This window comes from Cyprinus carpio, chromosome B10 (assembly GCF_018340385.1).
Source record: "Cyprinus carpio isolate SPL01 chromosome B10, ASM1834038v1, whole genome shotgun sequence".
Classification (NCBI taxonomy): Eukaryota; Metazoa; Chordata; class Actinopteri; order Cypriniformes; family Cyprinidae; genus Cyprinus; species Cyprinus carpio.
This window is the reverse complement of record NC_056606.1, coordinates 12,099,668-12,388,025: the sequence shown is the minus strand read 5'-3', so window position 1 is coordinate 12,388,025 and position 288,358 is coordinate 12,099,668. Positions and strand designations below refer to the sequence as shown.

At 36.3% G+C, this 288,358-nt stretch overlaps 12 protein-coding genes and 3 long non-coding RNA genes across 33 annotated transcripts in view; 7 read left to right on the top strand and 8 right to left on the bottom strand.

The window, feature by feature from the left end:
* LOC109098066 (rho guanine nucleotide exchange factor TIAM1-like) overlaps positions 1-38,013 on the top strand; it is a 61,335-nt gene extending 23,322 nt beyond the window's left edge. For 2 of the 8 annotated variants that reach the window (XM_042732527.1, XM_042732526.1), the window contains exons 2-27: positions 8,931-9,023; positions 10,140-11,082; positions 11,908-12,388; positions 12,965-13,137; positions 13,673-13,897; positions 14,600-14,785; positions 16,526-16,672; positions 16,830-16,904; positions 18,561-18,731; positions 20,419-20,523; positions 21,249-21,330; positions 21,416-21,502; positions 24,054-24,266; positions 24,561-24,688; positions 30,747-30,971; positions 31,130-31,198; positions 31,347-31,472; positions 31,647-31,755; positions 32,384-32,563; positions 33,023-33,141; positions 33,296-33,404; positions 33,797-33,855; positions 34,227-34,323; positions 34,701-34,788; positions 35,871-36,043; positions 36,349-38,013. In XM_042732527.1, the coding sequence (XP_042588461.1) occupies positions 10,150-11,082; positions 11,908-12,388; positions 12,965-13,137; positions 13,673-13,897; positions 14,600-14,785; positions 16,526-16,672; positions 16,830-16,904; positions 18,561-18,731; positions 20,419-20,523; positions 21,249-21,330; positions 21,416-21,502; positions 24,054-24,266; positions 24,561-24,688; positions 30,747-30,971; positions 31,130-31,198; positions 31,347-31,472; positions 31,647-31,755; positions 32,384-32,563; positions 33,023-33,141; positions 33,296-33,404; positions 33,797-33,855; positions 34,227-34,323; positions 34,701-34,788; positions 35,871-36,043; positions 36,349-36,866 (4,878 nt within the window). In that variant the 5' untranslated portion in view covers positions 8,931-9,023; positions 10,140-10,149 and the 3' untranslated portion in view covers positions 36,867-38,013. The other 6 variants (XM_042732528.1, XM_042732529.1, XM_042732531.1 and 3 more) reach the window with 6 other exon arrangements.
* Positions 38,014-39,401: 1,388 nt separating this feature from the next.
* LOC122138702 lies at positions 39,402-41,311 on the bottom strand. Its single transcript, XR_006155743.1, has 2 exons — positions 41,182-41,311; positions 39,402-40,134 (listed from the first exon to the last, which is right to left on the bottom strand). It is a non-coding gene; the product is annotated as an uncharacterized LOC122138702 (long non-coding RNA).
* On the top strand, positions 41,159-93,324 carry LOC109098063 (glutamate receptor ionotropic, kainate 1-like). 7 transcript variants are annotated; one of them, XM_042732536.1, is made up of 18 exons: positions 41,159-41,300; positions 41,391-41,479; positions 56,294-56,461; positions 56,946-57,203; positions 61,260-61,441; positions 61,731-61,784; positions 63,119-63,292; positions 64,021-64,164; positions 72,415-72,522; positions 72,763-72,807; positions 74,028-74,135; positions 74,805-75,008; positions 76,274-76,497; positions 78,719-78,837; positions 85,168-85,385; positions 87,342-87,567; positions 89,337-89,587; positions 92,855-93,324. In XM_042732536.1, exons 2-18 carry the CDS (start codon positions 41,395-41,397, stop codon positions 93,005-93,007), a joined length of 2,721 nt encoding a protein of 906 aa, XP_042588470.1. In that variant the 5' UTR covers positions 41,159-41,300; positions 41,391-41,394; the 3' UTR covers positions 93,008-93,324. The 7 variants fall into 7 exon arrangements, 6 of the variants coding, with proteins under 6 accessions (XP_042588470.1, XP_042588473.1, XP_042588472.1 ...); XM_042732539.1 differs by lacking the exon at positions 41,159-41,300 and adding an exon at positions 90,791-90,943 and having other exon boundaries at positions 41,319-41,479; positions 92,869-92,995; XM_042732538.1 differs by lacking the exon at positions 41,159-41,300 and adding an exon at positions 90,791-90,943 and having other exon boundaries at positions 41,319-41,479; positions 92,855-92,988.
* On the bottom strand, positions 56,893-64,001 carry LOC122138701. The gene is made up of 2 exons (XR_006155741.1): positions 63,646-64,001; positions 56,893-57,074 (listed from the first exon to the last, which is right to left on the bottom strand). It is a non-coding gene; the product is annotated as an uncharacterized LOC122138701 (long non-coding RNA).
* A 6,957-nt stretch (positions 93,325-100,281) lies between the features above and the next one.
* Positions 100,282-109,539, bottom strand: LOC109098062 (transcription regulator protein BACH1-like). 3 transcript variants are annotated; one of them, XM_019111690.2, is made up of 5 exons: positions 109,394-109,539; positions 107,121-107,371; positions 103,815-104,900; positions 102,335-102,541; positions 100,282-101,378 (listed from the first exon to the last, which is right to left on the bottom strand). In XM_019111690.2, exons 2-5 carry the CDS (start codon positions 107,358-107,360, stop codon positions 100,932-100,934), a joined length of 1,980 nt encoding a protein of 659 aa, XP_018967235.1. In that variant the 5' UTR covers positions 107,361-107,371; positions 109,394-109,539; the 3' UTR covers positions 100,282-100,931. The 3 variants fall into 3 exon arrangements, with proteins under 3 accessions (XP_018967235.1, XP_042588478.1, XP_042588477.1); XM_042732544.1 differs by lacking the exon at positions 109,394-109,539 and adding an exon at positions 108,781-109,323; XM_042732543.1 differs by lacking the exon at positions 109,394-109,539 and adding an exon at positions 108,634-108,655.
* A 292-nt stretch (positions 109,540-109,831) lies between these two features.
* On the bottom strand, positions 109,832-118,940 carry LOC122138700 (MAP3K7 C-terminal-like protein). Its single transcript, XM_042732559.1, has 5 exons — positions 118,656-118,940; positions 118,122-118,203; positions 115,929-115,987; positions 113,443-113,558; positions 109,832-110,842 (listed from the first exon to the last, which is right to left on the bottom strand). The coding sequence occupies exons 2-5, from the start codon at positions 118,195-118,197 to the stop codon at positions 110,662-110,664; spliced, it is 432 nt and encodes a 143-aa protein (XP_042588493.1). The 5' UTR covers positions 118,198-118,203; positions 118,656-118,940; the 3' UTR covers positions 109,832-110,661.
* Positions 118,941-120,540: 1,600 nt separating this feature from the next.
* On the top strand, positions 120,541-128,042 carry LOC109098059 (T-complex protein 1 subunit theta). 2 transcript variants are annotated; one of them, XM_042732545.1, is made up of 16 exons: positions 120,541-120,699; positions 121,633-121,723; positions 121,796-121,874; positions 122,031-122,181; positions 122,497-122,677; positions 122,792-122,853; positions 122,941-123,078; positions 123,236-123,414; positions 123,554-123,620; positions 123,760-123,847; positions 126,084-126,199; positions 126,296-126,367; positions 126,446-126,610; positions 126,735-126,854; positions 126,973-127,105; positions 127,801-128,042. In XM_042732545.1, the coding sequence occupies exons 1-15, from the start codon at positions 120,640-120,642 to the stop codon at positions 127,078-127,080; spliced, it is 1,677 nt and encodes a 558-aa protein (XP_042588479.1). In that variant the 5' UTR covers positions 120,541-120,639; the 3' UTR covers positions 127,081-127,105; positions 127,801-128,042. The 2 variants fall into 2 exon arrangements, with proteins under 2 accessions (XP_042588479.1, XP_042588480.1); XM_042732546.1 differs by lacking the exon at positions 126,973-127,105.
* Positions 128,043-129,542: 1,500 nt separating this feature from the next.
* On the top strand, positions 129,543-137,390 carry LOC109098047 (transmembrane protein 135-like). The gene is made up of 15 exons (XM_042732551.1): positions 129,543-129,683; positions 131,034-131,161; positions 131,547-131,639; positions 131,891-131,924; positions 132,140-132,205; positions 132,785-132,831; positions 133,048-133,089; positions 133,600-133,767; positions 134,744-134,813; positions 135,030-135,197; positions 135,355-135,418; positions 135,501-135,577; positions 135,814-135,912; positions 136,251-136,318; positions 136,400-137,390. Exons 1-15 carry the CDS (start codon positions 129,543-129,545, stop codon positions 136,530-136,532), a joined length of 1,398 nt encoding a protein of 465 aa, XP_042588485.1. The 3' UTR covers positions 136,533-137,390.
* LOC109098061 lies at positions 129,645-138,436 on the bottom strand. Its single transcript, XR_006155744.1, has 3 exons — positions 138,274-138,436; positions 138,112-138,191; positions 129,645-129,780 (listed from the first exon to the last, which is right to left on the bottom strand). It is a non-coding gene; the product is annotated as an uncharacterized LOC109098061 (long non-coding RNA).
* Positions 138,437-152,250: 13,814 nt separating this feature from the next.
* Positions 152,251-157,266, bottom strand: LOC109095042 (ras-related protein Rab-38-like). Its single transcript, XM_019108694.2, has 3 exons — positions 156,892-157,266; positions 153,941-154,221; positions 152,251-152,965 (listed from the first exon to the last, which is right to left on the bottom strand). The coding sequence occupies exons 1-3, from the start codon at positions 157,100-157,102 to the stop codon at positions 152,813-152,815; spliced, it is 645 nt and encodes a 214-aa protein (XP_018964239.2). The 5' UTR covers positions 157,103-157,266; the 3' UTR covers positions 152,251-152,812.
* A 2,562-nt stretch (positions 157,267-159,828) lies between these two features.
* Positions 159,829-184,037, bottom strand: LOC109061114 (metabotropic glutamate receptor 5-like). Of its 2 annotated transcripts, none has more exons than XM_042732535.1 (9): positions 183,934-184,037; positions 181,830-182,568; positions 176,333-176,582; positions 170,940-171,175; positions 169,438-169,684; positions 169,061-169,229; positions 167,945-168,071; positions 163,261-164,200; positions 159,829-161,701 (listed from the first exon to the last, which is right to left on the bottom strand). In XM_042732535.1, the coding sequence occupies exons 2-9, from the start codon at positions 182,512-182,514 to the stop codon at positions 160,813-160,815; spliced, it is 3,543 nt and encodes a 1,180-aa protein (XP_042588469.1). In that variant the 5' UTR covers positions 182,515-182,568; positions 183,934-184,037; the 3' UTR covers positions 159,829-160,812. The 2 variants fall into 2 exon arrangements, with proteins under 2 accessions (XP_042588469.1, XP_042588468.1); XM_042732534.1 differs by having other exon boundaries at positions 181,830-182,808; positions 183,934-184,017.
* Positions 184,038-185,675: 1,638 nt separating this feature from the next.
* Positions 185,676-188,766, top strand: LOC109061139 (importin subunit alpha-5-like). 2 transcript variants are annotated; one of them, XM_042732548.1, is made up of 10 exons: positions 185,676-185,899; positions 185,994-186,134; positions 186,210-186,295; positions 186,384-186,652; positions 186,812-186,894; positions 186,974-187,234; positions 187,315-187,548; positions 188,053-188,235; positions 188,344-188,490; positions 188,617-188,766. In XM_042732548.1, the coding sequence occupies exons 1-10, from the start codon at positions 185,834-185,836 to the stop codon at positions 188,704-188,706; spliced, it is 1,560 nt and encodes a 519-aa protein (XP_042588482.1). In that variant the 5' UTR covers positions 185,676-185,833; the 3' UTR covers positions 188,707-188,766. The 2 variants fall into 2 exon arrangements, with proteins under 2 accessions (XP_042588482.1, XP_042588481.1); XM_042732547.1 differs by having other exon boundaries at positions 186,974-187,237.
* On the bottom strand, positions 188,343-192,823 carry LOC109061140 (cysteine and histidine-rich domain-containing protein 1-like). The gene is made up of 11 exons (XM_019078273.2): positions 192,636-192,823; positions 192,212-192,261; positions 192,046-192,102; positions 191,796-191,953; positions 191,491-191,594; positions 191,346-191,404; positions 191,176-191,246; positions 190,950-191,055; positions 190,637-190,756; positions 190,393-190,455; positions 188,343-190,049 (listed from the first exon to the last, which is right to left on the bottom strand). The coding sequence occupies exons 1-11, from the start codon at positions 192,697-192,699 to the stop codon at positions 189,882-189,884; spliced, it is 1,020 nt and encodes a 339-aa protein (XP_018933818.2). The 5' UTR covers positions 192,700-192,823; the 3' UTR covers positions 188,343-189,881.
* A 409-nt stretch (positions 192,824-193,232) lies between these two features.
* LOC109061913 (protocadherin Fat 3-like) lies at positions 193,233-245,668 on the top strand. The gene is given in 32 exon segments (XM_042732524.1): positions 193,233-193,408; positions 194,003-197,302; positions 204,492-204,809; positions 207,724-207,785; positions 211,985-212,299; positions 212,403-212,613; positions 213,166-213,237; positions 213,848-213,984; positions 214,426-214,701; positions 215,274-215,484; positions 215,705-219,799; positions 220,315-220,511; positions 220,679-220,832; positions 222,232-222,465; positions 222,702-222,930; positions 222,932-223,092; positions 223,729-223,943; positions 224,224-224,362; positions 224,645-224,787; positions 225,862-226,059; positions 226,960-227,237; positions 227,916-228,457; positions 229,578-229,709; positions 230,580-230,737; positions 231,356-231,830; positions 231,944-232,097; positions 235,475-236,259; positions 237,549-237,650; positions 239,054-239,113; positions 241,742-241,780; positions 242,037-242,102; positions 243,101-245,668. Coding segments are annotated over 31 exon segments (13,983 nt in total). The 5' UTR covers positions 193,233-193,408; positions 194,003-194,019; the 3' UTR covers positions 243,643-245,668.
* A 9,046-nt stretch (positions 245,669-254,714) lies between these two features.
* LOC109092542 (melatonin receptor type 1B-B) lies at positions 254,715-281,558 on the top strand. Its single transcript, XM_042732554.1, has 3 exons — positions 254,715-255,109; positions 255,226-255,474; positions 278,229-281,558. Exons 2-3 carry the CDS (start codon positions 255,279-255,281, stop codon positions 279,074-279,076), a joined length of 1,044 nt encoding a protein of 347 aa, XP_042588488.1. The 5' UTR covers positions 254,715-255,109; positions 255,226-255,278; the 3' UTR covers positions 279,077-281,558.
* The last annotated feature ends 6,800 nt before the right edge of the window (positions 281,559-288,358 follow it).

Below are 288,358 nucleotides of genomic sequence, written 5' to 3'. Positions count from 1 at the left end.
CCACTTTATTCAACAATTTGTCTCCTCCGCATCCCCCTATATCGCCATTTTGGAGAGTATCCACTGAACGTAAACCACATATGCTGTTCTGTGTCAGCTGCGCCACATGTTTCTACGTTGTTTATGCTTTGATTTGAATTAAACAAAAATAAATGCCCAAAATAAAAATACATTTAAAATAAAATAAAATAAAATAAAACAATGTATGAATATCTCAGCACTTTTGCTTGAAGGCTTTGCACATGACTTTTCACTAATGCACTGTCAACAAAAGCACAGATCAGAGAGATGAATGTGACTTCAGACATTGAGAGAAAGTGTTTTTGGGTCCCCCAGAGTCTATATGTGCTCCCCGCAGTCGGTCTCGGTTAGCTTATTTTACCGGCGTAATTCTGGAACAGCAGACTCTGTCTCCCCCTCAGAGAGGTTTAAATGGGTTGAATGAGAGCAGCAGACGAGATATGCTAAGCTCTGTGTTGGAGATGAGAAAGCCTTTGAGGAGCATACAGTATGGCCGCTGCACTTAGAAAGGGGTTTTTATGAGACACGATAGGCTCTCGATAGGGCTAGTCCTGATCCCACTTCATCCCCAGGTCAGCAGCCTTCTGAAAGAGAAAGATTTAAAAGGTCCCCCCTAAGGATTTTGAAAGAAACTCAGCCACAGATATACTATTATTTGATGTCAACCTGAGGTTTACATTTGTAGATTACAGTACACATGTGAACCAATCCCTGAACTTCTCTTTTTATTACAATACAGACTTTGTTTTTTATACACCTGATCCACTTCAACGTGATTTGAAATCTACATTCTTTTTAATTTAAAATTTTCATTTATTGAAAATTAATTTTTCTTTTCTTTTCTTTTCTTAACTACCTTTTTTTTTGTCAACCTGATGTCAAACGGATCAGCATGGGATGTCACTCTGGTGTATTATCAGTCTTTCCTCTTTGTTCTTTCATCATCACTCTATCATTAACACGTCTGAAAGGCAGAGATAACATGGTGTTCCAGGTCATGGTGCGTTATTGAACAAAAGAGAGGAAACCAGTCTGGTGGTCCCAGAGGAAGTCACAATCCTCCTCCACTCTGACTGGTGGCAGACAGATTATCTATGAAGTCACATTATAGATTAAAAGCTATGAACCAATTTACTTTTTTTATATCATTTTTAGCACTGACTCAAAACTCAGTGGAGGATGTTAAGTGTGACAAAATGAGTCACATTTTTATTTTTGGCCATATTTGTTCTTGTGCTCCTATAAAAGAAGCAATCGAATAATAACATTAATAATGATAACACCACATTAGAAACCAAGACGAACTGTCTGAGGTAGATGGGGGGTCAGACGCACTGGTGCATCAGCCTCTCATTACAGGTTCATTGAGCTCTGCGGAGCACAGACACGGTCAAGAGCCCAGGGACATGATGGAGGAGTCCTGTCACTTCATTTGGATTAATGGACAGTTCGTATCTCCTGTCCTTTGAAGGTGTTCAGAGCTAGTCCTATGGAAATGGTTACTGATGCTGTCATGCTGAAGGGTATACGATAGGACTTGCTTTTTTCTGTCATTGGAGAAACATTTAACTTTTTTTTTAGTTTTTGTAGTTTGACATCAATGATTGAGCTTTTGTAGGTTTTGAACTTTATAAGGATGTTGAATATTAGATGGGTGTTAAAATTGATATAAAAAGTTACATTTTGGGGACCTTTGTGACACTGTTATGGATAGGACAGAGGTGACAGGAAAGAATGAGGAGCAGAGGGGGGATGTGATGAGGAAATGACCCCGGGTCAGGAATACGGAAGTGCCACAATTCAATAGCACTGCATTCAAAATTGAATTTTTTTTTTTTTTTGCACAATCAGTGTACATATTCACTACTCTTCAGTTTTGTTTAGATTTATTTATTTATGTAATATAAGATAATATACTAAATATTATATTATATATTTAAATGGAAATATAATTTTCATTAAAACACCAAAAAAAAAAAAAAAATAAATGTAAGTATATTATCAATATATATATATATATATATTTTTAAATAAACATTTACATTTATTTTAAATTTAATATAATATAATGTAATATAATAGGTATGCAATATTGTATTGTATTATATTATTTTATATATTAATAAATGGGAATAACATTTGTAATTAAATATAGAAATATGTAGATAAATATAAATATATTATCAAGACGTGAACTTTAAAATTTTGCTATGATTTTTAAAATTATATTATATTATATTATATTATATTATATTATATTATATTATATTATATTATATTATATTATATTATATTAATGTTTCATTGTAATATATTTTTTAAATGAAAGTTTATATAAACTTGATCAAGACATGTTATTCAACACTATTTTCATGTTGCACTGATGTGAATATTTCTAGGTGCTCTTTTTTTCTCCCTCTTTCCTTGAAAAAGATGTTAATCTTTCCATCCTGGTGTGCATAAGGTTTCCATGCATTGATACAAGTATCAAAACTATGTGAACTATACTTCAGTACCTGATAAGCTTCTTATGAAGTCTCCTCTTTAAACTCTTCTTAACCCCTCTCACTGTCAGACTCTCTCTTGTTCTCTGTCACTCCTTTTTCTTTTCCATTATTCCTAAGGGTGTTTCATCATGGCTTTCAAGTCCCTCTCATCTCAAGCTAAGTTGCTCATTCCCTGTCAGGAATCCATGGAAAAATGTGTGAAATAGGGATAGTCGCCCGTGGGCAGGGTGGGTTTCTGGGTGCTCAGAATTTTGTGTATTGTTTAAAGAGACATGTGCCAATTAGCAGTGAATGTGGATGGACTATTAGAGGAATCTTAAATTGGTTTCCCAGGCACAAAGAAAAAGGTTTACACTATTACAGTGGGAATGGATTTATGGAGCTCCCGTGAAACACCCGAAGCACTGTTTGGAAAATGACCTGCTGGGTTTTCATCTCAAGTTCAGTTCAGCATGTTTTTTGTAAAATAGTTCTTAGATGAGTTGACTAAGCAGAATTACATTTGTTATGAACAGAAAACAAAGCAGAGGAGTGGAGAGGAAGAGAGAGAATGTGTTTCCCTTGTTCAAACAAAGGTGGTTAAGGGATAAAAGAGAAAGAATAAAATAAGTGCACCTATAGATCACACCACACAAAGGAAAAAGAAAAAAGATGTCAGGGCAGAGATAGAGGACTTAAGGGAAAGAGACATTATTATCTGATACCTGAGAACTTTGTGTGTGTGTGTGTGTGTGTGTGTGTGTGTGTGTGTGTGTGTGTGTGTGTGTGTGTGTGTGTGTGTGTGTGTGTGTGTGTGTGTGTGTGTGTGTGTGTTGTTGGGTGTTAGAGGGAAGTGTGTCTGGGTGGGGACTGTGTTAAAAGTGTCAAATATTTTGTGGCAGTTGTGGAAGGAACAAACAAGTTATTTCCTCTTCTATTGCTAGTCAGTCAGAAGAGACATGGTGATTGTAAATATAAACAAAACAAAGTGATTCATTTTTGTGATAGTGACATTCTATACTATTTATGTATTGATTCTACTCACGATTCCATAACAAAATTAAATAGAAAATGTGACCACAATATTCAGCAGAAACCTCTTTGGATTTCTGTAGAATTCAAGTATCAAATAACTGGTCATGATTTTCTCATAATCACATGCTGTTAGTGTTGCTGTCAGTTTAGTGTAGCTAGAGTTTGGTGAATATCTATACATAAGATAGGGTTAGTAAAATTCTAAAATGTTTTTGAAAGAAGTTTTCTCAACAAGGCTGAAATTATTTGATCAAAAATATCATAAATGTAATTATTTTAATTTTTTTATGTGATTACTCCAGTCTTCAGTGTCACATGATCCTTCAGAAATCATTCTAAAATGCTGACTTAATGATCAAGAAACATTTCTTATTATTATCAATGTTGAAAACAGTTGTGCTGCTTAATTTTTTTTTGTGGAAACAATTTTATATATATATTAGGGCTGTCAAATGATTAATCATGATTAATCACATCCAAAATAAAAGTTTTGTTTACATAATATATGTGTGTATACTGTGTATATTTATTATGTATATATAAATACACACACATGCATGTATATATTTAAGAAGAATATGTTAGTTTATATATTAAATATATTTATATATAATATAAAATATAAGAATATAAATATATAAATGTATATACATGTAAATATTTTCTAAATATATAATTTATGTGTGTGTATTTATATATACATAATAAATATACCCGGTGTACACATACACATAATGATGTAAACAAAACTTTTATTTTGGATGTGATTAATCGTGATTAATCATTTGACAGCCCTAATATATATATATATATATATATATAATATATAATATATATATATTATATATATATATTATATATATATATATTATATATATATATATATATATATATTATATATATATATATAATTGAACATAAACTTTTTTTTTTTTCAAAACTCTTTGATGAACATAAACTTGAAAAATAAATCTCTTGTCTATATATATATATATATATATATATATATATATATATATATATATATATATATATATATATACTTTAATGACACTTTTGATTAGAAAGAGCTGATTTGCAGAAATGAATCAAACTTTCACAAAAATATTGGATTATTTGCTTCTTTGGTTGCTACTGAGATGGTCTTTAGAAAACAAATGACTTAATAACATCTAGCATATTATCATAGCATAGCAAATAGCATATACAATATTCACAAAATCTGTTAATTTTATATCATCAAATCAAAATCAAATAGAATATATTGTACACATATGATACTATACGGGCCAACACTAGTATCTATGGGGTAATCAGTCAGCAGAGACAGACAAAGACAGTGTGGGCAGTGATTATTCTTGTGTCTTTGTCTGCGCTCTCTCAATTATACTAACAAGAGTAGATTGCGCACATGCAAAATTACAGATTCCATCTGAGGGAACAATGGAGCATTTCTAATCCAGTCTCTCCTGTGCTCACTCGCTCTCCCTGTCTGTCTGGGTGTGCAGTTAAAAGCCCCGCAGTCTTCCTCAACTCAGTGCAGCAGTGCTGGGCTTTGGGGAGATTTTAAACCTTGCTCTTTTGCCCCAGGCCTTAAAGACAAGCAGCAGAAACAAAAAGACTAAGTACTGGACTAATGGGAGCAGGTTTAGGGAACGAGAATAATGCATTTGTGTTTGCTTCCCCCTCACTTACAGCAGGCATCACTCATTGCTTTTCTTTGTCTAGTGAGCATCTTCTCTTCCAACATAAATGTCTAATAAGAAGCTCCCAGTATTTTTTTTATATTTATATTAGAATATCTGACTGAATTAAGTTGGCTGAGTTTATTTGAGGCTGCAATTTTGCCGTAGTTGTTCTCAAGCTGGCCTGTCTGCGCTTTAATAATTTATAATGCGATAAATGGAGACATTTCAGATGATTATACTTCAGTAATCATATATTTTGTGACTCGTCGCTCCACTTTTGAATTTTGTTTCAAAGAGTTTATTTGTTTCACACCCACTTATACTTTCCTACCATCTGTCCACTTAGTTTTGAGAGCTAGAGGAAGCTTACTGTGCGCTACTATAAACTGTTTTATTAGCTGCCATATTCCTCATAAAGGTTGGGAGTGTTTTGTGTCACCTGTAGGACTGTATTAGTGTGAAGTAGCTGGAGAAAGCTAAAGACTACCTAAAGAAAGTAAAGCTGTGATAACATGCTTTTTTAACAGTCGACTCGTGCTGGTGATCTATTCTATAGCTTCTCTTTCTTCTCAAACAAAAGAGTATCTGAGGGAAGAAAACAGGACGTTCGGAAGAGTCAGTCCGTTTCATTATTCCATTACAATGCACACCCTCCTCATGGTGTGTGTGTGTTTGTGTGTGTGTGTGTGCTTTAATAACGCAGCTCAGGCTAGCACATCCTTCACAGTGAGGGACGTGAAGTGGAGGAGGTGTCCTCCTAAGTGCCTGTGATTAAAGTTTCACAGTGAGACACTGCAAAGCCCAGCAGGCCATTCCACCACCACACACCCTTCCTCCATCCTCTCCACCTGCCTTCGCCCTGCAGGAGACGTCCTGCTCCGAGACAACAAAACATCTAGCGGATTCACACACAACAACAATACATATGAGCATCTTATCTCACGTTTTTGAGTTTTATGTAGTAATCATCACATTGTGTTTGTGCTAGTATAGAATCTATTGTCGTCATGCTGAGATTTATCACACATTATTACCGCTGAATCCCAGCATCTCATAGGTGAGGAGTAGGAGGGAGGGAGAGAGAGTGGGCAGCAGGTCATCCGGTTCATTCGCTGACTCACGTTTGCCGCTCTGCTCATCGGGATCACGGTTTCTCTCATCGATTTTCACTAACCTTTTGGTTATGACTGCACTGACATTTTAACTCTAGATCCCTGCTGAGATATTCCATCTGGAGTATGTTTTCAAAGCTGAAGATTTGATATTTAATGGAATCAGATCATATGGTAATAGATCTGTGTTTGATTAGCGCACATATGCTTGTATACCATCACAGCCCACATTAAAAGGACAAACAGACAGTGGAAAGGCAAGTCGGCGGCCATCATGAGCAGCTATTTCCATTTAAATACAGCTTTGATTTTCCAGAATGACTGAAATCAACAAAAAAATGCATGAAAGGTTGTATTTACAAGTTGAATGCACAAGAACGCCACCACAATGTCATAATTACATATTTTCTTTGAGCCTGAGTTTCCAAATTGGGGGCATTTCAGTGAGAAAATATAGCAGACACAATAGATGCAGCGTCTAAAGTTAGCTAAGTTGGATGTACAAATAATGACAGAATACATAACAGTTCTTTTTACAGCACCTTCATAAATTGAATAAAAACTAGTGCTGCAAAAAACGATTAATCGCGATTAATCGCATTCAAAATTAAAGTTTATGTTTAGGTACTATGTGTGTGTGTGTGTACTGTGTGTATTTATTATGTATTTATAAATACACACACGTACATGTGTATATTAATGAAAAATATTTTAATTTATATATAAAATATTTTTATTTATATATAATATAAATTATATACAAGTATAAATGTATACATACAAATATTTGTAAAAAAATATATTTATATGTGTGTGTATTTATATATATATACATAATAAATATACACAGTACTCACACATATAGTATTACATAAACAAAAACAAATACAAACAATTTCAATAACAACAACAAAAAAACATTTTACCAAAATAAATACATAAAAAAGCAAAAACATGCCTATTTCACACAATTTATTTATCATTCTATTTAAGTAGAGTTAAAAAAAAACTTGTTGTACATCGCCATCTTGCTCTGACCAAAGTGATTTATACACTCCTGACCTCATAATCACAGCTTCTCAACTCATAAATGCAAACTTCCCATGAGAATTTAATTGCACCCATATGCTTGCATTTCATCAAATGTGACCAAAAAAGGTGTCAAATTGTTCTTCTTTAGCTCAAATGTGGTTAAAAGTCTCCGTATACTGTCATGCTAGGAAAAGGGGAACAGTTTATGAGTAACAAAGCAGATATTGTGCAAGAAAGCATTTTTTGTAATATATATATTTTAAATAAGGCTGACAGGATGGCAGATTTACGTAATACATGCAACTCTAAGAATAGCACGAAATGGGAACTTATTGCAGCTTACTAAAGCTATTGCAAAACCCATTAACTTTCCTTCACTACTGAAGATGTTTTTTTCCACCACAGAGTTTCACATCACACTTAAATCGCTGATATAAAAGCTTAAATATCATGTGGAGGACAAATCTAATGGTAGTAGCATGAAGGATGGGGTATGGATCAGGAGGAAGAGCAGGGAGGCCAGAGCTGCGAAAACAAGTGAACTACAGCGAAAAAATGGGGTCAACTCTAGTTTATGTAACTCTACAGCAAGGTTAAGTAGACTGCAGTGCAGTACTGAGTTTTTCTACCGCTACACTCATGTACACAAACAAACATAAACACAACAGCCAGCTGTCGTCCTGAGGATAGAGATCGTCAGATGGGTCTCTATCTCTCACTTTATTGGCCTTAAGGTCTTGTTGACCCTTACTGCTGAAGCTGGATGTGATCCAGAGACATACACGCTGACCCCAACAAACACATGCACACATGCTTCTGTTACAAACACGGTTTGAATCACAAACCCTCTGGCAGTGAGTAAAAACTAGGTTTGTGTGGTTTTTATGCATGTAAACGTTGCTAGATTGTCGCCAAGGTGGTATGAGGTGGTCTTAGTCAAAAGAGCCCATCTCACGTTTCTAGATATGGCTTGAAAATGTCCTTCTATACAAGTTTAAATGGATCCAATGTGTTGTAATGACTGGAAATTCTTTCTCATCTTTTTCATTATTCTTTTCGTCTATTTCTCTCTCCTGCTTAGTGAAACTGTGACCGTGTCATTCTGAGGCTAATGTCTGAACCATCTTCTCATATTTATACCTGCTGCAGTATGGAGATGAGGCTTTCTCTCTGCTCTTCTCTCTGGATTAGAAGAAATTAGGTCAGCTTGGCATTGAAGAACGTATAACTGGGTTCAGCTTTAAGAATTCTGCTGGGTAGCCATAATTACTGTATTGTTGGCTTCTAAAGGAACCGAGACGAATCTCAGAAAATTCCTCCTCTTGTTCAGCAGGGAGGGTGTGAGAAGTATTGTTCTATAAATGTTGTGCATGTTTTTGTGACCACACCTTGGAACAGGTGAGCTGTCATGTTCTCATATGTGTCTTGTAATCCACCCTTTGCATACTTAGAAACTCAAAACCTTATTACAGTTCAACAGTTCAAACTATCCTTGTGTCTAGATTTAATCTTTCACTGTTCCTTTGTTTAAAATGTGTGTTATGTTTCTTTTCCAGGGAAAACTGCCTTAGGGCTGATCAGGACCATGAGGTCAATAAATAGGAACATAGCTATCTGGAAATGCATCTGATCCACTGGTTCCGCCTCAGGTACTACTGCCGATCTTATATACATGATGACATGTACTAACACAATGGAATCATGGTTTTGAGGCAGCTCAAAACCTAGTGAGCTACCTCACTGCCAACTGCAGCAATTGAGTTCATTACCATGTTGCTAAGTTAACGATATAATATTCTAAAAAGCACTCATAATTATTGGGCAAAATGGTGCAATTTAATTACTACTTTCAGTAACATAATTTGGATAAAACATAATTGAATCAAGTATTTAAGGTTATTTATAATCAGTCTTTCTCTCACCTAGCGTAGCATCTGGAATTTTATTTTTTCCCAAACTCATCACAATGGGAATTAGAGCGAGAACATTATGGGATTGGCTGTTATTGCTTGTGCAAACTAGGTATCATGAGCAATTATGAGGCTGGATGATTAACTCACCTTCTGGGACAGCCTTCATGTCGGGAGTGTGCAAATATCTCTCATGACTATTTTTTTTACATGCCAAAGTGATTTCATAAAAATAATTCGATAAACTGTACACAATGGATTTCTATAATGATTTCCTGTTTCTTTCTTAGGACTAATTTGTCTGAATTTTGCCCTAATTGAACCGTTCGAACAATTTCAAGAGGTTATAGCTGAGATATACGAATGGTGAACTATCTAATGGGGGTCATTGTAAAAATCCCCCTGTGTGAGTTCCCACCACAGGGGGTTGAGAGGTTTCACATCTCGCTCCTTCGCTCACTCTCTCGCTTTGTGTCTTTGTGTGCGTCAGAGATATTTCTGGCATTAGGCTCTGGTCACATGCTATTCAGCTCTCACTTTTAGAGATGGTGAGACTGATCATCTTTTATTGTTTCTTTGTCTTCCTGCACTGTAAAAACATTTACCCCCTTATATGGACTTACCAGGTATGTTGCTTTGCAGCTGCAATAAGTCTTTTATGGTCTCTAAAATAAAAAGCATCTCTGGAAGAATGTGTTGTTTGCTGGTCTATCCGGTTTGAGAGCCCCCAAACTTGCAAATCTATCTCTTAAATGCCACACAGGCATGTACAGACATCTTGCTAGTGATTGGTAGGTCTTCATCTGTATAGGCAGTGACATGTCCTATATCTAACCCATGTTGTGTCTTCCACAGACGTTAAACAATGGGAAACATAGAGAGCCAAAATGGAGACCAAGCCTACTATGGTGAGGGGCAGGGCCATCTATCACGAAAGCACATGACCCGATCACTTCGCATCTCTAACAAGCAGTCTCGACGATCGCGTCATGCCTCATCCAGCAAGGCTGAACACCGCAACTCTGAGACCAGCACAAAATCCAGCAGCACCCCTTCCATCCCACAATCCCTGAGTGAAAATGGCCTGGAACCCTTCAATGAGAAGAATGCTTTGGAGGGCTATGGAGGCACCATTTGGGGGGACCGGATGGCTACGAATTTGCGGCCGATGTCCTTCCACGACAACATGGGGGATCCCACCACCACGCCAGGCTCTGAAGACGGAGTGGAGGTGGACACAGTGGTGGCAGACAATTGTGATTATGAAGGACTTTTCACAGGTGAGGACACGTATCTTCAAAGGACCAGAGATGGTCCTCGGGAAGGTGGCAGCTTTAAGAAGAAGCGCTCCAAATCTGCTGACATTTGGAGAGAGGATTCCATGGAGTTTTCCTTGTCGGATCTAAGCCAAGAGCATCTGACAAGCACAGAGGAGATTTTAGGGACAAATGAGGATGAGGACAAAGGCTTCACCGCCTGTGGAGGACGCCGTCGCACCTCCAGCCCGCGGACACTCGAGACTCACTCAGGAGAGAGAGCCAACTCTTTAGATGAACTTTGCACACAGAGGCTACCTCCTCTTCGTGGCTCCCACCATCTTTACAATGGTCACAATCCCGAGAGGACGCAGGGTGGTGTAATGAACGGTGAGATCTTGTCTCCTGCGGAGGAGGAAGGGAACGGATATGGAGCATACACTCTTCCTTGTCGTCGTTCTCACTGCCTGTCGGAAGGACTGTCCAATCACCAGACTACCATCTGCTCACGTATGCAGGGACGGCGGGCACAAACAACACATGTGAGTTATGCCTCTGACTCATTTTCCAAATCATCTGAAAATAAAGACAGGCAATGATTTATCTGCAGTATTTCCAGATTATTATGAATCATGTTTTTGACCACTTTGCCTACTTCTGAGCTTCTCAACTTCTCTACTGTCGTCCATTTATTGTAGAACCTAGTTGGTAGTTTAAAGCAGTTGACCCAAGAAATGGATAAAGAGCAATAACCTTATGGGATTCTCTAAGGAAACTCTTTTAATTTCAAATCTCCTCTACTTTTAGCTCTAATAAAATGTGAAAGATAAAACCCTCTAGGGTCTTTAAAATCAAATTCAGCTTTTAACTTTCGTGATTTGTGCATTCTTGATGTGATCTGAACTGTCTGCAGTTACCAAAGAGCTTCCGACTTTGAATGGTTTCACGGGACAATTCAAATGTTCCCTGAGTCATGTTCATGCCTTTGACAGCTACCTTGAACACCTGCTCAGTGTTTTTGAAACATGATATTTTGCATGAACTACCTGCGAGGAACTTCAGTGTTTCTGTGTTGGCAAAGGGAAGCTGGCATTTCTTGTCTTCCTCTTTCTGTTCCTCTTTTATGCACAGGTAAACAAGTTGAGAACAAGTACATATTAGTCTCTTTCTTTGTATCTGTCAAAAGCGGAAAGAAAAAGAGCCATTTAGCAGCTCAATGGAAATTAGTTTCCATTACAATTTTTATGAAATGTCACACTATTGTTTAGGGTGAAATTCTGAGAGGGAATTCTTGTTTGGAGGATGTAGCTGTAACTGTAGAGGGAGTGATATCTTTTATCTCCAGTAACCTATTCTGTTTGCATGAAGATATCACGGCCAGTGAGGGCAGCGAGTATGGAGACAGCGGTATTGATGGCGGCGCAACTGAAGTCGAACAATTCTCACGCCGTTGCAAGGCTATGTCTGCGTCCTTCTCCGTCTACTCTACTGCTAGCGGAAGCATCTTCGCAGGAAGCGACAGCGGCAGTAGCAGCGGAGGTGGAGGAGACCGTGAACGTCAACCGGGTGGAGATCAAGGCATATACGAGAACTTCCGTCAGGAGCTGGACATGAACTCCCGACAGACGTGGGATTGCCTCGAAGAGGCAGTTTCGGCTGCTAGCGATGAGAGGAGCAGTGGAACGCTAAGCTCCATTTACCCCTCAGACATGCTAATTAGCACGGTGCAGGGCACTGTGCGGAAGGCCGGCCTGCTGGCTGTGAAGAACTTCCTGGGCCACAAAAAGAATAAGAGGGTGGAGCCAGCAACAAAAAGGAAATGGAAACAGTACTGGGTATCACTCAAAGGTGAGACTGAAGCTATGTTTGGAATAGCATATTGCTACTCTTACTATTTCAGCTCTATCCATAAAGTCTTGCCTGTTACTCAGAAAAAAGGTGGAAATAATGAGTTCATTGTGCATTGTTTACCTGGATGGCCTCTTACATTTGATCAATTGGGCAGTAAACAGCAATGCAAACTTCACTGGGTATTCCGTCCCACAATGCAATGCATTTTACATTTTGCAACTCCTTGACCCCGCACTAGTTACAAAATATCATGCACCTGCTATTTCACATCAGGGTAATCACACCAAACCCTAATAAATTCATTTTCAAATCCTGAGCTTTTAATTCAGACAGTTTGATGTTTGTAATCTTGCCATGACTATTCAATCACAATCTTATTTCATACTCTGGGCCATTTCTTGCAACAATTGTTAATGTAAAAAGAACACAAAATAGCATCTGAGACATTACAGGTTATCAAAAATTTGTCATTAAACTTTCATATTTTTATTGGTGTAGATTAATCAAATCCTGAAACTTGTTTTACATTTACAGTTCCATATTTTCTGATCTTTCTTTTCACTTTATCCTCAGGATGCACTATGTTTTTTTACGAAACGGATGGACGTTCGGGGATCGACCACAACAGCATCCACAAACATGCAGTCTGGGTGGAGAACAGCATTGTTCAGGCTGTCCCAGAACATCCCAAGAAAGACTTTGTGTTTTGTCTGAGCAATGCACTGGGAGATGCCTTCCTCTTCCAGGTAGGACAGTCTGAATCTCAAAAGATTAATATTAAAGTGATTCCAGTTACTCCTATGAACTTTAATTCTTCAGGGCAGCATTGGAAGCTATTGGTAATGTTTTTGTCCATATATTTATGACAACCTAAAAACAGTTGATATAGAAATGTCCCACACCAATGCTCCTGGTCCACTGTATCATTCAAAACTGCTGAAGAGTGTTTCTGAATTTCTGTGTGTCTCAGTGACATTTTATTCTGTGACAGCTGACAACATCGTACTTACCAGGTGACATTCTTAAAGGTTAACGCGTCAGGCCCGAGAGTCAAATCTACGTGATTGTCATTTGGTTAATAGTATATTATTTTTTTTCAGTGCTGAAAGAATCTCTGTGCTGCTATGTCGATTAAATTATATATATATATATATATATATATATAATATATGGAGTGCCAATTTTTAGATATTGTGCCTTCAGGTTTTGCTCATTGTGGACAAACTGCCATTGGGCATTCTATAGTGATAAGAAGTAATGTTCTGTTTCACTTCTTTTTAGACATCAGGTCAAACAGAGCTGGAAAACTGGATAACCGCCATCCATTCAGCCTGCGCCGCAGCCGTCGCCCGTCAGCACCACCGCGAGGACACCGTACGATTGCTGCGCTCTGAGATCAAGAAGCTTGAACAAAAGATCGACATGGATGAGAAAATGAAGAAGATGGGCGAAATGCAGCTCTCTACCGTCACTGATGGGAAGAAGAGGAAGACTATCCTAGAGCAGGTATGAACATGCTGCATATCCATTTCTGATTTTCTGATGATTTTAAATTGTGCTCATTACTGGAGAGTCAGTGGCGTCTAGAATTATGTTTAGATATTGGCGAGACTTGTTTGCCGCTTGGTTGGACAAACAAATATTTCCATGCCATTGGTTAAACCAATTAATAAAAAATAAATAAATAAAGCAAGCTTCGCCTTAGGACTTTTAACTTGTTAAACTTCACCTATAAACACACCCTGATGAAATTGTCATTCAATAATTGTTAAATTTGTTTACTAGGACACGTCTCACAGATTTGGTGTTTTTGACATGTCTGATGCTACTGTATATTTTTGCTGTGTCTGTTTAATCTCTTAACTGACATGTGATTTGATTGATATTACATAAAAGTTGAGTGTAAGTATGTGTCTGTTCACTTATTGTGTATGTGATGTACTCATCTGTTTGTGCGGAGGTGGGCTTACTCCTCCATAGTCTCTGAATAGACTCAGGTCATGCTGGCTTGGAGGAGGCCTGCTGACTAATGATTTATCCCAGCATCCTCCTCCAGTAAACAAGACTGTATTAAAACACTGCCCACACTCTAATAGTCAGCAACTTAGGGGCCCTCATCAGTGTGCGAACACAGAAAACGATAAGTGCAGAGCATGTTAAAATACTGACAAAGCAGAAGATTTTAAATCTTTCTTTCTTTTTGTTCAGATATTTCTCTGGGAGCAGAATTTGGAGCAGTTTCATATGGACTTGTTCCGGTATCGCTGTTACCTATCCAGCCTGCAAGGCGGCGAGCTTCCAAATCCAAAACGCCTACTCGCCGTTGCTTCCCGCCCCACCAAACTGTCCATGGGTCGTCTTGGCATTTTTTCAGTATCATCCTTCCATGCCCTGGTATGAAATACACACATACAGACAAACCTCCACGCTCTCAAAACACTCAATAGCATTGCATTATTCCCTATTTCTCTCTGTTTCACACAGTTACTCCTTTCATTCACACTCTCAAGCATGTTAAGTTAATATCCACTTCATTTTAACCAACTCCACGAGAACCGGGTGAGCTCTGAGCTGCCTGCCAGCCTGTTCTTGGCCTGAGTCCTAACAGAAACTACATAACAAAACATGCTGTCACCATCGTGTTTTTGTCATTCCTGTGGTTCAGCAGAGAATGTACAGAATGGCGTAATATGCAGCCAGAGGACTGCAACTGTCACCTCAGAAGAGTCACAGTGAGGCGTGGAAATAAAACTCCCATTTAATTGCGTAACTCATTGAGTTCCAAAAACCAAACCAAGATTGACGGAAAATCAATGACGTTTTAAGTAATGAAAAAGGGAGTGTTTCGTCAATGGCACTCAAGCAGTAGATCAATAACTGTCTTTGTGAAACTTCCTTTTAGCTATTTTGCCACTTAATTTGGGTTTTTCAAAGCATTGCCACTAACCACTAGCTTAAACCTTAAATGTCTTTATAAATGTTCTTTTCTCATTTATTTATGTCTTCTTAAATATAATACAAGCCACAGAGTTTTGTCTTGAATTGCTGATGTCCCCTAAACTGCTAAGGTTTTATGTCTATGCAAACTCCTACATGTGGTCTGATTACTGAGGATATCCTTTATGAATTCTGTGGCACTAACGTTTATTATCCCAGAAATGTGACTGTGGTTTCATATTGGGGTGTGTGAACAGAACATCTTCACACCATGGCAGTTGATGTGTACTGCTTCTGAAATGAGTCATGGTGTCTGAATTTTTCCCATCACTGATCTTTATTTGGAACCTAAAGGCAAAGGGATGTTTTTTCCCCCCTCTCTTTCCTGATCTTTTCTCACAGTGTCACTGAGGCCATTTGTAATCAATGAAGGCTAAAACCTCTAGGCAGAATAAAGGTCTGTTCACAACAAGAACAATAACTATAATTGTATTAGCGTCTACACCACTGCGAGCTGCAGTTATGAAAAAAAATTGATGAAAAAAAAAACATTCTGAGAGTGATTCCTACAATGTTGTTCTTCCGTGTTGTTATCATTATAGTTGTGGATATATTCTCATAGAATTAGAACAATTATTAAAACTTTATAGTAGTGCTGTCAAACGATTAATCGCATCCAAAATAAAAGTTTTTGTTTACATAGTATATGTGTAAAGTGTATATTTATTATGTATATATAAATACACACCCTTGCATGCATATATTTAAGAAAAATGTTACGTTTATATATTAAATACACTGAATATAAATATATATATGTAAATACATGTGTGAATGGCCCTTAGGAGTTATTTATTTAAATAAATCTATGTTTTGTGTGTCACTTAAATGTTTAATATTAATGTTTATTGTACAATCATGGGATTGGTGAAATATTTAAAGGGACTGTTCATCCAAAAATCACAATTATTGTCATTTGCTCACTCTCATGTTGCTCCAAAGCCAGCCAAATCCAAAAGGAGATGTTTTGAACAATGTTCATGCTGCACTTTTCCCATTTTCATTTTTGGGTGAGCTATTCCTTTAAAGAGTTCCTCCATAGTGACAAATGCTAAATGGTTTAAAATTATCATCACATGTGCTTGAAACTCTCTTAGATGTTTATTGACTTTCCGTATGCGTGTTTGTGTTGGACAGGTGGCAGCGAGGACGGATGGGGGAATTCAGAGACGTACCCAGGCCCTGTCTCGTTCCTCCAGTAAACGAAAGAGCCGGTTCTCCTCTCTATGGGGTCTGGACACTACCTCAAAAAAGAAAACCAAAGGCAGACCCAGCATCAACCAGGTTCACATCTGCTAGACATTACACACATGTGTTCAATAGAACAAATCAGTGTTTATTTTTCATACAATTTGCAATAGTTATTTTTTATGTGCTATAAGTGCATTAAAATACCTTAATTTATGGTGGGTTCCAACTGAAGGTTTTGTCTTAACCTCAGGTGTTCGTAGACGGTGAAGAGTCGGTTAAGAGGAATCTCGAGCACATGTTTGAGGACACTGGAAAGGAGATGCTGGTGAGGAGGACACTAACACTACCCAGCATTCTTTGCATAATTTAATGCTTTCAGAGGCAGATCGCATAAGAAATTAGATGTAAGGGCTGTATGGAGCTCCCAAAGGGAGCTGGAAAGAGCTAGAGAGAGTTAAGACACCCAAGCTGGGCTGTAGGGCCTCTGGGAGAAGCGGCGGGAGGCCCGGGCTCCTCTCCCATTAACAGCCAGGAGAGGAGGCAGATGGCGGGTGTTTTGGGAGGGGAGCGTATGCGCGTGTGAGTGACAGAATGTTGGAGTGTTTAATGTATTGTCTGCATGTGTTTGCCAGTATGTGAGTGTGTTTAAGTCCCTCTGACCCATTTCCCGCTCTCCTCCACCATGTGTGGGCTTGCTGTCTCTCCATGATGGGAGACCACCATCGCAGCTACTCTGCGGGCAGATTGTTGAGGGGAAGGGGAGGGTACTAGGCTGTCACCCGATAGTGTGGGATAAGCTATCTGAGCCAGGCAGCATGCCGTCACTGACAGCAGGCCAGACCCGCCGACAGACCCAAGAGCCCTCGAAAGACCCACAATGAACATCCCAGCCGGTACACGTCAGCTCATCGATCACCCGCCAGACGTCTAACAGCACCGTTGTCAGACAGAGGCGCTGAGTATTGTGTGGGGCTTGCACATTGCTGTGCTTGGATGCCAAGTTAATTAGTCTCAGATTAGATATCATCACACTGTCTGCTGCATCGATCCAGACAGCTCTGCTTAAGTGTGATAAGGCCGATTTGTGCAAATATAACCGGAAAACTGACACCTTTGTAAATCTGCATTCAGTGTTTTGTGTGAAATCTTCTTGTGGTATTAACTTTTCTTACACATTTTAAGTTTAGGCAACCCTAAACCTTAACCCTATTTACTTTCTTGATGTACATTCCTGGTTTGATTGTGCATGCTTCTTTAGTAGAGATAATTGAAAGCTATTTGGCTACTTGTTAATGTTAACCAGTCAATCTAAGCAATTTCTGATGGATGAAATCAAGTTCCTTTCTATATTTTTAAGATTGCACAATATATCAGCAGTCATGTCATTATCTCATATCAGAGTAAAATAGGCCATAAAATTGTGAAAAAATAGTATAAAAAATGTAAATAACATTCCAGATGGTTGAAATCAAGTTTAGTCCTACAGCCTGTTAAGTAAAATACAATTGTAAAATATAAATATAAATATAAAATATTATTCTAGCTGATTGAATTCAACGTCCATCCAACATTTTTTAAGGTTACATGATATATCAGCAGTCATTTTAGTGTCAGTTTAATAGGTAAAACAGGCCATAAAGCAGTAAAATATAAATATTAAAATGTAAAATATAAGTTCAAATAAATGAAATCATCTATCCTACATTTTTATGTGTGTGCGATATATCAGCAGTCATATCGGTCGGATGCGTAAAAAAGGCCATTAAATATTATATATAGTAATATTATATAAGATACATACTGATATCTAATACTGGTTTTATATTTATTTAAAACTAAAGATTTGCATATCAGTACATCAAAAAAAATAATCCTCAGAAATACATCATATTATGTACAGTAAGTTAAATGCATTGCGATGCATGTTATGCTGACATTAAGCACCTTCCTAAGTAGTTTGTTTCTTTACTTCGTTTAACAGAAGGACCAAGAGGGCTTGGTGAAAAGTCTCGACCAACACAAGACGGACAGTGACGTTTGGGTACCTGACTATCTCACGCCGTCCTGGGTCTCTTTACCTAATGATCGTCCTGTGTTGGCTATAATACAGCCAGGGGAGACGACAATGGAGGCCCTGGAGTCACTGTGCAGGGTAAATATCATGTGTACAAAACTATTCTAATCAAATACATTTCATTGTGACTATTTAAATCCAGTCAGACTGAAGTTCAGGTAACTAGAATACATATAAATTCATAATAATCATATTATACATTAATTGTCAATAAAAACACCAATCCCTCCAAAAAGTTTTGTCACAGAAATATATATCAATTCAGAATAAGTAGTTCACACATTATTTGTTTTTGAACCCTGCTATAATAGTAATCTGACACCTACTGACTGGTGGTTGTTTGTCGCCTTGCATGTCATCTTTTGTTCTGAGGTGGTAGCTCACATTAGCCACAGATACGTCACCTGTGCCCTGTGTTTCTTTAGCAAACAAGATCCCAGTTTCACTATGCCATCAGCTTGCAGCCCACTAGCAACAATGAACAGGAAATTTAACACCTTAAACACACTTCGATATCATAAAAGAATAATCTTATGATTTGTATACGGCTAACATCTCATGTAACTCATTTCCTGAAAACACGAAACTGGCCCTCCCGTCCTTTAAGGTTGGAGTTGTTTAGAAAGTGCTAGAACTTACTATTTCCCAAGGCAAACTGCTAAAGTGTCAGTGGATTATTTCTTCTTGTGGTTATCTTCCTGTTATCATTCTGCTATAGTAGCTCTCGGCCTCTTTCCTTGTCCGTTCACAGCTGCTATCACTGCAGGGTGTTCTAGAATGCTCTTATCCACAGTTCTCGTAAATTTGTCCTAAAGCATTTGTGAAGAGAACACAGACATCACGTCCCATTCACACTCTAATGCCACTGGAGCAATCACACTGCAGTTACTCTGTCCAGTGTTTAAATTTATGAGTCATCTGTATGCATCTTTTTAGATAGTCTGTAACAGCATTGAATGAAACATAAAGAATTATAAATAAATTATCCTGTAAAGTGGCCACACTAAATCCCAGAAATGGTTTTCTGTCAAGTCTTGAAATAAAATATGAACCAGTTCAAAATTGCAAACATAAAGTTTAACGTCCTTTGTCATGGGTTTTCTTAGCATTTAAAGATAGTCGTAAGTAACTTCAACAGATTAAATGCTGAATTTCTTTTATTTATGAGGTTTATTGCTGAATGTAAGTAGTTTTTCGATATTTATTTATACATCCTTATTTGTTAATCTTCTTTTTATACAGCTCTCTGGAATACTTTATTCTGGTTGCTCAGCTGCAGCATTCTGTAGTCAAATATATATGTATAATAAATACTAAACCATACTGTATACAATATATGACAATTTCTTACATAAGTGCACTAGCTTTATGTCTTGTATCAACTCACGGTCTATTTCTTCTCACAGAACATAATTTCACTTCAAATCAATATTTTATGATGTTTTTTTTATTACTTATTTAGTAAGTAACCCTCTTGTAAGTTGGATAATGTACAGTCAGCCATTCAAAAATACATACAGAGTATATATTTGTTTGGTGCTAAATATAATATAATATAATTTCTGTATTTTTCTGTTTATACTATATTTTATATATCTTTTAGCAGAGAAAGCATCTATAAACACAATGCATCATTTTGTTAATACTATATTTTATTTGTTAACGTTTATTTTATTTTAAGTATCTAAAATATTTTTAATGTTTAATTTTAGTTAACTATAATAATGCTGAGCAATTTTATACATTTTCCTTTTTTTTTAAATAGGCTTACAAACTGGAACTTTCCAAGCACTATATACGGCTGAAGTTCCTCATTGAGAATCAAGTGCAATTGTATGTCCCCAAGCCTGAGGAGGACCTCTGTGACCTGGTAAGTCCAACAAAAAAGGCCTGTCAGTGGCCACACGTGTCCTGGACAGCTAAGAGCATTTAGCGGTCACAGACGCAGCGTGGGGTGAATTTATTAGACTGTGACGGGCTCTGCAATGCGCCGCAGATAGTATAAAAGTTTCGAGTTCTGACTGCGATGTAGGTTAAAGCCAGTCTAAACTCTCAGACCGTGTTGAGGAGAGGCTGCTGCATATGTTATGAATTATGTAGAAGATGCATGTACTGTATAATGCACTCTGAATAGTTCTTCTATCCCCTTAGCTGTGTGTGTGTGTGTGTGTGTGTGTGTGTGTGTGTGTGTGTGTGTGTGTGTGTATTTGTGGAGTCTGGGGAAAACCACCTCTGCAACCACTGCAACCTCAAAAGCTAATTTACTTTGCTGGTTTTTTTCATGGTCGTTCTTCTAAGATGACAGAGAGTCTTTGTGTTTTCCATGTCTCCTCTCATCTTTTCTCTTTTTCTCTGTAGAGACTTGACTTTCTCTAACTTTTACTCTCCCTGAAATGATCAAAGCCCCAGTTTTGTCTCAAGCTCTCTTGAGAATGAGCTGATTTTTATTTAGCGTATATATCAACGCCATAAATTTCAGCCGACTAAGACATTTTCCATGATGTATGTGAGCTCTTTCTGAAGTCATACTGTAAATGAACTGTACATCCATAGAGTGCAATCAATATGAGGCCCTCTTTCTCTTCCTTTGTTCAGCTCTACAAAGAAATTGAAATTTGTGCCAAGACAACCAAAGTCATCCAGTTTGACAGAGATGAGTCCTGTGCCATAGGCTATGGTAACAATGCTGTTCAGTTTATATCTGATTTATTCCTCTTCTTTTTTTCTTTTTAGTTATTTATGTCTCTTTCTCTCTTCTCCAGGTTTTTCAGTGGTGGTAGTAGAGGAGGATGGAGCCCAACAGCTTCATATCACTGATGTCAAAGCTGGAGGTCTGGCATTTGCCAAAGGTGTGTGACGGAACTCAGCAGATAGCAGTTATTCATTACAGTTCAGTTATATACAGTGTTGGCGAAGATACTTTGAAACTGTAGCTTTTCATAATTTAAAGCCACACAATTTCAAGTCAAGTTACTTTAGAAAAAATCCTATATACACACACGTGCGGTGTGCGCACACCCACAAATATACACATACACAGTAATGCACAACACAGCAACATCTCCACAACACAACAGAAATAAGCTGCAACACAGTGAAAACAAACTCGCAACACAACAGAAAGAAGTCGCAGCAGAATGAAATTAGCACAAAACTATGGAAACAAGCCGCAACACAATGAAATTAGCACAACACAATGGAAAAAAGATGCAATACAACAGAAACAAGCCGCAACACAATGAAATTAGCACAACACATCGGAAACAAGGAGGCTGGCTCCAAAAGGGAGTCAATCCCATAGACTCCCCATGTTAAATTGCCCAACTTTACAGAAGAAAAAAATATGTTTACAGCCTGGTACAAAAAATGATTTTGGTCTATATAGCTAATTTTTCCCTTCATGACAACACAGCGAAATTAGCACAACCTAACACATTATTAGCACAACACAACAGAAACAAGCCATAACACAACAAAATTAACACTACACACAAGAAACAAGCCACACCACAATGGAAACAAGTCACAACATGCAATGACCAAAACATGTCAAATCACAGTTTCACATGGGTCTGTGAAAACGCTGTATACATGGTTGTCAAGTTTTCACAGACTTTTCTGTAGTTTTGTAGATTACACAGAGACGATTACGATAAACAGTTTGCATTTTCAGGCCTCCAAATGCTGTTGTCATGTAAATAAACAGCCAAAACGCATAAAATCTTTTCCATTTTTAGTTGAAAACAACATTGTGTAAATGCCTCACAAAAAAGTTCCTAGATTCCTTTACTGCCTCTATTTGGCAGCTCTTCCAGGTCCAAATCAAAACCTTATGCCTCACCTGTAGTAGTCTATAAAACCGCTGAGAAATTATCATTATAATATACAATATCAAGAACTGTGAATACTTGCTAAAATCTCCACCGGACTGGAGGAAAATCATTTCAAAAAGCCCTCACATGAGCACAGGCTTACCAAGAGGAGCAAATTAAAACCATTCCGCACTGCCAGTGATATCTGTGCCAAGTGAGTGCATTCATTAAGAGCAGCCTTCAGAACGGTTTCAGATACTCTCTGTTTCAGTAAGTCCAGTTATTGAGAGTCAGAGTATTTTAATTAGCGGTGCTCACTAAAATAAGCATTGCTATTATTATTATTATTGCTCATATTAAGGGTTGGGAATTTGTGCTAAACCCCAAAGTATTAAACTTGAATGTGACTGAATGTACAGTACACAATCTGTTTGGACTTTCCTTGCTGCAAAAACCCATTTAAATGAGACTAATATAGGTCTTAGCTGGTTTAAGATGGTCTTCCAGCCTGACCAAACTGACTAGGGCTGCGTTTCCCAAAAGCATCGTAAGCCTAAGTTGATCGTAGCTCTGTTGGTGGCAATGGGTCTACTATGTACTTAGCTTATGATGCTTTTGGGAAGCGCAGCCTAGGCTGGTTTAAGACATTTTTAGCAGGGTTTTGTTTTAGTTTCAATAGTAATTCTACCCAGAAGGCCTTGCAAAAGTGGAAGTGTACAAGAAAAAGCTTGTCTGGAAGAATAGTAAGGCAGATGGATACAAACCCAAGTGGATAGTTCCAGAAGCATTTTTTTGGGGGGCGGAGAAGAATGTGCCCCAACAAAGCATTGGCTCATTAAGACCATGTGCTTTCCAAACTGAATGAAGAGAGTGTGTGTGAAATACACACGGACAAAATTTGCTGGAGGTAATACTCAAATTCAGGACAATTTGGACGCACAGCACTGGGGGCGCTTGTTGATGACATCACCCCAACATTCATCATCACGCTATTGCCAGGGGCAGAGCCGAGCCATCCGATAAAAAAGCTTCATTACAGCTGACATTTTGCTTCATGTAAAACTGGGTCACACTTCAGGCAGTGTGTGCATACATGCATGTGTAAAAGCATTCATAAAAGCTCAGGAACAGAGGAAAACTTCAGTTCCTGCAGGAACACGGGCATCAATAATCAATTAAACTGGCAGTCCGCCTAATGAGCGTTAACTGAGCTATTGGAGTTTAATGAGCAGCTGATGTGTTGGAAATTGATAATTAAGAGAGAGGGAGTCAGGTGGTTGGGGGAGGAGCAGATGAGCTTCTTTCTTTGTTCTCATCCTGTATGTACAACGTGTAAAACAAATATACTTTAAAACTTTGAATAGTAAGGAAATAATCATTTCTTAATGTGGTTGTATAAATAATTAACTTTATGCATTAATAATTAACCTCTGACAGCATAGTGTTGTACTTCGGCAAGAAAACAAGGTTTTTAAATGTTTTAAGAGAAGTTTATGAACTTTTATCTGTTGACTGTGTGTGTTGAGTGATGTAATTACGTTTTGGGGTTACAAACTTGATTTGAGCTTTTGTTTAACATTGTGTTCAGGTCTGCGAGCAGGTGATGAGATTCTGAAACTGAACAGTAAGCCGGCGAGTGTGTTGGAGCTGGCTGACATGCAGGCTGCATTTTCTTTGCCCTCTCTCACCCTGACTGTCAGCACGCTGCCCGCTGCCGATCCGCACCAGCTGTGCCAGATGCCTCCCCGCCGATCGGACGGGGCACAGGACCTCTGCACTGACATCTTCTCCCAAAGTCAGGGTAAACTTCATCACTGCAGTTTTTTTTTTTCTGTATATTTGCGTATTGTATTGTCATTATCTGTTTTATTTGCCATTGCTACTAGAAGAGAGATTGCTCCACCTTTTAAAGCATTTTGTTTTGACATTTGAGATTCAGAAATCATAAAAATCAGTACTAGAGGTAAACTTTAAAAAAGTTCAGGAGTGTCAGGGGACTATGAAATATCAGTACTTCCTGTACCCTGTGACAGCTTGTGTCTTGTACAGTCCTGTAGCTCATCCCGTCCCTGTCTGTCTCCATTGCTCCCTCTAGAGGACATCCTGGATGAAGGTCTTGGCTTGGTGCTGCACAGCCCTGATGTCACAGGCGACAACAGGGTAAACCTAATGGCTGAGAGCCCTGCTGACAGCCTGGAGGATGAAACGGACTCGGCACACAAGGTTAGAGACCACCTGCTAAGAAGATTTATCAAAAATCTCTGCTTGAACAGTTTGTCTGGCTGAATTGTAGTAGAATGAGCTTGGCATCCTAGTTTATTTTGTAGCTGGGCCTTTTTAGAGGTGTTTTGTGGCCTCTGCTTTTGTTTGGGGTGGGTAAATATAGACTCTTTATTGTCTGATATTGTCGTGGGGTCAGAGGCTGACTGAAATCAGATGGCTGGTTAAGAGCTTTGTGTCATGTGATCTAAGTGACCTTTGATTTTTAAGGCTGTGTTCAGAGACGGCAGCAGATGGGAAGACAGGTTGTCTTGCCTTGCAGTTCTTCACACGTACACACACTCATACTATCACACAGAGTGGAAGTGATGACATAGTCAGCTTAATGAAGGTCAAGATCAGCGATGACAGAGATGAAACCTGTCAACACACACTCGTGCATGTACTTAAGGATCCAAATGTTTGAGACCACTAGTGAATGTGCTCCTAACCACCTTATTTTACAACATGGAAGTGAGCTATTTTCTGTGCATGCTCGAGAATTGATTCATTGCTGCTATTGATAAATGATCGCAATCATTTATCAATACATCGCAAATCGCAATACAATCGCAAAGTGCAGTAAAAATATTTGAGCTACACATCAGTGTGTTTGATTACAATGATTTTTTTATTTTTTTATTTATATGATGCCAAATACTAGTTCATCAATATTAAGCAGCATAACTAACTGCTTTTGTACACTTAAAATGCCTTGCACATTCAAGTTACGAATGGCTGTACCCACTTTTACATTAAAAATAACATTTTTGTAATTTAATATTTAATCAGCAGAACAAATTGAGTGAAAAGAACTGAAATATTTGATTTAATGTCAGCAGAACTCCAGAAGGTTTAAAACTTGATTGTGATTCAGTATGCTTTGAAAATCACCCAAAGAGCATCTTGTACATTAGTAGACAAGTATATAACCGTTTGTAAAAAGTCATTTGATCAATTTCACAAGTTATCTAGAAATCATTCATAATCTTGAATATTTCCTAATTATTTTTGCACATTTCTTGCACATCACATTTCTTTGCATTTTTTCCAAAATCTTCAAACTGTTTCCAGGTTTAAATTGTATTTTGAATTCCAGGTTTTCAGTGTGGTCTCAAATGTTTGGACTTGAGCAAAAAAAACATTGATTATGCAACTCCACACTGTAGTTAATTGTTATTAAGTCATTCTCAGGATTGATTTATCTCTCTCATGACTTCTTTTCCCTTCTATAGCCCGTGTTCGCTCTCTGTAGAACTGTTTACTGACCTGATGTCTGGCCTCCTTTTTTGCCCTCTTTTGTATGTTTTCTCTCTCTTTCTCTCCATGCCCTTGTCTGTCACACCGACACTGTCAGCCGGCCACAGTCTCTCTGACCTGTTCTTCAGCACACCATCTGTTGCAGAAACACATTTAGACCTAATAATGCACCCACTAAACACCACATTCTGTCAGAGCGTGCATGTTTGTCTTGTCCCATTCCCCTCTGTCCCGTCCATGTGCCATGTTGCTGAATCAGTTGGTATGACATTAATATTGTGCACATAACCCACCAAATACATATGCTCTTTTTGGACACTGTCAAACCATTTAGACACAGAGCAACGCACTTGCTTTAGTCTATTCGGTATTTGAGTTCTTTAAAGCATACCTAAAAGCTTTCTCTTGTACTGTACTGTCTATTGTTCTGTCAGAAATGTGTATTTGTATGTGTTTTTGACACAGGGAAAGAGGAGCTGATTCAGCTGGGCATAATTTATGAGATTCATTTTCTCTCATTCTCTCTTCCCGTATTAATCACACGGCTGGTTATCGTTATTATCTCACATCACTTATGTTTACTTTTCTTGCTTTGAGATGAGGGAGAAAGAGAGAGGGGGACGACATCTTTAATTAGCTCTGCATTCTAATTGCTTGATTATGCACATTGATTTGAATCGCTTAATGCTGATAAATTATGAAGAAACCCGCCGGAGGAAATGGACTATCTAGAAGACAAAGGACAGGAGGACTTCATTATTTTTCCAAGCTTGATAATGACTGCATGTATCTCGCAGAAGGTGGTGCGACATCCTGCTAAACCCAAAAACTTCTTCCCCTGCCAGTCTCCAGATTTATTTACAATGCGAGTTCAACCATCTGAGCAGTTCTTCCCTCGAGTTATCACTCTGAAGAAATACGAATGCATGCTCATGGATTTGTGCTGTTAACTGTCTAAATATTGACTTTTCACATCAGCCTGGCTTAGCTCACTGTGTGTGTGTGTGTGTGTGTGTGTGTGTGTGTGTGTGTGTGTGTGTGTGTGAAGAAAGGATAGGAGAGGGAGGTTTGTACTACAGAATTCTTTTAATCGTGATTGGTTTGAGGATGTGGAGCTTTATGCTTGTTACGACATGCATCCCATGAAATCTCCTGAGAAATTTATGGATTTGCATGTTTTTCCAGTCGTAAATGCTCAGAGGTACTGCAAAGCCGATAAGCTTGTGTCTAAGGTGAGTTTTGAGAGAAAAAGAGAGAAACTGTATAAGCGAAGGTGTTTCTCGACTTTTTTTTGTTGTGCAAACCAATGCTGTTCTGCCGTTTAAGCAGGTCTGTACTTTCATATTTGAGCCCATGAGCTTCAGTAGCATGCATGTTAAACATGTAAAATATTTATTTCTGAGTTTCAAGGTTAAAATGTAAATGCAAAGATGTTTAGATAACCATGGATGGAATTCAAGACCATTTTGAAAGTGAAAGCTCCTTTAAGAAATTGAGCCTTGTTTAATGTGTGCAGTTGTGAAGTCAGTTTGAGAGCCTGATAAGGGCATTTCATGGCTTTCCAGGGAAGGAAACATTCTTCTTCCTGTCTTCTGTGAGTCTATGCATTGATAAGATGAGTTAACATGCCATTTAAAGGCTCCTGTCAAGTGTGTGACAATGGGTCTGACAATGTTTTCTGTGTTTTTGCTTAAAGATAGATATTAACTACTCTAATAGAGCAAGCAGGTTGGGCACTCATGGCCAAAAATATTGGCTGAATGGGTTAAAGTATGATTGTAGTTTAGCTATTTTACTTATTTTTTTATTTAATGATTGATTATTTCTTTATATATTTATTTAAATATTTATCATGAAGACTTTTTTTTTTTTTTTTTGGTTCATTGTTTTGAAACTTTGAGCCATTTACATAAATATAAGCCATTTCATAGTGAGCAGTGTTGACTTAAATTATTAAAAATAGTTTGTTTATTCAAAATAAAGCAGAAATTAAATATCAAATTTAAAAAAATTAATATTTAAACCAAAATTAAAATAAGTAAACAAAAAAAAATGTTCCCTTTAGAAATTAGTTGAATCATTATTAAATTACTAAGAGAAAAGGGGAGTAATTTAGGACATGTTGCAAGCCAGCCTCAAACCTGTATTACCTGTTTGAGTACCTCAGCTCAGCATATCAGAAACCTGTGCACTAATGGCTGCACTGCAGCTCTGACAAGACCATCTTTGTCTAAGTTCATTATTTCCACACTTTCACCTTAACAAAGACAAACATTGTGCCACACCTGTCGTCTTTGTTCTCGGCATGTTGACGTTTTCACCTGAGAGCTGTGCTTTTCCCAGCTGTGGTATAATGTGATGCTTGTGGCTGTACCAGTGTCCCCCTCCCCTTCTGTCCTCCTCATCCTGCTGCCGATAAGATTATTATCATTATTTTCTCTCTCTCTTGTTCTCTCCCTCTGTCTGTGTGTTTACTGTACCACCACAGCTGTCAGAGCCCCATTCCATCCATCCGGCTAGAAACCAGCTCAGACAAGCAGAAACGTAGGGAGAAATTCTAGGAAAGGAGGGAGGAGGCTGTGTGTACTGGGAAGCTATCGTGGCATGTAGAGTTCGCAGTGAAGACACACTGCGTATCTGTTTCTGGTCGGAGTAGCTCAGTTCTCGCTCTCACGGTCGGGTCGTGACATTTTGTGCATAAAGATAAGCTGGAGGTAGAGGCGCTTCCTGTGGTTTTACTGCGGGTCACATTGGTGTGAAATCTGTGACCTTTGAGAGGCAGAATGTCTGTGCTATGGAGGCACAGGAGCTCCAAACGCTCCTCAGAGTCCATCTATGACATGCTGCAATTGGTGAGCTTGAGTGTGTTTTCTTTTGTGTGTGATATACTTAATCAGTATTACATAACAGTTCATGAGCTCTGTTTTATAACACACTATGTCTGTCAGATTTAGTGGATTAGTATGTTATGTGTAGATGTATAATATTGCACAGAATTGTTTTCAAGCATTTAAACTGATGTTCTGGGTTAAATACAACTTAAGTATAATGACCACAATTACCCCTTTAAATTATGATTTGTCTCTTTGTTGTTCAAAAAAAAAAAGCAGTAACACATATTAAAATGTTTTAATAGCGTAACTGTAGCACATACATTGCATGTGTTAGGATGGGACTGGTGTCCTTTACCAACCTTCTCTGCGCAAACTTAAATAGTATTTAGCCTTTTTAATCATGTTATGACTAATTAAAAAGTTACTTCTGCTTGGTTTTTGATGTAACTTTTGTTATGTAACCACGCATAAAGTAACACTGTTTATGCAGTGCAGATTCCACCCATTGGAATTATGCCAGTAGCAGTTGGTCAACGTATTCACCATGTTGACCAACATAACCAACATTGGTTTCAAAGCGACTTCTGTGAGTGGTGCTACACTGTTACTCATGAAATCTTACCAAAAATTTGCTAATGTGACTATCGGTACAACACATCCTGAAATTCATCCACTTAGAAAAGTAGTCCCTCCTCAAAAGTGATTTTTACACCTTGTCTACTTGTTCAGTGAATTGTTGTGGGCACGATCCAGTCATTTCATTGTGAATCCATGTGATCATTAGTGCCAAAAAAGTGCAGATTTTGCACTGGTTTCAAGTTGGTCACAAATTCACCACACGAACAGAAAGCTGCTTGGTTCAAACCTGCTGAAACCCTTTCCCCATAGACTTCCACTGCAAGCACATTACTATACGTGTGGTTTTTTGTTTGTTTACCGAACAAGAAGTCAAAATTTTTCTCCAAAGCATACCACAGATGTTGTTGATAAAACTTAAATGGTTTTTAACCCGGAAAAATGATAGAGCTCATTACATTTATCTCTACATCGCACCACCTCTCTCCAGGCTGTCCAGGCTGGTTAAGGCATGCTGGGGTGTGCAGGCTTTTTGTCAGTCCGTCACTGTGTTTATCAGTGAGGAATTCATGCTGCTGGAAGCCCCATCTGTCCTCTGTTGTTCCTGTCTGTGTGAATCTGTTCCACTTTTTCCTGAACACTATCCTGAGTCTGAGTTCTTGTTGTAGTGCTGTGACATACGAGATGTGACACTGAGGTTGAAGATCTTTGGATTGGAATCCATTGTTTTGGACGGGTGGATAATTGCTTTCTTTCAAGCATTTGGAAGCTAGGTGATGCATACGTGTTGTGTAATGTTTGTCAGTGATGTCAAAAAAATGCATCACATTCAGTAAGTAGTACAAGGGGATGCGGTTTTTAGATGTAATTTGTGTGTGTTTATAGAAATATGAGGGTGTTTTCAATAGTGGAGTAAACCGAAGTAATCTTGGCTAAGGGCATGGTGTACTCTTTGAAAACTTGTTGACAAGTTCCTAGATGGAAAATCCACCCAGTGCCAGATTTCCCAAGGAGACAAACTGTTCGGTACTAAATTACAAGAGTCCTTTCAAAGATCTAACATAAACCATCTTAAAGTTATTTATCGCACAGACACTTGTAATTACACTTCAGCCAAGGCATGATGTGCTTGGGAAAGTTCAGCCAGAATATCGCTGAATGCGTGTTTGGAACTGGAAATGCATCTTTCTGAATCTTGAATGCTCTGAATACCTGTGTGGGTGTGTGCCTGTTGCTGGTGAACATTTTAGATGCATGTGGGTTGTTTTTTTTTTTTTCAGATTTAAAAGTCATGTAGTGTATCTCAGCCTTTGCTCCTGGTGTTGAAATTGACATTTTGTTCATCCCCACAGAGTACAGAGCAGGTGACTGCTTTCTGCCGTAACCTTCATGATATGAATACCACCGAGGGTCCTGTTTCCTGTTCCTCATCTTCCTCCACATCTTCGTCTTCATCCTGTGTGCCCAGCCCCATCTCACCCCTACCAGTTCTCTTCACCCCACGCCAGCTCTCCGATGCTGATAAACTGCGTAAGGTCATCAGTGAGCTGGTGGACACTGAGAGGACCTATGTTAAGGTCGGTATTTTCTGTGCTTTTAAAGCATTGTTTCGATTTTTAACATTGACACTGATAAACCTGCTTGGATGAAAATCACTCCTGGTTTACAAATTCTAATATAAAAGCTGTGCTGAAGCCAAACATGAGCAAGTCTTTGAAACTCTCTCTATCTACAGGACCTGAACATTTTGATTGAGCGCTACCTGAACCCCCTGCAGAAGGAGAGATTCCTCTCACAGGATGAGGTGAGACATTGTTTTTATATTCATTATATTTATTTATTAAAAATAATTTATTAATAGTATATTTTAAAATATAGAATTAATAATGAACTTCTGAAAATATTATTGATACATAAGATTTACGAATCTCTTATTCCCTCTACACTCGTAGCTGGATGTGCTTTTTGGAAACTTGGCGGAGATGGTGGAATTCCAAGTGGAGTTTCTGAAAACTCTGGAAGATGGAACCAGATTAGTTCCAGATTTAGACAAACTGGAGAGAGTGGATCAATTCAAGGTGTTATATTAGTCCATTTTTTTTTTTTTTTTTTTTTTTTATTGCATGATTTTGGATCATCTGAGTAGATGCTAAATATGATTGGCACCATAAGAAGGTCACTATTGTCTCCTAATTGCATGTTTTATGATGAATCATTCAGTGTTTTCTAATTCATTGTCTTCTAACTTCCAGAAAGTTCTGTTTTCTCTTGGTGGATCCTTCCTGTACTATGCAGATCGTTTTAAGATCTACAGTGCTTTTTGTGCCAGCCACACAAAGGTCCCAAAAGTCCTTACCAAAGGTAATGCCACTGCACTTTCAGAGACTGGTTTACTAGCATTAGCACAATTAATCAATGTTTTAAAGTGCAGGGGAGTCCTTGGTTCCTTGAGTACCGTTCCTTGACATTTAATTGCCATATTCAATGATTATGCTTTACGTTGGCTAGTTTTATAAACTGTTCTTCTGAAGACCTACAAACTGCCAAAGGCCAGTTTTCATAGTTTATTCAAAGCTAGAGGGGTGTTTTTACTCTCTCACAAGCAAATGATGTACCCCAAAGCATTTTACTGAGAAATGATGACCCTTTGTAGGGGTCTACTGTGAAAAAATTGCCATTTCCCAAGGCACCAAAGCTATTTTGCTGATGTATGTGAATAAAGATGTTTCCTGTGGGAAGAGTGGATCAAGTTTTAACTTGATTGCCTGAAATTTTTATGGATAAATATGTTGAAGTATAAACTTTTTCTGAAATGTGAGGCTGGCAGAGCATTCTGGCAGTTGAGAAAGTTGAAAGTTGATTTACTCAAATGTAATTGTCTTTATATCAAGTTAAGACCCCTGTCCAAGTTAAAGTCTAGTTTACGGATGCAAACTGATTTGAAATTGCTGTGCCATCTCATAACTTCTCCTCCACACATTTGGTGCAGCTAAAACAGACCCGGAGTTCAAGGCATTCCTGGCTGAGAGGAACCCCAGGCAACAGCACTCTTCCACGCTGGAGTCCTACCTGATCAAACCCATTCAGAGAGTCTTAAAATACCCACTACTCCTGAGGGAGCTTCACTCCCTTACCAACCCTGACAGCGAGGAACATTACCATCTGGATGGTAAATATGGAGATTTAGATACTAATTGAACATAATCTTAGGCCATGGGTGGATCTGTTTGTAGTGTAATATGATGCAGCTCCTCTTCTGAGCTAGATAAGAGGGTTTTGAAGACTTTTAAAAAGATTTTATAAAAAGAGGTTTTCCTCCAAATTAAATAGCTTGGTTAAATGTTTGAAAATGCAGTACAACCAGTGGACAACCATAAATATTAGTATCGTAATTGTACAAATGTACTCTAAAATTATAATTATATATATATTTTTTTTAGAAAAATCAATCACATTTTCCCCCCTAAATCATGCAGCCCTAATCAGAATAGAGGTCATTTGCACACATTCTTAAAGCTACAGTAACACAATTCTAGTGGATTAAGATCTAAAGGCGGAATTCTCCAAATGAAAAAAAAAAAACTTAATTCTTTAGTAGCAGTTTATTAAGTCTCTTATCTTTTTGTAGTTGCAATGAAAGCCATGAACAAAGTGGCCAGTCACATAAATGAAATGCAGAAGATTCATGAGGAGTATGGAGCCGTGTTTGACCAACTCATCAGCGAGCAGAGCTCTGACAAGAAAGAGGTACTGTTCCACTAGTCTCTCTTAGGTCTTTGTAACTCTAAAATCCACATTTGTTGATACTACTTGCAACAAATATTGTAATGCCACCATCAAATGTCATGATGTGCACACTGATGTCTTCTAACATCTAAAACAATGTTTACTCTTATTCCAGGTTGCTGACCTGTCAATGGGTGACCTCTTGTTGCATGAAACTGTGATCTGGATCAACCCACCCTCTTCTCTCATGAAGGGGAAGAGGGACCCAGAGCTGGCTGCGTTTGGTGAGTGTTTGTAAAATGCTTCTTCCCGAAATAGAATCCTGTTCTCTTATTCATTAATCTGTTTCCTACAGTAATGGTTCCCTGCATCAGTAAAGGCCAGCTGTATCTTTGGGCACAATGGCATTAGAGGAGCCACCTTGTCCTTGGCTCTTAAGACATTAAAGTTACATTTATACACAAGCTTTTTTCCCCCTCAGCTAAGACATTTTTGAAGAAGAAACTCTTCAGATGCTTTAAAAATGGGTCAGTTTGCCATTGAAGATGGCAGTATTTCACTGGGTCACGTTTTTACTCCAACTCTTCTGAAAAGAGCCCCAAGCATCTCTATTGTGAATGTTTAGTGTTGTATGGTTTTGTGTGTCTTAATGTTTTATTTCATTTTTTTCCCTCAGTTTTCAGAACAGCAGTTGTTTTTGTGTATAAGGACTGCTCCAAGAATAAGAAAAAAATCGTAAGTGCTTTTTCCCTTTCTTCATTATTCATTAATAGAGGTCTGACATAGGCTCTAAGTGCTTGCAGACTAGCGCTTTTAAGAGGTGTAGTTTTTGGGTTTTATTGAAGGGCACATTGTCGAGTGTGAAGTGAGGATTCCCTTCTCTTCTCTTCTCTCTCACATGGCCATCAAAACTCTGTGACCATTGACTCTGAGACCTTTCACTTGTTTGTGATATTGTAAAACTGTGATGTAGAGAATACATTACTTCCCTAACTTCCTGTTTTCAGTGTGTCAGGTGGTGGATGCCAATAAAGATCCATTTTAAATGTTTTCTTGATCCTCACAAACCCCATCAAAAAATTTGTTTTGCTGTTATTTTGTCTCAGGGTGGATCTCACAGAGCATCAGTCCTTGATGAAAGAGACCCTTTTCGGTTTAGACACATGATCTCTACAGATGCTCTCCAAGTTCGCAACCTCCCTAGTAAGTATTGGTCTACTAGTCTCATTCTTTTCCCACAGACCTATTGAGACTAGTGTGGTATATTAACTTCATGCTTTAGATTAACTTTGATAATGTGAATAATGCATTTTACATCCCATGTGCCCTGATGACACTTGATGAGCATAGTAAAGTTTGCTTTGGCTGAACTGGTTCGGGCCAGAATGTTGATATTCCCTATCGATGGTTAGGGGTTAAAAGGTCAACCTAAAGGAACTTGGGGTCTGCACTTTGGTTCATTGTCCCATGGTCTGTGTCCTCCATGAGGTTCATTAACCCTGTGCTGATCTGGGAGGTTTTGTACTTTACAGGGTTTCCCACAGTCCTTTTACCAGCATACTGTTAACCTTTCATTTCAGACTCAGAGGGGTCTGCAATGTGTGAGATTGTTCACATGAGGTCAGAATCTGAAGGGAGACCCGAGAGGACCTTCCACATCTGCTGCAGGTAAGATGAGGTCCAGAACGTCACACATTTTTCTTTCATAATTCTCAAACTTCTTTGCATGAATGAGTTTCATTATAGTAAAGGTGTAGTAACCATGTTTTTTGGCATATTGATAACCATTTGTAGAACCACAGTTTTACTGCAAATACCATGATTAAACTATGGTTGGTGTAGCAACCATAACAAAAAAAATATGGTTAGTTTTTATTATTATTATTATTATTATTATTATTATTATTATTATTATTATTACACAGGTTTTTGAAACTATGGCTCCATTTCTCTAAACTCTATACACAAAACACACATGCAAAACCTCACACACATCTGGTGGAGCACAGGAGTTTGTCACAGCACTCGCACATACTGTACATGCATATGCACATACACTGTATATACAGTATATATGACTGATGAATTTTACAGTTATGCAACTGAACAAAAACTATAGGACATGTTAACATTGTTAAAGGCCCGGTTTCACAAACAGGGTTTAGCTTAAGACAGGACTAGACCTTAGTTAAATTAAGATATTTAAGCAATTATTTTCAAAAATGCTTTAGAAGAAAACATTGCAGGTGTGCATCTTGACACAGAAAAATGACACTGGCATATTTTAAGATATGTCAGAGCAAGATATTTTCAGTTGAGACAGCTCAAACATGCATTTTAGTCTGGGACTAGCTTAAGCATTGTCTGTGAAACCAGGGGAAAATGTGTTAGCAATATGCTAAAAGATGCAATTAATGTGTTGAAACAGGCTAAAACATGCTAACAGTACTGTAAAACGGTTTAAACATGTTAAAAGTATGTTAGCCGCATACTAAAACAATGTTAGCAACATGTTCAGTCATGTTATTGCTGGCTTTTTTACTTTAACCAAACTTTTTTTTTTTTTTTGGTCAAACCAACTTGTAATTTTGTCCTGATGAACTTCTCTAGTTGATATAATGCAGTTGCATTCATATATTTAAGCTTGGCTTAAGGGTACAAAATACTTTTTGGGGCCACTGCAAAACAGTATATTTCTACTGTTCCTCACTAAAATATTTGAATTTTATTTAATTTTTTTATATTTTTAGCTCTCCAGAGAGTAAAAAACACTTCCTGAAGACCGTTCATTCTATCCTGAGGGATAAACAACGCCGTCAGTTAATGAAGACTGAGAGTTTGCCTCCAAATCAGAAGTATATTCCCTTCGGAGGGAAGCGGCTTTGTGCGCTAAAGGGTTCACGACCCACAATGAACAGAGCGGGTATGTTGGGGACATCTGACGTAAATTGAACATTTAATTACTTTTTTTTTTTTTTCTGCAACACTCCCCTTCTCTCTGCTCCTCTCCCTATATTCCTGCTAACTCTCCCACTGTGTCTCTTTCATCTTACTCTTGTTAACATGATTAACGCTGCAGTTTTGTTTCAGGCTTTAGGGTGAGCTGATTATTATATAACAAATTTAAATCCTAGTGTCCATCAGACAATATTGCTTTCTTTCCAAAAGTAGAAAACTGTCTGCTGTTTAAAAAAGGATGTTTAGCATTCATGCTTTCTTCTCTTCCAGCTTCAGCCCCATCTCGAACCCTCGGCCGCCGGAAGCTGATCCGTAATCGTTTCACCATAGACACAAGTGTGGTTTTCGACGACGGCTCATCCCAGGAGCTCTCACCCATCTCCCCGACAGAGCCCCCGCTGTCTTCACTACAGAAACCCCAGCAGCCCATCCGAGACACAGACCGCTGGGTGGAGGATCAGTTCGACCTGCAGCACTACGAAAACCAGGATGACGTGAAGGAGACGGACATCCTCAGTGACGACGATGAGTACTGCCAATCCGTCCGGGGCACTCCTTCTGAGCAGAGTCTCGAGGAGTCTTTAGAGGCCCTTTCAGTAGAAGGAGATGAAGACAAAGGTCTCAACGGACTTTCGGATGACAAACCTCCAAAATCCCACGCCCCCCTGAAGCTGACCCTCCTGAGAAAGCAGTGTGCGGTGGAGGGTGTCGCTTCTGAGAGGGACTGCGAGGTTATTTGGGTTCGCAGGGATGATTTTAAAAACAGCTGCAACAGTGACATCTTCTGAGCGTTGAGGGAATGTGCGAGCTGTGATGATTTGTAGACTTGTACAAGAGTAAAAGAGAGTCCAAGTCTTCATGGACACGATGCACTGACAATCCTACTGAAAGCCAGAACTGAAGAACTTGCACCATAGAAAAACTTCTTGATGTTTCAAGGCACTCCACCCTAGTATCAATGCAGACTTCCTGCCATTTAAGTACAACTGTACAGCCAATGTATTATAGAGGCTTCGTACTGACAGACAGGCAGCTACATGTCCTTTCAGTTGATCTTTTTGTCTGAAACACAAGATCATGGTCGATCTGTTCAGTTGTGTCCTCTTTTTATTCAGGGATTAGTGACTTGATGCTTCGTATAACCTTCCTAGTTCTTTGTAATGGCTAGACACGTTTCCTTGAAAATGTCATGACAGTTAAGCTAGCTGTTTAATGCCATTCCTGTTACAAACCCAACAGGTCATTGCTTGCTGTCTTTGTTCCCTTTTGCTCATAGGTCACCAGCAACCCAGTATTAACAATCACTGTACACCGCGCGCACACTGAGAAATAATGTTCTACTTGAATATAGTAGAAAGAACTGCAATAATGTAATTGTTTATTTGTTAGGAAATCAAACTACCCGTAATCCTCGCTCAGTGGGCTTTGGTGTGCTGGTGAATTCAACAGCCAGACTTTTAGGTGCATAAATAAGGTATTTTTTATTCAAAGCACCCTTACTAAGTGATGAAATGTAGCAGATTTGTCCTGTTAATACTGAATTTGTCTCGGTGAGAATGAGATTTTTGAAGAGTTTGGGTCTATTTGTGGTATTTTGTACAATGGTTAAGATAAAGACGCATATGTTACACACTGCACATATATTTTAAAATAAGAGATGCCCTTCCATGTGAAAAACAATCACTGCATCTTCAGCCATGGATCCTTTTTAGTGGAATTGACTGTATTTAAGACTAACGTGTAAAAACTCCTTGCTTTTACCCTCTGCCTTTTTGAGACTGTGTATGTTCATACTGTGGAAATAATTATTAACCCAAAATAAATTTTCCTAATTTATATTTGCAGTTTCATCCTCATAACTTTGTACGTGCTCTGTCCTTTGTCATTGCCGCACCTGTTTGCTGAGTTTTAAATAAAGTTTGGTGTGATTTTTAATCACAGTGACTTGTCTTATTAAAAATAAATTCAGCAGATATGACTGAAAGAAGAAAGGTGTTGTACTGAAATCTTAATGTGAAAATTTGACTCTGTTTCTGATTAGTTTTTAGTGCGGATGCTGCTACCTGATTGGTCCCTATAACTAAAATCCAACCCCCACACCTAATCTTAACCCTCAAAGGGAGAAGCAGGGGTATTATAATCTCACTCAGATTTTGATACCACACTGGAATGTTTATGAAAATGTCCTTGTCATATCGGGTGCAAGCACGAGGTGGCAGTGAAGCGCTGCACCAAGCTGACGACAAACTGGCGCTTTTTCTTCATAAAAAATACTTTAACCACAAAACAGAACGCCGACAATATCTTTTCTGTATTTTCCACCCGCATAAGTGTACAAATGAGTCATATTCAATGGTCCCTGAGCCAGGACCTGCATTTCCTCCTCTAATCTCCTGCGGGTTTTATGTGGCAAAAGTGTGTTCAAAGTAGTTGCCATTTGTAGTTCCTGCTCTTGATACATTGTTATATCAAGAACAGTTTGAATCATCAGATGTTCTTTTTGTTGCATAAAATTCTTATGCTAGTTTCTAAAATGTCTACATTTCAGGGATCCAATATTAATTCTTACATATATCTACATATATTAATATTTAAATGAATAAATTTATACAAAGCATTTATACGTGTACATTAGACATATAAAACAGTTCTCAACATTATAGACGTACTATATATTTTCGAGTTCATATAGATCCATTAGGCAGCAGTTTAAAAATCAAGTGCACCAGAACAATATTCTGCTCTGCTGTTGAGAAACCAATTTTGACTTAGAAAATGAAACGCCATTTACAGTGTTTACAGTAAATACATCACTCATAACCAGTTCTCTGCAACTGAATGAAAAATAAATAGGATGTTCCGTTTGCTAAATAGCACATCGCATTTCTATTTCAGGTAGCTGCCAGACCATGAGAGCCTGAGGGAAGACGAATGTTACCAAAACAACAAACTAACGGACAGTTGTCCCACATCAATTTTGGAAATGTGTGCTTGATAAAAACATTCTAACACTGCCAGAGCCCTTATCAGTCCTGCTCTGATTCCATGCAGTGTCTTGGAGAAATGTAATCCACTGTCATGTAAGTACAGTGAGTTTTAAGCTGATCTATTGAATGCGCTGGAATTGCATTGCTTGGACTCTGTAGTTGTATTTCCTGATCACTGAACTGCTTTATTATGGGTTGCGAAATGATTTGTTGTGGTCGATCTGCTTTATGGACTGCAATCTTAAAACATTTTTATTCTTTCCGCACACTTCTGCCTGCTGACTAGTCAATTTTAATGAATAATAAATCATAAACATGTCAATAAATGCACTCAGGTGAAGATGTGACCATTATTTATTTGAGATGCTCCAGGATTGAAGATGAAATTCTTCTTTACTTTTCTCCTACCAGCCACAGTCGATTATCAATATTAGCTTTGCCACTTGCAGACACCATCAACAGAGGGTTGAAAAAGAGCTTTGAGAAGAAGAAATCACAGATGAGTTGCTGAATCAAACTAATGAAACATTCATCAGACTGAGGAGAGCAAGAATCCTAGTAGCTATGATTTTTCTTTTTCTTTTTGACTTTCTCTGTGATCACAGGGTTACCGAGATGGAAACTCACTCTGAATCATGGACAGAATATGAAGGACTTTGGACTAAATGTTCTTTTATCCATGATGCCAGTTCATTAACATGCAAAGCCTATTTAGATCCAGCCCTGTGGTCAGCTCGTTACTTTGTAGCTCTCTCTTTGGTTCTGGCTGTGGCTGCATGGATCGGTTCACTCATGAGCATTCAGTGCACCCGTCCCGACAGTGCCAGGTGCTGCCTGATAACAGCAGCCTGTTTGCACCTGCTCGCTTCACTCACTACTCTCATCCCTGTGTCCTGGACGGCACTCAGCATCTTCCATGCCGATCGTAGTCTGGCTCCATTCGGTTCCACATGGGGGAGGCTCTGGTTGTGGGCTGGCTGGCCTCGTGTTTGCTATGCACAGCCGGGTGGTTGCAGTGATGTTCTGGACCCCTCATCAGGGCAGGAGAAGAAACAAGCATCGCTGAGTGCTGCTGCCATAGTGACATCAGACACACTGTTCAGCTCAGTCAGCCTAGACTCTCTTGTAAAACGGTTAAGTTGGTAACAGTATTGTCTTTTTTAATTCACTTATAAATAAGGAAAATAAAAACTGAAGGGATATTTCAATATGTGCTACAACTGATGATTTTGCATCATATTAATGTGTTTAATTTAGTCAAATAAATATCATTTTATATTTATCTTATGAATATTTAGAAATATAAATATATTTGTTATGATCATTTATCTCCTGCTTCTTCCATTGCTGTTATAAGATTTGTCCTACAGGTGGTGTTGTGTGCCGCCATTTGGCAAAAAAGCAAGCTTTTTAATTCACTGTGGCGTTCGTTGGTCTGATTCAATTTACCGAATCGGTTCTTTCCCATAAACCAAACCAAAATCATCACTTAAAAGAGTTTTCAGAATTATTATGTTTTATTTTTGATAAATGCTGCTTTTCACGGTATTTTAACAATAATAAATACTAATAGGCTTTGAGTTAGGCTACATATTAACAATATATATTGCATCTTATTGCTAAACAAAGTTCATTTGCAGCCGAGTGATCTAACGCTTTGTGAACCATTTCGACCGAATCAATCAATCAAGAATCGGTTCAAAAGAACATTTCGTGCGAACAAGACATCATCGCTATTTCTGTGGACTGTCCCGTGCACGCATATATTTTGAGCATGAACTAATTATGAGCACTTACCTAACTTTCTATGACAGGCTTCAGCTCAGTTTGCCTAAAACGGAATGTCACTAAATATGTGGCTAGTTTGAAAAAGAAAAATAGAAATAGAACGCTAAACAGAATTTAAGACCCTGCAAACTTATCTTCAATCTCTGTGAACTTAAAAATGAAGATAACGTCTTAAAGAAAGACAAACGCTTAGCAGATTTAGCTTTAATCCTGCGTCTGGATCATGAGTCGGTCAGTGGCACGCGCTCTTTACTATTCTCGCGGTGCGCGTGCGGAGTGCTACAAGTATTTGAAGCGATGAACAAAGGATATCAGCACAAAATCCTACCTGAAATATCTTGAAGAGTGCGTTACATCGTGGATTTTCGGGGAAAGGATGATAACGTGTTGTTTTTGAGGCAATAACCGGCTTTTTCGAGGAGCTGTTTCCATTGCGCGCGATGGGAGGTGAATGGAAGTTGATGAGCGCGCGCTACGGTTCCTTAAATCCAGTTTCATGACATGAAGTTTATTATTTTTTACCTCTTTTGATTACAGAGCCATGGAGAAGCGCAGAAGACTGTTATTTTTCCTTTTTTACTTGATGTCAAAGTTTTACCTTAGTGACCAGCAGGTCATACGAATTGGTAAGTGATTGTTTATCATGACTCGTCATTGTCACCCACAATTATTGTTAATTTATCAACTTTCAGTGTTTGTTCAGAATCGCGTCTTTGTTGTCACGCCACCAGTCTTTAAGCGACCTGAAGTGTTATTGCTTGATTAAAAATAGACCAATTATCTGATGTTTTTATGACCTCTAAATGCATTCAGTTTATTTGTCGTATCTGCATATCCATGTAGAATATGGTCTGCATATTCAATGAAATTATCAGCATTGTCATTGATATAGCTACTATAATAATCTGTTTTGTTACAGAAGTCTAACTAATGGTTACAACTTTCTCAAAATGGGATGAAATCATTAACAAAGAATATCAGTCACTTGTACTGTTTGTAATGGGTTGACCTTTCTTTACATACGAAGTGTAGTTGGCAGGTCATCTTGAAAGTAAATAAACCATAAATGCATTCCTCATTTTATATTAAACCATCAGCATCATCATCACTGAAATGAGATTTGAGAGATTTGATCAGTGGCTCTCCTCTGTGTGTTATTGAGATAAAGCATCCTGTAGTCACATAGAGGACAGTAGAGTCTGATGATTGCTGGTGTCTGACTTTGCCATCACGGTAAATCCCCAAAGCGGTTTTAACAACCTACAGTAATCCTCTTTCCTAGCCAAGACTGATTTGATGTTCCTCTCCGAATGATGGGACTTCAGTTGAAACAGAAAGCTTGGCTTATTGCTTCTGTGGGATGGATTGTTGAAATACTAATAGTATAAATAATAGTTCATATGGACAGGCATCATCCATCCATAAATAAACTAGACATTGAAATGATCTACATTTAAGTTTACTGTATAGATCTACTCGTGCATTATTTTTCACTTGTGTATAGAGCAGAATGAAAGAGTATTTTAGCCCTATTGATATTGGTATTTTATCAATTCTCTCCCTGGGGGTACTTGTTTCGCCCACACCATGTTTGGACCTTCTTTATTGGAGACATTTGTCAAATTTGATCAGATATTGCTGGTTTACAGATGTTCTGTCATCTTGAACACACAGTGATCTGTCTTTAAGATGGATGTGTGTTGGAGCAATGAATCTTTTTATTAGATAAACTCACACCCTTACACATACACATGGATTTGATAGGACATTGTATATCAGGCTGGAGATACAGGAGACGCTATGTGCTCTTGAAGATATAGGTGCACCCAACTGTAATCTGTCCTCTGAACGTTATGATTGGCATCTAAAGCGTAAGTCGCTGGAGACATGGAGTGATGGTGGGCTTGGTTTTCATAATAGTGAGCCGTAATGGATACACTAACATTCCTCAGCTTTTCACAAATGTTCACGTCAACATTGCTCGACAGGGTACAGCTAGTGCTTCTTTTTCACAGATTATGGGCAAAGTTTGAACTAAAAATAGATGTTGAATTAAACAGATTGTATCATGGTATCAAGGTTTGCTTTTTAAAATTATTCATTTTAATTTTCAGTGACTCTAAATTAATTGTATAGACCATTTTGAGGGATGTAAACAATAGTCTAAAACAATGGTTTGGATGCATTTCTGGTTTTACACTTTCAATTTCAATAATTTCTGAGTATTCAAAAAGGTCCACATTTTGATAAAAACATATTATTGCAGCCGTGTTAACGTTACTTACGACTGAAGCACCTCCTGTTACTGTTTTAAAATAGTTTGAGCAGGTTTGTCCCAAGGTACCCACCACTTTGAGATCACATGACCAGCTGAATACTACTTGATTTAAGTGTGTTCGACTTCAGCTGGATGTAACCGATTTGTTAGATTTGCCATTTGCATTTGAAGGAGGAGTTGAAAACTGAGACATCAAGTTGGATACTTTCCGCTTCCGATAGTGATGTTTGTGTCATGTTTGCAAACTTTATCACAGATGAAGTGGGTTAGTGGAATATTACATGTTTATAAATATGATAACTTTATCTAATAACTTCATGATAATCCCATATGACAATATATCCATATCAGAGATGTAATAGGAGTTGTTTTAACTTACATGTAGTGTAGTCACCATTTTGAGATCTCCGGACCAGCTGAATACTATACACTATATATATTATATACTATATAATACTTTACACTTTTGATAACTGAATACATTTTCCATCATTTAAAAATTTGATCTATGAAATAAATATTGCATTTTTAAAAATATAGAACTTTATTTAAAAAGAAATCCTTATATCACACTCTAAAACACTCAAAATGGTGCTAAATAACACTAAAAGTGGTTCATTGGCTTGTAATCAAACACCTTTATAGGTGCTACACAGCACTTTTGTCAAATGGTGAGGAGCCCACTCTTATATGTTTGCGATGAAGGGGAATTTACTACAATAGAAAAAGCTGTTTACAGTTGGAAATTTACAAAATATCTTCATGGAACACAATATTTACTTAATATCCTAATGATTTTTGGCATAAAAGAAAAATTGATCATTTTTACACATACACTATATTGTTGGCTATTGCTAGAAATCTGCATTTGTTTACTCATCTACCCCCTGAAAATTTAATCATAAATGTGTCCTATATAGGATGTCTGCTGATGCCATTTATCATGTCACTGGTTACTAGCACAGATTTTGTGACCGTATGGCAGCAATTTTGTTAGTGTCGGGCTTTGGTCCAACTGTGTCGGGCAAGACCATTACCCGCATGCGTTCTTGTTTAAGATCTCTATAAATCTTTTAATTATTGTCCAGCTCTGCACAAATTACTGTTTTTAAAATCTTAGAGAATATTTTGTTGTGAAAATAGAGCTGCTTCAGCTCATTCCTGAGAGTGGTTTAAAATAATCTCTGGGCTCTGGAAGTATCACAGTGTTGACTGAGGAAATGTGCAGTGCTGGTGGAAGTATTTCACAGGCTATGAGGGGAAATTAATCCTTTTAGATTTGGATCCATGTGGTCTCAGATGTATGTTCAGCACTGTGAAATGCCACTGCTCTTTGACCGTCAGCAGAATTTCCCTAAAAGTCTGTACGGCTATGGTGAATTAGGAACCTGGTTTCCAAAGTCGCATCTTTTTGGACACTTCACGAAGTATTTGTTAAATAATTAACGACTAATGTAGGTTATAAACATTTGCATAAGAACATACTTTCATTGAGCCTTTTATAGATTGAGCTTGAAATAACAATAAACAAATTTGAGTGTTTAGAATGGGCCCCATGAGAAAATCAAAGGGTTCGATCACAGTGGCGGAGAGAATGGAGAATAGCTAATGTCTCTGGCTCTTTCTCTGCGAGAGCATTGGCATGCATGCTGACTCCTTATCCCTTTGTGTTTTCTTGTGTTTGTCAGAAGGGATGTGTTTGAACAAGATTTCATGAATTTGAATGAGAAAGAAGGTTTTTTCTTTGATGATGCATTTGGCCTGTGTGTTTGCAGAAATCATTGTGATGTCTTTATGAGGAGTGTGTGGAATACATCATAGACAGTGACAGAAATGTTGAAAAAGAAGAACAGAGAGAAAGAAAAAAAACTGTGTCCGAGATGACCTGAGTATTCAGCAGTCACTTGTGTGCAGGTTTGTGTATGTGTTTGTATGTGTGCATGCATGCATTTGTTGTTGTAGGCATTTGTGTGTTAGAAAGGTTGTAGACTCATGACCTTGATTAATCAAGAACTGTGTACATTGCATTTATTCATTTGTCAGATGCTTTTATCCAAAGCGACTTACAAGTGAGGAACATTTTAATCATTTCATCATAAGAGCCACAATATTTGTAGCAAAGTGTTGAACTTTGAAAGTAATTTGACAGAAAGAATTATATAAATGAAGTAATTTAAAGATGCACTAAATTTTTTTTTTAAGTTTTAACTAAAAGTTTTTGAGAAACATATGATTTACATTTTTTCTATTAAAGTTAATGTACAAATATGATTTTTAACATGAAATTAAATGGATATCCGTATTTTTCAAACTTGTAAATAAAACAGCTTATTGGAGTTTTTCAATAAAATATTATTTCAGTCTTTCAAAATGTAGTTTCATTCGATGCGTTAATTGCCATACTTTGTAATTATGTGAAATTTACAGTACTAGCAATTTCTGTTTTAAAAAATGTTTTAAAGTAAATCCTACAACATTCATATCATGATATGAGTAATTTTATTTCACCGTAATGATAAAAAACAAAACAAAACTCAAGCTCACTGAAGACACATAAACAGTCAGCGATTAAATAAGAATAAGAAACTAATTACAAGCAATAGGACAAAAAACTACAGTAGAACAAATAGATATAAACGCGAAAAACTACGTACTGGGTATGAAGTAATCAAATGTATAAAACCCTGCATATTTTTCACTGTGGAAGTTAAATATATATTTAGGGGTTTGAGCACGTAGTGGTTTGGAAAACCAAACCGTAAATCGTAGAGACTTGAAACTTGGAGGGATGGAAGAACTCTTACTGCCTACAATGTCACCAAGGCTCGTCCCAATTGGCCTGACAGGGGTGATACAATGATCAAAAGTACAAAATCACTCAGAACTCCTAAATTGTCAGATCGCATGCTCAAGTGTCTAATGTTGTTGGAATCCTTTTTGCACATAAGCGTGATATTCGTATTATATGATAGAACTCCTCATTCCGGACAACTTTAGCTCTGGAACCACTGCTGTCAATCAAATGGTTTGTTAAATAGTTGAGAAGATGTAAAGAAAAAAAAACTTTTGCAAACTAGTCCTAGGTTTTTCACTCAATCTGAGTGAAAAACCACTTCAGTACAATTCTCTGGACTCTGTAGGTCAATAATTATCAAAAACATGTTGAAATTTACCCTTTGGGTAGCTATAACAGGTTCGTTTAGAAAAGGAGCCTGTCCAGATTTACCCCAAATCCAATAAAGCCTAAAGGAAAACTCAAAACTTCACGAAACCTGGTGAGAACATGTGACAGGTGATTCTAAACAAGCATGCAAAATTTTAAGGAGATTGGACTGAAGGTGGCACTATAACATAAACGCCAAAAAACATATTTCTATGGTAAATTTCCTGGATTTGTGAAAAATGCTTTTTTAATCATTGACTAAGTTGGTAACAGGCTTGCTAAATAATATTTAATGTCTTTTTCCTTATGTGCCTAAATGCCTTAAATGCTTGAACTCCGGTAATCGCTGCTTGCAGCTATATTTCTTCATATTAAAGTTACAAAAGTGATTTAGTCAAAAACAGTAAGAGATTTTCTCTTTTTTGCTTAATTAACATGAATGACAGACAGCAGGAATATAAGACTGCTTTCACTTTAATAGCTGCCCGGATCCAATATAGCTTACTTGTGTTTTCTTTCTCAGCTGTTTGCTTTCACTTAAGACCTACTGTATTTATGAGGATACTTGTAAAGACGAGCATTTTGTCAAATGCAAGTGTGTGTATTTAACTGTTCAAGGCTTATAAAGTGGCAAAAATACCTCTATCCAATCAATAACTAATGGAACCAAGTCTTTGGCCTACATTTTTTTCTTTTTCGATAATCTGGATGTACGTCACAATATGAAAGAAAAGATCTGGTGTTAATTCTATTTTATTGTGAATATGTCATATCAATAGAAAACCAGTTTTATTTTATGTGGAGTGGGTCACTCCCTTATGAGCGCTGCCATATTAAGATCACAAACCGTGTCATGCAATTAACAAGTTACTAATCATACTTCATATAGTGCTTTCAGATGGTGCTCTAAACAAACAACTAAACAAAACAAGCAAACCAAGTGGAAAAATTTAATATCCAAATAGGCAGTCCCTACTGGAATGACGAAACAAACCATGACACACAAAATGTCTCTGTGTTTATCCAAAATCCAGTTGTGACAGCAAGACAGCTAGCAGTCACAGTGCAATGCAGCATGAAATAAATATAAACAGATGAAAAGGATCACAACAAGATAAACAAAATTTGACAGTACCTGACTGAAACCAGAGAGAAAAGTGTGAGACCCTTCATGGAATTACAAGGTCAAATGCACTTTAGAAGGCTCAGAAAAGTCACTGAATATTCGTTTTGTGTGCCAAAAGATTTGGGCTACATCTATGGCCATGTAAACTATTTCCATACACTATTTCCCTACTATATAACAGACAAGAAACAGCAAGTGAAAAAATAGTATGTCTGAATTTATAGTATTTAGGGACAAGTGCCCGAATGGCCTACTATTTCTTGAGATACCATACATCAATGGAATTCTTAATCACACAACTCCATGGGAGAGGAGTTGTGAATAGCAGCACAACTAATGTTGTGGGTCACAGGACTATAGCAACCTGATGAATATGTGACTCTGGACCACAAAACTAGTCTTAAGTTGCTGGGGTATATTTGTAGCAATAGCCAAAAATACATTGTAGGGTTCAAAATTATAGATTTTTCTTTTATGCCAAAAATCATTAGGATATTAAGTAAAGATCACGTTCCATGAATATATTTAGCAAATTTCTTACTGTAAATATATCAAAACTTAATTTTTGATTAGTAATATGCATTGCTAAGAACTTCATTTAGACTAATTTAAAAGTGATTTTCTCAATATTTAGATTTTGTTGCACCCTCAGATCCAAGATTTTCAAATATAAATCTCTATATCGATTATTTAACCATCATTACAAACCATACATCAATGGATTGCTTATTTATTCAGCTTTCATATTATGTATAAATCTCAATTTCGATAAATTGACCCTTATGACTAGTTTTGTGGTCCTCAGGCACATATAGTATGTCAGGATTACATTTATATGACACACATTCAAACTACATGGAACTTGTTTAATGGTGACAAAGTATGTACTTATTTTAAAAAGGTACTTACTCAGAGAGAATGTGTTTTAGACATGGTGTCACTTTCAGTGCCATTTTGTTTTTATTTCATGTCTTAGGGATTAATCGTCTTCAGTTCATTGAAGTTCATTGAACTCAGTAATTGAGGAAAAAATGAAGGCACTTAAAGACCAAGAGCATTTCAGGGCTGCATTCAGACATAATCTCCAAAAGGCCTTTGATATGTTAATTTTGGTAAAATTTTAAAGAAATGCATTTGATTATGAAGAAATGTTAAAGACGATCTTTTGACTATAATTGCACACATTAATTATAGGGTATATATTACAGCTATTTGCTAAAACTCCAGTATTTTATGACTGAAAAGACCCGCTGTTTCCTTCATCATCCACTTCCTAGAGAAAAAGAGAATGCATGAAATGTGCAAGAATGAGAAAGAAACACTTATGAGCTAAAAAAGAAAAAAGACAATGCATCCAGTAGCACAGTCTGGGAATGTTGATAATTACGCATAATTCAGCTAATTTATGTCAATTTAAATGTAAAAACTGCCTAACCTCTGTAGGATTGTTATTTATGTGTGCAGAATTTTAACCCTCTGGGGCCTGAGGGTGTTTTGGAGGCTTAGAGAAGTTTTGACATGCCCTGATATTTTTTGTTGCTTATAAACACATAAATGGCTAAAGTCTAATAACACTGTAATCAGCACAAACTGGGCTACAATAATATGTGAGCAGCATGTATGTACATGATTGTGTTTTGGGAAGTCGTGGCCTAACGGTCCAAGGGTTGCAAGTTCGAGTCTCGGGCCGGCAGGAATTGTAGGTGGGGTGAGTGAATGTACAGCGCTCTCTCCACCTTCAATACCATGACTGAGGTGCCCTTGAGCAAGGCACCGAACCCCCAACTGCTCCCCGGGCGCTGCAGCATAATGGCTGCCCACTGCTCCGGGTGTGTGTTCACGGTGTATGTGTTCACTGCTCTGTGTGTACTTTGGAGGGGTTAAAAGCAGGGCACGAATTCCAAGTATGGGTCACCATACTTGGCTGTATGTCACGTCACTTTCACTTTCACTTTTTTATTTTTTTTTGAGAAAGCGATGTTTATGCGTGGTTAGAAAAACTAAAATTTTGAAGTCACTGAAATAAGGCAATAAAACACCTAGAGAATATTTGTTCACAAGGCTTTTGAGAACAGATCAGGGTTTCCCACACATTGATTTATTTGAGAAGACAAACCCATATTGATTACTCGCTCACAGAAAACAATATATTGATTTAAATTTTTTAAGACACTTTTTGTGTATGAAAGGTATATGCGAGAAGGCATCAACTATCATGCATAGTGCTGTGATTCACACCTGAGAAGACAAAGGCCCGCATAATGAGCTGCATAATGAACCTTTCAGCCAGGTGTGTGACTGAGAGAGAAGAGTTACAAGAAAGACTCTGAGGATAAAATACATTTTTTAAACTACATTATTAACATTATTGTGATGGTTACTGATACTAGTAATTTATAGAAAAAAAGAACACAATTACCACATAGCACACATATTATCAGCGATATTTACAGATTACTTGATACATTTACACCTCAGAGGATCCCGGGTATAACACATTCAAAATACTTACACCAGAGTAGATATTTATGGACAGAAGCTTAGTTACATTCATAAACACAAGCATGCTTTGTATGTAGGCCTATACAATATATATAGTTATAAACATATCTGGCTATATTCATGAACAGAGAATAGCCTATCTCAGTAATGTTTTGTCTAACCATTGTTACTGACATTAGGCTAGCAACAATATTTTTTTGTATCATATTGCTGTTTATGTTATATAACATAAAAAAAAAAGAATAAAAAAACATCCTGGCATGGTGAGACATTTAGATGCTGTGAATGAAACTTTATAATGTTTCACTTGATTATACATTTAGTCAGGAATAGGGATGTCAACGATTAATCGATGATCGATTAATTGTCGATAAGAGATACAATCGATTAAGGCTGTCGATGGTCGGTTAACCGATTTAATGCTGGGCTGCGTGCGGCTCATGCGCAGAACACGTGCGAGCGCTGTGAGTGACGGTGACGGTATATAAAAGCATCATCATTCATTCACAATGTACAAATTAAGCTTTTAATGTGATTTTAAACTTTAAAGTAGCCTACATTAAAATAGAAACAACATAAAAGTTCTTCAACATAAAAAAGCAATAGAAATGTAGTAACTAAATCATTTCGTCAGATAACTGTTTCATATCGTGCGCTTTGCAGGGCTGCGGGACACAGGACAGAAAGGCTATCCTATTACTTGTTAATTCGTTCCTACGACTTATTAATTTGTGGCAATTGCCCATGTTTCATTAATTTTGTTTCCTAAATAACAGATGATTTAACTAAATAAGGGAACAAATTAATAAATCGAACGAATTCATGAAATCTTTAATTTCCCTTCCCATGTTTACCACACACAGTAAGAGATGCGAAAACAGTGATTAAAAGTGAAAGATAATAAAATAAACCTGCGAAATTAGAGGGTTAGACTGTGAAGATTTAGGAAAAGAAACAATGCCTTTATGTTATTGAATTTGTGGAAATAAAAGACTAACCGGCAAACCAGAACAAAGCAGCGTAAATGAAGGCTATAGGCTCGAACGTCATCCAGATGCATGCTAGCGATCTAACATTTCCTATTATTCCTCTAATAAACAAAGCTTTTATACCACACTTGTCATAATCAGAGCTTATAATTTGTAAATAAATAATTGCTGGATTCAAAACAGCGATTAATAGGCGCTGTGACCGACACAATACGTTTTCCCATGCGCATTCATCGTTCACTAGTTTCTGCATGGACCTAACTAGAGCACAGGTTCTCAAGCCCTGGGACAAAATGGGATGCTTTAAGGAAAATGTATTAGCCTATATAAGTAATAGGCCCAACATAAAAATAACTTCTTCTTTTTTTTTTTTTTTTTAATATGCGAAATATATCCGACTTAAATAATTAAGATAACGGATTTAAAACAGAAGTGTGGCTATGCGCCATAAGTTTACGAAAAAAAAGGATGACAACGCACTCTGTTTGTTTGCTTTATTTTACAAGAGCACAAATCTTCTGTTTTTATTGTGTGTGCGCACAAATGAAAGTAAACACTTTTGCGGAAAAGGTTTTTTTTATGTCTCAGCTGTTTCGATCGCGCCGGAGCCTGCTGCACACGTAGTGATTCAAACTTACATCGCAGTCTGTTCATTATCAAAATAAAATAGTCAACTAAACATTTAAAATGTTACACTGGTCAGTTTAAATAGACCGCAGTATAACGGTTCACTCTGCTGTTATGCCAATGACGTTTTTGCTCATATGAAAAGGATGATATTTTCCGTCTATATGCGAATGCGTACAAGCATTAACATTATAAATAATAGTTTAACATTCAAATACATTGCGAATATGGAAACATTTGGATTTGTGCCGAATGAGACATGAGCAATAACCTCCAAATAGAAATCTAAAATCTCCTATATCTAACCAAACCCGCGCTCGCTCGTCCTCGTATGCACGCACACATGCACTGTCACGATCTAATGCACTGTAGCCTATGCCTGATTTATAAAAACAAATAGGCCTACCGGATTGCTAAAATTAAAAATCTGACATTTTATAGGACAGAATCCAGCTGGATCAAATTAATGTGAGCAACAGTGTTTTGCTGCAGCAGCGCCGATGTAAGCAGTTCACTTAATGTGCAGCAGAGCCACACGCGCGCCACAGTTACGTTTGGGATAATTTTATTTTAAATACCATAATGTCAGTTGAAAACATTGCAATTGTGTTTTAAAATACAACAACGAGCACCACACAATCATTTAAAGAGGCGTGTGCAGCGATCTCCATGCGGGACATGAAACGGTCAACAAACTAAAATTAGGCTACCTCAAAAGTATGGCGCGTTCTCCTCATTTTATGAAATCATCATAATCACATCTAATCATTTTATAATCCTGCTACTAGCATTTTATTCAGACTAAAACACCTTTAATTCAAGTGAGAAAGCGTTTTGTGTGGGGGGGCTTTTGCACGTCCTGTCATGCCGGTGACTGCGTGCCTGCAATAGACGCATTTTGCAGCATTATGGTTAACGATTAATCGATTAATTGATCGTTAATTTAAACGACGATTGATCATGGAAATAATCGAAATTTGACATCCCTAGTCAGGAATTATAGTAATTATATAAGTACATCAAGTTAAATGAAATGAAAATGAGAAATGTTGCCTTGTTAAATACCTGTATTAAAATAAGTTATTTTATTTTAGTCAACTATAATAACCCTGTCATGCATTTATATTTTCTTTCTATTTGTTAGCTTTTGAGAACAACATGGTCCTTGATATTAAATAAAGTATTAACAGAATATTTTTTAAATCATAAAAATATGAAAAGCTGTGCCTCAACATAAAAGCATATGGTTCCAAAGCCCATAACTTTCTTGTTAACTTATTGTTTATCACAAGGGCGAAATGCATGTAATGACACAAACATCATGATAGAAAATGGATTCATTAAAGTTGCGGTCGCCAAGGTGAATGGCAGAGGCTTTGGACATCCCTAGGGAACCATTTTCCAATGAATAGAAATAAAGCATTAAAGCATGCTCAAGTAACCATCACAGCGCCTACGCACACATACAGAAGTGTCTATATGCCACTCTGTCGGCTTTTTCATTCCGCTCTAATGGCGCCTGATGTCTTAAAGACACTGTAAATCTATTCAGTTCCAATGACTGACTCTTAATGTGCCAATTAAAGAAAAAGTGAAGCTAGATGGATTTGGTGTTTCCAGGATAATAAAAGATCAATGAGGGATCAGACTTCTTAATCATATTGGAAAAAAGAGTAAATAAACATAGCAAAACCATAGACCCGATACATCCACAAAAATTAACTGAGACTTGTTTGCTGCCAGACTCGTTGTCAACTCTCCTTCACGTTACTGCATCTGCCTTGTCTAGAAAAGCTTCAGGCTTCATTCTCATCTCCAGCCTCCCAATCCAACCCAGTCTGACCATCTCCCTCTATATGAAAGCAATCAGTTTTTCACAGACAAAATCTCCTCTCCTTTCCCTGTGTGGAGCGCTCAGTCCACGCTCTCCCCGAGGGACTATCTGAACATCAGACGGTGTTATCCACAGCAGGACTTTCTGGCTTGGCTTTAAGTCCTGCTCATTCCAATTCAGCTTTCAAAAAGCCAAAACAAGCCACTGAGACCGGGTTTCACAGAAGCTTGTATCTACACTCTGATGAACTTCATCTCACACACATTAACATTTCCATTTAATTATTCTTATCTTCATCCACAGTCTTTTCATTAAAGAGCCAATCTGTCACTTTCACTGTTGGAGGTTGGCTGTTTATTGGCGAGTTAATGGCCCATTATTTCCTGCTGAGACCTGTTTGTTGGCCGTCTATGAATAGAGTCTGATCTCAGGTGGATGTCCTCCAGATGGATCTTGCCGTTTTGCATTGTATTCATATAATGTGTAGTTCTAGTATCTGCAGCGTTACATGTAATATGACATAACAATGTGTGCGGTACCAGATGCTCATGCATAATTCTGTAGAGATATTCCACTGAAAGTCATGGCCACTTACTCCAGACATTTACATCATGTTGACTTTACACCCAACTTAGTTAAATTGGTTCTTGAGTGGCATATTCAGTAACAAAGTCTGATGTTTTTGGCCATGATCATTTGCTGATTCAGGTGTGAACGGTCTGTTTTGATCTTCATGATTTGATCTTCATGTTTTGATCTTCATGATTTGATCTTCATGTTTTGATCTTCATTTGCATGTGATCATTGAGAAGAGATGATGTTGATTAACCTTGTGCAGTTTTGAGAATAAGCTTCACTGCCAGCAAGGAAAATGGCATGTTAAAGGTCAAATGCGGTGTTGGCCAATTAGTCTGAATTTTTTAAGCGGCTAAATCTGCATGATTTGCCATTTCAGATTTTCTAAATGTTATGGGATCACTAAATAACCTGCTGAAACCTGTAAGCGAATGACATATCACATATTGGTATTGGCATTTAGATGCATCATATCATACTAGGGCAAACAGCCATTGTAATCTGCTGTATGTTTTTTCTTACGAATTATAAAGATTCATTAAATGGTTTGTTTAATTTCTTACGAGCTTGTTATCAATAGACAAGCCACTGTTTTTTATGTTCTTAATAATAAATTGCAACATTAACAAAAACGCTCACTGCTTTTATAACTTTATAAATCCTCAGTTAGAAACAAACAATTTTGAGCAGTCTTTGTTCTTTTGCTTATAATTGATTTCTATGTTCTTCATTTTATTACTGACTGTACTGACAATGTTTTCTTAAGTGAAAAATACTCAAAGGCTACCCGACTGAATGGTGTCCATCACTCAAGGGCTGTTATTTAATAAAGAGCAGTAAGACCTCTGCCTCTGCCTGTTGTTGCAATACTAAATTGTCAACTTGTGTAAAGCGTCAGTGTGGTCTGGGTTGGGAGGAAAATTATTTAACAGAATATGAACTTTGTCAACTGTTTGACAAACGATATCATTCATGAACAGTGACCAGCAAAGAATAACCTTGAGAAAAGTAGTTTATTCTTTACATGTGGCTTAAGTTTTGTCTTAGATGAACAGAGAGGGCAACAATAGTATTTTTCCATCACCCTATTTTAATGCGCATTTTGAAGTATTGCATGAGAAACAAGTGATGGAAACGGCAAACTTCGAATAAAAATTTCACAAAAAAAAAACGTTTTTACGCTCACTTGTGTGTTTTTTGACTTGTGAGGATAAAGGTTGATGCAAATAATGGGAGATGGAAATGCATTTTGCGAATAAATTCCTCCAAGTGCATCAAAAAGTCACATGACTTTGCGCTATGGGATGGCAAAACCTGACTAACCAGGAGACATCTCATTCCACAGCATCTGAAATGTTGTTATGGTCATTCGGAAATGCACGAGCAAAGTCTGTCATCAAAGTATTTCTGTATAATTGCCTCCCAGAAATGTCTTACACGACTGCGTTCCCAAACAGCAGCATCCACCTCCGAAAGCAATGACCACATTCATTGTGTTTTGTCTGCTCGCTCTGAGGCGCGGGTAATTTATTATATATGAAAATTATTATATTCTCCTACTTTTCTTACTGATTTATAGTGCCAGTTTATCAGGAAGTGATGATTTTGTTCTCTTTGACTTGTTGGATGCAAATGTTTTATGCGATATTCCAGTTTTGTGCATAAGTTAAATTTGCAACTCTGGATGGAAACCCGGCTAATGTCATATGTCAAATAGATGTGTGCATTTACCTGTTTAGCCGACTTGTTCCTTTCTTTTTGGGATGTGCATGAATGGGCCATTTCTGGCAAAGGAATTTTGTTTTTATTTATTTATTTTGTGAACAGATGTCTTTAAATATATTTTTTAAAAGCTGGATTTTAGTTTTTCAGTATGCTTTAGCATTAACTTGGATTTTATTTATATTTAGCATCAGTCTGGCACTATGTTCGTAACTGCTTTTAAATTAGTGTGGAACTGAAACATAAATTTCCAGGGTACCAATTTTAATTTTATTTGTACATTTACCTAGACACCGTTTTTTTTATTTTTTTTCCTTGTGTTTTTAAGAAAAGTTGGGTTCTGCTTTTTAAAAAATGCATTAACTTGGAATTGATTTATATTCATCATTAGCTTGGCAATATTGTTTAACTGCTTTTGAATTAGTGTGAAGCTGGAATTTATTCATTATCTGGACACTAATTTTATGTTTTTTAATTTTTATATTTAGCTAAGCACTGTTAGCATTTGCTTGGATCGGATTCAGTTTGCATTTAGCTTGACTTTATAAGCACATCTTTAAAAGACTACTGTACTTGAAAGCACAGTTTTACTTAATGCTGTTTGTCTCTCTATTTTGATTGAGGGGGCATCTTTGAGACACGGGAGAATGAACCAGTCAGCATGGATGAACTCGCCTTTAAATTTGCAGTTACAAGTATCAACCGAAACAGAACCTTGATGCCAAACACCACACTGACCTACGATATCCAGAGAGTAAACCTCTTTGACAGCTTTGAAGCCTCCAGAAGGGGTATGACTCTATTTATATATTGTATTTATTTTACGATTTTATTCTATTAAAATTGCCTAAATTGTGACAAATATACTAAATATATCATTTTTTTGTTTTCTTGGTTAGTAGTTATTTATTAAACATAAATATTTAATATTATTAATTGATTACTAGTTAAATACAGTTGAAAAAGTCAATTCATCTGATGTTAGACAGTCCAAAATAAAAATTTTAAGGAGCAGATGTAAAATCTTGTAGGTCTCACAAAAAAAAAAAAAAAAAGAAGATTTTTGTACCTCTAATTAATTATACACCAACAATTTCCATGGAAAATGCCATTATGATCTAATGTAATGAAAACTTAGGCTAGACTGCTGCTTTTATTATGTGCACGCTTTGTTCTATGCTTTTCTCTTCTCTTTTTTCATACCACCACATATTTTTTCATGTCACATGTTTTTCTTCCCCTGTCTGTTCTTTCTCTCCATTTTTCTTCTCTCAGTATGTGACCAGCTGGCCCTGGGGGTCGCGGCGGTCTTCGGTCCCTCACACAGCTCCTCGGTCAGTGCCGTCCAATCCATTTGCAATGCCCTAGAGGTGCCGCACATCCAGACACGCTGGAAACACCCGTCTGTGGACAATAAGGACAATTTTTACATTAACCTCTACCCTGAGTACACTTCCATAAGCAGGGCTATCCTGGACATTGTCATTTTCTACAAATGGAAGTCTGTTACTGTGGTTTACGAGGACAGCACAGGTGAGTGACTGTTATGGTTTAGAAAAGGGATTTTTGAAGGGCAGCTCAATGTGCTTTTTTTGAGGTTTTGTTGAGAGGCTTTTTGAAGAGGGATCTTCATACCTTTGAGCTTTAAAATGAGACACTGCAGGCCACAACATTTATACTGAAATTCTCTTTTCTGCTGGAAAGAGTAACTGATGTCCATATATATTTACATTCTATTATATTTGAAACAAGTGGGAATTCAAACTGAATTCAACAGGAACTCCAGCATTGCTTATGGCATCATATGTTTTGGATGCTGGTTCTCAAACATGGGCTTGCTGGACATGCTGGTCATGTTTTGTTGGTAAACAGCATAGACCGATATTAAACCAGCATAAACCGGTTTGGATATTCATGGTGGTCTTAGCTTGTGTTTTCAGCAGGGATCCTCTCATGCATTTTATATATTTTTGCTGTCAACTTGCATTTTCTGTTCTGGCAATTTTTGATATAGGACAGTTCTGTAACTGGTTTGCTAGCAGCAAACAAATACACTACAAAAAACACACACTTAAATATGAATTATACTTAAACGAATTGAATCCAACATTTGCATTGAATTTGCATTCAATTTCTTTGCATTAAATCCCTGCTTTGCAATGTACAATGGTGAAACGTTTTGAATGCGGCATTTGCAAGTTTAATGTGATTCCAGGTGGCAAGTGTTCATTTGTTTTTCTAGGTCTGTTTGGTTTAACTCGCCCTTGACCTTATCAGTTTATTTCCTTTTGGCGGCATAATTTCAATACCATTTTCTATATATTCTGACTTTGTGAAAGCAGTGAAATATTGACTGAATATCAAACATCTTCTCTCACGTTGTTATTACAGCCATTTATTTCCCAGCTTTGGCTCATATTCAAGAAATGTTGTGATTGTGACAGTTATTATGATTATTAATTTTAAAAAAAATTCTCTCAACGAGATGATAAAATATGTCAATTTCTCACACTCTATCATAAGAAACAAACAATAAAAATATATAAATCACCTTAACATTAGGTAAGTGTGACTCTGTCTGCATTTTAATAAATTGTGTCTGGTCAGTATTGTGCATAATTCATAAGTGTGCAGTATTCTAAAGAAAAAAATAGTTGTTATCAAATCTGTCACAGTCAAATTGTAATAACTTTCTCTGCCTCTGAGATGACTTCTTTTTGATGTAATCAGGGGCACACAGAGGGGGTTAAATAATATTAACCAATAAAATATCACTGTATATGATCCACAAAATCAAGTCAGCTATTGCATTATGTCCAACTAGACAATCTGTGAAATATTGTGAATGCTGTCTTATGATTGAAAATCTGAGAAGATTTAGCTAGGGTCACATCCTGATCCAAATCCCCCTCTCCTGTCGATTAAAAAAAGCAGCAAAAAGACAACACAATGTATCAAAATAATCATATTATATGCAAATTCTGCATTATGCTGTAGTTCACTAACACGCTTCAAGAGATCCCCTGATGGCAGCAAACTAATTTGGAGAGCAAATCAAATGCAGACAAACAAATCCAGAGTTTAATAACACATAAAAACAAATAACCGTAAGGCAAAACAAATGGAAAAGTGCCCTGCAAATACTTCTATTTCTACAGCTTAAAATGAGCACGGTGACACTGTAGCCAGTGTCTTTGCAGAAATTGCTTGCAACAGATCAAATTTGTGTCAGATTGACCAGTTTCAAAATGATTAGTGTGTCTGATTCATAGCCAGTGACTTGGATCGAAATCATTAGGGGAGCTCAGGGAACAGATGCCAGTGCAAATTTACCCTAGTATTTACACATCACACCGTCTCTGCTGTAGTGTGATTTGTCTGGAAAGCCATCTGTTTGAAAACACAAATTACACACCACTTTCGGTGTGTTTATGTCTAGAAATCTCATACTTTGATAGCATGATTTATGATCTTATCATTGCATGGAAGTACATCATTATAGGGCCAAGACTAAATCAAGGCAAATAACTGTAGCCTGTGACTAAAAGGGGTTTCATACCTTTTTTTTCTGAGCATCAAAGCAGTTTTGTTGCTCAAATCTGTGTTTTGGTTGATATTGGGCATTATTATGACTGACATATTTCTTTATGCGTGTCATTTACATTGAACTCGTGTAGTAGCACTGCCTTTATAAGAAATTCATGTCTGTAATATTAGTCTGACACTACTTTTATTGAATTTCCCTTTGATCTTGCATAGGATATTTTCTTCAAACTATTAAAAGTAATCCAATTTTGATCCCTTTGAGTTTCGGTGGAGATTAATATTTAACGCTAATTTAAGAATGTACCAAACAGCCAGGGTGTTAATACAAAGCCATGATGATTAAATGACAGATTATGAAATTGATCAATTAAATCAGGTAGCTTAGATGGTCTGATCAGATCCTGCACCAGAAAACCATTTTAATTGATGTGCACATTCAATATAATCATACTGCATGACCTATAAGTGTGGCTTATAACACAATACAATTTTGAGAATATAAAGAGAACAATATAGAATAATAAAAACAAAGAAACAGGAGCAATGAAGAAGTTTTGATTTCTGCCTTGTGACTCCCAGGGGCCCCTGCATGTACTGGAGCCTAATATGTAATTGATGGCCCCATATCAGAGTCTCATTCTGTAAGCATAGGGACCCCAAATCGGAGCTTGTTTGATTATTAATGTCCTAAAGTAATTGATGAGTTCATAAGGAGGTAATTTGAGTCTGAATCAATATTCATTCACAAGGTTATCATGTTTTAATGCACAAGCCTTACACTTTATTGAATGATCTGCAAGATAGCCTGTTTAGTAGTGTTTTTGCAAATTGTTATTGTAAAATAAGATAAAACTAATAATTGAAGTAAAACTGAAATAAAATATGAATAATAGATGAAAAAATTAAACTTGAAGCAGTGGGATTTTAGAAATGTTGTTTTGGCACAAAAACTGAAATAAAATAAGTTAAGCGGTACACTATAAAAGTGATTTTTCAGTTGTAAATAAAACAAATTATTGGTGTACATTTTACAAGATAATTCTATTTCTACTTCAAAATTTCACATTTGATTTAATACGTTACTTGCATTTTTTAAATTAATTTACTAGCAATGTCTGAGTGAAAATAGTTTCTACTATTCTAATTACTAAAACTGAAACAAAAATGAAAAACTAATTAAAAATATTTAAAAATGAATACAAATAAAAAAGCATGTAACTATTACTTAAAATGATTCATTTTTAATATGCTTAATAAAACAATAAAAATATAAATAAAAACTATAATTATAAAAATAAACGCTATTTCAAAATATGAATACATACTATAATAGTATATAAATAATACAAAAATAACACTCATCTTAGACCTCTCAAAGTGTTGATATAAATCAAATCAAAGTTTAAACAGTCAAAAACTTGTACAAAAGAGACTGGGTGCATATAATATGGATCAATTGCAGTTTCTATCCTGTGCAGATGTCGTTAAATGTGGCTTATAGTTGAGATTGTGTGTTTCTGGAGGTCATTGCATCACGCTGCCTTGTGGACGTTTGTACTCCAGAGACCTGTGGACTAGGCGAAACCATTAGGCTTTCACCATGTTACATTTTAAAAGGATATTTCTGGATTTCTCTAGACTTTACTATTATTCTCAAATCTGTTGAAATAATAAGAAAGATTTAGAGCAGTATGCAATTATACTTTAGTGAAAGTATCATATTATCTAATAATATTGACTGACTTACAGTCATTTTTATCCCTTTCACATGTCTGTTCAGCCTTTAGATAACATTTTGACCTGCTACTATTTAATGCATTACTTTTTGCCACTATAGACTGAGTGTTTTGATTAATGAGAAGCCGAAAAAAAGCATCTGAATGTTATGTATCAACGGAATAGATGAGTCCCAATTTACAGTCCCTGTAAACATCTGCTATCACACTGGGGAAATCAAAAGTGTAATTACTGCAGCTCGTGATGAGTTTGTTTCTCTTCCATTGCCCCCCACCTTCGATCATTCTCTTGTGTTCTCTTGTTTAGGATTGATGCGTATGCAGGAACTGATCAAAGCTCCGTCCAAAAACAACCTGAAGATTCGTATCCGCCAACTGGCGTCGGGAGGAGGCGACAGTCGCCCCCTACTGAAGGAGATGAAGAAAGAAAAAGAGTTTTACATCATCTTCGACTGCTCCTACCAAGTAGCCGCCGAGCTTCTCAAACAGGTGCAGCACTATTTTTGTAGATTCTCACTCTAAACTTTCTTTGAACTCGCAAAGTACGTCACACAGATTGAAATGGATTGAAAATGAGAGTGAAGTGCTCTTGCATGCTGTGGCACAGCAGGATTTCAGAACTCTACTTTAAAGCAGAAAGATGTAATACAGTTTGTGCCATGCTGCCTTCATTCCTGAATAGTGCTGAAACTCTCTTATTTCACATTCAGCCAATCGTTACTTTCTTTTTCTTTTGAATCCTTCCCAAAAAATGTTTTGTTATGTTTCTCCCCTACAGCTGATGTCAATGGGTATGATGACGGAGTACTACCATTTCTTCTTCACTACTTTGGTGAGTCTGAAAAGCGGACTGCTTGCTATTAATAAGAGCGCTTTTCATAACATTAGATGATAAACAGGGTGAGTGATTTTCTGCTGTTTTTTATTTATAATTGTTGCTTGTCAGACTGTATGATTCGACCCTATTGACATTTTGTGACATGAAACCTTTGTGCACCCTGGGCTCTTTCATGTCAGACCGTAGAACTGTTCATCCTAATTTATGTTTGACAGTGTTCACAGGGCTTTAAATGTCGTATTCTGACATTCTCATTGACACATGAAATTGTGAAATTGTACCACACAGTCCAAAGCGTTTGTAGGAAAAGGTTTTAAAAAAAAAAACAATTAAAAATTGTCTTTTGGCTGAACAAAAGAGGGAATTTATGGCAGTGTTGTGCAAATTTCAGAACTGATTTCAAATTTTGAAATACGGTAACAAACAGAATGCAGTTTGAATTTAAATTCAGTGTGAAGTAGAATGAAATTAACTAAGATTCAGAGCAAATTTGCAATAAGTCTTATTTTTAACTATAGAAAAAGAAAGGTTCGTCAAAACAAACTTTGAATTATGCCATGACAACCTTCTCAGAAAATTACAAGAGGTTGAAAAAAAGTCTTGGAATTTGAACGATTTAAAAGCATAACAGGCAAGCAGATACACTACTGTTCAAAATTAATACTTTTATTCATCAACGACCCATTAAATTGTCCAGAAGTGACTTTTTTTACATTGTTATAAAATATTTGTATTTAAAATAAATGCTCTGTAAGTCCTGTTTGTGTACTGAAAAAAAATCACAGTTTCCACAAAATTATTAAGCAGCACAATTATTTACAGCATTGATAATACAAGAAATGATTGATGAGCGCCAGATCAGCATATTAGAACAATTTCTGAAAGATCATGTAACAGTGAAGACTGTAGGTATGTCACTACAGTGTTATAGATACAATATAGTTTTAACATATATTATAATCAAATACATTAAAGGCTTTGTTGACCCCAAACTTTACTACAGTAGTGTAGATTTATGTCACCTATAAAATTTTGTACTATGTAAACAGTATACAATTTTATAGACAATGGACACTTTATTTTTTAAAATGCATTACCTGATGAATTTGGTCATTCAGTAAATTCTACTTTCTGTAATTCAAAGTCCAGTTCAACTTCGAGTGTATTGTGGCCAGTTTGATTGAAAATTCCAACATATGAATTGAAATGGAGCCAATTGTTTTCATCTCTTATAGCAATTGAAAAGCATGCCATGAAGAGTCTATATCTTGTGCAAAGTTTGCAAAGCTCTTAAGGCTTAATCTGGACAAACTCTCGTTGCCTTGCAGGATATGTTTGCTTTGGATCTTGAGCCGTATCGCTATAGTGGAGTCAACATGACAGCCTTCCGCCTCCTGAATCTAGATGATCCATATGTGGCTTCGGTAATCCAGAAGTGGTCCATGGAACGCCAGCTGGCACCACCCAAACCTGAGAGTGGACTGATGAGCGGCATTATGACTGTGAGGATCAGTCTGCTCTCATATATTTCTGTTCACATCTAGTTTGTATTTTTAAACTGAAGTGACACCCTTTAATTTTCAATATGGATTCAAAGAGTCACAAAAATTTAAAATAGAAAAGAGTGTTAGAGACAGTATTTGATCCGCTTCTGTAAGATATTGCATGAAAAGGACAATTTGGAGTCACATCTGTTATGGTTGTAGATTGTAAACTGTGTGTGAACGCACAGTAAAATGAGCCTATCACACTGCTCAAAATCCTCATTTACATATAGTCCAGAACTATAACAGGAGCCTAACTTCTCCCTGTAAGCCCTTCCTTCACAGTTAGAAAAACTGGGATTAAGACTCACCGATGTTGACTAATCTACCCGTCCTCCAGAAGGCAGTGTAGATACTGCTAGCACACTCAGCCTCATTAGACATGCATGAAGGGCTTAAAGCAAGAAGCATTGGGAGATTTATTCAAATCTATTTTTACCATCCAGGTCACATTTTAGCATTGAATAACACCCAGAGAAACATAAGGTGCATGCGGCAGGGGGCGGGGGAGGGGCTATCTTACTGTGATCAGATGGAAAGGATATTAAACTTAAATACCGTTACGTAACAACCAGTATTGTGCAAATTGTAAACAAAAAACACCTTCTGCCAGTATATTAATGCATAATGAATTTTGATTATATTTAGAGCATGTTTGGTGTGTAAATTCCTCTCTCCTTCCACAGACCGAGGCTGCGCTCATGTATGATGCAGTGTTCATGGTTGCTGTTGCGTCTCAGCGGGCCACGCAGATGACAGTGAGCTCCCTGCAGTGCCACAGACACAAGCCCTGGAGGTACGGCCCACGCTTCATGAACTTGTTTAAAGAGGTGAGAATATTGTACTTTATGTAGCAAAACACATTCGACTGATTTGAATTGTAAACTTAAATTTGATTGTAAGTGAAAAATTGTAGACACTTTACTTGTAAAATATCTCCAACTTGACAAGTTTGGTGTTTTCAGTGAATTACAATTCGAGGGATACTCCACCCAAAAATTAAAAAATAATTAAATAAATAAAATTATGATGGAATTGTCTTTTTTTTTGTTGGACTGTCCTAATTGTAAACTTGAAACAGTAACACTTTAGCTTAGGGACCAATTCTCACTATTAACTAACATGCATATTGGCTGCTTAAAAGTACTTATAAAGCACATATTAATGCCTAATTCTGCATGACCATATTTAAGATCCCTTAATCCTACCTCATACATGCATTTAACAACTACCTTACTATTAATAAACAGTAAAATAGGAGCTTATTGATGAGAAATGTCATAGTTAATAGTGAGAATTGGACCTTAAAATAAAATGTGATGTGTATAATGCTGTTGAAAAGTTTGTGGTCAGGAAGATGTTTCTTGAGCAGCAAATCAGCATATTACAATGATTTCTGAAGGATCGTGTGACACTCAGGACTGGAGTTATGATGCTGAAAATTCAGCTTTGCAGTCACAGGAAAAAAAAGGAGCTATATTAAAATATAATAATCTTTCACAATATTACTATTTTAGTGTATTTTTATCAAATAATGTAGTCTTGGTGAGCATAAGAGACTTTTTTCAAAAAAATCTCACCCTCCCCAAACTTTTGTACTACAGTGTATGTATATAAATTGATGCATTATTCGTCATATCATTAACAAGATGTACACTAATCGATGAATGAATCAAATTTACTCAGAATGCCTAAAATTTTTGTTACATCATATTTCTTGTATCAACCATAAAAACAAACCATACGGAGCAGTGAAAATAGTGTCTTGCAGGAGACAATCACTTGAGCTCCAGTTTCTTCAATCCTGTTGGTAGTCTCTGCATTACATAAAATTAAACCTTTCGTCAAATCAATTGACACGTCCACATTGTATCTGCAACAGTTGTAGTCACTCAAGTCGAAAATGAGGTCATTTGATAGATCTCCTGTATCATGTGAATCATACTGTATGTGTGAATGATGCTTGACATGTTATGGAATATTTATCAGAAAGCCTTTTTGAACTCTTTTATACTTTACACAAGTTTTTCTGATTTGTGACCCGTAGGTTACATAAAAATGTATTTGAAGATGAAAAACATGTTTTTCAGGGCAAAGGTGCCTGAAAATGGATACTAGTACCTCTGCATTTTTTAAGTCCCAGATCACTGCTGGATGCTCTCACCGCCTTTGAACCGAGAGGTCATAACAGTCGTCCTTCATGTCTGAAGGGGGGGGGGGTGTCCCTCCACTCGAGAACACAAAAAAATCAATGCCTGTGATAACACAAAATAGTTGTCGAGGGGAATGAAAGTTTGTTCTGAATATCCTATTCAGTAACATTTTTAGATATGCTTTCAGTTCCACTTGCATAGCGTCTCAGCAGTCAGAGTGTTACTGTCTTTAGAAATGGAAGAGGCTTTATGGTAGTTTTTTTTTTATATGTATATAAAAATGAATAGTGCCGCAGTGCATTAGAAAGGGGGCGGCCCAGCATGGCTCAGCACTGGAGAGGGTGAATTTATTTCCCTGCTTGAGTCTGCCATATGTGTTTGAACTAGGAACCTTCAGTCCTCGCACCTTAATCACAGAGCACCACAGGACTTAAAGCTGCTGTTAGCTATTTTTTTTATTACCTACGCTACTACCTGACAGATATCACTGAAAAAGGTTTCATGAGGAATCACACTTGTCTCTGTGACAGGCCTAGGCTTCAACAAAAGTCACTGATTAACAGCCTTGTAGCTCACAATAGGTTTGTCTTTAAAAGTTATCTTCAAAATCTGTTCCCCTATGGAGATTTTTAGTGTCAGAACCCAAATGTTATACTCTACTAGTGTCACCAATTGAAATTGTAAACATGATGACTGTTTTCGAACAGGTTTCCTGGAACATTTTCGCCATCCTCCATTGATAAAAAAATCCACAAACTCATGCTATTGGTTGAGCCAATGTTGCTATTTTTGGGCTGCTCAAATACACAGAGTTATGTTTTGAAAATGCCACAGAGCTACAGTGTTTACACTTTAAAGGAAACGAACCATTAAATGGCTTTAAATCACATGTTAAACTGGGAAGTTTTGAGCATCTGAAAAATGTCGCACTTCATGTATAAGTGTCTAATTAGGCTTGTTTTGAGTTGTGCAAGTGTGGAGTTAGTTTTTTATACATGCCAACACTTAGATGAACACTAATGAGTCCAGATGCTACATTTTAACGACCCATAAACTCTGCAATACAACCCCATTAAAGCCATAAAACGCTGTGTTGTAAGAGGCCTCTGTACAGACACTAAGCTAGGAACACTGTTAATGTGCGAAATGTTGTAGGGTACAAAAACACATCCTTCTGTGAACTGCATATGTGCTGCGGCCTTTGAAATTCTTCACTTTAACTACAGCAGCAGCAATGCTGGAGTGTTTTAAATAGATTGCCAAGACAAATAAAATCCCTCTTCATTTCATTTACTCTTTTTCTTGCTTGTCCTGTCCATTTAAGTCATTTTCACTCACTTAAGTACTGTAATGTGAATTTCGGTGTGACTAATCAACTGTGACAGAAGGCTGAACAGCTTTAAATGTAGTATTTGTTTATGTTGACCCGTTGGGCAGGAGATGCTGATCAGTGTGGTTTTGCTTATGGGCTCTGCCTTTTATGAGGAAAAAGCTACAGAATGTATTACGTGAAATATAATTTCAAATTACGGAGCTCCTGTACTCTAGCAGAAAAAAAGGAAAATGTTTTTATACCCCATTTACGGAGCATTGATTATATTCCACTGCATATGATTCTGACGAAACGACGCTGCATAAAAGACCCACAGCTCTAGACACACATGTAAGGAAGATATTCACAGTATTTATTCCTGCTTGCAGCCAAATTGTAGGGTTGAAGTGAAAAATAAGTATAATTATGTTATTTTTGGCATAAAAATGTTTGTGATCCACATATTAGGGTCACCACCCTCTACTTCTCAAAAACAACAAGGGAAATGTGTTGGCATTATCATATTATACACACAAGAGCATTTTTGCTTTTAGAAAGAAGTGAAATGTTGCAACAATCGCAGCTTAACTGTAACATTGAAGTTATACTGGAAGATAATATTCACATTCCAGCTTTTTAATGTTTTTGCATTTGTAATTGTTACTTTATTCATTGTTTTGTTTTGTTTTGTTTTGTTTTGCTTATAATCCAAGCCTGAGTTCATGGCCAAAATATTTTCTTCTCTCGTCCAACAAATCAAACACATTTAAAGTGACCAATCATGTGACCATTGTTAACCGCCACTGCAATTCAGTGGATATGACAGTAAGTCAGCACTAACAGGCTAGTATCCTACCCAGCAGGCTTGATCTTTATAGATGCCAGATGTCTCAGAAAAGTATGTTGTGTCTAAGAACTGGTGTTTCAGCATAGTGGTTAAAGGTTTGTGTTGGTAACTCAAAGGTTGTAGGTAGGGCTGTGCGATTTGGGGAAGATATCTAATTGCGATTTTTTTGACAAATATTGCAATTGCGATTAATATTGTCAATAGTGTGCAGCACAGTAACTTATGGGTATCGTTACCCTGCTGAAAAAAACAATAGAAACCATCACAGAAATTCTTATGCTTTCCATTAAAACAATTACAAAATTCCTTTTTGTGGTGGGTTTTGGGCATTATTCCAATAGGAATTACTGTTGTTCTATTGTTTCCCATCTGCCAGATTACATCCCACCAATAGAATCAATAATATCAAATACCGGTAGACAACATTATAGTTTACATTAAAGCCAAATAATTATATAACCCTTAAATCCATAAAATTTTCTATTGTGTTTCGGGAGGGGTTCTAGTGTTTTTTTTTGTTTTGTTTTGTTTTTTTTTTAGCAGGGAATAGTATAATTGTATTACTACTTTTACAGACTTTACTTAATTAATGATTTTCACATTTTTTTGTGTGTGTGTAAATAAAGAACTGTATTACTTTAGTCAATTATTAAAGTATTACATAGGTTATATAGGCTGATTTATAAAAAAAATTAAGTATTTGGGATTTAAAAAAAATGTGCTGAATGTTTAATTTCATCCAAGTGAAATTATCAAAGCAGTTAGACTAAATTTACACTCGTTTTAACTGCGGAGCCAGGCGCGAGTTGACACAGGTTGCGCGCGTGCATCAAGCCTCTTCCATATTGCCAGATGTGCTCATGGAGACTTGCGGTGCGGAGCTGCACGCGAGTATAACCGAACATTACGAGACAGACTGCATGTGTGCGGCAAGTTTAAACGCCCCTCCGTGAGATGCGGCAGAGAGGAGCGTGTATGAGAAGCATTCAGAGACACAGGCTGTGTGTGCGGTCTTCTGAATTGGGAATAGCAAACATGCATTATAAACTTCTTTCAAATTAGAATCTGTTGGGGAGATAAAATGTGCAATATAATGTTCATGTACTAATAAAAACGTTTAAGAATATATCTTTTATTCTCCAGTACTGAAAGCAGAACCAATAATGGAGCTCTTGATATGTGTTGTGACAAAGCTCTTGTAAATTAACGTTACCTTTTTTGTTTGATGTCTGTCATTTCGAAGCTGAAGTTATCTCATATTACATAAATTTTTCTTTAGTATTCATTTGCCTACCTATCATTCTGACCCTATAGACGCCATAATCACACACACACACACACACTTCCCACTCTCTGTTTTTTTTATTTTTTATTTTTTTTATGGTGGGCGTTTATGCAGTTGGTTAGAGCAAAGCTGATTGGGGAGAATGGAGGTGCGCTCACTCTATTGGTAAGTAAGGCTGGCAGTCATGCATATGCTCTGGAACAGAGTAATATCGTGTCCACATCACAAGCTTTGCGATTAGCAAAATCGCAATGTCTCAAACCGCGATTGCGATTCGATTTCGATTAATCGCACAGCCCTAGTTATAGGTTCAAATCCCACAGGAGATGCCCTGTGCACTAGCAATGTTTTGGCCTTGAGCGAGGCACTTGGGTTGCTCCAGGAAACTTTGGACAAGTGTCAGCTAAATCACAAATTAGTAACAAGTGAATTCTAAAAAAATCTTCTTTTTTTTTTAAATATATATATCTATATAATTCCGGGCATATGTGAACACATTATTATGCAGTCCATCACTTGTCACCAGTGGCTCCTTTACAGTTCCCTGAAATGGTGGAAATGGTTTGGTCATCATCAAATCTCCAAGTATCCTGCGGGATAGTGAAGCTGTATCCACCTGAGCATGTGCTGGTGATGTGTTGAAGGCCAGCCGTTGCCTGTTATTTTGAGATGTGCTCTGAGAAACACTGCAACCTTGAGAACAGAAGTGCTGTTTTTCTGATATCCCACCCACTTATCAAAGCTAGAGAGGGCTTGAACAGGGCTATTACTCTTCCTTAGTTGCCATAGCTGATTGAATTCTGGGATTGTTTGCTCTCATTTTTGGTACAACAAAGCTAGGGGAAATGAAATGACACTAGCTTGATGTTTTTGCTTTTGGTAACAATATACAGTCAGGCCTGACCACACAGTGTAGGGAAGAGCACTTGTCATTTATTCAGAAAATGAAGCCTAACAACTCTGATGTATTAGCATCATAATCTGTGTGAAATCAGTTTTTATTAATTAAAAAAATATATAAAAATGTACATATAAAGTCATTTAGAAGAATGCCGTTAAACTACAAGTACACAGTCTGATCTTACATTTGTAATGCACATAATTGTAGTTGTTTTATGAGACTGAGTGTAACAGTAAATGAAAAAGCTGTGACATGTTAATTTGATTTTATGTCTATGATACATGCTAAAGTCAATATAAAACATCCTCAAACACTAGACACATCTTAATATTGTTAAGAATGGCTTTAATATTACTGTCAGACTGTATGTAAATTCACCATAGCAAGGTAGTATAGCCTGTTTTAATAAAGGTGAACCTCTAAGATTTGTTTTTTGATAAGTCACAACAGTAGTTTAAAATCTCCCCGTCATCCACATATTAATATTGCACTTTAATATTGCAAACAGGAGTTGGTTTGGACCCTCATTTCCGCTGAACTAGAACCAGCTGGTTACATTTATTCACAGAGGAACAACACAGATGTTTTGTAATACTGTTACTAAATTTGGGCATAAAAACAACACAAACATTGATGGAGAGAAAAAAAACCAAATATACCCAAAAAAAAATGCAGCCTTTGTGAGCATAAGAGAGAAAACATTAAAAACAAAAACCTCATGGACCCAAATATATGATTTGATGTATTATAAATAAAATTGTGACCATAAAATTAAGATTTACAAATGGAAGACATTGTTTACTTGACTTGATGTGGCCACTTGCATTAAAGGAATAGTTCACCCAAAAATGGGTGAAAGAATATTTTGTTGTCATTTACTCACCCTCATGTCATTCCAAACCTGTATATGTTTCTTTCTAATGTTGAACACAAAAGAAGATATTTTGAAGATATTTTCTTCAAAATATCTTCTTTTATGTTTAACATAAGAAAGTAACTCATACAGGTTTGGAATGACACGAGGGTGAGTAAATGATGACAGAATTTTCATTCTTGGGTTAACTATTACTGATGTTACTTTTAAATATTGTTATTTTCCCTTATATTAGACTAGAGCAGGGGTCGGCAACCTATGGCACGCGTGCCAACAGTGGTCCACAGACGGATAATCGCTGGCACGTGAGCAATAGGGAAAACTGCATAGTGACGTACATTTTGAGGTAATAACTTCTCATAGTCACACAGCCTGTTAGGAGCTATAAACACTATTAAAGTGTGAGAATTAACTAGCGTTAGTCTACGGATGCGCGTGTGACCGCTGCACATACTAGGCGCTTCAGATCAACGCCTCTGCGGTCTAACAGCACTCATCAATGTCAAAATGACTATGACCAATCGAATCAAAGTAGGCGGGGGGTTTACTGTTCACAGAAGCAGAACCCGAAGCATCAGTTTAACATTAAAGAGAGCGAGGTAAGATAAGGGTGCAAATCATTTAATATTAGTCAACTTTTAACAATACGTTTACGATAGAAATGTTACATGACCGACAGCTATATCCATTCACGCAAACTATTCGACTTTATTTTATTTCTCAAATATGGCCATTTTGAGAGTAAGTGAGAGAGAGTGATGTGTAAATTGTCTGCAACTGTCTCTCCACAAAAATATGAAGATGAGTTTAGTTACTTAAAAACAGCGATTTTACACCCCTCCTTGCTGAGAAATAAAAGCGATTCAGCATCGATTAATAAATGTTGCGTGGCAGCACAAGTTTATGAGCTTCTGAATGTTACTTTTTGCAAAGCGCGATCTCAGATCTGTGTGCCAGTGGTGTGTGCGCGCGCATGCATCAATTAATGCAGCGTATTAATATAGAACGGCTATTTAACTGAATGGTTTTAATGCATTGGCCTTGTCACACACACATACAGTGATGTTCAGTACGGGAACACTGTATATCTGTTTTTCAAGAAACTTTTGAAAAGTTAAAAAAAAAAATTATGAAAATTATTTAGAAACTATTTGCATGAAAATCAAAATAGGCCTTTTTTAATATCATTTAAAAATGTGTATGTACTGTACAAAGCATTAATGCATACTGTATAATACAGAATGCATTGAAAAAGAGGGGGAGGGGTGGGGGTGAAGGAGGTTGGCACAGTGGTTAACCAGAAAAATTAAAAATTGCACGTCAGGCCGAAAAGTTTGCCGACCCCTGGACTAGAGCAAGTGCTGCTTTTTCCCCACTGTATTTTATGTCATAAAAGAAAAAATGTGGTAAAACTTGAGATATAATAGAGTAATTTACAGTTTTATTTATCATTGGGCAAAGCACATGATCCAAGTGTTCATGTTTAAACTCTATTTATCTTCACAGTAGTTCATTCTACTAAACTTTAACTGACCAGCAAAATGTTTTTTTTTTTTTGTTGGTGTTTTTTTTTTGTTGTTGTTTTGTTTTTTTACAGACACACATGCCCCAAGGCTCCATAATATTCCATTACCGCTATGATTGAAAAACACAGCAGTAAAACCAATGTTGTGCATCATTCTTATTGAATACTGTTTTTGTGCCTCAGGCCCAATGGGATGGTTTGACAGGACGGATAGTCCTTAACAAGACTGATGGTCTCCGGAAAGAGTTCAACTTAGACCTCATCAGCCTCAAGGAGGATGGCACAGCGAAGGTGAGTCAGCTTAGCTGGACACTGATGAGAGACATTCAATAATATGATTTCCACAGCAGCAGAAATGACTGGAAACCTTGAATTGAGTGTCTTAATGTATTTCAGTATAGATTTAATAAATTCCCTGTGAGTGGACTCTTGAATATGTTTTTCTCAAAGCAGAACTATTAATTATCCAGATCATTTGTAATGACCTTGTTGCTCCCATGCTGACTACACAACTCTTCAATTCTTCCTAAGCGAGCGGCTGATGCTGTATCACGACCTACTAAATTATGGACAAAGGTTTGTTTCAATCTTGGTTTCATTCCCTGAGTTCGTGATTAAGATCTGTGGAGAGCTTGGAGTTCCTCCCCTGTGTGAAGTTCACTTCAGTAAACCCAGTGCCCTTTCATCGGCTTCCCTCTCCCTGCAGAAATCCCTTCACTTCCTTATGGAAAGAGATCGCTGCCAGTCACTTCTGACAGAGTGTCTCGCTGAGATGCATACTGTGTGCCAGTTATAGTTATGACAGTTAAATCACCATACTCAATATCCAGCACTGTAAAATGGGCGCATTTTCTGCTTCATGCCTCAGTAAGTAACACATCTCCATACAAGCCAGCTCAGGCGTGCAGAAAAACGTGCATTAATCCACGGGCAGATATTTAGAGAGCAGCTCTAATCTACTTTTAAAATTCATTTGAATAAGTCACTCATTTCAGACTCATATGAGCTGTGTGACATGTGCCATACATAAGCATACACTAGATTATGCTTGCGTTAACAAAGGGTTTATTAAGCAGAGAAAAGCAAGTTTGGTTTAATTCCTTTACCGCTGACATCCTGTTTTAAAGGGATCATATCATACTTTTAATTATTATTTTATTTTAAGATCCTGTATAATGTTAGTCAAATTAGCGTGTCATAATTTAGTTTTTCAAACCACTTTCTACCCTTTAAATCCTTAGAATTGAAAATTCAGCTTTTATTAAATGTTATTTAGTAATCTGGCAACAGGTTTTACAAAAGTATGCAAAGTGTTGATTTTAATAGAAACATATTTCCTTTATAAGATAATTGCAACCTTTTTCCTGTTGTTTCCTATTTATGACAACATCAGTTCAGCATGGCTTTTAAGTGTGATGCATTAAGAATATTTACTAGATCTTCTATTTTAGTGGACAAACTCTTTAAAAAAAAGATGTTTTGTTCAGGTAAAAAGTAAGAGTGCATTGTTTTCCTGTGTGATTAATAATTAATACATCAGAATTATTCATAATTTGTAGACAATGCATTAAATAGGGTTGCTGAGTGATTTACTGTGTTTTATTGGCCAGTAAAAGGAGTGTTTTACAATCAAATGGATTAGAACTAGAATTTTCTTTAATTTCATTTTTTCTTTCCCTTTCCTTTCCTGACCTATTCTATGAGTCTTCACTGATAAAGCCTGACCCTCTTTTATTTTCATCTCAGAAACAGAGACTCATGTTCTTCATGCTTTGTCATTTTTACTGTGTTGTTAGATTGGAGTGTGGAACTCTTATACCGGCCTCAAACTGACTGAGATGAAGGAAAACAAAAACATCACAGACTCTATGGCTAACAGAACACTTATCGTCACCACAATCCTGGTAAACTTACAATTTCACTCCCTCATTTATGTAAACCAACATTTTCAGTAGTTCGGATTTGTATTCACCTTGCAAATAGTTTCACTGGTGCGCCAAATTAAATTTTTAGCAATATAATTGTATATGCATGAGAAAAAAGAGAACTATATTTTAGTGCTGTCAAATGATTAATCATGATTAATCGCATCCAAAATAAAAGTTTTTGTTTATATATTATGTGTGTGTGCTGTGTATATTTATTATGTTTATATAAATACACACACATACAATATATTTTTTGAAAATATTTAAATGCATATATTTATATTCATATAATTTATATTATATATAAATATATTTAATATATAAACAACAATTTTCTTAAATATGTACAGTACATGGATGTGTGTGTATTTATATATACATAACAAATATACACAGTATGCACATACTGTATATTATGTAAACAAAAACATTTACTTTGGATGTGATTTATAGTGATAAATTGTTTGATAGCACTATTATATATACAATTTTTTGAGTTTTTACAAAAACTACCTTTTACATTTGTTTTTTAATTGGTTTTTGTCTCTCATCTGGCCAGCTAACTTTGCCTTTGAGACATATTTAAATCAAGTATAATACATTTTACCAACTGCATCACTGCATGTGAATTTATCCTGTGAACAGGAAAACCCTTACGTTATGTATAAGAAGTCTGACAAGGTGCTGTATGGGAACGATCGCTTCGAGGGCTACTGTCTAGACCTGCTAAAAGAGCTGTCCAACATCCTGGGATTCACTTATGAAGTCAAGCTGGTTTCTGATGGGAAATATGGAGCTCAGAATGACAAAGGCGAATGGAACGGCATGGTGCGGGAACTAATCGATCATGTGAGTGATCTCCCATGATGCTTTACAAAAATGTTCAAGGTCTTTCGATCATACCATCCAAATGCAGCCTTTGTAGATGACCTTCTGCCTTTCACTCCATTATATTTCAGTTTAGATCTCACTATTTAGAGACTACAACTAGTCTGTTAAAGGGATAGTTCACCCAAAAATGATAATTCTGTCATTAATTACTCACCCTCTTGTTGTTCCAACCCCGTAAGACCTTTGTTCATCTTCTGAACACAAGTTTAGATATATTTGATTAAATCCTAGAGCTTTCTGACCCTCCATAGACAGCAATGCAAGTAACCATGTTCAAGGAAGTAAGGACATGATTAAAATAATCTGTGTGACATAATGTTTTGAACCCACGTCGAAGACTGACATGAAGAGAAGAAATTGTTGAATAAAGTCATTATTTTTGTTTTCTTTGTGCAAAAAAAGTATTCTCGTATCTTAAAATTATGGTTTAACCACTGATGTCACATGGACTATTTTAATGATGGCCTTACTAGCTTAGTGGGCCTTGAACATGGTAGTTGAGTTGCTGTATATGGAGGATCAGAAAGCTCTCAGATTTCATCAAAAATATCTTAATTAGTGTTCTGAAGATGAACGAAGGTCTTAAGGGTTTGGAACGACATGAGGGTGAGAGAATTTTTAATTTGGGGTGAACTATCCCTTTAATTTCTAATGGATGTTTTTGTAACTTTGCTCTTCACAGGCAATTTAAAAGAGCTAAGAATTATGTTTTGTTTCATGTTTGGTTTAATTTGCTTGATTATGTTTATTTACCGAAAGTTTAAGTAGCCTAAAGCTTTGGGAGGAAGACTACATTTGTGTATGCAATACATCAAGATCTTTTACTTTGTAAAATTAATTAGATATTTTTTAAATATAGAACAGCATTTGTGCTTTCATCTGGCTGTATAAAGTCTGTTTTCAATTGATTATAAAAACCCTTGTACTTCTACATAGATTTTGTTTTTAATTACCTCCATCAACCTCCAGTGTCTTTGCAGTATTTATCAGTACAGTAGGAATACAAATCTATAAAAGAGCCTTTTTGCACATCTTTTGTTTAAATGAGCTTCATAAAACAACAGTAGGCTTCAAACAGATTGTGGGATCCATCCCCACAGACATCACTTGTTTGTATCTCAGTGATTGAACTCCAGTATTATCTGCATCTATCTGCATTTTCTTCCCAGCAGTCAAAATGAGTTCCTGTCGTCTTGTAAACCTCTTTTTGTCCCCTTAACCAGGTAGCTGACCTGGCTGTGGCTCCACTGACCATCACTTATGTCAGAGAGAAAGTTATTGACTTCTCCAAACCCTTCATGACCCTGGGCATCAGCATACTGTACCGCAAACCAAACGGCACCAATCCAGGTGTCTTCTCCTTCCTCAACCCCCTCACCCCGGATATCTGGATGTACGTGCTGCTGGCCTGCCTTGGAGTGAGCTGTGTGCTCTTTGTGATAGCCAGGTATGGAAGAACATTTTGGTTTAACATCTGCTTCTTTGAAATATAGCAAAGCAAATTTCAGATCTAGGAACACTGACCCAATTGTTCAAAAAAAGTCTTCAGATGTTTTATAGTTTGACGTCACATGTAAGACACATTATCAGGCTGTCATTTGAAGAATACTGCTGTTATCTGCAGCTTAAGGGAACATCGTACATCTCTCTTTGAAGCTGTCAAGAAGTTTTTGCGCCCTCTGATTTAAAATGCAAAGCTGTTTTGAAGAGTGTGCCGATAGATATCATGTTTCTTTGTGGCAGTGCATTTAAAGGGATACTCCACCCCAAAATTACAATTTTCTCATTAATCACTTACCCCCATGTCGTTCCAAACCTGTAAAAGCTCCGTTCGTCGTGTTCTGAAGCTTTTACGGGTTTGGAACAACATGGGGGTAAGTGATTAATGACAAAATTTTCATTTTGGGGTGGAGTATCCCTTTAAAGCAGTGTATTTCTCTTATATTATATCATTGAGCTTATGAGATGCCAGAATCAAAATGCTGATTTGATCTAGAAACAGATCAATAAGTAATAAGCACAGTGCCCAGACTTTATTATATTGCTGTCGGAATATAGATTAATGATGTAAAAATTTCAGCCATGGTTGTCCAGATGCACTTTTTCCTCAATAAATACATAATGCACTTTCTCAGTTAGCAATGGTTTGTATTTTGTATGAGGGAGTACAAGGTTGTGTCTGAGAATATCAAGAGAATATCAAGCATGCCACGCTACCCCATCAGAGCCAGATGATTGGTTGGTTCAATTAAAATGCAAATTGGCAATGAAAACGCTGTCCAATCAGACTCTTTTAATGGACATCTGGTGGGGTCTCAGAGTTAGTGTGGGTTCATGTGTACTGAATGACCCATTTGTTCACAGATACAGTCTGCTGGGGGCTTTTAAACTGTGATCTTCAAATTTGGCAGCTTCGATAGTAGCAGGTTATAGAGTGAGATTCTACACACCGTGAGGCATGACAAATGAGTCTTGTGACACGTTCTGATCAGGCATCGATTCACCATGAGGGTTTTATAAATGACCCAATTATTGAGTGGTAGAATGGAGAATGTGTCTTTCAGATGTTCTTGTGTAGCTGTAATCACTTTCAAAATGAAATTTCCGCCAGTTGTTTCCCTTTTTGGCTTCCAGCACTGTATCAAAAAAAAAAAAAAAAGATGGAAAAGTATTAATAAAAAAAAAAATTGTGATGCAACAGTGCTCAAGGCAGACAAATGCAAAGAATAAACTTTACAACGATTTGTGTTCAAAAGCTGGTTTGTTATTATTTATTTATTGATCTTGTTTGTTACTATAAAATATTTATATTTATAAATCTTTTAGAATTAGTCACAGTAAATTTACATCTTAAATTAGCATCCCTATAAATAATATTTTTGTGAATTTTTACAGGAATAAAAACAGTCAATTGGCATTATATTGGTAATCTAGATGCAGACAAGAGCAATGAATAAACATTACAAGAAATTGTGTACTAAAAGTAACTAAAGATTGATTTGCTAATTTATGATTTATGATATATATATAATTTTCATCACAGGTTTATATATTAAATTGACAACGCTATTAAATAATATTTTCTAAATTTTTACAGGTAATTAAAGAAACACTGGTAATTATCTGCCAGACATTATTTATTAATTTTACGGACATTTCCATGAACCCTAAAACAAAATTCAATTTTTTTTTTTTTTACAGTGAATAATTAAACATTTAAAGTTTTATGGCTATTTTTTATTTTAATAATTAATTTAATCATTTAAATTAAAATCATTTTATAATTAGTCACATTAAATTTATATTTGCTCTATAAATTGACAGCCCTTTTTCACAGGAATAAAAACTGTTAATTAACATTTAAATTGGTTAATGGAAAAGCACATTGCAGTTTAACTTAAGATTCCTGTTCCAGCTATCTCTTCATTTGGTTACCAAAGAGATTAAAACACTGGAAAGTTTTCCCATAAAACAAGATGTTTATTAAGCTTTGGTTGGAGCAGTTATTGATAGCCTGTAGCAAGAAGACAATTTTTAGCTGCTCTGCGAAAGCAGTTAAGAAATCGCCAAACATGCAGCCTCTCAAGCGCAGTATTAATACTCAGTCTTCTGTGTTGTCTGCATCTTTTTTTTTCCTGTGTAAAGCTGTTTTCTTTAACTCTTGGCAGGTTTACCCCATATGAATGGTATAACCCTCACTCCTGCAACCCGTCTTCTGAAGTGGTTGAGAACAACTTCACACTGTTGAATAGTTTATGGTTTGGTGTTGCGGCACTAATGCGTCAAGGTATGTCACACAAAACACCTCATTGTTTTAGCTGAGAAAAAACGTTGAACCAAGTGGCATTTATTTAGATCAAGAAAAACGGCACAAGCACTGTGGCTGCTCTGCTACATCTGTGTGAGGTGAGCTTGAGGGACTTTATACATTCACTAAAAAGAGATCAACTGATTGAAATGAATAGATACAAATTTTCAGAAAATAAAGAGTTGTTAAGTGTTTTTTAGGGGGGGTTGAGATTTGTTATGCAATGACATTCATACAGTAGGGAATTGTAGTTGTATAAAGATGAAAACACACCCTGGCACGGTTATAAGTCACATCCAGTTATAAAATTGATTTTTGTTCTGGCTTGCAAACTTTTAGTTGGGTTTCCTCTGGTGTAATGGATCTGATGCTAGTGAGGAGAGGCTTGTAGGTTCCGCTACAGAAGGTATGAAACTAAATGGACGACCTGTCAGGTGCGCAGGAATGTGTGAAACGCCAAGAGCAGCTTTAATGAGCACTGGAGAACCAGACAAATCATTATGCAGCATAGTCTGACCTCACGTTACAAAGAGTTTTCTTCTGAAATATTAGGTAAATCTTATTTACATCAGAACAACCACTCGGCCATGAAGAAGGACCGCTAACAGGAATTTTACAGAAAAGTGGTGGAGTGCAGTTGTGGGTATTTTGGATGTTAGGGTATTTCATTCTACTTAAAGGGATACTCCACCCTAAAATGAAAATTTTGTCATTAATCACTTACCTCCATGTCGTTCCAAACCCGTAAAAGGTTTGTTCGTCTTTGCAACACAATTTAAGATATTTTGAATGAAAACGAAATAGTCTGCCAAGTAAGTTACACTGTCAAGGTCCAGAAAAGTAGGAAAGACTTCATCAGAATAGTTCATCTGCCATCAGTGGTTCAACCGTAACGTTATGAAGCGACGAGAATACTTTTTGTAAGCGAAGAAAACAAAAATAACGACTTTATTCAACAATTCCTTGTCAACAGTCTCCTCTGTGTCTCTCCATATCACCGTATGCTTTGTATGCTCTTCTGTATCAGCCACGCCACAAGGATGCGCGGTTTCTACGTGTATTTAGCTTTGATTTGAAATAAAACAGCGCATCCTTATTGATATGGATGATATTATGGTGACATTAATGAAAAATTTTCATTTTGGGGTGGAGTATCCCTTTAAATCAGGTCATATAATGAATTTGCAATTGTTTGTGAATTATAACACTTAAATGTATCGTGTTAACATAGTTTCAATCTGTCAAACAGATATTAACACAGGGCTTCTCAAACTTGTTGACGACAAGAATCTTCAAATGTGATGTTCCTCAAGTAGAAAAATGTATTTATACTGTGAGAGAAAAATATTAAATGTGACATGAAAGGAAAATCCTTCCTATCTATTTTGTGATTTGATCATAGGTTAATTTTTATATTTTGTTATTTATTTTTCTCTGTGGTGACATATGCTGGATTCATAAACTAAATTAGAATTAAATTATTTCTTGCTATTAAATTGCCACATATTTAAGATTATATCTGAAAACACCCGATTTTAGAAAGAAGCAGAAAAAGTAACGTTATTAAACAAAATAATGTTAAACTTGTTTCTATTAATATTATAAGACGGATATCTAAAAGTTTCAGCATTAAAATAACTAACACTAATGTAGAAGTGGGTCTTTACTTCGACAAGGTACAGCAGCAAATAACAGGTTAATCCTTATTCAGTTCTAAAGGTCAGAGAGAGTGAAAAATGGTCATGTAAAACTATATTAGATTTGTTGGTGCAAGAAACCTTGGCTAACATTATCATAAAAAGTGATCAAATGTATTTATGACATGGACCCCTAAATAGGATCAACAAGCTTTTTGAAACCCACACACATTCATAGTGTTAATCGGGCTGATTAGATAAGTATTCATCTTGTGTGTGTGTGTGTATTTGCATTATTACCTACCACAGCTAAACCTCCTACATGAGGTTACTGAAATAACCTTGTCATCTTTTTGAATCATCTCATCAATTAAAGCATGCAGGGTTGTACCAATTAGCCAACAGCAGAAAAGCAGTGAGAACAAATGATAAATAGTTGCTGTTTTTGTCATAAAGCTGATAGAGCAATATTTAAAAGGATTATTTATATAAGTTATAGCCTCTGCTGTTCTGTTTGGGGTTTCTTCAGCTGTCCGGATGACTTTCCTCTATTTTTGCTTCAACAAACTGTGATAAAATCAGGACTATGATTGACAGTTGTGTTCTCCCCATGCCATTTAAGAGTTAAGACATAGGTCAGTAGTTAGCATTTAGCTATGCTAATTATCTGAGAGAAGCAACACAGACAGCATTTACAAAGGAACAAACACACCTCATGGTGTCTGTCAGTGAGCTCTTGCTCCCCAGGTGGCTAATGTAAAAATGTTTCTATCTTTCAAAGGGATTTATTAGCATAAGCATCACTGAAAGGTCAAGATCATGATTTTAGCTGATCTTCCAGCCTGGTCATAACTTTTTTGCAGACTGGTTTTGACCACTTCTTTAGCTGGTCAGGCTGGGAGACCAGCTACTTCCAGCTTAAACTAGCTAAAACCAGCGTAAGCTGGTTTGCCGGTCTTAGCCAGGGTTTTTTTTTTTTTCTTTTTTCAGTAGTGTAGCTAGTTTAAAGGGATCTTCCAACCAGGTCAAGCTGGTTGTTAATTATTTTAGCTAACTACCCTTATGAAAAAGAAGTTTTTTCAAGTGTGCTATTAGTATACTTCTTTTAAACTAAAAATAGGAAAGTATGCTTTGAGTTTACTTTATATGTACTTCTCAGAAATGGGCTTTATGTACTCCTCAGAAATATACTTAAAAGGACATTTAAGTATACTTGACTTCTACTTACAAAAAGTCTTAATATGTTTGAGCAATACTTGTGCTCCGTGTTTTCTGTGTTATGTGGTAGAGGGCACTAGTACACATCTTCTGTACAGAGTTTCCAAAAAAACACAAGTAAAGAAGAAAAGGAAACAACAGAAACTAACACATGTAACACGATCATCTGACATGAAACAGCATCAAAACTGACGTTATGGAATAAAATGTTGATCGATGATGAGGTAATAATTACAGTCAAGCTTTGGGGTGTTGAGCGACTCCATCTACGTTTTGATTATCATTCTGAATCCAATTCATAGTCTTTTTTCAGCTTTTTTGTTCAAAATGTTATTTCTTTATTTTTTATGAAACTTACCCACATTTAAGTGTTTAAAAAAAGAGTGCACGAAGCTAGAATAAAATGTTTTTCTTTACAAGCAGATACCCTGTTCTTTCTTTGGATGATTTGTATGTTCAGATATTCATATCACAAAATATATACAAATTAAAACCTAAATAGGGACATAGTAGTATACTTAAAGTATAATGTAAAGTTCACTTAAAGAAAACTTATGAGTATACTTGCAGTATAAAACGAATAAACTAGTAGTTGAGACTACTGAGACTATACTTCAAAGTGTACAAAATATTTAATTAGTAAACTGTCAGTATACCTATAAGTTTACTTTTAGTATAGTTGAAGTACAAACTACAAACATAGAGGTAAACTGGCTGTGTACTCAAAGTTTGCTACTGTTATACTTAAAGTATACTTAAAAGTATACTTTTATATCCTAGAAAGTGGGCCAATTTAGTCCCAAGGAGTATTGAAACAGTACACTTACAAGTATACTACTAGAACACTGATATTTGTATACTTGCTACATAAGGTATACTTTAAAATATACTTGAATTTTACTTAAGTATACTTAATAAAATAAACTTGAAGTATACTACTTTTTGGTAAGGGTAGACTAGCCAACTACCCCAAAACCCATCTAAAACTATCAAAACAGACCACCCTGACCATCTTAAACAAATTATACAGTTTTTCTTTTTACTTTTTTCAGTGAGATTCATATTTAGTCTTGACTTTTTGAGTGCTTTGAAAGATAGTAAACACTTTTACATTAGCCTTTTCTCCTCTTATCTTTTAAGAAATATGTAACATAATACATAATCATTATCCATTATTTTTCTCATGACTAACTACTTTAAAGGAAAACAGCATGTATGGCAGTTTTGTTATGTGTGTTTTTTTTTTTTTTTTTTTGCACTGACTGCTTTGGTGGGGAATCACTGCTGTTAGATGTATCAGATCAAAGCTAAAAATTTAGCTGGCAATCAAATTGAATTTTAAAATTGTGCTCCACATGACGCTGAAGGCGTACAAATGCACATTCAGTACACACGCACACACACACACTATGAATTTGTGCTGTCGTTTCAACTTCCAACCACCTCACCTGGGTATCTGTGCATGAAAGACAATCACTGCAGCTTTAGAATCATATATCAGACTTAGACTCAGTGGTCTGTCTTTCTAGCTACAAAATTGCCACAAATTAATCAGTTAATAGGATGTTCTCCTCCCATGTATCTTAAGAACACACCTAGTTGATCAGAATGGTGACTTTGCTTATAAAGACAGGTTCGAAAATGTTCATCCAAGATAAGGATTCTTTATTTTTCTTGGCTTTTTGCAAAGATGAAGTACAGTTCCCATGACGGTTTCATTTTCTAGTGATCTATCAATGCCTTATTCAGCAGCAGTAAAAAGTCCCAGTAAGAATAACACACATTAGAGTTATCATTAAGCTCAAGGTTAAAATCTAGTATGAGTGTAATGAGACCAAAAGTATGAGCCCTTGATAAAAAAAAAAAACTAAATAAAAACATTTAGTCTGTCACAGCGAGCTTCACGCTGCTGGTGTCCCTGGCGACTCTTATGTGAGATTGTTTGGGGATTTGTGTATGTGTGTGTATTTGTATACGTTTGTGTATCAGGGTTGTTTTCTCAGAGGAGGCAGTGCTTCTAAAAAATGAGAAGAGAAATTATTCTACAGTAAAATAAAGTAAAACAAAACAAATATTGTGAAATGGTTGATGAAAGTGTGTAAACCGCTTTCTGAGGTAAGAGCAACATCAGCAGATAAAGGTTCAGAAGAATGCAGCATCTCTATTCCTAAAGTGTTTCTTTTTCTGTTCTCATTCTGGAAAAGAATAATGGAAAAAGTAATGTCTGAAATCCAATCTGACCATTCCACCTGATTTTAATGGAATTTCAAAGTTCATGTAAATGTTGATTGGATCAGGGGCTGAATTCATGACAATCGAATGAAAAACATGGAAAGTTCTTAAGACCTGAGTTTAGCACTCAGCATTGCTTTCATCTTATTATTTTCTTTCAGTATATTAGTATCTTTTATCTTTCAGCATATTACCATCTTAATTATCTTTTCTCAGGATGTGGCAGTCTGTTGCATTTATTTGCACTCTTTCTAGAATGAAATGCGCCTTGATGATAATTACAAATATTATTATGATATGTTTTGTCTTAACATTATTAAGAAAACAAAGATTCTTGAGAAGTATGCATTTTTTAAAAGGGATAATTCACCCAAAAATGAAATTTCTGTCAGTAATTACTCACCCTAATGTGGTTCCAAACCCACAAGACCGTTCATCTTTGGAACCCAAAGTAAGATATTCTGACATGGAAGAGAAGAAATTATTGAATAAATTCATTGTTTTTGTTTTCTTTGTGAAAAAAAAAATGTTCTTGTAGCTTCATAAAATTAAGGATGAACCACTGATGTCACATGGACTATTTTAACAATGTCCTTACTGCCTTTCTGGGCCTTAAACGTGGGAGTTGCTTTGCTGTCTATGGAGGATCAAAAAGCTCTTGGATTTCATCACAAATATCTTAATTTGTGTTCTGAATATAAACAAAGGTCTTACAGGTTTGAAACGACATGAGGTTAAGTTATCAATGACTGAATTTTCATTTTTGGGTGAACTAACCCTTTAAAGTAAGAAAATAAGAAGAAATAGTAGTTAAGAAGAATTTTATTCTTAGTAAGATTAATCAGATTTCAGGTTTTTTGCTCTTTACACTCCCAAAAACTTAGTTTTCGGTTAAATACACCAAAATCAGCCATCTAAGTGTATTTAAGAATCAGTTCCTAACAGGGGAACTACAGTACAGATGTCAAATGTGTTCATCCCATTTAAACAGTATATCTATTGTTATTAAATCGAAAACCTAACATTTTTTTTTTTTTTTTTTTATTTTTTTTTTTTTTGTTATATGTCAATTGCTTGTAAAGCTGTTTTTTGTTAAATGTCACTTGGTTTTGTATTTTGTTATATATTGCAATGACATTCAAACATTTTTCAGCATGGCTTAATAGTCCAAATACTTGGGGCCACTGTCTGTGTTTTGCTAAGCGCTTGTATGTTATTTCAGGGTCTGAGCTGATGCCCAAGGCTTTGTCCACCAGAATCGTGGGAGGGATTTGGTGGTTCTTCACTTTAATCATCATATCTTCCTACACGGCCAACCTGGCTGCTTTCCTCACAGTGGAGAGAATGGACTCCCCAATCGATTCAGCTGACGATTTAGCCAAGCAGACTAGAATTGAATATGGAGCAGTGAGAGATGGCTCCACAATGACTTTCTTCAAGGTAACATCTTACATGCAGGATCGATGCATCCCAACACACTGTTCACATGAAAGCTATTGAAATACAGAAGGAACAGTCAGCCACAATCCAAACACTCAAATTATCAATTTTACAAGAGGACGCCTGCACAGAAGGAGCTGGAGCTTTTAGGAGTAAGTTTATTGAATTTCTGCTAGGAAGTAAAATAGGAAGATCAATCTTGTGCATCTGTCGCATGATAAGATACAAACTAACAAAATGGATGCAGAGTCACACACAGATGAGTTTTGAGTTGTGTTAACCAAAAACATCACATCCAATAAATGTCACCTCATACTGAAAGGGGAATTCTAAGAATAAATTATGATCGATAATTGTGCTGTTTATTTTGCACACGCTGTCTGTGATGTTTTAGTGGCAGACCCACTAAACAAATTATATCAGGTAGCAGTGCAGACACAGATCAAAATTTGTGCTAAAGACAATTTGCTGATAATTGTTCGCAGTCTCATGATAACCGATAATAAAATTGTATAGTAGTTTGTATATATTGTGCATGTATTAGGACTACTGTTCAAAAGGCTGCATTTATTTGAACAAATACTGTGAAAACCATTCCATTTTAATACATTTTAAAGTGTTTTATAATCCTGTGATTTTAAAGCTGAATTTTCACATGATCCTTCAGAAATCATTCTAATATGCTGATTTGCTGCTCAACAAAACATTTATTATCATTAGTGTTGGACACTGTTGTGCTGCTTAATATTTTTGTGGAAACTGTGGTCCATTTTTTCAGGATTCTTTGATTAACAAAGTAATATATATATATATATATATATATATATATATATATATATATATAAATCTTTATAGATAAATCTTTTGTTTTGATATTAAATGTCTTTACTGTCACTTTGATAAAATGTAATGCATCCTTTCTGAATAAAAGTATTAATAATAAAAAAAATGAAAAAATATTTTAAAAAAGCACCAAAGCCCAAACTTTTTATATAAATATACTGTATATAAATACAAATACATATCTATTTTTATATTTATTTATTTGTCCAAATTTGTTTACCTCACATGCAAATATAACTATTTGCATAATAAACTTTCATAAAATGATTAGTGTTTTTACAAATAATTTAGGAGATGTCGTCTAAAAATAAAAACAGGCAAAATGAAATTGTACAGTTGAATATAATATATTAAATATAATCATGTAATATCCAGGATATATATTGAATGCAGATTTTTGCACTTAAATATTATGTGCAACAATATAACGGATACATGAATCTTTCAGTCGCATGATATTCATGTATTCAAAGGTGACAAAGGTCTGATTCTTTTCATTTTCTAGGAAGCCATCACAGAGTCCTTGCTAATACCTCAAACGTACACGTTCACAAATCCGCCTGAAATCCTCCTGAACTCTATTTACCTCCACCAATCCGGCCATCTAAAATTCCAGTAATTCCAATAATCCAGTGATCTATCTTATGAGCGTGAGCCACACATATGCACCATTCATCATTTAGAAAGAGAGAAAGACAAACAAGTGACAGATAAAGCATAGAACTGTGTGCAGAGGCTGGTGTGAGCTTTATCCACCCAGATTGTAGGCTATGATTACATCCGCGTATATCTAGAAAAATAAAGGCCTGTGGAGGACCGAGACAAATCGAATCAACTGTGAGAGATTTAGCACACAGCTGTCCCATTTCCCCCTGCTGTCCTCAGACACAAAATTTTACAACTTGTCCCCTTTTGACTCAGCCTAATGAGAGATCAGGGAGAACTTATCGGACTTGAAAAGCCCATACCAGTAGCTGATGAAAGAACAAGTTCCGAAGAAAAGAACTTGAAAGAATGAAAAGAAATATTGATCCAGGCGGCATGTCTCATGTCTACAATGTTGTGCTTTTTGAAGACAGAATCAGCTCTTTGAATCTCTTTATTTGCTTTTAGAAATCAAAAATCTCAACGTACGAGAAGATGTGGGCATTCATGAGCAGCAGGAAGAACACAGCCCTTGTGAAGAACAACAAGGAAGGGATTACCAGAGTCCTGACCACAGACTATGCCCTCCTCATGGAGTCCACCAGCATAGAGTACATCACCCAGAGAAACTGCAACCTCACCCAGGTTGGAGGCCTGATCGACTCTAAGGGCTATGGAGTTGGCACACCAATAGGTAATGGTGCCCCACATATTGCCTGACAAGCTTTTGAGCCCCCTAACTGTACCCTTACTAGCCTTAAGGTACACAGGGAAATGTTTTTTAACAATGTTGCTTGGGCACTTCTTCATTGAGAAAGGAAATTAGAAATATAAATTTCTATCTGGATACCTTAGATCAGTCGTGTGCCCTGTGTCTCACCAGGTTGCTGAGCAAAATTGCTCAAAAAGTTGCCCCGTGTATCATAGGCTTAAGGCAAGAAATATGTGCTTTTGGGAATTTATTATAAGAGGAAACATACTACACAACCCAACTACTGAGTTCTCGTTGAATTTGATTTGCTTTGCTTTTGTTTTGTCCTACTTATTGGCAGAATTCCATCAGGACAGGATATCTCAGAAATTTGTCTCCAACTTCCGACTTGATGTTCCTTAATGAAATTTAGAAATTTACATTTAAAGAAACAAAACGAATACTGTTTAAATAAAAAGTATAGCTTGTAGTTGGTTTGTAGGTGTGCAATTATCAACAGAAAATTTACACACCTGTCTCTGGAAAACGTTTTCTAAACAGGTTTCCTTATTAAGTGCTTTGGGACTTTTTATAATGCAATGTCATTTTCATAACACAAGTAAATTGTGGGGAAATATTATTAATTAATTATATATTCGATTGTAAACTTAAGTTTTTGCATTTCTATGCATTTTGAAACATGTAGATTGTTTTGTGTACGTTTTATGTTATATGTATACTCTAACAATATGGAAAAACAATACCTGATGAAAGTTGCCTGACCAAAACGTTGGATAATATCGCTAAATTAAAATTATCCTAAAATTAAAGGGGTCATATGATGCGATTTCAAATTTCTCCACGGAGTGTTACAAGCTCTTGGTGCATAAAGAAGATCTGTAAAGCTGCAAAGACTAAAGTTTCAAATCCAAAGAGATATTCTTTATCAAAGTTAAGACTCTGCCACGTTTCCCTAAAACGGCTCATTCAAACACGCCCCCACATCTCTACGTCACTATGTGGAAATATTGGCGTAATGCCGCCCAAATGTTCACGCAAAGAAAGAAGGCGTGGTTTCAGTAACTGCAGTTAGTGTTGAAGCAGCAGTGTCAGGGAGATGCTGTGTGTATCTAGAAGAAAGCAAAAGCATTTATTTGGCCTTCCATGAGTAAGATGCATTTAGGAATCTTTAAGATTACTTACAACAAAACAGCAACGCATTTTATGGACGACCGTTTCGTGAACCTATGAGAGGAGGTAATTCTGACTTTGCCTTCGACAATCTGGCGCTTCTGAATCAGCTACTGTAAGTATGTTTTGTTATTAGTTTAAGTATTTGCTATTGAATGTTCAAATGCAGAGTTTTGGAGCTCACGATTATGGAAAGGGGCATTACGTTCCTGACGAGTGCTTGCGGTGTTCCGCCAATCACAATGCACTGGGTCAGTTGGCCAATCAGAGCAGACCACACTTCTCATAACAAAAGGAGCTATTTTGTAGAAAACTACATGTTTGAGAGAGGCGGGGCATAGAGGACCTACAATAATGTACAGTATTTGAAAAAGAATGTGATTTTTGAACATTAAAGCATGTCTACATATTATTTTACACCAAATACACAAAATAATGATCTTTAAAAAAGCATCATTTGACCCCTTTAAAAAAAATACTGATATATTGTCCATCCCTACTTTAAAATTATTGAAGTTCAGTGTGACTTCTGTGTGGGGTTTTTTGTGCAACCCCACCTAAAGAACTATGTTTTTTTGTAGGCTCGCCCTACCGGGACAAGGTGACCATCGCCATCCTGCAGCTCCAGGAAGAGGGAAAGCTGCACATGATGAAGGAGAAATGGTGGCGAGGTAACGGATGCCCTGAGGAGGACAACAAAGAGGCCAGTGCCCTGGGTGTGGAGAACATCGGAGGCATCTTCATCGTGCTGGCTGCTGGTCTAGTGCTGTCTGTGTTCGTGGCCATTGGAGAGTTCATCTACAAGTCACGCAAAAACAGCGATATTGAAGAGGTGAGTGGGAGGCTGGCGGAACAGCCCCGCGGGGTCTGAGTCTTAAAGGAGCTAATTACCTCACCGCTGTCACAGCCAAAATGAGCCATGTAAACACAAATGAGACACTTGCAGGATGTTTTTGCAGCAGCCCACTGGACAGGAACCTGTCGCAGACTTAAAGCACACTCTGTTTATCATGCAGGTGTTCTACTTTCTGAAACTATTTTGGTTAGCTTGCTTGTTTTGCATGACATACATAGTGTACTACAGTACATTTTTGACTCTCTTTTTTACTATCACGCTCTTGCAAGTTTTATTACCTGATCTGGATGACAAAGTGCTGCATTCAGCACAGTTTGCCAATTAAAGCATTGTGATGTGAAGAGTAAAATTTAATGTGTTGATGCACAACAATCATTAAATATGCCTGTAATGCATTTATTTGACATTTTAATTGTTTTGTTTGATCTATAGATCAAATCCAGATGGGATGTTTAACAAAAGTAAAGTCATTTACACTCACTGAATAGCAGAATTTAAAATTCAAAGTATGAAATATAATTTCTTTAATAAGAAGGCCATCAGACACTTGTGGTAAGTTTATAATATAGGTAAAGATTGGGGAAAGATTATTTACTAACTATTGCAGGTGAAATTGCATAGACTATAATTAAATATAAGAAATGTCTAAATATAAATTATATATATATATATATATATATATATATATATATATATATATATATATATATATATATATATATATATGTATAATTATTTTTTTAATAAAATATATAAATATATTTCTATGTAAAATATAAAAAAGTTATTGAACTATAAAAAAATATTTAAAAGATTAAATTGCATTGACGAATATATATGTATAAAATGTATAATTATTATATATATGAACATTCTACTTAAAATACAAAAAATAACTGATAAAATTTATCACAAATTATTAAACAGCCCTAGTTTAATTTTTGCAGTTGCCCGAGGGTATTTATTTGAGTATCAACAGTTAGTAACGTACCAAAGACAAAGTTTTGGAACTGATTCAACGCTAATGTACGTTAACTAATAAATTTAGCATCCTTTTTTTTTTTTTTTGCATGTGAATGCTGCTTATATTTTATTATCACTTTGATCATTTGCATGTTACTGATCTTGTCCTGCTTTTTGTCTTTCTGTTCTATTTTTATCATTGATCTGCATGCACAAGCCTTCTGTTTCTTTTACGGAGTCCAATCCCAGCAGCTGCAAAGAAGCGATTCCATCTCCTCCTCTGGCACGTCCTTATCAACAGATTTAGAGAGCGGGAGGCTCCTCAGGGATGACATATGTTCTTCGTGTTAGCCACACACTCTCATATCTGTAAGGGCTGTGTGTTATTTAAAGAAATATAAACTCCTTTCCCTCCTTCGCCCGTCCACTGGTTACTTCCAAACCATCTGCCCAAACCCTTGACCTCAATCCAGCGCCCACGCGGCTCAGAAATTTAGTACGGTTTTCAAGGAGATGAAGAACACTTTCATTTCTCGTTGCACACCCTGTCTGCAGACAGATAAGAAATGGAGTGCTCTCTGAAACTTTTATTTATTGGTAGAACCTATTCAATTACGGCCATTCGCAGCAAAAAATAAAGTGCGGACCTTCTAGATTTGATGGCCTAAATACTGCCTTTCATGTTCTCATTGCTCCCTCAAAAGATCGGCCCGCACAGTGAAGGAAATGATAATTATAATGAGGGTTATGATAATGATCTGTTCTGCGGTAGCCCACTGATTCTTGAGTAGAGAGGCAAAACAGACTACAAAACAGAAGAAAGTTTGTCTGAAGGATTTATTTTAGATAAATCTGTGACGCTCTATTGTCCATACAAAATATGTGCTTTTCCTTGCCATTTACTCAAGATTGGTCAAGACTGTCAGATATTTAAGGAATATTTATTATAATCTTTGACAATCTTGGATTCACTTTAATAAATTGATTAATCACGATTAATTGTCAATTGTTTACATAATATGTGTGTGTACTGTGTATATTTGTGTATATATAAATACACACACATACATGTATATATTTAATAAATATAATTTATATTAATGTGTAATATAAATCATATAAATATGAATATATATATATATAATATATATATATATATATATATATATATATATATATATATTTAAATTCATGTGAATATTTCTTAAAAATATACACAGTACACACACATATTATGTAAGCAAACTTTTATTTTGGATGCGATTAATCGCGATTAATTTATTTGACATGAATTATTGATATGAATTATTTTCAACAGCTATATTAATATTATTAAAAATGTTTTTAGGAGATTGGGTTTATTGTCAGTTTTGATAATGAAATAGTCATGTTAATGAAAAGGCACATACAGATACCAGCGTAAGGTAAAGTTGTAGTAAATTTTTCTCTTTTTTTTTTTCCAATCAGTGACCTCCACTCATTCACTTCTTCTTTGTTCAAACACCTGACACTGAGCGTACAGTCATGAAACACTGATATCATTCTCTGGAATGTAATTAACTTTAGCTGTATTTGGCAGAGAAAAGACATCAAGAGAAGAGTCTTCATAATGACCTGATTAAATATTGATGCCCTCAAAAAGAAAGAACAATTAAAAAGTCTAAGATTACCGGGTCTGAAATTAGCCCACAGGATAACCGTAATCAGCCGGGAGCCAATTCACCGCTCACAGCGGCTTTATCTGCCTCCCACGTCCCCAGCGGCATAAAGACATGGCTTTCATGCCTTGAACATCTCATGACAGACCAGACCAAAACCAGTAGAATCACTCTGAAACACAGAAATCTGAGTTATCACAATAGAAAATGGGCTATACAGCAAGTCAAACCTATAGTGCGACCTTGCAATATAAACCAAATCTTTCTTCTGAAGAGATTTAGGGTGTAGTTGAAGTCAATCGCATAAGAGTGTCAGAGCATTAAAGTCACCATGTACTCCCAGCCCTGTCCTCCACATCATTTCATGCTTTTTCTACACTAGCCATTTAACTAAAAGTGGCCTAAAAAAAAAAAAGAAAAAAAAAAACGATGGAGTGCAGCTAAAAAGTATTTTCCTGTTTTTTTATATCATATCACACAAGTGTTTTGCATCACATTCATTTGAATAACCGAACTGGATGCTGTTTGTATGTTTGAAGTGTGTGTATGTACTGTAAGTGTGTCTGTCTGCATGTGTGTGTGTGTGGAGACTCACGCAAGCCCTCGTGTTCTTTTTTGACAGTGTGTCTCTTTCAGTGCTGTGATGGAAGACCTGGGCATATCCCTCAGGTGTCACAAGGCATTGAGGAAGAGAGGCAGACACAGAGGAAGAGCCGGCCTGTCTGGAGTCTTATGTAACCCCAAACGCGTCCAGAGGAAAGAGACAATGGCCTAGATCCACCTCCAACCGCCACCTGAGCAAGGAGCCTGCCGGTGAAATCAATCTCTGAGGCCATTTGTTTTTTCAATCAATTGTTTATTTGCTTTTTATTCATAAATTTGCAGGTTTTTATATCAGTACTATGTGGGTTGTGTTGGTCTTGTGTTAAGTACACAGGTAATATCTGAACTGACAATGAAAGGAATCATTTATTTTGAGATATTTATTAAAGTACAAGCACATTGCATTATACTGTAGCATTTTCTTGTGCTGTCCTTAATTTAATAAATAAAAGCGAGATTTTTTTACACACTCTTGGACATTTATCTCATTCCAGGCATTCTTTTATCAGTGACGCGGGTTCTATTAATTGCAGCATTATATAACAACAGAAAATAATAGAGTAGATGCTTCTAATCCGTGACTGTTCCAAAGGGAATGCAAGGCATGACTGTTTTTCCCATTTTGACCCTAACAGTTCAAGACGGTCTGCCTGCTGCACACAAAGCGCACGCCTCGAGGGACTGACCGAAGTATTCTCCCTCAAACTGAGGCACAATCAAATAAAGGTCAAAGGTCAGCCTCTGCTTCGAGTGCTACCTGCTCCATGACCCAGACAAATTACTCTCTGAAGATTAAACGCCTTTTCGCCAAAAATACATCAGATGTGTCTTAATGCATATCAGAAAAGATAAGACGTTACGAGATGAGGGTGATCATCTTGATTAGATTTTTGTGCTCCAGATGAATTTGCTCAAAGTGTGTCTATAAAAAACTTTAATGTAAAATGTTATAATTAACATTTTTTCCCCGTGACTTGTTGGACAATTTCAAGACCAACTTTGCTGTCATTCGTTCAAAACTGCTGAAAATTATACCCTCTTAAGTTGAGTGATATTTGTATCGCCCCATTGCAATACGCAATGTAAATTTAACTCAAAATTAAGACAAAAAAACAAATCTGTGGTTCTATTATGTGTGTCAATGCCATAGGACATTACGTCACACTAAAGGACAGAAATGGTAGTTCTTAAATTATCTCTATTTAATTTTGAACAAGTCAAAGGAGAAAGAAAGTTTGATTTTGAAACTATTTCAAAAATAATTGGTCTCTTGGTCAATCAGTATGTTACTGAAATTCTTCTAGCCCCAGCTGCATGTGCGGCACAGCTAAATATGATTGATATTCAAACTATATTCATTAACATGTGAATTTTTTTTTCTGAGAATTTTGAATGAGTTTTCTGTAAACACATAAGAAAATAGTTTCATTAATGTAGTTATTGCTTTTAGGAACAATGAAAATGATCAAAAACCAATAAAAATGAGTTAAACCTTATTTAATTATTTAAAATGCTTTTTAAAGAGATCTTGGTGTGACGTCTTTGTCCTGTTGTGTGACAGTACTTTCAGTATTTTCTGTCACACCAAAGGACGTTTTAGCCTTTTTCTGTCAATTAATGACCTTCCTATTCTGAGCTAACCTGTCATTAGTGGTTAGCAAGACACATTTGCATAAATTTTCCATGATTATGTAGTTTAACATGCAGTTTTTAATGAAAAAATATAATTTAGGGGTGTCATACCAAAGGACAACAAAACGTAACACTTCCAAAAGTGATAGTGGTTCCAAAAACATTAAATATTTGAACAATTCTGAGACAAAAATTTGCCATGCGCACGTGTCATGGGCTTCACAGGCGGCTTCAGTAACACGACCATTAATGGGGTCCTTCAACTAATTAAGTTTTCTCTGGAATTGGCCGATTTAAAATCAGGATATGGAGTCACACCAGAGGACATGCTTTTCAGTGACAAAATGTATCAAGTTCCTATGCTTTCAGAAATATATGGATGAAAAAAAAATATTGCCATTAACTAAAACAGACACAATTATGCCGGAGGTATTTGTAAAGATTTTTATGCTTTTCTTTTTGATTTATAAAAGTTGTAATTTATTGAACCACGCTTGAGACAGTCAGACCATAGGACAATTTTGAAATTTGGCTCGAAAATAAATAAAAAAATCTATTAATACTGCAGCTTTTATAACAACAGGTCCACATAACGACAATATTAATTATATTAATTTTTATATTGTGGGACAGTGAAAATGCCATGTCACGTCAACAACCTATATATATATAGAGAGAGAGAGAGAGAGAGAACTGGACATGCTGGTGTCCCTGTAATACATATATAGGTCAGCTGTGTCTGGACCAGAAAGACAATGTATTTTCTGGCTCAGTTTTGGCCTCTGGGAAATTTAAACATGAAAGGTGTTTTGTGGCGTTTGTGCACATGTGAGGGGAAGCTTGTGGGCTATTGGCAAACGTATAGAAATTATAGCGCTTCAGAGAGACTGAGGGCCATTCACACTTAAGAAGATAAGGACTGCTCGGGGCTGTTTGGGCCTGGCAGTCAGTTTCAAAGCCCTCAGACTTCACTAAACACATGTGACGGCCAATGAAAACAGCTTTCATAGAGTCCTTGCTTTAAAAGCAGGAGCTGTTATCATGTAGAAGTGGGGTTCAAATGCTTATTTTATTTTTTATTTCAGAATTTCTTAGTATTGTGTTTGTCACAATGTCACAAACGTACTGATTAGTGGCCTAAAAATAGTCCATCCATCATATCTATCTATCTATCTGTCTGTCCTGTATAGCTGATTCCTAGATTTTAATTTGACTGAGACTTCTATAACCCACTGTATGTTAATGTTATGTAAATGTTTTCCTCCTCCCAAAAATCATATTATGTGTCTACATAAAGAGAATCACCTTAACCTCATGAATAATTTGTTTGCTTGATTAAGATCAAGTATATGATATCAGAACAGCGTAACAACGCCTCAGTCATAGCCAAGGGTCAGATCGATGTCCCCTGATAACAAATGTGATCAGCTTTAATAAACACACCTTGCAGATCTGATCCATCCGTGTGCTACTAAGTGCCTCTGTGATGATTAATAGCAGCATCACATGAGAACAGAGACTATCTGTCAGTCAGAGTACGGTGTCACTTTCACACTAATGACAGATCAGTCTTCTTTATGTTTTTATGCTAATGCATGCCATTTGGGACAACAGTTTTTAAGTCTTTTTCTGTGATGTGAAGCCTGCATTTGGAAGTGTATAATATGACAAACATCTTGATTCTTGATTGAGCTTTTGTTTGAAAGAGAGAAGGAAATTGCTCTTCTGTTTCACATTCACCTGTTACTTCACAGACAGGTCTGCCCTGACTCTGTCTGCTGAACAGCTTGGTAGGACCTATGGGACAGTGTATGTCAAAGCAAACACACTGAACACTGAGGTTGAGAGGAAGCAGTGGAGAGAGAGAGAGAAGTGAAGACAAAAAGACATCAGGTTGTTCCCCAGTGTCATACGTAAGCTATGCAGGCTGAACTTCAATTCAAAGTCAGTGTTTTCCAGATAATGGTGCGAATTCACTAAATCATGCCAGAGAATAATCAACTTTAAGTGAGTAATTCACTCAAAAATATGAATTCTGTCATGATTTACTCACCCTCATGTCGTTTCAAACCTGTATGAATTTAATTACACCATCTACTGGACTGGAGGGTGAGGTGCTGACTGACATACAGGAAAGCAATGGCAGCTCCTATGATTTTACTGTTCAGCTAATTAAATATCGAGTTGTTTTTAACCAAAATCAGTTGGAGCTGAAGACAGTCATTTTGTACTGCCATTTAATTGAATTCACCCAACCGAATATTCATTAAATTTCTCTTTCTCCAGAATGGGTTTAGAACGACATTAGTGTGAATGGGTAAATGGTTCAATTATTTTATTTTATTAGTGTATATAGTTAATATACTGTGTGTGTGTGTGTGTGTGTGTGTGTGTGTGTGTCCGTGCGTGTCTATGTTTATGTGAACTATTACTAGTTACTGCATGCTTCCTTCATTTTTATTTTATGTTGGATTTATCCAGACTAGACCAACTAACCAAAAAAAATAAAAAACTAGACCAGCATGGAAATCGTCCCCTAAAACAATTCACAGAGGAACTGCATTTAATTACCTAATTTAAAGATATACACCTGTTGTCCATTACACCAGATGCATGCAGCATGCTGGGTTATTTTATCTCTGCATGAGATGTCTGTTCAGGCCTTTCTAGCGCACTGTCCCTGTTACCCAGAACTCAGCGCACACATACACACTCTAAACCATTTGGCCGTGATAAAGCCATCCTGTCTATGGGTGGGACAAAGATTCTGAATGAGGGCTGCAGGTGCACAGTTTCTGTAATGCTCTCAGGAGAACCCTCAAACGCACATTAAGCCATAGGAGATGACATGCACAAGTCCAAGCGCTCTATTAGAGCTAATGACTGTCCTCTCATGCCAAATAACAGTCACCTTTGTCTGAGAGGCAGGTCTGTGCACTGATTAGACAGCGTTGTGTCATTAGGGAGGTCTATGTATTATGGGACATCAACCACAAAGATTCACTCTGTGTAGCTGAGGGACAGGTAGTTTAGAAACAAATAGACATTTTACTCTTGTTCTATTGGCTTGTAATTAGGTGAATCCGAATGTGACTAATTTACTATTATGGATAGTTACCCAAAATTGAATGTTTTGTTCCTTTTTGGTTATAATTTAGCGTAGGCCTACTTATGCTATTGTAAACCTGGGTAAGAATAAAGAATAGAACAATTCCCGTTTCGATTCTATAGTTAATGCTTCCATTGAATTTCTTACTAAAATTCTCAGAAGCGTGGTGGTAGCATTGCTGTTTTCACTCATTAGACTCATTAGATGGATTTCATTCGGGAAACGGACTTAACTGGTTGCACTTTAAAGTAGCTACGTTTTTGATTTACTAAAAAGAACCAGCTCATAAGATTCCATGTTCGGCAGTTGGACTTAAGAGTTGACCTGCCTCTTTTCACTGTCTATTTTCATTTTATTAAAAAAAAAGAGCAGCTTGGACATTTTACTCAAGGAACGGGAAAGTGAGTAGTTTAATTGTGGTCGAAAGTTTCATGTGTCCATTTTTTATGAGCATTAATCATAATCCCATTAATGTGGCACTTAAATGTTATTGAAGTTTTTGATTTAGCTTCTTTATGATATTCTTTTGCAGAAGGAGACCTCAAGATGCCCAGCCTGTGTGAGGTCAAGAGAGGAAAGTGAGAAGGTGTGTAGTGGGTGCTGTTATCTAACTAACCTTTTTATTCAGCACTGGAGAATTATTCGCTTACTCTTGAACAAGGTCTTGATAAGATCAGGATCAGGCTTATAACGCCCATTTCTGTCAGTGATGCAGCAAGATTGTGGGGGTGAGCTTGTGTGATGCTGAGGTGATGTTCTGAAAAACATGGAAATTAAGCAAAAGTATCAGGGAAAACGCCAAACACGCCAAAGTATCAGTGACTCATACCGAATGAATATATCGTATCTCTGCCCTTGTGTAGTGCATCATTGAATAAGAGCTTTTATTCAAATCCACACAGATGGCATAATATTACTGTGCTGCTGAATGTGATGATGTTTACTGGCAGCTTAAGTTTTTCCTTTTTAGTATTTTGATTAATTCTAGGATTCGGTTTAAACTGCCGTAATACTGTTTTCCCTGTCCCTAATCTGCTAACCTCATAACTCTTAATCAAAACCCCCAAGCCGTTCCTCTCTTTTTTTGTCTTCAACATTGTAATCTTGAATGAATGAGGTCACAGATTAAATGCATGTGACATGCGCCGCTCATCTTACCTGAAACTCCTCTCAAAACAGTGAAGGACTTTGTGCTCTCCGCGGCACGTTAAAATAAATCCATGGCACCTGGACGTAAAGGAAAGCCACATCCACCAAATCAATTTGTCTCACAGAAGGATGCATCTGTGTTCCTCTCTGAAGACCGCTTCTTTCTCTGATGTCTTAAGCTTCATGACCACAACCTTGGCACAAAACATCAGTTGTCATTTGAAACAGACCCACTGCATGAAATTTTGCCCTTGACAGTTTACTCACCCTCATGCCTTTCCAAGCAAGAATACATAAGGAGAGACTGTTCCTAGTCTCCATCCACTTTCATTGCATGGAAAAGAGCAGCTTGGATATTCTTTTAAACCTCTCCTTTTATTTAATTTTTTTATTTTTATTTTTTGTTCCATGTCAGAGGTCATATAGGTTTGGAAAATGTATTTATTTATGTTGCTGTAAAAAAGACATCCAGTGGCAGAGTTTACCCATTTCACTCATTCTTTCATTATTACGGTATGCATTTCTAACTATAATGAGAACATTAATGATTTTTTTTTTTTTTTTTTTTGTACATTGAATACCAGGATACTACTGAGATACCAAAAAAAAAAAAAAAAAAAAAAAAAATCTGTTTTCTGATGGTCCTTTGTCAAATGAAGATCAATTATAACCGATGGCTGTCTCTGTACAGATACTGATGATCGTGGCAGATTAACCCAAGGGAACAGAACACACAAACATGAACATACTGTTCTGTAGCTGACAGCCGGACAAAACGAATCCATCAAAGTGACTGAAATGATGAAAAATGCCTCACAGCCTGTCATTATCCCAGCGCACATTCTTAGTTCTGAGACAACAAAGATTGTAATATGAAACTATATCACGAATTTATCCCCGAGCTGTCTTTGTTTAGACTGGAGCGTGTTTACACATTACAGACGCAGCTACAGGTGCTGTACAGCAAGTATGATGGTTTATCAAGCACAAGGAGAAATATTGTCTGTGTGGGTGCTGCCATCTGTTGGTACAACTATATTACTGTAAATAACGAAGACCTTCATGTAACCCAGGGATTCCAAAATTAAACTTATAGGTATTATTATTATACTATTTTACTATTTAAAAGTACCCCCTGAGATTTTAAGGTACTATTTTGATAATTTAACAGCACATTTGCATGATCACGGTTCTCTGATGGTCAGTTAATAACTGAACAACATGCAGGTAAACAGTATATTTAATATTATAATACATAATCATGTGTTATTTTAGTTTCATTTATACTCTAGTATAGTGCTCATTAACATTTTGAATTAGCTTTTATTTTATTTTAATATTTAGTATTCATTTTAATTTGAGCTAATTTTGTGCTTTCTGTGATTCTGTTATTGTCAGTTTCTTTATATTTCCTCATACATATCTAAGATAATACCCTATAAAAAAATATATATATATATATAACAAAGGATTTATTTTTATTAAAATAATGAAAATAAAAGATATGTACAAAGTTAACTGATTTAAAGGAAAACAAGTCTATTTCAAATGTGCAATTTCTTTTTTAAAGTCATTTATTAACAAGCTTCCTGAAAAGAGGATATTTTGGTCCCAAGCAAAACATTAGAGCAGAATAATCAAAGTGTTATAACATTACTTTTAGATTTAAATGATGGAGGGAAAAAAATAACACTTTTTTTAATTACATAAAAACAACATTAGTGAAACTACAGTATGTGCAGTTCTGAACACCTGAGAGTTTAATTCCCAGATTTAATGGTCTCTTCTAAAGTTTCGAGACATTTTGAGTGTCACAGTTTCAGCAAAAACAGATTACAGCACAGAGTAGTCCAAGAGCTTTATGTCCCCTGAGAAGAAAAAAGGTTATTATTGAGCTGCGAGATGAGGTTTGTGGTGTTGTGAGTCCAACAATGATACAGTGAATTGAGGTTGATTGATTCCATAAGAACATGAGGATGTTCGGGGACATGTGTGTTAAGTCTATAAAGGATCGTTTTAGGTAAAGGAATACTTCATTGAACACTGACCAATACAAACTTAATGCTAATGCTTAAAAAAATAAAATATAATGTACAACCTACGATCAGACGAGGACAGTAGTGATGTCACGTTTGTTAAATGCACCTTTAGTGAGTTATTAAAGTCCTTCAGTGATTTTCTATGGTCCTTCCTTTAACCAACACATTTAATTTTGAAATTTGTCGGTTTCATGATTGCCGATGAGCAGATCAGTGGCGTGTTTCACCACTGAACTACACTCCAGTGGCGAGGCGTCAGGAAGACAGGTGTGTGACTGAGCTTCTGCGACCCCAAGAGGTAACAGGTTCTGTGAGCTTGACTGTGCAACAAAATTCTCCATTGAGGAAGTAACTTGTGGTTTGGTTCCAGAGCAACAGGTGTGTGTGGAGAGGTCTGAAGCCTGGGGACTCTGAGAAAGGTCTGGAGAGGGGCACAGGAAGGCAGACAGCGGGCAGTCTGGAGAGGAATATTTGGCCAGCACCTGAAGCTGCTCGGGTCTGAGGGCGGCTTCAGTACAGACCCTCTCATACAGGCCTGAGTAACTCTGCCAGGCCGTCATCTTCATCTGATTCAGCTTTATCCTTTCAGCGCTCAGCTTCTCTCGCTCGCTCCTCTGCAGAGCACAAAGAAACCACATAGATACACTTTATTAAATACGAAATTCAAGATTTGTTATTTATATTATTTTATTTTTTGACATTTAAGTTGCATGTAATATTTTATGGGATGACAGAGTTTTAATAAACTATTAAAACTTAATGTGATGCATCTATCAATCATACATAAACGATTTTCAAAATGCATTTATTTGAATGAGCATAAACCTGTTCACTGTGAAACCGAACATGGAAATCTGGCTAGCTGCAGAACAAGCAATTCAGTAAAAATGTATGAGACTGGATTTATTGATGATGATGATGATAATGATATAAAGCTGATTATTGTGTATTTTAAACACAAATTTATTAGTACTATTACAGAAGTCTTACCTGTTTTATTTATGTATGTCTGACAAATATGCATCACATTAACTTTATTAGTCTGTTTATGTTAAAACAGAGTAATCCAAATGGATGTAAATTGTCCAAACAATTCAAATGTATGGATGAATCTCACAAAAACCTGTCATATTTCACACCAAAAATAACAACAGATTTTAAATTAAAAAACATTACATTTAATATCTTTTAGGACCATTAAGATACCATACAGTTCTTTACCATAATAAAAATGTAAATAAATAGAATAATAATATTTAAAATATTTATATTATTTAAAATATTTAAATTATTATTTTGGCATTGTCCTTAATTAAAAAAAATAAATAAATAAATAAAAATAACTTGTCTTAGAAAATGTTATTTAAAAAAAAAAAATAGTTTAGTGCATTTTTTTTCTTAAAGAAAAATACTGTTATCCATCCAGGTTTTTGTGAAATTCACTGAATAAGCAGCTGTAGATCAAAACTGTAATCCTGAATGAGGTATCTGAAGTGCTGGAAGAGTGCACAGCTATACACCTTGAGCCTTTAGGGATCCCTCAGACTATAAGGATCTTTTGAATACTCACCAGTTTCTCGATTTCACACTCCAGGTTGTGTATGCAGTCAAGTTTCCGCTTGCGGCAGCGCCGGGCTGCAATCCGGTTTTTGCTCCGTCTGCGGATGTCATGCACAACGTCGAGCTGCTCCCGTGTCAAGCACTGCTGCTTCAGCATCTGCTGGAAGTCATTCCTGCTCAGAGACACGATCTGAGCCACAGAGAGCGGCAGCGCCATCTGGAGGGGAACAATCAACATGGAAGTCACGGAAGCAGATCTGTTTATATTTGAAACACTGTCAACTTTGCTCAACATTCAGTGAGTAAAGATTTATGGGTTAATGCTTCTTTTAAGGTCTTCACTCAGGACATGTGGACTTTTTGACCTCACAAGGAGTGTGACAAGTCATTATCAGGTGTGCAAGTAATTATGATTCCAGACTGCTCAAAAGTCCAAGCAACATTAACAAATCTACAAATGCTTACAGAGGTGCCAGGTTTTTGCTTATTCCAACTGTAGGAAATTCTAGTGACTAGATAAGATGTGGGTCTCAAGACACACCAATTGTTGGATTGACCAATATTTTTTTATTAATATTGATTTAATAACAGGTCTGCTGTTAAACTGCACCATTCGGTGTGTCTTTAAAGGAAATCCCCCATCAATGCTATTAACAGGCAAAGTAACTCATTTAAAGTATTGCTGGATAATTGCTCAACTTTTCTGAAATAATTACAAACTTCTTAAGAAATGTGTTGCTCAACAATTAGAAAACAATTGGAATAAATTCACAACCATTTAGATTTAAAGACAACTTTGCATAATAAAAATAATAATTGTATATTAATATAATTATATACATTAATTTAGAGAAAATATTATGAAATAATACAATACTATATATTGTAAAAATACTATTATTGTTAAATTGCTGTTAATAACGACAACTGCAAAAATTTGAAATATTAACAATCATAATAACATCACATTTATATAAAATATTAATAATCTGTACATTAAAATATATTTGTGGCCATTTAGATGACAAAACAACTTGAGTTATTATTGAAGTTATTATACTTATTATTACACTTATATGAATATAATTAATTAATATAACAAATTATAATATTATAACATGACACTGCTACTATAATAACAACAGCAAAATAATAATAATATTATATTTGTAAAAAATATTCATAATCTGTAAATAAAAAAGTTCAAATAGCCATTTAGATTACAAAATAATTTTACATAATATTTCATAATAATAATAATAACAATAATATATTCATAATATTATTGTGTTGTTTGTGTTGTCTATGATTAATTGATTGACTATTTCATTGTCCATCATGACAATTGGGCATTTGATCACTTAAAAATGTAATGCACATCTTTCCTCAACACACTGGACAGTTTCACGCATCATTCAAGCACAGAAGCTTAGGGATAAGAGTTTGTTCACACCAGTGAAGCACCACTAACAAATACAAGCAGGCCTCACCTCACACACTCGTTCACTGCTGTAAGACTCACTGTCCCCCTCTGTGTCAAAGCTATCAGAGTCCTCCCCTGACTGGTTGGAGGGCATGTATGGACTGCCCTGTGACGTGGGCCCCCCCTCTCCATCGTGCAGATGAGCTCCCACCGCGCCAAAGTTCTGCAGGAACGGACACTCCACCGCTCTGGGATCCGGATGGCAGCTTTTCAGACAGTTGAGATTTGAGGGTTTCACCACCAAGCCCAGGCCAGAGGGAGACGCCTGACAAGAATCCGGCCAAAATGTGAGCTGTTTAGCCACCTCTATTTCCTCTGTGCTCCTCTGTTCACAGCATCCGTCAGCTTTGTGCTCCATGTATGGCCTCACAACATCCTCCAGTCCTGAGCGAGGGAGTGTTCCCCATTTTTCAGTGTCACAAATGGATTGTGCCGACTCATTACAGATTGGAAATGATGGCTGGCCTGTGCAAGGTCCAGGATTCAGGGGACAACATTCAGGCAGAAGAGAATCTTCATCTCCAATGAGAGGTGTCTTATCGCATGTCTTGCCGTCTTCATTGCTTGAGCAAGGTTGGCAGTTTAAAGAACAATGGTCTTCTGACTTGTCAAGGGACATGGGTTTTGAGTTGCAAACATCCAGACAGGATCGCTCCTTCCCGCAAGCTATTTGAAACTTCCGGTATTTCGGGCACAGGAGGGAGTAATCTGTGTCTTTCTCACTGTGACAGCTTTTTCCGACATCCTCAATGGCCACCGAAGGAGGACAGGATGGCTCTTTGACTTCAAGCTGAAGCTGCGAGGGCTGAAGTAATGATTTGTCTTCATCGATAACATCATCCCCATCAATCGAGCTCAATTCAGACCCTCGTGATTTGCAGCATTTGGTTTTGCAGCACTTCCTCTGGACTTTTGATGCACTTCTGCTGCTCTCAAAGAACTTGGGGAGAAGGAAGTCAAAGCAGGCTTTGTCCAAGTTCTTGAAACCAAGAACAGAGGCACAGTTACGGATTTCCAGCACATTCTCTTTGGTAAAGATGAGTTTTGAGGTGTAGGCAAAGTCCAGCAAGGGTTCAAATCCCTCTGAGGTAACCTTCAAAATGGAAAAACAAACAAAAAAAAAACGATATGTTTTAAAGGGGTGCTATTATGCTTTTTCACTTTTTCAGCTTTAGTTAGTCTGTAATGTTGCTGTTTGAGCATAAAAAAGATCTGCAAAGTTACAAAGCTCAAAGTCCACTTCAAAAGGATATATTTTATTTAACAGAAATCACTTTTCAAAAACTACAATGAATGATTTGTTTGGAGTACAACGCATATTTTCCGGGATTTGTGATATCACAAAGATCGACGAATGGGACGAGACCTGGTTGAGCTGCACTAGAGAAGGCAACGAGTGTTATTACTATGTCGGAGACACGCTAGCTTTCCCAAGGCAGATGAGCTTAGAGTGGTTACAATCATCCGGGTTTAAATCATGCTCAAATTGATTTGATTTTGACGCAATATTTACACTAAAGCTCACAGCAGGCTATGGTAAGGAGCATGACATTTCCCAACCAGGCACCGAGTGCTGCCAATCACAACACACACTGGCCCAGCGAACCAATCACAGCACATGTCGTATTTCAGAAGGCGGGCCTTCATTTGATGCAGGAACTATTCCAGCCGCTCATGCCAGACTGGGCAGAGAGGTGTTGTAATAATGTAATAAATGTGGAAAATATATGTTTTTCGAACAACCTAGTATGAGAGCCTGTTCTAGTACACCCCCAAAACAAAATCAAGACTTTGTAAAAGAGCATAATAGGACCCCTTTAAATCACGTGCATAAAATGCATCATATATCTCACATAGCGTTGCATTTTTTTTTTTAACAATTTGTTTATTACAACAATATTATACAATAAAATAGTTAGATCTGTTTTACATAATAACAATAAATTAAATGACAATAAAAGAAAAAAATAAAAATAAATAAATACATAAATAAAAATAAATGTTTTATTAAAATAAAAAAAGGCCACAGGTCAGTTCAGATAGCTACAGACTAAGAAGAGTTGAAAATAGTCATACAAGAAGCAAATCATTATATAAAAAGGGGTAATTTTGGAAAACCAGTAAATGGTTAAATGACTAATGGTTTGGTAGTAATAAAATGTGGGTGGAAATACATTGAGAATCAAGATATTTTATCTCTTCCAGCCTCACTCATTATATTACTAAAACCAGAGTTTGAAATAAAGGATATAAAGGGTTTCCAAATATTCTCAAATAAAGACAATTTCCCTTTTAAAATATATGTAATCTTTTCCATTGACAAACATAAAGACATATTATTGATCCACTGTACAACAGATGGCCTTTCCACTTTTTCCAATTCATAGCTATTAGACGCTTTGCTTGAAGTATACACGTCAATAAGTTTACGAGTGCTACTACAGTGTACAATATTATCAGGAAAAATTCCCAGAATAAACATTTCTGGATTCATTGGAAGATTAACGGATACCATCTGAAAAATGAGTAAAACTACCTCTTTCCAAAACTCCTGCACCTTAGGACAACCCCACATGCAGTGCAAAAGTGTGCCTTTATCAGATGTGCATTTAATGCATGTGTCTGGAGTGTTCTGACAAATTTAGTTTAACCTAACTGGAGTAAAATACGTTCTCATAATCCAGTTGTACTGTATTAATTTAAGATTACTGTTAATAGTTTTCGCTTGAGCTTTTATACATATTTTTTCCCATATATCTAAGGAAATGTTCATTTTTAGATCTTCTCTCCAGGAGATCAGTTTGGATTCTTAAGATTCTTTAGAGTATGACTCAAATAATTTATAAAACATTGATATTAAGTCACACAGACACTGAATTAAAGGAATAGCTCATCCAAAAATGAAAATTCTGTCTCTATAATGACGGATGACAGTGACTCAGAAAAGAAGTTATTTTTGTTTTCTTTGTACACAAAAATTATTCTCGTAGCTTCGTAAAATTACAGATGAACCACTGATGTCACATGAACTATTTTAACAATGTCCTTACTACCTTTCTGGGCCTTAAACATGGTAGTTATGTTGCTGTCTATACAGGGTCAGAAAGCTCTTGGACTTCATCAAAAATATCTTAATTTGTGTTCTGAAGATGAACGAAGGTCTTACGGTTTGGAACGACATGAGGGTGAGTGATTAATGACAGAATTTTCATTTTTGTGTGAACTATCCCTTTAAATATTTCTGTCGCAATATTGGGCCAAAGATATCCCATGAACTTCCTCCTTCATTTCAGACCTTTAATTATATTGTTACCTCATCAGGAAGGTTGATGATAATTCCTTCAGGTGTATGACTGGACAAACGAGCGCTGAAATAATCACTGCAGGATGCCAGAACTGCCCGGTGGGCCCGAAAACTCTGGGTCTCTGCCACAACAGTCACATCACACAGAAGATCTTTCTTCCTCTGCTCATTCAGACATTGCAGAACATGGGAACTGTGCACAGACGACTGGAAGGTGAACTTAAACGACTTGGAGTTTTCCACCGACATGCTGAGTTAATCTGTATGGCAAAAACAAGGAATATGTGCTCAGTTCAAAGAAACGGTCCTGTGTACTACTAATAACTGAGATTATTCGGTTATAAAACTCATTCATTAGACATACAGCAAGCAACACGGTTTCTAAACAGTTTGAACATTGAATTTCCATGACTTTTCCTTTTACTGGTTGGAGATGTTTCAAAATCATATTACTGATGTTGTAGGCAGCAATTTTAAAGAGCAACTTCTAACCAATGAAATATTTTAGAGCTCAGCATTACTTGTAATATATATATATATATATATATATATATATATATATATATATATATATATATATATATATATATATATATATATATATATATATATATTCACTCTAAAGATTTCCATGTCGTGAACACAATATTAAAATCCCCTACGGTTTTTAATAGTTTTTACAAATTACAGCAATGTTCACCAACTTTTTCAGCACTGTTAGTTCCAGAAACATTTTCTCATTCATTTTTCCCAAAAAGATTTTTGTTAAAGAGTTGTAACCCACAAACTAGCAAAGAGGTGAATTACAACCATGGATATATACGTAATGACACTAAAGCAGAGATTCTTGCGAGTGCTATTTTCTTGTTTTGATGTTTTCTTTTTTGTAGAGTCATGGCAGTGTAGTATTCCACCCAGAATTCCACTGTTTAACATGATTATTTAAAACATAAGTTGAAATAATGCAGTCTGATGGCTTTAACAAAAGCATATAGCATTGATTAACAAACTCTTTAAGGATCTGTAAGTTATTGTTAATGGAGAAAATTATTTTACTTCCAGAATCTGCCTGTTGCACTCTTATTTATTTCTTATATATACTTACATATTATTATATATAAAGGGAGCAAGCCATAGGAAGAGATGGAGAGAGCAGCAGGGAATAGGAAACGGAAAACCCGGAATGGAACCAGAGCGGAGTGACACTTTGTGTGTGGAGGGGAAATTTATGCCACTCCACTCACGGCTCTGTTCCACTTTTGTGCTTTGCTTCACGAGTTTTGGATTGTTTTGGAATTATTTACTCATTAACTGGCCAATTTGCGTCTCAAACGTAAACTACTCAGTATTAACTGGCCTTCTATGAAAACTATCACATTTGCAAATGTCTAGCTGTCAGCCGACCTGATATTCACCTGCGCGTTTGCTCGCGTGATACTTCTTTAAAACTCTCGTTCTACTGGAAGTATGGCTAAAAACAAAAGCGCCCTGGGAAAAAATGCTTTTTGAAATACGTACGTACGTGTCATTACCCACGGGAGCTCCTTATCTCAACCGTGTACTGAGAATTTGACCTAACGTTAGTCAAGTCATGAGAGAGAGAGAATGTGTGTGTGTGTGTGAGAGTGTGTGTGTGTGTGTGTGTGTGGCGCAAGAGTGTGCCGCTCACTGCTGACTCATTGGGTTTTGCTGATAAAGAATGAGCAAGCATTTTCCCCGTCTGTCCCTTTCCATTAAACTCCTCCACTTTACGAGGAACTTAGTAACCGGTTGCCTCATACATTTCAAGCTGGATCATTTTAAGTTGTTAAACGGAAACATTTGAACTCATTTCCCTAATCCTGTGTCGAGTACAAACAACAGACGCGCCTTGGATGTAATAAACCCCCAACATTACGCTCGTGTTACAAAACCTAGTGAGCGCCTACCTAGACAGCATCCCAGGCGCGCTTTTAAATGTTCGAATAGAACCCTCGGGACGCGGATACGACGCTCAAAATGCTGTCTAGATAGAAGCCCATTATGTTTTGAGACACAGCCTACGTCAGATTAGGGGGGAAAAAAGACATCTATAGAGAAGAATAGTCGTGATAATTGAAAAACTCGCAGTCGTATGGCGTGAAACAGAGCTATATCTAAACTAAACCAGTTAATACGTTTTTATACTTAAATAAGACATTTTAAACTTTAACTATAGAGTTCACCGATCTCCATTCTTAATGTCTTTTTGTCGCTCTTGACACACAAAACTGACAAAACCACAAGAGATCGTATATACTCACCTGTCATATCACTGGAGGGTGAGAGGAAAAGTTGGATTTAATACTACATTCTAACTCGGCTAGCTTAAAGCGCTCACTTTGTAACTATGATAAGGAGGCGCTTGTGTTTCACTCTGGTGTCATGTGACTTCTGGCCAAAAAATTGTTTTTGTCCCGCCTTCTCAAACACAGCCCTCTTTTCATTGGCCCTCTGTACTGTCAATCATTAACGTCACTACTTTCTTGCTTTTCGCCGTCAGACTTCCGTGGTTTTCACCCACAGTCCCCTGTACAGACTGACAGACACATTTAACCTCTTCAGTCCCATTTTGGGAAACTTACAAACAATAACGAAATGGAAAATTCAGTATATTGAATATTTGGGCCAATGTAGCCAGACACAAGCACACTTTGTGTCTTCTTAACTTAAAAAAAATATATAATGCTTAAAATCATAAATGTAATACCATAATAGTCTTTTTTATTTAGAGTCTTTACATAAGTTGTGAGTTATATAATACCTATGCATAATACCCTGTTTTTATACAGTCTATGTATAATACTAATAGAAATAGAGTCTAAATGTCAAAATAAGCATATGCCATTACATTTTTTTAAATTCACAATCATAATTCTGATAAAGAAAAGGAAACCTTCACTAACTAAACAAAGCTCTAGACTAAATAAACCCTAAATCTGGAGGAGGCCAACCTTTCATGCTGCTAAACTGGTTTGTGGACATGCACCTCTGGTATTTCAGCTGTGCTGGATGGGGTGTCAGCCGCTGATATTTTTGAAGGGTTTCAAAATCCTAAAATGAGCAGATCACATTTCGAAATCTAAGTTCCCTATTGCTGGGTGACTAAACAATGGTGTGTAGTCATACATTTATCGTCACCGGTCACCTAGCTTGAACTGAAATGTAATTCCTTAATTCCCTTTTTTATGCAATTGGCAGACAGTAAACAGTAAAAACTTTTACTGAGAGCAACTTTCACAGCAGAGCATTTCATCTGTACAGTTTAGGTGAGTGAAGCACATTTGTCAACAAACACGCCCTTAAAACACACAAAGAAGAAAAATAGTATATATTCAGAATGCGATATCAGAAATATATGACCTCTCAGCTCAAGTTTGGGCCACAAGACCATCCATATTAGCTTCAAATGTATTAAATATACACTGATTAAGTTGCTCAGTTGATCAGTTTTGAGATGAGATGTTTTGAGATGTTTATAAGCAGTAGTGAAGACCCAGAGGTGAAAGCTCTTTTGCACTGGTGTCAAAGGTCACGAGGAGCCCTGCCTCTTCTGACTGATCACTCGGAGCGTCTCTAGCTGCTGTGTGCATTGGCTATGGACTGTTATCAGATTTTGGTTCTCTTCCGTAAGTATCCTGTATTCCTCCTCAAGTCGTGCAAACTCCATCGACACCTTTTCATCCTCTAGCAGCTCTGACATGAGCTCTCTCCTGAGCATGACAAACACAAACGGGGAAATAACATGTTATAATCATTCATTACATCACATCTTTAAACGACTGTATTTAATGTAATGATGATATGTAAGGTGTGTGCCAAAATAACATATTATGTGGGCTGGGTGTCAGACAGGTGACTACAGTTGGCGGTTCTGTACCCGAAACTATTTCATAGGAAGTGAAACTGTTGATGCCATAGCTTTGGGTAACTGGGTTGATCTCAATCGGAAAAAATATATATATATATTATAGACAGTAGACGTCTAGATGAAGTGACTTGTCTGTGGTTTGTAATGTTTCACTAGCTCACAAAAGCACTGAGCTAGCAGGTGATCTGCATATGGCCTTTGGACCATTAACTGTTTGATCAGGGTAGAAATGTGGTGACAGCCAAGTTTCTGTGTCTTTTGTTTAATGTGAAGGTTTAAAATGTGGAAAACAAAGGGTTAAAAGTGTTTAACTGCATAAGGATGAATCAGAGACATACAATATATATAGTATATCTCTATAGGGAACATCAGAAATGGTTCACTAGCTGTGCTTGGTGCTTTATCTGGACTCAGTGTATCTGAAAAAGTTCATGTGTGGAAAACACATGAGTGAAAAAAAAGAAAATAAGAAAAAGAACAACAATGGAAATTTACAGTGGCATTAAGATGACAATAAGGGTTTGGTGTTTCCCTCTATAAATAAACCAGAACCAGCTTCTCTCTCTCTCTCTCTCTCCCTCTCTCTATATATATATATATATATATTCATATACACAAGTGCATCTCAATAAATTAGAATGCCGTGGAAAAGTTCATTTATTTCAGTAATTCAACTCAAATTGTGAAACTCATGTATTAAATAAATTCAATGCACACAGACTGAAGTAGTTTAAGTTTTTGACCGTGGCCTTCAGCTCATCTGCATTTTTTTGGTCTCTTGTTTCTCATTTTCCTCTTGACAATACCCCATAGATTCTCTCTGGGGTTCAGGTCTGGTGAGTTTGCTGGCCAGTCAAGCACACCAACATCATGGTCATTTAACCAACTTTTGGTGATTTTGGCAGTGTGGGCAGGTGCCAAATCCTGCTGGAAAATGAAATCAGCATCTTCAAAAAGCTGGTCAGCAGAACGAAGCATGAAGTGCTCCAAAATTTCTTGGTAAACGGGTGCAGTGACACAATGGACCAACACCAGCAGATGACATTGCACCCCAAATCATCACAGACTGTGGAAACATAACACTGGACTTCAAGCAACTTGGGCTATGAGCTTCTCCACCCTTGCTCCAGACTCTAGCTTTAATCACTGTTTGGGGTCATTCTGACCCCACTGGACTTTTCCTTCATTTTTTAAAAGTGTTACCTTCATCTCAGGGGCATGAAACTTTGTGACTTTTCCTAAATAATCTATCTTAACATGCACAAAAAATTGGGCTTGATTTGATTGTTGTAAAGGTGTGTAAAAAAATTACCATTTAAGGTGTTTGAAAATGAATGGGAAAATGAAAAAAATGACTGTTTGTCAAAAAAATTAAAGTAAATCCATTATAAATCTGAAATTTTCTACATATAAACCAAGGTCTGGTCCTAGAGCATAAATAAAAAGTAGAACAAACTTTCTATCTCATACACACACACACACACACACACAAACACACAAATGTATGTGACTGCAACAGAGAGCATTTTTACATAAATTGGCAAATAAAATAAACAAAACTGCCATAAATCTAAAAAAAAAATACATTTAAATCAAGGTCTAGTCCTAGAGCATAAACACAAAGTGGAACGAGCTTTCTATCTCATGAATTAGTGGGTTTTTGTTAAATGTGAGCCAAAATCATCACAATTAAAAGAAACAAAGTCTTAAACTACTTCAGTCTGTGTGCATTGAATTTATTAAATACACAAGTTCCACAATTTGAGCTGAATTACTGAAATAAATGAACTTTTCCACGACATTCTAATTTATTGAGGTGCACCATATATAGGCTATATATATATGTGTGTGTGTGTGTGTGTGTGTGTGTGTGTGTGTGTGTGTGTGATATTATGATATAAATATCATAGTATTTATGGTTTACAAATATAAGTTGTGCATGCATTTAACATTAGTTATGTTTACATACATTTTCACAACTAGTTTGCAAATGATTGTAGTGTATGTGGTTTCAAAATACAAATGTACTTTTTAAAATCTCAAAAAAGTTGTTTGGATTGGACTGTTAGGCTTTACAGTACACTTTCGTTTTCATCAAAGTGTGGTTTTGCAATGTAAATGTTAAAAAAAACAAAAAGTCCTGCATACCACAATACAGTATGCCAGGTCTTGTCATGATTACACAGGCCTATATTAAACAATAGAGCAGCATGACTCCATGAAGGCAGACAATGGCAGCTTTGATCAGTTGTCTTGTCTGTCTGTTCATACTTACAAATATGTGTGTGTTTATACTGTATAAAACAAACTGTATCAAAGTATATTTTTAATTGTACAAACACAATAGCATATGAATAGGGTAACTAATAGCTCTGAATTTGAAATCAATCTCAGTAAAATCATGAATACATGTTTGTGTTCTGAGTTATTTTTAAACCTTACTTTCTGTCATCCAGCCTGGCGATTTCATGTTTGACCTGGTTGAACTCCTTGGCCATCTTGCAGTGGTTTTTGTACACTTCAATGGACTCCTTTAGAGACCGACACGGCAGCACCGGCTAGTGAGGAAGGTGATGACATTATTACATCACATTTTTATTGATGAAGCTTTAAGTGGTTTATTTTTCCTAATACTTCAGCACAAACCACAATAGCTCTTTTTAATGAGTTAGTTGTCACACATATGTTATAGTCTACTCTAGCTGTAGTGACTGGAGATGAAATCAGGAACTTCGTTTTTTCTTTAAGATGTTATATTTGGATTGTCTGCTACATCCTGGAATATACACAGAATCGTCATACGGCCTGACAAGAGGGTTTCAATCAATAGATGAAACATAATATGTGGAAACAGTTTGTGAGACGCTTGACTTTTTTATTCCTTTTGTGTCAGGAACTTCTTCTTTCACAATGACTCACGCCACAGACCTACAGAATATCATCCACACGACAAAACGCTTCAACTTCTCCCAGTTTTTCCCCTAATGTGTGGGTGTGTGTGGGTGTGTGTGTGCATGTTAAGTCCAACCTATTCTGACAATTTCAGCATTTCAGAGAGGGACAATTTTATGGGGAATCTTCCTTTAAATGCTATCAGCACAAATTTAAATAAAAACTAAATAATTTCATAAACAGCTTTATAGATTGCTAAAAAAAAATATATTGAAGGATAAAGATTACAGATTTGACACATGTAAGCTCTTAGAGTTGGCTCCCTTTAGCCTTTTCCCTAAAAAAACCAGTGAGATATTAGTGACAGTAATATCAGATTATCAGTAATGTACTAGTTATGAGGAAATCGTATGAGAAAGAGTACTGATCTAGTCATGTTGTCAACGGTCAAAACCAACCCTTCATGTCAGCATGAAACAGCATTCACTCCCTATTTTACTGTAAAGTATAACAAACATAAACAAAATATTAAAAAGTTTAAAAAGACATTCCATGAAACAGGGATTGACTGGATTGTGAAAAGTTTGAAGACATCACCCAAAAAAGAAAAGCAAGTGTACATTTTGATGAATGTTTATGAGGAAGTATTTACTTTTCATACTGTTCACAATAAGTCCAAAAAAAGGTATATTAGATACAAAGTATGAAATGTATGAGCTTAATGTTTTTATTTAATATTTTCATGTTATAAAGATTTTGTAATAAATATTTTTATTTAATAATAATCAAACAACAATAATAAAAATAATAATTAATAAAAGTGATGGGCTTCTAGTGACAAAGATTAAATGTTTTTATATTATTTTTTATGTAATACAGATTTGTATTTAATAACAATTTAACAACAGCAATAATAATAATAAAACAGATGGCCTTCTAGTGAAAAAGATTGTTTAAAAAGATTTTTAATTCATAATTAGCATTTTTTATTTAATAGATGTATTTATATTTATATTATGTATTGATAATAATAATAATAATAATGCATGCATGGGCTTCTAATGGTCAAAATTAAATGTAATTATTATAATAATTATTATTTTGTGTTTAATAAATGTATTTTTAACAACAAGGATAATACTAATCATAATTGATGGATTTGTAGCGGCAAATAAAAATGTTTTTATTAAATAATTATCCATTTTTTATTTAATAAATGTATTAATGTTATGTATTAATAATAATATACATGGCTGGGCTTCTAATGGCAAAAATTAAATGTAGTTATTATTTTTGTTATTATTTGTATTTAATAAATGTATTTTTAACAATAATAATAACAATACATTACAATGTTAATTATTTTATTTAATATACATTTAATTTTCTTTCAAATTTATCATTTATCATTTTGATATTATCATTCAATTTTGATTTCCTGTCAAGTCTAATGATAACGTAAAAGGAAATCAAACTAATGCCATCTTGTGGTCTTACAGAAGCATTGCTGAAACATTTCCTCAATGAGAAAGATGGATTCTCTAGAGTGTAGTTCCCATTAAACAAACTGAATAAAAGATGCGCATCAAACTGAAAATAGTCAAAGGAGAAACAAATATCCTCAGTCAAAGAAGAGACAACAACAAACATTTTAAAGCAGCAGTAATATATTTCTGTGACCTGCAGATGTTCATAATGTTGTTATTGTGGGACTATTCCTGTCTGGTTTTGCTTCTTTCCTTGTGAAGCTTTCATGCAGGATCATTTCACTCCTGCTGATTCTGCTGTTCAACCCTAATATTAGCACAGTGGATTTAGTCTTTCTACAGTTTTTTCTGCACACCAGTCACACTATGACCCCAAACTGTGATTATCACACACAACGATCTTTAGTTGTGAGATATAAAGTCAAATGTATAATATCTACTGCTACCAGAGGCTTATTACAGCTGTATTCTCCAGCAGACTCTGTAATTGTATTCTAAGCATGCAGTACTATGCTGTCATGTTTTAAACAGATTATTAATAAACTTTACCTGCAGGCGTTGTTCAAGGTCAGGGAATGATGGAAGGGGATCCTCTGCATCTTTCAACTCTGACAGGAAAAGAAAGCCGGAGGAACATGTCTGGTATGAGAATGCTAATGTTTGAGATCTTTACTCCAAGGCTTTGGTGGTGACATCTACTTCCATCTAATCAGCTAACTCATAGCACAGTGCACACCACACCACAGCATGTCCAGTTAGCTGTTTACGCTGATCCAGGTCCAGTTTCCTTTGTGTAAACACACATGTGGCCATTCACCTAGAAACTGCTTCCAGATCAGTGCGAAAAGCCAAAGTTGAGCAGCAGCTGTTCGGCCATGGACTCTAAATCCTAAACGGACAGATTAAAAGTAACTATCTCCCAGGTTCTTCGCAATGACTTGTCTTTAACGAGTGCTCTGACAGACAGCTTGTCTGCACTGATTCCCGCCATGCCAGCTATGTCCAAGTGGGGCTCACTCACTCATGCTGAGAATCCTCTGATGCAACCAGCTAAAAACAGGCCTGTTTACAGTCATGCATCAGCCAGACTGCCAATTAAAAAATAAATACACATTCAAATTTGCAAGGGTAATATCTGAAACATATTATGCATGTGATTCCTGCAGAATGTGGCCAGGTGGGAAGGAGCATGACTGTTCATGTCATTTTGGCTAACTGACAGCATATTATTTTATTAAATTCACTGCATCAGTCTTGCAATGTTTTCTATAAAAAATATATGCATTTTTGTAAATCTATTATTTAAAAGTAAAAATGTTTAAAATATATATAGAACATATTTCATATAATAAGAATTTTATTGTGTATAATATGCATGATGATAATAATAATAATAACATTTTAAATAATGATATTATTTATTAGTTTGTTATTGCTTATTGTTATTATTTATTTTAGCATTTAATTTAGTTAAGTTAACTTTTGGAGTAATAAACTTTTTTAAGATACTGTTTCCCTGTTTTTTTTTCATTTAAATTTATTTGTAAACTAAACGCACACAAAAATTATAATAAATAATCACCAAATAATAAATATATATATTTTTTTTACATTTTCATTAACAAATGACTGTTTATTTCTCTATATATGTATAATGTTTGTGTATAGAATTTTTGTTGTATATATAATTGTAGAATTTTATATTAGCATTATTTTATGTATAATAGCAGTGTGTGTATGTGTGTTTGTGTAGAATTGAATGTTTTGTATATATAATTGTGTGTGTGTAGTTTTTTGTATAATTGTATATTTTTTATCTGATTTATTTTATGTATAATAAAAGTTTAATAATATAAATTATATTTTATATTATATTATTCATATATACGTATAATAATAGTGTAATATATATATATATATATATATATATATATATATATATAATTGCTATTATTATTATTTAAGTATTTGTTTGTTTGTTTGTTTTAGAGTTTAGTTTTGAAGTTATGTAAATGTATTTTAGTTTAGCTTTTGTTTTCCATTTTTTAATTTCTTTATTTCAGTTAAACTAAATTTATTTGATTATTTTATAGTTTTCATAAATGAGTGGCTGTTAATTACACACACACACACACACACACACACACACACACACACACACACACACACACACACACACACACACACACACACAAAGAAAAAAAGTAAAGAAGGAAGGATTATGGGAAAGAAGACTAAAATGTAGCATGTTTATGTGTAGGACTCTATTTGTGTTCCACTTTTGGGAAAGAAAATAAGGACGCAGGGCAAAGTAGTGGCAAAGCGTGAAGTATTAAATGCTTTTAAATTTAGGCCAGTGTTCTAAAAGCAAATGAGTGAATCATGCAGCAGTGAGGTATTAAAACAGAAACCTGATGCTGCAATGCCCAGGCAGCAGCTGCCATCAAAGCATTTTCCCGGATAGCTGTAAAACACTTTGACAGTGCTGTTGACTTTGTGGCTAGGTGGATATTTTGTTTTTAAGATGCCAGAGATCAACTAAAATAGAGGGGGCACCTGTTTCTTTGGAAAGGATGGCAAAAGTTGAATTGATCCCACATGAGAGGCTTCGGGTGGGTTTTGCTTGTTGCCATTTTGGTAGAAGTCATGCATCATGTGGACTGTGCAGAGTTAGTCTCTCAATCGCATTGTCTTTGTCACAAGCATGTAAATGTCTAAAATAATAATCTGCAGATGCGTTACCTGAGGTTTTGTCGAGGCTGAAAGCGATTTGTACTTCAGGTTTATCTGCAGAGACTCGTCTAGTTGAGGTGATCATTTATTCCTAGAAAAAGAGCAGATGTGGATTAAACGGGTGAATATGAACCTTATTTATGCTTCAGATGTATGAGATCAGCAGCCTTTCAGGGGTCATGAGAAGGTTTCATCATGTGCCCAAAGCTGCATCAGGGATTAAACAATTGGAGATGAATCCTCTTCCAGCCAGCAAATGAGATCATACCTCTGTATTGGCTGCACAGTGTTTCTTAGTGTTGAAATGACTTATGAAATCATAATTGTTTATAGCAATGTATATTTATTTACTATGCTTTATATTTATATATTTTTACAGAAGATTGAAAGCCCAATGTTAATGTCATGAAAAGTCTGAAAAGGCTTCTATATAGCCTGTTAAAAAGGCTCATTGGCTACTGTAACTTTGTTAAAGCTAAAAGAAGATTTTTACGAATTTCAATTTGTTATATATGACTATAGGATACAATAAAAACCCCTTACCTGACAGCAGAAACGTATTTACAGACAACTCTGTAATGAAAATCTTAAAAGAGCCTCAAGAGTTGCTCAGCAGAGGACACAGAGCTGAAGACACTCCATTGAGAATCCTGTAGATCTTCTTCACTGTGTTTATACTGTAAAAAGTCACAGTAAACTAGTCGTAATCCTCGTAGTGTACACTGAGAAGCCAAAAGCAGGCTCACAAACACAGCCAAAGTAATCACAGCTCTTCAGCAGGAGTCTGTCATAGTGGCACTGTGATTCTTTGTGTGCCAGCCAGACGTCAATTAAATGGCTCAGTCAGATGGCATGACTTTACACACAACAATGTCCTTCTCTCCAATCAGCTCCGAGTCACCCACACATTCACAAGAACAATGCAGAGGTTTGATTTGTCTTGCTTTTTTTCGTAGTAATAGTTTTTTGCTTTCTTTAGAAGATGGTTCAGGGTTATGATTTGTAACTTTTTTTTAGAGCAGTGTACATCAGATTGATCACAAAATATGAGTCACACAGAAAAAAAAAGATATATATATATATATATATATATTTAAAAAAGATATATATATAAATTTAATTAAAATATAAAGATATTTAAAATAAAGTAGATTAAATAAAACCGATTAATAAATAATAGAATAATAAAGCAATACAGTAGAATAAGTGCATAGATTAATTTGCTTCAAACTAAATTAATACTTAACATATATGAGGTATATTAAAATTGTTTTACATTTAAATTTATTTTAATAATTTTATTTAAATGTAAAATTAGAAATTGTATATTTTAAACGCACCCGCTCGCACGCAAACTAATTTCTCAAATGGCTCAAAACACACACACACACACACAGCACACACACACACAGACACACACACACACACACACATAGATCAAACAGATTACAAAAACTGGAAATAAAAAGCAGTAACTGTGTGTGTGTATGTGTGTGTGTGTGTGTGTGTGTGTGTGTGTGTGTGTGTGTGTGTGTGTGTGTGTGTGTGTGTGTGTGTGTGTGTGTGTGTGTGTGTGTGTGTGTGTTTGAGCCATTTGAGAAATTAGTTTGAGCCAAATTAATCTATGAATTTATTCTACTGTATTGATTTATTATTCTATTATTTATCAATCTGATTTATTTAGTCCACTTGATTTTAAACATATTTATATTTTTATTTCATTTTTATATTTTAAATATATTTTGTAAATATTTTTAAATATTCAAATTAATTTTAAAGACAGAAGTTTAAAATAAAGATATTTAAAATTAAATATATCAATATAACAAAATAATAAATAATAGTTCTTTGGTGATATAATAGACTAAATTCATAAATTCAACTGGCTCAGAAAAAAAAACTAAATATAACAATTTGATTACTATTATTCAAAGTGATATGAATAATTAACAATATATATTGGGTATATTATTGTTATTATTATATTTTACCATTAAATTTTGAATTTAAAATTCGAATTTTTTAATTTTGAAAAAAAAAAGAACAAAAGAACAAGAAGCTCATTCATAAATAAATAAATAAATAAATAAATAAATAAATTTTCTGTTATTGGGTGGGGATCAATCGACTCAATCGGCGCTCCACTCTCTCGTCTGTTTGGATCAGTAATCCGTGTTTCTGCTCTCTGCAGAGGTGCCTGTTCTTTCTTAGCTGCATGCTTCTTGTGCGCTGCAGCCTCATCCAGCATCAATTTAATTTTGAAAAAAAAAAAAAAAAAGAACAAAATAAATCATTCATAAATAAATAAATAAATAAATAAATAAATAAATAAATAAATAAATAAATAAATTTTCTGTTATTGGGTGGGGATCAATCGACTCAATCGGCGCTCCACTCTCTCGTCTGTTTGGATCAGTAATCCGTGTTTCTGCTCTCTGCAGCGGTGCCTGTTCTTTCTTAGCTGCATGCTTCTTGTGCGCTGCAGCCTCATCCAGCATCAATTTAATATCTATCTTATCTGCTCAAAATGGCTCTTCACGTCCCCAAAGCCCCGGGCTTTGCTCAGATGTTAAAGGATGGTGCGAAGGTAGGGCTGTTGAAGCAGTGTTTTGCTCGTATTATGTTGTTTATAGAGCGCACGCAGTGACTCCACATAACGTTAGAGGTTTCTAGAACATGGGCCTCATAGCGCCCAACTACCGGTAACACCAGCACACGCTTCAGACTTCAACGGAAAAATACAATCTTGTACAAGGCCGTCATTACTGTTAGGTCTCAATGAAATATGGAGGGTTAGACAGAACTTGGGTGTCGTTAGAAATAACGGATGAATGATGTTAGCATGTTAGCTGAAGACATGTGCCACTGACAGACAGACACCAACCAACTGACTTATAGATCATTTAAGGAAGTAAATTGATTTTGGTGAGCTGTAGAATCACAACACTCTTTAAATGTACTTTTTTAAATAGTTTTTTTTTTTTGACGTCTATAAAAAATACATGAATAATTAAACCATAAAAGGGCAGTTCCCCATTCGTTATATCTGCATACTCGGTTTGTTGATGTGCTGATCAGATTATTTAATTATAGGATTTAACCACATAACACAGTTTGCTTTCAGAGATTCAGTGATTTTAATTTCCAGTTCATTTGCTTTTGTAACGGTTTAGTTTATAAATTATTAAGCATTTGAGATTTTTTAATAGATATTCACGCCCATAGCACGGACAAATGCAGTTTTGATAAACATTATACCAGCAAATATCATAACCACTACTCATGGTTCTTTCTGATAGATCTATACCAATGATTTTTGTTTTCTTTGTATGATAGTAATGGTGCATGAATCTGCAATTACTTCATGATGTGTATGCCTAGTATTTCACTTTAAAATAATCAACAAGCATGTTACTCAGTGTTAAAATTTTAAAACCCCTAAGCAGCCCCAAGTGTTTTATGTTTTCAAAATATGAAATGATTTTTGATTTTACGTTTGCTATTTGTTTTCCACACTCAGCACTATTCAGGTCTTGAGGAGGCTGTTTTCAGGAACATCCAAGCATGCAAAGAACTGGCGCAGACCACAAGAACTGCATACGGACCCAATGGTGAGGCTGTTTGTTCACTCTGATGTATTAGACCTTTTCGGTGATATCACATGATCATTTAATTCTGTACAGGTATGAACAAAATGGTCATCAACCACTTGGAGAAACTCTTTGTCACAAATGATGCTGCCACCATTCTCAGAGAGCTTGAGGTAAATTATAGTAATTGTGAAAAAAACAAAAAAAACAAACCAGAACTAATGCATTTAATTCAGAAGAAAATATGTCTCTTTGTTATTTATTTATATTTGTATGTCTCTCTCTCTCTTTTTTTCCTTTCTTTCCTTCCTTCCTTCCTTCCTCCCTCGGTTCAGCACCCAGCTGCCAAAATGATCGTGATGGCATCCCACATGCAAGAGCAGGAAGTAGGTGATGGCACAAACTTTGTGCTGGTGTTTGCTGGTGCTCTGCTGGAGCTTGCAGAGGAGCTGCTGAGGATGGGCCTGTCTGTTTCAGAGGTCAGTAAACAACCACACTAATGCATCAATGCAGTATGTCGCTGTCAGGAAAGAGCTTGCATTAAGTGGTTATAAAAAAAATGTCTGTTTTAGAGTCTCAACTCAAAGTTTGGTTCCCATACTAAAAAATATGTATGAATGTTAATATGAATTTTTAATGTATCTTTTCTGGGTCAAAACAGACCTGAATGCATTATGATGGTTAAATAGTATGATTAATCCCTGCAATTTCATGATAAGTTGAGAACTACTATATCATTTATTTGCATTATTGATAGCATGTTTGCCTGAGCTGAGGATTATGTTGAATCCCAGGTGATTGAGGGTTATGAGATGGCATGTAAGAAAGCTCTGGATATTCTGCCCGACTGCGTCTGTACGTCTGCGAAGAACCTGCACGATCTGGATGAGGCCACAGCCATGATCCACTCAGCCGTCATGAGCAAACAGTACGGCAATGAGGACTTCCTGGCCAACCTTATCGCACAGGCCTGTGGTAAGACATGATCGCTTCGGTGTACTCTAGGAAAGTTGTTAATTTTTTTTATAATTACATTACACATACATAATCATTTTAATAATCATTTTATTATTACTACTTCTTTTTCAGTCTCTATCTTCCCTGAGTCTGGCAATTTCAATGTTGATAATGTCAGAGTGTGCAAAATTTTGGTAAGTGTAACATGACTTTAGGCACTGCTTTAAATGAATGAGTGTCTGTTGGTCAGTTTCAGTTTTTTCTTTCTTTTTTCTTTGTAGGGCTGTGGACTGAACTCTTCTATGATGCTTCATGGGATGGTATTTAAGAAAGAGACAGAAGGAGACATCACATCAGTGAAAGATGCAAAGATAGCAGTGTTCTCCTGTCCGTTTGATGGCATGGTTACTGAAACAAAGGTAGGAAGATGCTTACTGAATTAGATTAGATGGACCTTTTGTATCAGTGGGTTGAGATTTTTTCTTTTGTAGGGTGTTCAAGAAATGTGCATTAAATGATGTTCTCCTTTGCTTTTTGGGCTTTCGTCCTTCAATATTTCTTTCTGATGCTTCACAGGGAACAGTACTTATAAAGAATGCAGAGGAGCTCATGAATTTCAGTAAAGGAGAAGAGGACCTGATGGAGGCCCAGGTGAAGTCTATCGCTGATTCAGGGGCCAATGTGATTGTGACTGGGGGCAAAGTCGCTGACATGGCCCTTCATTACGCTAACAAGTACAAGCTCATGGTAGTCAGGTGAGAGAGAGGAACATGCCTTCTTTTTTGTGCTGCTTGATTTAGCATTTTTTCAGCATTTTAATTTTTTTTTTAATGTGTTGGCTTGTTAAATGAGAATAAAAGCAAAATTTATGAAAGCTGTTTGTAATTCACCCAGGCTGAATTCAAAGTGGGACCTCAGAAGACTATGCAAAACGGTGGGAGCTACAGCATTGCCCAGACTGGTGAGTTATTTTGAGTTATGTTTCATGAGTGCATTTTGTATGATGAGAGTTGGCGACAAGCCAGTTGACATAATTATGGTCACTCTGTGTCAGTCTCAGTCTTTTTTTCAAAACAGATTTTTTTTATTTTTCATAACAGACTCCCCCGACCCCAGAAGAGATGGGACACTGTGACAGTGTGTACCTCTCTGAAGTTGGAGATACGCAGGTTGTGGTCTTCAAACATGGTGAGGAAAATCTAACTTTCTTCCTTCAATATTATGAATTATATTATATTATGAAGGATATTATTATATTATGAAACATTATGTATAATAAGTATTTTTACTTACTATACATAATATGTGTGTGTATGTATGTGTGTATGTGTATGTGTGTGTATATATATATATATATATATATATATATATATATATATTATTTACTTGTATAAACATTTATATATTTAACAAAAGTTTTTGTTTACATAATGTTTGTGTACTGTGTATATTTATGTGTATATATAAATAAACACTTTCAGTATATATTTTAAAAATATTTACTTGTATAAACATTTATATATTTATATTCGTATAATTTATATTATATATAAATATATTTAATATATAAACAACTTCTTTTTCATAAATGTATACATGCATGTGTTTTGTATTTATATATACATAATAAATATGCACAGTATACACATGTATATTGGGTAAACAAAAACTTTTATTTTGGATGCGATTAATTGTTTGTAAGCACTAATATATATTTATTTATATACACACCACTGTTAAAAAATTAAGTTGATCACCCCCCAGTGACTGGATGCAGCATAGGTCATAAACCCCGCCCTCTCCATGTAATCTAATGGGACGCGAGACAAACTAAATAATCAAATTACACTTCAAATACATTTTCCCCAAAGATGGTTTCCATCATTTGAGGTAGTTCTTATCGTGCTGATTTATGTTCAAGTGTTCGTTTTTTTAATAAGTTTGCTTTCAGGTAGTTATTTGATGCTGTAAAAACAGGGTGTGGTGTCATGATTGTGAGCTTGCGATTGGGTCTGCGGGAATTTGGGCGGGACTTTGATACCGAGGGTCCACCTCAAAATCTCTACTGCGCAGACTCTGGCCCCAAATGACACAAAATGACAGCTGGCCATACTGAGATGCTTTGGCTTCACTTTTCTACAGTGGAAGGAAGTGGAGCTGCGTCATCCATCTTTTTTTACAGTCTATGTTTGTAACCATGAAAAAGATTTTAATGATTTTTGATAAATAAAATTGTACTTAAATCTAAACCAAGCTAAAAGTAAACCAGTGCTAAAATGCACCAACAGTTAAAATATATAAATATATTTTATTATTATTATGATAATTTTTGTAGAGTGAAATGTGGCTAAATCACTCACTCACTGCCATGTCATGCAGATAGATGTCTTTTAGGGTTGTGCCGATAGACGATAGTATTGTGTATCGACGATGGTCGGAGAGATAGCAGATATCTTTGTCGATAGTCAAGACGATATTAGGCTCATTCTCCTATAAATCAGTAAAATTAATATTATTATTATTATTAGGCGGCTTATTATAATTTGGCTATTATTATCAAAGTGCCCCGCTACTTCACTTCAGCACCACATTTCACACTCGCGCGCAAATGAGGTTTAGAGCCTGTACATCGTCTGCTGATAAAAGGTATTTTGTTGTATTTTAACAAGTAATCTGAACGGCCTATATATGTGCAATATTTTAACTGAGCCCTCACTAACTGAGTTTAATGCCACAGTTATGTTAGAACACATTTCATTCTTGTTTCTTACGGTCCGGAGCGCTGTATGACTGATGTATCCTTTCAATTGAACTTTACTGCAAATATATGAACTAACCTGTTTTAAATACATTTCTATTTAACGTGTTCGTTTATGTCCAGTATTTAGTGTTAATCTGTTGGTCTTTAAAATAAATCTACTTTTGATTTTCACCGTTGACTGCAGACTGATAACTTTGCTCTGATGCGTCAAACTCGTCACCGGTCGTGCGGTCCTAATAGCGATATATGACTGTTGTACTCGAAAATATATGAAATAGCTGTTTTAAATATTTTTTTATATTTAACGTTAGTTTATCAGTAGCATGTTTTAAAGTATATTATTTAGATTATTGGTGCTTTCATAGGCTCTCTCTCGCGCGCCTGCGTGGTTTTAAACACCACATAGTTATGAAATAGCCTAAGATAAGTACAGAGAGTCTTTCTCTTGCCGCCACGCATTAACTAAATCAATAGTTTCATGTATAATGATGTTCCTACTTTGCAACTATTTGAAAAATGACCATATCACCCAACACTAATGTCTTTGTGACTTTTTTCTTGATTTTCATAGCTTGTTAGACAAACTGATCTTTGTAAATGTTGTTTAGTCTGGCAGTGATGTATCCAGACAGCTCATGTCATCTCACTCCTTTTTATTTCTAGATAAAGAGGATGGTGCCATCTCTACTTTAGTGATTCGTGGGTCCACAGACAACCTGATGGATGACATTGAGCGTGCCATTGATGATGGAGTTAACTCCTTTAAAGTCCTTGTCAGGGTGAGCTACTTTAAAACTCCACCCGAAAAAAACACTTCTAATGAAAGTCTTTTAAATCATGACAAAATGTGACCAAACAAAAACATTTCCGCTCAGGACGCACGTCTTTGTCCGGGTGCCGGTGCCACGGAAATTGAGCTGGCGAAACACATCACCTCCTATGGAGAAGTAAACAAATCAATCTCATCTCATTTTGCTGTTGGCAAAACCTGAAGAGTGTAAATAATTTGAACATGTCCTCTAAAGTCTTGCCCAGGTCTGGAGCAATACGCCATCAAGAAATATGCAGAGGCGTTTGAAGTGCTGCCCCGTGCTCTGGCAGAGAACTCTGGCGTCAAGGGTAATGAGCTGATTTCCAAACTGTACGCCGCGCACCACGAGGGCAACAAGAACGCTGGCTTTGATATTGAGGTGAGGGGAAAAGAAGCTGTTACTAATTTGGAGGCAGCAGAGCTGATATAAATAGAAAGAAGGACCTAAAATAATGCATTATAAGGTGTAATTGATGACTATATACTTGTTTTAAACCATTCAGGGAGAGGGGCCTGCAGTGAGGGACGTGATGGAGGCTGGTATCCTCGATCCATACCTGGTCAAGCACTGGGGAATCAAACTGGCCACAAACGCAGCCATCACTGTTCTCCGTGTGGATCAGGTTAGCTTTACAATTGTGTTTTTTTTTTTTTTAGTTTCTTATTCCATTCATGTTTATCAATTTAGGTGCTTTGTTAGCCTGTTACTTTCTGGATTATAATGTGATGTGTATATGCCAGATCATTATGGCAAAGCCAGCAGGGGGACCCAAAGCCCCCAAACAGCAAGGACACTGGGACAAAGACGGTTGGGACGAGGAGCCAGATAAATTTGATACACATCATTGATAAGAAATCCTAAATAATTGCTAAGGTGCACAAAACACGCCACTGTTTGGAGTGCCTAACCACTGGAGTGTGAATCGGGTTGCATGAACACTGTGGAAATTCACCATGAATTTGTTGACGAAATTAGTCTAGCCTGTCGTTACATCACAGCTAAAATAGTTATGCTGTTTTGCATTAGTTAACAGTTTAAGTTGTGTATAGCTCACCCAAAAGTGAAAATTGTCATCATTTACTCTGTTGAATACAAAAGAAGATATTTTGAAGAATGTAGAATGTGTTTTGAACCAAACAGCTGCTGGTAGCCATTGACTTTTATAGTATGGAGAAAAAAAATACTGGCTACAAGCAACTGTTCGGTTATCAACATTGTCCAAAATATCCTCTTTTTTTTGTTCAACAAAAGAAAGAAACTCCAACATGTTTGGAACTACATGAGGGTGAGTAAATGATGACACTGTTTTCATATTTGATTGAATCATCCCCTTTTTATTAGAGATAATGAGTATAATGGTTGTCTCCTAACTTTCTGGTTTAAACATACTAAGTTCAAGATCTATTTTTCTTCACGAGCATCACTAACTTGAATGCCATCTGGGGATTTTTGCACGATTTACTTGCATGCCGTTTGCACTAAAAGCACTTTTTCCACGCAGGATATTCCACTGTGCACAATTGACTGTCTTTTACTCTGTGTCTGAAAATGTCTGTTCTCCTCCACAGATTATAATGGCCAAGCCGGCTGGTGGACCCAAAGCTCCACAAGGAAAGAAGGACTGGGATGAGGATGAATGATGTCACTAACTTGTCTTCCTGTCACCGTCTTAGCTTTTCAAGTGTTGTGTATTTAATATCTAGCCTCCATTCTTTTTGTATTTTTTTTTTTTTTAGGAGAAGCCATCCACGTTAACAATGAGTGGCTCTGAGCTGTTATTCTGGTCCCAATAAAGGCACTTGAGCTGTCAGCGTCCTTGTCTCTTCTTTTAAATAATGCATGTGTACAACAAAATACAGTATAATTGTTATGCTTTGACATTCCTGAAAACTTATTAATCTCAGAGTTACAACATTTAGGCACACACTAAGACAGATTATCTCAAAGCTGCTCAAAGAAAGGCTTTTATGGAATGAAACTGCAATTTCCCTTCCATAAAATCTGTATAATTACAGTAGTTTGCACAATTGCAGCTATTATTCATATAGTTACATGACAGTATATTGTAGTGATGGGAATTCTTGCAGCAGTAAATATTACTTGAGTTCATGCACCTCTTTCATCCCCACACCCTCCCCCCTTTTTTGCAGTAATTTAAGTACTATTACACATTAAAGAGGATGTGTACTTTATACCATCGGCCTCTGCTGTTGTTTTTGGCGCACTTCATTTTAGCTCCAATATCTACAGATCATTTGAATGAAAATTATTGGTGGTTTGTGTAGGTCGGATTACATAATATAATTAAGTATATTATTTAATGTATTACTTAGTACTAAATTTAGTCAAAAAGATAGATATATTTGCTAACTATTAATATTTTGTCTGTTTATTAACAAAGTCAGTTTACGTTTGACGTTGGTTTATATTTCATAATGTTATAGGGGTGCCAATAAGTGTTTGTCTTTATTTGTTAAATTAAGCAAGATGAATTTCATAATATTCAGCACACTTATTATAGAAGGTATAATACATAGAAGTTCATTTACAGTACATTTTATTTTATGACTTTGGGTTATATTTTAAAGCCAGTGTCATTCGAAAACACCCTCCAGCTACTAAATAAATATTTTGCTCATTGAGGAATTTTCTTTCAGTGGCTGACTTATTAAAATATAACTAAATTGATTATATACACAATCTATAAATGAGTGTATTTATTATGGTTTCTGGTTGTTAATCCTCCCTCGCTGGAGCGCTAGTGATGGGAGAAATGAATCTTTTTAAAGCTTCGAATCAATTGAATCAGTTTCAAAATATCCAAATATCTATAAACTAAAAACTCTTATGAAGCCTTAATCCAAAAAATGCAAACTACAAACAAAAAAACAGGCTAAAACATGCATAAATACTGCTTTTTACAAATCCAGTGCAAATACTTTCTTGGAAATATAATATAATAAATGCAATCAAAATAATAAAATACCATTAAATATGAAGTGTGTACAATATGTGTTTTTAAAATAATTACTATAAATTCGCAGGGCTTGTTTTGATAGTTTTATGGAGAGCTTAAACAGGCCAGTAAGAGACTACAACTCATCCTTTAATTACACAAATGTCTCGTTAAAAATGAAAAAAAAAAAATACTGATCACTGAAATCACGTGACTTTGGCATTGATACGCGCTCCGAACCACTGTTTCAAAACAAATGGTTCGCAAAGGTTTCGAAGCTTCATGAAGCAGTTCTTCAAAAGCAGCCATCACTAGGAAACAGCGGAGGCGCGCTCCCGCGGTGCCCTGCTAAACATGGCTGCTCTCAGTAAATCCATACCGCATAGCTGCTATGAGATAGGACACACATGGAGTTCCTCATGTACGACCTCCACCCTGCAGGTGACAGCCGGCGCTCTGGAGGTCTCCTTCAAGATATATGCACCTCTATATCTGGTGAGTGTATCAGCGCGGAGCTGTCCGTTTATTCACCGGGGCAAGGGCGCAGTTAGCCGGGCAGCTACACCAGAGTCCTGCGGTTCGGTGCGAGGGCCTGTAACAGTCGCAAAGTTATTTAGAAATAAGCACACAGACTTTGGTCTCAGCCCGTCATGTTTTACATATAATAGCATTCAAAGTAGAAAAATGTCGTTAGGCTGATGACACGGTGAGATAAGCGACAGAGAGCTGCTGGATCATAAAGATCAAACTGTCAGATGATCCCCTGCGGAACTTTGTGCAATTCTTAGACGATTTTTGCTTCGTTCTGTTGAATAATGTTGTGAATTAAAATTATGCAGGTTGCACTGAATTTGATGATAAACTAACTAGTTTGTATATTAGATTTGCACAGCCATTCTCATTAAACATAAACGGTTTACCATTAGTTTTCACCAAACCTTGTTTGGTCGCAGATTGAGGTTAATATGTTTTATTTGACTAGATTTATTCCTGAACAAATAGGATCTTTTCAATGAACCGGTTTGAAAGATTCATTGCCCCTCATTAATGAAGCCCGTCATTGTTTGCTACCTGAATGAACTGTTCATGTCTGAACAATTTTTATATTGTTTTTATGTTGATATATTATATCAATATGTTTTAAATTGAAACTGTTTATATTGTTTCTTTTAGATATAACCTATTCATAATTATCGAATCTAGAACCGACGAGTGATCTAAGAGTAGACATTTTGAGGTAAACTGAACATTTGACTTGCTGGTGGAAAGTTATTTTTTATAGCACAAGTTTTAAACCAGTTCTGTTCAAAAGAACCAAATTTAAGTGCACTGCTTTTAAGGACACAATAATGAGCCCTGAAGGTTAATTCCACTTAACCTCAGGTTGTTGGCTAAATGCCACATTAGTAAATATATTCATCAGAGAATGTTATCTTGTATTTAGTTGACTGTGATCACTTGGTATACCTGGCTGTCTTCAAAGATCGGACAGAGGGATCATCGTGTCAACTTTGGATGCGTTATTAGCTTCCATTGCAAAACTGCAGTTAGTGGTGCAAGATCTGAACTGCAGGGTTGCAGAGTTGACATTCGATTCAGTTTTGCAAAAACTATGGCTCCGTATCAATAGACAGTTGGTCAGTGGTATTTGGGTGACAAACCACAGAGGGTCAGCATGTTGCCTACAGAAACCAATGTGTTACATAAGTTACAGCCAGTGTCTTTTCTTAAAATAGAGCACTTAAAGAAAAAATAATGCACTGAGAGCTAAGTCAGAAATGCATTTCCTTGAATAACAGAACAATTCTCTAACATGCACTTGAATTTTTTTTTACTGTGTTCTAGATTGCAGCAATTTTAAGAAGGAGAAAAAAGGATTATTACAAAAAAAGGCTGCTTCCTGAGATCCTGCAATCTACATCTTTCCTGACCGCAAATGGAGGCCTCTACATTGCATTTTTCTGCATTCTCCGGTAATCTTTACAAAATTCTGCTAACCAACAATTCTTGGAAATGTTTGCTGTCCCAAGCATGTGTCTGTTCGAACACGAGCAAGAGCAACCTTTGAATCCCTGTCCTTATCAGCCGTTTAAAGTCTACGCATGTATCCATACAAAAAGGATTGGAAAGACCTTTGAAACATCAAATAAATGATGTACTGGGATTTATGACTGGCATTCTGCATGACCGGACCACTCGCCTAATTTGTGAATGAACTATTTTAATCCCTTCTAAATGAGACAAATATTCAACCCTGATATTGTCCTCAGTTGAAAGCATGTCCAGTCCATTAGCTTATGATTATTAATGACCGGCTATCCTTTCCATTGATGCCTCTCTTTTTCCTCCGTTATTCAGGAAGCTGTTGGGACGTTTCTACTCCTGGTCAGCCGGGTTTGGGGCAGCACTGCCAGCCTCATACATCGCCATACTAATAGAGCGGAAAAGCAGGTTAGCCCTGACATCTCCTCACAGATTTCCTTTGGTCTCTGTTTTATACAAATTTTATACAAATTATCCAAAGTTTAATCCAAATTTTCACTGAACTTGCATATGGAAATACACTCTGCTGGAAAAGAGTAAAGGCCCATTCACACCAAGAATGACAACTAGAACAATAACTATATTAGTGTAGTAAAAAAGTAAGTGATGCCACAAAACCTCAATTAGTTTTTATATAATTAGTCTGTTTTCTCATTCAGGAGAGGACTCCTAACAATTTACATGGCGAACCTGGTAAGACGATTCAGCATTGCTTCTTTTCAGTTCCGCTGCGTTATGTTTTGACAGTTCTTTCATAGTTGCATGACCATTTCCTGGCAGTAGTCAACAACACATCTGTTATCTGTCACTTATGTTACTTATAATATTCTTGAAAGCTGTGATCCAAACTGTCTGTTTCAAGGAAACCTCGGCTGATTTTGATGTTATATGCTCCGTGTCATTTCCAGGCAACAGAGACGATTTTCCGGATGGCTGTCACAAGGGGTCTTGTTAAGCCTATGAAACACGGAGAGGTATGTTACAGTTCATGCTGCCGTTCAGAGGTTTGGGGTTAGTAAGAATTTTTTGAAAGAGATTAATGTTTTTATTAATTTCTTGTTCAAATGAATGCTGCTCTTATGAACTTTCTATTTATCAAAAAATTGATCATGGTTTTAAAATATTAAGCAGCACAACTGTTTTCAACATTGATAATAAGAAGAAATGTTTCATGAGCCCAAATCAGCATATTAGAATGATTTTTGAATAATCATGTGACACTGAAGACTGGAGTGTTGATGCTGAAAATTCAGCTTTGACATCACAACTGTTTTTTTTTTTTAATTGTAAGAATATTTCAAAATATTATTGTTTTTACTGTATTTTTAAAAATAAATAAATACAGACTTTTTGAGAAAAAAATCATACCCCAAGCATTAGTGTAAATAGACCTCATTATATCATGCACTGAGATCATTTGGTGCTAATGATGCAACACCACTTTACATACTTGCAAAAGCTTTATTACTGTGAACTAACCTTGACCTGATTATAAAGTTTCATGTGATGTCTCGGTCTCATTTGTCTCTGTATTTTTTTTTTTTTTCCACCAGGTTCTTCTCTTCTGCTTGACCGCATCTCTCTACATGTTTTTCTTCAGGTCAGTTGGTCAGGTTACTGCCTCTCAATCCTGGTCCTGGAGGACGCCAGCCCTAGTTATCTTTAACACGTCATCTTCTCATTAGTAGAGGCTCCTCCAAGACTTGCTGAGGTCCTCCAGGAGCAAGATTGTGATGGACAGGAACATATAAAAATGTAGTTGTTCAATTACAAACACTGACCTTTTTAACTTCCCAACTTCTGGTTTTATCTGCAGATGTAAAGATGGACTGAATGGCTTTGCATTCTCTGCCTTAAAGTAAGTTTATTTCTGACCCTGGACCAAAAAAAAAGTCTTAAGTCTGTGGGGTATATTTGTAGCTATAGCCAAAAATACATTGTATGGGTCAAAATGAAAGATTTTTCTTTTATGCCAAAAATCAATAGGATATTAAGTAAAGATCATATTCCATGAAGATATTTTGTAAATTTCCTAATGTAAATATATTAAAATTTAATTTTTGATTGGTAATATGCCTTGCTAAAGACTTCATTTGGAATTTTTTTTGCACCCTCAGATTCCAGATTTTCAAATATTGTCCTATCCTAACAAACTATACATTATTGGAGAGCTTATTTATTCAGCTTTCAGATGATGTATAAATCTCAATTTTGGAAAAATTGGAACATTTATCGATTTACATGACTTTACCTAGTTCTTAAATTCCCAAGGATTTGCCACTAATCTTAAGGCCCAAGGAAACACTGTTAAGAGCATAACCAACTCATGTCAGACTGTTAAAGGAGATTATGTGTCTGGCTGCGGCAGATTTATAGTTGGCAAGGAGGAGATCCCTACACACTCTTGTCTGGCTGAGCATGTGTACGGACAGGGTTCGGAGAGAGACGCGCCGCCACCGGATGAGAGACCGGAGCCCACGTCTGCCTCCAGGGGGAGCTGCATGAGAGCGTTTACACGCAAACTCCTAGACTCCATGTGAGTGAGAGAAATACACACAGCAAACACACATTTCAAACATCTATATAAGACTATGGTGTTTTTGACAGAAGATTTAATTCTATCCAACACAACCAGAAAATTCCTTTAGAATTATCCATGAAAACTTACAGTTAACTGTATTATATATATTTTTTTCCTGGACATAATTACTCAAAGACTTTTAAAGTCTCTTTAATTCTTGAAAATACAAGGGAAATAATTAGCTTACAAAATGGATTTTTAAGGCTTTCTAAGTATGAAAAATGTTTCAGAAAATACTTGGTTGTAACTATCAATTTTATTAATAATGTTAAATAATGTTTGAGATCAATGTTATTTTATTGACTACAGTTTAAAAAATAAATAAAAAAATTAACCAAATCTCTATATATTTTTGGGAGGAGATTACATACCCAACTACACATCACTTATTCAGAAGTTAAGGTTTAGGTTAATAGGATTTTTTTAAACATTTTGAAAGTATATTACAGTTTGACATTTTTTATTTCTTTTTTTATTACATTTGAAATGTAGTTTATTTTATATGATGGCAAAGCTGAAATTTCAGAATCATCAGTCTTCAGTGTCACATGATCCTTCAGAATTAATTCTAATATGCTGATTTGGTGCTTACAAAAACATTTCTTATTATCAGTGTTAAAAACAGTTGTGCTGCTTAATATTTTTTTGTGGAAACAGTGAAACTTTTTTTTAGGATTCTTTGAATAGAGTTCAAAAGAACAGCATTTATTTTTTATTATAAATTTTTTTTTCTTTTCTTTTTTTTTAATGTGACCTCAAATGTATATACAACAATAGTGGGTAAAAATTGTGTTTTACTTGCATCTGAATCTTGGAGTTAATTTTTGGTCCTACCTGTTCAACATTCAGCTTCATTTTCATGCATGCATGTTTCCCTGCCTCATAACATATTTTGTGTTAGCATTCATTATGTGTGTGTTGTCCCCTTTAGATGCAAACATGGACCCAGGCATAGATGTTGCAAACACTATCAAGACAACTGCATCTCCTACTGTGTTAAAGTAAGCGTCCGAGACCTCCTCACCTGCCGTCTTTCAAACCACTCATGTTTGTTCTGAGCGTTTGCGTTTGAATGTGAATGCATAAACGTGTTTCATTTATCTGGGTTAAAGGCTCTGTCGATATAGCAGTGCCCTTTGCTCACTAAATGACAGCTGACATGAAGTTGCGAGATGTTTTCTGAAGAGCAGCTTCTGAGATGCTTTGTGTTTTTGAAGGGTTTCATCCGAATGTTCAGCGTGGGTTACCTCATTCAGTGCTGTTTGAAGGTTCCATCAGTATTCAGACAGGTCTTTACAAAACCCTCTCGACTGCTCTGGCTGCTCTACAACAAAGAGAACTTCCAGCTCGGAGCTTTCTTGGGATCTTTTGTCAGTATATACAAGGTACTTCATCTCCACTAAGATCCAGTGCTGTATTTTTTCTCTGAGGCAGCAAGTTTCTCTGCAGCTTTTAGGGGGTTTTGTTTTCTTTACATTTCTCAGTTACTTTTTTTCAGTTTTAAATTTTCTCTCGGTCCAACTCACTTCTATTTTATGAAAGGGCACAAGCTGTTTACTGAGATGGATGCGTAACCTGGACGACGAGCTCCATGCTCTCATAGCAGGTAAAGAGCATTTTGAACCCTTCTTCCTTTGCACGGCCATTAGAGGTTCTCATCTCACCTTTTTCTCCATTTATCTTTTCAGGTTTTCTTGCTGGCACCTCAATGTTCTTTTACAAGAGCACCACCATCTCCATGTACCTCTTCTCCAAACTTGTGGAGGTAGCAATTCTCTGGCTTTTTAGTGATTTCAAATTAGTAGGATTTTCTTCTCAATGATTTCTCTGGTGTCTCAGAGAATTGTGAATAGACCAAATGTAAAGGGTTCCTCAAATGATCGTAATTTGAAAACCATTTGAATTGCATCCAGCTATTCTTCTTCATGCAATATCATAAGACTTATAGTCTAATATATGTGTATCTATAGTCTACTAATAATCTATTCACTGTCTTTTTAGACATTGTATTTCAAAGGGATCGAAGCAGGCAAGTTTCCGTACTTCCCTGAGGCCGACACAGTAATCTATGCCATCTCCACTGCCATCTGTTTTCAAGCGGTAAGTTTAAAATGTTTTTAAAATCTACCTAACTAAAAGCACCTTCTGCATAACCAAGGACATTTTTACACGAGGGGAAAATACAAAGCACATTAAAATGCGAAAGCTGTTTGTGCCAGTGTGACTTATTGATGACTCGGTCATGAACTGAATGAGAATCACACCAAGTGTGTTTTTAAATTAACGAAAGACAACACTTTTAAGTGCACCTTAAAAGCCGAACAAAATAAGTTTGACAGGTTTTAAATTATAAGGAATAGTTTTGCTGTGTAAACATGATAGAAACATGCCCATAGTTAAGTGTTTTTGTTTAACATGTCCTGGGTGGATCTTTTCAGGCAGTTATGGAAGTGCAAAATCTGAGACCATCGTACTGGAAGTTTCTACTGCGGTTGACGAAGGGCAGGTGTGTATTAGTGGAAATTATGATTAACGCGTCTCATTATGCACATGAATTTCACATCAAGTTATGGATTTATCTGTCTAGGTTTGCCCTAATGAACAGAAAAGTGCTCGATGTTTTTGGGACCGAGGCTTCCAAACAGTTCGGTGACTTCACGCCTAAACTGGACCCCAGATTCGTGCTGTCTCCCATTGATGTGGACGTGCAGCTGGGCTGACAGGTCCGTGGGTATCTGCAAGATGTCTTCCCATAGACCAACAATGGCACGAAGACACGGAAAGCTCTTGCACACGATCCCTCTCTCTCTTACATTCTCTCGGCCTGGTGCTCTATGTCATTAAATGTGAAGTGAAAGTGTGAAGCCACTTATATGTTTACGTTGATGTGGATCTGAAACATTTTGCAATGTAATTACCGCAGGCAAGATGTGACCTTTGTGTATGCACTATTTCTGCATCGGTTTGTTTGAAGATGATTTGAAGTTCATACTGTAGGATAATGTTTGCTTATTGGATTTTCAAGGACAGAGTAACAGAGCAGTAATGTGTTCACGCTAACTCAGCAATTCCTGGACTCCTTGGGATCTGACCTGTGACCTCTGTTTCATAGTCTGCAGCATTAACTAATCGGCTTTGAAACTATAAAATGCATTTTAATTTTTCTTTTTTTTTAATACAGGTAGGAAAGTACAGAGACATTTGTTCACAGCACAGCTGGCCACCTCAGAAGGTGATGCTGGATTGTCATTTCAAATCCTACCAAAAACAAATCAGTAATGAACTGTCTGCCATAGTCAGGATATGCGGGTTAAGCCATGTAAAAAGACCTTACTGACATCAGGGTTGTGTATGATCTCGTCTATGTCTTTAGTGTACAAATAGGAATCTGTTGAGACCTTCTGAAGGTTTTATGCAAAGTTACTAGTAAAGAGATTAACATTTATTACCCACCTTTTATTGCAGATTTAATAGTCACAGATATTGTTTCAGAAGAGAAAAGCAGATTACAACTCATCCTAATGAACTTTCACCTTTTTTTCGGTAGCAGAGCTTTTTTTTTTTAATTAACAATAACAATATAGAGTAAAATCTGACAATATAGCTGTGTATTTGAAATGTAATTTATGAAAAAAGAAAGCCTTATGTCTTTGATGTTTGTATAAAAGCAAAAGCTTTATATTAAACAAATTCTGACAAAATAAGCTTCTAAGAGTGTTTTAATTACATCTTGTGTTATGACACCTTAATTGTGACCATTTTTAAAAATATATATATTATTATTACTATTATTTGTTCTTATAACTAAACTTTTATAAGTGAAACATTGCCAAAGCAACTGATTCGTGTAAACGACCACTGGAGGGCGATGTTATACTATGTTTAAATCGCAGGTCATCCACTTTTTCAATCCATCAATGCTCTTAATAATTTACAAACATTAATAAAGGGGTTTATTTCTGTGTAAACCGAGCTTAAAATAGCAGTATCTTTAGTTCCTGTAGCACGAATGTACACAGTTAAATATATATTTGTTTATATGCATCCAAAAAGTGATTTTTTTTTTTTTAATGTAATTTTATTGTGCCTTAATGTATGGCCTTAAAGGACAATATTCTGTAATTGTCCACCGAGGAGAGGCTTTTCTCATTGTTGCCCTTAGTATTCAGTTCACACATGACCCTGACGCAGCACAAACTGTCTGCGAAATAGTTACAAATGGCTTTGCCTTGTCCTCTCACTTTCTCATTGTCGTCGTCTACAGAGAAGCTTTTGTGTGAAAAGTTTCTCAGGCTTTACCTTTCTGTCCAGTCTCCGTCCCTCTGAGAGAGCCAGTGTGATATAGACTCGTGTCTAGTTCTGAGAGGATCTGCTCGTGCCTGTGTACAAGAGAGTGAACAATGATTCATTCGAACTGGCAGAGAAGTGAAAACTCAGAGCCGCCCAAAAAAGATACTTGACCTTCAAAGTACATTTATTCGTTTGCCAGACTTTTATCCAAAAGTGAAACTTGCAGTGCATAAAGTGCACATTTTATCAATATGTGTTTTGGAATCGAACCCGTGACCTTGACATTGCTGACGTCATGCGTATCAACTATAGAAATTAAATTGCTTTTTTTTTTTTTTTTTTTTTGAGAAACGAATAGCATTTCCAACTCCGTTCTAATGATGGAAAAGGAGTAGAATTAAACGTGAGATGCTTTTAAGACTGTCCTTGCTGCATCTCCAAGGAGAAATATTAATTTGATATCTAATGATGACCTAACTCAGACTGCTGGTATGGACAGACTTCATCTGAAGCACAGGTCCATATCATTTTTTTTTTTTTTAAGTTAAAGGAATAATTTAGGCTAGTCAATTTGGGAATTGTAATCGAGTTGAACTATTCGCAAATAACTATATTAAAATACGAGTGTGTATTTGCAGAATTAGCGGAAATGTTTTTTGTCATGTCACAATCAGTTATGAATAAGGCTACTGAATTATAAACCAGTACGTTCAATTCAAAACTGCGGAATTTGAAAAAATGTGCAGTAATTTGCATCACATGATATTACTGCTGGTCGTTGTAGGCTAGTTTACATTTCTATCATAAAACAGCTGTCAAATATTAGCTACTTTCATCTTATCGCACATTTTTTAAGCGTAAGAATCTGAAGCGTCGCGCTGGATTCATATTGAAAACAAAAGTCCGCAATCTTTGATTTGGTTGGTCATCCCAGTCACTTTGACATAAATGCGCACTTAGACCTCTGATATAGAGCAGCCTAAACATTAACTCTTAAAACGTTTTATCATCCTAACAACAAACAGAGCAACATCAGTATCAAATATAATAAGCAACAATTTGCCCATTTCTAATAATTGGAAAGGACCCATCCCCCTTAGTGTCAATTGTGGTCTAATTTCATCTGATGGTAGAACCGTCTTTAATTGTGCCAGTATTTTTACAATGACCTTCAGCTTATATCACGTGGTAAATGTAGCAAACTTTCTCTTGATCCACGTCCTTCATGCTGAGATTTCCCACAGGGCCTTTAAAAATAACCGGTTGATCTAGAAGTTTCTGTGAGCACTTTTCAGGTGCTGGCCAATCAATCATTTTCAGCTGTCTCCATGGCAACTGAATCTCATCAAACAGTGTGAAGTACCTCCGAGGATGAGCGTGTGAATATGTGCAGCCAGAGTGTGTGGTAATTATTGAAAATCATCTCCATACTGTACACACTGCAGCCGAGCGTTACTCAAAATGTGCAGAAGCTGCGACGTTTCACCTTACAAGGTTACTAGGAGCGCTGCAAACTCTCTTTGTCTCAGTTCCCGTGTTGTCTCACTTCTTCACACTTGCCTGGGATCTGATCCAGATGAATCGAACCCAGGTGCAATGTCAAGCTGTCATGTTTGTTAGAAACCGGCGAGGTGTGTGTGTGTGTGTGTGTGTGGTTAGCCTCAGATGCACACCTAATCATGGCATGTCCTTTCTTGCCTCTGCCTCCAGGTTGTCAGGATCCATGGCAGAATGAGGCCACACAAACGCTCTGATCAAAGTGATGCAGTTAGGTCTGCTTGCTGTTGTATTGATGTCGATGAAGTCGTCTTGTGTTGTCGCTACACTTTGGATTGATTTGGCTTGAGAATATTTCACCAGCTATTACCGTCGCAGAACACTGTATTGAGTGGTCTGGCTGACCTGCAGGGATTTTAATATATGGACCGCCACACAAAATCTATAATACAATCTAATCTACTTAAGCCTATTTTAACACATTTATTATAAGGAACACGAGATGTTAATGAGTCTGGCAGGTATCGAGTGAGGAATACTCCAGGCAGACTGTTGAGAAGATTAATACCACTCACCAGATTCATTAACTCATAATCCCTTGCTTATCTAAAGTCTGTTTTGTAAAAAGTAATGGGACATTTTGCATTGCAGCTTATTTGATTTTTAAATCAAATACACAGAGGAAAGCCAATGTTAAAAGACAGTGGCCCCTAGAAATATTTGGACATTAATATGTATATAAAATATTGTATATTAATGTATATTAAATAACCAAAGAAAGCTGGCACAAGCACAAAAAAAAGAAGATAATTTGTTAGGCATTAAGTTTTTTAAAGAGTATATAGAGTATACTGTTTACTATTAAGATAACATACTGTATGGACACTTTCACATGGTTAGACATTCCTTCCTTCCTTCACTGACCTTCCTGCAATCTCACAGTTCAGACTTTTCTTCTTAGAATCGCAAGTTTAGCTATATCTTACAATTCTGAAGTCACAATTCTGAGAAAAAAAGTTAGAGTTGTCAGGAAAAAGTCTCTCAACTGTGAGATACAAACTCAGAATTGCTTGATATAAACTCAGGATTGTATAAATTAATTGTGAAGATTTAAAAGTCGCAATTAGGTTTTTCACATTTTTTACTATCCAGTCGCAGAAACAAGCTTCCGTATGTTACTTTTAACCCTGAACTCTGGTTGCTTTTAATGTTACAATTACCCTCTTGATTTGATTTTTTTGTTGTTTGAATGAATGACGTATATTTATTGACCATCTTCAAGATTAAAAACACTTTTAACTTTTAGTTTTAGTATCTTTTATGAAACTGTGCAAACTTTATGAGAAAAATATTGTGAATGAATCAAAAGCTAAACGCTTTTAATCACTGCTCACTTCATCACTACTAAGTATTCGATCAGCCCTCTGTAGCTCGTTCATCTCAGAGACTTCCAAATTCATTCTTTCTCTCTTTTAATTACAGTCTTTCTTCCTATTAGACATGTCTGGAGGGCAAGGCCCAAGAGTGCCAAACAGAACAGAACGGGACACATTATGTCCTCTCTCATTCACTGGTGTTCGGTCTAATTACAGGAAAGAGCTGATTACTACACCTCTGCTCTATACGCACAATCCACTAAACCTAAACTGCAGATGGTTCTTGTTTCTCTCATAACCGTTTGGATGCAGACTGAATGTCTTCTGATCCCTCAGCAACCTAAACAGAGTTAAACATTACACATTACCGCTGTATGGACCTCATAAACCTGCAACATAACCATAAAATCTAGGACAGAATGTCACCCCCACTGACTTTGTCTGGTGCCATGGAGTGGATGAAGAGGCCAAGGCAGACAGCAATGAGCTTATTGGAGCCAGTGAGTCACTAGAGCAGCCAATATAGGGCATTATCTCAGGCCATGACACTGTCCTTGTGTTTTGTGGAAAAAGCTTCTCTTTTCTTGGTCACTTGGGTCTGACTGTAGTCTCACTGTCTCAGGTTCACAATCATGGGCTCTTGGCTGGTTTTGCTGCAGGACCTGGATTTTACACTGGACATTAAAGGGATACTCCAACCCAAAATGAAAATGTTGTCATTAATCACTTATCCCCATGTCGTTCCAAACCTGTAAAAGCTCCGTTCGCCTTCAGAACACAATTTAAGATATTTTGGATGAAAACCGGGAGGCCTGTGACTGTCCCATAGACTGCCAAGTAAATAACAGTGTCAAGGTCCATAAAAGGTATGAAAGTCATCTTCAGAATACTTAATCTGCCATCAGATGTGCAATGTGGGTTATATGACGCGACGGGAACAATTTTTGTAAGCGAAGAAAACAAAAAGAATGACTTTATTCAACAATTCTTTTGTCAGCAGTCTCCTCTGTGTCTCTCCATATCACCGTATGCTGTGTATGCTCTTCTGTATCATCCGTGCCACAAGGATGCGCTGTTTTCTTTCAAATCAAAGCTAAATACACATAGAACCAGCGTATCCTTGTGGCGCGGATGATGCAGAAGAGCATACATTATTGACACTGTTATTTACTTGGCAGTCTATGGGACAGTCTCAAGCCTCCTGGTTTTCATCCAAAATGTCTTAAATTGTGTTCTGTAGACGAACGGAGCTTTTACGGGTTTGGAATGACATGGGGTTAAGTGATTAATGACAAAATTTTCATTTTGGGGTGGAATATCCCTTTAAAAGGTGGCAACAGAGTACAAATTGTTTATCTCACAAAGGTTAACAAAAATATCCTTCAAATCAAACATTTTGTTCATTTATATGTGTCCAGAAATATGAGTCTTTTAATTAACCATGCATTACAGTATGTAAAAACAAAGCAAAAGCTATCATAGCCTGTGCAAATCGATGAGATATTTGTTGATGTGGCTTCATTTTTTGGTAAAAAATGTAAATATGATTATATATAAAATATAAAATAAATTAAATCAAAATATAATTAAAATAAAATACAATCCATTTAAATATATATATATATATATATATATATATATATATATATATATATATATATATATATATATATATATATATATATATATATATATATATTTTTTTTTTTTTTTTTTATAAATTAATAATTTTTTTCCAGAACAAATCAATGTTCTACCAGGCAGTGTTATTTTATTATTATTAATGCTATGGTATTTGTTAATATTTTGAATTGGCTTTTATTTTTATTTTTCATATTGATTTATTTTGCTTAAGTAATTTTATTTTATTTTTGTCACTTTTATAAATTTTTTTAATGTTTGTATTTAGCTTTAATTCAAATTTATGTGAGTTTAAAAACTTTATTTCAGTTTTATTTCAGTTTTCAACATATTCATTATTTGTTTAATATATTTATTTAGTTGTCAATTGTCAAAAAAGTTGTCACACTTTATATTATATTATATTATATTATTATATAAATGAAAATTATTTTAAATAATTTTTTAGTTAACAAAAACAACAATGCCACCAGGTTTACGTAATTTTCTTCTTTCAGGTTGCAGTTTACATAGCAAGTTCAATTTTATTTATTTCTATATTCATTTTTTACAACAGACATTCTTCCCTTAATCTGGTACTACATGCAGAGCAGACTGGCCTCAGAGCTGTTGTAATTCTCAACAGGCAGCCTGTATTGGACAGATGTGCTCTCTGAGCTCTGACGCCGTTTGCAGGCATACTGTACGGTCTGTACCTCATTTAACATGAATCTATATTCTATATTGAGCACTGGCTGCTCTTGATTCACTCTAGTCCGTTGAGAGTCCACTCTGGGGTCTATTTCAAATGTCCCACTTATTGATGGAAGGAGGTGTGCTAGTCTTGCCTAGAGGAAATGACAGACCTGTCGTTTAAGCAGAACAGCACACAGTAGAAATCCCTGCAAGTTTGTTGGACTAAAAATGATCAATGAGTTCAAAATATGAAGCTCGACAATATGAATGCATCATTTTAAAACCAAATCTGTCTTTTTTCCTAACTAACAAAGGATTTATAATCTTTGAAGTATATTTTGAAGGTCTTATCTAACACTGATAGATTTCATTCAGGAAAAGAAGCAAGACACACTTCAGCAATAAATATTTCGGTCTTCAATCAAGTCTTGTGCTCTGAGCACTTGACTGATGTCACCACACATCCTCTAGTGCTGCACTTTAAGAGTTAGCAGTGTTTTGACTGACATACATTTAGAGGGCTGTCAAATGCCTGTCACTTCAGACAGCAGACAGGAAGTGTGTTCATTGTTTCCTGAAATACTCCTGAGAGTTGATCCAATAACAGACACAACCTGCATCATGTCTCCATCCATTTCCTCCTCATCTTTAAACAGGAAATTAAACTACAGTCATCTATGCAATAGGAGTGACTCACCAACTTTATGAGAAGATTGACACTTTGACACATTTAAAGAACTAGATTTATAGATTTTCTGGAGAAGTTATGAATGACTCTAGTCCAAATGCATTCCACAATGTTTTGTGGGTGGTTGCCAGGGTGTTGCAGTGGTTGCTAGGGTTGCTTTTAGGTTACTAGGATGTTCTGGGTGGATTGCTATGCAGTTGTTAGGATGTTGTCATAGATATATATACGTAGATGCCTCATTACCGACTGTTTCTATGGGCCGCTATACGTAAGCCATCCGCCTTATTGTAACGGTCAACTTGATGTCATTCACAATAGTATTCACTGAATATTCGACAGATGTCACAATCCTGCACTGAAGGCTCAATGGCTCTGTGAGAACATACAGTAAGGTGAATAACGTCAAGTTTTCCATTCCAAGAGCGCAGCCACATCTACATGCCTGGAGCCGTCGAATGGGGCCTCTTTACATATCTATGGATGTTGTGAGTACTTGCTCGAGTTGCTATGTGGTTGCCAGTGTGTTCTGTGTGGTTGCTATGGTTTGTATATGGTTGTTCTGAGAAAGTTCTAGTGTCACTATTTGGGTGCTAAGGAATTGTTTTCAAATAGTGGGGTTATTATGTGGTTGCTAATGTGTTCTAAGTGGTTGCTAGAGTTGCTTTTAGGTTGCTAGGATGTTCTGGGTGAATTCTATGGTTGCTATGCAGTTATTAGGGTGTTGTGAGTGGTTTGCTCCACTGTCTTTTTATTGTGAGAGAACATGATGTGGCGTGAAAGTGGTATGGCTTGTCGGACATAGCAACAGTAACTAAAGAAGGGCGGGTTTTTTAGAAGGGTCTGCTTAGATTGGAAGAGGACTGCATACCACACAGAATACTACTGACTATATATGTCGGCGCCAATAACCTTGTGGGTAGCGCACCGAAATACAGTGCTGTTGTGCTACGGGCATCCCAAGTTCGATTCCTGACCTGAGGACCTTTCCTGATCCCGCCTCCCTCATTCTCTCCTACTTCACATCCTGTCATGTCTGATCTGTCCTGTCATATTAAAGACAAAAATAATATTTTTTTTTTTTAATTGTTGGCGAAAATTATAAAAAAATGATCAAACTGTAGTCTGCAAAATTGCTGTCACATGAACATTGTATTTAAGTCAGTAAGTAGTGTCAAGATATAATAAGCATTAATATTATAATTATGGTTGTTCACTGAAAAAAAAATTATACAATTTTTTTTTTTTTTAAAGTGAGTGGTTGCAAACAATTTAACTACATTTAGCTACATTAAAATTAAAAAATGTCAACTAAATTTGTTTATTTAAATGTAGTTAAAATAAATAGATTGCAACCACTTACCTTAAAAAATTTAGTAAATTCAATGAATCATTTTTTTTCAGTGTTCTTTATAATCCAGTTTGTATAAAAATGTCTCAATAATAAATCAATGAGACTGATATTGGTTTATTTAGATTGCATTGTGGGTTTTAGTATTCCATGTGATATTCAGATATTACAAAATAAACAGGGTCATCCAAGTTTTGCATGCATAAACATGTAGTACGTAGTGCACCACACACTGCAAAAATAGTGTGTGATGGAATGCTATTCTAAACACATCTGATATCTTTCTATAGTTTCTCACACACAAAATTTCTCTGTCCATGAAACCTCCTGTGAAACAGTCTGTTTTCTGACATTTGTTCTGACACTGACTGATAAGATCGGGACACGAGATGAACTACAGTTGGATATGTGTTCTCTTTCTGTTAGCTTTAATCTTTTATCTGTCTTTATCTCTCTGCCTGTCAACATTTTTCCTCTCACTGTGTGAGTCTGCCTGTGTGCCTACAGGGTCTGAATTGCGCTACTGACTACCAGATGGATGGCACTCCAGATATAAATGTACTTCAAGAAGTGAGAAAGACATTTTTAAAACTGCAGTGTCCTTGCACATATTGCATTTTTAAAAGCAAGATATCTCTATTTTTACACATATTTGTGTGTGTGTGTGTGTGTGTGTATATATATATATATATATATATATATATATATATATATATATATAATATATGATAATTAATAATATGTAATAAAATAATTTATTAACATTTTTTTTATTATTGTATGTTTTAACATATTTTGTTTAATAATAACAACAATAATAATTATAATTGTTGCTGTTGTTTCAAGGTCATTTTTATATGCAAGATACTTCTACAGTGCAATATTATTATATGTAAGATATATCTGTATGCATTTTTATTGCATATAATAATAATAGTAATAAGTATTATTATATATAAGATATTTCTACAGCATATGTTTTAACACATACAGTATTTTGTTTATTATTATTATTATTACTGTCGTTGTTGTCATTGTTATTGTTACTTAATTTTATTTTATTTTTTCAAGAATTGTGAAAGATGTTTTAGGGCCTGTACTGCGCGTTGTCTTTTTATATGTAATATTTATTTATTTGTTTCATTCTTTTTTCCACCACAAAACCTGCTTCAGCATTTTAAATCTTGATTTTTTTTTGGAAAGTCTTGCTTGATGTTTAGTCTGATCCAATATCCAGTAATCTGCTTTAATCTAAACGGTTCCTTATGTAATATAAGCACATCAAAATCTTATTTTCAGGTTGAAGCACTACATGAATGCAGAGAACAGAGACAAACCACAAACAAAAACGCTAGTCATGGTATTTTTTTTTTGCCATCATAATAGCTACCATGTTTATTTTAGCACAATCCATAGCAGTGCATCATTTTTTTGGATGTATCATGGCAGTACCATCATAAGCCTTGGAGTGTCCTTGAGTAGCCTACTCATGGTTACACGGTTTTGCCACAGAATGGGGAAAAGTAATGAGAAAGAAAGAGCAATTTCTATCTCTATAAGTCTGAACAATGCAAAGTATGTGAGTGGGAGGATGTTTGTGTGTGCTCATCCCTATTTAACTGTGTGTGTGTGTGTGTGTGTGTGTGTGTGTGTGTGTGTGTGTGTGTGTGTGTGTGTGTGTGTGTGTGTGTGAATGTAGCTCTACTGTATATGAGAGAGATTCAGCAGCTGTGTGGGTGTCTGTGTGTGGGATGCTCTCTCCGGCAAAGCTAATGTGAAATGTTCAGAGAGCTCAAGAGAAGCGCATAGAGCTTTTAATAAGCATAGGTAGCCATGCAAATGTCCACTCCCCCATAAACACCACATTTAAAGCTCTTCTATTCTATTTCAATAGCACCACCCGAATGCCAATTATGTCATTAAGCATCTTGTTTGATCTAAAAACATCCTGCGCAGGATGTGCAAAATCCAGCCACCCGTCTATTTCACCCTTCCAACTCGATTTTCTGTTTTCATCTTTATCTCTGCATATCTGCGTGAGTTGCAGAAATCGACAAAGGCATGGGGATGTTTCAGCAAATTAATTTGGCTGTTTAATTAGACTGTTTTTGATGAAGCGCTGAGGAGGAATCTGCAGCTGGTATCTGTCACAGAGGAGTAACACCCTCACTCCCTCCATCACATTCACTCGTTTTTCTCTCACCCACAATCCTTCTCATTCGCTCACTCACTGGAATACAAGACTTATAACGAGCAGTCTGCCTCTAAAGCTAGTTCCTGTGCATAAAGCATTTATATTCTGCTGTTGAAATCACTGTAACAATGAAAGGAATTATTTTAGGCAGGCTAAATTTTTGGAATGAACTTAAAATATACGTTTCACGACTTAAACTGAACCATTATTATTGCCTATTTAGAAGAAAATGACTTATTTAGTTGCATTACCTTAAAAAGGTATTTGTTTAGATTTGAGAAAGGGGAGTAATCCAGCGTGTCCTACCATGATAGCACACGCAGCACGGAGACATCTATTCGAAGTCTGCATTTACATCTGCAAGACGTATTTTTTTGTGTTTTCTCATAGGCATCTAGGATATTTCCTATCAGATATCAAATACAAGTAAACTGCCATCTTCAGTCATTTTTGACCGAAAAAATATTTTGTACTTTATATTTTGAAATTTTAAAAATCTTAGCTTCATCGGAATGTGATCACACTTGACGAATTTTGTCACGTTAGCAATATGAACACACACACACACACACACAAATCATGGACATGATTTGGATATATTAAAGGGTCCAAAAAAAAAAAAAAAAAAAAAAAACTCACACCTGTCCTCTTCGCGGTCAAAAATGACCGACATAGGAAATGAATGGGAAATACGAAAAAATGTGAAAACTCAATGAATCTTTTGGTGGTACAAACTAAAATCAGCCACTGTTCAGAAAAAAAAGTGTCCAGCAATCAAGGGTTGACTCTCTAGAATATCAGAATTCAAAATTCACCCCCCCCCCCCCCCACACACACATATACATATAAATGCAGAAATTAAATGGTAAGACTGCAACAGAGCAAATTTTTATAACATTTATTGAATTACATTTAATAAAATATCAATTAATTACAAAAATTTTGTATAAAGTTTGGAATTATCACTATCCATTCCTTATTTTGTTCATTTTTTTTTTTTTTTACATTTTTAAATACTGAGTAACAAAAATGCTTTCTATTTTAATGTTTGACTGTAATCATAATGTAAAACCTTATACTTATCTAACCAAAAATATCTAAACCTTGACAAAAGGTAATCTTTTAGAATGATTAAAAACATAAAAAAATGAAAAAAAAAAACAAATAAAAAAAAACAACAGGTATCTAAAAGCCTCTGTATCTATACAGGGTGCTAATACAAGAGGTTACGCAACATTAATAATAAAATAGTAAAGAAATTTTATATATATATATATATATATATATAATATATATATATATATATATATATATAATTAATTCTAATGGAGAAAATAGCTCAATTAAATTGTATAAATATTGAATAGTACCATAAAATTCCCTCAAAATCATAAATAATAATAAAAAAATATTATTGAACAAAAATATATTACACTGATTTTCCTGAAAAAAAAAAAAAGAAGTTACATTTCAAGGCTTCGGTCACTTTTGACTGCGAAGGAGGCAAGTGTGACTCCTAAACGAAGAGGGCCAGAGGGTTAAAAAAATAAGGGACAGAATAAGGAACGTTCCAAATATTTGTACTGTACCATAATGTACATCTAAATCTGCCTGCAGTTAAAAAGTTGTCAGAAATAAAAACATTAGTTTTGCTAAACCTATTTAGGCCTATGTACAATTATTCTATTTTTTTTTTATAATTCTAAAAAATGTCATCGGCCTGAGTAAATTGTACCATCATAGAATTGTGACTTCACACGGGTAATTTAGGAGGTGAAAATACTGTGAAATTACAACTGGGATGAAATTTGAAAGCGTTACAACTTAAGGTCTATGAAGCGTCAGTCAATCAAGCATTTTTTTTTAACCAATGGCACTTAAAGTTTTGAACTACAATATTATTGCAATTGCAACTATAGCCTCTGAATGACTGAAAATGCATATTTTTCAATTAAAGAAAACTTAGAGATTGTTGGCTGCTTCTGGTGCTTGGATTTGTACTTCAATAATGAGCTCCAAGTTTAAGAACAGCCTATGCTAGAAGTATATATATATATATATATATATATATATATATATATATATATATATATATATATATATATATATATATATATATATATATATATATATATATATATATATATATATAATGCATTTTTTCCCTATTTAACAGCATTAACTTACAATAAAAGACGTCTTCCCTCAAGTTATCAATTGAGAATTTGTTACTGATATGGTCTACTGAAAATAATAATATGGGCTGCGAGAAAATAATAAATAAAAAGAGTGGTGCTGCTGTGAGTGCAGGCAGTCTAGGGACAGCATAGTTCAACCCAGTGGCATGACAACACCGGCCCCTCGCGGCACAAAAACAGACCTCCCGGTGCTCCCAATTTGCCAATCCGGGCCAGAGATCAAGTGATCTTTAACAGACATTTTGTGACTCATTTGCCTAGCCTACTAAACACAACGAACGAAATGCTGAATGACTCAAAAGTCCCCACCAACAACCCCAACTGCACTGTTAAGCTCCTTGGTGCAACTTAAAATTCATAGGAAAGTTTTTGACATATGAGTTGTTATAACATAGGAACACTAAGTAAACCGCCCGAAAACTCATTGGTAAATTCAAATAAGCTCAATTCACATAATTTCCTTTTCCTCTTCCTTTTTTTTTTTTTTGTTTTTTTTTTTTGTTTTTTTTTTTTGTAAATAGGCTATACCCAGCAAGTCAGGGTGACCTTGTTCCAGGACATCATTTTTTTCAGGAGTTTGGCATTACTTTCAAAATCATTGTGACTAACAGCAACCAAATAACTTGCCAGTTTGGGGAGAAAAACAGCATGTTTAGAATATCTCAGGCCAGTTTGATGAGTTCTTAAGAATAAAAGTACCTTACTTTTCATCTCTCTCTCTCTCTCTCTCTCTCTCTCTCTCTCTCTCTCTCTCTCTCTCTCTCTCTCGCTCTCTCTTCTTTCTCAAGCTCTTGTGTGCAGAGGAATGGCACTCATATGACTATGAGCAGGCCTGTGTGTTTTCCAGCAACCTGTAGTCAAATCTAATTCCTGTGAGGAAAGCAGATGCAGTCATGCAGTCCAGTAGGACAGAGAGCTTCTCATCTGTTCCCCTCATCCATGAACTTCTTGTGTAGCACAAATAAACAAACACACTAGAATCCTCATTCGGAACGCATGTTTTTAAACTAGAAAAAGTGAGTGCTAGGCACATTATTGATTAAATTAATGTGTTCAAAGTGAATTCTCCAAAGTTTGGGCATCTTTCAGCAGAGCAGATTTCCAGGAACCTGGTATGAAGTGCCTCCATGCTCTATAAGGAATCAAAACACAAAAGTGTAGCCTGCAGAGGCAAAAAATAAAAAAGTGTCATGCAGTTGTCATGGTGATAACACTACAGTTGAATATAGTTGTGGAAAGAACTACAAGGCTGTAATTTGTCTAACCTTCCCAAAGCCTGTTATTCCACATGAGAGATCACGTTTATGTTGTTATACACCCATTTAAATATAATTGGTGATGATAACTGTTATGTTAGTAATGCTAATCCTATAAGAATGAAGTCAGTCAGCAAAACAAAGGATTTTATTTTATTCAGCTATTCTAAATGTACACTTAATACATATTTTTTTCATTCATTTGTCGTAGCATAAAAAAATTTCTTTGTTACATTATACTGCAAAACCTTACAAAACAAAACAGACTTTCAAATGTCGAAGTGTTTCTTTATACATTGACAACATCTTTATGAAATAGCTCACGGAAACATATTTAATGATACAATACAATCCCATAACGCAACACCTCCCACACAGACAAATAATATCTGAGAATAAAAACTCAGTGTTTGCTGCAGGAGAAGAATAATAAAAAAAACCAGAACAACAAAAAAAACAAAAAATTATAAGAATAAAGCACTTGGTGATGTAGGGAATCATGGGAGATTTATATAATGTCAATGAGTCATACAGTGAATCACTGCAAAGGAGATGTGAGATGCAGAGAGTGAAACAGGAATGAAAAAAGGGATGAAATGGAAGGATGGCAGTAGATAAGAAGGGCCAGGATGTTCAAGGAGACAGAGCGGATGAGGGAAGAGGTTGGCAGCTCTCTTTTTAAAGATATAGTTCGAGAAACCTGTTTTGTGCAAACAATTAAGAGACGTTTAACTTGATTATAATTACGTGTTTTTGCAGAATGCATGTTCATATCCTGTAAATTAAAAACACAAAAAGCCCATAAAGAAGTATTTTAAAATATGCATACTACAGAATATCATAGTAAATTGGTTTTAATTCTAGAGGTTAAATGCCCTGTCCATTGGTTGTTGATTGGATGAAGGCAGAATGAATATTTATTTGAAACATATGCATGGATGAATTGTCCATAAGATCAAAGACATGCATTCAGAAATAAGTGAATGTTCATGGTAACTTTGACAAAATTAATGTTAAATTAAATTAAAAATTAAAAATAAATAAACAGCTTTAAAAACGAATTGCTGTCTCTTAAGAGTAAACCAAAGCATAATATTGAGGACTCATCATGAACTACACTGATTTTTGTCCAATCAAATGCTCTAGAGTGAATATGCCCCTCCCACTAATACTACCTGCCACCAATTAGCAAGTAGCAAACCTTGGTTTGTAATTGTGAAGAAACATAACCTCCTGTTTCAAAAGTGAAAATGCATAACCCAAACGCAATGAATCTTTAAAAATTTTAGTGACATTTAATCAGGAATATTGCTAAAATGCAGATGCAAAACACTTCTGAAAGTTTCTTGACATGGGTGTTGCACATTAAAGACAGTCAAAAAAAGTATAATGTTATTTTTCATATAACACTGGGGTTATTAAAACTCAGTCCACCAGAACCAGAAATAATAACTATATTTTGATGTACATACTGGTAAAACATTTCTGTTTCTGAAAGTATAATCAGCTGTCTGTGTCTGACAGAAAGAAGTTCTAATCGCTCACCTTGTTCAGTCAAGCATGCCAGTCTAGAACTCCCCAGGATTTGTTAGACATAAATAACATAAAAAGACAAAAAAAACGAAAAGTGCAGCTTCAACCATAAATACATTTACTCTGTTTTCAAACTCAAAGTGTCTGTAATTTAATGCTGTAACTAACGGACAGATCTCTGTGGTGGTTGCGGCTTATCAGTGGTTGACCAAAGTGCTGGAATTGAAGGGATGAGGGTGTGAAGGTCATCCTCTTGAGTCCAAGGACCACCAATACTGCTGCTATAGATCAATGCCACCTTCTCTCAGGGTTTGAAACATGCAGAACAGGTCATTTCTTTATCAGAGTGGAGCTGAGGAGAGATGGTATCTGGAACCACTGATTTCAAGATATCATTCTCACTGGCAATTATGTGTTTCACAAGGAAGTTGGCGGCTTCATTAATGTTGACGTTTTCCTAAAATTTAGAGAGAAAGAACATACATTAATCATTTTTTAGACAACCAGGTTTCAGATAGTCTGATTTGATCATCTGGAAATGAGCCAATGAACTTGACCTGTGAACAGTAATGAATTATTAAAACCCATGAAAATGCTACTAGATGGAACTCTGATTGGACTCTTCATTAAGGATGAATGGATAGAGGTGCTGAAATAAATAAATAAATCCCCTCGAAACCTCTCGACTGGATTTAATGAGACCGTCCCAATGTACCAACAGTCCATTCCCCTGTTTCCCTCAGCAACTGCTCTGCATGTGAGTGGCAGGTCTAATTAGCATGCAAATATTAATAACCTTCAATCAGAAGCTTTAATCAAGCACTAAAGGCTCTGACAATATAAGTTCTGTCAAAAGATATTTTATAACACCGCCATCAGTATAAAAAAAAAACTATTATTATACAAAAAATAGGCCCCCCCTACTAATGATCACAACCATGTTGAGATCACATGACAATTTTTTTTATCTTGTAACACTTTTAGCTACCGAACAAATTTATTACATTTGTTAAAGATAGATAGACAATTAGGAGTCAGTATAAGATCTCAGTCAGTATAAGATCTCTGTTGAATCAGTCAGTGAAAAAGCTTCCAAACTCAAAAGTAAAGGGTCAGTAAAAGATGGTAATCCATGATATTTACTATAATTGATTGCTCTATATATCAGGGAATTTACATGGCACTCCAAGGAATTCAATAGTGCAGATAAAAAACACAAACAAAAAAGTAATTACCTTGATACCATGGTACATTAATGCACTAATTAGTGAATGTACTACAGTGATATATCAAATTACCGTGGTATTAGCATCTGAAACCATCACTATACCATGGTACTATAGTTTATTTTTATTTTTTTGTAGACAGACACAAATATTCTCTGTCATTACTGTTGCTCCCTCTAAAATCATACCGAAATGTCATGCAATACCTTAGCAGATGTCTCAAACCAGCCCACAAATCCATTCTCCTTGCAGTACTGGTCCATCTTCAGGCTGTTGTTAGTCAGAAAGTCTCTATTTTGGTCGCACTTATTGGCCAGGAGCACTGTGGCGATATTCTGGCCATTTGAAAGTATTAATTTTGAGTCCAGATCCTCCTTCCATTTGGAGACAGCCTCAAACGTGGTGGGTCTGGAAACATCAAAAACAATGATAGCCCCCATGGCCTCCCGGTAATAAACCCGCGTCATGTTCCCGAACCGCTCCTGACCCCAGTGCAAATGGAGAGGGAGAAAAAAGGTATAAAAGAACTGGGAAAAACAAGACACAACAAGCCAAATGCCACTTCCATTCAAAGGTTTGAGGTTGGATTTTGTTTTTTAATGTTCTTGAAAGAAGTTTCATATGCTCACCAAAGCTGAATTTGTTTAGTGGAAAACAGTAAATTTAATGTGTTCTTACTAAATGAAAGTTTTAATTTCTTGAGAAAGAAAAAAATAAAAAACTGCCTAAAACTTTAGAATGCTTGTGTATGCTGAATGCATAAGTTGCTTCTACATTAAGTAGCAGCTCATGGTCTCAAATTCTGAGAACAAGCCTGTGCCAGGATAAATGTGGCATGATTACATTTAGTATAATGAATCTACTGGTGAAGAACACATGACTCTTTTTTTTTTTTTTTGCGCATGCACTTTCCTGCAATGTGCATCGTTCTGACCAGTGTCCACAGCAAACTTTCCTGTTGTAAATCGAATATGCTTATTACAGCTGACTTTTCTAGCTAATGGCACATTCCATCTGTGCGCCTTTCTCTTGTCTGACTCTGAATGCAGCCACTCATCTGGGCTGCCAGCATTATATAACATTCCCTAGGACAGCTGTTTCTTTCAGTTTGTTCTGTTATTTGTTCAAAATTAGAATCAGGAGGTGCATGCTGATCTCCGTGGGTCTGACAGCAGTCTGCTTCGCACTTGATGGACCACGAAACAAGAAATGCTGTATTGGTTTTGTTAATCCATATGGCCTTTTGAGAGACTGCACAGGTGTTGTACAATGAAATATGAACAATGAATTATAATGTAAATCATCAGTTAAGTCTAAATATATATCTTGCCTTTGCTTAATATGTTTATAAACAAAATGCAATTTTAAGATTTGAATAAGAGTTTTTAATGCTATCGTTGACTGAAATTTGATGAAGCAGTGGGGAATGCCCGTTACAGAAAGTGATACAATCACCAAACTTGAAAACTATCACTAAGAGGGGAAATGAACTCAGCATGTTTCACTTCATGAAACTGTATGTCAGATGACTTCCTGGGCAGCAATGAAGAGTTTATGAAGCCCACAAAGAGTTTATGACTATGTAAGTATTACTACTGAGTCATGTCAGGATGAGCGTTTAACAAAAAGCCAGTCCTAACGAGGACAGTAAAGTAATGATGAAGAACAAACCCTTCAGTGGTTTAATGACTTACTAGCCTACTGTATAACTGCATTAGGCATCATACACCTTATTTATCCAAATTAGCAGACTTTCTCAAAAAAATAAAAAAAGTGTTTGTGTTTGCTACTATGCTATTACATTTATTCAAATTTGCTAAACACTAAAGTACCATTGTTACCACAGTTAGTTACTACAACTAGAGTGATGCAAACACAATGGCAGAAAGCTTCATACACAGCTTGAAGGCATTTATTATGGTTCTAGTATGAACAGCCTAACTGAACCACGTTATTTTGTTGGAAATGAGGTATATAGGCTATGCCTACTTACGTTTGTATATTAAATTAGTAAACATTTTTAAGAACTACATTGGTTTTCCATGTAGGTTATATTTCTGATATGCCTTTTTGTCTTTTAACTGTGCTGTTGTTTCGAGCAGGTGTGCTGTTTTAAAATGAAATTTACCGTATCTGAGGACTGAGAACAGTAAGTGCTGGAAATACACATGCCCGTGGTTTGTTTACAGAGATTTTCCCTCAGTTTTATCCGCGTGCTTCATCTCTCAATCTCGCTCACATGAGAGACCTCTCAGAGGGGGCACGCGGAAAACCAGTTCTCAGCGGCGCGTGCCTGACACGTGAGGAGGACGATAACCGGAACGAGCAAAAGCTTCTGGTTTTGCTGCACTAACCATGGTTTAACCATGGCATAAGCTAGTATTAGGCCTATAGCTAGTAATTTATCAACTTTTTTTTTTTTTTTTTGTTTTTTGTAGTAAAAATTTATCAATTTTCGTAAGCTAGTATTAGGCCTATAGCTAGTAATTTATCAACGTTACAAATTATAAGGCTGTATTTTAAAGTAACTATAACTGACAGTCAATAATGTCAGCAAAATATTTAATTGTGTATTTAAGTTACTAAAAACGCTGAGTTTTTTGTTAAAATCTAAACTAATGGGACAGCCACGCAGGGAATTTATGCTTATAAAATCATTGATAATGTTAACAATATTTTGCCTTAAGCCTTATAAATTATGACTTATTAAATAATATTATAAAGAAATACTATAAGTTAGTCAAATGTCAATTTTAGTGATAAAACTAATGAAATTAAATAACATTTATTTTAAAATAGGCCTACTCGTTTTTAACCTATATAGTAAACTTACATCCTATTCCATTGACGAATATTTTTACAGTGTAGCCTACGTTTTAAGTGTAAGAAGAGTTATTTGTTTAAAGACACTTGTGGCTATAACCTCTTTTATTGCAGTAACACTAACTGTAACTATTACATTTTGACTGAATCTATATGGTTACTGTGGTAATAATTTTTAAGGAACAATGCATGAATATTTAGTGACAATTCCATCACGCGATCTGTGTGCTACTTAAAAACAAAAGCACTTTTTGCATTTCAGCATATTTTTTAACGAATGCTGACACGAATATGTCTTGGCTTTGACACAGTGCTATAGCCTACTTTCTCTTACCTGCGATGTCCCACAGCTGCAGCCGGACCGTCTCTGAATCCCAGTTGAGAACTTTGAGCGCAAAATCCACCCCGATGGTCGCTCTGTAGTTAGTGGAGTACGTCTGATGCACATACCGTTTGATGATGCTGGTCTTCCCTACTCCCAAATCACCGATGACAAGGATTTTGTACAAATGCTCTTTCCGATTGCTATGCATCGCTGAGGACATTTGTGTGCCCGGTGTTTATCACACTAACTAGTCATCTGTCATTGAACTTAAACTGGCACCGCCCAGGGCGTGGGGTAACTTGTGACCAGCTGTCAGACAAACTCTGCTCATGTGCACTAAATATACTGCCAGTTTGTTTAATCATGATGACAGACGCAAAGCTATCTATCTATCTATCTATCTATCTATCTATCTATCTATCTATCTATCTATCTATCTATCTATCTATCTATCTATCTATCTATCTATCTATCTATCTGTCTATACACCTCTCAAACAATCTGTCTGTCTGTCTGTCTGTCTGTCTATCTATCTGTCTGTCTATCTATCTATCTATCTGTCTGTCTGTCTGTCTGTATCTGTCTATCTATCTATCTATCTATCTATCTATCTATCTATCTATCTATCTATCTATCTGTCTATGTCTGTCTGTCTGTCTGTCTATCTATCTGTCTGTCTATCTGTATCTATCTATCTGTCTGTCTGTCTATATGTCTATATTCAGTTTATAAGCAGTTGTTACACTGTCTGTCTGTCTATCTATGTATTATCTATCTATCTATCTATCTATCTATCTATCTATCTATCTATCTATCTATCTATCTATCTATCTATCTATCTGTCTATATCTATCTATCTATCTGTCTCTGTCTGTCTGTCTGTCTATCTGTCTGTCTATCTATATCTATATCTATCTGTCTGTCTATGTCTGTCTATCTATCTATCTATCTATCTATCTATCTATCTATCTATCTATCTATCTATCTATCTATCTATCTATCTATCTGTCTATCTGTCTGTCTGTCTGTCTGTCTGTCTGTCTATCTATCTTTCTGTCTGTCTGTATATATATATCTCTCTCTGTCTCTATGTCTATCTATCTATCTATCTATCTATCTATCTATCTATCTATCTATCTATCTATCTATCTATCTATCTGTCTGTCTGTCTGTGTCTGTCTGTCTATCTATCTGTCTATCTATCTATCTATCCATCTGTCTGTCTGTCTGTCTGTCTGTCAATCTGTCTGTCTATCTATCTATCTATCTATCTATCTATCTATCTATCTATCTATCTATCTATCTATCTATCTATCTATCTATCTATCTATCTATCTATCTGTCTCTGTCTGTCTGTCTGTCTGTCTCTATCTATCTATCTATCTATCCTATCTATCTATCTATCTATCTATCTATCTATCTATCTATCTATCTATCTATCTATCTATCTATCTATCTATCTATCTATCTATCTGTCTGTCAGTCTCTCTGTCTGTCTGTCTCACTGTCTGTCTGTCTGTCTATCTATCTATCTATCTATCTATCTATCTATCTATCTATCTATCTATCTGTCTGTCTCTCTGTCTAGCATAAAGAGAGAGAGAAGTACATAAAGAAAGAGACTAAAGAGGGGGTGGAACTGCATTCCACATGCATCATGGAAACTGTGAAAATAACACAACCATGCAAACTCCAGTCATGATGCATAGCATCTCCAAAGACTTCATTTTGTGATTATATGTATCCACATTGAATATATATATATATATATATATATATATATATATATATATATATATATATATATATATATATATATATATATATATATATATATATATATATATAAAAGAAAAAAAAAACATTTGTAATTGAGTCCCCTTTAATAACACTCAGGTAAAACCAATATTTTTACACGCTTTGAAGAGAATTAAAAAAGGCTTATCCACACCATAACTAAAACCTCAAAGTAACAGAAATATTGCAAGCTACATTCGTCCCACTGTCACAAAGCTTAATCCACTATGACCATCATATTGAATCAGCACAAATAGTTAGTAGAAAAATACATCACACACACGGCTGAAACCTACATTCTATGAATGTCTTGTCAGAAAAGGCAAAGAGCGAAAAATGCAAAAGACTTTTAGAAAATGTACAAAATTTCTCAAAAGAACATTAAGCACTTGTTTCAGCTAATGGCACTGCTTTGCATGCAAACATATGACCTTAGTACATTACACCTATTCAAGAAGAATATTGCACATTGATTAAAAGAATAGATGTCTGTTGGTAGGTACAATGTGCGTTCCTACTAAGTCTAAACAGTTCAACTTAAATAATTCATACAAAAATCCTGTATTTAATTGGAGACTTTCATGTGGTTTATAGGCTTTGTCAATGAAAACTGTAATGCCCTGTGTGTAAGAACCATGTCCACAGTGTAATAAGAATGGGAATTTAGTTTTTGGCTCGTGTACTATATGTATGGATTTGGAACAAAAGCCTGAGTGGATTAAAAAAGGAAATGATTTGCAAATGGAATTATTATATTTTTGGAATAGGCCCTGCATTCACATATATTGCTTTATGTATAAATAACCTGTTAACTTACATAACTGTTCAAATGTTTGGGTTCAGTAAGATTATTTTTTAATGTTTTAGAAAGAAGTCTCTTATGCTCACCAAGGCTGCATTTATTTGATAAAAATACATTAAAACAGAAACACTGAAATATTAATAAAATTTCAAAAATGGTTTCCATTTGAATGTATTTTAAAATGTAGTTTATTCCTGTGATGGCAAAGCTGAATTACTTCAGTCTCCAGTGTCACATGATCCTTCAAAAATCATTGTAGTATGCTTATTTGATGCTTAAGAAACATTTCTTATTATTTTTAATGTTGAAAACAGTAGTGCTGGTGTTTTTTTTGTTGTTTTTTTTTAAAACAGTGATTATTTTCAATACCATTTGGTCACTTTTGGTCAATTTATATCCTTGCTGAATAAAAGTGCTAATTTCTCTCAAAAAATCTTGCTCACCCCAAACATTTCAGTGGTGGTGTAAATAGTTTTTTTTGAATCTCCCATTAGTTTGTATCATTTTCTCAAATACCATCTTTCAAATTAAAGTTAAAGATTTATTATTGAATACTTCAAGTAATACTGGGACATGTTCATATAAATAAATCCAGTCATCTGAAAGAAATATTATCTATATTAAAGTGTTCGATTTGTTCAATATCTAAATAAACCTGCCGTTTCAACCTCTTCTATTTGATTTATTATGAAAAATATAATCATAAATATTATTTTATATGAAGTTAAATGAAGTGGCAGAACATGCAACCTCTAAACTAGGAAATAACGAAAATGACTTTAAACAAACTACTGAATTTAAACAAACTACTTTGCGCTCAAAGGCTTCATTTGGTCCTACATTCAACCGTTTGCATTTCCTTTGTACGTGAAGAACCGTGCAAGATGTTCAGGCATCTTGCTGACAGGCAACAAGAGAGATAAAAAAAGACATTGCCTGGAGCAGGCATTTTGTCATTTTTCCCACCTGTGTAGATTGACGTTGTTGGAATGTTATTAAGTAGCTGTAAAGCCATGAAAACTTGCAGTACACAAACTGACCAACATCAGTAACTTCTTGACAAGAAGGACCATAAACTTGTCAGAGCGCTCTAGTGCACGAGAGCATTTCAAGTACATCCTTAATTATCTGAAAAGCAGTTTGGTGAAGTGCCTTCCCCTAAGCAGATTGGGATTTTGAGGACGGGCTGGATTTCAAGCTCCATAAAACGTCCTCAGCGAGTGCTTCTATATTAAGAGTTTACACTCCTTGACATTTACAGCTGGGTTTTGCAGTCTAAGCAGATGCAGGATCTCAGTAGCTGCCTATCTTCCTGTGCTCCGAATAATCTCTCAGAGCGAAGAGGAGCTCTGGCTATAGTGGCGAAGCACCAGCTGGTCGTATATCGGGGAGCAGGGCTCACACAACGGCAGCTCCGAGGCCGGTGATGTGGGAGATTCGCTGATCGAGTCCACGGAGGAGTCTCTAAACGGCGAAGGTGGTGTCAAGACGCCCAGGTCCTCAAAATCAGTGGTCCTGACCACACACGAAGAGTCATAGGTGCTGTCAAAAAGGCTGGCAGGTGAAGCCCGGCTACTCCCACCGGTGATGATGCCCCCAGCGATGCCGACCGCGGAGCGAGGATTGGTGTTTGCTGCAGCCACCACGTCTGCGTAGGTGGTGACGGTGGTTGGATGCGGCCTTTCTTGTGGATGGAGACGGAAAGTAGGGGAGCAGGGTCTGGGGACCGGGGCGGTGGCGGTGGCGACGTTTACGCCTGTTCCCGGCGGTGAACCGGGCAGCATCATGCTGTTGAGCTCACTGATGTTGGCCGTGAATCGACTGACCACACAGCTGATCTGATCCATGATGCAGGTCTGGGACGGGGCGCCATGCTGCAGGCGCTCCGTCAGGTATGAGGGTATAGCCACCACTGGTGCACGCTCTTCGTCACGCTCTTCCATTTCCCGCCTCTGCATCGAAGGCCGCTGGCAAACGGTCGGCAATGGGGAAGGGGTCTGGGGGCAGTAGGTTACAGGGTAGCGCTGGTTTTTCTGAGACCCGTCGTATGCAAGCTTCACCCCGGGGTCTGGAGGCCTATCACAGCCCTTTGAGAAGGGCTTGATAATGGCCGTCTGGTTGGCCTCTTCTTTTTTCTTAATGTGGATTGAGATCCGCTTCCACAGGTTTGGCCTGTAACTTCTCTCGTTCTGTGCCCAGGTCACTGTTTTGCCGTTGGAACTGTTGAAAGAAAATAGCAATGTGTATTTGATTTGTTATACATAAATACACATGTTCAAACTCCATAAAAATGTCTATTTTTTCCAAATGTACAAATTATTGATAAATGTTACAAATATTTACATTAAAAAGTTACATAAAATTTTTATTAGTATTTTAATATTTCATATTTTATAATATATTCTATATACTAAAATACTATATTTATTCACACACACACACACACACACACACACACACACACACACACACACACACACACACACATATATATATATATAAACAAATTAGTTAATCACCAACGTTTATGAAAATTTTCACTTTAAAAGGAGATAAAGTGGAAAAAATAAGAGCAAATTGTTAATTGTTTGAAAAACTGTCTGCCTTTAAAACACAGAAATTTAGACTACATGTATGGACATCAGTATAAATTTATTCATAACCACAGAATCACATTTTTTAAATTGTGACCGTCCTCACAATGCTGCTACACTCTTGCTAATGTGTAACACTACAGCTTAAAGGCAAGAGAGAATAGATCCTCCTATTAGCCATTCCAATCCATCCATTCCAAGCACAATTACCACCCTCATCCAATCCTGTAGAAGTCAGAAAGGAAATCTCTAACTTCACTTCTCTTCATGCACCTGGGGACTCATCAACCCAAATGTGCGTAACTCCGGAGTTGCTCCAGGAATGATTCACAGGCATACAGGGTAATTGGTTGGGGCTCTTTTTTCTCTTTCGAGGGGAATATTGGCGTTTTTTTTATGTGTTCTAAAATATGCTCAGTTGGGGAGTTGATTCATTTTCCGTCTAAACTCATTTCCATTCTCAAAAGCAAACCTTTGGCAGGCATTACTGAGAGATAAACAGATTTAACGTATTTATTTATATATTTATTTTTCAGAAGAGGCTTCTTCTGCAACTGAGAGCAGTGACTGCACATCATCTTCTTATAAAGAAGTAAAAATAAGGATTTTCAAAACTGACATGTCATGCCTCATTATCCTTAAATTCATTCAGTGTGAATTCAATTAAACCAAAGAGTTTAAAACAAGAATAAAGATAAAGTAAAAAAAATATATATATATATATTTGTCAATTCCCAACCTTAGAGAGCTGAATAAAATAATCTCAATTCTGAAATTATGACCAAGCATTTATTGTACAGGGTTATTACTGACTAAGACTCTTATATTTTTGGGAATTGAAAAAATAAAAAAAAATAAAAATAAAATAATAATATAAATAAGTATTATAATATTAATAAACAAATATTAAATAAATTTTAAATTTAATATTATACATAATAAAATATTAATAAAAATAAATATTAGATGGAAAAAAATAACTAAACTACAAATTAATTACCCCTTAATAGTAATATTAAAAAAGAAAAACAAATAAAATTGACAAATGCACACACTGTAACAAAGTAACTGTAAACCATAATTAAAATTAAAACTGAAAATATAAAAACACTATATTAAACTGTAATAGTATTTAAAAATACTAAAATATAAATTAAATTAAAATAACACTGGCCTCATACTGACCTGACAGTGTCTGTGCCAGAGCCTCGTCGTCTGAACAGGTTAGCCAAGCTGCTAGACCGGCTAGCGGCAGAGGCAGCTTTCCCATCACCCACATGCATCCTCACAACGGTCGACGTGGTGAAAGCACTGCGTACGTTCCTCTCAGGTTTGGCCAACATGATGTAGACTTTGGGCACAAACATGCAGCACAGCGCAGTGGTAGCGCTGAGGCTAACGGAGAAACACATAGTGATTATCTTGTAGTTTGACCCGAAATAAATTGGCACGAAAGCCAGCCAGATAATGCAGGTGGTGTACATGGTGAATGCGATGTATTTGGCCTCGTTGAAATTGGCGGGGACGTTGCGGGTCTTAAAGGCGTAGAAGGTGCAGCTGAGGATGAGCAGCCCGTTGTAGCCCAACGGTGCCACCACTCCAAGCGTGGTGGTGTTGCAGATGAGGTGCACCTCACGTATGGACGGATAGTCGTAAATCACTTGCGGAGGTTCCATGATGAAGAGTGCCACGATGATGCCCAGCTGAATCAGGATCAGGATGAAGGCTATGACCAGCTGTGCGCAGGCACTCATGAAACGAGGTTTCTTGGTGCATATCTTCTTCTTGCTGCCTGCAAGGATGCGAGCGATGCGGTTTGTCTTGGTGACTAGGGCCGAGTAACTCATGGCTGGCGAGAGCCCGATTCCCAACCTCTGCAAGTAACAGTAGGCCACATGCGGTTTGGCGATGAGGCAGAACGTACACAGGTACCCCAAACAGATGCCAGCCAGGATGATGAAGCACAGCTCCCTGCTGGAGGACTTCACCACTGGTGTATCATGGAACCTGACGAAGACTAAAGTGACGAAGATGGTGGCGAGCAGGCCGAGGCAGGCAAAGACCACGGCGGCAATTGGCTCAGGATCTATCCACAAAAGGTACTGCACCGGGATTGGCTCACAGCCTGAGGGACATGAATTTGAGACGTAAATGTAATTAGTAGGGCTGATTTAACATGTTAAATGGAAAAAAACTATATGCATTAAAAGTACTTTGGAAATGAAATAGGTTATAGATTACAAGCTAACCTATTTAAAATGTAATAAGTAGTGTAACTATTTCAATTACTTTATTAAATTTGATTACTTTTCTAAATTTCTCACAAATGTTTTTAACTGTTAAAGGCCCTTTCACACCAAGGACAATAAAGATATAGTTCTAAAAATTGTTCTCAATATTAAAGAATAAAAGATATCCACACCACAGCTATAAAGATAAAGGCACAGAGAGGCACTTTTTTAATTCAAGTTGGTGGCGCTGGTGTGGACGCTAATATCGTTATCTTTATGGTTATTGTTCTTGGTGTGAACGGGACTTAAATCATTTGGAAACATTTAAAGGAGGCAGGGTTAACCTTACAGTAGTACTCAACACTGATTACTGTCAGAGTTTCAAAATCCTTCTTCACTAGAATTAATATTAGAATAATTTAATTTCAAAGCACAGCCACCACAAAATGACACTTTAGCATCTTTACTTTGAGATTGTTCTGAGGTTAAATACAGATTTAAAATCATAATAAGAAAACCTTCCATAGCTACGACAGGAAACACTGGCATCTAATAATGCCTTGAAAAATAATGCTAATCTTAAAAAAATAAAACATATATAAACCCAAATAGGAAATAAAACAGTCATTGCATAAGTATGTGTCCTATTCTGTCCTAAACTCCTGAAACTTTGGTGTATCATATTTTAAAGCAGTCAATGCAATTTGGGAAAGAAATAAATCATATCTGTATGTGTGTAAAAAAATATTCAGTTGTGACCCCCTTTGCAAGTAATTGTAATTAATTTAATTACACATTTTTTCTCAGTTACTGTAACAGGTGTCCTTGTTACATGTTACATGTACTTATAATTATAATAACAATTAATTATGCATAATTACATGCAAGTAACCCTAAAACAAACCCTAATCCTAACCCTAACCCACATAGTAAGTACATGTCGTTAATTAATGTAACATTATTTTGTCATTAAATTAAAAAATTCAGTTACCTGTAACATAGGTACAGCAGTATTTCCAAACAAAGCTACAGCAGAACTGTTTTGCATTTCTTAAGCAACACACAATGGTGTTACGATACTGAATGAGTCCATGTTTTTAAACTAATCAAGTAAGCCAATGATTCATTGACCCATTCATAAAGACAGTCACTTGCTTAGTTTTTGAATGAATCAGCCGTTTGAACAAATCAGTTGAATGAATGACTGAATGACTCACTCATTAAGAAATAACCTACTGGAGGATTTAGTTTCTGACTGGGAGTATCATTTATTTTCTTTTAATTATCTCATATTTCAATATTTAAAACCATTTATTATCATTATTTATGCAAAGTTGAATAGTGTATTTGGTTATACTTTATTGTAAGGTCCAATTCTCTATGACTTTTGCCTCAGTAAGTCCTAATTTGCTGCTTATTAATAGTTAGTAAAGTAGTTGTTAAGTTTAGGTATTAGGTAGGATTAAGGATGTAGAATATGATCATGCAGGATATGTGCTTTGTAAGTACTAATACACAGCCAAGATGTTAAAAAGAGGTGTGCTAATAAGCAACTGTTTAATAGTGAGAATTGGTCCCTATAGTAAAGTGTTGCCTTTTATTTTTGTAAAATATTTCTTTCTAAAATTACTTTGTGTAATGTCTATTCAATGCTTTTCTCATCTAACACAATAGTGACTTTAAATGATCTTTTTGGGAGGAAATTCTCAATTATATTTGATTTACGATTAATTTTCAATTAAATACATTAATCATTTAATTAATTAGATTAAAGTTTTTAATCACTCAACAGCCCTAGAAATAAGGCATTACTATGAGTTGCCCCTGGAACTTCAAATAAAATGTTTCCACTTCAGGGGTTGTAATTATACTGCATAAAAATCTATGTGCAAAGCAAACATTAATTTAGCTAGTCGGTATAGGGCCTATGTCTATGATTATTTAGAATCACTGATGTGTGGCATTAAAATTGTACAGAGAACATCCATCATTATGCAGATAACACAGTAAAACTGTTGGCTGAATTACCGTGCAACTTTACAAACCAAAAAAAAAAAAAAAAAAAATTGTGCAAAAATAAACAAAACCATCCATTCAACCAAGCCATGCATTATGCATTAGAGGCTGACAAACAAGAGCTGATATATTTAGCATGTGCGATTTGCATCAACAGACACTGAATGAGGATGAAACTGAGTCTTGGTTTCGATAGCTTATAATGAGGTTGGTCAAATGACAATGGAGGTTTGTTTTGTTTTTACAGGTCAGATTCACAAACCAGCAACACCAAAAGCTACTCTGGAAAGTAACGGTTCTGATTATCAAAGGCTTTTGTGAAAGTGCCTTTAGGGCAAGTGGGCGTACTCGGCAGCCATATTTGTAATGCCCCTGGGCAGCTATTTTTAGACATGCTCTGAAATCTCTGTAAATGTTTGTCAAAATTACACTTTAATAACATGTTTCAATCAGGAATAAAATATGATACCAGCTGCACCATAAGCTGTGCTTCTTAAGTACTAAAAACAGCATTTCTGAGACTGGTCCAGCTAAAAATCAGGCATTAATGCTCATATTTGAGTATAAACAAGAACACTTTACAGTAGGGTTCAATTCATTAACATTAGTCTGAATCACCATAATTAGTTTGAATTAAAATAATTACAAATCAATCACTCACAATGACCAACCATTTTTACAACATTTATTAGATCAGGGATTCACAAGGTTTTTGTCAGCTAAACCCTACATTAATGCTACATTAATATTAAATTATAAATGCACTATTGTTTATTATTAATTCACATTCATTCATTTACTAATGTTAATTTATACAATTCAGAATGTTTAAACTATCTTAGCATATGTAGAAATGAACATTAATCAAGATCAATAAATGTGCTTATTAATTACTAAAATAGCTCATTGTTACTTCACGATATCTAACGCATTAACTAATGGTAAAGTACTTGAGATTATTATGAAGTGCTACTGTTTACTCTTAAATATTAGTATTACCATATATGCAAATTTGCTGAACTAGCCTGAAATATACAGTTTTTTGTGTGAGTTGAGCTTAAAAACAAAAAATGATTAGATGTTTTAAAAGTAATTTTAACATTTTAATTTCTCTGTTATAGAGATCTTTGTCTTTGTACAGTGAATAAATGCTGTAAACACTAGTATAAAATCCAAAAACTACTAAATTAAAAAAAGAACTGCAGGTACTCAAACTCAAAACCACCTGCTACTAAATGTCAAAAAGTGTCATTAAGGCTCTTGCATGAACAGCAGTGTGGCCTCGGCTCTCAGTAATGTACTACATGCTGAGAGACTGCTGCTTCAGGGCTTACGCTTGACAGCAATTCTGGAACATTCTGATGGAGACCCCCGCCAAGCCCAAATCTCTGTTTTTGGCATTAAGTTGCCATGGACCAGATTCTCAAATAACGCTCTAAGAGATAAATGGGTCTCCAATGTTATTCTGTGACCCAGATACTTATATCACACACTGCTGTACGAGATGATAAGCTTATGTGGCTGGTCTGAGAAGTTTAGAATCATGGGTAAAGGATGGCTTTGACTTCTGGATGAACTACAAGAAGAACTACATTGTGCTCTGAAGGTGGATGTAGATTCACCTGTGAGGTCATCTGTAGGCCAGGATCCAAGCTCACACATACGACAGGTGTATTCATCGAACACAAACTCGTTTTCTTTACACGGAGTGCAGGTCCAGCAGCAGCTCACCTCACCCTTACGGATAACCTGAGGTGGTCAGAACAGAGAGGTCAAGTTATACAAGTTATAGATTTCTGTAAAAAAAACTTGCTTTCAAAGCTGCCACCACAATGCCAAAGTGTTGTAGGTGGTTGCAGTGCACTTCTATGCAGTTGCTACAGTGTTCTAAGTGGTTTTTAGGGCATTGCTATGTGGTTACTAAGGTGTTTTGAGTGGTTGCCATGTGGTTGCTAATGTGTTGTGGGTGCTTAAAGTTCTACATCCAAGTTTATATGATAATCTGCTTTCTAAATATATAGCTTAGGCTCCTGTATCAGTATAAGTCAATGGAATATATATATATATATATATATATATATATATATACATATATATATATATATATATATATATATATATATATATATATATATATATATATATATATATATATATATATATATATATATATATATATATATATATTCCATTATATATATATTTAATTTCTTTAAAGAAAGTAATATTATTCAGGAAGGATGCATTAAATTGATCAAAAGTGATAGTAAAGTAATTTATACTGTTACTAAAGATTAAAAACTTTTAAATAAATGCTGTTCTTTTGAACCTTCTATTCATCAAAAAATCCTGAAAAAAACTGTTTTCAACTTTGGAAATAAGAAATGCATATTAGAAAAGCATATTAGAATGATTTCTGAAGGATCACGTGACACTGAAGACTGGAGTAATGATGCTGAAAATTTAGCTTTGCATCAAGGAATGAATTAACATTTTAAAATATACTAAATTATTAAATAGTTAGAATTTTTTAAAAATATTTCACAATATCACTGTTTTTTCTGTATTTTTGATCAAATAACTGCAGACTCGGTGAGCATAAAAGACGCCTTTCATAAACATGAAAAAATCTTACCATTCTCAAACTTTTGAATGGTAGTGTATAATAAATAAGCACATATACACTTATATAAAACACATTTCATATAGAAACACGTATTACACTGACACATTTTCACCTTTATCTGAGCTTTTTCACAGGGATCACTGCACACTGATCTGATGATGGCACTGCTATTGGCCCAAATCTCCTCGTCATCCATCTTCAGCCCACTGTTGTCCCAGCTACCCACGTGGATGTAGCTATAGTCCTCCTCACTCATCTGTTTAAAGTTCATGATTTCATACCTGGAAAAACACACATAAAAGCACTGTTATGGATGTGAAACAGTTAACCCAGCATCATTCATGTTTTGCTCATAAAGCCATTCAGTCTGAAGGAAGGTATTTTTGAAAATCACAATGACATCAACAAGAGATTGTTTTCATTCTGTCTGAAAGGAGTTTAGAAGCACATTCTTACTTGTGTTTGTAGTAAAATATGAACGGTGCCTACCTCCCCGGGGAGTCTCCGTTCTCATCAAACAGCACCACTTCTCCCGAGACGCCAGTGAAGTTTGTCCTCATGAGGAATTCTAAGAGTTTACCTCCATCAATCGGCCGCATGGCTTCACACAGACCTGCGTAGCCGGGACACAGAGACTTCTGCATGGCGTTCAGGCCGTAAGCCATAGAGTAGATGGCATTGATCACAAAGCCCATCTTCGTGTCCTGAGCATACTGGTGTCGGAGTGACTCTTTCTCTACGAGATGGTGTAGTGAAAACAATAACAGAACACACAATATATTGAGTTCTAAAGACACTTTTTGTAATATCTATTCAGTGCTTTCATCTGCCACAGTAAAGTATTTATCTATATTATATTTTTGTTGGTTGATATTCATTATTAGATAGATTAATAAAAGGATGGATGGACAAGTAGATGAAGGAGTGGAAGGACAAATGGAAGTATAATGGATAAAAAGATAGATAGATTATGTATATATGAATGAATAGATGAAATTATGGAATGAAAGACTGATGGATGGATGGATGGATGGATGGAAAACAGACAAAGTACTGGAAGGATGGATGAATGGATGGACGAATAGATGAAGTAGTGGAAGGACAAATGGATGTATAGATGGATGGATGGAGGGAGGGAGGGAGGGAAGTATGGATGACTGGATGGATGGTAATGAATAGATTAATGAATTAAATAAAAGATTTGGATGTACGGCTGAATGAATGGATAAATAGTGGGAAGACAAATGGATGTATAAATGGATGAATATATTGACAGATTGATGGATGGATGATGAATAGATGAATAGATAGATGAATTGATGGAATGAAAGCTTGATATATATATATATTTGATGTATGGATTGATAGATGAAATAGTGGAAGGACAAATGGATGTATAGATTGATGAATATATTGACATAAAAATAAGGATGATGTATACATGAATGAATAGAAGTTGATGAAATGAAAGATTGATGAATGGATGGATGGATGGATTAAAAAGAGACAAAGTATTGGAAGGACAAATGGATGTAAAGATCCACAGACTGATTAATAGGTGATGTATGGATGAATGAAAAGTTTAACTGACGAAATTATGGATTGATGGATAGTTGGATTCATGGTTGAATGAATGACTAAATAAAATAATGGAAGGATAGATGAATGAATGAATGAATGAATGAATGAACAGATGAGCTGATAGGTGGATGTACAGATGGATGGAGAGATGGACACAGATGTATAGATGTATAGATTAATGAATGATGGATGGACAGAAAATGATGGATGTATATTAAGAAGGATGGATGAATTGATGAAAAGACAGACAGATGTATGGTTGGATGGATGAAGATAGATAAAGAGATGAATAGAGAGACTGATGAACAGACAAATGAATGGATGAATTGATGAAAAGCCAGACATCCAGATAAACTGTCCCAAACTTGTGTAAGTTGTGGTGAGTTCATATGAGAACATCTTCCACTCACTGGTGCAGGTCTTGTTGTATTTGGTGCTCTCTTGAGGATGTCCCTTCAGCCGGCACTGGAAGCGGTGCTGCCAGAACTCAGGGAACCAGGGGTTCCGGAGGTTTGTGTCCGGCTGTAGGTTCAGGTAGTAATCATCAAACCACGTGACGTAAGCAGACTGCAGCTTAATAGTGATCCCCCCAGCTGCCTCCCTCTGGAAGCCGTCAGTGACATCATAGCGGTCTGCCCAACCGTCGCTGCAAAGTGTGCAAGAGACAAGTGAGTAATGAATGGCTTTTATATAGATCAAACCCTGTTGAGAGACAGTTAGGGAGCCTCCAGGTCCAAACTGACCCACATAACAGCAAAGCCCAGTAGTTATGACCAGGTTACTCTATGAATTAGGTCTTAAGGACACAGCTGGCCAGTATTTCATAGTGACAGACTCATAATAAACCTCTCCTTGAGATATATGTGCTCCAAATGTTTGCCATTAAGCATCAAAGGGATCTTTGAATGACAACAGGTGAGTCTTACCTTCTCCTTCCTCCTTTTTCATATAAACACAAGAAAAATAAACTACACTTTTCAGCATCCACTCTATCTATATGTTCTCAAACACTTCCTAAACTCATAGCGCTAAATGTTATACAACTCAGCAGTGTGTGGGAGGTATCATTTTTGTTCTCATGGTAGGTAAGGAGAGGCTTTCATAACTTGTCCTTGGAGGCAAAAGCAATGGGAGGGAAGCATAGAGGAGCATGTTAGTAGCAGCTTGAATCATCTCATGGAAAAGAGCTGAACAGCTCAGTAAACCCACACACTGACCCCAGCAGGTCAGCCTTCCTCTGCCCACTGCCGCTGCAGGACAATTTAAAAAAAGACAACAAAAATGCCAAAGCAAAGGTGCCAATGCCTTTACAAAGATGTCTGACAGCATTTTAGAGCACATTAAAACATACTGCAAAACTAGGGTTATATTTGAAATATATGCATTTGATATGTTGACATTACCAACAAGAAGGACATTTCACGCTTGTTCTTTGTGCTATGAGAGCACTACAAGAGAGATATTTTAACAGTAGATCTTATTTCAACCTCAGTAGGAAATGTGCAGATTGAATTTGATTCATTTTCAGTCATCTTTTGAACTGTTTGTTTAAATTAATCCGTTCAAAAATACTTATTTAGTGATTTGTTTATGTCGACTTATTTAGTGATTTGTTTATGCAAAGATGTTTACGGAATTATTCAAATTTCAATGAAACTTCCTCAGATTGAATAAAAACCATAAATCCATCTCAATGCATACACAATAATAACATCATGAATATCATAAGTCTGAATTTTTTTTTTTTTGAGGTAAAGTCTTATGTGCTTTATAGTGAACTAGTCACTAAATGACTGTCATTAGACTTCAAAAATTTGACATTAGTTAACTACATTAAATAAATACAAACTAACAATAAAAAACGTAAAAAAAGCATTTATTAATTAAAGTTAATATTAATTTCAACATTCACTAACACATTATTAAATTCAAAAGCAGTACTGGTAATATTATTTAATGGACCTTAGCTAACAAGAACTAACAATGAACAGTTGGAATTTTATTAACTAACTTTATATACCGTAGTAAATGTGTTGCTCATTATTAGTTATTGATTTTTAACGCAGTAATGTAAAATAATGGTACCTTATTACAAAGTGTTGCCTTTTTAAATTCAACCAGATGTGGTCAGGTTTTATAGCATAAAAAATTATGAAATCTGGATTTAGTAAGAATAAATAATAATAAAAATAATAAAAGTTTCTATGCTTTATACGTCAGTGTCTCAAAAAAAAAAAAAAAAAAAATTCTGTGGGTGTTTCATATTTTGGAATCTACATGGATCACAGTTTTAATCTGTTAACAATTAGCCCACAGAGAAATAACACACACACGTTTATGTGGGAAGCTGCTGTATTAAAGACAGAAAATAATATCAGATTTACACCAACAAATGCTGCAAAGAAGCTGCAAAGTGAAACTGATGATTAAATTAGGTTACATTTTTATCCATCCCCAGCGGCGGGGGGAGTCACATCAGCCCTCGTTAGCAATAGATCAGCTCTTGTGCACACTTTACTGATGAACATTTTGACAGATAATACAACAGAATACAATAGTGTCCTCACACTTACTAGAGACAGATGGCTGGGCACAGTCTGCAAACTGCTCATTAGTAAATAATTGAAAGTCATTCAGTTGTGAAACGGAGGAGCCTGGACATCACTGTTTCCATGGCTGTCAATAGGCTGCTGAGTGGGGATGTTGACAAACAGCCTTTGGCAACAATTGTTTTTGTAAGGATCAACTCGTACTGCAGTCCCACATGTTAATTTAAAAAAATTCTTTTTTTTTTTCATTTTTTGCAAATGTACATTTTAAATAAATATATTTTCCATATGCTTCAGTTACACATATTTATTCTATATTTGTTGGACATTTTTTTAATATTATTTTTTATTTATATTGTCCAAATGTTTAATACTGGTAAATTAATATTAATATTTTAATTTTTTCATGACCCTTAAAATACATTTTGTAATATATTTAGGCATTACAAACAAAATCTATTTTTAATCAAAAGATTACACTGGTTATAACACATTTAGTATATATTTAAAAAAATAATTTGGTAATAATATTTTGGTAGTTTTTTTAAACAAATTTTTCAATTAATTAATGCTAAATAAAGCAAATATGCATGCACCAAATCAGAAAGCAACCAATATACCAAAGAAAGCACATTGAGTTTGTCTTGATACACTTTATCACTTTTGTAGCCACATAGAGATTAAGAAACTGGAACAGAGAAACAGTGGCCATATTCTCACTGAACCAAAGAAAAAAACTCAACATTCGCTACCTTCCCTGGAGCTGGTGTCTGACACCTCATCAAACACACACACACAAACTTGGTCATCCACTCATGCACACGCAAACACACCTCACCCACACACACACACACACACACACACACACACACACACACACACACACACACACACACACACACACACACACACACACACACACACACACACATACACACACACACTGGCACCCCCATAAACATGGCATCTTCTCTCAGCACATCCAGCCTGTGGAATGCCCAGAGGCCCAGAATAAAGACCATGACACCATTTTCTGAAATAGATCCTTTTTAAATATTCAGAAACTACATAAATAAGCAAAATATAGGCCCCTACCACAAAACAAATTAACTGGCCTGTTAAACTTCACCAAAACAATGATTTTCCAGATGCATACTTTGATGTCATCTGGTTCTAAAGTTATTAAAAAGAGCTGAACTCAAAATATTGGAGTTTGTTTGGGCATTGTAAAAATACCCCAAAAATCATTTAAAGAGTGCACTTTATAAATGACAAAATTACAGAATTCAAAATCGTACAAAAATGTTTTATGCTTTAAAAAAAAGTTTTGAAACGTGATTAGTTATTTTGTTTAATTGAATATTATAAATAGACAAACAAACAAAGAAATAATGATGCTCATCATGCTTTTTACACTATCATCATTTCACAAAAAAAAAAAAAGAAAGAAAATTAAGGACAGAATTATATTAATATCCCTATATTAAGGACAGAAAATTATACCAGATTTATGCCAACAAATGCTATCTATTTGGCATATGTTGCAAAATATTTTGTTGAATAAAACCACTTTATTTATATGTTTCCATTTTTAGGTTGCAATTGATATATTAGTAATGGTATTTTTTCCTCTCATTTCCATTTAGCAGAAGGTGAAGTCAATTTATTGTAAGCTGGGTGAAGCGTGCACTTCTCCCAAACACTCCCAATAGCAAGAAACGACACACTTCACCTCTAAAAGTTTATAAAACACATCCACCATTGAGTGAACGTCTAATTATCCAACCGAAGAGCTCCTGAACAGAAGCAGAAATTGGAGGAATTATTCTTAGTTTAATATCTCAAAGACATAATACATTATTTCAGTCTGTAATATCCATAAGAGATTTATTAATGGAACAGCCAGAACTGAATTGGGGGTGAAGCTAAATATAGGTAATTTAGTTGTCACACTCCAGGAGATTAAAAATGGGAAGAATCATTTCTTACTTCATTTGACACTATGAATAGCACATGCTAATTTTTCAAGATGTCGATGCCTAGTCAAGCTCTTAAAATATTCTTCTCACAGGATCTGTCACATACAATTATTTTTCTGTCAGTCATTGAATGGTGAATTAGTAATCTTATCACAAATAACTGAAGCGTCTCTGATGTCTTTCTTCGGTGGGAAGAGAACCCATTGAGTAAAGCTAAAGTGTATAAGAGTATTTAAGAGACAGTCTGTACTTGTAAAATCAGATCCAGCATTACAGAATTACTTCAGTGTGACTGAACCTCTCAAGTCCTCATTACAGAATCAACAGGCTTACTCAAGACATTATCATAACATGACTCAAGTGCCTATCACTGAAATAAACATAAATCACATACCTTGCTTCAGCAGTGGATGACTGTGATGGTGATGATGATGATGGTGATGGCAACATTTTTGGTGATAACAGACAGAAAGATGAGCCTTGCTTCCATGTTTTGATCCATCTTGATTTTGTCTCTCTCACACAACAAGCAAAGAGTTGCAGATGATGATCAACAGACGTGGGTGGAAATTCAAAAGTATCTTTAATACCTACAGAATTGGCCGATGGCGTGACCCAAGATAACATGCAGTAAAGAAGATGCAGAAGACAGGGGTGACTGGGTCTAGTTGTCACACTGAGAAGTCATCACATGAGGTTCATCTCAGTAACGGTTTTGAATTTGATTGAAACTTGAATCAAAAGGATTTTAAATTGTAATAACAGGCTGCACTGACTCAAGATTTTTGATTGGTAGTTTAAAAATAGTGTAATATACCCCATATAATATGACAAAATGCCCCAATAGCAAGAAACTTTTTCCTGGGAAATTACATTGAAAATTTGTAATTAGATAGTCATAACTCTATGGTATGTTTCTAAACAGAATCTAAAATTAAAAAGCAAATATACTCAAAACAAATTATACTCTTGAGAAATAGTCACTGGAGTAAAACATGTGGCAACTACCCTCCATCTCCCCTACAATATTTCCCAAGCATGCTACATAGTTGTTTTTTTCTGCAACAGTAAGTGTTATAGATGTACAGTAAGCTTTTCTAATACACCTCCTACACTTTGAGAAAAAAACAAGATTTGTTTTCCGAACCTGCCAAGAGGGCTTGCCACAGCTCACAGGCACAATTTCAGGAGTGTTTTCTTGCCGTTGCTTTGATAAGAAATGTCTGCTAAAAATATAATTCCATGTGCACAGGGTTCATGTTTTGGGTAACTCACCTGCCAACCAGCAGAAACTCTCCAACTAGGCGGCGGCGTCTCATGGCCATGAGGATGCCACGTACGGTCATGCCCTCACAGAAGCATGCCACCACACGAGCTTTGGGCAGGTGGCTCCTGAGCTTATCGAGAAGACGGTCGAAACTCTGCTCTCCAGCATTGCTGTAGATCTTGTCAGAGTGAGCAATACAGATGCCCTCCTTTGCTGCCATGTCTTTGAAGGCCTCCATTCCACTCTCACCGTAGTTCCCTGAAGATTGAGAGATTGAATGATTTTTAAGCTTGAAACATGTTCAAAATCTTTGAGCCATGACACCATCATACCAGTTTCAGTAACAATACTGAAGTTTGTGGATATTTAAAGGATAAAATCCTTTATTATATTAATTTTATTATATTATATTGTCTATAAAATATATGTATATTTAATATTATTTTATTATAATTGAATTAAACATTTATATCAAATAATTTATTGTTTTTAATATAAATTAGCTTGGAATTGTACAGCTATAATGAAACTGTGACAGCAATGGCCATCACAAATGTCATTTTGATTGGTTCACAAAACAATCCACAGTAAAATGTGATGTGCAACCTGTTAAACTCATGCGAAAAATGGCCTTGTTAAGATCTTCAGGAGAATATGAAGAGCTGTAGGTGCTACACACAGTCAGGAACAGCACACATTTTAACTAATTCTCCCACATTTTATTCTCATCATTAGTTATTCTTGTTTTTACAAATCAAATCTATCCTACTTCCTCATTATTACCATGACTTGACTGGGTGGGTCAGCTGAGGGAGTAGCGAAACATTTGGTACAGTAGATTGAACACTAATTTTGAGGAATCATGAAAATCATGGAAATTTTGATTTCTCATGAAATTATCTTGCTGAACTGAAAGTAATTTAAATTGAAACACCATATTTACAGCAAAATCTCCGAAAACATTATTTATGTTCTATAAAAGTGTCCTTGTTTTGTGCTTTGATTCCTGAATATATTCAGTAAGAAATAAAAAGTTTGAAAAACTAATGAAAAACAGGCCATGGTGCCCCTCTTTCCTAAAGCGTCAGGGGTAAACTCCCCCAATTTACATAAAAATCAGGTCACCTACTTTTGTGTGAGGAACGTTCCCAGTCTTCACACATTTTATGAGGTGCGAATTTGATACAATTGCAAAGATGTCTTGATAAAGAGCAAACATAAACCTTCATTTCACTCAAATACAATAAATCGACTTTGACCAATTTTTTCAAATCAATGCACAAACATCTTAATTGCACACTAGATTATGAGTTCTGATAATGAAGATTACAAGGATTAAAACAACATTCACAAGATCATTCCATGAGCTTTGCTAAAAAAATATTAGGAGGTAGTGTAGTGGTTAACATTCTGGACCTAAGGATTGCAGGTTCAAATCTGGCTGAGGTGATATGTGAACCGTAAGGTCACTGAGACCCCCATCACCATCATGTCCCAGAGGAAAACACTTAACCCCAGGTTGCTATAAGCATTCCAGTGAGTAAGCTGTGTCTGCAAGGTGAGAAATGTCCATTGCTGTTCATCGTAACATGAGAGTTTTGAGGAACTATACCAAGAAAATATGGAGGGCTTTTGCTAAAAATGCAGCAGATATTGGTTATTCCTTTTATGCAGTACATTTTCATGTACCCATCATATCTCAGTACTTTTATAATGATTTCAAAAGCTTGGGGTCAGTAAGATTTTTAAAAGAAATGAACATGATTTTTAAAAGAAATCAGTATGATAATACCAAAAGAATGAGAATTGCCTTTACTGCCTTTACTAAGCAATATTTTTTAGTAATTCCATTGTGTAGATAATCAAGGGATAATTAATTAAATCTAAGAGCCTAACCTATGCATAACTTGACTATCAAACATGTCTCATTCTTCATCTCTGTGAAGTCTTAGATTTGAGAAGTGTACTTCCAAATGCGCATGACTTCATCTCTAATCTCTCTCCTCAGGGAAGATCTTCTTCAAATCGTTCACTCCATTCCTCTGTGCCAGTTCGGTGAATTAATTCCCTCGCTGCGCTCAAACTTCACTAGAACCTTCTGTCTCAGATAAAAATGGATATATAATAAAAGTTAGGCCTACATAATATTTTACAGGCAATTCATCGATAAAGGGCAGAAAACAAGTGGTCCTGCAATTTAAAAGGTCGGTCACAAGAAGCAATAACAAATGTGGGTAAAATGACCTCTGCACACAATAACATCAGATATTCTGTCGACCTCAACATTTCTTTCCCTCCTACAGAGAGACAGATGCTGCAGAAGTGACAAGTCTTTAAACAGTGTGTTCACTCTCACAGGAAAATACATTACACGCCCACAGACACTGAAAACAGCGCTAAAGATGTAAATGATCATCATGATCGCTTTTCAGCTAATGATTTCTGTTGAGGCCAAAAAAGGCCATAACAAAAGAGCAGCAGCAACACAATACATGAGCATGTCTATTTACCATTCACTCTGTGTACGCTGCATGCAAAGCATCATGGGGTGTTTTCAAACATCAAAGACACTTTTGAACATGATGAAACAATAGATAGACAAATCTGCAGAAAGGTATGATGCTGCTTGACACATTGTCTGAATGGCCTTAATGATGCGATTTCAAGTTTTCCTTTCTCTTTGGAGTGTTACAAGCTCTTGGTGCATAAAGAAGATCTGTAAAGTTACAAAGACTAAAGTCTCAAACCCAAAGAGATATTCTTTATAAAAGTTAAGAGTCAACCACGCCCTCCTAAAACGGCTCATTTAAACACGCCCCCACATGTCTACGTCAGTCTGTGGGATGATTTGCATAACACCGCCCAAATGTTCCCGCAAAGAAAGAAGATGTAACCTTTGATTCTCGCTGTTGTCACCGCTGCCATGTTGTGGAGATGCTGTGCATTTCGTTGTGAAAGCAAAAACACTTTGTTTGGCCTTCCAAAAGAGGACACAACTAGAAATCAGTGGTTAAGTTGTATTTATAACACTGTTCCAGAACAGTCCAACCCAAATATTTAATGTGCAGTACATTTTATGGAGGACTGTTTCCTGATCCTGAGAGAAGACTATGTAAAGGATTTGCCACTGATGATTCAAACACAAGTTTTGAACAGTGTAGAGCAGCGGTTCTCAATTCCAGTCCTCTTGCCCCCCTGCTCTGCACATTTTGTATGTTTCTCTTATCGCTTCAGCAGTTTGTTCTATTCGAACGTAAGTGCCCTGCGAAGTGGACATCACAGGATATTCTGCCATGATTTCAGCGAAGCGAATGTATATGTTCCATTCAAAGTGCACTGAAGTGTGCGAGACGTCAATTTTAATTGTATTTATTTACAGAGGTATATGATGTCACACTTGTCCGTGTGTGAAGACGTGCGATGCAACGCAACACAACGCAATGCATAAAAACACAGTATAAATCATTATAATCTGTAATTATATCCCCACTGGATGCAACAAATGGCTCATTTGTAATGAGTTTTATTGTTTTTGTTTTGTCTTACCGGTGTTCTGACTGGGACACGCATCAAACTATGACAAGGTGTTTCAGAAAGGCGGGGCACAGAGGAGAAACAATAATGTACAGTATGTGGAAAATAATGTGTTTTTTGAACCTTAAACTGCATAAACACATTGCATTACACCAAATACACAAAATAATGTTATTTTTAGCAACATCATTTGACCCCTTTAAAGGAAACTTTTGCATTTCAATAGCTTTAATAAAATACGTTTTTATAAAAAAAACAGTAAACCTCACTATTACACACACAGCTTTCTTTTAACATATGTCTTCAGTAATTTCATTCGCAATTTTCATGTTAAACTAGGGCAAAAACACCTATTCTCCACTGGTGTTCAGCATGTTGATTGACAAGCTGATTAAACACATGTCAAATCAAATGGGACTACAAACATCTGTTCTATTTTATCAATAGAGCCCACAAATTACAAATGTTAAAGGATGATATAATACAAATGGAGCTACAGATGCCAGCAAATGAATCAACATTATGGAGTATTTCACGGCTCCTTGTTTTGTATGTGGGTGAAAACTGGGGTGGGCTCCACATTTAACTACCTGCTGGCAATTAACACCTGTCTGTAAGGCCATCAATCTTCTAGCCAAACTGCTTCAGTTTGTAGTATTCAGTAAACAATGAACCAGGGATAATATTTAATAGTTAAGTAAAACTAAAACCACAAACTACATTTTACGTCCCATGAAATCATATGAACAGTATGAAATAAAATATACAAAATGTGACCCTGGACGACAAACCAGTCATAAGGGTAATTTTTTTTTTTAAATTGAGATTTATACAGCATATGAAAGCTGAATAAATAAGCTTTCCATTGATGAATGGTTTGTTAGGATAGGACTACAACTATTTGAAAATCTGGAATCTGAGGCTGCAAAAAATATCTAAATATAAAAAAAAACGCCTTTAAAGTTGTCCAAATGAAGGTCTTAGCAATGCATATTACTAATCAAAAATTCAGTTTTGATATATTTACAGTAGGATATTTATAAAATATCTTCATGGAACATGATCTTTAATAATATCCTAATGATTTTGGGCATAAAAGAAAAATTGATAATTTTGACCCATACAATGTATTGTTGGCTATTGTTACAAATATCCCTGTGCTACTTATGACTGGTTTTGTGGTCCAGGGTCACATGTATGTAAAAAAAAACAAAAAACAAAAAAACTATTTATAATGTATACTGCCTGAATTTGTAACATACAGTAAAGAATGCACCCAGGTTACTATTTAATATTCATTAGTTAACTAAAACTAAAATCAGTAAAAAACAGGTTTGTTAGCTGAATTTGAACTTGCTAAGATAAACTTAAAGTTATTAAGAAAATTTTAAATTATAAGATTTACAGTATTATATAAGAAACTGCCATTGCTAAAACTTACCTCCTTTCAAAAGGAAAAAAAGAAAAGAAAATATAAAATAAAAACAAATTCAAACGCAAAAAGATAAAATCTCAGTGGTACTAAATAGCATCTTGACAACACGTGGCACATGCTGCATCAGAGACATAAACTCTTTATGAGGACTCCTTAAAAGATGTGACATTTCCCTCTACGAATAATAAAGAGATTTCGCTGTTTAGGCCAAGATAAAGGTGAACCGCAACAGACAGAGTGATACATTATCACCTAATAAAATCCCTCTGGAAAAGCTCTCACTTTGAGAACGTGGAAGATTTAATGCTTTAAATAATAGTTTTTATGTGCTTACGGAGATCTGCCTTTCTCACTGGAAGACTTCTGTGAAATACTAATGCGAGGAAGAAATTAAACCTCCAGAACTAAAAAAATGAATAGACTCAAAAGAGAAAGAAAAGAGTTGCAGGGCAGATTTAGCTCTTTTAAGAAGCGTTGTGGAAAATCTCATAGTAGCCGTGAAGAAAAATGCTTCCCCGAGGAAAGAGATCACGTACCTTCAGTGTGAATGGCAGATACGTAGGTCCAGTTGTATCTTTTGACGATGTCCACCATTGCTCTGGCCTGCTGGGCATCAGAAGGCACCACCCTCATAAAGTACTTGTACAAAGACTTATCGCTGAGATCCATACTGGTTGCCGAATACGCAATCTGGGGAATGTTGAAGAGCTGAAGAAGATTCTGAACCTGGATAGCCACAGAACTGGATCCAGGCCCGATGAGCCCCACAATGGGCTTCTTCCCTTTCATGGGAGTCCCTCCACCTTCGGTTGTACACTTAGACATGCCTTCTTCCTCCTCGGCTGAGACTAGAGTGTCACGGATGAACTCGATGCTCTGCTCCAGAGCCACGGCTGAATGCCAACATGAGTCTCTGATCTCACAGCCCAGTGTGATGTTGGGTAGGATGTGCGGGTCCGCGTTGATGCGGTCCAGTGTGTGCATCATGGCCTCCACCCGCTGGATGCCATACTGCTCGCGTACAGCGCCGCACTTGCGCTCATGAACCTTGTCGGCCGGTGGCTGATGATGGACAGAGAAAAGAGCCCCGATGATGATGTCGCCAGGAATGTGTGCCAAGACGCGTCGCTCGCTGGCTTGGGCCTTCGCTAAAATGTCTGGCCGTGTAGGACCCAATCTGTCTCCGAGCAGCACAAACACCAACAAATGTAAAATCCCCATTTCCTCTGCCCTCTCAGATCAGAATGTTGAATACTGGTAGGTCCCTCAGGGCATCTGAAAGAGTCAGAAGAAGCAGAAATCTTTAGAACAATATCCTTGGAGATCATCAACCTCCCACTGAATCACAGAGGTGCATATTTGTGAGAGTCGTGATAAGGATGAGCTGTCGCCAGGGCAACGTCTTATTTTTCTGCCTTCCTCTAAATATCTCAAGATCACGAGGAAAACAAAGTTGAAACGCACATGAAGAAGTTCTGGTAGATCTCAGTAATGAGATGCATCATTAACAATGACCTGTTAGAAACAAAGAGCATGTAAATCTTAAAATATGTATTGATTCTGATTCATGTATTCATTCAGAATCAAAGCCTCAGAGATTTTCCACAACACAGAGACCCAGAGGATAATGATCTTTATGGAGATATGCAGCTACTCAGTATTTATATCGCCTCTTTAACCTCGTTTCATTACTGTAAATGAAATTACACAGTTTAGAGAGATAAATACAGAATTCCCAAGAATGATTTTAAGTCACTTATATGTGAGTGATCTCATACTTTTGCAGATCACTTGGGGAAATCATACCATATGTCATGTCAAGAAAACATGGGAGAGGGATTTGGGGACAGTTTTTGATGTCTAACCACAATTTATAGATATAGAAATGCACTGTATGAACACAGAACTCATGTATACTTAATAAGATTTGATTCTTTATACTCTGTGCTCAAAATGGAGAGCTGATATTGGTATGTAAAAGCACTATTTATGGTCTTCTATTGCTAGGTTTTGCTCTCTGTCAAAGAAACTATGATTAATTTTTAAACAGCAGGACTGTATATCTTCAGCTTTCCAACTCAGCAGAAATCTCTAAATTCTTCTAACACAAAATTGTTGGACAAACTTATAAAGTGCATTCTGTTCAGTTGGATCAGTGACAAACCACCAACAGTTGCTCAACAGTACAGAGAAATGCATACTGCATAGAAAGCTTGCTATGGTTGCTGAGCTTATTTTATTTTTTGTAGCTGCTGTATATTAATTTATCTATGTAATTGTTCATTTAAACAATAAGTTAAAGACAAATTAATAACTGAAAAAGGTGCCAAAAATAAAAGTTACTAGATTCAAGAAGCATTCGCTGCCGTCTGAGCTCTCCTTGGTGCTGAAATACAGTCTGAAGCGTCAATCATAAACCAGTGACTTTGAATCAATGAATAACAATAATGTGGCGCAATACCACTTCATATCTTGACACAACACATACTTAAGAACTTGATGGACAAATAAAACATATGAACGTTCAAATGACCAGAAACAGGACCATGGACTTAAGCGTGAGGTATTAGACCACTGATAAAAAAATAGTTAAACAACATCGTTAATAATAATAAAAACAGCAATGATAATATAACTTACCGTTCGGTCGTTAATTTGGTCCATTGCTCGTGTTCTCACAACCGAAGTGTCTGGGTGTATGAGCGCATGCAATGCGCGTTCACTTCAGCGACAACTCTCGCGCGCGTCACGTGACTATTATATATATATATATATATATATATATATATATATATATATATATATATATATATATATATATATATATATATATATCTCGTTCTCGCAGTCAATGACAAAGATGAAACCTAAGGAAGTAATCTGTTTCTCTGAAAACAAAAGTAACAGAAAAGTCTAAACCTATAATTTTTTTTTTTTAAATACATTTTAGTCTGTAGAAGTTTATTACTATTATTTGTATGTCCATTAACCTCTAAGATATGTTTTAAAAACTACAAGGCTATTTATTTTTCATTGGAGTACCCACCCTGTGTGTTTCATGAACATCTCAACCGATTATTTGTAAAAAAAAAAAAAAAAAAAAAAAAAAAAAAAAAAAAAAAAAAAAAAAAAAAAAAAAAAAATTCTTTTCAGAATCAAAAGGTTCGACTACTAGAAAACTACACTAAATAGAATACGCTTTTATTAGAATTCTTTCACCTATTTCTTGCAGTGACAGTAACAGCGCTGATGCAGAATTCCTGACCACTTAGACATACGGGCACAGCGCCATCCCCTGGTACATCACAATATTAGATTCTTTATTACAGATTAGTGCTACTTCACACCGTTTTGTTTTACAACCCCTCAATCATTTAGTCTCAAGTATCCCTTCATCAACAACAAAGCGGAAATAACTCATAACTTACAGGATATCATTTCATTTTATCATTAATATCAAAAAACTATCCACTATTTAAGTGATTCACTTTAAAACCAAAACAATTGACAATACTGTAATTGAAAAAAAGACTTACGTAACTCCGTTTGAAGCTCTAGGATTGTGCACAGCTCATCTGAGATTGTTTTGTTGTAAAGAAGAGAGAAGTATAAGGTAAGAAATATAAATATCTACCTCTGTTTATTTATTTATTTATTTTTTACTTCAACTGTAAACCAGTTTTTCATATTCATTTGTACTTGTTTTTGGGAATTACTGCTATAAATCACCTTCATATATCTTGTCATACTATTTAGGCCTACATAAAATATTTAATAGTAAAATATGTAATTCTGCAAAGATGTTTTTTTTTTTTTCTGAAGAAAATCCAACTGAGATCATGAATAGATGTGTTTTCAAAGATTTATCATTAATAATATGCAATTTATATACAGGTTTAAGAGAAAAATAAATTTATTTTTGTGTACATTTTATATAAATATTTTTCATGTTTTATGAACTTTTTATGAAATGTTTTATATAATTTACATACTTTTATATGAATGTTATTTTATATAATATATATAAAAGTGATTTATCACTTTATACTGTATGAATTAACTGTATAAAATTCAATTAATCTGTTAGGTCATATATGACATCAATGCAGGCATATTCGGTTCCTCTATAATTTACCATATTACTATTGGCCTCTAGATGGCAATAACATACTTTTTTATTTTGTAGAAAACATTTAAAAAAGGTAAAAATCTTATTTTGTTCAGGTTGTGTCATTAGCTGGTTATATTATTATACTGTATTTGTGTGATCCAAAACATAAAACAACATCTGATTCACATCCTCTGATCTGGTGTGTAGCAAGGCTACTAATTATTATCACCTGAGTCTAATTCTGTTGGTCTATTTAATGCTCTTTGCAGCTGATTGCTTGTCATTGCAGTTGAGTCTGATATTGAAAGATCGGTTTTGTATACTAACTCCCGCTCTCAGTTCTGTTTTATTGTTAATGTTTGATCTTAAAAACTCGTGTGTAAATTTGTTGGCTTAGATTAGCCTTTGGCTAGTGCATTGAGTGTCAAAATGCCTACTGAAAATCTGTCTGATAAACGCATGTCCAAGTTCAAAAATAAGGGCAAGGAACCAACGGTGAGCTGTGCATCCGTTCTGGCAACTTTTCCCCCTTTTAACTGTTCATACCTTAAAATCTATTGATGTCTTTACACCCTATCTATGCTTGCAGAAAATGCGTGACCGCAGAATTGCAGAGTGCGTTGAGCTTCGAAAAGCTCACAAGGTTGAAGGTATTATGAAGAGGAGAAATATTTCATCTGTGGGAGATGAGGAGCCTCTGTCACCGGAGTATAACACTGACAACAAACAGGTGTTTGTTAATTAAACCTTTAATTGGAATTCATATTTCTACAATACTCTAGAAACTCAGTTTTTATTTTATTAAGTCATATCAGAAGCGATTCAAGAAATTGTTGCCAATGTGAACAATGAATGCCCAGAGAAGCAGAGACAAGGTTGTCAAGCAGCTAGGTACAGTAACCGGTCTTAACTTCATCAGTGATCTCAACTTTTTTTTTTTCTTATAAAGCATTACAAACCTTCAAATTGATGCCAACAGGAAGCTGCTTTCTCGGGAGAGGAACCCTCCCCTGAAGGAGATCGTAGAAGCTGGACTTCTGACTCGCTTTGTGGAGTTTCTAGGAAGGAATGATGACCCTACGCTGCAGTTTGAAGCTGCCTGGTCTCTCACAAATGTGGCATCTGGCACCTCCTGGCACACACAGCAGGTGGTAGAGCACGGGGCAGTGCCAGCCTTCATTGCCCTGCTGGCTTCACCAATGCTGAACATCAGTGAACAGGCTGTCTGGGCTCTAGGCAACATTGCAGGTGAGAATACTTTGAACTTCATCTGCATCCTAAAAGAATGTGGCACTTGTACTTTAATGCTTGATGAGACTTTGGTACTTGAATGTTCGGAAAGGATGTACTATCTATTAGTTCTGAAGATTGAAAACCACTTACCAAAGTGCTCATTCACCCTTTAAGGTGATGGTCCTTCATATCGAGATGCCCTGATTGACTGCGGCGTCATTCCTGCGCTTTTGGCACGGCTCACGCCAGATGCTCCTGTGAGTTTCCTTCTGGACACCCCACACCTCTGGATTTGCAAGTGTAAATTCACGATGTAACCCACAAAATGTTTTGCAGGTGGGCTACCTTCGCAACCTTACATGGACCCTGTCAAACCTTTGTAGGAACAAGAATCCCTTCCCTCGTTTCAGTGCAGTCCAACAAATGCTGCCCTCCATAATCCAACTGCTCCACCATAGTGACAAATCCATTCTGTCTGATGCATGCTGGGCCATTTCGTACCTCACTGATGGACCCAACGAGAGGATTGATGTGGTCATCAAGACTGGAGTCCTTCCACGGTTGGTTGAGCTCTTGGGATTTGAGGAACTTGCTGTGGTGGTAAGTACCCAGGTGTTTTCAACTTTCTGGTGTTGAAGTTGAACTGCTTTAAAAGGAGTTTCTCCAATATGATCTAGACACCAGCCCTACGTTCGATTGGGAATATTGTGAGTGGTTCAGACCTGCAGACACAAGCGGCCATCGATGCGGGGGTGTTGAGTGCTTTGCCTCTGCTGATGCGACACCCTAAATCCAGTGTTCAGAAGGAGGCAGCTTGGGCAGTGTCCAACATTGCAGCTGGACCCTGCCAACAGATCCAACAGCTCATCACGTGTGGATTGTTGGCTCCTCTAGTGGATCTCCTAAGGAATGTATGTCATAACTGATGTTTTGCTGGCATGCTGAATGTCTTTTGCCCACACGGAGTTGCCTATAAAATTTTCTGGCTTGAATTTGATTGCTTCTCCTAAAGCTGGGCATCAAATGAGGCCAATTATACAAACAGCCCCTCTTGGGGCTTCTTGAAATGTTGCCTTTCCAGTTGGCAAAATACTTTAACATGGTTTGTCAAATCTGAGGTAATTATATAGAAAAGTTACACACATGGCTATACTGAATTTGGTCTTGTGCAAGAATTTCTGACTGTTTCTAATGTTTGCAGTTATATCCTAATTTGATAATTGCTGCTATGATAGTCTTGACTTTTGCATCAGTTTACTAATGTTTGTAAATGCTGCTAGTTGGGGTTCATACATTCATAAATGTCTACTTGGTAAGCATAATGGGCAATGCATCTTAAGTCTACCCACTTTTCAGTGTTTGACAAGGATCTGTGATTCTTTGGGACACTGTTTGTACCTCTTCAAATTATGCAGGGCGACTTCAAAACCCAGCGAGAGGCAGTATGGGCAGTGACCAACTACACAAGTGGTGGGACCGTGGACCAAGTTGTTCATCTGGTCAAGTGTGGCGCTTTAGAGGCCATCTTGAACTTGCTTCAAGCTAAAGACGCCAAGACTGTCCTGGTCATCCTAGATGCCATAAATAACATTTTCTTGGTGAGTCCAATATGTGTGATTTCAAAGAATATGTAAAACACTACTGCAACTCTCAGTGCTTGGCATTGTGAGGGATATGCTAAAATATTTACTGTGTGCCTTCTGCAGGCTGCTGAGAAACTTGGGGAGGTGGATAAGCTTTGTTTGTTGGTGGAGGAAGTGGGAGGGCTGGATCGAATTGAGTTTCTTCAAAACCATGAGAACAATGCCGTTTATCGGGCAGCTCAAGCTCTTATTGAGAAGTATTTCAGTGAGGTGGGTATCAAGGGATGTTGTTAGGATAGGAAGTGGTGTCAAACACCACTAATACTTATTTTGCAAATGCGCTATGTAAAACTGAAAATATCTGTATTCCCCTGATGCTATTCTTTTCACACTCAGGATGGTGATGATCAGTGTCTGACAACTGAAGCCACAGATTCAAACTTTGTCTTTGGAGCATCTGATGTCCAAAAGAGATTTGACTTCTGATTTTTTTTTTTTTTTTTTAATAAGCTTCAACTGAATGAATAAATAAAACATTTTGCAGTATGTTCTGGCCTATTTCTTTTGGGCTCAGATTTCAGGGCAAGGCAGTTAAAATTTGTACAAAATGTATTGGCCATGCTGACAAGGTAGCATAGTTTGAGACTTGTAGATAACACGGCAGCCACCTTAATGTGTCATCACATATGGCTGGTTTTGTTGACTATATGGGTAACCCTGGTTTTGTGCCATCATTAGTGTAAAGCTGGCTACAGGTGTACATGACCAGTCAAAATTCTTGAAAACAGACTTGAGGATCATTTCAGGGTCAAAGTCTAATACTTATAAGGGATAGTTCACCCAAAAATGGAAGTTCTGGGTTATTACAACCATATGAGTTTCTTTGTGGAACTTAAATGGTATTTTTAAAGTGGGTGACCAAATAGTTTCTGGTCCTCATTGGCATCAGTTTTTTTTTTTTAAATAAATACTGGAGAAGCTGCATAGGAATTTAACAATGCTGCTTTTTCCTAAGAAAACCAACCCTTATGAAAATCCTGGTCTGTTGAAAGTGACTAAATTGGTAAATTACAACCATTTCAGAACTTTTTTTTTTTTGAAGGGCAAGTAATCTTTTGCAAGAAAATGTGTGCTTTCACTTACATCTTTGCAATTATGAACTCTTGCTCTGGATAAACTTATTAATGAACACCGCTTCAATGACACTGTGCATTGGCAAAAACAAAACAGTGGAATGTGAAATGCTCCATTTACTAGGACTGCACACATTTTGGTTTGAATCAAAATATTTTATTAACAGTAACTTAGTTCTTTGAGAGCTTTCTTTAAACATGCCCTGTACAATAAATCTATAGTTTGACCTTCGACAAACAAAGAGCTTTCAGGATTTATATAACACATTCATGCTTCATTATGTATCAAACCTTAGAACCAGAGAAAATGATTCCCAGTCCTATTCAGAGAATAGTAGTTCTCTTACAGCAGTGGTCTCCAACCCTGCTCCTGGAGAGCTACAGATTTCAGCTCCAACCCCAATCAAGCACACCTGAACCAGCTAATCAAGGTGTTCAGGGCTACTTGATGATTAGAGATAGGTATGTTGGAACTGAAGTCTGCAGGATGGTAGCTCTCCAGGAGCAGGGTTGGAGATCCCTCTTAATTTAATCAGATTCATCCTCACTGTCATCATCTTTTTCCTTTTCTTTTTCCTTTGGTGGAGCTACAGGTGGAAGATCTAGTCGGGCCCATGACATCGGTTCTGCCTTCTTCAACACAATCTCAATTTTGGTAGCCATCATGTTCACCAAACTTTTACTTGCATCAATAACCTAAAGGAAAAGCAAATGGAAAAGGTCTTAGAATAATTAAATAATTTGATGCATTATTTGTATTGTGGTGCTGAAGTTTCTTTGAAAGCAATAAGCCTCAAAAGCTGTGATTTACACTAATTTAAGAACAGCTAAGTGGTGTTAGGAAGTACGTGAAGTGTAAGGCGCCTAGGACTGGAAATATCCACATTATATTAAAATATTAAATACTGTAATATTAAAATACATCATCCTACCCAATTAAATAAGCAGATACAACTTTGGTAAAATTAGTGTTACATATGTATATGCCTCAGCTTCAATGAAATAATGTTTTATAAGTACTTTAAAGGTTTATACTTACCCCCCACAAGCTGATCTGCTGTTCAAATTCTTTCTCTCCTTCAAATATAATGTGGATTTTAAGCTGCAAGAATAAAATACATTTTAAGTTAGCGCTATGCAGAATCTTGCAAATAAATGTAAAATTATACAGTAAAATATTGAGCACAGGAGTTAGTAGTATAAAAAAAAAAAAAACACACACCTATGAGACTTTATATGTAATGTCTGCATAAAATCCAACAGAAATGACCTTGGTGCCTTACCACAGTGCTGTTCCCCTCCACTAAGCTCAGCTCTGGTACTGAATTTTTGGCATAAATGGAAATGATGACCTGACTTCCTGTTTGGTGCCAATCAAACCTGCATGGCACAACCTTCTTTCCCTATGTACACATAGAAAAATGGCATCCTCTGATTAAAATAGGATTCACATGTACAGGTATTCCACATTATGGCCTTCAACAAAGTATTTGTTAATTTGGAACTTGGATATGGGCCTGTAAAAGGCCAGATGCTCAAAAAAAATGAATTGGACAGGATGTGAAAAAACTTTTAAATCTCAGGGTAGACACCTACGGTATCTTTTTTCTTCCACTGATGCTTTCCTCGGGTACAGCCCTCCTGAGACAGAAACGTGTTGAAGTCTGAGGTTTTCCTCTTACAGCAGATCCAATATTTCAACCTTTTATGAAGAAGGATGAAAAGAGGACTTAATTCCACGGATATATCTGAAATTTCTCCATTTACACTTTTCTAGTACTTTTTAGTAGTAATATTCAGTTTCGATCTGAGACTAATTTACCCTTCATGGAAGATAGGTACACCAGAATGATACAAACATGTCTCTTCATCACTGTCTGGTCCGTTGAACGTCTGAAAAACAGAATAATGAGAATCCATTGTTTATAATGGACTAAAGAAACTCAACGTGCCATGCATTCTAATCAGAGAAGCAGGCAGAGAGAACAGTACCTTACTGCAGCCTCCATTCTTGCAGGACGTCCCTATCTTAATTTCATCACTATCCTCCTCTATAATACATGAAAGAGAATAAAATGCATCAGAATAAAAGACAAATATAGAGAGGTGGGGAAAAGGATGGTCGGGCTATTCTTACCCTTTATCTCCTGTCCATTTTCCTCAGTTAATTTAAGCTTTTCTAAAGCCTGTTTGAGCGAAGCAGAGATCTTCTGTTGTAGAATGGAGAAAGGCTCATCTGGACTACAAAGACAATAAAAATAGCTGTTTTCAGTCATTTATCCTTAAGAGGTTGTAACATCAATGTGGGTTTTGGTTGGGTGAACTGTTAATAAGAACTTGTTTTTCATAGTAGATTTAATGCTTTATTACTTTATCTCCTGAACATCTGAACAATGAAAATACAAATGGGGAAGACCCTGTCCTCTTCAAGTGTGCTTTTACCTTGGTCGCTGAATAGACTCTAGAGGTTTTGGTGCTTGGGTGATGCATTCATTAAACTTTGGCTTCACATCATTCACACTCTTGTCCACAGAGGCCTTCACTTCTGGTTTAATAGTCTCAGGGGGCTTCTCCTGATTATGAGGGCCTTTCGTGCAACCCTAAAAGATTCATAAAATAACCGTTTTAAGACTCCAGCCACAACTCTATCTACGAAAACGCTCATTCAGTCTCGTCACAGACTAGCACTCACAGCAATACTGAGGAAATCTGAAAAGTCAGTTGTTCGTCTCTTGCAGCAAGACCAACCCTGGGAAGCAAAGACAGGCACAATTTAATGGGTTTAACTATGAGTAACATAACAATGGAACGGTTAAATTTCAAATTAATAAGTAAACTGATCTTTTGCATGTCCATACCTTCAATGCATCATGAAACACTGGCACTCCGGGGTGGTATGTGCATGCGTCTATGGATAAAAAGAGATTGATAGCGTGAAATGTGACGTCAGCAGAATATAGTCACATGTCAGTGTAGATCGAGTTTACGACTCCAACAACTACCAATTGTAAACTTAATAATAATTTACTAAATCGGAGGTATTGATTAAGCATCATTCATTCAAACGGTAATGACCAGCACTGTAGATGCCTCCCTAAAAAATAACATACTAAATTACTTTTAAATAAAATGAATATGTGACTCTTAAGAGGCGGTCGTGTTTCGGTAATACTACAAGAAACGTATATCAATAAATGTTATTAAAGATAAAAGGTTTTCTTTCTGCATTTATCCGGCTATCTACCATAGCAATCCGGCTATCGTTAGCTTGTGAAGTCTTACCGTCTGAATTCTTGTCGGGATCAAAACGTTGTCCACATCCCTTATTATAACACAGTACAGACATAATGTATGACAGAAATATAAACGTATATTGTACAATGTGGTCAAGAGGGAATGATCCGAAGTCTTGACTAGCTTGCTGCTGCTGCTTCCCGTCGTGAGGTCCCTTCCGGAATCTTTCGTGAATTTCCGTAAATTATCGTGCAGCACTTCGGCTCCAATCGTATATTTTCGGAATGTCTCGGAATTAGTTGGAATGATGGGATCACGGAGTGAGCGATGGGATGCACCACCTAACGGAGTTGTGAATTAAAAACACAGACAAGGCAGTGCATGAAAATGAGCCCTGTTCAATTCTGTTTCACGCCGTTACATATTTTTTCCCCCGAATAAAAAATCTAATTATCATGAATATGTTATTTTTATGTTGCAATAATCCTAAATGCGTTTTGAACGATATTCTAAAGAACACCCGTATTGTTTTGCGCGCTCTATTTAGCGTAAACACATTAATCTAATTGTCTAATGTTTGTGTGAGATAAGGTTTAGATCATTTTGTTGCTATGGGACAGCAGCAACAATACCGGTTTCGTTTGCGCATTCACGGGATAACGTGCACTCGGGAGCGCGCTTTAGGAGGTGCGCGCTCCGCTGATTTCAGTCAACTGTGAGTGGCACTGAGTCCTGTATGGCAAAGAAGTGAATGATGTAGTTTAACAGAGCGGGCTCTTGGATGTCTGCAGAGCAGAGATTTCTTTCTCCCTAAGCCAGAGGTAAGAGCTCATTCACAAATTTTGATGCACTAATTATCGGAGAACAAGTGACTGCTCGGTCTCAGTAGCAATCATCTTTTACTAGACTCCACAGCGTTGAAAGTTTCCCTTGATTACAACCGCATTTTAATGGAGACTAGTGAGATTATAAAAGAGAATCGGTTTTGTTCGACATGATCAAAGTTATTTACTTCAAATGCAATACAAAAATATAATCCGAAACTGTAGGTTATGTGTCATTTATTCACATTTTCTATTGTTGCACTTTACTTTCAAGAACATTTAAATATTATTTCAATATTATGTGTTTTACCTGTATGTCACATATGTATGGCTATTAACCCTCGTTTTTGATCTTTATTGCTGTTATCAATCGTGCAGTGAGATTACCATCTAACTTGAGTTTTGTGAAAGGGTATTACTAAGTCCATCGAGAACAGGGTCAGGTATTTATTTATTTTTTGACAATTTAATCCAAACCAAGGGCTTCTTAATAAATAACTGCTTTCACATTTATGTGAGCAATAGGATATGTCTTTGTGAGATGAATGCTCTAGATTGAAATGGTTCACTGCATATATATCTCTTTTGCAGGATAACTGGATGATGGCATGGCTATAAACAGCTGCCCTGGGAGGAGTATGAGGATCTGTCTCGCTAGTTTCTCCTTATTGCTCCTCCACCTGCTTCCTTGTTTGGGGCAACTGCAGGAGCCAGAGTCCTCCTCCTTTCAATTTACTGCCTCCATTTACAATGCCACCATTTATGAGAACTCTGCAGCTCGGACATACATTAGGACTGAAGTTAAAATGGGGATTCCTCTATCTAAGTTTGGTCCTTTGGATATTAAATATTCCATTGAATCTGGAGATGATGAGGGGCTGTTTCAGGCTGAGGAATTTGTGTTGGGGGACTTTTGCTTTCTTCGCATACGGACTAATGGTGGGAGCGCTGCCATCCTGAACCGCGAAGTGCAGAATAATTATACATTAATGGTGAGGGCTACCGGCAAAGGTGGGCTGGAGGCTTACGTGACAATTAATGTGCAAATTATGGATATGAATGACCTTCGACCTTTGTTCTCACCCACTTCCTATGCCATTGATATTTCAGAAAGTTCTCTGCTGGGAGCAAGTGTGGCTCAGGTGACTGCCACTGACGCAGATATAGGCTCTAATGGCGAGTTTTACTATTTCTTCAAGGAAGATGTCGAGGAGTTTGCTGTCCACCCAATCAGTGGGGTGGTATCGCTCACAGCCAAGCTAAATGCAGATAAGAAAAGCAGATTTGACCTTGAGGTTTTAGCAGTGGATCGTGGAATGAAGGTTTATGGGAACAGTGGTATTAGCAGTACAGCCAAACTAGTGATCAGTGTTGTGCGTATCAATGAGTTCGCTCCAACGCTGACTGCAGTTGCACTTTACCCTTTAATATCAGACAAAGAGCCAGTTTACGCCATTGTTACTGTAGAAGATTTGGACGAGGGACCCAATGGAGAAATTGAATGGGTTGCCATCATTGCAGGTGACCCGCAGGAGCAGTTTGTCTTTGACAGAGCGCCACTTGGAAATGAATACAAGCTTAAGTTGTCTGAACCAGTAAACTGGGATAAATTTCCTTATGGTTGCAATCTCACTTTTCAAGCCAAAGACCGTGGAACACCACCAAGACTCTCCAACACTGAGTCTGTTCAGCTCTTAGTGAAAAAACCACAGTCTGTGCAGGTGAGTTTCGAAAAAAAGATTTACAAAACCTCAATTACTGAGATTGCACCACCAGGGACCATAATAGAGACTGTGAGAATATCTCCAAGACCGCCGGTCGTCAGCTATGCTCTAAGCCTGACCTCAGATTCAATTTATTTTATCATTAATCCACTCACTGGTGTCATCTCAACAGCACAACAGTTTACCACATTAAAACAGGAGCTCTTCAATTTAGAGGTGATGGAGACAGTAAGTGGCATGACAGCAAAGGTGCAAATCACGGTTGAGGATGCTAACGACAACTTCCCAGTGTTTACCAGCACATCTTACGAAGTCTCTATCAATGAGAGCGTCCCCATTGGCACTGTCATTCTCACTATATCAGCGGTGGATGATGATAAAGGTGATAATGGGTGCATAACATACAGTATAGCCAGCCTTCAGCCCCTTCCGTTTATCATCAACCAAACTAATGGAGAGCTGACGACATCCAAAGAACTGGATTTTGAATCGTCTTTGGAGACATACGTGTTCGCCGTCCGAGCCTCAGACTGGGGATCGCCTTACAGACGAGAAAGTGAAGTCAATGTCACAGTACAAGTGCTGAACATTAATGACAACCAACCTCTTTTTGAGCGTGTGTCATGTAAAGGTACGATAGGACGCGATTTTCCTGTGGGTCAGACGATCATCGTAATGTCTGCCATTGATATCGATGAGCTTGGGTTGGTTAAATATAATATTCTGTCTGGAAATGAGCAAGATGTCTTCACTCTTAACCCAGACTCTGGGATGTTGTCATTAAAAAGATCCCTCTCCTCAATGAGTGTAAAGAATGAACAGTTCAGCTTGAAAATAGCTGCGTCAGATGGCGAGCTGCTCTCTGCACCCACCTTTGTAAATATATCAGTGGTCAGAGGCAGAATGCCTGCAAGAAGTTTCAATTGTCGAGACACAAAAGTTGCACAGAAGTTAGCTGAGAAACTTCTGAAAAGAGCCACTGCCATTGGCAAATCCAAAGTGGAGGAAGGCTACACAGATCTATTTTCTGTCAACAGACAGACGCCTCAGTTTGAATCCTTTCCGTCCGACATTGTAGTTCGTGAGGACATGCCCGTGGGAAGCAGTGTCCTGCAAGTGAACACAAATGATGGTGGCACAGGCTTCAACGGTCGCATTCTACATGCCATATCAGATGGGAACATTGACAGCTGCTTCAATATTGGCATGGAAAGTGGCCTAATATACATCTATCAGCCACTGGACCGTGAACAATCAGATCGGTACCTTCTCAACATAACTATCTTTGACATGGGTGTTCCACAGAGATCCAGCTGGAGATTGCTGACAGTTAACATTGATGATGTGAATGATAATAGCCCAAAATTCTCCCTTGAGAGCTATACTGCCATTATACCAGAGAATGCAGCAATCGGCACGGAAGTGATCCAAGTCACAGCCTCGGATGAAGATATCGGTCAGAATGGTGAAATCTCATACATCTTGTTAACAAACACCCCTTTATTTGCCATTAACAGCGAGACCGGCTCTGTTTATGTGTCTAGTCTGTTGGACAGAGAGTCCGTCTCGGATTTCACCCTCAAAATTCAGGCCAGGGATAAGGCAGAAAGAGGGAATCAGATCTTCTCAGAGACAACACTAAGAGTCTACCTTGAAGATGTAAATGACTGTGCCCCTGTGTTTATTCCCAGGAGTTACAGTTGCCGTGTGTTGGAGGACCTTCCTATAGGTGCAGTTATAGCTTGGCTGCAAACGCACGATCCTGACATTGGATCTGGAGGATGGGTGAGATATTCCCTGCCCAATGATTTCAATGGAACATTTAAGATCCATCCTGAAAGTGGTGTCATTAAAGTGGCCAAAGACCTGGACTATGAGAAACAACAATTTTACAATCTCTCAGTGGTAGCAGAGGACTTGGGTTTTCCAGTCAAGCTTCGCTCTGAGTCTTATCTTGAAGTGGAAGTCATTGACGTCAATGAGAACCTCAACGAGCCGTATTTCTCAGAATTCGCAGTGAGGGGCAGTGTGAAGGAAAACTCTCGGCATGGAACAAGTGTCCTCCAGGTGACTGCTCAAGATGATGATATGGGCAGAGATGAAGTGATCAGATACTCTATCAAAGCTAGAAGTGGTCTTGGAAGGTTCTCCATTGATGAAGAAACAGGTATCTATTGTTTGATTCTTTATGTGCCTTTTGGTTGTGCTGCCTGCTATTCTTTGTTTTTTTTTGGAGACTAAACAGTCCTGAGTTGATGCTTGCACAATAAAACAAAACCTGTGAAAATGGTTGTGGATTTATGCCTTAACATTTTACAGCAGTGTGCTGACTGAATGGTATTAAAAGGTCACAGTGACGTTATTTCTCTTGGCAATGAATTTGTGCTCTGAGTCTACAATTGCCTCTGAAATTGCCGCCACTGGAGAAGACCACTGACCTAGAAAGGTAGGACTTGACCTCTGTGTGGTTTGAAACGGTGTTCTTCTGTGATTTTCAGAATCTGTGAGATCTGGCATTTGCTGTGAGATCTGATGTTTGCAACACTGAAGAAGAAAAAAAATGCTTAGTTGCTTAGTTACGACTTGTTATGTGGTGCCAGATTCACTATTAATTACAACTAATGACTATTGATTAGAGAACTTCAACGGGCAGTAGGATGTAACTGTGGTCCTCCATTCACATGTCAGCTAATTAGGCTAAGCCTGTTAATCAGGCCCTTGTTTAAAGTAAGTAAGTGGTGCACGCTTGTGCCAGAACCTCAAATGAGCATGGATTTTCCACAGAGAATTGAATGCCCTACCAGCAGCAGAAGACAAGTTGTAGGGGAAGCGGATACATGAGAACAAGAGTTGTCTTTCATCTTCAAAGTAAAACCTTTGGGACAAGTAAGGACAGTGGCATTGGCTCAGCACGCCCACTACATATCCACCTACTGAGATCCATTTAGCTGCCATGTTGCTTGGTGTGTTATGAGTCCTTGTCGTTGTCACTGGATTTTGAGATGATTGAAAGTGGGCAGTTCATGCAATAGACATCCAAACAAGCGGAAATCAAAACCACTTGATTTCGGCTACCAGTTGAGATGTGTTGGGTTGAAGTTGTGTGTATGTAAAGTGATCCCTATATACGAAGTCTCATTGCTCAGATGCAAGTGTGAACTAAAAAGGCTGGTGGGATTTATGAAGGCCTTATCGGCAGAGCGCTCTGCTGCTTTGAGCAGGCATTGGTATTCCTGCCCACACTTTGGGAAATAAATCAGAGTGCACTCTCACTCAGACGCCTGTCGAGAAACAAGTTCAGCTCTAATTTGCCTCTGAGATTTGGCCTCTTTTTCTCCAGAGTCAGGTTATGTCAAAATCTTTCAGAAACCTGTATGCAAAGGGCTGCTTGTGCTTCACATCCCCACACACTGCACCAGACTGATTCTGTTTTTCTTTCTAAAAGATAACATATTTTTGGAGCATAAGGGAGTCGAGGATCTTTACCACAAGCCCACGTCCTCTTAGAGACTTCTTGAACTTTGATTGTAATTCAGGGGAGATATCAAGGGTTTTCCTATTGATGCCTGCATGGCATACAGAGGAAACTTCTCTCCAAACGTAACACAGATGCAGATTTGGAGTAGAGTGAAAGAGACAGGGAAAAGATTTATGCTGAAAGAGAAAAAAATGCCTTTTCAGCATGTTTAGGCGCAATGCTTGTGAATTCAAGATGCCTGACATAAAAAGAACTGCCCTTGATCTTGTTTGAAGACATGAAGGATGAGTTGATGGCTTAGTTCTGCTTGATTATGTTCTAAATTCAGGACAAATTATGAATATTTGATTGTTTACATCTTAAAATATGAACTACAATTTTTTCTCAAGGAATTTGAAATTAAAATGGTGACACCAAATGTTAAGAATATTATGAAGTTGCATTATGGCTACCATTTCACTTGCAGCAAAACATCTGCTATTAAACTAAATGGCATGTGTGTCAATGTGAGTTGCATTTGAAATGGTTATTTTCTCTAATTTGCAAGTTCTTAGAGGATAATTGGGGACTGTTTGTGATATTGCTAAGCATAAAACACATAATCATCCTTTTAAATCTGTTGCAGTTGAAGGACACAGCACCGATTTTCTGCCTTCTAGCTCCATAAGCAGTCCTTGATGTTTATAATACACACCTGTTGGTTGACTCTCATGAATAATGATAAATGCTAAAAGCAATGGCTTGTAAAGCTAAAGACGCAGATGGATTTAGTGCTGCTTTCAATGACATGATCAGTGGTTTGAGATTCACAATCAGCTGAAAGCCAATTGCAGCGTGTCAAATCGTTTGCATTGCTCTAGTCCCTTTCTCGACAGCAAATTAGTTTCTTGTGTTCAAATGCTTTACAAAATCAGGCACTTAGTGTAAATCTGTGTCTTTTTAATTTGAGCTGGGACAGGCCTCGTGTTTTGTAGAATTTCTGATCCTCAGCGTCAGAACCTGTGGGACTCCATCAAAACAACCTCAGCTTCAAAGCTAGGATCTTTGAATCAAAACTCTGGAAAACATGTCTGAGTCTGCAGAGTCCTGTTCCAGACAGCAATGAAAGCTTGTGTCACTTTTTCTATGCAATCTGTCATATTTTTGACACGACTGATGTGGTTTCTAAGTAAATTAATGTATGTAGAGTGCGGTATTCTCAATGTGATCATAATTGCTTGTGTGAACTATACATTTACAGCAGTTTGGCATTTTTTTTTTGTTAATATGATGAAAGTGTGTAATGTGATATGATGACATCAATTAACTTTTTGTTTCAGCTGAGGTTATATAGTTATCTCATGTATGGGTTTAAAAAGAGGACTTCATGCATTTTTAATATCTTGGCGAATTTCAAAGGTTGTTTACTCCTGGAAAACTCTATGTTAGGACATATGTTTTCTCTATTCCCTGAGTTGCAAAATGTGAATGTAATAAGAGTACTTTTGGCTGTATTTCTGACTGAATTGCACCCCAATTTACTCCTATTGCAGTTTTAAAAAAATACAAAGAAACCGCTCATTAGTGAACCTTCTCTCCATCCATCAAATTCAATATAACTGGAACTATCTAGATTAATTGGTACACTTTTCATTTAACCCTCATTTGCTGTTTGGGTCTGAAAGGCTGCTATTTTTAGCTCAAATTGCTTTTCATTTAAGTGCCAGGTTGATTCCTGTTGACTTTTGTTAATCTTATGAGAACTGATCATAAAGAAACCTTTCAGCTTGATAACCTGCTTTAAATGGACCAATCTTATTTAGTGCCTATCTGAAAGTCTTTATACTATATCTTAACGTTATTTATGACCTAAATTAAAGGTTTAATCATTCTGCTGGGTTTTGATTAGTCATAGGAAAACTGGAGCGATCGAAGACCGAAAAAGAGGTTAAATTCCTTTCAATTTATTATTTTTACATGTAGCCTACGTTTTGAAATTCTGTGACTTTAGACATACAGTAATACTGTTAGAATTTAGTTGCAAATTCACATACTGCTCTTAATATTTCTCATATATATCTCATATATATCGCATGCTATTGTGCAATATATGTGATATAATTTGATGTTTTCACACAAAAATAAAAAAATCAGGTTTCTTTTTTTGAATGTTTTTCTTTTTCAGGTTTCTTATTTACTATAAATAAAGTAAAAATGAGATTGTATTGACACATGAGCAGCTGGCAAATGAGAGGTCTGCAACAAGATCATGTAAACACAATAAAAACCATTTGAACTGGTTTGATAATAGTGCTGCAGGGGTGACATTTTTGTAGGCCAAAACCTAGAAATGAGTTAGCATTTCAGCACTTTCAATTCCATCATCCCAAAGGGATTTTTCTATTGGTTTATGCTTAAATGCCAGAAATAAGGTCTGTGGTTGCACAAGCTCAAGGTATTTTCACATTCTATTCTATGACTTAAAATACATTAGTAATACCCCTTGTGAGTTTTTAAGGTACACTGACATAGTCTGGGTCATTGGTCATAGTTTGGGCATATTTTATGCAAATTAATAGCTGTGGGCAAGTTCTTCCTCATTTTAGCTAATCCAGATTCAACATTAGAATGTGGACATCTCGTCTGAAATTTCGCATAAGAACAAACTAGGGGTGTAATGGTACACAAACCTGACAGTTCGGTATGTACCTCGGTTTGGGCATCATGGTTCGGTATGGTTTCAGTAGCCTACAACGGGGAGGGGGGAATCATAAAACCCTAAACATAAAATTGCTTTTTTTTTTGGCTTTTTTTTTTTTAAATATAAAAAACTGTTTTATTGAACAAATTGCTCGCTCTTTAAAAAAAATCAATTTTAATTAAAAATTTTCTAGGGATGAAAATCTACCTCAGCTTATGCTCTGAACTGCAGAGAGTCCTTTTTACATTACTATAAGCTTACAATTAACAACAGCGCCCAAACTTAAATTTAATTACTATTTATTTTTTAATACAACGATCAACACTCAACTTAAAAACATTGTATGCAAACATGTAAATTGCACATAATGCAGTTTTTAAATTAACTTCTAAATTCTAAAATGACTATTTTTTGAAATATTCATTTATACATAACTTTTCATAACAGATTTATTTAAACATTAAACTATTAAGACAGGTAAAGTAAAATATAATAAGTAATATTTCGCGAAATACTCTTCACAAGATTTAATTTCTCTAGCGAACTAAAGAGCTGTGGACACTGATGACTTAAATGAAATGCTACGTGACATTTTGTTTACAAGCTGTATTGATGTCTTTATGTGGCTGAAAGCCTGATTGAGGGATTAAATGAGACATGAGTTGTTAATTCATATTTATTTAGTGTTAAACTATAAGTAAAGAGGAAACCCTGTTGTTTGAACTGAGGCATTTATACAGCGATGACACGCCACATCAAAGAGTGTCAAAACACCACTTATTGTTTGAATTACCTAAACAACTGATAGAATTTTAAAGATGAGACTTTGTTTCTTAACAAAAGTACCAATAAAACTCGAAGTTTATAATGAAGTTTCACTTATGCAGTGGTTAAAACAAAGCTGTTCGGTACTCATGCATACCGAAACGAAAGAGCTGTACAAAAATTTTCAGTACGAATACATGTAATGTTAAACCCCTAGAACATACACAAATTAATATCCGGAAAATTATTAGTGAATGAGGCCAGAGTACTTTTTGAGACAGTGTTTGTCTGCTTCATCTGTGTGTTTTGTGGTCTCTCTATCTGTTTAAAAGTTTGATTAAAAAGTAAAATAAGGGGAACTTTTTAATAAGAGGTTTTGTTTTTCTTTGAAGGTGTGTATTGTGAATATAGCAGATTTCCTTCAGGCAAACTGACCTGTCACACTGTGTTACCTCACTGAGCAACCATTCAGTCAGCTTCAGATGTCCCTGTTTAGTTTTCACCCATATCCTTTGTGTCTTTGTCCCCTCGGGTGTTCTACTTCTCAATGCTTTTAATGTTTTAGTAAGAATCAGGGACCTGCATGCTGTGTGAGTACTTCTCTTTTTTTTCCCCCAGCTTCTGCTGGCTGTGAGGGTCGGAATCCCCTCGGCTGAATCACTTCACAGCCGGGTGGTTTTGTTCTGTGGCATGGTTGACCGATCGACTCATCGCATTGCATTGCACAGCCATGAAATGGGTCATTCTGTCAGCGACGCCCCTTCCTACCAGTGATCATATTTACATGTGCCCGTGATGCAATGTCGAAGTGCTCCTGATCACAGAATGGCAGAGCCAGCACTTTGGTCAGGAATGATTAGATGTGCTGTGCTGAAGACCTGAAGGTCATACAGTCTCTGAGTGGAGCTGTTGTGCCCTGCGGTGGGATTCCCAGCCCATCTAAAGTTAGTGGTATGTCCAAGATGTCAGTCCGGATTGGACACCACCAGCTAAAAATCTGTCCGCTCAGCAAACATGTCCCCTGCAAAGTGTAACTATATTACACCTAAAGTGTAAAAAGACTGTTTGACACAATGTTATATAGAGGAGACGGGGGCTAATTGTCACACTTTTCACTTATCATTTATCACTAAATACTGTTTTTTGGTCCAATAAGTAATATCTCTGTTTTATCCGAATTTAATAGGAGAAAATTATTGGTCATCCAATATTTTACATTTTTAACACACTCTTAGCTTAGATAATTTAGAAGTTTCATCTGGTTTTGTTGAGATATATAGTTGAGTATCATCAGCACAACAGTGGAAATTAATCCTGTATTTTCTAATAATATTACTGCAACATGTATATTGTGCAACATGTATATTGAAAATAGCAGTGGACCTAGGACAGATCCTTGTGGCACTCCATATTTGAGATGATCCCCACATTTAAATAAACAAAGTGGTAGCGATCGGACAGCTAGGATCTAAACCATCTTTACATCACCACAGTATTTTTTTTCTAACATAAAATATCATGGTTTACATTGTACAACTAGGGCTGCAAATTGTTTTATGAGGATTTAATTTATTAGCATAAACAGAGGCATTAATTATAGACTTAATTATACATCTGGTTAATCATATATTAGAATTTATCACTAAATTAACATATTAAATTGGCAGCCCTATATATTATAATGCACACATTTATGTAATTTACATTTGTAATCTACACAAAATGCAAATCTTTAGGAAATATAACATTCACACAATATGTAGAAAGACTTTACTGTAAATTGTAGAAAACCTTTTGTGACAACTAGCCCCTTTGAACCCTATAACAGTGATTTCTATGTAGCTCATTGCCACATTGAATCATTTATTGCAGATGCTTTTATATGCATCTAATCGTTTCACAATTGAGTTGTGGGCAATAGACTGTAGTAAGAGAACTAACCTTTACAAAAAAAGCATTTTCACTAAATTGCTTTAGGTTGGTCTCAGGTATCGTTGGCAGTTGAGTAAATTTCCCCTGAGAAAATCTGAAGAGAAATTACACTTTTAGGCAGACCACACCAGCTCTGGTTTTGAAACACTCTGCTGAACTGACTCTGGTTTCTGGGAGTGTGTGTCTAAAAACATTAATCTTTCAGCCTGACTGTAATCTCCTCAAAATGTTAGGCACATTACAGTTTAATAAAGTTTGACACCAAAGTTTGACTCATGGTAGGGTTGGACGCTTTTGATGTGTAGTTGAATCACAAACCAAGTTATGGATAGCTTGAAAAATAAGTGAATGTTCCCAGCTCACTCAGGCCAGAGTGCTGATAGTGGTTGATGTGTCATAAAAAATGTCATTAAAGCTCACAAAATGTGTAAAGTACTTCTTGTTGAATTCATCAAACAGGTGATCGATATTAAATATGTTTTCTTTTCTCTGTTCTTACAGGAATGATTTACACCACTGGCAGCCTGGACTGCGAGACTCAGGATTCATACTGGTTAACGGTGTATGCAACGGACCGTGGCGTGGTCCCACTCTCTGCCTCTATTGAGGTGTTTATCCAGGTGGAGGATGTGAATGATAATGCACCTTTGACCTCTGAACCCGTCTACCACCCGTGCGTCATGGAGAATTCTCCCAAAGATGTGTCTGTGGTCCGTATCCAAGCCCAGGACCCAGACGTTACTGCCTCAGATAGCCGTCTTATGTATCGTATCACGGCTGGGAATCCTCAGAACTTCTTTTCCATTGATTCCAACACAGGTAATAAAAAAAATTGCTTTATGAAGAAACAGAAAAACTCATAAAATCCCTTATTTTTCATTATATTACCAATGCTGTGAATTATTATTTTTTTTTTAATTAATTACAGCTAAATTAGGCAAATCACATTTAGTTGCATATATCAATATTTCCTTGAAATTACAAAGGATTTAAATTATGAAGGTAATTCAAAGATGAAAGACAAAACTTTAATTATAGACTTTTGTTAATTGTCATTTTAAAATTATCAAAATTAATTTATTACATTTTGTTCTTTGATGCAATTTCTAAATGAACACAAAACATTTATTTAGGAATTAATATGTGATCTACATAAATGCATGTAAATCTAATTTACATTTTATGCAACTTACATTTTTAATATACTAATAAAAAAACTGTAGTGCTAAAGTCTAACTAAAGATTTACTAAAGTAAATTTGATTGTGTTAAAGTGGAACTATTGCAAGTAAATCTTGCATTTAAAGACTAATATTATTAAAATGTCATACAGTCCTCATCAAGAGTGACATTAAAACACATTTTAGGCTTAATATTAAGCAATTTGCATTGCATACAAGTAGTACTCCAAATAAAGTTTAATTATAATTTTTATATCAGTAAGTCTTGAGCGATAAGTCAGTAATAGATTTAAACTATACTAAGTATGAGATAAATGTATTAAATATATTACTTTTTTACTAGGGATATGAGGTTATACTGCACAAATTTGTCATTTACATTTTTAATATAAAAATAAGAATTAAGTATTAAATGTTAGATTGACTGCATGCATTTCTAATATACATTTTTAAAACAATCATTTAGTCATATATATGAGATTATACTGCATCCATTTATATCATTTACATTTTCAACCTACAGAAAATAAGCAAATCTACAGGAAATACATAATAAACAATTTATTTCCCTCTGAATATGAGCGAATAATCTTTGATCATATTTTCCTTTGAAATTTCAGTGCACTGTCCCCCAGTCCAAACTCCCATTTATCACGTTCGCGAATGCTTTCACAAGTACTACTAAACAAACTGAGCAGCACAGGCTGTAATCTGCTCAGTGTCAGGACATTCTAGTGTGAAGTGTTAACACACATGCAGAGTTCTGATCCCATGGCATGCTGGGTGCATGCTGCACTGCTGATTACACCGAGGTGCTGCTTTCCTTGTCATTTGAGAAGTGAGTCATGGGAGCTTATGTATGCAGCTGTAGTCAGTGAATTAATTAAACAAGGTTTGGTTGCCAGCAGGAAAGCTTTTCATTCTACTATCGGCAAATCCCTCCAAGGCAGCATGTGGCACCACATATTTACACTGGAATACAGAGGTTTAAGCTCAATAAATCTTACTCAATATATATAATGAGATGTGAGCAAGTGTGTGCATGCATTGATATGTAGTGAGCAGAGAGCTAACACTGTTTCTCACTCTATATGAAAGTCTTTGAGTGTTCAAGGATGAAATATATGAAAAACAATACGTGGAAGGCAATGAAATTACAGCTGAATCAACCCAAAAGTATCAAACCTTGAACGTTTTATAGTTTGACCCTGGACTGCAGTCATAGATTCTACTTTAGCTTCAGCCACTGCTGGGAAAAAGCCGTTGTAATTGCTCCCCACTTATCTTGCTCTCTTTTTGTGATTGTCTGTTGAACTCAGCCTAAGTGTTCAGATAAATTGCATTGTGAGCTCTTTTATAAAAACAAATGTGCTGTGACTAAGCCAGCAACCAATTACTGCATACTGAAAATAGAGAGTGCCTGTTTGATTATTAGTTTAGAGCGCTTGCCTCTAACAGAGTCATATCTTGTACAAATTATTTTCGTTACAGATGTCCTTCCGACAGTATCTCTATACTTAAATGAATGGCTTATGAGTGAAAATCCTTTCCTTGTTGTGCTTCAGTCCCTCATCGGCTCTGTGAGTTCATAGCTTCTCTAATTTCTCTAATGGAGTCTCTCTGGATGACACACATTAGGGAATACTGTGGATTCCAGCGGTGCAATTCAACCTGTGCCATCAGGAGTTCTTTTGTTGCCATGGTTATATTTCACAGAGAATCACTGGCTCAGAAAGCACATACTATAGATTTATGTTATGTAAATAGTGTTCTACAAAATTATGAAATTTGCAGTATGTTTGTACATGGTGTATATACTTTTTAAAAAGAGATTTGCAGAAAATCTCACATATCACTTTGTTCTGTGGAATACAGAAGGAGAAATGTACTCTTTAAAAAGGATGCAAAAACACCAGAAAAAGTGTCATCTATATTACTGATGTGCACACTCTGGATGAGAAACTGACTCAAATGGAAGTTATACATTCTTCAAACTTTTCTTTTCATGATCGACGGAAGAGACAAAGTCATATGGGCTTTAAACGAGATGCAGATGGGTAAATATGTTTTTGTTCTCTTTTTCTTTTTGAGATTCTCAAGCCCTCTTCTATACAGCTTGTCAGTATATCCACAGCAGGAATTATTCTCTAACCCATAGACCTGCTTAAAATTATTTACCTTCAGACTCCAGCATCCAGATGTCTTGTGCCTTAAGGAAGCATTCATATTCAGGAATGTCTTCCTGTTCTCAATCTTTGCTGTTCTGTCTGCATTGAAGTGTTTTTAAAGCCACTAGGGGTTTGAAAAATAACCCTATGCATTCACGACATATCATCTGTGGGCTTACGCCAAAGGCCCTTATGTCGTGAGCTGCTGTTTTTTCTGCAATAAACAAACAGTGTTGTGTAAATTTATGCACCCTTGCTGACATGTTATTAATCATTGTCGAGTGGAGCGGCTTTCCATGCTGATTGTTGCAGCTCTTTCATTGCATAGTTGTCAAAGAAGTTTGCAGCTTATTCAGTTTTATCATTTTTAAAAAATGTTTTTCAGGACTCATCACCACCACATCAAGGAAACTGGACAGAGAGCAACAAGCAGAGCACTTCTTAGAGGTACTGAATTCTTCTTTATCTGGCAGATTGTCTCTTAAAGGGATACTCCACCCCAAAATGAAAATTTTGTAATTAATCACTTACCCCCATGTCGTTCCAAACCCGTAAAAGCTCAGTTTCGTCTTCGGAACACAATTTAAGATATTTTGGATGAAAACCTGGAGGCTTGAGACTGTCCTGTAAATAACAGTGTCAAGGTCCATAAAAGGTATGAAAGTCATCGTTAGAATATTCCACCTGCCATCAGATGTGCAATCTGGGTTATATGAAGCGACGGGAACACATTTTGTAAGCGAAGAAAACAAAAATAACGACTTTATTCAATAATTCCTTTGTCAACGGTCTCCTCTGTGTCTCTTCATATCACCGTATGCTCTGATTTGAATTTACAACATTTATTTTACCAACCAAACATGTTAGAAGTACACCCACATACATTTAAATAAAATATATAAAAACAATAAATAAAATAAAATAAAATAAAATCTGCTAATTTTTCTCCCAAAGACGAACCCTGGCTGGTCGACCATTGGTCCCTTTCTCTGTGTCAAGGCTGATTTATACTTGACGCGTCCGCAAGTTCGCTTGAGTGAGCGCAGAAAATATGACGGTGTTGCCGGAAGTTCGCTTTGAGTGCATGCAAACTAATTTCTTGTGGCGGAGTGCATGGCATTTTTTGTAACTTTCCGCATAGCTCCACATCCGAACATGCACGAGTTCAAGGCGATTCTAGCCTAACATGCACGTCTGTGCTGGCGTTTGTGTGAAACAGAAGCAGTTTAATATGAAGTTCAAACTCCATTAGGTGAAGGGGACAAAGTTTTTTGCATAGTTTGTCCAAGGCTTCTTATTTGAAGTACATTTTATTTTTATAGTCTAAAATAGAATTAGAATTCAATTAGATATTAATTATACACTATTTGCTTAAAGTTGTCTTGTGTTTGATGCGAAATGCAGCCAATAGTTTAAGATTGTTTTAAGTTTGTACATAAAGAAATAATTAATTCATCAACTCATTCATCACAAGACCTCTCATTGGTGATTCCTGACGGTTTTAGAGGACAATTACTCCTCGTCGCTCCCCTGTCGTTTCAAAGTAAAGTACAACCGTGAATGCGACAAGTATAAAAGCCTCGTCCATTTGGGAAGGTGCGCTCACAGTCAACGGAGCCAGGGGAAAGTATAAATCCTGCTTAACTTTGTTTGTTATCACCTTCTTAATAATGCCGCGAGGAAGTGACGTCGGTTGCGTCTGCGCAGTGCGACCTGATGCAGCCCTGAAGTGAGACGCAGGAAACAGAAATACTGCAAAATAATAATAATAATGCGACTAAACGAGACGAAATAACGTTATAACATTTAGTTTCGTCTCGTTTTCGTAAACGAAAATGAAGAGAAATTTTAGCATAGTTTTTATTTTGTAAACCACATTTAGTCTCGTTTTTATTCGTCAACAATATTGCATTATACATTTAATTATAGTCATCGTCACATGACCAGCATTTACGTTGCGTCTTGTCTCATTTTCGTCATGTGATAAAGGTTCGTTGACGATGATATTTAGTCATAATTTTTGTTGACGAAAGCAACACTACCCACATCTCTACGTCAGTATGTGGGAAGATTTGCATAACACCGCCCAGATGTTCACGCAAAGAAAGAAGGCGTACCTTTTATTCTCGTAAGGGGCGTAACATTTCCATTACACGCTTGAGGCATTTGGCCAATCACAACGCGCTGGATAGATGGCCAATCACAGTACACCTCACTTTTCAGAGCGATGAGCTTTGTAAAAATCAACGCATTTCAGAAGGCGGGGCATAGAGGAGAAGCAATACAGTATGTGGAAAATAATGTGTTTTTTTAACCTTAAACTGCATAAACCCATTTCATTACACCAAATATACAAAATAATGTTCTTTTTAGCAACATCATATGACCCCTTTAAATCATATATATTTTTTAAATAAGATAAAATAAGAATAAGAATAAAATAAGAACATACAGGTTTGGAATGACATGAATGCAAGCAAATAGTAACAGGTTTTTTTTGGGTGAACTATCCCTTTAAGAGCAAATGCATTGATTCATCATTCTCAAGGGCAGTTTCATTAGTTCATAAAATAAAGTAATGTTATAGTCATAAGTGACAAAACTATGATGTAACTCCTATACAAAGCAGGCTAAAATGATTACCCATCAACAGCCTCAATAATTTTATTGATTATCATCATACAGGATACACACTGACTTATTTATTGATCTGTTTTAGGAACACATTTGTCTGTCCAACAAAATAGCGATATGCTACCAGTAACCTATTGAATTCATTTGAATATTAGGAGAATCAGTTGTAGTATCGAGTGAGGAATGGATTTACACATATAAAGGCAACAGTGTTTCCATGTGCTTTTTTATTTCTAATGTCTTATAATGAGGTGGAGTACAGCAAATGTCTTGTCTACATTTGCATTATGAGTGACAGAGAGAATAAAGCCAGTGCTTACTGACCAAGGACTCTTATTTAACACCAAAACATGTGCAGATGTGCAAATTTTCATACAGTCTGGTGAGCAGCTCTTAAATTACTGATCAGTCAATGAGGGCAGTACAGTAGCATTGATCAATGGGATGGGTGTGGCTCCCCGTGATCCCTGCTCTACATGGACCGAGCGGAATGAGGGCTATTGATTTTTGTGTTCACTAAATGATGATTCACTCTGCAGCAGGCTTCAAGTTTCAAATTTCATATATTACATCTAGTGCCTCAAGGTGCCTGCTTTGACAGCCACCCAGGCATCAGCGTCTCCAGCGTGTGGCGCTGACGGCGGATGATGGCCATTAAAGATTTAGTTCGTAGAGGCTTTCATGAGCCGCTGCTTCTGACTTTTACAGTGGTGTATGCCCCTGGCCCCAATTTTGTGGTCACTGTCTGATAAAGTTCTGGGAATCTCTAGTGGAGCTCCATGAAGAAGAGTGAGATCAGTTGGCTCATTGTGTTGTTTTCTAAAGAACATGTTGCATTGATGTATTTTTCTATTCATTTATTTTGAATAGTGGTTGAGTAGGGACAGTTTTGTTTATAGGCATTGTAGTCTTTTTATTTATCTGGAGAACAGAGAGAGAGAGTTGTTGTGAAGTTGCTAAGGTATATGAATGGTTTTTGGCTCATTGCCGTGGGGTTTCTAGGGTAGTTGATAAATGGTTACATAAAGGCCCAAGTCAAAAGAAGCCATCATCAAGGCCCTAGATATGGCTGAAGTCACTTCTTTAATGTAAATCTTAATGTAAGATAATGAAAAATCGTATAGTGTCTGGTTGCCAGAAATCTGGTTGATTAACTTAACTCGTTTCCATTGTTCATTGTATGTCAGTACAAATGATATGGGATGAGTTACAAGATTTAAAGAACAGAAGTAAAATGAAAAGTTTGGGGGCGGCAAGATTTTTAGAATGTTTTTTGAAGTCTCTCATGCTTACCAAGACTGCAATTCATTTGATTAAAAAATATAGGAAAACAGTATTGCGAAATATTACTACAATTGAAAATAATGATTTCTATTTTAACATATTTTAAAATGTAATATTTTCCTCTGATGGCAAAGCTGAATTTTCACCAACCATTACTACAGTCTTCAGTTTCACATGGTCTTTTAGAAATCATTCTAATATGCTGACTAACTACTCAAGGAACATTTATTATTATCAATATTGAAAACAATTGTGCTGCTTCATATTTTTGTAGAATCCATAATGTGTTTGAATGAAAAATAATAAAAAGAACAACATATATTTGAAATAGAAATCTTTTGTAACATTATAAATGTCTTTACAGTCTTATTAGATCAATTTAACTAATCTTTGCTGAAGAAAATATTCATTTCAAATCTTACTAAAAAATCTTACTAACCCCAAACTTTTGAAGTGTAGTATTTAAATAATTTGGGTATAGTATATATATTATAAGTATATATATTATACAGTACATATAAGTAATTAAGACATGAGTAAAACGATGTATGTTCATGATTGCATGAATGAAGGTATGAAGAGACAACAAAGAAATGTTAAAACTCCATTTGCAGCTTCCTTGAGCTCTTAATATTGAATATTGGCACTGAAATGAAAATGCACTGCTTACTTTATCTTCAGACGCTGTGGATTTTTCACCATAATTTAGTTTATATGTGTTTATCTAGGTTACAGTTATGGATGGAGGAGGGATCTTCAGGCAGTCCACTGTCTGGGTGATAGTGCATGTTCAAGATGAGAATGACAATACGCCTGAATTCAAAGAGCCTGTGTACCGCATCAGCCTTCCGGAGCGGGACCGTAACAAACGCGGTGATCCTGTCTACAGAGTCTTCGCTTACGATCGAGATGAAGGGTCCAATGCAGATCTCACATACAGCATCGTGGATGGAAATAATGATGGCAAATTCGTAATCGATGCCAAGACAGCCATGGTGTCTTCCAGGAAGATGGTCACAGCTGGTGGCTATGACATGCTCACGGTAAAGCATCATACAGATGTGCACTTCAGTGGATATTTAAGAAAGTTTTTCTTTAAAGCTGCATAACGTTTTCAGCCTTCATATTTACTTCATATTTTCTCAGATAAAAGCCACTGACAATGGGACCCCTCAGAAGTGGTCGACCGCCCGTTTGCATGTTGAATGGATTCGGAAGCCCATGCCTTCGCCACTACCCTTGCGATTTACCGCAGCCGTTTACAACTTCACAGTGGCGGAAAACGCCAAAGTGTATGAGTCAGTTGGAGAGGTCTCTGTTTGGCAGACAGAAACTCCTTTATGGTTCGACATCATTGGTGAGCATCAATAATGCAGCAGTTCCAGCCATAAATTAAGTCGGGATGCAAACTTTAATGTCCCTGATATTACTGATGTTACTGTCTGCATTGGATGAATCGCTTGTGTTGTAGCATTCCTCAGTTACTTCGGATAAAACCGTGCGGATAAATGAGTAAATGTAAATGTAATTTAAAAGAGTGGATATCTGTGGTAAACTATTCTGACAATGATTTACTACATTTGCTTGTTGCTTACAGCTCTACTACATATTTATCATTTGCACCTATACTTTCTGCTCAACAGAAGATGCACGGGATGCTTAAGTTAGTCAACTGCAAAGAGGGTCATTTTGATTAAACCCTCTCAGTATTTGGGATTTCGCTGAGCTTTGCAGATGTTGCCCCACATGTTGGAATTGCCTGTGTAAAGTTTAGTTGGAAAACTCCCGAATGAACTAGCATGTAAAAGCTAGTTGTTTTTGAATTTGTTTCGCTTAATCTGAGCTTTTGACTTCAATGTCAGTTTTCTGTTTTCTTTTTCTCTCTGTTCATCTGTATCTGTTTCTGAAGGTGGAAGAACGTCCCGGGAGATGTTTTATATCCCACAGAGCTCCTGTGGTGGAAACTGTTCATCTGACAGTGGTAGGCTAACTGTCAGTATTTTGTAGTTATTTTCCTAAGCGTGAAGGGTTGGCTGGTTTATCTGATACTTTTAGATACTCGCTTTAAAAACTCCATTTGCTGCAGGGCAAACGTTCAATCCTGTAAACACTTTGAGTGCTGAGATACCTTCCAGGCTTTGGGTCTTCTGATCTCACTTAAGTGCAGTGGAAATTGAGTGGAATTGGAACAGATGCATGCAATGCATACTAAAGATGCTCAGAAAGTTTGCCCTTATCCGTCAGAATGAACCTGAATTAATGATTTGAGAATCTGCCGTGAAGAGGCCTGAACTTGACACAGATGTTTGTGGGAGTCGAAGATAAGAGACCTGAGGCTGATGGGAAAGATCCCAACATAAAGTGGTTGATGTTTCGAAAGCTGTGAAACTTTGATGAATCACTGTGAAACATAAAAAATGTATTACTCACAGACGTGCCAAACTGCATGACAGTTCGATTGGTAGAGTGTTTACCTTGATCATTTTCTGCTAAACCTTTACCTCTTCATTGGATTTATAAGTGCATGCAAAGCTTTTTCTATCACTTCTCATTTTTTAGTTCATGCTAACTGTGATTTCTTGATGTAATAGGTAACTATGATGGTCCATTTGATATTCAGAGAGGGATGGGGACCATAGTAATAGCCAGACCTCTAGATGCAGAGACACAGTCACTATACAACATGACAGTACAGGTGACAGATGGGACAAACACTGCTAGTACACAGGTAGGTGTATTTTTAGGTATGCAAACCTCTTGGAAACTTTTCCTAACAGATGTTACAAGTCTGCTAACTTTGCCAGAAACTTTGCAAAACGAATATTCCTGGCAGCTGTGGTTGAAATATCCAAGAGAGAAACGTCTGTAGGATTTTAAGCAGCGTGCCAGCTTTTATCTAATTTTATCAATACAAGTTTGCTGTGTGAAAGAGATATCTATATAATCTTCACTGAAAATGTCTTCAGATTTGCCAGGGGCTGCTGAGTATTAAAGTGTCCCAGAAACCTACATTGTATTGTCACTCTAGCATGTGCAATTTCTGTTTCTTATTTAAGCTGTTTTGACATAAGTGCCTATTGCAACAGTGTAGGTTACTCATGCATCTGTTTAACTGAGATTGAATGTCTCTGTGAAAAGCTAAAAATTACTCAGTCTGCTTCATCTACAGATTTACATAAAAGTTTTGGACAGCAATGACAACAGTCCCATTTTCTCTGAGCGTACATATGAAGTCTCGGTGTCTGAGGATACGCCAGCCGACACTGAGGTCTTGCGTGTCCGGGCCAGGGACAAGGATGAACGGGCAAAGTTGAGCTATTCTATCCATGGCAGCGTTGATCCGGCGAGCATGCGGATGTTTAAGATTAATCCTGGTACTGGTGTCATGTACACAGCAGATCGACTGGACTATGAGATCCGCACTCAGCACATCCTTACTATTATGGTGAGAAAGAACATTTATATTATTAAATGTCTATTATGTCATTCAGTGGGGTCCAAAGGTCTGAGATCACTAATGAAAATGGTTCACTATTCACATTTTTCTTATTTAATAAGATAATAAAGATGTATAAGAATAATTTTTAATATTTAAAAAAAATACTTAAATTAAAATGATTTAATTAAAATGTATAAATAAAATATATAAATTATATGCATTTTAGTTTCAACGCCATTAATTTATAAATAACTAAAAGTATATTAATGCGTTCACAAATTATTTTTTAAATGGTTCAAAATTAAAAGCTTTATATTTTTTTTCCAGGTTCCAGGGACTCTTGAACCCCACTGTACTTTTACTGTATACGTATTTTAGATAATCATACATATAGCCCAGCATACCAGAATTTATATTTTGACAATTAGCATTTTTAACTGTTCCTTTCTGTCTGCTGTCTTTTTTTTTTTTTTTTTTACTTCTTTCTCTGTTTACTTGTTTCCTCACAAATCTTTTCCATGCAAAATCTTAGTTTTTTTGCTCTGGTCTGTTGCCCTGTCTCTCCTCCTCTTTTTTAGGTGAAAGATCAAGAATTTCCCTATTATAGAGACCTGGCACGGATTATTGTGACCTTGGAGGATGCCAATGACCAGCCTCCTTTTTTTACTCGCACTATTTATGACAGTACAGTGTTTGAGTCTTCCCCTCCAGGAACGTCAGCTTTGCAGGTGATCGCATTAGACAGAGACTCAGGGAGAAACGGGGAGATAGTTTACTCAATTGTTGCAGGTAAACACCATGTTCTCATCTCTTGAATTTATTATGCTCCCTGATAACATTTCCATTGTTCAGCTGTTTTGAGTAAAACTGATGGTCTGTTCCACAAAGTGTGATGCATTAGCTCGTTCTTTTAACATGTCATGAATCTTAAAATTTATCTTTGATGTATCCTTTACCCGACATGCCGCTTTTCATCATGAACTGACAGGTACGTGTCATTTTTTCACAGGAAACACTGGTGGCATATTTGGAGTAGATCCATTATCTGGCATAATTTCAGTAGCCAGAGAGCTGGACCTTACAACTGTGGGTTTTTATACCCTTACTGTGAGAGCCACAGATGGAGGTACTCCGGCATTAAGTAGCACAACTACTGCTAGGATCGCCATCTCCCTGTCTGATTTCTCCAGTCCAAAGTTTGCCCAGCAAGAATACCAGGCTGAGATCAATGAGAATGTGGCTATTGGGACTTTTGTCATATTGGTCTGTGCAATTAGCCGAACCACACTGATTTATGACATTATACAAGGAAATGATGAAAGGAGGTTTAAAATAAACCGTTACACAGGTGTCATCACAACACAAAGGAATTTTGACTTTGAGATGACCTCCTCATATATGCTGGTGATTCAGGCTGTAAACATGGCTGGTATTGCCTCCAGTGTCACTGTCTGCATCCAAGTGGTTGATGAAAATGATAATCCTCCAGTTTTTCAGGAGCTCACATATACAGGGACCATCAGTGAGGCAGCCCCCATCAATAGTGTGGTGATAAGTGAGGATGGAAAACCCCTGGTAATTGAAGCCACAGATGCTGACAAGAATCACAATGCCCTCCTGGTCTTCCAGATTGTGGAGGACACAGCAAAATTGTTCTTTACTGTGGACTCGGGAACAGGCTCTGTCAGAACTATAGCTAAACTGGACTATGAAACATTCAGTGCTTTTTATTTTTCTGTTAATGTGAGGGACAGTGGCAGTCCTCAGCTAACAGCAGAGAAGCCAGCCAAGGTCCTAATCAGGGTTGTGAACATCAATGACTCTCCCCCTCAGTTCTCACAAGAAGCTTATGACACCATTTTGCTTCTTCCAACATACGTTGGGGTTGAGGTTCTGAGAGTAGAAGCCACTGATCCAGACATGACCACTGATCTGATGTATTCCTTGGCTGATAGCAACTTGGAGCACTTTGAAATGGATTCATCATCAGGCATACTCACGGTCAAAAACAATAAACTCTCCAAAGACCGTTATCGTTTCAATGTCAAAGTATCAGACGGGCAGTACTTTTGCACAGCACTCGTGACTGTGTTAGTAAGGGAGGCTATGGACAGTGGCCTCCTCTTCAGTCAAACCACATACTCCTCCTCTGTACTGGAGAACAGTGTGAAGATTACCACTGTGAGCATTGTAAATGCTGTAGGAAATCGCTTAAATGAACCACTAAAGTACACGCTTTTGAATGCAGGGACACGCTTTACAATTCGTCCCACATCAGGAGTCATTCAAACCACAGGAGTCCCTTTCGATCGAGAACAGCAGGAACTGTATGAGCTGGTGGTTGAGGCGAGTAGAGAATACGACCAGCTGCGAGTTGCTAGAGTAACCGTCAGAGTAGAAGTTGAGGATGTTAACGACAATGCCCCTGAGTTTCTAGGCCTTCCATATTATGCGGCTGTGAAGGTTGATGCAGAACCCGGCTCATCCATCTTCCAGGTGTCTGCGACAGATTTGGACAAAGGGATAAATGGAGCTGTATATTACGAGCTTAAGGAGGACCATCCACATTTTGAGGTGAATAAGCTCACTGGGGAACTTACTCTTAAAAAGGCCTTTGATGCAGACTTGTCCAATGTTGAATATCCGCTGGTCATCCTTGCACGTGATGCAGGCTTCCCCTCCCTCTTTACTGTTGTCGAGCTTCCAGTTACAGTTGTGAACAAGGCCATGCCTGTTTTTGACAAGTCATTTTATGGCATATCAGTTAGAGAGGATATTGCAGTGTCAACTCCCATATTATGCATAAATGCCACCAGCCCAGAAGGCCAAAACATTATATATACTATTGTGGAAGGGGATCCTTCCTTCCAATTTGACATTGGCTTTGACAGTGGAGTGATTAGTGTCATATATCCTTTAGACTATGAAACCACACCCTACTACAGGCTAACCATCAGGTCTACAGACACTCTCACTGGAGCCAGATCTGAAGTAGATGTGGACATAGTTGTGGTGGATGTAAATGACAATGCCCCTGCATTTCGTAATGCATCATACACCAGCACTTTGCCAGAAAACTCAATGATCGGGTCTAGCGTGATACAACTTTGGGCGACCGACAAGGATTCTGAAAAAAACAGTGTAATTAGCTATCAAATCCTCTCTGATGGATTTAACAGCACAGACTACTTCCACATTGACAGCACCAGTGGACTCGTTTTAACAGCCCGTCTTCTGGACTACGAACTTACGCCGAGCTTTAGCTTTATCGTTAGGGCAACAGACAACGGTTCCCCATTCCAAAGCAGTGAGGTCACGGTCACCGTCTTAGTGAGTGATGTGAATGACAACCCACCATCCTTCAGCCAGCCACTTTATGAAGCTTTTGTGAGTGAACTGGCTCCCAGAGGGCACATTGTGACATGTGTCCAAGCTTCTGATGCAGACAGCTCAGATGCCGAGAGTTTGAGGTACAGCATACTCTCTGGAGATGAGAAAATGAACTTCATAATAGACTCTCAGACAGGTGTCATTTACTTGTCCAGTCAGCGCAGACAGGGGATGCAGCCAGCATACAACCTCAATGTGTCTGTATCAGATGGGGTTTTCACCAACACTGCACAGGTGAACATTCGAGTCATGGGGGCCAACCTTTACAGCCCTGTCTTTAGTCAAAGATTCTACTTGGCGGAGGTCCGTGAGAATGCCCCAGCAGGTACCAAAGTCATTCAGGTGCGTGCCACAGATGATGACTCAGGGATTTTTGGTCAGATCATGTATTCTTTTATCAATGACCTTGGAAAGACTCAGTTTTACATTGGAGATGATGGCCTAATAACTACAGCTCAGAAACTCGACAGAGAGAACCCAATAAACAGAGACATTTTGCTAACTGTTATGGCGCTCGATGGTGGGGGAAGAGCATCCTTCTGCACCGTTAGGGTAATTCTTGCTGACGAAAATGATAATGCGCCACGTTTCAGGGCTATGGAGTATAGAGTTAGCATAAAGGCTAATGTGCCAATGGGATCACTGGTGACTCAAATCCAGGCTCAGGACCTAGATTCTGGCGATAATGGCAGAGTTAGTTACTCGCTGTACAGTGAGGCAAGGCTTCCTCTTGTGGATGTGTTGGAGATTGAGCCTGACAGTGGGTGGATGGTCACAAAGGGAAGCATGGCGCATTTAAGAGGAACGGTTCTCTCCTTTTTTGTCAAAGCAACTGATGGAGGTGTTCCAGCCAAACATTCCCTTGTGTCTGCATTTATTCATGTCTTACCACCTGACGCAAATGTGCCCTCCTTCACCCAACCCCAGTACTCCTACACGGTCCCAGAGGACACACCTGTTGGGACAGTCTTGGGATCAGTGTACTTAAGTCCTGGCCAGACAGCTTTCTTTTCTGTGGTGAATGGAGAGACTGGGGAGAGTAACCAGGGTGGGACATTTTTAGTTGAGAGAGAAACTGGACTTCTTAGACTTGTTAACTCCCTTGATTATGAACTCATCAACATTTACCGATTCAAAGTTGCAGCCACCATGAGACAGGCACTAGTTGAGTCCATGTCTGTAGTGGATGTAGAAGTCAAGGTGCTGGATGTGAATGACAACAAACCCTTATTCGAAACCAGCTCTTATGTGGCCATGGTTATGGAAGGTATGCCTAGGGGTACACGAGTTATCCAGGTACGAGCACTTGACCCTGATTGGGGATCTAACGGACAGGTTAATTACAGCCTTGGACCAACCCTAAATCAAGAGCACGACAAAGCTAGTGGATCTAAATCTGCCGCTCGTGCCATGTTTGTTATTGACAGCAAGACTGGTTGGATCACCACTCTTGGTGACCTGGATCATGAGATGTGTCCATCTTACACCTTCAACGTGGTGGCATCTGATCTAGGAGAGGGTGTCTCACTTTCCTCCACAGCGGTAGTGACCGTTGCAGTCGCAGACGTTAATGACAACCCCCCTACCTTCGAGAGAGAGTACTACAGAGGTGCTGTGCGAGAGAGTGACCCTCTGGGAGAAGTGGTTTCGGTGCTGAGCACTCGTGACGGGGACAGCTCTGATCAGAATCGGCTTGTCAGCTTCCATATCACAGGTGCGTATTAAAGTAGGCCACTGGAGGATGATTTATGGCTCACGGAGGCTCTCCGGGAAAGATAATCACATTGAAAGGGTTTAATTTAATGAACTAAGTGTGCAAAAGCTATATGAGTAAAGAGCCATCTGCTTTATGTGTCACATTACTTTGTTTAAAGCCCATCTGGGGATGTGAACAGATTGTTAGAATTAAGCTCAGTTTATTGTTTCCAATAACTTGGGATAAAATATATACCCTCTTCAAAAGTTACCCTAAGTGTTCTGGTTCACTTAACATGCTCTTAGAGTTATTTTAATGTTTATAAGCACATTTTAATTTGATGTGTTCAATACAGTTTATGAAATACATGCAGTTTGTTTTATTCTACATAAAGAACAATAGCTCCTTACAGCATATAAACAATGTAATGTGCATATGGAAATGATGGTTTGGTCTCTGTGCAGGCCATCACAAAGATTCCCAAATCTACCTTGCTCATTTATCTCAATTCTGTTGCCATCTTTTTGACTCAGGAGGAAACCCCAAGGGGGTATTTGCGCTGGCTCCCGTTCAGGGGGAGTGGAAGGTCTTTGTGAAGAGGCCTTTGGACAGAGAGAAGCAGGATCGATACCTGCTCAATATCACAGCAAGCGACGGCCTGTTTGTAACCCGCATAAGCGTGGAGGTCACTGTCATGGATGCCAATGACAACAGCCCCATCTGCAATCAGGTCTGAGCAATTGATTTAGGCTGGCATTTGTCATCTCATACAGCCCAAGTTAACATCTACCATGTTACAACTAATGCTTGCATACTGATGTACATAAATTAAGTTTTGGTATGCAAAAGTATTAAGAATTCAATACACTATTTGAATAGATTTTCATCTTTTTTTAGGCGCAATATGAGGCCTCATTTCCAGAAGATGTACCTGTTAATACTGCTATTCTGACAGTTGGAGCAACAGACTTGGACAGTGGTGTCAATGCAGAAATTCAGTATTCACTGTTTGGCATTGGTGTTGAAGATTTTTACATGGATGCAAATACTGGTATTTCTGTACAAACTCCTTTCGACGTGCTTTTATACTTTTGACAATTTTAATTTTTCAGTTTCTTAAGGCTTGAATGAATACACGACATGATTTTGTATAGACTTTTTCTCTGGAAAAAAAAACATTAATACATACACTTCCACATAATTACAAATTGCAACAATACAACATTCTTCATATTTAATCTAGCCACTTATAAAAGAGTCCTTAATAAAATTCAAACTGCAAATATTGATGACTTCTGTTACAAAGGTAACCTTATATCATTTGGTCAAACACTTAATACTTTTAAGTCATCTACCAGAAGGCATTGTCTCAAAGTACAAGGGGTGCATGTCATTATTCATCATGATACACCTAGCTTTCCTCATTACTTGCAGCCCATAAAATTCAGTTAGGCTCCGCAGTGGCACACCAGTAATTTCTGAGCAAGTTCTAACTATATTTTAGAGGCGATTCTTATTCTTAATAGAAATAGATACAAAGCACCATAAGTATGAAAAAAAAAAGACAATAAATCTCAATAAAAGTATAAAAAGTACACTCAAAATAGATTTTTGTATACAAAAAGAATTCAGTTTCCTAAGGGCAAAAATTCTTTGGTGGACTCTCTTGATAATAGCCTTAGTATTCTGCTGAAACGTTAAAGGTGTGTCAAAAATTGTACCAAGGTATTTGTACTCCTCTACTTTATTGACCTCTCTGTCCTCAGTAAGCAGTGGTTGCACTATTGGAGCATTTTTTCTGAAATCAATTACCATCTCTTTTGTTTTTATAATATTTAGTCTCAGTTATGCTTTGTTGCACCATGTAATACACTTAAGAATTGCATGGCTAGTGTCACATTTTAAGCTTGGATAGGAAAACTGTTTTTTAAAAAACAGACAGATTATGACTCTTTTATGACTGAGGATATCAAACATATTTGATATTTTGAGCTGATTAGAAATTGTATGCATGAGTTTGTTGTGTTTGCAGTGATTTGCAAGTATGGCAGTGTATGTTCAATGCTTTAGTGTATGATGCCCATTTTTTCTCTGTAACCATGTGTTGAAAAATTGTGTAGTGTATTCCAGCCTTAAAAAATATTTAAATATTTACTTAAAATATTTTTTAGGTTTTCAGACTGTATCTTTAATACAAGTCTGCCTGTTATCCCAGATTGACAGAAAAGTTAATTTTAAGAAATTAAGTTAAGAAATGTAGTAATTAATTCATTGACATCATAAGTCTTGATTGAATGAAACATTTATGACAGATAAATAATTAGCACCATCATCCATCACCTACAATATCTTTTATTCATCTGACTGAAGTTTGTAGCTCTGGCCCATGGTTCTGAAATCCATCCTGTTAGTCTTTGCACTTTTCTTATGTCTCTCTGTTTTGGTGCCAGGTGAACTAAAGACGGCCTCTTTATTGGACCGTGAGAGAACTGCAGGTTATAAGTTGATAGCACAGGCTACAGATGGAGGAGGGCTGTTCTGTCGCTCTGAAATTTCTCTGACCATTCTGGATGTTAATGATAATGCACCATCATTTGCCTTCAAACGGTTCATGGCGAGTGTATATGAAAACGCAGCACCCAAGGCCTTGCTCACACGCCTTCGGGCTAATGATCCAGATGAAGGTAAGTATTTCACATGTGTAACATTTAGGTTCAACTTTATATTAGTGTATAAGAGGTTCTGTGACTGATGCTTTTTTCCTCCACTACTTCATTTTAAATAGTCTTGCAATGTGGTACTTTTTTCCCAATGATCCAAGTTGCTTTTTGGATCATAAAACTTGGAAACATCTTCACTGCATTTCTGATGTATTCTTTATTTTAGCAAAATTATAGTCCTAAAATATGCCTTCTTCCAGGTCTAAACAGGAAGATCGTGTACTCACTTGTTGACTCGGCTGGTGGCATGTTCTCCACTGACCCATCCTCTGGTGTGGTGATCCTGGAGAAGCCTCTGGACCGAGAGGTGCAAGATTCGTATCAGATCAGAATCAAGGCTACTGATCGAGCAGGGGGCGATTGCTCCCTCTCCACCGAGGTGGACCTCACCATCATGGTTCTGGACGTGAATGACAACCCACCTGTGTTTCAAGCAAGATTACGCGGTCACAGTGCCTGAAGATGTTACTGTAGGAACAGAAGTACTGCGAGTCTTTGCCGCAAGTAGTGACATTGGAGTGAATGCAGAAATCTACTATAGATTCTTGTCTGGAAATGAGCTGGGGAAGTTTTCCATTGATGATTCAACAGGCAAGGCAGAGAGACGCACGTTTTCTGCATAAATAAAATTTATTTCTGGTCTAACAATGTTTTGTTTGAGTTCTTCTGGGAGCTCACTTGAGATTAATACAGACAAAGGCTTATTGTCAGTTCATTTATCATTGCTTTTTCACGAATCATTGAAACAAATGTTAGAAAGTCTATTGACTAGAAAAGACATTATGATCTGATAAATTGTGTCCGTTAAAACAGCACAATATAAGTGCAGCGAATGGGAAAATTAGTTATGAATGCTCCACGAAACTCTAATAACTGTGCTTAACATGCAGAAAACATGCGAACGGTTATTGAGAACGCTCTTTGTGTCTTAAAAAGATGTGGGCAGTCTTTGGAAACCCCATCACTTTTGTATTTATATCACTTTCCATGCATTCAATTTTGACAAAAGCGTAAAGTGCTTTAGCCTAAACCCATACTTTAAAAGAATTAAGCTCTTGAAGGCGCAGCTGGGAAGTACTTTCTTTTGGCTATTGTGTGTGAACTAAATATTCAGGCTTTTAATGCGTCCCAAGGAGCCTTTGTATTGTGAGTTATGTAACCGTGTTGTCTGTCATGTTCATATAAATTAATTGGCTTTACTCTGACTCCTATCTCTCATGATTTCAGGAATCATTTCTGTGGCGGATGATCTTGACTATGAGCTCTGCAAGGATTTTTTCCTGAATGTCGAGGCCTTTGATGGTGGAACGCCTCCCTTGAGAGCCACGACAATAGTGACCATAGAGCTTCTGGATGTCAATGACAACTCGCCTTCATTCAGCGAGGACATCTACAATGTTCTGATCAGCGAGGACGTAGCCATCGGAGCAACGGTCACGAGGGTAAAGTTCTCTCATTAGCCGAGCCACTTCATTGGCATTTAATTAGCCGCAGACATAATTTCAATTTCACAGCTTGCATATAATTAAGCTTATTGCTCGCATAAATCCCCTTAATGAACTTACATTAGTTATTCATTTGTACTGTGTACTTGAGCTGTAATATAATTTACCGTAGGGGGGTGAAATTTGCTTCATGATCCATATAAATTCAGGGAGTTTTAGACTCTTTGCTCTCAAATACGCTAGAATTTATAAGTTTATCTGTGTTTGTTATGTGCAGCTGTTTGCTGAAGACCTGGACAGTCAGATCAATGGGCGAATCACTTATTCCATTCTGAAAGGGGACCGTGAAAATCAGTTTTGGATCGACCCTGTCACCGGGCTTCTGCAAGTTAACAAGGCACTGGACAGAGAGACGGTTAGTCCTTGGAATGAGCTCGGTTACTTTGGCTAATGAATCTTGACATCCTTGCGCTGTGGCTCTTCTAGACACTCTCCTGAGATATTGCGTGATTTTGGCCAATTATCTTTAAATCAGCCGTAAAGTCTTTAATTAGGCAGTGTAGGGCTGAAATTGAGGTTTTGAGTGACTGTGGGTGAGCGAACAGTCCTGTTCTTTTTTAAAAAAGACATTTATCGAGAGTCGAGTCATTCTGAACTGTTTTTGCCTGACATTTATCCTCCTGTCTCGGTTGCTTAAGTCTCCAGCTACTCATTGTCTTTGCAAGCGTTTGACAGCGGGTCACCTGCCAAGTCAACCACTGTGAATGTCAATATCGAGATTGCTGATGTGAACGACAACCCGCCGATCTTCTCTCCCGCTAATGCTTCAGCTGTTATTCAGGTGTGAGAGACAGTTCTAACTCTTTTGTTTGCAACAATAGACAGTGTCATGCACATACCTATATGCAACATGTTACTGTTGCTTGTGCTTAGAGTTCGGGATTTCAGTGAACCCTGAACTAAGATCAATAATAATAAACATTAATGTTGTGAAATATTATTAGTTTAAAATAACTTTTCTTTTAAAAAATTTATTTGATTCCAAAGCTGAATTTTCAGCCGCGTTGCTGCAGTCTTCAGTGTCACATGATCCTTTAGAAATCAGTCTAATATACTGATTTGATGCTCAAGTAGTATTTCTTATCATCAATGTTGAATTTTTTTTTTTTTTATCAATTTAATGCACCCTTGAATAAACATTTTAATTTCTTAAAACAAACAAATAAACTAACAAAAAAACTAGCTGACCCTAAACCTTTGAACAGGTGTGTTGGTCAATATTGCAGATTATGACTATTATATGATGTCCAAATTCCAATTATATTCTGTAATATTGTGCATATAAATGGAAACTATTCAAGTTTTTGTATTGCTGCATTTTATGTATTGCTCTTATCATTTAGCACTTACTTGGTTGAAAATAAGGGTACTCTTTAAAAAATCACCCTTTCAATCCCTTTTGGTGCAAATACATAAATAGTGAGATATATTGTAAAAAGGCAGAAAAATATTGAAATACAGTTCCCCTACTTTTAAGTTTTACATTTCGACACGTAACTCATCTCCCTATGGAAATGAATTGTACTGCTTGTTGAGGAGAGATGTGCTGTGACTTATGATCTACCCCTACCGGATGATAAAGTGTCTAAGAAATCTCATAGACTTACTCTAAAGGAATTAACTGAGCTATATATATGGACTGGAATGTCATATAAATTTAGGGTGGACGTTTTGACCAGGTCTAGGATACAACCACCTAGCAATTACCCTCGACACCAGGCAACCACCAACAGCACACTAGCATTGTAGTATAGATTTTGTATGGTCAAGCATCACTCACATTTTCTTTAGAAAATATGAAAACCTTGCAATTTAGACCTTTTTTGAATTTCTTTTTCTTTTCTTTTTTCTCAAGTTGAACAAGCCTGCAGGAACTACCATCCTCTCACTATCAGTTTCTGATAAGGACTCCTCTAGAAATGGTGCACCTTTTGAGTTTCGCATCGTGTCTGGAAATGAGGGCAATGCTTTCAGTCTGGATCAGAATGGAGAATTACGGACAAGCCGAGAATTTGGTCCTGATGCAACACGAGAGTATACGCTTGAGATTCAGGTTCGTGCAACAGCTCAAAAAAGTGAACTGTCAGTTAAAAGTGAATTTGGAATTACAGAATTCTCATGTAGGTGTTTCTTCAGCTATGAGGACTTTCGACCTCTGTAAACACATTTTTTAAGAATGAAATGTCTGACTTCTTTGATTTTCTAAGGCTAATTTTATATACAGTATACAGTAGTAGTCAACATTTGAAGTGGATCAATAAAGTTAAAGTTGTACTAAGACAAGAACGCATTTTGGTTTTAGGACAACTTAGATGAAAGGTTTTGATCCACTTTAAATGTTGGCTAGTGTATAGTAAATAAATTCTAAATAATTCATATTACAAAATATAACAAAATTTGACTAAATTTTAATTTTATTATAAAAAGCATAAATAACAAAATTCTGTTCCCAAGTTACATTTACCTTGATTTCTTTTTTTCTTTTTTTTGTCACAAATAACAGGTCCCATATTTCATATCAAGTATGCTTTTCACTGATACTGTTAATAGTTAATAAAATTGGTTTATCTCCTTGTTTGATTATCATAGTTTTAAATATAATTCATATTTTATGATGGATTTTCATATTTTATGATAAAAGTCTGGTTTATGACAATGATAAAACAATAAAAGTTATATGTAATAATAAATAAAATTAATCAATGAAATAATTAAATAGTTAAATAAATAAATAGACAAAAGGTTCTTATGCAACTTTAATGTGATCTTCATATAACGGAAAGAGAAATCTCTTAAAATAAAAATCAACCTCTAGGAATATAAAAGTGCCTGTAGATGAAGAAATGACCATGTAGCTGCTGTGACATTTCTAAGGGATTTAGTTCATTTCTTTAGTTTGATGAAGCTTTGAATTGTTAGGACTGTACAGTGTGATCTTGTTCTTGTCAACAAGGCGCAAGACTCAGGGAAGCCTCGTCTGTCCTCCACATCCTTTGTGTTTGTGCGTGTCATCGGAGACAGCCTCTTCAAACCTGTGGCCTTCCCACTGGAAATCAACATTGTCATGGCAGCAGATGTGTTTCCTGGCGGGATTATAGGGAAGATCTATGCCACAGACCGAGATGAGAATGATGTTCTGTCTTTCAGTCAGAGATCACAAACAAAGAGTCTTTTCAAAATCAGCAGACAGGACGGGAAGATTGTGGCACTAAATGGCCTGGAGCCTGGAAGGTAAAATAAATGCAAATTTAATTTGAAATGTATTTTTCTTCAGTTATGGGCTATTTTGGCCTGTGGACCCTAATATAAAAATCATTTCCCTAAAACTCTCTTTCACACTCTCTCTACATGTTTTATTGAAATAGTTTAGTTAAACTAGTAATAGTCCAACACTTCCTAATGTTCTTATTTATTTGTCAGTAATAAAGACAACACTTACACAATTAATAATTTTCAGACTTATTGGATTTTACAACAGCTTATTGGATTTATACCTCAGAATTTAAAATAAATAAATGTTTTGCAACTTGAGTTTATATCTGACAAATCTGACATTCTTTGTTGCACTTCTAAAAAAAAGTCAGAATTGCACAATTAACATCTAACAATTCTGAAAAAAATTATATGATACTGAACTGATATTGTATGATAAATTGTGAATTGTATGATAAAAAGTCAAGTCAAAATATTTTATTCCTTGGCAGTAACAATCTTATCACAATTCTCTTAATTTTGACTTTTTTTGTCACAACTGCAACTTCTCAGAATTGAGATTTTATAGAATAATATACAGTATATATGTATATATATATATATATATATATATATATATATATATATATATATATATGTATATATTTGTATAGCTGCCTAATGATCAGTAATGCTCAGTAACATTTTTTTTCCCAGATACTCCCTAAATGCTACAGTCAGTGATGGGCGGTTTTCTGTGACCGTGGGTGTTAGCGTCCAGGTGGAGCAAGCCACAGATGAGATGGTGCAGAATGCAGTGACTCTGCGTTTCCAGGACCTGTCCCCTGAAGATTTTGTGGGTGTGTACATGGAAGAGCTAAAGAAGGTGCTCCGTACCTCACTGGTAGGTGATGGGACTGGTGTTATCGATGGACTAGACCCCCTTCACATCCTGGGAGTGCAGCCACTGAGTCGCTCCAGTCAGCTGGAGGTGCTCCTTGCCGTGGAGACACCAGATGGGGGTTATATGGGTCCAGGAGAGCTGGCTCTCAAGCTGGAGGAGGTGAAGGGTTTCCTAAAGGGAGCGCTGAGGGTGGTCAGCGTCTTGGATCAGAGCTGCTCAGGAGAGCTTGAGTGCGGGGAGAGAGTCTGTGAGCTCACCCTCAGTCTCGACCCCATTGGCTTGGTCACCTACACCACCTCCAGAGTGAGCTTTGTGTCTCCACGCTTCAGCAGGAAAGAGATGTGCACATGTCCAGGTTAGCGATTTGATTAAATCTCAAAACTGATTCAGATTTATTCCAGGGTTGCCAGATCTCAAACATTTGGCGTGAGACACATGCTTTCAGGTTTGCATGTTAACCTTAATAAATCTCAGGGAAAATAACAAGAAAATTCTAAATGTGCTTGGCTTACAGTACAAAGTCAGGTGCATATTTCCATTTCACAAAACATAAGAGCAAGCGAATAGCAGCTACATAACTTTAAAGGTCAAATAAATATAAAGCAGAGAACAGAGAAAAATGAGCGATAATTTTGATTTAATCTTAGAAATTTCATCAAATGTTGTTGAACATCAAATTTAGTTTTGTAGGAAGTATGTTTTATAGGAAGAGTGACTATAATGGAATCTCAAATCTCATGTTGTGTTCCGGTCATTTTTGTACTTTTTTTGAAGATTTTTTCCCCTCCACCTAGTTACACTTTTGGCATATTGCATATACATTTCTCATTATGCTATATTATTACCTAATACTGGATGCAGTCTTTTTATCAACTTGTTTTCTTTTAATCAGTTTTTCAGTAAATATTGCCTAAATTATCCGCAAATTATGGAGGTGCATAAGTTCAGATCAATGAAGCCAATGACCCATCAGTTCCAAAAATAAATAAAAAACAGTGTTAATGAAAGAAAACAAGTTGACAAAAAGATTGAATCCAATATTTGGTGATAATATGGCATAATGAGAGATTTACAAGCAAATTTTAAAAGGCAAATTTTTGATGAGGAGCATTATTATTGTTATTATTATTATTATTACCTGCTGGTGTCCCTTTAAAACATTAGGTAGGTAAACAACATGCACTTCAGTATTGAACATTTTATAAAACTGTATATTGTACTACAGTAACCTTAAGTATTATGATAAAATAAAAAATGAATTGTTGCCTCCTCAAAACCTCAAATAGGTGCCTGTAATTGATTTGCCCATTCCATCAAAATCTCACTCCAGCCAGGTAACCAAAGTTGGCAACCCTGTTTACTGTAGGATGCATTTCATAGTATGCATTATTTATCCTGATTGATTAAATTCAAACAGTAGCATGAGTGGCAGAATTTACATTTGCTTGCTTTCTAACTTTTTGTACCCACTGCAGGAGGAATATGTCCATCTTCTCTGGAGCTCTGTGATGGCCAAACTTGTCCGTCAGACATGCAGTGTGTGCGCAGCAGCCCCACAGCACCATCTCTTTGCCAGTGTCTACCTGACACGCTGGACAAGTGCGCAGGTTAGATCAAATAGGCTTTTCACGCTGCTCCTTTTGAACCCTGGCTTAAGGCCATGTATAATGTCGGGTAAAGCAACATTTTATATTTCAAAAAGAGGGTTTGCAACACTTTCAACACATGCGAGCTGGTAAATATTCAAATGGTTTTTCATATTTAATTGTAGCATAAGAGGGAAGATGTAAAAAAAACTAACAAAAAAAAAACATTTTATTGCAAATACAAAATTACAAATAACATATATTACATATATTTATTACATATATGTAATAATTTAGAGAATAGAGTTTCACCTAATAAACATTGTCTTAAAATTCAAGTGCATTTATTTAAATATTATACTTTACTAGTGTAAAATTTCAAAACAAAGTCTGTTACTAATAATATTTTTAATAATTTTAAAGCAAATTTAGATTGATGTATTCATGAAAACACTGGATATGTAAGGCAAATTGTTGCAACGGATGTCTACAGACATTTTGTTCTTACCAAAACATGCTTTTACTTTGGGAAAAACCATATAGCATGATATAATACAAGTGATGCCATATCGAAATGTTTATTTTGAGCCCCTCAGGCAGCTCCAAGTGTGTCACTACTAATACATAAGACAAAAATTCAGAATGCATTTTACGTTAGCTTGATGTGGAGGGCAAAAGTTACTTAAACATTAATTTCCCTTCAAAATAATGGTTCCCTCTTGTGGAATATCCTGAGGGTGTGTCAGACATGTATATTTAAATTACATTTTTTCATACGTGATTGAGGCCAAACACTTCTGTGGATATCTTTTGTGAAAGTGTGTTTAAATAGCAGATTTTGAAATATGGTGTTAGCCCTTGACTGACTGATTTCTGTACCTGTGCTGGCAGGCCAAACATCTCTGAGCTTTGCAGGGAACAGTTACATCAAATACAGAGTGACGGACAGAGATAGGAGCGGAGACATGAAGCTGGGCTTGAGAATCAGAACGCTGCACAGCCAAGGAGTCATCATGTACACACGCGCTGACCCCTGCACACTGCTCAAGGTCAAATGGATACAGGGATATGATCTAAACTATTATTTTCTACATCATTACATTAGATTATATACACATTATTAAGCACAATTTTACTACCGTTCAAAAGTCTAGAGTTGGTAGGAGTTTTTTAATGAAGTTTCTTATGCTCACCAAGGATTATTTATTTGATTAAAAATACAGTATAAACAGCAATATTGTGAACAATTATTACAATTTAAAATAAGTGTATTCTGTAATGTTATGCAAATAATTTCTGATGCAAAGCTGAATTTTCTATCATTACTTCAGTCTTCAGTGTCACATGATCCTTCAGAAATCATTCTATTATGCTAATTTGATGCTCAAGAAACATTTCTTTCTTATTATAAATGTTGAAAACATTGAAAACAATTGTGCTGCTTTTTTATACAAATGCTATTTTTGTGCAAACTGTTTTAGGATCTTTGAAGAGTGTCCTTACTAAAATCAAAGAATTTTTTTTTTTAAACATTTACTAACATGAACTATTAAACAGTAGTGTATCTATAGATGTATCTCATATTTGTATTATTGAACCTGCCATTGTGAGCTGTCTGTGCAATTGTGTTTGCTCTAGTGAGTGGTTGTATATTTGTGTTTGTTCAGATAGAGGAAGGGCGTCTGTGGTTCCAGATGGACTGTGACAACAGACTGGACATCCTGGGCATCTCAGGGCGTCCAATCAATGATGGGTCCTGGCACGCCGTGACCCTGGAGCTCTCTAGTAACTACACTCTCCTTTCGCTGGATGACAGCTATGTGGAGCGCCGGCGTTCCGCGCGGGCCCCTGTCCGCATCTGGCCCCTGGCCGCAGACGGCTCACTGTTCTTTGGGGCTCAGGTGTTGCACGGACCAGTGGGCAGAGGCGGCCAGAGACCCCCACGGGCACAAGAAGGCTTCCAGGGGTGCCTCGGGTCCATCATGCTCAACGGGAATGAACTCCCTCTTCAGAATAAGAGGAGCCGGTATGCAGAGGTAGCTGGGCTGAGTGACGTGAAGCTGGGATGTGTTTTATACCCTGATCCGTGCCTCGGAGGACCGTGCCAGAATGGAGCTTCTTGTACAAAGCTGCCCTCTGGTGGTGAGAAACAGAAAGTGCATATAACCATCAATACATCAATAACGGTCAGATGTTCAGATTTTAGTCCTTAGCTCTGTCTTAGAAGTCTTGTTTCTCTTTGAATTTGTCCCCAGACTTCTCATGCAGCTGCTTGCCACAGTTCACAGGGTCCCGCTGTGAGATGGAGGTGACGTCCTGTGTGCCCTCACCTTGTCAGAATGGAGGTGATTGTAAGGCTGTGGGAAACAACTTCCTCTGCGGATGCCTCAAAGGCTTTACGGGACTCATGTGAGACATTTTATTTCATTATATCCTGCTTATAGGATTTACCAGTAATCTTGCATACATTTCAGACCTTTGTAACTTTTAAGATGTCACACCACAGACAGTTTGGTAGGAACTGAGACAAATTACAGCACATAAGACATCAAGTAAAAATGTCAGTTTCTCTAGAAGGACTACACAGTAGGTAAAAAAAACAGTAGGTCCTATTATTTTAGTAATTTTCATGTGAAAAAATATAAATGTATGTAATATACTCCCCTAAAGGATGATTAATGCCAACCAATTATTTTGAAAATAACTTGACAAAAGTAATGAATTCCCAAACATTCAGATTTGGTAATTTATACATATTTCCATATGTTTTAAATGTATATCAATTCATATACATATTATTTTATTGGTGTTACCCAATAGATTGTCTGGTTAAAAAGGGGCAATTATAACCACTCTTCAGTCCATTTTTAATTGAATATAGTGTATCAGACACACACACACACACACACACACACACAAAAAAAAAAACAAAAAAACACACTTTTATCATATCACATTTTAAATATATATATACATATATATAAATATATATATATAAAATAAAACAAAATAAAAACAGTTTAAGGGGCCTTTTTTTCGATCAAATGGTTTAACAGTCATTTTAAATGTCATTTATGAGGAAAATTTGTTATTCTTCTGAAACCTGTTTGGTAAGGCAATCTTGCATTCAAACAGAATTGGTAACCAGCAGCTTATTATAATTGCACTCTCTTCTGAAAGTCATTACACTTAGCGTTCACCTGCTGTTTTCCATCTCAGACCTTGATTGTTCGAACTGCTGGTTGAATAGATTTGTGACACTGTAAAATACTCTAGGTATGTTGTTTCCTTGTGTTAATTAGACCTTTCTCACTAATTACTAAAATAATTTAATAAATAAAGAACAGATTTTAGAGCAGTCCATCAAAAATCCCATTAAGGCTACTCTAATAATTTTTTTTTTCAATGCAGTTATTCATTCATTCAGTTATTTCTCCACTAGAGGATGCTGTTGTCTCTTTTTCGAGGCAAATCTAAACCTATACTTAAACAACTGACTGAGAAAAGTGGGATACTGGGATCTGTGTCCTTTTCCTCTCTGTCCTTTTATGTAGTGGGGAGAAAGTAATGAAAATGTAATTGCTTTATATAACTACTATATAACTACTTTCTCTGCTTTACCAGCTGTGTCATTATGTTACGCAATAAAAACAGCCCTCTCATCATGCTCTCTTATGCTTGCTTGAGAGATTTGTTGAACTTTCTCATTCTCGAGTATGTATAAAGAGTTCTCTGAGCAACAGATCATCACATATTTGCTGTTTGCAGCACAGAGGGGAGTTCAGCTAAATGGCAAGATTTATGAATCATAAAAGGCAACAAGAATCCTCTTTCTCTCTGCTTCTGAGAACTAATTAGATAATGAGAGAAACACTAAGGCTGTGTTCAGAATTACAATATTCTTATTATTCATGCAGTTATGAAATAAGCATATTATAATGATTTCTAAAGGATCATGTGACACTGGAGACTGGAGTAATGACTGCTGAAAATTTAGCTTCACAGGAATAAAAAACAGTTAATTTAATACTAATATATATATATATATATATATATATATATATATATATATATATATATATATATATTGCAATATTACAGTTTTACTGTATTTTGATCAAATAAATGCAACCACAGTGAGCAAAACATAATTCTTTCAAAAACACAAATAAAATCTTACTGACCCCAAACTTTTGAACAATAGTGTAGATACCTAGATGACCTGCTGCATTTGCCAGAATGAGCTGTATTCACTTCCTGTGTCTGAAAATGTGTACTGTCATAGAAGGTTCTACATCTGATGAAGAATTTAAGTACACTAAAAAGTATATGTGTGTGTGTGTAATGTGATTTCAATCTGGTCATACGTCATCCTGCATGTTGGCATTGTCATGTGATCTACATAATCACAGTTTTACAGTTCTGCACTATTTATGAATATAACGACTGTGCTCTCCTGTGGCCTCCTGTTGATAGCAAGAGTGTGCTTTGGATGCACATTACTTCAGAAGTAGTAGGTCATCCATCCATCATCAACAGTTCTAGAAAAGCAAACATAATCATGAGAGGTATTGCTTTTCACTTACTTTATAATTAGTACTATATCCCAATACTGTGTCCCACAATGCATTTGACTTGACCATTCACTTCCAGAGTGATGAATGAACTTAATATTTATCAGACCCATCAAATAAGTCAGGGAGCTAATCAGCAGATGTGATTAATGCAAAATTGAACTGAAAAAGGCTAAATAACCATTCCCCCCCACAATGTAGCATGCAATTGTTTAAAACAAGAAATCATGCGTTTTTAAAAAGGAAGCTCCACCAAAAAGTAAAAATGTTATCTTTTACTCTACCCTCAAGTGGTCCTAGATGTATATGACTTTGTTTTTTCATATGAATACAATTTTTTTTTATACAAGAATGAGTCCATATAATTCAAGTGGATTGTAACTCAAAAGTGGACATTTAAAAAACCATACACCGTAGACTCAACAAATAAATCAGTGTCTGAAGGTGCGTGTAAGAAAAATGTGACCCTGGACCACAAAACCAGTCATAAGTCGCACGGGTATATTTGTATTAAGTAAAGATCATGTTCCATGAAGATATTTTTTAAATTTACTACCATACATTTATCTAAACTTTAAAGACGTTTTCTCAATATTTTGATTTTTTTGCACCCTCAGATTCCAGATTTTTTAAATATTTGTATCTAGGCCAAATATTGTCCTATCCTAACAAACCATACATCAATGGAAAGCTTATTTATAATAAAAATTTCAAAAAATTACCCTCACAAATATTTATATTTTAAACTTTTTAAACTATTAAACACCATTTGAGGATGTGTTCACTTTTTGGAGGTTTTTGAAGTGTCAGATTTTGGATTACTATTAACTTCCATTAATTATATGGCTTCAAAGATGTTTACATTTCTAAAAATATTAATTTGTGTTTGTCTAAAAAAGAAAGTCAGATACATCTGGGATGGTTCAAGGGTGAAGAAATGTTATTTTTTTCCTGGAGTATCCCTTTAAATCGGTGGTCTCTGCAGAGTTTAGCTCCAACCAGGTCCAACTCACACCTGCTTGGGAGTTTCTAGTAATCCAGAAGAGCTTGATTAGCTGGATCAGGTGTGTTTGTTTTGGGTTGGAGCTGTGGCCCTCCAAGAATTAAGTTTAAGTCCAATGCTTTAAAGAATAGTATGCAGTGTATACTGTACAGTAAATAGTTAGCTAGTATTTAATTCCCAACAGTCTGACACAATCCTTCTGTCCACAGATGCGATGAGGATGTGAACGAGTGTGAGAGGGAGGAGTGTGAGAACGGAGGGGCATGTGTGAACACATTCGGAGCCTTCTACTGTAACTGCACCATGGGTTTCGAGGGTCAATTCTGTGGCCAGCCATCTCTGGACAGTCCAGACACGCAGGCCGAGGCCCTGTCGTACATCGGACCGGGAGAGATCATCGGCATCGGCGTGTTGCTCTTTGTGGTGTTTGTCCTGCTGACCCTGCTGGCCGTGTTCCGCAAAAAAGTCCTCCGGAAGGACTGGAGCCGCGGGGAGGCAGTGGGAATCTCCACAGAGACCAACTACATGCTGCATAAGACAGGCATGAGAACCGAGGGCATCGAGTTCAAAGCTGTACGGGTCAGCGGCGAGTGTCACACCAGCCTCTACCGGAACGACAGCACAGGAGGGCCGCCGCAGGTCATGGTGCGGCCCACAGCCTACACGCTTCCCCACTGCCAGGGAATCCCTCGAGGGGAAATGGAAAAGACGGAGGGAGGGCTAGCCACCCTCTCCTGCCCTCCACAGATGAGCACCTTCCAGGCGGATCCGCCACACATCCTTGGGATGCCGCGGAGAGGTGTGGCCGTCTGCAGCGTGGCACCCAATCTTCCCTCGTCTTTGTCCCCGAACCCGTCCGAACGCAGCCCAATCCGCAAACCTCCATGGGAAGAGGACGACGATGAGGACAATGATATGGAGCATCAAGTCCAAGTTCTGGAGTGGGAAGAAAGGGGTTATCAGGCGGACGGAGAGGAAGCGTTCAGAGCTGAGGGTAATGAATTGGCAAAACGGCAGAGTTTCAGCGTGACTCCGTAACTCCTCGTGGCCAATTAAACGCAGTCTTTGTGTGGTTGAGATTATACATATGCACCACAGTCTCCTTTTGGAAAATCCATCTTACAATAATGTGTGATGAGTGTAATTACCTTAGAGATAACACGGGGGTTTCACACAAAAGGAGAAAGTAAAGCATTTAGAGTGAATCCTCAAGATTCAAATAGAAACATCCATCCACATTGTGATAAATGTTACGCATAATGCGTTAATCACAATAATGTATATTAAAAAACTGGGGTTTCATCTAATCTTCCTTCACAATGAGTTTCTTTTTAATTATTTCAAATTCAGCATTCTTGCGATTTTTCATATCTTGAAAATTGACCAGGGACTCAAAAATAATTTCACAACAAATCAGATTATAGTAATCAGAACAATCTGCGGTGTTGTATCATAGCACGAAATAGGCTAACAGGAGCCTTTCATATAAAATATTTAACAGTCTGGCCATGTAGGTTAGCAGCTAATACATATGTGAAGGTGATTATTACACTTCTGCTTGTGGAAATACATTATCTAAGATTTCTCTTCGATTTGTGTTCTCAAGTGGATAACCTTGGTCTTGTTAGTGTTTTCTTCAAGCAGAAACTCATTTGTCATGGACTGGTTGTTAGCTTTTGCAGTGCATAGTCTGGGATAAATATAGGACTGATATTATTGCTCTTTCACTTTAGCAGATTTGAAAGATTTTTATGCTGTAGACAGAATTAAGCTGTAAATGTGGTTTTGTTTGTGCGTATGTGTGTGCGTGTCTGGTTTTGGGATATTAGATGTCTGTTTAGTGAATGCAAATGGGCCAGTAGTTCAGACTCGACATGGCAGTATTTTCACTGGCTTAAAAAACATTTTTTAGTTCATACAGAAGTGACCATAAAGACACAAACATATTAGCCTAAACAACACAACTGTTTTCAGTGGTGAAAAATAATAAGAAATGCAAATCAACATGTTAAACTGATTTCTGAAGTATCATAGGAATAAAATAACATTGTTTTTATATAAAGTTAAAACAATTTTATTAGTTTTTATTGTGCATAATAAATTGTTCAGCTACATGTCATCTATGAATTCATAAACACTTTAGCTGGAAAATGAGACATTGTGACAACCTTCAAGCTGGCCCTGAACCATCCCTAGAGTGATTGTATAGTATGAATGTATAGCACAGCTGCATTAGCATGTGAGTGGGTCTGTATAAGAATCTGCTATTGTATTCTTCTGCAGAAGCTGGAAATGCACCAGAAGAGGTCACCTGCTTCTCCGACAGCAGCACGAGCGAGGCACACTCCCTCAGGTCCTTCCAGTCTGATTCCTGCGACGACAACGGTGAGAAACATGCATTGCAAGACCCAAAGTCCTGAACATACCCTCCAAACAACCTCCAAAAACTTTCTCTGTTCAAAGAATGTTTAAAGTTTAACTATGGAAAATACTTTTTAGAGCATCTTATCCTGTCACGTTTTAACCATTACTGTAACCATACATAAACATTTCCCAATCCTATGTGGTCCCAAAACAGTCATTAGGCCAAGACTGAAATTTGTGAAAAAAAACACAGAGCAATTAGATAACAAACTGATTGAACCCTATGTGTTGATGTTTTCTCACTTCTTGTTATACAAGCCTGGTCTCTTTGCACTCATTAGCTCTTTGTAATAGTTAGCCTTGATATGCTTAATAGTGCTGTCAGTTGATTAAAGGAATTGTATACACTACTGCTCAAAAGTTTGGGATCAGTAAGACTTGTAATGTTTTTTAAAGAAGTCTCTTATGCTCATCAAGACTGCATTTATTTGATCAAAAATTGTGGAGTAACCTCTCATATATGTAAATATTAAGACCATTTTGCTTCTCCATTTAATGACCCCTTTAATGGCATCTTATGCCTAAACTGCAAGTTCTTAGATTTTTAATTATTAACAATTACAGAACATTATTAAAAAAAACATATAACTCAAAAACTTTTAATTTAAGAGATCTTAAAATAATAATATCTATAAACTCATTATAATAAACACATTAAGCCTTTTTTATCATGTTTTGTTGATATTTCTGTTTCTTTATCAGCTTTCTGTTTCACATTTATTTTCACATTAAAAGCATAATTAAGGAAAAAACACCACAAAAGAACAAGTCTTCTGGAGCCATATGATAGCTTTGAGTGCTGGACAGACCAGTTTAAGTCACTCCCTGCATTTAAATACTAAAAAGACCTGATTAACAACACGCACACATGCAACATTATCACATTAACCTATACTGTACGTAAACTCTCACGCACTCGGCTGTATTATAATGACCTAATCTCAGGCAAAGGTAACTGATTATTCCATTCACCTAATTAAGATGACTTCCGTTGTCTGATCTTTCCAAAAGGAAATCATGAGGATTAGTAATAACCCTACCCTGCTTTAACGAAGTGACAGCCTAAATAGGTCAGAGCAGTAATTACAATCCATCTGCCTTTGATTTGCTCTCCAAACGCCAATGCTATCATGACTCAGTAGTGTAGTATCACTTCGGCTGTACAAAAGAGATGCCAGACTGGCACATCAGGGGTCCACTTGCTTCTGTTTAGCAGATTTCATGATGCTGGAGGACTACAAATGGGTCATAGTGATTTATATAAATGCTTATGTAAGGTTTTCGTTGAGTGTTTGATGTTTGATTGAAGTGTTTGATCATTGATTTAATTGTTGCCTGACATTTTACACTTGGTTATGCCCTAGCTTCCATTGTGACGGTGATACGACTGGTGAACAATGCAGTGGAGACCATTGAAAATGAAGGTACGAGTCTATTTCTATTACATGACTTGTTGAATGCCCAACAAAATCAAAATTAGAGTTGTGTGGCTTTTACTCCATGTCATAGTGTACTGCTAAATGTTGACAAAATTAACTATTAATCTTTCTATTCGGAATTTTGCCAAGTATTTTTCTTTTTCTTTCTTTCTTGCTTTCTTTCTTGCTTTCTTGCTTTCTTTCTTTCTTTCTTTCTACCTTCTTCCATCCATCCATCCATTCTTTCTTTCTTTCTTTCTTTCTTTCCTACCAATATACCCAACTATCTGCTCTATCTATCTATCTATCTATCTATCTATCTATCTATCTATATATATACAAATCTATATATCTATCTATCTATCTATCTATCTATCTATCTATCTATCTATCTATCTATTTTTGTGACGTTATATGTGAAAATATATATATTTTGTCTGTTTCTATATAGATGCAACTTTTGATTTTGAATGTTGAAATTACGTTAATCAACTTTAATTGTTAATTCGTGCTACTGGTGTTAACGAATGTCAACAAATGAAACCTTATTGTTAACTTTTACCAAATATTCTTTATCCTTAGTTTTATTTTATTTGTAATAAAAAATATTTAATAATAATTTTAGAAATATTATCATGTTATAGTGTACTATTTAGAAATATTGTAGGCATCATTGCAAAATAAACCCAAGTCATCAGGACACAGATGAGAAGCAGAACTTCCTGCTTATTAGATAGCTTCTAGGTAAATAAATAATAAATGGATGTGAAAAATTTATTTGAGGTGAAAGTATTTTATTGTGTCAGAAGAAAGAAAGGTATAGATAGATACATCCAGCACTGCAAGGAAATCTGTTGCCTGGATACAACAGTCAGTTAGCATCATTATAGAAGAAAAACTGACCATAGAATGTTGCAACTGACTGAATGAAATATAGAGCTGTAGAGTCAAGTATAGTGCCATGTAGTTATATTTTATAGTGTTATTCAGTTTAAATGTTAGAGGGATAAACCACACTGCATGAAAAGGTAAAGATAAAATCCCAGAGCACAGGAACTGAAGTGTGCATTCATGCAGGAGTTCAGTCCACGCTGGACAAAGTAGGATTAGAGTCGTTAATTAAACTGCACAACTCTGGACTTGAATAAAACCAGGGTTAAGATTTGCTCTTTAATCACTCACATAATCCAATTGCATTGAAAACCTGAACAATTTACTAGCATTTAGTTAGTGAATAACAGCATCCCTGTACTCCGTGGCTCAGCTGCAGTGACCTGTTTTTGAGGCACACCAGAACCAGTCTCTAATTAAACCTGGCCTAGACCAAAGCTGTTTCCAATCAGTGCGAAAACAAGCTGTTTGCTTGAAAGTCTCACATGCTATGGTAATTTTTGCTGTCTGAGGAGTTCTCAGCTCCACCTTCTTTCTCAGAGGTCTGGATGAAAGTGGACTGTTTTTGTTGGTTATGCTAAACAGCACAATGTGATTTATCCAAGTAGGACATGTTCCTGGATCAACACATTTTTTGGGTCTTAGACCATCATAAACTTTAAAATGGGCAAACTTTTAGTTGTTGCCTTGAGAAAATATTTCTCATTTCTATTTATTATCTTATTTATTACTATTGTATTAATTACAATTTCTAAATTACTTTGGTGTAACCTAATGTAGTCAGGTTGATTTAAGTTATAATAATTATGTTTATATATATTTTAAATGTATAAATGGAATACAATTTATATCTTACAAATATGTTTTAAAATATTACTTTAATAATAAATTTAAATATTAATTCATTTTAAATATAATATAACCTTATAGCTATATTAAAAATATTATATTAATAGAATAAATTTAAATATATTTTAGATTAAATACATATTAATTGGCTATTTTTTTTATTATGAATTAATTTAGATTTAACACAATTTATATCTTACAAATATATTTTAAAAATAAATGTAAATATTGATTAATATTAAATATAATATAAATTGAACTATATCATAAATTATATATTATTTAAATATTAATTAGCAAATTTTTTATTATAAATTAATTTAAATTTAGAAAAATACATTTTGATTTAATTAATGAATTGCCTCTTAATAACTCTTACTGTTTATTTTATTTATTGCTATTATATTTATTACTATTTCTAAATAACTGGTGTTACCTAATGAAGTCAGGTTGATTTAAGTGATATTAAATAATATATAATCTGCATGTGTATTTTAAATGTATAAATTTTATAAATTATTTTGATATAATTCTTTTAGTAATAATTAGTAATTATTTAATTTTAGTTGAATGAAACATTTAAATTTTAATTATTTACTCTTATTAAAATGTACACATTTTATTATTTCAGTTGTTAAATATTTATTTATATAATAATATTTATTTAATAAGATATCCATTATGACTATTTCATTAAAATAATATAATAATTCATATAAACAACATTTTAAATTCATACATTTAATGCAATTTATCTCACAAATGCATTTTAATTATACAGCTTACTACATACAATTTTATACATGTTTATACAACAAGGATGTTGAGTAGGTCACATTAAACAAGCTTAACATCAGCAGTGATACATGATGTGTTTTCCTCTTCTCTAAACAGTTGCAGGTCTGGGCGATGTGCAGCCTCACAGTACCACCTGTGAGTCCTCTTTATGTTTGGTTTATTGTTCCATTTTACTTTAATATCTATTCCTCTTTTTCACTTGGTCAGACATATTTCCAAACCTTTACATGCATCCCATATTAAAACATTCCATCTTTAATATTTCATCAAGCATGAACAGGTTGATTGTTCTGACTGTTTTGTTTTTGATTTGGCTCGTTTATTTGTTTCCATCTCATAACTCATTAAAACGCTCCCCCTGAAACATTTTCCATTTTATGTCTCTACACAGCAAGCCCACACCTCCACTGTGAGGATGAGATATGCGTGGAATTCATCAAAGAGTATTTTATGAATTGTAAGAGCTTATATCTTCATTAACTGTACTAAAGTAGAGATCTTATGTATTTCAATATCAAGGTCCCATGACAGTTTTCATTTTCTACTCGAAACAAATTTGAAAAAACAACAACAACAACAAAAAAACAAATATATATATATATATATATTTAAATGTAATATATATATATATATATATATATATATATATATATATATATATTAGATCTTAGAATATATAGATATATATGAGATCAACTCAAGTAAGCGCAAGTGCTATTAACTTAAAATTTAAATAAATAAATGTTACCCTTGACCACAAAACCAGTCATAAGGGTCAATTTTTTTGAAATTGAGATTTATACATCATCTGAATAAATAAACAATCCATTGATGTATGGTTTGTTAGGATAGGGCAATATTTGACCGAGATACAACTATTTGAAAATCTGGAATCTGAGGGTGCAAAAAAATCTAAATATTGAGAAAATGGCCTTTAAAATTGTCCAACTGAAGTTCTTTGCAATGCATATTACTAATCAAAAATTAAAAATATCTTCATAGAACATTATCTTTACTTAATATCCTAATGATTTTTGGCATAAAAGAAAAATCGATAATTTTGACCCATAATAATGTATTGTTGTTTATTGCTACAAATATACTGTGCTACTTATGACTGTTTTTTTTTTTTTTTTTTTTTTGGTCCAGGGTCACAAATAATAATAGTAATAATAAATAAAAATAGCTCATAATAATAATAGAGTACAATAAAAATATAGTATTTAAAAAAAAAACAACAACACAAGTACAAGTTAAGCAGAAAAAAACTTCAACATTGATGTTTCTTGAGCACTAAATCTACATATTAGAATGATTTCTGAAGGGTCGTGTAATGCTGAAGACTGGAAAAATGGCTGCTGAAATTGTGTAAAAATTTATAAATATATAAAGTCATACATAAAGTCTTTTGCATATGATCAGGCACTTTTTTGATACTCTGCATGTATTTTCCAGCCTACCAGTGGCAAACCTCGGAGTGGCTTGACACATGTCTCCCAGGATTGGAATCACCACCTCGAGATCAGACCCCTACACCACCTCCTCCACCCCTTCCCGCTTCTCCACCTCCCCTAACCCCTACACGGCTGGGTGGCAGCGTGCGGTTGGATGGCAGCACTCTATCGCTGCAGACTGGCTACCCGTTACGCCGATACCAGGGCCAGAGAAATTTCCGCACATCCCTAACCCTGGATGACAACAACTCGCCTGTATATGAAGAATACCGTCACCCGGATCACTACGACAATGCCTCTACCATTCACCCACTGGGTTTTAGCGAGGGCCGATCCAGACCTGACTATCATCACTCCAGCCAGTACCTGCTCTCTCACCCTCCCCTACTGGCCTGGGAGGAGCGTCCACGTGTCTGGGAGGACACACACCCCTTCGGCAGCCAGCAGGAGATCGACAGACTAGGCAGGATTTCACTTCGGGCCCAACGCTTGCGTAGTCAGAGCCCAAAGACTTCTTTGTCTGGCATGAGAGAGTATTACTGACTGTTAACCGGACAAAGAGTCCTTAATTATACTGGAAGCTTGTGATCATGCAACTGAGGACTCGACCTGAACATGTGTGCTGATCTGTCAGGAATAGAAAAGTCTGGACTCTCACAGCCTCAACCATACTGTACACTAGTGATTATTCTTCAAGTACTTCATTAAAGGAATAGCTCACCCAAAAATGAGAATTCTGTCATCATTTACTCACTCTCTTGTAGTTTCAACTTATACAACTTTCTGGTGTAGAACACAAAAGAATATATTTTTAATATTTTGAACTCTTTTTCTCCGTACAGTGAGTAAATGAGGTCTGAAACGATTGGATTGGAGGTCCAAAATGCAATGGATCCCACTGACTTTATTTTGAATAATGACATTCTTCAAAATATCTTCTTTTGTTTTTTACCAAAGAAAGTCATTCAGGTTTGGAACCATGTAAAGGTGAGTAAATTTTTATTTTTGGGTGAACTATCCTTTAACTAGATGTGTGTGAGAACATTATTAACTCATACTTTTCCATGAGCGCATCTGAAAAACATGGTGATTGGGGGTTTGTGTATTAGGTATGCTACTGTGTTTATTGAGAAACCACATATTTTATTGATGGAATCCATATACAGCAGTGGTTTTCAACCAGGAGGCCTCAGCAAACTTACAAGGGGGTCTCAAGATGACTTCAAAAGATTTAAAACCAAGATACCGCTCTTTTGACCCCCTCGACATCTTTTTAATTGAAAAACCAGGATTCCTACAGTCTTAGAAAACATGGATATATGAGGCTAGTTTAAAAGTGTTATTTCTAGACCTGGGAAACTAAATTAATGGAAATTAGTAAATGCTTAAAATGTCATGAAATAGTTATTTTATCAGGTAGAAATTGAGTAAAACATTTAAGAAAGACTGAATATAAAGTCTTAGTTTTAGTAAAAAGTCTTGGGGCCTTTGGATATTGCTGTGGACAATGGGCGACCTTGGAGTCAAAAAGGTTGAGTACTGCTGATATTTATGACTAAGGAGGACCAAATCTTCCGAGTATGTCTTTGAACAGCCAGTGTTTTGCTATGACAACAGTTTTGAAGGACAGAGGAAACCTGTTTCATTCCATGGACTACATAGAAGCTATGGAGAAAAACAAGTTCATGTAATTAAATTTTTTTGTCAAAACTTCAAGGTTTGTAATGTATGCATACTCAAAATGATTCCAGGAATGAAAGCACACAGGTGCGTTTTACATAAATGAAGAGCTGTTTATGTAGAGCTGTTTGTATACATGACAAGTACATACAGTATTAATCTCTCATCGCACATCTGGCATTTTAGTGTTTTGCTGTTTATGCTGCTGTTTTTGTGATTTTGATTTAGTTTAGGAGGGAGCAATATTGACACTTCAGAAACATCTGTTAACTGTTTAGAATGTTATAGACTTGCTGTATGTTGAAGAAAAAATTTATCATTAAGGTTGCTTTGAGGTTGTGGCTACAAATGGGATTTTTTCTTTTTCACACTTTGCTTATTATATCTCCGTTTTCCTTCATCCCCAGTAGCAATTGCCCATATAATATATACAGTATACAAATCATACTGAAAATCTAAATCTGAAATTTTACTTGGATTATGACATAAATATTATTTTGTTTGTCCTTGATAAATATTTTAGATATTTTTAATACCTCATTTTAGTGTTCATGCATTTATTTATTTTTTTATTGTTTTTATAGCACCTTTGTAGAGTCCAGAGTCATTTTACAAGGCATGATAAGCCAGTAGGAAAAAGCATGAATAATGTTTTATTTAATTTTATATTTAGTTTGTTTCTGTAAACAAACCAGAGAATATTTTATTAAAGCAATAAATCTGATTATTTGAATGGTTTTCAGGATGACCCTGTGGGTCAGAGGTTCTGACGATCTGTGTTGTGCTCGTACATATTAATATTGTCCATTTAATGTGTAGAAATCACCTTGTATGTACTGTATGAATAAAATGCATTGTCCAGTGTAAAATAAAAAAGAACTACAACTACCATAATATATCATCTTTACATTGATTTAACAAGGATTACTGAGTATATCTCAGTAGTAAAGATGTTTCGGCACAAAATAAAACACAATCACACAATCTTTTCATGGCTATACAATTAAGTCATATTTGTGTAATTATTCTAAGAGAGAAGCTTCTGTTCTCTGTAAAACACTGCACACATATTTACTTTATGCAAATTTATGAGATTTACAATTGATGAACATTTCTACTCCTATTAAAATCCTCCTGATTGACACTTAATTGAACAGTTAGACTGACAATGCGTTATCACACATAATAGGCTAAACAAATCTTTGCACAAGCCAATCTTCCCTGTGGACAACAGAAAGCCACAAGAGTACAGTTGAATATAACAGCAGTATACACAATGTTCCAGTTTTTTATTATACAGTAGTTACATCATTGTTTGTGTACCATCATTTGTGGAAGAAGTGCACAAAGGGCCACTCTTGTTGAACGCAAACAATTTAAGACACTCTAGAATTTCCAAATGCATTATTTGTGCGTTTAAAGAGACAACTGTACAGGAGACCACACAATCCGATTGCATGATTCAAAGCTTGTTTATGGGCAAGGTTCCAGGAATTCAGCTTATAAGATCGAAACGTAATGACACTTTCATTCCTGGGCCTTTTCTCTTTGTTGTACAGGGACTTCTCCAAGAACACATTTCATCAGAGATGAGGTTTTGTAAACACTGTGTTTCTGTGCATTTATGCTCTGGGTGTATCAGTGAGCATGACCACCTTTTCTTTTCAAGTTTGAAAGTGTGCTGTTCAAAACTGCAGTAAAATATATTAAGTGTATAATATTTTGTAAATGACTTTGGCCTTGAGTCAGGTGGAAGGTTAGAAAAATGTGTTAAAAGGCCAGCTAAATGTGCATTCACACTATACTTTCAACACACTATCATGGCAATTCAGAACTATTTTATATGGAAGCCTAAAAAAAAGTAATGCAAATTTTTTCCTTACAATTCTGACTTTGTTTTTTTAGCTATTCTGCATGGTGTTAACTCAGAATTCTGAATTATTCTTGCAGTTACCAGTTTATGCCTCACATTATGAGTTTATATCTTGCAATTCTGTCTTTTTTGGTTCTGCCATAGAATTAATAAATTAAAAAAGTCATTTTAACTTTTTCTAACAATTCTGATTTTCCTCATAATTGTGAGCTTGTTTCTCACAATCTGACTTTTCATTTCAGAATTGCAATTCAGAGTTTATATCTTGTAATTCTTACATTTTTATTTTCATAATTGCACAAGAAAAGTAATAATTATGAAGTATAAACCCAGACTTGTGTGGAAAAAGTCAGAATGGTAAGATAAAAAGTTACCTTTTTATATTGTGGTAGAAATCCATAATTTTACTGTTTTGGCAAATAACTGGCTATTTTATATTAATTTATATACGACCTGCACATTGTACAAAATAATATGAAATCGCCACCTCATAAAAATAGTCAGGTTTTATCGTGAGATTGGATTGGATACTTGTATTTTATTGCGCAAATTCACAATAACAGCACAAAATCGCTTCATTAAAAATCGTTTCATAGAAGTCTCTCTCTCTTGTGAGTGAAGCAATTTCACTGCTTTCCAAAATTATGCCAATCACATTCTAGCACTGAAGACTGATGGGTAATTAAGCCTAACCACAGTGGATCCACAAGGTCAAACCGCCACAATCTCACAGATGAGTCGACTTCCACTAAATCAAACGTGCGACGCAGAATCCAAGGAGGATAATTTACAAGGAAATGAAACCAGTTGTAATCCCTCTGAATTAATACTGGTGTTTACATCTTTAAGCATACCCAACCACTAGAGAATCCACACTCCTTCAGTACCTCTTCCTTTGACTTTTAAAACAAGTGAGAGCAAGCCGCTGGACTGACAGAAAGACGGCTGGTTATATAAGGAGTGGGGGAGAGATGCTGGATTATGGTTCCCCTGTTTCTGCTCGGAGACATGAGAGAGTTAGGGGTGATTATACCCACACAGTCTACTGAATAATACCCAGATTAGACACACTAACCAGGCCTCATCTCCACGCAAAACATCTGCCTTTGCCTCCAGACAGACACACACACACTCATGCTCTGGCACCGTGGATGTTAAACACACCGCTTTGGAACAGATGCTGCTGGTATACGTCACAAGCTTATAACACCACGCGCCAGAAACAGAGACGTACCAACAACAGAGGAATGTTTACAGAGCACTCACTTGTGCCAAATTCTCCCTTTTTGTCTTTTGCTGACACATGTAGCTATAGAGAAAATCTTCCCAGACTGTTAAATGGGGAAATTGTCAATTTTATGAGGGGATAATTGGGAAAAGTTTCTCCTACATTTCAGACAACAACAACAAAACCTGAGGAAACTTAAGACAAAGTCAATGGGAATATGCTTATATTGGTAGGCTAATTATTTTATGATTGTTAGAGGAGGCTGAGCAGAAGGATTCAGAGATGAACTATTCAGTTGTTTCTCATTGGCTGCCTCTGGCTGCATCCCTTATGAAAATTAACCATGGTTTATTATAGTAAAAGTGATTTTACCATTGATTACCATTTGTATAACCACAATTTTACTTCAAAAACATGGTTAAGTTATGGTTAGTGTAGCAAAACTATGGTTAATTTGTGGTTACCAAGGTTTTATTTGTGGTAAAACCACGGTTTATGTTCGTAACGATTTCCTTCCTCGAAATATGAATATTGGCTATGTGGATGAAATTAAACATAGCATTTTGTTTTTAATATAACTCCGCTAAAAGAAATACAATTAGGCCTACTTGAATATAGATTGGTACATTTTATTTTTAAAATTAAAAAATCAAGAAAATTGACTCATTTAATTACAGTGCGTATACAAAATGGAGCGTAAAACATTTTACAAACATCTTACTAAAATGTATTCTACATTTATGAAAAATGTAGGAACCACACATACAGTATGCAAAGTCCACATACTGTGGGTGGCCTTATAATTGTGTTATGAAATGTCATTTTAAATACTCGGAAGCTAGCTAGTGCTGCTATAGGTTTCTCTATAACACAGCAGATAAACGTATGTACAGCTGGCTAATGAGAGGTCTGTAACCTGGGTCTGTATACTGTATAGGGTGTTTATTGTGTTTGACCTGGTTTTGAGGGTGGCACACTTGACATAGCTAGAGGTTCTTGCTGCAGGCTCGTCTTTACAGAGCAGCATTTGCTCGCCGAGAGTGACGGAAGGTTGTAGGGAAAGCACAAATATAGAGATGGTTTGGCCATGTTTTATGCAAATGACTAACAGTGGATCTATTAGAATACTCCAAATTCATTAATATTACAATGATAAACTGACCAATAAAGGAAAGTCAAATTACACAATTGAAGATTTGGAAATGCCTTAAGTTTTTTTTTTTTTTTTTTGTGAGGTATGTTAAAAATAAAAATAAAAAATGTCCGCATTTACAGACAATCAGTTTTCCGTATCACTTTCGCATCATCAAACATGCTAGATTGTGACATTTAGCTAAACTATCACTGGAACCCAAATCACTTAATGATTTCAAAACATGTTCTCATAACAATTCTAAACAAAGCTACAGAAGTCTCAACTATAATGTCTATGAGAGTCTGTGTTTATAAATGAGCCCGGTTGAATTAATGATTGAAAGACTTTCTCTGACATGCTGTGTTAGTGTGTAAGATAATGATTATTTTTAAACTACATTATAAGCACTCAGGCTGGGAAATGGCATTCTCTTTGCTGATAAATAAGTGTTACGTAATATCTGTTTGTTTCAAATTATCATCAGATCATGAATAATTCCACAGACAAAATAAAAGAGCACCTTGTTGAAATAAAGTCGAATAAGGCACGCTTGAGGCTAGTTTGGATTATGTTGTTCTGTTATTCTTTGTTTTGCACATTCTGTCTGATGGGCTTTTAGCTTGGAGCTATGTTCCAGCTTGTAAATAACTTCAGCTATTCAAACGAATCCAAACAACTCCATGGTGTCCTTAAATAACTAAAGTAAGACACATGGCAATTAATCCAGGCATAATCATAGTTGCATTTGACTAAAGTTTGTTTTACGCTTATTTCATGTCTCACTAGCACACAGCCTGCAGTCAGTGTTAAACACTAATTGACAAGATGTGTCCAGGAAAGCACAGTCCTGTTCTATGAGAGGATGTACGCATTCACTTGTTTGTTCACATAAAAATTATCTTTTCTGAACAGCACTTTTGACAAAAAGCCTGGAGATTGCGGAGCAAAAATGAATAGTAGCCCATTACCTTTCACAAAGCAGTTGTCCTGAATTGCTCTTCATGGCTAGGTTTGGGTTCTGGATTCATATAAGAAAAAATAACTGCATTGCAATGATTCAGAGCCTGTGACACCAATTTCCCACTTTCCCCCCCGAATCTGTCTGTTTAGTCAGCCTATCTATATATAAGTGTCAGGTTATTAGTGTCACTCATGGATTTCCTACATACTCCTGTTTACCTCAAAGGTACGACAGCTCTAAGCTCATTGAATATGAGGGTCAAGATCTGATTTCAGTTCTAACACTTTGGCTCCATTCCAAAATATAGTGAACTACCTTGCTTTCAACTGCCTACAGGTACCATCCTATAGCTGAAATGGAACTTCGTATAAGACTCATTTTGAACACACTTGCATAAGCAATTCAGCTGAAGTGCACAGGAGTTTCTATTGATTTCAGGAAAGTTTGACAACTAATATAGTGACAGATTTCTCTCTTTGTTCACCATATTTTTCCACTGAGCTTGTCATAGTGAATTTATTATGGATTTGTTTGCTTACTCAGTGACAATTAATTTGCCTTACAGTTTGGTGAATAATTCTAAAAGGCATGCGGTATAAAGCCTCATTTATGTGCAGAACATGTTTTTTGCATTTAAACACAGTGCAGTAGAATGGGAAAAAAACTGAAATGTCTAGAGACTTATTTTTTAAATGTTAAAGCACCATAAACACAATGGTCAAACATGTCTGACTAGCATTTTTACATAGAGAATCAGAAAAAAAAATGCAAGGTGCAGAGTAATGGAATAAAAAAAATTCACAAGGTCATTTTTTAAAAGTTTAACTTTTAACTTAATCACACCATTTTTCTAACACTAGAGTTGCTATCAAACGAAAAAGCTGCATAGTAGAATGCAAAACCATGAAATGCAGAGACGTGGAATTTTAAAAAAGCAAGGTCAGAGGCAGAGGCCAAATATACATATTTTTTAAGCTGAACTTATTTTCATTTAAACACCGTGCTTTTAGAAAGATGTCAAATGCAAGAAGGTACAAAATACACAAAACCCAGCACAATGATCAAATGTGTCCATCTAGTGCATGTTTACATAGAAAACAATAGAAAAGCACAAAAACAAATGAAACAAATTGAAAAGCAGTGTACAGTGAACAGCTCCTGTGTATGCATTTAAAACAGCCTTTGCATGGCGAGATATAAAATTCTCTTTGGAAAAAAAAAACAAAAAAAAACTGTCTTTCTTTTTTGATTAGTGTAAACGGGATCAGAGCACATGTTTCTGCTCTTGTGTTTAAGTCCTCTACAGATAGCAGTCTTCTCATTAAACTGATCTCCTGCAGTGATGGAGATCCATGTACCGGTGTGATTCGCCTTGAGAACACTGAGTCTAATCATGCCTATTATCCAATGCATTTCCTCAGTCTCTAGGAGTTGTGCTTAAAAACAATTGATGATTATACTGAAAAAAAACATAGGTAGTGCAGCCAACCCTTGGTGTTTATGCGATAAAATGCTTAATTAATACATTACAGTGTGAAAAAATCTCCAACCGATGCTTGTGGTGAGTTAAAAGGCACAGCAGAAACAATTGCTTTATGTGTTACGCCTGCAAATTTCATATCCTTGTTTTCTGTATTTTAACAGCTTGTGAAGACTGAAGTATAGAGCACAGTTCAGACACTCTTCCGGCAGCTTCCCACATTTTCTTTGAATATACCACTTGCCGAGCTGTCTGAATTCAAGTCTTTATGCTACTTTGTAGTGGGAATGAAGAAAAATACCCTGAGGATATTTTCAACAGACCCGAGTGTCCATGGGTGAAAGGGCTTAGATCAATGCAGAGTAATTACACATGCTTCCGTCCAGTATTACAGAACTCTGTAGGGTTGAAGAGGGACAGAGGGAAATAACATTATTTTGCCGTGTCAGACTGTCATGCCTGTCAGTAATATTCTGTAATGATTATCTTTAATGAACAGCTAATAATTAAACAAGTATGATTCGACCCCAAGATGTCACAAATGGCAGCTGCTTGGCTGGTGCAGGACCTTTGAAATTGGAGAAGCTAGAGCCTGCAAATTTGCTTACGAAGCATTTTTCACGTGACTGATCACTGTTAAAAGGGAAAAGTTTCACACTTTCAAGAGACTTAAACATTTGTCACTAGTACAACATCTACTATCCCAGGTGAAAAAACACAATGTCCCCACTGGATGCAACAAATGCCTCATTTGTAATGGGTTTTATTGGTTTTTTCTCATCTAGTGATGTCCGGATCGCAAACGAAGCTTTCTGTTTAACTGGATCTTCTTAGTGAACCAGTTCACCAAATCAAACTGAATCATTTGAAACGGTTTGCACCTCCAGTAAGCACTAATCCACAAATTATTTAAGTTATTCGTACATTACACTCCCTCTGACGCGAAATAAACCAATATCCCGAGTTATTCAGTTACTTCTAACAGTACTTTGACTGAACTGCTGAAAGAGAACCGATGATGGGATGTGCACAAGCAGAGCAGCTGCACTGAATCTCGTGCTGCTGGCCTGGGAGGCGGCATAGTATGTTAAGGGGCGTAACATTTCCGTCACACGCTTGAGGCATTCGGCCAATCACAACGCACTGCATACCAATCAAATCACACCACACCTCTCCATAACAAAAAGATTAGCAAAAAAAAAATTGATGCATTTCAGAAAGGCGGGGCATAGAGGAGAAACAATAATGGAATATGGAAAATAATGTGTTTTTTGAACCTTAAACCACATAACCACATTGCATTACACCAAATACACAAAATAATGTTCTTTTTAGCAGCATCATATGACCCCTTTAAGAGTAAAATTATACCTGTCATTGTCTTCAAAAGTAAATTAAATACAAAATGACTTCACAAGTAAAGTAGCATAAAAGTAAAAAGAGTATAAAACAGCCCCTGGTTTTTGGGTGTAGAATAGAAATAATATTAAATCACTATTATTCATTTCCCAACTGAACTATTTGCATAGGACAAACAATGCATTTGTGAGTGTGTCATTCTTTACAACATGAATTGATTTGTATAAATTGAAGAGGTGCATAATAATGTTAAATATTATAATTCAGTGAGCTTTTTTCCCCTGTGATACTTCCATCAACGTTTATGCAACATTTTTGCTTTCAACCAACTAATGATGATGTTGAAAGAAATACACCTACCCTACTGTTGCTATAGTTACAAAAGTAACTTTGACCCCCATAAAATTGACTTTAGGTAAAAAAAAACAAAAGTGAGCTGTGATTTCAGTTTTGTTCAGTTTTCTGACTAATTGTAACTTTTTTCATGCTATTCATTTTAATATATGCTATATGTAATCATATTCCAAAAATTATGCATTTGTTATTAGATTAAACAATTACATTTAAAAATACTTGTAATCAGTTTTTATTGATTACATGATTACGTATTTTTCACGCAATAACAATAAATTATTCATGATTTACTGATTCTTTCTAATTCCTCTTTTTCATCTGTTAAATGTTCCTTTCTAAAATAGCCTAACAATTATACAGTAAACACTCAGAAAGTCTTCCAGTTTTGTGGACGTTCACACAAAAACCAGTCACTAGTCAGGTGGCTACACAGCATTTGACCACAGAATTTACAAAAATCATTTTACTACTGATTAACACATTAATTTTCATTTGAATTATCATTCAGTGGATTATTTAACCATGTGTTACTATATCTTTGGAAGGCTTTTGTCTTTCAAACAGATTAAAATGCATAAATTCGCATTATTTCTTATTTACAATACATGTAATGCAGGCATTCCTAAATTTTGCTGTCATCTAAAACTCTTTCATCTAATATAGCCTATTTAAAAGTCAAAAGTAATCAAAAAGTAGTCTGATTATATTACCTAAAATGTGTAATGTAATGGGTTACTGACTACAATTTTTGTCAAGTAATTTGGAATCAGCAACTGAGTAATCTACCCAGCTCTGAGTGTGACTTATTTGGGGGACATTTTTGTTTTAACGTCCTTTGTGATGTAATAATAATCATAATAATAATAATTATCACCTTGACCTCATAGACTATACTTTAAGGCATGTCCATTTCAAGTCCACATGAACCAGAAATTGCTGCCGACTTTATTTCAGTATGGTGACATATTTCCAACTACAACGGAATATTGAATAGAGGGTGGGGTTTTATTTTTGCTCCTCCTCTCCATCTCTCACTTGCAGCAAACTAACGGTTGGAAGGGCGTGGTTAAGTATATTCTGCTCAAGCCAACGCCCAAGCCGTCAAACTGACGTCATCAGAGAAGGAATGCCATTCCAGAGTGGAAGCAAATGATCATATTTTGATTAAGATTACCAAGACAAACTATTTTTTCTAGTGGATTAACTAATTTTCCACCTTACAATATTGTAAATATTGATTTCATGCGGACTCTAAAGGGTTATTAGTTCACTTCCAGAATAAAAATGTCCTTAACAAATTACTTACCCCCATGTCATCCAAAGTGTTCATGTCTTATGGAGAAAAATCCTGGAATGTTTTCCTCAAAAACCTTAATTTATTTTAGATGTCACCACGTTTAGTACATTTTGGTTACCTGACAAAACATATTTTATAGAAATATATTACACACACGAGGTGTAAGCACATACACCCTTGTGCCTCAGGTTAGAAGCGCGCAGGGGTTGTTATGACAACTCCCGCGCAAATAAAAGATGCGCTGCGCAGTGCGTGATTTGTCTCAGCTCTGAGCGCGAGCCAATCATCTGGCCAGATTCCCCTCTGATCACGCGCTGTATTTACAATTCCAAACAGCTGCTTTAAAAAATAACTTGGAGCGAACGTAACGGTCGCCATGGGGCAACACGGCGCCAAGACTCTCCAGTTCCTTAGCAGTTGTAAGGTGAGGAGGAAGCAAGCTGAACATTTGCGCTAGACAAACAACTGAACTACAAGACAGAAAAGAGTTTGAGGTGCTGAAAAGATGCTGAGACGGACTCTATCTCGTATTTCTGGGGAGAGGGATGAGAGGAGCGTGGATCAACCGGAGGCGACAGAGATTTATGGCTCAACTGTTCACAACTTCTGCTTTAAGCCATCTGGAATGACTCGCTTTTTACAAGTATGGAAAATACAAATAGAAATAAATCATAGGCTACAATAAGTTCAAGTAGGCTACAAACGCCTTTGTTAACATGAGTAGTACATTCTTAAGTTTTTTTCTCTTTACTTCCACAGGTCGCGTGAATAACTTTTAACAAACCAACCCTCAGAAAACAAGTTGGTCCGTGATGCCAGACAATATTGCTTTTCTGACGAACAGCACAGATTTGGGGCACGTCGGTCGCGCGTTGGGTTCGAGCGCGCGCCCCGCCTGGGCAATAGCGGTGCTGGCCAGCGTGCTGATCTTCACCACTGTGGTGGATGTTTTGGGTAACCTGTTAGTCATAATTTCGGTGTTCAGGAATCGGAAACTGAGAAATGCTGGTGAGCCTTCATTTATCTTTCTGGGCTACGCGCACTACATTCGCGCGCTGTTCATTGATGTAGCGCTTCACGTGTCAAGTGTTAAATGGGGATACAGATAATGAATAATATACTGAATTAAGTAATTAGTCGACTTGTTTCCCCTTTACTTGACAAGAATCTACGTTGACATGCTGCCTTAGGTGTAAATTATACATGGTGAAAAAACGTGCTTCTACTCTCTATTTGCCTGTGTGGTTTAAGGGTTTTGAGCTAAATGTAAACTGCTCACATTTAAGTGTTAAGTATTTATCTCACTTTTGACATATTGACTTGTTTACCAACATCATAGTGTTTAGTGAAGGATTACTTTATGGCAATAAAATGTCTTGAATTTGGCAAACATCTTATGTAACCATTCCAACCAAACAGCAAAAGTCAGCCTTTTTTATTATTATTATTTATTATTTTCTATATATATAAAGTATGCAATTTAATGAACAGCTAAAAGTTTGTTTTAATTAAAACGCAACATTGTAGTACTGAATATGCTCATGCATAACGAAATTGAGGCTTCCGGCAACCATATCAATATTTTTGTCACTCACAAGTTCGTTTGTGTGGAGAAACTCCTTGTTTCAGCATTTTTTAAGTCTGCGCTTTTGGAAGTGTTAAGTTCACTTCACCTTGACCATGTCATGAAAAATTTACAGCGGCTTATCGCTCTCAGCAGTATGGGCTTCAAAGACTTTTGACTGTAGTTTGGCATAATCTGGCACCCTCCTGAGCCTTATTAGACCCCTTATTTAATTGTAAATGGATGTGTTTGATGTTTTTAAATTGATGTTAAATCTAATTACCCACTTAAATGACCCCTAACAATGCATTGTGTTTTTACACATAATCCTGTTTAAAAAGTGTTTTTGGGAACAACTGTTGAACTATGATGTCACACTGTGGTTGTACTTGTGATGTGTGACACTGAGGGATTCAGAGGAGAGACAGATTTCATCTCTTTCAGTGCCTGTGACAATATGTGTACTTATGTTTGTGGGGTTGTTCCACACACCACTGATGCAATTGAGTGGGACTGCATTCAGAACCCCTTGACAGTTTGTGCATCTGCAGGGACATAAGCGTGGAGAGCACTCACACAAGAGCACACTGCAAAGCTCATGCATTTTCGCATTTTCGCAAGAGCCAGACCTGTCTGCTTCAAAGGTGCACTCACAGTCTTATATCCCCCTCTGTCTGATAGACACTCCTGACTCTCTCTGCCTTCCCCCTCCAAAGCAATTCGAGCACATGGAGGTGGCATCAATGGCTCATTAGATTGAGTATGAATGCTGTCAGATTTTGTGCGTGGTTTCCCCCTCCGGTGGCCGTGGCGACTGGCTCTGTCTTCTTGCCTCTCGCCTGAGTGGATTTTCTGTGAAGGAGGAGAATTTATTCCTTCGTCTTTCGGTCCTTTGTCATTACCAGGGCCAATCAGGTATCTCATGCAAGCAATAACACTGTCACTAACACCCAAAGAAGCATTAAAGCATCAAGGAACGGCACACAGATCTTTAGTGGTGTGCGCCGTGTGAACTAACAAGGGCAGAGAGCTGAGAAACGACAGAAACTGAAGTGTATTCAGAAGTAAAATCGTATGTTCCCAGAATCCCGTTTGCAGATTTACCACATTATCACCCTGTGTGATTTATGACTGGTAAAAATCTCAGTCTTTTACAATAACGAAGCACATTCTGACGAGAGGTTGGGTATGAAAGAGACGGTATAGAAAAACTTTTCTTTCCATGTCCTTTGCTTCTCCATTTATGTTATGTAGAACAGATGCCATGCTTTATTAGTCAAACTTCCATGTCGAGTTCACATTTGAAGAATCGTTCATCTAGAAATTTAAATTTGCTGAAAATGTACTCATCTTCAGGTCATTCAAGATGTAGATGAGTTTGTTTGTTCATCCAATCAGATTTGGAGAAATTAGCATTACATATACTCACCAGTGGATCCTCTACAGTAAATGGGTGCCGTCAAAAACGAGTCCTTCTATCCATAATATTGCTTTCTCCAGTGAAAAAGTTATCTCATCAGAGTCAGGAGAGAAATATGCACAGGTCAAGCACAGTTTACAACTGAAAACATCCAAAACAGTTCTAAACAAATATGTCAGTGGATTTTGAGAGGACAACATAGGATGGACTTTTTACAAGTTGATAATTGATTATTGGCTGGAGTCGTATGCATAATTGTGGAATATTGTGATGTTTTTATTAGCTGTTTGGACTCTTATTCTGACGGCACCCATTCACCAAATACTATAAAATGAAGAAAAACTCATCTAAATCTAAAATTAACCAAACCTTTACCCTGTTTCCTCATTTATATCTATGCCCTGAGAGTGAATATATTTTCAGCTAGATTTTGGTTGAATTATTTATTTCAGCAATACTCTGAAATAGTATCACTGTCCATTGGCCCCTCTCCCTTGCACTGTCCCCTGTGTAGTTATGTAATAGTGTTTCTAGAAAGGGGGTGAGTGCCAAGTGAAGTACTCCTGCTGTCACATTCCTGGCAGGCCCTGCTGTGCCATATGAGTATGGATGTTCCAGTGGTCAGCGCTACCGTCAGCACGTGTTTGTGTGCACTGATGTATGTGTGTGGTGAAAATGGAATTGTAAACCACAGGAGACCATAAAAATGAGTGGAGGCAGACAGAGTGTTTCTGTTCTGTGATTAGGGAAGTGTAGTCTTGTAATTTTGTTTTAGGTCAGATAAAAAGACTTTAGTGGGCTTGAAGCCAAGACTTTGGAGAAGATTAGTGATTGGTAAATGACTTTGACTGGCATGGCATTAGCTGTAGGTTTAGATTAAGTGAGAGATTTGAGGTTCAAATTCATATTCATGGAAAACTGTCAGCATTAACTCACCCTGACATTGTCTCAAAGTACTATAACTTAAATTCTTATGTCGAGAGCTGAAAAAATTCTTAAACATTAAAAGTAACAATGTTCGTGGTCATTTTAAATATTCATTGTGAAGAAAAGAACAGCATGAACATTATTCAAAATCCTGCTTCAAATAGGTTTGATGCAACATAAAGGTGGATGTTTTTTCGTTTATGAGTAAACTATTGCTGTAAGAAATCTTTGGAGAAATATTCTGTTTGACTCTTGTCCTGTTTTTGTTCTATGGGAATTATGTGCACTCTTGCTTTTCTCTCGGCCTCAGGGCTATGTGTGATTAAACTTAAATCGGGTCAGTGTCCATCCGCAGAGTTGTCAAAGCCTTTCAGCGTCTATGGTGCTTCCCATATAAGGTATCTGCTTTAGCTCTCTCTCTCTTTGAGTCTTTGAGCAATTTTGAATTCCTCCTTGATTTTCCTTGTCTTGGCTTTTGAGCCTTGTGAAAGTGAACTGCTGTTCTCACCAAATGCCAGGGTGTTCATGTCCAGCACAAGTGTGGAAACACCTCTGCCTGTCATGCAAACAGACACAGGGAGACCAAAGAAATTAACACCAATAGCTAAACGGATGGGTGTTTGTTTGTTTGACATTTAGAAGAAGCAGGAAATAAACTGAAGAACAGAGGCATTCAAAGAAAGACCGCTACCAGCAACATCAGCAGTTGGCACAATCTACATCCTGTGTCTTCAGAGACAACCATGAAGATGATAACTCAGTTCAGCACCACGGACAGCAATGGATCATTCATTCAAATCTAAAGCCTTCCTATATCTGTCTTGAATGCTTCGTAATCATTTAGAAGAAACTTATGTAACTGTCATGTTGGACCCTTGAGCAATTGAGCTTGAGAGCTGTGGATTTGATGCGCATTGCAGACTAAAGTCTGTATGAACTGTGCTCAGAGAGAAAGAGAGAACAGCCCACCTGCTGTTATTTAGTGCCTAGAGACCCTCTTTACAGGGCAGTAAAATAGTTTCCAGAAGCATCACATTTTAACATGGCTAAGATCTACTCTGAGACATGCAACACATGGATTTTTTTTAGGAACTTTAAAGAAATTCAATACCAAGGATTTTAAACACATTGCCTTTAAGATCATAATGTGGCAGATGATTTGCTTTGCTTTTCATAGATTTTTCTTGAGAACAAGAAGTCAACCTTGCTCTTGTTCTACTGTTTTCAAAATAATAGGGTTGTTTCTGTTATACAGTACTTTTTGAGCTTTACAACTCGGAAAAGAAAATGAATATACCTAAGTTGTAGTTTGAATTATATTTATAAAAAAGTGTACCAAACTTACAAAAATAATATTTTTCCTAAGGTCAGGCTTTTAATCATAACTTATTTACACAGTAGCAAAAATTCAGCAGAATGTCTAACAGGAAATACAGATAGGGTTGGGTAACTTCACATGAGGATGTTGAGTAAATTTGGATATTTATTGACCATGCATCTTTTGAAATTTTGATTATCATGACAGCATGGATTTTTTTTTTTCCACAAAATATTACAGAATCCATTGCTATGTCCATTGCTTTATGCAACTGTATATTATGTCACTTTTCTCAGATAAACATGTTTCGCTCATAAAAGGAGAAAGGAAAATAAAGAAGACTTATTTGGAATATTCATTAATAAATTTACTTTTTTATGTCAGAAGTCAAACAGGAGCCAGAGACACGGCAACAGTAGTGAAATGATTTAAAGTCACAGATATTTTCAGTTAATATCATGTGTAATATTTTGATAAATAATCTTTTATCCTAAAAACGAGTTTTAAAAAACTAATTTTATTCATTATATTTTGTCAAATGCTACTTTTTAAAAGTTTGTGTTCAGTGAGATTATTTAATTAGATTTTCATATTTTTATTTTGTAAGGACACATTCATTTGATTATATATTAGCCTACGTTTTAAATGTATTTTTCAGTGTTTAAAAAGATTTCCACTTCAAATAAATGCTGTGCGTTTGAATTTTACGTTTATCAAGGTATACAGAAAAAAATAGTCACAGCTTCCACAAAAATATTAAGCAGCACACCTGTTTTTAGCATTGATGTTGATAATAATAAATGTTTTTGAGCAAGAAATACATTTTTAAAACATATTAAAATAGAAAAGTTATTTTAAATTGTAATAATATTTCATGATATCGTATTTTAATCTAATGAATGATCTAATAATATGGTGAGCATAAGTGACATCTTTTAAAAACATAAAAAGTTACTGACCTTTGGGTGTTGTATGGGGGCATGAAAACGTACCTCATCATATGAATGACACAGTAAATGTTAAGTGATTTTAAATGTTAAGTGCTTGTATCTCCCTGATTGAATTTGTCTTGTTTTGCCAAAAGGTTTAGAATATCTCATAATTCTCTTCAATTCATTCACCCCGGTTGAGCTATAGTGGCACCGGGAGAGCCTGTCACGAGTGAATTCACCACTGTAATAGAACTTTGCTGGTGTCTTTTATTCCTTATTTCACTTTCTTTTTTTTTTCTTTCCAGTCTTTCCCTCACTGATGTACCAGCAAATGTCATTGCCCAGGGAGGCATTCGAAATTTAACAGGTAGAAAAAGAAAATCTCTACCGAAGCATTTGCATTCAGTTCTTGTTTCACTCTACCGCAGGTTCAAATAGGAGACAGGGTTTCGGCTTTGCTTTCAGGTTTACTTGATGATAGGTTCACAGCAGTAACTGTTTGTCTCCGCCTGTCTGTTCTCAGGATGGCAGCCTCTTTTAAACTTTTCGAAAGATGCTTGGATTTGAATGCATGAAACAAAAATATGTCCACCCTTTCTGTTTCTGTCCAATTTAACAGATGCGTCCTTGATTCTCAGTGGACCATGATGTTATTGTCTCAGGATGTATCATTCAGGAGGCACTTTAAACCAGAGGTCTTGCAGTTGGATAGTTGCAGTGACAATAGCAGTTGTCCTGGAACCACTCACAATTTTTTTTATGCTTTTTACCCCCTCCCCCTTTTAACCAACATTATTTTTTATTTTTTATTTTTGTGAAAATGTCGTAAAAATTCACCCATAATAAAGCATGATAAATGACACTGAACTAAATTAAATCTGAAGGGTTTTGTAGCTCGGCAAACTTTGCACTCTAGGCAAACGTTCTCTTTTACATGCTGCATGCTGACTGTATCTTGGCACGAGATAAAACAGCAAAACCCTGGACAGGAAGGCTGAGGCATCACTATGATCTTCAAACCCATCTTTCCTGATTTCACAAACCAGAGACCCAGCAAAAAAAAGTGCTGCAAGATTTTTGAGATCCATTTATGTATGCGCACATTGAGGCATTATTTGATCACTTTAGTTTAATAAAATCCATCGTTCTACACCCTACAACCAGTGATAATAATGCAAAGCTCTGGACTGAATCATTTGCTCATTGGGAATTGTGGGCTGAGGCGCACAATCTGAATTTCATGAACCCCAATTTTGATCTGATCAAAGATTGCATGCCTCAAGCATTTTAAACCCTTTAAAGCTATACTTCAACATCAGCATGAGATAAACATCCACACTTTTCAGAAAAAAAAGATAAAAATTAAGCAAACTCAATGTGACATATATCATCCTACCAAAGCTTTCAACACAGCCTAAGTTGAACCTTTGTGACGTTTATGCTGCAGTTACATAACACAATCTGAGACATTTTATTTACATTACTCCATGACTCATCTGATTCACTTTGAAAGAGTCAAAGGTCAACATGTTGACATTTTGACAGAGGCCTTCAACAAGATACTGTTTTTTATGTGGCTGTTCAGAGGGCTGAATGATGTAATAGTGTTTGGCTGGAAGGAACGCTGAGGTTCAGAGTGGGCTGACTGATCACAGGGTGGATTGTAGAGAAGCCGGTGTGGTTTCATACAGGTGGGAAATAGTCTTTTTCGATTTGTGTTGGTAGAATGACGTGCACTCAAGCAGCAGTTATATTTTGAGAGGTAAACAACAAATTCCAGTTCAGAAAGGGTAAGCTTTTGTCTGCGATGGGAGCTTTTTGTATAGTACATACTTTAAAGGGAATGTTCAAGGCCCAGGAAGGTAGTGAAGACATAATTAAAAAATAAATAAATAAAGACTTTATTAAATAATTTCTTCTCTTCTGTGTCAGTCGACGCACGTTCACAAGAGTACCCCGATAATAATAATAATTCAACTACAGTTCTTTCATGCTAGTTCATGTCAATGAATATATTTTATTAATGGGTCATGAAATACAGTAAGCAGCATGTTATAACGGTATTACAGGACATTACATCCTTTGGAAGTGAGGACAGCTGTTTGAAGCTGCAGTGGCAGTCGCCATGGCTCAAGGGCACAATAGTAGTGCTTGTCATTTGGTGCTACTGAGAGTGCATGCTTCCGGGTACCAATTAAGATTAGCCCTTGGTGCCACACTTTTTGGGCCTCACTCCAGTTTTCCATCATTTCTAGTTCTCATATCCCCAAGGACTGGACCCCTGCCACAATTTGCAATCTGTAAAAATACAACAAAAACATGTCACCATCCTCATCTGCATATCCCAAAAGTTGCAATAGCCTTATAATGTGATTTCCATATTTTACCTAGTATGAAATTACCTTGTGAATATATCACTCCGAAGGAACAGAAAAGTAGTTCCTCTGTAATTTGCCTTGATCCGAGTCCTTTACCCTGCTGCATGTTTAAATATATGTATAAAAATTTAATTGTTGGAGTGAGTATAATACGCAACAGGGTTAATATCGATAAGTACTTTAACCTTTCATGATCAAGGCTTATACTTTAAACATTTAAACTAAAAAGTTAAAGTGACGTGACATACAGCCAAGTATGGTGACCCATACTCAGAATTCGTGCTCTGCATTTAACCCATCCAAAGTGCACACAAACAGCAGTGAACACACACACACCGTGAACACACACCTGGAGCAGTGGGCAGCCATTTATGCTGCGGCGCCCGGGGAGCAGTTGGGGGTTCGGTGGTATTGCAGTTAGGGGCACCTCAGTCGTGGTATTGCCGGCCCAAGACTCGAACCCACAACCTTAGGGTTAGGAGTCAAACTCTCTAACCACTAGCCCACGACTTCCCCTACACATTTAATGCTAAGCTCTTCACTGATAAAAACCTTTGAAATGATAAAAGGTTGTGATCAAAGATAGGTCACTTTTTCTCTCTTGAATCATGAAGTAACCTTTAAGGAATAAAGAAGATCATTCTTGTTGCTTACTGCACTGAATCAATATAAAATTTTCCTAGAGCTCACACACTAACATCTGAATGTAATTTTTTTTTTATATAAATAAAATAAAATTATAAAAAAAAAAAATTATATATATATATATATATATAACACACATCATGTTCATGTGCACACACACACACACACACACACCATACATATATATATATATATATATACAACAGTTCTTTCTTTCAAGTGAAGCAGTAAAGACGAAAATGTGGAATGAAGTCGTTATTTTTGTTTTCTTTGCACAAAAAAGTATTTTCATAGATTCGTAACATTACAGTTGAACCACTGATCTCACATGGACTACTTTGTCGATCATCTTGGTACTTTTCTGGGCCTTAACCATGGTAGTTCCCTTGCTATATATGGGAGGCTCAGAGAGCCCTCATATTTAATCAAAAATATCTTAAATTGTGTTCCAAAGATGAACAAAGGTCTTACGGGTTTTGAACAACATGAGGGTGAGTAATTAATGACAGAATTTTCATTTTTGGTGAACTATCCCTTTAATCTATTATTTGTTCCAGCGAAAATAGTTTTGGCAAAATCTCATCATGTTTATGTAACTTCAATGCTGTATATCAGTGTGCTGCCTTTGTACTTTTGATTGAATTGACTAGCGACTTTTATAATGGCTGTTGTTTTTTTGTATTAAATATTAATATTAAATAAATAATATTTTATATAAATAATAGTAGTATTTAGTATTGGTAAACAGTATGTGTGTTCTCAATGGTAATTTTAACTGAATTGTTTTGCCATTATATGATGACAAGAGACTGTTTTACAAGTCAGCAGTAAAGACTTTTAAATTTAAAAATATGAAAGTGCAGTTTTGAACAAGGAAGTAAATTTTTCTTTCAAAACCAGCTCGTACACATAGTCGAAAAATGCAATGTGCCGTGCTGTCATCAGAAATCACCCTTAACAGACAGAAGGATAGTACGAGCCTATCGGATATTCAAACAAATATGACTATTTGTATTGGATACAAATGTGAATATGAGATTGATCTGAAAAATTAATGCTATATCAGATGCAGGTAATCACGATCACGCAGTCTCTCATAACACTCTAACTATAGATAATACACCGTTTTTAATACAGTAATACAATAAGCTTTTAATGAATAAACTCAACGTTCCTTCGTAACTAGTTCTAAAGAGATGTTTGTATACTGTTGTATAAATGCAATATCACATGCGGCCTCATTCCAAATGTCTAAACATTGGCATGCTGTGATTACCTACAGCCGAATCACAGCTATTTCAATATACAGTCATATCTCACAAGTGTGATATATATAATTTTTTTATTTTATAAAATTTTTTAAAATTAGTTTTATCTATTTTATTTTTAATGTTTTGCACATACTTATGACATATGAAAACTGTAGGTAATTGGGTTTGAATCTGGTCTGCATCATGCCTTGTTCTGTGTTTATTACTGTAATTTCATCAATAATGATGAACATATAATAGTATGTGTATATGTATATTGTAAAGAACCAATCATATCAATAATATAATTGCTGTCAGTAATACTGTGTCAACACCAAGGCTCTAAATTCATTTTCTGATTTTTTTTTTAATCATATGCAGTCGAGGGGTCTCCATGTGGTATCAGCTTTTATCAATTATGAGTAACACCGCAGATGCTGTGCTAATGAGCACATAAATTAGGCTGCATGTGAAGTTCCTCAAGGTCATCCTCCTCCATTAGTAATTACACTTTTTGAACTTAAGTGGAATTGAGCTTGAAGTGTACCATAAGCCACACTCAGCAAGAACAAGGGCTTCCATCAGAAGTTCAATTTCCTCTAATTACGCACTGGATCACCTTTCACTCTCTGAAAGACCAAAAAGTTTTATTTTGGGAAAAATCATTCAAAGTAAGTTTTTTTCTTTTTGGGTTTAATGAGGGGAACATAGAACAAGTCAATCCTTCATACCTCTTTCTCCTTCCAATTAGTTTACTTTCTTGTATAACATCTGGAGTAATACACTACCGTTCTAAAGTTTGGGGTTAGTAAAATATATATTTTTTAAAAAATTACAACTTTTATTCAGCAAGGATGCATTAAATTCATCAGACATGACAGCAAAGACCTTTAGATTGTTACAAAAGGTTTCTATTTCAAATAAATGGTGTTCTTGTCTTTTATTAATCAAAGAATCCTGACAAAATTCCTATCATTCCACAAAAATAGCAGCACAACTGTTTGCAAAGTTATCAATAATAATAACAATTGGTTCTTGAGCACCAAATCAGCAAATTATAATGATTGGAAGGATCATGTGACACTGAAGACTGGACTAATGATGTTGAAAATTCTACTTTGTCATCAGAGGAATAAATTATATTTTAAAATATATTAAAACAGAAACCAGTTATTTTAAATTGAGGTAATATTTCACAATATTAAAATTTTTATTGAATTTTTGATTAAAAAAATTCAGTCTGGATCAGTCTGGTATCTCCCAACAACTACACGAGCGCAAAAATTAGTAATTTATTTCCTGAATCAAATGACATATAACATGTGTTGGAAAACGATATGTCAGAATAATGTGTTCTTCTGGTATTCAAAATAAATTAATACATGTGAAAAAAAATCCTCTCCCTTTTACCACGCGCTCTCTGTTCTCTGCAGTGGCTCCTGCTAACAACAATAATTGCAGCCATTTCAAGTGCCAAAATATTTAAGACATGCTTTTTTGGGGGCGTTAAATAATGGCGCAAATGCCAGCGTGATTCGTAGCGCAAACGTTAGTAAAATATGTTGTGTGATTCATTTGAATACTCTCCTCCCATAAATTTTGTGTCTGAAAGGGAAACTCCTATAAATGCATATTCAATAAGGTCAACCGCAAAAATAACTTTCCACACCTTTTCAGCGCTAATTCATCACTGCGCGTCTTTAGTAAAACCTGACAGTACAATTTTAATGCCAAAAAACGGTTTGCGCTGTCCCAAGCTGTTAGTAAAACTGGCCCTTGGTGTGTTTGACTTCAGCACCATGGACAGCGCAATGAAACAGTTAAAGTCTAAAGGTATGTATCAGCATGGATTTCTGCTGATGATTTGGCTTCATTTTCTGTCTTTATTCTCTAGATATGCTGACCTTTTAATTTTCCCAAGGTTCAATTTTATTATTATGTTTATGAATAAAACTCTAAAAATTTTTATACAGTGAATTAATCACACTATTGATTTAATTTCTTGTAAAGTAAAGGTGAAATAGGCATTTATATGAAAGGACCCACTAGTGCACTATACTGACACTTATTTACTTTTATTCTGTTGATCTGTTTTTTTCCCCAAGATATTCTGTACCTCGCTGGATGCACTACCTGGACACAATGAAGGATTCCTCAGAAATCCTTGGAAAATGCAGGGTCAAGATGTATTATTGTGCTTGACATGGCTTCACAAAATTGCAAAGGTTGTCCAGATCCGCAAGGAAAAGCAAAAAAGGCAACTTGTCTTGTGGGTATTTTGAAGCAGAGGTGTCTGTGTGTCTTACAGCTGTAGCTCTTCTTTTTTGCACTTAAAGTCTTTGACAGGTGAGCATGGCATGCACATATCATTTTATACTGTACTCTGAGGGTTTCATAACCCAGTCTGACCCTGTTCAAGTGCTTTTATAATGAGCCTTAGACATGGAATAAGAACCCTTGCCTTCTGTTCTCCCTCCAGAACTTTTCCCCAGCTTCCTCTGTGAGGTTTTCCATTACACTGTAACTATTTTAATATCTAAGACATCTTCTTGTCCTTATTCGCCTTTCTTTTCTCACACTTCCTCTTCATATCTCAATATGTGACATTCGTGTGCTAGTAAAGGAATAGTTCACCTTAAAATGAAAGTTTGCTGAAAATGTTATCACAGATAGGCCATCAAAGATGAGTTTGTTTCTTCATCGGAACAGATTTGGAGAAATTTAGCATTAGATCACTTGCTCACCAATGGATCTTCTGCAGTGAATGAGTGCCGTCAGAATGAGAGTCTGAACAGCTGATAAAACATCATAACAATCCACAAGAAATCATCATAATAATCCACACAACCACACATGTTCATCAGTTAACGTCTTATGAAGTGAAAAGCTACATTTTTGTAAAAACAAATCCAATATTTGTCATAATATTGCTTTCTCATGTGAAAAAGATGTCTTGTCTGAATTGTAATGAAATATGCACAACTAGGGATGGACATTTTCACTGGAGGAAGCATTATTATGCACTGAACAAATTTATAAACACAACACTTTTGTTTTTGCCCCCATTTTTCATGAGCTGAACTCAAAGATCTAAGACCTTTTCTATGTACACAAAAGGCCTATTTCTCTCAAATATTGTTCACAAATCTGTCTAAATCTGTGTTAGTGAGCACTTCTTCTTTGCCGAGATAATCCATCCACCCCACAGGTGTGGCATATCAAGATGCTGATTAGACAGCATGATTATTTCACAGGTGTGCCTTAGGCTGGCCCCAATGAAAGGCCACTCTAAAATGTGCGGTTTTACTATATTGGGGGGGTCCCATAGGCCTTTTTTGTACATAGAAAAAGTCTTACATCTTTGAGTTCAGCTCATGAAAAATGGGGGCAAAAACAAAAGTGTTGCATTTATAATTTTGTTCAGTGTAGGTCACAAACTGGTATTTTGGCTAGAAGCGACAGTTTAAAGCTAAAATGCTTTAATGATAGATTTGTTTCTTACAAACATGCAGCTTTTCACTTTAACCTTAAATTTTCTTAATTATCAGGAAATGTATACAATTTCTATCACCTACAGTAGGTTATGCTCGGATCTAAAAGCCTCCATCAGCTACAACAAATGGACAAAGTCATAGTACATATCATGGAAAATTTTTGGTCCAAAGGTGTGGGAACCCTGGTGCATAATCTTGAATATTGTAAGGTGTATGAGCACAGCTGAATGGCAATTTAGATTTTTTTTCTATTCTTACTTCACCTAGACTTTATTCACATCACGTGCACATATTCACATCAGACTAGATTGCAGTGTGTCTTTCTCTGTCATACACATACATACACTGTACACCATTAATCAAACACAGGCTCATTACTCATTAGGTTCTCATTGTCAGCTTTTGTAGTTGTCATATTTTGATATTTAAGTCAGAGTGAGTTAGAGCTTGCAAAAAATGCTGTGTAAAACTACTACTACTACTACTAATAATAATAAGTTTTATTTATATAGCGCTTTTCCAGTGCTCAAGGTCACTTTACAGTGAAGATACAATTAGAAAAAAGAACATCAGTATAATAAACGAACATGACAAACATAAGCACAAGTGAAAAACAAAATATAACACAATGAGAAAACACAACACAAATAAGAATGGTAACATTCAGAAAACAAAAATATGTAGGACATAACTTATAAATGATAACATTTAGAGAAGAGGTGAGTTTTAAGAAGGGATTTAAATTCAAGAATATTATTGACAGTGGAGAGATGGGAGGAGACAGTTCCAAAGTTTGGGTGCAGCAACACTGAATGATCTACCCCCCACTGAAACAAGGCGATACCGAAGGATACAGAGAAGACCAGAAGAGCGTAATGAGTGAGTTGGGGTGTAGGGAAGTAGCAGTTCACAGAGATACCGGGGAGCCAGGTTATGCAATGATTTAAAAGTGAGCAGGGGACAATTTAGTCATTAATCACTTACCCCCATGTTGTTCCAAAACTGTAAAAGCTTTGTTCGTCTTCAGAACACAATTTAAAAACAAAATATATAAGCATTATGCTCTCGATGGCACTGCACACGGCTGCTTCAGTGCTTGGCTCTACAGTGTTTGTACTGTTTTTGTTCGTTTTTCCTGTTTTTTGTTTATCAAATACGATCAGTTTCACCAGGGATGAACTGGTGAACAATCAGCAGAACACACCACAAAATCTTTTACCGGATTTCAATTATTCTGACGTTTTACTGAACGTTGTTGTCGGTGGAGCAGCGGCACTGATCAAACGCTTCAGGATGAGCAGACGGGGGAAGCGAGCCGGTGTGCTCATCAGACTCAGGAAGCGCGGATTTCGAACGCCGTTGCCTAGCATCCATCTGCCAAATCTCCGCTCTCTTCCCAACAAAACGGACAAACTCCTGCTCTCCCGGACAAATAAAGATTTCTCACACTCTGCTGCTCTGTGTTTCACGGAAACCTGGCTGAATGACGCCATTCCAGACAGCGAGCTCCATCTGCCTGGATTTCAACTGTTTAGAGCAGATCGTGACGCAGAATCAATGGGGAAATCGCTGGCGGGACATACTTTTACATCAGTGAAAGGTGGTGTACGGATGTAACTGTGTTAAAGAAGATGTGCTTTTCAGACCTAGAAGTGCTCTTTATTAACTGCAAGCCGTTCTATTCGCCGCGGGAGTTTCATTTGTTCATTGAGTGTTTACATCCCTCCTCAAGTGCACGTGAGCCTGGTTTTACAGAAACTCGCTGATCAGATCACAGAGACAGAACAACAACACCCGGACTCTGTTTTAATCATTCTTGGGAACTTTAATAAAGCCAATCTCTCACGTGAACAGCCAAAATACAGACAGCATGTTACAAGTCCCACCAGAGACAGTAACATACTCACTGTTACACCACAATAAAGGATCACTCTGTTCCACGAGCAGCTTTGGGGCTGTTTGATCGCTGCCTGGTTCATCTTATACCAACCTACAGGCAAAAACTTAAATCTGCTAAACCTGTAGTAAAGACTGTAAAGAGATGGACCAACGAAACAGAGTGTGCTTTAAAAGCCTGCTTCGACCTCACTGATTGGAGTGTTTTTGAAGTTGCTACCACTGATCTGGATGAACTCACAGAGACAGTAACATCCTATATTAGTTTCTGTGAGGATATATGTATTGCTACCGGGACTTCTTTAACATTCAACAACGATGAGCCGTGGTTTACAGCAAAAATCAGATATCTTCGTCAGGCCAAAGAGGACGCCTACAGAAATGGGCACAGCATCTTGTACAATCAGGCCAGGAACACACTGAACAAAGAGATTAGAGTGCCTAAAAGGACCTACTCAAAAAAGTTGAAGATCAGTTCACTTCCAATGACTCAACTTCAGTGTAGAAAGAGCTGAGAGCTATCACAAACTACAAGACACCATCCCCCTGCACTGAGGCGAATCAACAACTTGCTAATGACCTGAATGAGTTTTATTGTAGATTTGAAACCCCCCACACCCATTCTGACCATCTCCCTACACAAGCGTTAACACCTCCTGCAATTCAAATCAGTGAGGGTGATGTGTGCCAGGTCTTCAGGAAGAACAAAAGAAGAAAAGCACCAGGGCCAGATGGCGTTACACCAGCCTGTCTGTAAACCTGTGTTGACCAGCGGGCCCCCATCTTTTCACAGATCTTCAACAGATCTCTGGAGTTGTGTGAAGTGCCTTCCTGCTTCAAACACTCCACCATCATCCCCGTTCCAAAGAAACCCAAGATAACAGGACTTAATGACTACAGACCTGTGGCTCTAACGTCTGTCGTCATGAAGTCATTTGAAAAACTGGTTCTGGCTTATCTGAAGGACATCACAGGACCCTTACTGGACCCTCTGCAGTTTGCTTACCGAGCAAACAGGTCTGTGAATGATGCAATCAACATGGGATTGCACTTCATCCTGCAACATCTGGACAAAACAGGGACTTATGTGAGGATCCTGTTTTGTGGAAATTAGTTCAGCTTCCAATACCATCATCCCAAAAACCCTCCAGACCAAACTGACCCAGCTCTCTGTACACTCTGTACACAGTGGAGATGATAGTGGACTTCAGGAGAAACCCCCCTGCACTCCCCCCACTCATAGACAGCACTGTGGCTGCAGTGGAGTCATTCAGATTCCTGGGAACCACCATCTCTCAGGACCTGAAGTGGGACAATCACATTGACTCCATTGTTAAAAAGGCCCAACAAAGGTTGTACTTCCTTCGCCAGCTGAGGAAGTTTAACCTGCCACAGGAGCTGCTGAAACAGTTCTACTCAGCCGTCATTGAGTCTGTCCTGTGTAATTCAATAACTATCTGGTTTGGTTCAGCTATAAAATCAGACATCAAAAGACTACAGAGAACAATTCGGACTGCTGAAAGGATTATTGGTGCTCCCCTGCCCACCCTTCAAGAACTGTATACTTCCAGAGTGAGGAAGAGGGCTCAGAAAATCGCTCTGGATCCCTCAAATCTAAATTACCCCCTTTTTGAACTTTTGCCATCTGGCCGGTGCTTCAGAGCCGCAAATACCAGGACAGCCAGGCACAAGAACAGTTTCTTCTCCCAGACAATCTACCTCATGAACAGTTAAATATTCCCCACTTATGCAATAAAAATGTGCAATATCCTTATATTTATTTGTTACCATCCTAGTACATCCCTGCATCTCACTCTATTCTATTCCATTATAATCTATAGAACAACTGTTCATACAATTTATTTATTTTTCAATTTATTTTGCAATATTTGTCTGTTTTTTTTGTTTTGTTTTTTTGTCTCTGTGTTGTTGTTGTCTCTGTGTACTGGAAGCTTATGTAACTCAAACAAATTCCTTGTATGCGCAAGCATATTGGCAATAAAGCTCTTTCTGATTCTAATTCTGATTCTGATTAAGATATTTTGGATGAAAACCGGGAGGCTTGTGAATGTCCTATTGACTGCTAAGTAAATTACACTGTCAAGGTCCAGAAGAGTATGAAAAACATCGTCAGAATAGTCCACCTGCCATCAGTGGTTAAACCGTAACATTATGAAGCAACGAGAATACTTTTTGTATGCGAAGTTAACAAAAATAACGACTTTAATTTGTCTCTGTGTCTCTCCGCATCACCATAGTACCATTTGGAGAATATCCACTGAACGCAAACTGCGTACTCTATTCTGTGTCAGATGTACACAAGTAGAGATTTTGGACACCTTGATTTATATGGACAGTAGGGGATCGAAAATCCTGCACTGAGATGTAAAACTGTCTGTCAGAGAGAAAAGAAAACCAGGAAAGAACAGCAGTAGAAATACCCACATCAGAGAGGTGAGAAATAAGTAAATAATGAGAAACAATATCAAAAGCGGAACACGTTAATATATATATATATATATATATATATATATATATATATATATATATATATATATATATATATATATATATATATATATTTATATTATATTATTATGTATTACCCTTCATTTTATAATTATGCTGTATTGTAGATCTGCAGTTATTGTTCTTGCTCAGTGGGCAGCATTTACTTAATTTATGTTTGTCTGAAACAACATAAATATTCTGCATAATTATCTCTTGATAATGCTTAAATATGCAGAGATGAGTTATATAAAAGTAAATAAATAAATATGAATTCAAACAGGAGCTTTTATTATGACCAAAGGCATTACTAAAAAAAAACTTTTGTAAGAGGATTAGGATATAGTGAAGTTCACACATTAAGTGGCTTAAGAGATTTTAAAAATATACATGTCACACGCAGGTTGGTTTCTCCACATATGTGAACACAGACAAAAAAGACATTTCTAGCAGCTAAAGTTGTGCGTTATTTCACGATACATTCATCTACAGAGTAGCCCTATGACCTTGAATGTGCTTCATCTGTGGTTGATGAAGTATAGTGTATAGTGTCTGGGGATAAAAGTCTAAAGAAAAGAGAAGAAAGCTCAGAGAAGAAAGGTTGGACTCAGGTAGGTCAGGGTAATTGTGTTTTTATCATTTCATAGACTCTAGCTTTATCCTCTGAATAAAGCTAAAAAAAATTGGAATAGCTGAAAAGAGTAAAGTCAGTGTTGTTTCAACATGACAGACTGAAACAGATTGTTTATGGATTTATGGGTAGGTTTATGGATCATTCTTAAAGGCCACCATGATGAATAGCAGAGAATGTTGGGTTATGATCTCTCTAATGTCATGCTGAGAGGTGCCGGGAATACTTTTTGGCATTTGCTGAAAAGCAACTAGACCCCCCCCCCCCCCAATTATTATTTTATTTTTTTGTAAAAGCAAGCATTTTTTATTTGTATATGCATAGCTGTTGGTGATCTGACAAAATCCAAGTTAAATGTTTAGCTTCACTTTCAACAGGACAATCTGATTAATGAGGGTCCCTACGTTTATGGCCCTCATGTTTCATCCAGAGTCTTAGGGCTGGTAGGGGGATAGACACTGACTGAATGTTAAAATGGTCTGGATGTCTAAAAAGCTGTAGGCGATGAGGGGAAAATGTGCGCCTCATTGAAGCTGTTGTTAACCACTCATGACTTTGATATAATAATTTCTTATTCTCTTAAAGGTGAGCCTCTTTAAAATTGGCAAGAATATGTCAAAATCTAATTTCACTCCAAAAGAAAAAATAAGAATGTTGTGCATAAAGAAAATGAATCTTCATTTTAGCACCATAAAGATTTGTTGTTATTATAAAGTTATTATAATTAAGCACATATTTCCCAAAATTATCATTACCATAATATAAAGCAAAATGTCTTAGCATATTTAATGTATTTTACAATAGTTATAGATCATGCAAGTTTTATGCTGCTTTTAATTAAAAATGTAATAAAAAATATTAGTATACAGTGTGTATATATATATATATATTAATTTATATATATATATATATATATATATATAAAAATTTTTTTTTTTTTTTTTTTTTAGTTATTAACACTATCTTATTGATCCTAAAAATATACTTATTTTATGCTAAATCCATTTTTGACTTTTAATTTTGGGGTAAGATATGAGCTGGACATGTTTTTGTGTGTGTGTGTGTGTGTGTGTGTGTGTGTGTGTGTGTGTGTGTGTGTGTGTGTGTGTGTGTGTGTGTGTGTGTGTGTGTGTGTGTGTGTGTGAAAGAGAGAGAGATTCAACTTTCCACTTCCTTCCACTTTCATTATACTGATGGGAAATCAACTGGAAAAACACAAAAATGACACGTTAAATATATCTGTCGCAAATGTATCTGTATGCAGATATTTGCTACTGGTAACGCGGAATGAAGGGCTATCTGGACTAATTAGATGGCTCAGTCAACTGATTCTACATTGGCTGTAAACAGTGACTGTTTAACATGAGAAAGTGAGTAAATGGATTGGTCGACATAACAGAACTTTTAACAAAACAGCACATTGTTTTACGGAGCGAAATAGGGGAGAGGCTACAAGAGAGCGCATTGTTTTACAGAGCTATGTGTTTTCTGCTGTCACTGCGTAATCAAAGGCTTCACACTCCCTGGGGATCCTGCTTTTAAAGTTGATTTGATTCATTCTTTTTTTCTCTCTCTTTTCACTCTGTAGCTTTGTCAGTCCTGATTCTTGTTTCCTTTCTTATTTCCTCGTTGGTTCTCAGCTATATTCAATTTAAAAGGCATAAAACATGATTGGAAGTGCAAAGACAGAAAGCTGGGCAACAAAAGTGACAGGTATACTGTGAAAAGGTGTTTTTTTATTGCAGTCAACATAAATGTACTTACAGGAATCACAAACACATTATTTTCATGTACAGCTGACATAATTTTCGTGACAACAGAAACATTTAACATGCAAAACAAAAAGAAGGGTATAGGGTCAGTGTACACTTCCTTTCAAAAGTTTATTGGATGCAATTTTTTTTAATGTTTTGAAACCATTAATGCTTACAAAGTTGTATTTATTTAATGAACATTACAGTAATAGTTATATTGACAAATATGAATACAATTTTAAGGCCTGTTCTATATTTTATTTCAAAATGTAATTTATTCTTGTGTTCAGTTTCAATTTATCTAGTTTTTAGTGTCACATGATTCTTTACAAATCATTTAAATATGCTGATTGGCTGCTCAAGAAATCCTCAATGTTAAAATAAATGTGCCACTTTATATTTTTTGTGGAAGCAGTGATTGATATGAATATAATGGGTAACACTTTAAATTACAACCCGCAAAGAGCTATGTAAGTATACTGAATTTACAGTGTACGTTTCTGTAATTATAGTGTACCTATAAAGAACATACATGTAGGTATAAGGGAACAATGTGTTACATTTGGGTAATAAGCGGGTAACAACCAGATATGCAACCTGCAAAGAAATGTGTAAGTAAACTGAAGTTACAGCTTAACTTTTTTGTAATTATAGTGTACCTATTCAGGTAGAGGAATAATATGCGACATTTGCGGAATAAAGGGGAAACAACCTGTAAAATTACAAATCATTTAGACTGTTAAGTATTTTGAAACTAAGAGGTACCTTTTCTAATATTACTTGGTATGTTTGGCCTAATACAACAATCTTATGTTTGGGAATGATTTAGAAAGACAATATACTTTTTATAATTTTATATTGGTATTTTATTATAGGCCTATAGGTGTTTTTTAACCATGGGGTACATATTCTATTATTAAAGGATACATGAAGGAGATTACTGATCAACAAAACTGTGAAATGAGTTAATGAGTTTCTGCTATGATTTATAATTCACAAGTCTACTTACCTTATGAAAGCTTATTTGTCAATCTCAACAACTTCACACCCGCACTCACCAAATAACTTTGCATGATATACCATCAAGTTTCAATGCAGTTTAAAACAAGCTTAACTCTTTCCAGCAGTTCGCATAAAAAATACATAATACAACATTTGTATTTCAGTGGATGTATACTGTGGTGTTTTTATAGCAAAAAAAAAATTATGATTTTGTAGAGGGTTCAATTTGTCCATCGAACAATTAAATGTAAACAACTGCAATATTTTTCTCTGTAATTACTATGCAACTATACACTTGTTCTGTGTTTAAGTCCAACTTGTTCCTCCTTTGTTCCATGTTGTTACATGGTAAATACAACATTTGCAGGCTGTAAATTAATGTGGTGCTTGTTCTCCCATTGTTCCATGTAGTTACAGGATAAGTGGCTACAACAAATTTCTCTGAAACGATTGTTTATACAGTAGCTCATACATACATGCATTATATATCAGGTAATATATCAACAAACATGGTGGACTGTTTTATTTAATTCAAATATTGTTTGAAATTTACTATAGGCCTACTGCTGGGTTAAATGAACCCAAAATGTGTTTTAAAATTAAAATCATACACAATATGACAACAGTTACAACACAGGCAACAGATAGTCTAATAAAATATTAAATTTATTACACCAGTTCAGAAAAAAGCAAAGCAACTCCATACTTATACAGCTTATACAGTTAAATCAATTTTTTTTTGAAAAGCTTGTTTAAGAACAAATTAAAAATTTTGTTCAATTTGTTCATGTTTTTCACCCACTGACAAAGTTAAACTACAGTATTGTGGCCAAACCATCACGCCAATAAACACACAGTAATAAACACTGAAAGTCAAGATTAAACTGTGTGTTATAGCGAACTGACTGGATTTTATGGTCTCTGATTTTACCGTTTTGATCTACGTCCTCAAACACCGTTTTGACTAATTCACAGTTCCAGGTTTTACCACTCATCAGTCGCTGCTCAATGTTGTGAGAACATACTCGGACAAAACCCCCCAGTTTTAAAAGAACACATTCCAGTCAATTTCAAAAATGTCTCTCCCCTTCGCTTCGATTAGTTTTCTTGTATTCACTGCTCCAATTTTAAAGGAACACACTCTAGACAGTTTCAAAGTTGTCCCTTGTCTGCGCTTCAATTAGTTTTCTCCTATTTTTCACACATGTTACTGTCTTAAACACTGCACTCATGGATTTCATCACACACAGAACCGTTCACGTTTGAACTCGCGTGACTTGCTGCATGCTCTCTTTCACGTCCTCCACATTCCTAACCCAGTACCATCGGGTTACTTTTTACTGATATCAACCCAAATTGGGTCAAATCAAGCATTATATTATCATATAACGATTATTATATTTTATTCTATAACTTTCTATTAATCAAAGAATCCTGAAAAAAATTTATGTGTGTGTGTGACTTGTCACTTTTTTTAATGCATCCTTGAATAAAATCATATATGTATATTGTATATTGTAAATGTTAGTGTAGTATACTCCAAAACACAGTAATTCAAGATGGTAATCAGATGTTAGTTTTGTCATATCTACAAATTTTTTAAATATATATAATTAATTTATTCATTGATTTATTCACAGAATAATAAAAATTTTGATATGGCCACAGTGTCAAATTGTAAATGTAAAAACAACAACAACAACCTTTTTAAATTATTTTTATTCACATAATTCAACCTAGGTCTTCAACTCTGCTTCTGAGACCCACTGTCCTGCAGAGTTTAGCTCCAACCCTAATCAAACACACCTGAACCAGCTAATCAAGCTCTTCAGGATCTCTTGAAAAATCATAGGCCAGGAGAGCTGAAATAGGTTGGAAATAAACTTTACAGAACAGAGGGGCACCAGGAGCAGGTGTAAGTAATAATTTTTTTGATTTTGCCACAGTAGGCATAACAAACTGTGCTATCACATCGACATCAATCTGTGCTAGTAGAAATGAGATTATTAACAAGCCCTCTTTTTCTTGCTCTGTTTTGCACAGGCAATGTGTTTGTTGTCAGTTTGGCCTTCGCTGACCTGGTGGTGGCTTTCTATCCCTACCCGCTGGTCTTGTACGCAATCTTCCATGACGGCTGGTCTCTGGGGGAAACCCAGTGTAAAGTCAGCGGATTCCTAATGGGCCTGAGTGTGATCGGCTCGGTTTTCAACATCACTGGCATCGCCATCAACCGTTACTGCTACATCTGTCACAGTTTTGCCTACGGACGTCTCTACAGCTTCCGTAACACGCTGCTGTTAGTGGCCCTGATCTGGGCACTCACTGTGCTCGCCATTCTTCCCAACTTCTTTGTGGGTTCGCTGAGTTATGACCCTCGTGTTTACTCCTGCACCTTCACTCAGACTGCCAGCAGCTCATACACTGTGATGGTGGTGGTGGTTCACTTCCTGGTGCCCATTGCGGTGGTGACCTTCTGCTACCTGAGGATTTGGGTTCTGGTGATACAGGTGAGGAGGAAGGTGAAGAGCGAGGAACGCTCAAGGGTGAGACCCAGCGACCTGCGCAACTTTGTCACCATGTTCGTGGTGTTCGTTTTATTTGCAATCTGCTGGGCTCCACTCAATCTAATCGGTCTCGTGGTGGCCATCGATCCAGAGGTCATGGCTCCACGTATTCCAGAGTGGCTCTTTGTGGTCAGTTACTTTATGGCCTATTTCAACAGTTGCCTCAATGCCATCATTTACGGACTCCTCAATCGGAACTTCCGAAAGGAGTATGTGCGGATCATGACGTCGGTGTGGATTCCTCGGAGGTTTGTGACTGAGACCTCCAGGGCTGCCACAGATGGGGTGAGGAGCAAACCCTCACCAGCCATCAATAACAACGAGTGACTTTTATTTTCAGCCAATCACTGTTCAGAAGAAAACATCATGGATGCATGAAGCAAAATTCTGTGCTTTGAACTGTGATCACTTGACTTTTTTAATGCTACAGAACCATTATGTACAACTCAGGGTGCTTGTTTTATTTTCAACCTTGGCTTATTGGAAATTTGTGAGTGCCTAAATTTCTGCAAAACCTGAAACATGTTACTTTGGGTACATTTCACAGAATTTTTCAGGTGACACGTCTGCAAGCAGCGCTATAACCATTTCATTTTTTTCTCCATTGGAGATGCAGGTTTATTAAACAGTACGGCACCATAAAAACGACATTCCTGTGGGTACGAAATAGTTGCAAAATTATATTGCATTGCTTGTAGCATGTTTTACAGCAGTTTGAAAGCAAAATATTCTGTCTAGCAAGTTTAATTTTCTCTGAAACAGATGAACATGAATGAACTAATGCTTTATTACATTGTTTGTAACACGGCAATTTAGAAATTAAATGTCGGGTGAGTGGCGCAAAAATGTGCTATTGCATTTGAAATTAATGTACCACCTACACTAAAACCTACTGATAATGTTAAGAAAAGCAACCATGCCATTAAAGATTCAAAGTTTTGAGCTCTTTTGTGGAGGGTCATGACATCGCAAATACAATCCTGTTCCAGGTGAGCTAACGAGCAAGTCTACTATGTCAAGAAAGCCATTCAAATGGAGAAAATCATGTGATGCAAATGTTAAAACATATAAGTTTACAAATCATGCAGTATGATAAAAGTGTTTTGAGGCCATTGCATAGTATTGTGAAGGAACCATGCAAAAACAAGCCTTTTATTCATCAATAATCTGCCCCATAATCATAATTTGTGTGAAAAGAAAGTTATTGTTTTACTGTCTCCAGTGTTCATTTCACCTAGAAACTGCAGTGAATTGTATTTTGTATAGATCCGTTTATGCAGTATGTAGAAATGTAGGCAGTTACATATTTCCAGTGAGCCTTGGTTGTTTATTTTTGATGTTGTGATCCATTTCAGAACACTATTATTATTATTAATAAGAAATATTTAACTCACCATTTATATTGAAAATTGAATGAAGTAAATTTTACTAAATCCATTTATTTATTGACTGTTTATGATCCATGACTATTTATTGAAGACATTTTGTACAATTTTGTGGGTCTGTTGTATATATGTTGTATAAACAAGTATGCATTACATATTTGTCATTTTCAATTCAGAAATTCTGCCTTATACTTGAACATTCACATGAAATATGAAAAAATCAATATATTTAATCCAGGTGCCAAATGTTAATGCTTTGACCGTAAGTATCTGATATACCGAATCAGTTTGGCATATCGAACCAAATGAGATTCTGAGAGCATCCTAATTTAAATGTAACGTCAACAGGACTTTAATGAGCGAAGAGCTTCCAGCAAGATAAAGCACAAACTTTAAAAAAAGCACTTCATGCGGATTCTGCAGAGAAATTTAGCTTTTTCAAAGTGAAAGGTGACAGCGTGCGGTCAGTCAGTAATCAGTTTCAATCTGTGTTCACCTCTTATCTTTCAAACATTAAATGTCTTTCATGACTTTGAAATGTGCATGACTCTGAAACCATATATTTTCTTCAACAAATGATCTGCGAGTAAAAAGTAGCAGGAATTCCGATTAAGATAAATGTTACTGGCAAAAGGGGAAAGTATTAACAAGACCTGGTTCGAATGTGTTATTGTTATCTGTGCTTGTTTTCACTTGATTTGACAATGTGCTATTGCTATTTAATCCTCCCACCATAATAAGACGTTCCATGCGGCGTGATTGTACTGTGTGAGAACATGCTTCACCATTGACCTGAATAAAAGAAAAGAACCAAACTGATGAAAGCCAAGTCTATTGGTGATTGTGCAAGCTCTCTCTGGTATGAGTGGGCTGCAGAGGGATTACATGGAGAGATTGGGATGAGCTTGCTCCTTATGGCCACATCTGCACAGGGAATTATGGGGGATGTGTGGCTAGTGTCCCAGCAGATGGTGGACTGAGGTGGTTGATAACATAAACACTTGGCCAAGTTGAGAACAATCTTGTCGTCAATTTGCCGAATGCATTATACAGAAGGGTTGCAGGGAGGGAGTCTGGTTGAAAACCACAGCAGAAATGTAATGGGAGTTGTAACCACTTTGGGAATATAGAATATTATTTGTGAGGAAAATAAATATGCCATGGTCAATTTCAGGCTACTTTGCAACAAGCTACTTGCTATTTAATGTAGTGGGTTCGCTCACAGTCAAGTTAGTTACACTGCTCTCTACTGACATATACTGTATAGTGGAGGCTAACTAATTTGAAAGTTACTTAAGGGGGCAATATCTATTTAAATTCATAATAACCTAATTATATAACTTAATTCAGAGACATATTTTAAGGCACTAAAACAAATAGGGTTGTTAAATGAATAACCAATCTTAATTAGAGTGACAGCATCAAACCGCCACATAAATTTACATAAAATACCATAATTTACATAAAAGGATCTCAACTCTGATTTTTACATTACTGATTTAATGTAGTTTTAAGCAAATAAATGTAGCCTTGGTGAGCACATGAGATTTCTTTTAAAAACATTAAAAGATCTTAATGACTCTAAATTTTAAATGGTACTGTAAACAGTATATCTATGTAGCATTTAGATGCATTATACCCTTACTTGTTGAGAAAAAAAAAAAGAAGCTTGTCATGGAAAAGTGGTGAAAGATTGTAAAGCACAAAAAATATAGCACAATAAAGTGTGTGAGTCAGAACTGCTTTTGAAACCTTTGAGAACGATGTTCAGGTTTGATTTTCCAGCCGTGAACCAGTCGAAGCACCTTGTCTGTGCTGAGAGACTCTGAGCTCGAGTTCCCTTCACCTTGCCTTACAGTGCTCTTGCTTTACACAGCAACTTGACAAACCTGTCAAAGATAGCAAAAAGCAGCTAAAACTTAAACACACAAACTGAATTTGCTACATTCTTAAGAAAAAAATAAAAGTATTCTGCACCCAAAAAACTTCATGGTGATGAGTATAAAAAATACACATGGTGATGGTCATAAATCATGAATCAATACACAGATATGAAGCTTTGAGTCCTGTCATAGTATAAAGCAACTGTGTGCTGCTTTTCCTTTGTTTGTACCTTGAACTTTGGTTTATCACATGCATTATGGAATATTCAGTAAAATCAGATCATGGGTCTCTGACTGAATACAACAGTCTACAATTATAGAAGATTTTGCACAGATAAAAGGAATTTGGTGTGTTTAATGCAATGTACAGACAACTATTCTGCCAGTGCAAAAAAATAAAAAATAATCATAATGAAAGTAAATATTGTAACAAGTAATTTTTAAACTTCAAATTAAACCGTATAGCACAGCGTGAAGTGAGAGAACTAAGTGGTTCCCTCAGCAGATGAAACTTCCCTGTGGGAAAATGATGATACTACAAGCCCTTCTAATTTACCTTTGCTCTCGCTTTCATCTCTCAAACACACGCACGAACACTTACCCACACTCATACAGAAACCTTATTTAAAAACATTTATGCAGCACACTTAAAGGCCCCTGAGACTGGTAAACATTTACACATGCACACATATACTTGCTTAAAGAAACACTTTGCATGTAAATCAATGAATGTACACACAAAGACGTGCGTACATGCATGCTTCTAAAATGCATGGGATTGTGCAATAGCAATTGGAGATTCAGTCATGGGTCGGTAAGTTATTGCAATCTGCCTTAGCTCAATCACTATTGTAGCTTTGAGAAAATCCCTTAACCCCTTTGAATGCTCTCTGTGTGCTGTAAATTGAAGTAAATTCTTTATGGAGGAGGTTAATACACGTTTTTGTATGCAACATGATGTTTACACTGCATTATTCAGAACTCATTACTTTTGTAACACACCTTCATATTTACATTACAATGTTTCATTCAGCAGTCACTTTCATTCAAACATTACAGTAAGTGTACTTCACTTAAATATAAACAAACATGCTTGCATGCACTTTACAAAAAAAAAAAAAAAAACATTAAAAAAACTGCCATACTGTAGTTAAATGACACTCATAACACTCAAACATTTTAGCTCCATCCTTTTCCATTTTTACAAAGCCAGAAAAACTGTATGCATCTGCAATATGCCTTTAGTATTTATGTACATTTGCAAGATTTCATTATTCCTTAAAAATTCAAGTATATCTCATCATGTGGTCAAAACAGTTCAGGGATGAATTGGGACTAAAATGAGCCTGGAACCTTTACCGGCCCATCACAACCCTCAGCATGGATAAACCCCCACCATCATACTCATAAAATAAAAATAATATGCTCCCCTGCTTAAAATTGTCTAGACTGCAGTCAATTTTGAGGCCATTTAGTAAAAGCAACTTAATAGTTAAATAACTAACACCAAATATTAAACACCAAAACATACAATGTCAAGTTTGGTGACGAGGGTCCAAATAAACAGGCTGATGATGCATTTGAATAATTTGTGTTTTTGGTCAAAGCATGAGTTGTTCTGATGACATACATATTTGTTATTCATAATTAAAAGTTGTTTTGGTTCGATGTAGTGATTTTGCTTACATTTTATTGTAAGTTGTATGTTCAAGTCACCATTAGGGTAATTAGTGTTACGCTTCTGTAAAGCTTCTGTAAAGCTTCTTCCATTTCAATTGACCCTTTGCAAAGACCTGTCCCCTTGTTTACTGTTGCTATGTCCGACAAGCCATGTCTCTCTCACACTATCATGTTCTCACACAGTGAAAAATACATTGTAAAGCAAAACTGGCAACATGCCAACAGACAAGACAGAACAGGTTACTTTAGTTATGAAACAAAGTCTTAACTTTCAAATTTAATTTTTTTAAGAAATTCAAACAATAAGTGCTGTTTTGTGGTTTTTTAACGTGTCGTGACAGATCACTGTTTTGCCTCAGTTCAAGCGGCACATGAACTGATTGTCTTTTAATATTTACTTAAAGCATTAAATAAACATGAATGAACATCAGAATGTATTTTATTTCAACCTCAGAAAGACATCAATGCACACCATTTTTTCCAGTCCACCAAGATTTATCTACTCTCCTATCTGATTTGTTTGTCAGACAAAATGGCAGATGCGGTGTTATGATTGGTCAGATTGCTTGTGAGTCATGCTCCCCGCATGGGTCAATTAGTATATACAACTTATTTTGATGCTATTTTGATTAGAAATGATTCTGTATAACATTGTCAGTGATGAAAAACTGATACACAAGTTTGATCAAACAAAAAAAAAGTTCAAAGCTTTTTGAACTTGCATAATGTAAAAACATAATTTGTGGGTTTATAGAAGTTCACTTATTCTGTCTATTCTTTTGTCTTTTTAGTACACGTCCTTGTATATTATCACAAGCAAAAATAGAAAAAAAAGAGCAAGTCATTAGCAATCACCACTGAGTTCTTGTACTAAACCCCAGGTCGCTACAGAAAGACTGTCCATGTAATGAGTGTGTCAGTTTGGATTAAAACATCTAGTAAACAACTGCTTACAAAAAGATTTTATATTGCCTCAGGGTGACACTATGCAGTACAGGGTTAAGCAAACACAAACAGACATACTCTGTCTCACATTGTGCACAAGAGGGAGTGTCATAAATGACAGGGATCAGCAACCACTTACGACAAATCATGACATCCGTTAGCTCTCGCTCTCAAACTTTAGATGTCACCTTTTATGACCTTGTCTTTCCAAAATCGCAAAGGAGGTTATTGGGCTTGTGAAAATGTGATATTGAATTGCCAACCTGCAGACAGGAAATCCTGTTTGGCCACAGACAGGCACTGATGTAAACCGGCTTCTCATGAAATGTCACATGCATGCATGAATAAGCAAAACACTCAAGCATACTCTCTCTCTCACACACACACACACACACACACACACAAACATACAAAATCACCCTGGGTTCCAGCACCGCTGCCGTCAAATGTTGATCTGAATCTTGCACGACATGATAAAAGCTTCCTCCTCAACTTCTATGCAAATCCGTCTCTTGCTGAGGAATAATTCTGCACTCATGCTTCTTAAGCCTAACGACTAAAGAGGCATAATTTATTAATTAAAGGCGTGGACGTGGCACACAAAGCTGCAGTTTGTTCTTAATAAGAATGCTGAAGAACATTTCAGCGATCTCATGGAGCAGATAATGAGGGTGTGCTTTAATTCAGCAGGGTGAAACAATGGTCTGGCCAAACTCTATGAGGGGTGACCCATTAGTTACCACTATTGTGTCCTTAAAGAAAGCCACTTAACCTGACAAGTGAATTGTAAGTTGCTTTGGATAAAAGTATCTAATAAATGTTTGCCCACTTATAGTTGCTTTGTCAGCATATGCTTGTTTTCATCACTTATCTTCACTGATATTTTAGTATTTTTTTATATACATATTATAGTACCTTTAGTTATTTTTTTCATCTAATATTTATACCTTATTTCAAGTTTATTTCATTTAACAAAAATAATTTTGAATAGTTTTAGTTTTAGTTTACAATAACAGCACTTCTTTGTGGTTTTTCTTGTGTGCAAGACCATTTTCATCTAATAGTTATATTTTATTTCAGCTTTATTTAAATTAAAGTTTTTTCTTTTAATATGTTTATAAACTAAAATAGTTTTCATTAATAACACTTCTTAGCTAATTAGCTTGCTTAGCGTGCAAGTTCTAAATAGGCTCAAATTTCCATGAAAGGTCATTGTAGAAAATATTAAAGCCATTCAGAAAATATTTATATGTTTAATGTACATTTATGAAAATAATGATTTTGAAGCAATAAGATCTAACTGTGGGCAGAGCATTAAAGATATAGTTCACATTCTTTCTTCTGTGGAACATACAATATATTTTGATAAATGTTTTTTGTCTATACAGTGAAATGCTGAATGATCACCAACATTCTTCAAAATATCTTCTTTTGTGTTCCACAGAAGAAAGAATGTCATACTGGTTTGGAATGATATTAGGGTGAGTAAATCATGACTGAATTAAAATTTTTGGGTGAACTATCCATCTAAGTTGTAATGTCAAACTGAATAAACACATTAATAGTACTAAATTATGAAGTATTATTACACGGCTCTGTGGAATACTTGATTCTGATTGGTCAGTCGCGACATTCCAAGGTATGTTATCCCTGGATAACAACCTGTAAAAGCTAATAACACAGGCTCATCCGGGTAACAGCAGACGGCGCTGTACTCGCGTTTGTTTAGCTAATAAAATTTCAAAACTTGATTCAAAATGGTGTACAATTGTTTAATTATGTCATCCTGGTATCTCAGACTTGCTCTCGTTTCATACAAACGCAGCTGCTGCCATTTTGCTACAATTGTTTTGTACGCGGTAATGGATTATAAGAAAGCTAACAAATTGTAAGGTTTTAAAACATTTTCGTCTTAATTCTTTTATTGCCTTAATTATTTTATGGTGAAATGTTGTGTAATACGTGGTTTGCCTGCACCGTTTCCCTTAAATGTCCGTTTGGTTTGAAATTTGCCACTTGCTCGCAACTGCTGTCTTCATGGGAGCTTTGCGTTCAAATATTTAAACTCAAATCACTATTTTTTGCATCTAATTATTTACTTATGTGGCAAGTACCCATGTAATAAGCGGGATAATGTACATCCAGCCGGTTGTTCTCACAGAATAAACTCCGAGTCGAGAACAACCAGCTGGATGTACATCATCCCTTACTTATAAAACCATGCATTAACTTGTTAATTTGACACTAGTCCAAATAGCTTCTGGGCTCACTGTGTGCCTGCACGTTTGCATGTGTGTATATATATATATATATGTGCTCCTGTAGCTCAAGTGGTAGAGCATTGCGTTACGAAGCGCAAGGTTGCGGGTTCGATTCCCCAGGAACACATGATAGGTAAAAATTGATAGCCTGAATGCACTGTAAGTCGCTTTGGATAAAAGCGTCTGCTAAATGCATAAATTTATTCACCACCTGATATATATATAAATTTATATATATATATATATATATATATATATATATATATATATATATGTGCACACTCACAAACTAACCAAGTGGAAAAAGTGTGAAACTGCGGACCGAAATCATAAACCTCACCTCCTCCAGCGACTTTAAATCCTTTTGCAAACCGTGACCTCACAAACCCAAACAAAAACCCAGAGCTCTAACATGCCCGGAAGTCTCAACACCCATAAGTGCACATCCAAAACCACAGGTGCACCAGCGCGCCATCTGCACCGTAATAAAATAATAAGCACACTCTTCTGAACTCACCTGGGTTCTACTGGAGAGAAAAAGCTGCTTGTAATGACAGAGCATTTGTTCTGGTGGTGTGGCAGGTTCCTGAAAGGCAGATGTCCTGAAGGACAGAGTAAATTACTGTGTATCTGTGCGGCCTGCCAACTGTCAGCTCAGCTCGTTGCCGGTGACCTTGGAATACTATTGTTGTTCCTTTGACCAGGCTTGAGTAATTGCACTCAAAGCTTGTAAGGAAGGACAGTGTGATGGGAGGGGGACTTTGGAAGACAAAAAACACAAATCAGTTTCAATCAAGATATATAGAGTTAAGTGCAGGTGAGAGACGGAGAGATAAATGTGCAAGTAAGCACATTTATATTTTTTCATTATAGTGTTGTTATAGTTAACAAAAAGTAAAATTAAAATAAATAAATAAATACAACATTTTAATTAACTAAAATATAAACATAATGGGAAAAATGGAAACTAACTGAAATAAATTAATATAATAAATGAATTTTAGTGTTTGTATTTTGTTACATAGTAAATTTAATTTTACGCAATTAAACATATTTACATTATATGTTAAAGCATTAACATTAGCTGCCATAAAATACTAAAACTAAAACAAATATTAAATAAAGTGAAACTACAAAATGCTGAAAAAATACAAACAAAAATCTAAAATTTAAAATAAAATTTAAACATTTAAAATAAACAAAAAACAAATATTTCATGTTTTATATATAGAGAGGTATCAAGATAAAAAAACAAAAAAAAAAAAAAAAAAACTATATCCAAGACTCAATACTAAAAATTAATTGAGTTCTCAGCAGCTTTTCAAAAAAGTACAAAATATAAATCAAAATACACAACAAAACCTACAAACATATAAAAATTGTATATTTGCATAATTAATATAAATTCAACTACATAACACATTTTATTTGCTTTTTAAAAGTGTTTCTGTTCAT

Bases quoted from the DNA above. Each gene is read 5' to 3' on its own strand.
- LOC109098063 (XM_042732536.1), top strand. From the start codon at position 41,395: ATGGAGAAGCGCAGAAGACTGTTATTTTTCCTTTTTTACTTGATGTCA. The intron at 72,523-72,762 runs GTGAGTCAGCTT...ATTCTTCCTAAG, and splicing joins AGGAGGATGGCACAGCGAAG to CGAGCGGCTGATGCTGTATC. The intron at 87,568-89,336 runs GTAATGGTGCCC...GTTTTTTTGTAG, and splicing joins TGGAGTTGGCACACCAATAG to GCTCGCCCTACCGGGACAAG.
- LOC109098062 (XM_019111690.2), bottom strand. From the start codon at position 107,360: ATGTCGGTGGAAAACTCCAAGTCGTTTAAGTTCACCTTCCAGTCGTCT. The intron at 104,901-107,120 runs GTAACAATATAA...TCCATTTTGAAG, and splicing joins TCATCAACCTTCCTGATGAG to GTTACCTCAGAGGGATTTGA. The intron at 102,542-103,814 runs GTGAGGCCTGCT...GTTCCCCTCCAG, and splicing joins GCAGTGAACGAGTGTGTGAG to ATGGCGCTGCCGCTCTCTGT.
- LOC122138700 (XM_042732559.1), bottom strand. From the start codon at position 118,197: ATGATCACCTCAACTAGACGAGTCTCTGCAGATAAACCTGAAGTACAA. The intron at 115,988-118,121 runs GTAACGCATCTG...TTTTCCTGTCAG, and splicing joins CAGCCTCGACAAAACCTCAG to AGTTGAAAGATGCAGAGGAT. The intron at 110,843-113,442 runs GTAAGGTTTAAA...TGTCATGCTCAG, and splicing joins GCCAGGCTGGATGACAGAAA to GAGAGAGCTCATGTCAGAGC.
- LOC109098059 (XM_042732545.1), top strand. From the start codon at position 120,640: ATGGCTCTTCACGTCCCCAAAGCCCCGGGCTTTGCTCAGATGTTAAAG. The intron at 121,875-122,030 runs GGTAAATTATAG...CCTTCCTCCCTC, and splicing joins ACCATTCTCAGAGAGCTTGA to GGTTCAGCACCCAGCTGCCA. The intron at 122,678-122,791 runs GTAAGACATGAT...CTTCTTTTTCAG, and splicing joins CCTTATCGCACAGGCCTGTG to TCTCTATCTTCCCTGAGTCT.
- LOC109098047 (XM_042732551.1), top strand. From the start codon at position 129,543: ATGGCTGCTCTCAGTAAATCCATACCGCATAGCTGCTATGAGATAGGA. The intron at 131,162-131,546 runs GTAATCTTTACA...TCCGTTATTCAG, and splicing joins GCATTTTTCTGCATTCTCCG to GAAGCTGTTGGGACGTTTCT. The intron at 133,768-134,743 runs GTGAGTGAGAGA...TGTCCCCTTTAG, and splicing joins CGCAAACTCCTAGACTCCAT to ATGCAAACATGGACCCAGGC.
- LOC109095042 (XM_019108694.2), bottom strand. From the start codon at position 157,102: ATGTCCTCAGCGATGCATAGCAATCGGAAAGAGCATTTGTACAAAATC. The intron at 154,222-156,891 runs GTAAGAGAAAGT...ATTTGCACTGGG, and splicing joins GCAGCTGTGGGACATCGCAG to GTCAGGAGCGGTTCGGGAAC. The intron at 152,966-153,940 runs GTATTGCATGAC...TCTAAATTTTAG, and splicing joins GGTTTGAGACATCTGCTAAG to GAAAACGTCAACATTAATGA.
- LOC109061114 (XM_042732535.1), bottom strand. From the start codon at position 182,514: ATGGGGATTTTACATTTGTTGGTGTTTGTGCTGCTCGGAGACAGATTG. The intron at 169,230-169,437 runs GTAGGCACCGTT...GTGTTTTTCCAG, and splicing joins AACGGAGACTCCCCGGGGAG to GTATGAAATCATGAACTTTA. The intron at 161,702-163,260 runs GTCAGTATGAGG...TTCTTTCAACAG, and splicing joins TCTGGCACAGACACTGTCAG to TTCCAACGGCAAAACAGTGA.
- LOC109061139 (XM_042732547.1), top strand. From the start codon at position 185,834: ATGCCTACTGAAAATCTGTCTGATAAACGCATGTCCAAGTTCAAAAAT. The intron at 185,900-185,993 runs GTGAGCTGTGCA...CTATGCTTGCAG, and splicing joins ATAAGGGCAAGGAACCAACG to AAAATGCGTGACCGCAGAAT. The intron at 186,653-186,811 runs GTGAGAATACTT...TCACCCTTTAAG, and splicing joins GGCTCTAGGCAACATTGCAG to GTGATGGTCCTTCATATCGA.
- LOC109061140 (XM_019078273.2), bottom strand. From the start codon at position 192,699: ATGTCTGTACTGTGTTATAATAAGGGATGTGGACAACGTTTTGATCCC. The intron at 191,595-191,795 runs GTAAAAGCACAC...TTGTCTTTGTAG, and splicing joins GAGTCTATTCAGCGACCAAG to TCCAGATGAGCCTTTCTCCA. The intron at 190,050-190,392 runs GTAAGTATAAAC...CTTTTCCTTTAG, and splicing joins AGCAGATCAGCTTGTGGGGG to GTTATTGATGCAAGTAAAAG.
- LOC109092542 (XM_042732554.1), top strand. From the start codon at position 255,279: ATGCCAGACAATATTGCTTTTCTGACGAACAGCACAGATTTGGGGCAC. The intron at 255,475-278,228 runs GTGAGCCTTCAT...TGTTTTGCACAG, and splicing joins TCGGAAACTGAGAAATGCTG to GCAATGTGTTTGTTGTCAGT.